At 39.1% G+C, this 246,037-nt stretch overlaps 2 protein-coding genes and 1 long non-coding RNA gene across 6 annotated transcripts; 2 read left to right on the top strand and 1 right to left on the bottom strand.

The window, feature by feature from the left end:
* The first annotated feature begins 2,625 nt into the window (after nt 1-2,625).
* Nucleotides 2,626-124,562, top strand: LOC307140756 (cellular tumor antigen p53-like). 4 transcript variants are annotated; one of them, XM_079840454.1, is made up of 11 exons: nt 2,626-2,703; nt 3,331-3,426; nt 3,662-3,722; nt 4,705-4,908; nt 8,878-9,064; nt 10,713-10,825; nt 87,019-87,128; nt 87,221-87,345; nt 123,782-123,888; nt 123,977-124,080; nt 124,191-124,562. In XM_079840454.1, the coding sequence occupies exons 2-11, from the start codon at nt 3,359-3,361 to the stop codon at nt 124,246-124,248; spliced, it is 1,137 nt and encodes a 378-aa protein (XP_079696580.1). In that variant the 5' UTR covers nt 2,626-2,703; nt 3,331-3,358; the 3' UTR covers nt 124,249-124,562. The 4 variants fall into 4 exon arrangements, with proteins under 4 accessions (XP_079696580.1, XP_079696579.1, XP_079696582.1 ...); XM_079840453.1 differs by having other exon boundaries at nt 3,357-3,426; nt 124,191-124,556; XM_079840456.1 differs by lacking the exons at nt 123,782-123,888; nt 123,977-124,080; nt 124,191-124,562 and adding an exon at nt 88,973-89,265.
* On the bottom strand, nt 18,715-22,002 carry LOC307140745 (E3 SUMO-protein ligase ZBED1-like). Its single transcript, XM_079840440.1, has 2 exons — nt 21,644-22,002; nt 18,715-21,513 (listed from the first exon to the last, which is right to left on the bottom strand). Exons 1-2 carry the CDS (start codon nt 21,980-21,982, stop codon nt 20,617-20,619), a joined length of 1,236 nt encoding a protein of 411 aa, XP_079696566.1. The 5' UTR covers nt 21,983-22,002; the 3' UTR covers nt 18,715-20,616.
* Nucleotides 124,563-179,267: 54,705 nt separating the features above from the next.
* Nucleotides 179,268-182,600, top strand: LOC307143244. Its single transcript, XR_013818578.1, has 3 exons — nt 179,268-179,419; nt 179,944-181,629; nt 182,333-182,600. It is a non-coding gene; the product is annotated as an uncharacterized lncRNA (long non-coding RNA).
* Nucleotides 182,601-246,037: the final 63,437 nt, after the last annotated feature.

Raw genomic sequence — 246,037 nt, 5'->3', positions numbered from 1 at the left:
AACAGTCCGCGACCTCCCCCGCTATAGCTATGGCACAGTCCACGTAAATTGGGGAAAAAATAGAAGGAAAATAAAATCGGTTAGATTTCAATTCATTCAAAAGATAATTTCTTAAGTCATAATTTAGCAAAAGGAAATTTGAAAAAAGGAGAGAAAATGGCAAAAATCCACTGATGAAGTAACCGAGAAAAAGGAAAAAATGGACGTTTGTTTCAATATTTTATTTTTTGCATTTGCACTATATGGTCTGAAAATTGAATTGTGAAGCGTTACACGGATTATAGTACCTACTCTTTTAGAGCTCGTTAAGTAAGTACTTATTGAAAATGAGTACCTACTCAATGAGTATGCGGTTTCGAACGCAGCCACTGCCTTTTTAACACAGACCTGCCCTGTGAGACCTTCTTTTTTTTTTTCCTGAATCAGGACTTTTATTTTGAAAGACGTGCGTGAAAGCTTTTTTTTTTATTGCAATTTTAATAAACAAAATAAATCAACACATAACAAATATAAACAATCTTTAAAGACAAAAGGAAAGTATGATTCAATAATTTTACAGAGAAATGTAGAAGACAAAAAAAAAAATTCACCTGAACAATAAACCTAAAAGAAAAAGGAAACAGAGAAAAGAGAAGAAAAGAAAAGAAAAAGGAAGAGGGCACCAAAATAAGAGTATTAGGGATGAATATTAAACATGGCAGAAATTCTGGATGTTTTCATAGCTTTTTTGTTAAAGGGTTAGTTCACCCAAAAATGAAAATTCTGTCATTAATTACTTACCCTCATGTCGTTCGACACCCGTAAGACCTCCGTTCGTCTTCGGAACACAAATGAAGATATTTTAGTTGAAATCTGATGGCTCTGAAAGGCCTCCATTGGCACAATGCACGGTTCACTCTCAAGACCCTTAAAAGGTACTAAAGACGTCGTTACAAAGTCCATCTCACTACAGTGGTTCTACAATAACTTTATGAATCGGCGAGAATAGTTTTTGTGCGCAAAAAAACCCTAAATAACGACTTATATAGTGATGACGATTTCAAAAACACGGCCTCATGAAGCTTCGAAGCGTTATGAATCAGTGAGTCGAATCATGATTCGGATCGCGTGTCAAACCGCCAAACTGCTGAAATTTGGCGATCCAAACTGCTCATTCGACTCACTGATTCATAACGCTTCGAAGCTTCATGAGAGAACTCTACTAAAGCAGTAAGCAGTAAGCAGAGTTCTGCCTTTCAAAGATAGATCTCTTAACAACCAAAGGTTAAATTTTTTCTGAGTTTACTCTATAACTGAACTAAAATTAATCTGACATCTTAGTTTATTATCTTTTAATTTTTTTTTATTTTATTATCCTAAATAGGTGACACTTTCTTTGATGGGAATATTTGAGATGGAGGTTGCAGCACATTTTTTTATCGGGAGTAATTCGCTTTTATTAATATTATGAAGAAGGCCAGACGCATTAGAAAAAGATTGTAGAGAGCTTAAAGCAATAGGGATCTGAGAGGCATCTCTTAGAAACAACGCTGTATCATCTGCCAGTTGGCTAATAAACAAATCCGTACCAGCAATAGAAATTCCCTTCACAGGACTCTCTTTAATATGTAAATTTAAAAATTGTGTAGCTATTAGAAAAAGATATGGGGAAATGGGGCAACCTTGTCTTACGCCACGGTTTAAAGAAAATCTAGGAGAAGTGCCATTATTTAGACGGATAGAGCTATTACCATACAGTAAAGCATTTTAATACATTTGCAAACAAAATTACCAAAACCCAATCTTTGTAGGGCTTGTAACATAAATTTGTATTCTAAACAATCAAATGCTTTATAATAGTCATGAAAGAGGATAAAACTATCTGTAGAAATAAGATCTGAGTAATCCAACAAATCAAAAATTAAGCGTATATTATTAGAAATATGTCTCTGATTAATAAAACCTGATTGGCACTCATCTATTATATTATTAAGAATAAGTTTTAGTGTTTTTGCTAAAACCAAGGCAATAATTTTATAATCAGTATTCAATAATGAAATCGGGCGCCAATTCTCTATTAGAAGGGGATCTTTATTGGGCTTGGGAATCAAAGTTATTAGCCCCTGACATAAAGAGGAAGGAAGCATTGTTTTCTCAATACTCTCTAAAAACATTTTATGTAAAAAAGGTGCTAATTTTTGACTAAATGCTTTATAAAGCTCTGCAGATAGCCCATCAGTACCTGGGGATGTGTTAACTTTTAAATTATTTATATCAATAATTTCTGAAAGACTAATGGGTGCATCACACAGACTACAATCTTCATTATTAATTTGTTTTATGTGAGATAAGGAATCCAAAAAATTTGTGGTGGATTGCTGGCAAAATTTAGAAGAATATAAATCATTATAAAATTTTGCACAAAAATCTGCAAATCTTAAGGGGGGCGTTTTCCCCCACTCTACCCCTATATATCACTTCTTCGTCTGACGTTAATTCTGACTTTATAACAAGCAATTGTGAGGTAATATCTGTCAATTCTGAGAAAATAAATTGTTTTCACACTTGATTGTGGATTCAAAAAATGCATGTTGATAATACGCGCCTCTGGTTGGTCACATGACCGCTCCCACGTGACTGCGCTGCTTTTTCACTGGATGAATAAAGAGACTGTGAACTGCATGATAGCTTTTATCTGAAGCAGCACGTGTGTTTTTAGAAGCGGTAAGTATGTAGATTTGGGAAATGTACTTTACTGTGGGGCGAGATCGATCAGCTGATTGATTAACACGCATGTTTGAAAGTCTTCTTGATGTGAGCTATCTAACAAACATTGTTATAAGAAATTCCGTTACCATCCCATCACTAGTGATGCTTTTACGGGTTATCTGAACCGAACACGTTATTGTTCGATTCTCCGTGTTTAGATTTGGCCCTAATGTGAAGGTATGGTATTCTACACTTTTATGTTTAAACACTGAGAGGTGAATCATTTATTTTCTCTTGTGTGGACGTCAACACACTGTAACTTTACGCCTCTTAGTTTATCAGTATTCTACATTAGATGTCTTTGATCCCACAGTGAAGTTTGGCAACTTTCTTTGTTTTGGTGTCGAGTTACTGTGAGTATTTGGGTTTGGTAATTATTTGGTATTTTCATCAGTCACAGTTTTTACATTTTTAAGTATAATTATTTTGTGATTCGTGATCACTTTCTGGTTCAGAGAGAATATATCCAGTAGATATTTGTGAGGGTTCTAGTTTCACAGTCCAATGTGTTGTTTACAATATTTATGCATATTGACTTTTTCCTAATATGTGATTGTGTGTCAAACATATTGTCTGTTACAGTGGCTTGCTCTTGTCTGTTTCTGCAGCCATGAGTGATGGAGAGATAATTGAGCTGCCCCTGAGCCAGGGCAAGTTTGAGCAGATTTGGGGGGACCTGTAAGTCCATTGACTATAAAAAATTAGTCTTTGTTGAGGTCTGAATTCAATGAGATCATTAAATTCAATTCAATGTACATTCACCATATTACATTAGTGACAAAATGGATCATTGCATGTGCATTCAGTCATCCATGTTAAGTTTTACATTTAATGTATGTATTTTAATTTTTTTTTATCATTAACACACAAATGCATCCCCATCTATAAAATAACTGTTTATTTACTTCCATAGAGGATTTGGTGAGCTGATCAAGGAGCTGCCTCGTACAAACAGTGATGCTTGGCTTACTGCTGTAAGCTGGTGCTTTTATCTTTTTTGAGTTGCACTTCAAAGCAATGTTCCTTCTAATTTCTTTTCTCGCTGAGCAAAACTTTTCTCTATTGGGTGGACATTTTGGTCATCTGAGCAAAAATGTTTTATACCAGACCTGTCCAGTGTATGTAAACACACACAAAAATGGCTTCATCATGCAGTTGTAACTTAACTTTAATGTGCCATTTAACAGTGAAGCACTGAGCTATGCAGATGAAATTAACTTTTATTAACAACAGTAATGGGCAACAAAACGAATTTTTATAGGAACATTTTAAACATTCTACTCTTATTAAATGTACTATTGTTCTTTTATAGTATAATTCTGAACTAAAAGGAGCACTCTTGTTTTCTGTGTAATTCAGTCACAATTTGAAGAATATTTATGAGACTTTTACTTCCTACTTTTTTCCTTATATTAAAGTCCTCATGAAATCAAAGTCTGTACTGTGCCCATCATCTGTTATTTCCAGCACTTAATCAAGCCACTCTTCTTTAAAACATGATGACGTTTTATTTCACCTCTTTGCGGTTCACTTTGCCTCTCATATTGAGCTATTTGGATTGTAAACCTGACTCGCTGCCGCTCAACACGCAACATCATTCTCTTTCTATGAAAGCTGTAACCGCATTCACTGGTTCTAACACTATAGTCATACTAACTCTATAGCGGCTGAACAGAGCACTGCAATTATTTCTCATTTAAACTACAATCAAATGGATTTTTTCCCCCCACATTTCACATCTGTCGTCTGCTTGGAGGGAACATTGCTTCAAATTGGATATGTAAAAATATATATTTTTTCTTAAATGACTACCAGATTTCTACCAAAAGGCACAACAGCTGTTTTGACAAACTTAACTGTTGAATTTATTTTATTGCTTCTAATTCTAAATTCAAGGACAGAATGCAGCATCAAAATGCTTCCATACCTAAATTTAAACTCTCTGCACTACCACAGGCATTGCCCGATGCCCCTTTCACGGAAGGCTTTGACCTGGATCTCCCAGAGAACACTGAGGTTCCTGCACCTGATGTGGCCCCAGTTGTGGACAACCTCCCCCCTCCTGCAACTGTAGTGCCCTCCATCTCTGACTATCCTGGGGAATATGATTTCCAGTTACGCTTTAATCAGTGCAGCACTACAAAGTCAGCTACGTCCACAGTGAGTGATGAACGAAAGATTTTGAATATAAACAATTTTAAATGTACTTTCTTTTTCCTCCCCAAATTTGCAAATTTACGTGTGTTTGTGTATCTATATCTCTATATCTCTATCCCTCTATCCATCCTGCATTTAGAAAAAAAATATATAAACAAGGCTCAAACATCCATTTAAGCATGCGTGTTTTAGTACTTCCATCAGTGAAACAACATACTACAGCCTGTAAAACATTTAAATAAATATCAGTAAATAATTGTAATATAAGAAAGTTAAGTATTAGTTAAAAAAAAAATTTGTTTTATATTTCCCCACAGAGGTGCGTCTCATGCCGCTTTGTGCTGAAAGGGATGTGGGACACAAGCAGGAAAGAGCATTGCTTTTCTAATATCTTCATGTTTTCTCCTGATGTACCAAAACTGACACTTGTAGTAAAAGGTGTGAAGAACGAAATTATCTTCTGCAGGGTCAAGAACTTTAGGCTTTGTTTGATTGTGTTGTGAGGAAAAAGTAACTAGTCTAATAACAAGCACAAACTGTGTTCAATAGAATTTGAAGTAAACTGTATCTGTCCTACACCGTTTTCTACTTTACCATGGTAAATTATTTGAAAATACTCCTAATTTAAAAGGAAGAAACGTTTAATCCCCTGTGAAAGACGTAAATGAAGATTTGGAAAAATAAGAGATTCCATGTCTAGTAGAATAAAATGGAGTAAGACTATTGTTAAATTTGTGGAAAATCGGGTTACCAGATCGCACAACGCAAAGCTTAAATTTGGCTCCCCTCGCAAAGCCTACCTCGATCGGCATGAATCCATATGTTGTTTCCATTGCTGCGATGTAACATTTAATCACAAACCTATTATTTATTTTGTAACTAAAGCTTTGTGCTTCACTCGTGTCATAATATTCACGTAAAACAGCATTCACATACAAAAAAAATGTTTTGGCCGACCACCCCCGGTGCTAAATGTTATCACGTTTACTGGCACAGCCCTAGGCATTTCGACCGATGTCAATTTTTATATTTTAAGCGTATATCGGCCAATTCTGATGTCGTACCGATTAATATCGTGCATCCCTGACTGACAGACTACTTAAAGTCCCTGTAAAGTCAAAACTAAACATGTGTTCTGAGTTCCTCACACCACAGATAAATGTGTTATTAACCACCCAGCCAAATTTGAATCGTAAAAAAATCCGGGAAGTACATAAAATAGCTTATCAAAAACCTGAAAAAATGAGCAGCATTCTCTGCTCTCAAACGCTGGGGGGTGTCTGCTGTCGGCGCCGAAACCACGCCCACTCGCGGGAAAGCGGCAGTAGCACACAAGACAACACTCACTGATCACGAGCGTCTATGATCACAACGCACTAGATGTCGGCGGGACGGGAGGATGAAGGCCTGGGCGGGGGATAGTCGGTTCTGCAGCGGATTATCAGTGAATCCCAGTTGTCTCTGGTGAAAGTTTGTAAATCGATCCGGTGTAAAGTCACTGCAGAGGTAGGTGTCGGTGATGATCCTCAGCTCTCCATCAAGGTTGCTGTTCACAAAATTAATTCACCTCTTCATCGTTTTTGTTTTGTAAGCTGTTATGTAAGTTGTTGACTATAGTAACTAACAGTACTAACAGTAACTCGCGATCGAACTGATGCGAATGTGCTCTAGTAATGATCGTGTTAGGGGAGGAGCCAGGCTCGGTGGCTCCAGTGCGTCATCGAGCCACCGTTTTAGCCCCGCCCAGAAAATCCTGAACACAGCAACGGTGAAAAACTGTTTAACGGTCTAACTTCTGAATTCAGTACTTCATAGTTCACAGTCTTTGTAATGTGTTTCAGCAATACATTTCTAACATTTATAATGTGTTTAGAAACAAATCTCAGAATTGCCTTTACAGGGACTTTAATACCAAATATGGCATATTTATATAACATTTGTATTGAACAATATTTAAATTAACAACAGTAGCCATTATAAAAGACAATAGGAAATACAACACAATAAACAATTCGGTCAAACGTACAAAGGCAGTGCTCTAGTGGGCCATACAGGAGTTGAAGGGTCAGTTCGCCCAAAAATGAAAATAATGTAATTTATTACTCACCCTCATGCCGTTCCACACCCGTAAGACCTCCTTTCATCTTCGGAACACAAATTAAGATATTTTTGTTGAACTCCGAAGGCTCAGTGAGGCCTCCATAGGGAGTAGAGATGTTCCGATACCCTGAGCCCAGGTATCGGAATCGGGAAGGGAAAAAGGGTATCTGCCGATATAGAGTACTGATCCGATACCTGGATGTGTATCTGTATACAGCTGTATATACTACTAGCCCTGTATGACTTGCTAGAATTATCTTATGGTAATCTAACACTGCAAACTGAAAAAGGTATTTTAGTTTTACAATATAACTGTATAAATAAAAAAAAAATTTAGGAATATAAAAAATTATATATTAATCAGAAAATAATCTCTTTACAACCGTCTAGGCATTATTATTATTATTATTAGTAGAGACGTATTATTATTACATAGAGACGTAGCTAAATCTACTGTAGGCTACAACAGTAGCCTAATATATTCTGAAAAATTTCTTCACGTTAAACCGAACTTTTATTTTGATGGGTTGCCGTGAACACGTCACGTCATTGAGTGTCTGTGTTCATTATATGACACCGTAAATTCTCATGAAGTGACGGTTTATGCGTTCGTGTCCTCCATATACATTTAGTGACCATAGACTGTAAAAACGCACATAGAGGTAGAGAAACTGGGGGAGGACAAAGACAGCGCGCGTATGTGCGCGGGCGCCCGCCATCCACACAGAGACGAGATGCTGCTAAACAGCGGACATACTGATAACGGTTTTTAATTTCTTCTTCGCTTTAAATCAGTCCATGTGAGTACAGTAGTTCAATATTAATATTATAAAGTGACGATATTTTTGGTGCGCCAAAAAACCCCGAAATAACTTGTATAGTGATAACCGATTTCAAAACACTGCTTCATGAAGCTTCGGAGCGTATCGAATCAGCAAATCGATTCAGTGGTTCGGAGCTCCAAAGTCACGTGATTTCAGCAGTTTGGCGGTTTGACACGCGATCCGAATTATGATTCGATACACTCCGAAGCTTCATGAAGCAAATATCTTAATTTGTGTTCCGAGGATGAACGGAGGTCTTGCAGGTGTGGAACGGCATGAGGGTGAGTAATAAATTACATTATTTTCATTTTTGGGTGAACTAACCCTTTAAGCTTAAGTTAGCTTAAATATAAGTTATAAAACCTAATTATCCCCCTTCACCAAAATCGATTTTCTCAGGAACATGTTATCGATTAATAAGACCAAAGATTGCCTGTTTGATATACCCCAAATTAATAATATCTCATGTTTAACCGTTACCTACATAAGAGCCAGGGGCAAATTCCTGAAGGACTGTCCGAAATTAAGCTATTCTCAGTGCTGAGCGCTGACGGCCTGGAGCTTGCATCTGCGAAAGTGTGCACTTTGCATCATCATCAAGAGATTGGTTAATGAGATTGGATTTGCGATCTCTCAATTTGCCAATCATTAGAAGTGATTTATTGTGCAAAAACAATCGGTAGCTGATCAATCAGATGCATAAGCACCATGCATATGGGCAAGAATAGAATTAAAGCATGGCCTGATAGAGAAGGATGCTTTGCTTTTCTCACCAAATCCTACCCTTACGAGTCTGAAAGACTAATTTGCACAAAGCTGAGCACCTTGCGTAGATCAGGTAAAACTTATGTCCAAGTTGCATGTCTGAATGTAAAATATATTTGGCTTTCTAAGATTTTTACTTTTTATTTTTAAATAAAACATTCAGTGGATGAAAAAGCACAAAAGGGATTCTCCCATCATCATTCTCATTCCCATCATATAATGCCTATATTGGCACAAATGTGAGCTTCGTCTTGCTGTAACCCTCCGTCTATCTCTCCCACAGTATTCTCAGCTACTGAATAAGCTGTACTGTCAGCTTGCAAAAACATGTCCTGTGGATGTGCTAGTGGGCAGAGAACCACCTCAGGGTGCCATTCTGAGAGCCACAGCAATTTATAAGAAATCGGAGCATGTATCTGAGGTGGTAATTCGTTGCCCACACCACCAGAGTGTCGCTGAGAATAATGAAGGTTTGTATTGTAAATGCAGCTAAATTTGTGAATTTTTGAAAATGCATATACACTTGCCAAGTTGCAATGGAAGTTTGGTTGGCAAGAGGGCAGCATCATTATATGACTACTATGTATCACACAGTTTACTAAGTATAACTGTAAAACTACAAACATGTAATGTTTAAAATATAGCAAGCTTCTCAAATGGCTAAAAGCTTGTATAAGCAAGAGCAGAAAGATTTTACAATTTTAAGAAAAAATTACAAAATTGTCAGCCCAGGACTCATCTTATAGAATGTTGCATGGGCATGTGTGTTATGCAAATGAGGTGCACTAAATTGTGATAAGAGCTGCTGTTTGCTTCATTGGATCGAGATTAAACCATATACTAAAGATTAGGGTGGATCAAATGTAAAAGTTTAATAATCTACTAGGGGGTGTAACGATACACGTGTCACGATTCGATATAAATTGCGATACTGAACGCACAAACTTTTTACGATATGTGTCCCGATATTTTAAGCCAGAGAATTTTAACTTTTTATTATTATTAAAATAATAATATTATTATTAGTGTATTATCAGGACCCACAAATATTTCCCCTATTGCATTATTATACATTATATTCAACATTATAAATAGTCATTTAATTTAGTAATGTCACAAACTCACGCATTACTCGCACTTTCAATACAGACAGGATTCTCTCCCCATGCTCGCAACTCTCTGTGCTTGCTATGTCCCGCCTCTCTCGTTATTAATGCACTACACATATAGAATAAACCATCTAAAATGCATTGAATAATCATGCTACTAAAACTAAATGTGATCTAGTGATTTAAATGATGTTTGCGCTCTCACTTTGAAGAGTGCCTTTCCGGCAGCGCATGCACTTCAGATGATCAAGGCAATCAATCACAGTTCTAATCGCAAGAAAGTGTGTCAAAATGACCATTCTCAAACTGTAAATGTTTAGCTCATCCAATAATTTTAATTCTGCATTTACTCTTATCGTTGTTTTCGTGCGTCGAGCAATCATTTGAACGTCAGTGTTTGCTACAGTATGCGCGTCGTGTTAAATAAATTCATCATATAAAGCCATTGTGTCTCTTCAGAAGACTTTGATTTGGATTAGACAACTCCTAGTTATTTTTACGATGCCTTTATCACATTTTTTTGGATCTTTTAAGTTTGAGAGGAATGGGCTTTAAATGGAGGAACAGAAATCCCTCAGGTTTCATAAAGAATATCTTCATTTGTGTTTGGTTGTTAAATGAAAAACAACATGATGGTGAGTATGATGACAGAATTTACATTTGTGGTACATTTGTAAATTTGTGTTTGGGTGAATTATACCTTATAACTAGGCCTACTACAGCAAGTTGAGCCTTGGATAAAACAACTCTATATTGCTAATCATATCGTTTCCATCAACGATACATATTGTCACATTTTTATATCGTTACACCCCTAGAATCTACCCTGCACACTTGTCACCCGAATAATGATTGTTGCTTTGCCTAAAAATGTATGCAATTTAGTCTTATGACTTTGTTAGAACAAATCCAAATTATTATACTGTATAATACAAGTTGATATTAGAAAAATCAGCAATGCCAATCAGTATTCAGTTTGTCTATATTGATTGCCCTTTGCTCTTCTCAGGTGTTTCTCACCGTAGTCATCTCATCCGTGTGGAGGGCAGTCAAAAAATACAATACCACGAGGATCTAAACACCAAGAGGCATAGTGTGACGCTTCCTTATGAGTTCCCACAGGTACACAAGAATTTTGCACAGCGCTTAAATGCTTCATTCATTCAGGAATTTATTTAGTACTGTACACTCAAAATGCTTAAATTGTAGACTAATGTTATCAGTTTATCTCCGAAGTCATCTACTTCGGGGAGAAAATGTGCTGTTTATTATGTATTTTGATGTGCTGAACTCTAATATCATGGAAACAGTAGATCAGTTGTTTTAATTGTCATATTTAAGTTTTTACATTTTACGTCTGTTTTAGGGATGCTCAAAACGGTTAATTTTCCCGACCGACAACCGCCGCTCATTATCCGATTATTAACCATTAACTGATAAGATTATAATATTGAATTGGCATTAAATAAATATACAATTGAAGAGTGTCTGTGACCCGTTAAAAATACACTTTTTTTTTTTTTCCACGGGTTTATTTTACTGTGCAAACCGCAGCATACAGAACAGCCCAACAACATCAGAACCTGGATTCACATAATCAAATGTTCACGCACCTGCAGCGTTTCTGACAACAGAGAAAAACTGGATTAAAATATTTTAAAAAAAGCATAAAATAAATAGGCATACACTAAATATTTTTCACTTAAATAATTAACAAATTAAGATGACAAAACGAAAACACTGAATTCGTTTGAATCTTTGAAGAACCGGAATAGTTTTTTTCCCCCGTCAAACTAAGTTTTTTTTCATCATATAAAAATAGCAGGCCTACCTCAATCCACACCTTGACTGGTTTTACATTTCTTTAAAGGGGTCATAGAATGACATTTTTGTACAAGTTAATATGATTCTTTAGTGTCTAAATGAAAAGTTTGTAATATACTTTAATTAAAAATTCTCATTAGTATTGTAAGAAAACACTCATTTTACCTGGTCAAAACCAACTCCGTTTTCAGCAAGTCATTTCAGTGTATGTGACTTTAAATGATAATGAGCTTTGCTCACCCCGCCCCCTCTGCTCTGTGGGGCGTTCGGTTCGACCCGACACAACACCACAACACACGTGGAGTGTTGCCTTGACAACATTTGAGGGTATATTTTCGAGAAATAATGGCAACGGGAGTCTCTGAGGACACATCTAAGCAACCTTATCATTTTGAACCGGAGTCGGACCAGGAACAGATGACGAACCCATCGAAGTTCGAACAGGACGTTTCTGAATGGTTGGTTAACGTCATGTCACTTTGATCTATCTTTGTACTGGCAGAGTAGCGTAGTTGCTATGTGTTTACTGATGTGTTAGTTCATTGACAGATTGATGTTATGTTATAAGATTTTTTTTTTACATTACTTCTTAATCAGTAACAGACACCGTTATAAACCATGTACAAAAGTAAGCTTAGTGTAGTGTTACCACGTTAACTTTATCACCCGAGTACACAGTTTGTAATAACAAACATAACGCGTTGTTCATTATAAACGTGGGATTATGAATTATATTGAGAACGTCATACACAGAAAGCATGCCGTAATGTAACTTACCCTGTAAACTTTAGCCTCATTTATCGTGAAGCGTGTAAGCGATTTGCAAAGATTAATATAAAGGTTAATAAAACACAACACCACAATTGCTTAGACGGCATTCTGCTCCAGAGTATCTTCAATGGCGGACTGATGACAGCTCGCTCAGGGTGGGTCTGTGTTGAAACGCTGCTGTCAATCAACAATCGTAGGGGGGGCGTACACCGTGTAACGCCACACGGTCAGACGGCTCGATTTGAGACAGGGGAAAATATATAAGGATATTAAAAAAAAACACTGGATGTATTTTTATCATTATAGGATGGTTGTGTACAGGCACTGCCAACACACATTTCCGTATAATCAACTTGTAAAAGTGCATGTACCATTCTATGACCCCTTTAAAAGTAGCATGTCTAAGTGGTGCAGGGGCGCGGGAAGTGGGGGTGCTGCAAAGGATTGCAAATGTAATGCAAATTTTTCTTCATTTTCTTCATTTTTAAAATGTAGTAATTAAATAATTATTTGTTGAATTATGTTTTTAAAACAATTCCGTTCATTTCTGAAGCTCATTCCGCTCAGCGCCGCGCGCTCAACTCAGAACTCAATTTGTGACATGCTGGATAAAATATAGGTCTATCAGAAATAAATAGTTAGGGCTGCCCCTGACTAAAGCTTTTTTTTTTCTTTTCTAGTTAATCATTTAAGCCGTTGTTCACGCTGCGCTGCCGCCTCCATGTCATTGTCTGTTATAGGCTATATAACAGAATATATATTTGCTTATTATTTATTAAGTCCGGGCAATTTGGTTGATTAAAATTAAAGGGTTAGTTCACCCAAAAATGAAAATTCTGTCATTAATTACTTACCCTCATGTCGTTCGACACCTGTAAGACCTCCGTTCATCTTCGGAACACAAATGAAGATATTTTGGTTGTAATCTGATGGCTCAGAAAGGCCTCCATTGGCACTTTACACTCTCAAGACCCATAAAAGGTACTAAAGACGTCGTTACAAAGTCCATCTCACTACAGTGGTTCTACAATAACTTTATGAATCAACGAGAATAGTTTTTGTGCGCAAAAAAAACCTAAATAACGACTTGCATAGTGATGACGATTTCAAAACAGTGCATCATGAAGCTTCGAAGCGTTATGAATCAGTGAGTCGGATCATGATTCGGATCGTGTGTCAAACCGCCAAACTGCTGAAATCATGTGACTTTGGCGATTCAAACCGCTGAATCGACTCATATTGTGATGACCGATTTCAAAACAATGCATCATGAAGCGTTATGAATCAGTGAGTCGATTCAGTGGTTTGAATCGCCAAAGTCACATGATTTCAGCAGTTTGGCGGTTTGACACACAATCCGAATCATGATCCAACTCGCTGATTCATAACGCTTCGAAGCTTCATGATGCACTGTTTCATCACAATATAAGTCCCGTCTTCTGATATGCATCTTATGTGTCCTGTTCACTTTTCAACGTAAATTAAATAAAAAAATAACATCATAATAATTAAACTGAAACTAATTACGTATTTTAATGGCTACAAGCATAGTAGGCTACAGTACAGAGAAATGTCATGTCGGAGCCGGATTTGAGCGCACGTCATTTTACCCGTGAGCAGTTCATGAGTGAAGCTCCGCTTTGCTTTGCTCGCATGCTCTGGTAAGGTAGGCAGGTTTTTTGCGTTCATTTTTATTTCCTGTCGCTGAGCAAGCTTGTTTATTGTATATGACTTTGTAAACCTTTTATTTAAAGATTTAATGTAGGCCACAGTCCATTGCATTACGATTGCAAAAAAAAAAAAAAAAAACTTTTAAACCGTTTAACTGATAGTATTAATCGGTCAAAATTCATACTATCGGTTAATTGTTAAACGGTCAAAATGAGCATCCCTAGTCTGTTTATTGTGTAGATGGTACCCTTCCTGTTTATGTAACACTTTAAAAATCAGCCAAAGTGGTATATCAATCAAATGTATTATGAAACAAAAGGTAAAAAACTATTATGTACTTGTAAATTATTTGTTCAAGAACCGAACATCACAAGTAACCAATCGAGCCGGTTCACTAATCGGACTGAATCGAACTTTAGTTCCGGTTTGATGACGCAAGACGCAAAAGCCGAAGTAGCACGTCCGACTAAAAAAGAACTGAATGAGCCGGTTTAAACATCTGTCAAAGTTTGCCGAGGATTACCGAGGACTCAAAAGGAACCGAACGAGCCGGTTCAACCAGCTGTCGAAGTTTGCAGAGGATTACAGAGGATGATTGAGTTGATATTTTCATATAAATATGAAAATAAAACCGCCAGTAGTTGGCGTCAAGTCTGTGTGAGTCATTGATTCAATTGTTCAAATGCAGATTCATTCGAATCGAACCGCTTGGAGATGCGCAACAATTCTGGTGTAGTTTTGATTTTCACGAAATAAACAGTATTGTGGCTAGAATGTTTTTACTTAACATAAGCTTGTCTATTGGACTTTTGTACAAGATAAGTATCACATTTGCAAGCATGCCAACTCGGAGCAATAGCAGTCCGTAACTTTTGGCGCTCTGGCGCTAATAAACAGAACTGCACGTGTCTTGCGGAAGAACACTGCAGCCGAATCTACTTCTCTCTGTTTATGTCTATGGCGAGTCACACATGGACTGTGCTCCTCCACAGCGCTTCTGGAATAAAATAGTCAGAATATAAACACTTATTATATGTGTACCGTAGTGATTCAGGGTAAAATAAAAAAACGGTTTGGAAAATGGATTCATGATGTACTCTCATATACATCTAGTAATTTTTAAACTCGAAGTTGTGGACTGCAGCTGATAAAGATTAAATCAAGAACTATACAGGGGCTTTTTTAAATGTATTATTTATTAATTCAATTTTGGTGGCATTTTTGCCCCAAGCCCCCGTTAATTTCCGTCCTTGTTTATGATAATCTAATCCAAATGTGGTATTTCTAGTTAAAGGGTTAGTTCACCCAAAAATTAAAATTCTGTCATTAATTACTTACCCTCATGTCGTTCGACACCCGTAAGACCTCCGTTCATCTTCAGAACACAAATGAAGATATTTTAGTTGAAATCTGATGGCTCTGAAAGACCTCCATTGGCACAATGCACTTTACACTCTCAAGACCCTTAAAAGGTACTAAAGACGTCCTTACAAAGTCCATCTCACTACAGTGGTTCTACAATAACTTTATGGAGTGACGAGAATAGTTTGTGCGCAAAAAAACCCTAAATAACGACTTCTATAGTGATGACTATTTCAAAACACTGATTCATAACGCTTCGAAGCTTCATGATGCCGTGAGTCGATTCAGCAGTTTGGATCGCCAAATTTCAGCAGTTTGGTGGTCTGACACGCGATCCGAATCATGATTCAACTCACTGATTCATAACGCTTCGAAGCTTCATGATGCCGTGTTTTGAAATCGTCATCACTATATAATTCGTTATTTAGGTTTTTTTTGCGCACAAAAACTATTCTCGTCACTCCATAAAGTTATTGTAGAACCACTGTAGTGAGATGGACTTTGTAACGACGTCTTTAGTACCTTCCTGGATCTAGGCCTGAATTCTTCTCTCTGCCTCTGGATTGAAGATTTCCTCACTGGCAGACCCCAGGCGGTGAGAGTAGGCCAGTTCACCTCCACCTCCATCACCCTGAGTGTTGGAGCTCCACAGGGCTGTGTGCTGAGTCCCCTGCTCTACTCTCTCTACAACCATGACTGTTTGTCCACACACAGCTCCACCTCTATCATCAAGTTTGCTGATGATACTGTTGTCCTGGGTCTCATCTCCAACAACAATGAGACGGCATACTTGGACGAAGTGGAGCAACTGACATCATGGTGCCAGGACAACTGTCTCTCTCTGAATGTTAACAAGACCAAAGAACTGATTGTGGACTTCAGGAAGAGACAGCATCGGTCATACTCCCCTCTCATGATCAGCGGGACACCGGTAGAGAGAGTGAGCAGCTTCAAATACCTGGGTGTGAACATCTCCGAGGATCTGACCTGGACTACACACATCCAGACACAGGTGAAAAAAGCCAGGCAAAGACTGTACCACCTGCGCCAGCTGAGGAAATTCAGGGTTTCACCAGCCATCCTGAAAACTTTCTATCGAGGGGCGATAGAAAGTGTCCTGACTCAGTGCATCACAGCGTGGTACGGGAACAGCACCAGTCACGATGGCAAAGCCCTGCAAAGAGTGGTGCGCTTATCCGAGCGCATCTCAGGCTCAGCTCTCCCGTCTCTGCAGGACATCTACACCAAACGCTGCAGAGGTAGAGCTACCAAAATCATCAGAGACATTAATCACCCTGCAAACTCTCACTTCACCCTGCTGCCATCTGGTAAGCGCTTCCGTAGCCTGATGGCAAAAACTGAAAGACTCAGGAGGAGTTTCTTCCCCCAGGCCATCAGACTCCTGAACTCAGTCACGTGACTTCACTTCACCCCGCACACGCATAAACATACGGTTTTTTAACATTAACATCCACATACTGCAATTGCACTGCACTTTACTTTCCTATTGTTACTGCGTAACAACCTGTAATAAACCTTGCACATTATACTTCTTTATATATACATATATATATATTTTATGTTAACCACTTATTTTTAAGTCTACAGTTTATCTCACTTATCATATCCACATATTTTTTATATTTTTATTTATCTTATTTCCTATTTTTATCTTTTACTTGATTTATTTATAATTCTACTTATGTTAATACTTTTTATTCTAATTTTATTCTATTTCTATTTTAATTTCCTGTAACTGTTATTTGCACTGTCCATGGAGCGGACCTGTTTACATTTCACTGCCAGTTGTATATTGTGTATATAACTGTGTATGTGACAAATAAAACTCTTGAATCTTGAATCTTGAATCTTGAATCTTTTAAGGGTCTTGAGTGTACCGTGCATTGTGCCAATGGAGGCCTTTCAGAGCCATCAGATTTCAACTAAAATATCTTCATTTGTTTTCCGAAGATGAACAGAGGTCTTACCCTCATGTCGTTCGACACCCGTAAGTAATTAATGACAATTTTAATTTTTGGGTGAACTAACCCTTTAATTTGGATTTAAATGCAAATAAACATCAGCGCGAGGCGTCTGGTAAGTGCGTATGGCTCCGTCACACCCGTTTCACCTGGTAAACAATAAAGTGTAGTCACACGTTTTTTGCACATCCTCTGCTGACAGAAGGCATGACAAGCAGTCGATCGCAGAGCGAAACGTAACTGTTGCTCAGTCAGTGTTGATGCACTTTGGCAGTTGTAGTTTTTATTCCGATTGTATTCTACATCGTCATGAGAATCGATTGGGTCACTCGCACCGGTGCGCCTAAATATTTTTTCAGTCACACGCAGTAATTTTCAGGCGCAAATGCGCCCAAAATGGTCGCTATGTAGAGCCCTGCATTAACTTAAGTGAACTGGTTTTATTAAATAGGTCTTTTTATCAAAACATGACTTTTTTTTACTATGGTTTTGTGCGTGCAGATATTTTAAATCAATGAGTTTATAAGGACAATAACCAAGGAGTTGATAAGACTGGTTTACTCGTGCTATAGTACTTTAGACATAAAGAACATATCCGCGTTTGTTGATCAGTGCCTGTAATGCGTGCTGTATTTGCTCAAAGGTTTGTTTTCAGTTAATTTATCAACTGAAATTTATCTTTAAGGTGCACTATGTAACATTTTTTCAGTAAAATATCCAAAAACCACTAGGCCAGCGTTATATATTTTGTTCAGATGAGTACTTACAATATCCCAAATGTTTCCAACTATTTGTAAATCGTGAGAAAATTGTTATTTTAACCAAGGAACCGGTATGTGTGAGGGAGTCGCCTGTCGATTGCGTCATATCTGCGTTACCCTCGGTTTCCGGTTTAATTTTGCAAAAACGCTTTACTCTCACTGCAGTGTGCCACAAGTGTCATAGCAACCACCGAGCGAACGTCATAACTTCCTTTTCAACACACTCCGATGTATCTAATATGATAAACAGAACTGCGTTACCTCATACTCATGACCGAAAAAAGCGGAAGTGGCGCCGGCGACTGTCATAATAAAAGTCCTGCTGCTCGCGAGGCATGTGTTCCGCTCTTCTTATTAACAATCGCTCCAGCGGCCTTGTTCAGCTCCCACAACACTCGGCCCTGCTCTGCTTCATACTACAGTAACGTTAATAATCGCATCCATGAACATGATTTTCTGCCCGAGTCCTATCCCGATTATTTTACACCGGCTGTGAGGTGAAGACCACATGTCCCAAGATTCTGCGTTCACACATGGCGTCATCAAACTATGCCTTTGTTTTGAACAGGTCACCTCTAGTGGATGGAAAAGTTACGTAGTGCAGCTTTAAGTGAATGAAAGGCAATAATAAGCAAAATGCACTCACGCAAATAACTTTATTCGATTGTTTCAATATGCATTGACACAGATTACTTTATTTGAATGTTTCCTTGATAAATATAACATGACACTGAAAAATGCATAAAAAAGCATAAAAGAAATGTATAGTGACATCATTACATGACGTCAGGAACCTATGAATAGTCTTATTGAGCCAAACTGTCTGAAAAGAATCGGTTCACAGAAATGAATCAGACTTTGCATCACTATTATGTATAAAGTTTAGTCCTATTCATTGTCTACTCTGCACTTCGTGGTGCAAATGAGTCTGCAAGCATTGGACTCCATTTTAAGATATTTTATCTCTACGAGGCATCTGTTCACGTTTGCCAAGGGACACATTTCTGTTTAGCCAAAGCAAGCAATGACAAATAAGAGAGCACGACACCTATGACCGGTTTGCAAAACATTTACCATCAACATTCAGCAAATACTGTAGAATTTATATAATTTAAACAAATCTTTGAATATCTAATAAATATCTAATATCACTTAATTTCAAATTCAGCAGACTTCGTCAAATCCAGCTATCAGATATTCTGAAGTGTGCATTTGTAGTCTACATGATCGCGTGTTACTCTGTGCGTGACGGTTTGTCAGTCCGTTTGAATTGAATGCGGATAGGGGATCCGTTTCACTGGAGATGCATGATTGACAAATTTAACCCTTGATTTCAAACTATGCTGCACTAGATTCAGTTGCCCACTATGTCATATTCATGTAATTTTAGTTGTAAGTAAATTAATGTTACCTTGACTTTATTTGGAAAAAAATTATTCCCAGTGCGCACACAATTACCAGATTAGCCTACTGTTGGTTACAGTGTTTACTTCATTTTTTCCAACAATTTCTTTATTTGTGAAAAATACAATACGATTACAGAATTAAGAATTTTGCCATCTAAAATCTGTTCAGAGATTTTATTTTAATTCATTTTCAAATGATTTATTTCTAATGAAATTAAGTAAAATAAATATATAGTGTATGTAACATTTAAAATGTATGTCTTTCTCAGCTATATATAATGGCCACCCTGCACTCTAAGATATCAGTTATCAATAAAAAAAACTATATTGGTAGATCACTAGTTATATAATACAAACATTAGCCTACATTCTAAACCTAAAAATAACTGATTGTTTATCTGTTTAGTCGTTTTCATTTCTGGTTTCAAGTAGGGTTGTGCCGATGGACGATATCATCGTCCATCGTGATGGCTGACAGACATCACGATGGAGAAACACCATCGTGATGCCATGCCCCCGCCCCCGCCCCGCTGCGAGTCTTGCGAGTCGACACACACTAATCCTAGTCTCTTCTATAGACTACAGTTAACCTAAAATATTTGCAGGGATTGCTCTGTAAATTAAATTGAGAATATAACTAATGCATATGCTATTTTAAATACTGTAGTGTGTTAGTCTGTGAAAATAGCCTACCGTGTCAGGCATTTCATCTTGACATTGTTAGAATCTTGTCTTTTTTACATGTCTAACACTGTACATTTAACTGAAAATATTTAATTTTGTACAAGAAAACAGCCCTTATTAATTAATTAATTATTAGTAGCCTATTGTAGTGTCTTGGGAGATCGTGCTCATTGTATAGCTCTGTGGCTATTCTGCACTGAAGCGACAGTTCAGCCTAAAATAAACCCAGAATTCTGCGAACGTTAAAGAACTTTTGTCTGGTTAATAAATAGGCCTATCTTTGTCAAATGTCAAATCAAATGAAAGAATGAAGGTGATTCTGATAACACAAATTTATTAAAACACAGAAGAACAACGAATTAAGAACAAGAAAACGGGAACAACACTCAGACCGCAGGATTTACAGACCTCAGAACCTCAGAACGCGGGATTTACATAGGCCTAGACGATGTTTAAATTTCTATGTTTCTGGCTAGAAATACCAACATGTTCACTTTGTCTGGTTTTAATAAGCTGCGGATTGGAGTAACGACATTCCCCGCTGTGCTGAAGACCCGCTCTGATGGAGTACTGGTAGCACATATGCACAAATATTTCCGTGCTAATCTTGCCATGAACGGAAACCTTTTTTCATTCGTTTTCCACCAAGTCAGTGGGTCCTCTTCCCCATCGATGGCCATTTCCTGCAGGTACATGGTCATTTCTGACTCGACCTTTTGCTCATCAGTGAGCGTGGCTGCAGCTGCTGTGGCTGCTCTCTTCGCAAGAAGGCTGCCCAAAGACCACTTTTTTTTCTTAGGCACGGTGGCAACGCCGGCGTCTGGTTCCTCTCCATCTTCTCCAGCATGCGAGGTACCTGGTGTTGGCCTTGGCAGCGACAGCGCAATCTCTCTTACAATCTCCTCCATCATTTCCGATTTTGTAGATTGAAGTTCGGGAGGTTTCATATGGTCCCCACGGTACCTTGGGTCAAGCAGTGTTGCTTTACGCATCATTCTCTGGATGGTGTCATCGCCATATCTGCCTTCCATCTGCTCCAGGATAACACGTTTCAGGTCGGCTGTAAGTTTGGAATCATCTTCTGACTGCTCCAGCACACCTTCAAAATGGGCCACCATGGGCAGCAGTGAGGACACGGTTACATACTTTTCTCCAGAGAGAATGTCTGTGAAGTCCGCTACTGGCTTCAGCGCGTTGTTCACAGATTCCAGAACGCTTATGTCTTGCCATGTCAGCTGGGGGAGTGGGCGGCGGCTTTTGTCTTGGGCAAACACACGTTTGATGGCTTGCTCCTGCTCCAGCATTCTCTCCACCATTTGCTGTTTTGAGCCCCATCGTGTTGCACAGTCCTGTCAGTAAAGACGCAGTAAATAATAAAATAGGCCTACATATTAAATAATTTAAACATATATATATATATATTACATTATTTTAAAATATTTTTTAAATAATTCGTTAGTTGTTAGTTTTAAAAATTACCGTGATCAGTGAGTGCTCAGGGAGTTTCATTTCCACTTGCGCTTTCTGCAGCTCACGTCGCCTTAGCCAGCTGTGTGAAAACGCAGCGTTGACTGCCCGGCAAACCCCGAAAGCTCGGTGTGTGCTTGCCCTCTGTTGCGCAAGCGAGTTGTTTATGGCCAGGTTCAAGTTGTGCCCAAAGCAACTTAACCAAGGCCATTTCAACTGCCGGATGGCTGCAACAATATTTGCCCCATTGTCGGTAGTTATACAGGCAATTTGTTTCTCCTGTAGTTTCCAGTCATTAATTGCCTCGCGCAGTGCTTCTTCCAAATTATCTGCTGTATGACTTTCGGGCATGAAGCAAGTCTGTAAGCATTTGGACTGCAGTGTCCACTCTTTATTTACGTAATGCACTGTCACAGACATGTAGGGCATCATATTGCAGCTGGACCACATGTCCGTTGTCAGGGCCAAATATTCTACATCACCCAGCTCTTTCGTGATGTTACTTCTAACCTCGTTGAAAAGGTTTGGAATAGCCGTCTTTGATAAACAGTACGAGCTGCCAGGTCGGAAATATTTCTCAAAGGTATGCAGCATGGCCTTGAATGACGGCTTCTCCACTGTATTGAACGAAACCATCTCTTTGGCCAGGAACCGAGTTACCGCATCTGTCAACTGCCTCCATCTGTCACTGTCGGTTTTATATTTAGTGCTTTGCAAGCCCCAGTTATCGTCTGCTGACCCTGGCTAGCTTTTTTGCTAGGCCCAGCACGTGCAGGCAAGGTGGCATATTCTGCTGGATGGCGAACACGCAGGTGGTCATGAAGATTGGTCGTCTGTCCATCTTTTGCGCGGATCACACATGAACAGATCTTGCACACAACTTCAGTCAGGTCCCTTGGCTGCCCACTCTCATCAGGTCTAAATCCAAAAAATTGCCATATAGGCGAAGTAGTACCCTTTTTAGCAACCAATACCAACGCCATTGTATCAAATCTTTAAGTGGAAGCACGCTACTTTTTTCTGCTCACGTGCAACCTATTGGTAAACCCGGATGACGAAATTATAGTTTTTAAGAAAAAAATATTTAAAGAGAAAATTAAAGTAAAGAGATGGGCTATTAAAATAAAAAGTGCTTAAAAGTGCACAGTTCTTCTTAAGTGGAAGGAAGCTATTTTTCCCCTTACGTGCAAACTTTTGGAAAGCGCGGATGAGTCATTATTTGAGTTAGTAAAATAACGAAATTATTGCTTTTAAATATATATAAAAAAATATTTATGTAAAGAGATATTAAAATGAAAAGTGCTTAAAATGCACAGCTCTTCTTAAGTGGAAGGAAGTTACTTTTCCCCTAACATGCAACCTATTGGAAAGCGCGGTTGAGTCATTATTTGAGTTAGTAAAATAATGAAATTATTGCTTTTAAATAGAAAAAAAAAATTATGTAAAGAGATATTAAAATAAAAATTGCTTAAAATGCACAGCTCTTCTTAAGTGGAAGGAAGCTACTTGTGCACCCTATTGGAAAGGCCGGATGAGTCATTAGTTGGGAAATAAAATAAATTAAGTATTAAAGTAAGATAACGAATAATAATTACATAATAACTAATAATAACGAAAATTTTATTATTACCAGCAATATAGCCCCCCCCCCCCGCCCCCCGGGCGATATCATCGTCCATCGCGATGTTTTGATGTACACATCGTCAGCTGCCGATTTAGGTGACATCGCCCAACCCTAGTTTCAAGTAGTAAGCAAAGACAAAAGCACAAAACACTCAATGTAATTATTACATTAAAGGGCTATACTAACTGTGCCTTTTAATGTTACTTCTCTCATAAATCTGATACAGGGTTCGTACTGTCATGAAAAGTCATTGAATTTTAAAGTAGCAATTTCCAGGCCTGGAAAAGTTTTGGAAAAATAAATAAACCAGAAAGTTTTGGAAAAGTCATGGAAATTTGTATTGTACTATGTAATAGAATATATGTTTAAGTGATAATATTGGTTTAACAAACTTTGAATCTCAGTAAACATACTTCATTCCTTCGATCCACCCGACTGCTAGCCTGGCTCCGCCCTCCTATGTACTTCCGCTCAATTTTCATTTTCCTTCAGTACTACGTCTGAGACTGCTGTATATGCTTAGGTTTTCGCCCGAACAATTTTTTACCGGTCCAATCAGCGAACCGAGGGAGTGGCTGAGAGCGATGACGTTGATGTCGTGCGCTAGTTTGAGTTGTAGTTCAGTAATGGCGGCGGTGAAAGATGCGAGTGTGTGGCAGTGCTGACGAATGTCCAGAAGTTAAAGTCGGAGTGTGGCGAGGTGGACGAGCGAGCGACACCGGTGTGCGTGATTGAGACACACCGGTCTCGAGTCCTCTCATGAGGGAGCACGGAGGCATATAAGGACGAGCGACACCGGTGAAGGACGAGAGAGGACCAGGCCTGGATTTTAAGTTGTGTTTTATGTTTGTGCGCCTGTCGCTTTTACTTTCCTTTTGTGTTTATTATTTGATTAAAAGTTGTTAAACGTTCGCCGGTTCCCGCCTCCTTCCCTGAACAAACGAACTCCCTTTACACGGAGCAAGAACAATCACTGCTGTACTGCTGATGTTGTGGTCCGGGAAAAGTCTTTTTCAGCTCGTTAGTGGTGAAGGAGTTTCTGAAGCTGTCCGTCTCCCACCACCCGCGAGAAACCCAGGCTGAATTATCGACTGCTTTTGACAAACCCCAAGGTCGTGTGGTAATGTAATTGCTGTCCGAATCCACATCTCTGAGTTTTCCAGAATATATCATTTCAAAACTCACTGTTTATATCCTTTATAGACCCCTTCAGAGCACTGTGCGGTTGTGTGAGCTGTAATTTGCATTTCTAGACTTGTATTTCTTTAAATACTGGCAAGTGTTTACAAGAGCAAAATATTTCATCACCGCTCAAAAAATAAAAGAAGAAAAGTACGTAAACATTTGAATTGGGCTGTTATTCACGGCAGCATTTATTCTTATACCAAGTAGACATGTGCCGGTAAACGGTAATACGATTTACCGCAATAATGAACATGCACAATGTTGTTATCGTGGGCACTTCAAAATACAGTGAATAATTATTTATTACGAATTATTCTGATTTTTAGAATGAATTTTAAGAATACTTTACCCATCAACCGTTTAAAATGAAAAACATGTCAAAGAGGAACACGCACTGATGTAAATAGACCGTGCATGAGCCGAGCACATGGCGGAAAGAGGAGACTCGCTGAAGTGCACATTCATTCTTCGACAGCAGAGGGCGCTGACGGAACAGCAGAAATGCAGCCGTTTCCCCAGTAATCACATAACCTAATACATAATACTTAAAGACTTAAGGCTATTCATTTTCAAACTTGCATTTTATATTTTAATCTGGACTAAATTACATGCCCTAGATATTGTTTGAATATGTTCTGACTGTTGTTCAATCACACACTTTACAAGGCTCCAGTATTTAACATTAGTTCCTTCATTAACAAACTGACAATGAAAAATACTTCTAAAGCATGTGTTAATCTTAGTTAAATGTACATTTCAGCATACTTATTGTTCTTTATAATTCTTTTGCACTTTAATCTGTTTTAAATATTTGTTTACTTTATACATTTTTGTGTATTGCTTTATTGTATTTAAATGTTTGGTTCTTTTGAAAGTGATTTAACCTGTTATAGTATGACAACACTTTTTTTGCAACTTATTTCAATATCGTGATAATACCGTGATAAAAGCTTCAGCAATTAATCTCAACATGAAAATTTGATACCGGCACATGCCTAATACCAAGCATATGACATTTTATTGACAGCATACAATCATGTTATGATTGCACGAGATATGCACCACGAGAGCAGCGCGTTCTGATCACAAAACTCTCCTCTCTACCGTGAATAAATCACAATCCGAATGCACAAGGTTTTATCACTGACAACACTGAGGTGGTGTGCACAGTTAATGTGAGAATCAAAGGCGAACGGCGCGTGACATACGTCACGACCAAACGTTAGCGATTGGTTAGGCAGATCCAGAGTGACTCTTGGCAGATCCAATAGTTTTAAACTTCAACAGAGGACCCGCCTTCAAGGAAGTTAACGCTTGTCAATGGAGAGTGGCCAGACTCTATGTACAAATTAAATGTACGAGAGTCTGGTAAAACGAGGCTACCCGACTGCTGCATTCTCTCAGATTTCCTTTTGCAGCATTGAGCATTATAACCAATCACACGCGTTTCTGTCGAGCGTGATGGCCAATCAGAGGCGTTCAGATTAGTCATCGCTGAAACAGAGTTTTGTTCCGTGCGCGCACTCTCTGACTGAATTCTTACTGAAACTCGTGAATTCTGTTGTCATCAACATGAATCTTAAACAACAAAGTGCAGATGTAAGAGATTTATTTTGCCGTGTCGTCAGCTTCTGTGATTTTAACGGGAGTGTTTGTGAGCGCTTAAACTTGCGCTAGCAGGGCCGGATTGGGACTCATTGTCAGCCCTGGAGTTTCATGCCTTAGACCGGCTCACTTTAGTTCCCGACTTACTATATTAAAATAATGTAATTAAAACCTAATTAAATATAAGTCTGCAATAGGCGCACTGTTCTCTACAGCCTTGTAATTAGGGGTTCAAGCACGAAGTGCTGAAACCCTATTGTAATTGTACTTTTTCCCATGATGCATCATTCTCCATCTAAAACTGATCGGGCAGACCAAACCGTAAGTCGTAGAGACATGAAACTTTCAGGGCTGGTAGTACTCACTACGACTACCAGCGTCACCGAGGCACGCCCCGACCGGCCTGACGGGGGCGCTACAGTGAGCAAAAGTACGAAATGGCTCATAACTCCTAAACCGTTAGGCGTGGGCTCAAGTGTCTTATATACTTGGAATCCTTGGCTCAAGGCGGACAACATGCATGCCTCGGATTGGCTCGCCCTTCATGCGGCAATTTCGATAAATTTTGGTTTTTTTGAAAAACCTACTTTTGTGAACTACTCCCACAATTTTCCCCTGATTGGAACCAAACCACTGTAGAAATGTTTTTTGGAGAGAGACTATTAATAATTATGAGAATTTCCATTTTTCGATTCATGGTCGCTAAGGGGAATGAAAAAGTTCAATGTGTCGTGGGCCACTTACACTAAAATGACTAACTTGTGAACGGAACAAGATATTTTCACAAAATTCGGGTCACATGTCTATGACCTCAAAGTTCGATCACTTGAAAAACATTTTGTGTCACTTGAGAAATATTTTGAATAAAAAAATATTTTATTATCTGAGTGTCTTTGTCCAGGGTGCCATGATAGTCTATGAGAACATTGGCATATCTCAAAAAACACAGTTTGCATATCGGCACAATGCCTTGAAGGAGTCTAAGAAGTTTCAAGCCAGTGTTTTTTCACGGGAGTCATCTCCTTTGACTCCTGAATCCTTGCCGAGTCCAACGATACCAAACATGGAAGGTTTTGCCTTATGGTTTTTGTAACAGTGTAATTTAGCACTTACAAAACTTTTGCGATTATCCTCGAAACTGCTAGTCCAATTGAAACAAAAACACCACAGGAAATATGATGACATCGGTCAATAGCTAAACAATAACATCCAAATGCCAAAACTATGATAGGAAGTGAAATCTAATCAATGTTGCCCATTAGTCATTTTTATACTCTCATAAATATACTGGAAGTGTCTATAACAGGGTGTCCAATCCTGCTCCTGGAGGGCCACTGTCCTGCAGAGTTTAGCTCCAACCCCACTTCAACACACCTGTACCAGCTGATCAAGGTCTTATTAGGCATGCTAGAAACTTTCAGACAATAAAAAAAATTAACAAATTCCTTAGTAAATTGGCTCTAAATGGTCTTTTTTCATCCATGATCTTAGTTTATTTATTTATTCATTTGGATCCCCATTAGCCAATACCTAGGCAGTGGCTACTCTTCCTGAGGTCCCAACAAGTAAAAAATACATCCACAACAATAAAGTCAATGAAACATACAAACCCAAAATATCAACAATTTACTATTGTGCCATTAGATGTTCCTTAAAAGATTTTGTACAACTTATTTTATTTTTATGACTAGTGTTGAAATTATGACTAGTACTACTATATAAAAGTTGACATTACAGGACATTAGGAACTCTCTACAAATTATTTCTTATAAAACAAAGCAGAGAGACAATCTGAAATTATCTTTAATAATCTGAAGTAGTTATTCTAATCTGGTTTTGGTGAGTGACATTTCAGATATTACTCTGATTTATGGATCACCAAAATGCTTTTAGTTTTTGTCAAGTTTACAACCAACTTATTATTCTGTACCTACTTTGATCAATTGTAATTCCTCATCCAAAGCAGTAGACAACTGCTTAATTGATGTTGCAGTTTAATATAATGTTGTTTCGTCTGCATACATGACTGTCCGTGCGCACTTTAAAACAAGAGGAAGTTTATTGGTAAAATAGAAAATAGTAATGGTCCTAAACAACTTCCTTGAGGAACACCACATTCAACTCTTTCACATCTGAAAAACGTCCAATATAAAATACACAATGTCCCCTATTAAACAGATAACTTTTAAACCAATGTACAGTATGAAAACTAATTGTAAAATAAAATCTAACAATACTGTACTTAATTTATTTTCATCAATCTGTGCTAAGCAATCGTCTGTCATCTGTGTTAATGCTGTTCCTGTTCAGTTTCCTTCTCAATGTGCATGCTGAAAATTATTAAACACTTACATTTGCTCACTGTCGTGGCAAAATTTTAAACTATCGCCGCATTACTGAATAAGAGACAAAACCTGCCCAATTGTCTTTATAAAGATTTAATTTCTTGCAAGAAATGAGTCCCAGTCATACAGCCATCTTCAATGTCTGCAGAGTGCACTAACTAGACATAACAGCACTCAGCTTTTTATCAGTTTCCCAAACAAAGTCACTCCTCCTGTAAATTTCCACACATGACAAGAAAAGCAGCACTTGCTCAAATCCAAAGTGTGCTGTTCATTTTAACTCTGATCCCCACGTTTAGGCCATCCTGACCCCTGAGTGTAGAACGTGTTCTCTATATTCTGTATATGACCTTTTAACCAGTAAGCTGGTTCTGTATGAATATATGCAAATCAATAAACATTTCATGCGCAATGTTTAATGTATAGCTATGATTAAATTTTTCCATAACAATCCCCTCTTTTTATCACATCATTGATAAACCATAATGAAAATTTTATCATTGTATATATATTATATATGACTGCAACCGAAAATAAGTAAACATAATAGTAAGGTTAAAAAGGGGTAAATATGACAATGAATAAATGTAATAGTAAAGTTTTAAATGATTAAAACGAAAATCTAAACTGAATGAATAATAATAATAATAATAATAATAATAATAATAATAATTAAATTCAATAATCCATTCTCATTACACTCTTGAATTTGTGAAGGAAGAAAGAAAATATGCATAGGCTATTTTTGTGGGTAAAGCCCCCCACTCACTGCAAACAAAAAACTTTACTTATAAAAAAAAAACTTATAATATTTAGATATCTGAGGCCTCTAAAGGCCGCCCAGATTTAAACCAATGAAAACATAATCCCCTATTTTTTTTTTTTTTTTTTCATTCTTCACTTTGCTAGTCACTATCTCCTATCACTAGATTTGTTCATCCACTCGTCGTACCCGTCATAAATGTCTAATTTGACCATCTGTTGTGATACACTGGGCTTCACTACTCGTTGAACTATCCTGGAAATGCGTTGAAAAATACATTGTGAACACATACAAATCAATACAAATTTTTTTTTTTTTTTTCCTTCTCTCTCAGGTTTTCTTACAGCCTGTCTCATGCAGGCTACTCAATTATATTGGTTACATTGTCACTATAATCTGGAATATGAAAGCAACATGATACCCCAAGCATTTTCCAAACTCCCCCTCTCTCAGCTGTTATCATGTCTAAAACTAGTCTGTTTTTGGATATCTTCATCTCGGATTTGCTTCATTTCCTCATCTACCATTGTTAAAGTGTGTTCCATGCTATTAGCTGGTTAGTACAATCCATGCTAACCCATTTATCTTGTTTATCGATTCTGCTGTACCCACCCCCAGGAAAATAGACCAACCCACATTTGCTCTATCTGGTAAAGTCCCTATCACAGAATTAACTTTATCCTCGGTCTATCCTTTTTCTTGTTTTCATTACCTGGTAAATACATGCATGTCCCCACATTCATCAAAGCTGGTTAACATCATCCTGCCAACACTCCCCTCTCCATAAAATTATAAGCTTAACCATAAACCCAAACTGTCGCAGTTGAAGTGTCATTCTGTCTTCTAACCTGGCAGGTAAAATTAGTTATAATGCCACCCACTACCGTGTCAATTCTGACTCAGACTCTGACTTCAGTCCTCTCACAGTCAGATGTTGGATGTTTTGTTGGGATTTTCCCGTGCTCAATGTTCTTCGCAGCTCTCACTATCTCAGTCATTTGCTGCGGGATCAAACAGTCAGTTTAATTTAGTGTTACAACAGTCAGTGGTACTGCTTTGCAGACATGGGACATTTGCAGACAAAGCCAGCAGCTCGTCTTTATCTCTAGCTGTTGTTTCTGCAGCCGTGCAAAAGTACAGGCTTTGTTCCCCTGGCACTTCGTCATGGCTTTCTTCACTTCCGGTTTCGCTCCTCCCCTTCCTGCTGGTGTAAAACTTTCTGCAGTGGCTTGCGTGTACCCACGTCTCCCTCTCAGCCACTCTTACGGCGGTAAGCGTTTGTTAGGAGGATTTGGTAAAGCCCCAGCCACCTTTTCGCCTTCCAGCTCCTCCTCCCGTTGCCCGCTATCAACACGAAATCACCTGGTTTGATGTCGTGTAAAGGAGTCCCAGCTGGTTTCCCCAAATTTTACCTGCACACAGACCTTAGACAACAGAAAAGACATCTCTATGCAATAATTCACAATTCTATTGATGTAAGCTATTGTTTACCCCCTTCCATTCCCATGAATGGTGGTCTTCCAAAAAAACGGTCTCAAACGGTCTCAGATTTAATCGAGGCCTTTTCTCGTTTTCGTGTATATCAATACGCATCAAGATGCGAAAAATTTTCAGCAAATATTGTAACCTCCTCATAAACTCGTGTATTTGAGTATCATTCCCCCTTTGGCTGCGTGATCACCCATGCAGCCATTAATCATAATCATCAAAAATAATTTTTTTTTTTTTGGGGGGGTAAACAAGGCTTGCCATCACTACTCGTCCAGACGCCATTTTGCACAGTGCAGTCACACTGTTCCCATCGCTGCTTTTTTTCTGGCCCTGAGTTGACTGCATAGTCTATAAGGAAGGCAAAACATTTGTGGTTATTTCAGATAATAAAAACATTCTGGCTGTGTCGTCTGTTGCAATTCCATGGCCTTCGCAGCTGTGTCTGCTCTCACAGTTTCCTGTTGAAATAAACTCTTTGTTGTTAGTTTCGCTGCGCATTCTACAGATAGCAACCTAGCCAGGCAAGAAAAATGTGTCTAGCAGATTAGACACAAAAGAAGCATTCATAATTGTGCGCCCATCAGACTTTAAAATTTTCTTGCGTTTCCACAGGGCCCCAAAATCGTGCTCAACTCCGAACGCATAACGCTTGTCTGTGTACATCGTTACGCTCTTACCCTCCATCAGCTTGCATGCTCCCGTCAAGCTACGAATGGCAGTCTTGACCAGAAGGTTTTCCCCAAAAACATACTGAAAGTATCCTATAAAATGAAAGACAAATCCATATTTCATCTCTGGAAGCCGGACTAAGTGAGTACTCACTGTTACTGCACTCCCGACATGTTAGGGGTGTGTGATACCTACAAAATCCAAACACACGACACCTTGTTGCTATCAAGCGTTTAGTAACACATCACACATCCCTAGGCCAGACCCACAGTCACTCCTCAGAGACCCAATACACACTTTAGAAAACACATGAAGAAACAAACAATCAGTGGTTCTCTTAATTAATCAAAATCATAACAGACCTTTTTGCGGTCCTAAACACAAGTGGTACAACTCAAACTAAACGATAAAAATAAGTAAGATAGATAATAATCCATCTTAGCACTTTAAGTCTCTACATAAACCATCCTTCAGTTTACATTTTGTGCTTTGCTCACAGTTCAGAGGACACCTCTGCCCATGCAGGGCATAGTTCCAAAGCACAAATGTCTGTCATGCACCGATTCTCTTTTTTGTGTCTGTCAATGGGGTCACTTTGCTAAATGCCCACAGTTTCTCACTCCGCTTCACAATCAACCTTCCTCTAGTCAGTTGTTTCAACACCATTCTTCACAAACCACCCTGTTTTTGTTAAACATACTATTTCCAGCAGACCCTTTCTAACTCACCATAGCCCACACCATATTTAACCACTAATGAACATAAATCTAAGTTTGCTAATTTTAAATACACTTCATCAAAATGCCATAGTTATCAATTCGTATTACATTCAATCAGCTTGTTCACTTATCTTTAGGGTTGGGTACCGAAATCCGGTTCCAATATGGCACCGGTACTTATATAACCGGTATGTACCGGACCGAATCAGAACGCAGATTTCGGTTCCTCATTTCGGTGCCAAAATTCAAACGTGCTTTCGCGCTTTGGCTGAGCCAGAGACAGACGCTCAGCGCTCGTCACATCACAACTCATGACAACTATTCAGTGTTTTCAACGACATCATGTTTATTTCAGGTTTCAGACATTTAAATGTTCATAAGTACTAGCAAAAAACACACACTGATGTCTATGAAAGCGGCAATGACAATCCTTTCAGACGGTTATAATTTGACTAACGTTACGTGTTTTATTCACATCAGATAAATGCACATTATAAAGTAACTCTATAGTTTACTCTATTCTTCTTCCAGTTCACTGGTCACTTACTTTCATGTATTTCGTGAGACGAGAATGAACTCAAGTGTTGTAAATCCGACAGATCCGCGCAATGAGGCGCAAACTAACATGGCGCCGCCCATTGCGCTTTATAGATCAACTAACACACATTCACTCACACATTTGAACATCAGATAGTTCGTGACACAGTTAAGAAGTTTGTGAATATTTTGAATAAAAAGAAAAAACGAAATAAACCCGATACAGCTGAGCTGTCAGCGCTATTGCGGCTGCTGTGTCATGTGAGAAACATGACGCGTCACCATGGAAACATTAAGGCGATGTGTTCTAAAATATTTAGCCAGAGAATATGATCATATTTCAAAATAAAGCTGAAGCTCGAAGCTGGTTTGTAGCAGAGCAAGAATACAGACGACTGCTGTTATTACTGTAACTGTTTTATATTAGGCTTGTTGTAGTTGGGTGGCTTAGGATTTACTGTGAATTTGTAAATATGTCAATTATAATTTGTAAATAAGTAAATTGTGTTTTGTATTTATTTATATTCATACATTTAAGTATACATTAAACTTTTAATAAATGGTTAAATTTAAATAATAAATAAATAAATGAATAAATAAAAAGCCATTTAATGTCATCCACCTCGTTTGGTGGCCTTTAAAAAAAAAAAAAAAAAGTATCAGTTCAGGCACCGTTTAGGCACCGGAACCGTTTTAAAAGTATCGGTTTGGCACCGGAATCGAAAAAAACCCAAACGATACCCAACCCTACTTATCTTTATCTTGTGACATCATACTTAATCATAATCAATATCCAATTTTTATTAAAGTCTTTTCAGTTCCTGTTATCAGTAAACCATCCAAAATCCATTCATCAGGGCTTTCTTTTAAAGTACCCTTTTCTCCATGCCCTGTCCATTAAAACTCTTTAGACATATGCTCCAATTGGCCCAAAATCTTAAACTTATCATCGAATCCTCACCTTGCCACTTAAACCCAAAATTGTTATAACTTTACCAAGAACTTGCAAATTTTCATAATCTCCCATATCACTGTAAAGTGATTCAAATTTGTACTACAAGTACCATCAATTTCTTTAAAGCCGTTTCAAAATGATTTTTCAACTCCATATATGTATATTAAATCTATTTAACTTTACAGGTGTTCATTAATTTTTCATAATTCTGTCCGAAAATCAATTTTCCACCAAAAAATCACTTTTTGGGCTATTTCTCTTCTGTTTTAACTTGTCACATTATTCCTCTATCAAAGAGCTCGTCTGCAGATGCACCATGTGATCATTATTGTTTCTTATCTCTACTGCTCTGCAGAAACCAAAATATTATATTCCTCTTATCTCAATTCTAGTCACACAGAAAGACTTCTCTGCCTGCTCCTTCAGCCCTTAATACACAAATAGAAGCTCTCTTAGACATCTAATGTCATGCCTCCGTTCAGAGGAAACATAAAATAAAACTCTTTCTTTTTATAAGTTCTCCCTTTGTTCGCCCTCTGGCCTTTCATAAATATTAGGGAGTCTCTGGATAATTTAGATAGTGTGACTTTAGTTAATTTGTCTACTTGTCTCTGGCAAATGTAAATTTTATAGACTGGACGGCATTCTTAATCAATTGACATTATTTAAACTCCGACCCTCTGTTGAATTTATACAAGGGTGTTAAACCCATGATGGGCGGCAATCTTTAAAGAGCACCTATCATGGCATTTAAAATGTTCCAAATATTGTTTTAGAAGTCCCCAACAACAGTTTTGCATGCATGCAATGACAAAAAAGACTTTAGTTTTCTTGTAATATGCATTTATTTTTACCTGTTTTGACAGCGATTCTCAAATGATTCCTTTAGTGATTCACTTTTCAAAACCCCGCCTTTACGTGACTCTAATCTGCGGTGATTGGTCCGATGACCCAGTCAGTTGTGATTGGTATAGTCTGTGCAGATATTCTCGGAAACGGAACGCCCATCAAAGTCTTATAATGACAGTAATTTGTTAATATGTGTCAGGAGTTATGAATATGAAAACCGCGTCGGTACTGTTTGATTGTAATATGAGCCTCAGCTGATCTCATTCATAAAAAAACTCCTCACGAAGACTCGCGACAAATCAACATCCCTCAGGGCTTTTAGTTCAAAAGTGTGCAGATGAGGAGACATATTGATAGATTCTCATATGTCTGTGTCAAATTTCTAAACAGAGGAGTATTTTTTTATTCAATACTTCCTCAAAATGGGCAGAAATAGCCTAATCATGAGCGTGTCTCTTATGTGTTGTTTTCAATTCATACTGGCAGCCGGAGGGCGCTCTGTGCACATGTAATCCATATATGGTACAGACAGACGAAGAAGATACCATGTGCCATAATAAAAGTCCATAATAAAAGCTTCCTGAGATCGCGAAACATACATTTGACGACTAATAATAAACACTCAATCGCGACGATGTATGGTTTGTCTTCAAGCCACTTAGTCTTCAAATGCTCATCCTTGGGCAGATGAAAAAAGTTTGCTTTTGAGTGGCACTTCAGAACACAGCGTCTCATCGCCATGATGTTTTCTAGTTTTCACTGACGTCTTGGAGCGCAATAAGTGGGCGTATCGTATTCAAATAACTTGACAAGTTGACGTCATCTAGTCAGAGAAAAAGCTTCGGTCTTCTAACGATTCTTAAAAATGACTCAGAGTCGACTCTTACTTTTGAAAGAAAATAACTATATATACGGTGCACTGTCATATTTCAAGCTATCACAGGATGTTTTTGTTCACTTAGATCTATGTTACACACTACATGAAAGGTAAATTTCAAAATTCCATGATAGGTGCTCTTTAACTATTCCGCTTTAACATATGCACTAATCCATAGATTAATTCAAAAAACAATATCATAAATGACAAAGTAGTCATAATTACCATTAACAGACTGAGCTGGATACCAATCCATTTAAAGCTCGTCCATGTTCTGGATCATCTTTCACCAGATTCGCTCAGAATAATCAGCTTCCTTAGCGTTTGTCGTCTCACTTAACTAACCCATCTGTAATGATAAAAACACTCATTCCAGAGGTTAATAGCACACTACACTCAATCAGGACACATAAATATGAACTGCTCATTCTCAAAATGTGCTTTTACATGGTTTCTTAACCCGTTTCAAATCTGTTCATTACTAATCTATTTTTAGAAAAGTCTGCTGGGTTGTTTTGTTCTGATATCATTGTTTTTGTTTTGTCTCAGATCGCAGACAGAGTACAATCCCTTGTTCCACTGAAGCAGTCTCTCCTTCTCTCACCGTCTTCTAAGATTTTTTCTATAATGTTAAATTCACTAACCCTTAATCATTAATCCTTCACAAAGTTTAGAAATTTAACTGTTTAACTTTCAAATTAGAACATCTCCAATAAGTTATACTGTGAAATTGTTTCAAGTTATCTTTAGTTTAGATACCTTTGTTATTCAGACCTTCTCTTTAAACTTCAAAAGCCGTCCTCTTAAAGCCATCACCATGTCTCCAAATTATCCTCTGCCATCCTAATGACCTGCAGGATTAAGACTATGATACAGACATATTATTTCAATATCATACAGTTTTACTGATACAAATAAATTTTGTTCTGTTCCACAAAGTTATCAATCACAATCACAGCTGGTCTCAGCTGGCTCTTAAATGCCAATCTTAGCTCTTTTCTTCAGGGTGTTTCCTGGCTCTCAATTTATGCGGTATTTGGTGAGCGGTATAGAGGGGCCTAATTAGGGCAGGGGCTACTGTGTCCAGTCTTGACCTTGGCCCCTACGAAACACAGCTCCCCCCCCAACACAGAGATGCTGCTGGCCTCACAGACATCTGCCTCACCTCTCATACACCCCTCACATAAAACCCCCTCCATTTTTTTTTTTTTTTCCGGGGGGGTCCGAGATGACTTATCGTGATTTCCCTGGCTTGGGTTGCCCCCCGTCAGGCCGTAGGAAGTCTTACCCGTCATCGGGAACAACCACATCGTGCTCAACCTCTCATCGCTTTGAGATCTTTGACCCTAAGCAGGATCCGATATTTTCTGGAGCCTTTTGGAAAGTGCATTCAAGAGCCATCTGGTCTGCTTTCAAATTAGTAAAAACATGGAGGCAGGTTAATTATAACACAACTTAATCACTAAAATCCATCATACTTCTTCAAAGCTGCCCCATAGCAGTGCTTAGATTATTCTCAGTGAATTTAGCCAAAACAACTGTCCATTCAATTTAATGTTCTGCTACATCTGTGACCAAGGCCATCAGTTCTGTACATGGTGAAGGCTAAGAGCAGACAGAAGTTACTGGTCATATCATACATTCGTCAAAAATTTCAGTTAATTAAAAGTCTGTATTTTGAAAACATCTCTTATTGCCCTCTTGATGGCACCTTTTTTTAAAAAAAATTTATCTTAACAACTAACTGTCTTTTATGTTCACATAATGCCCTGTGCTTTTACTCATCAATATCTTCTATCATCTGTGGCACAGGCTCAGATATCAGCTTTGAGCTGGTCTGGGATCAGAGAGAGACTGAGACCTTCAGGGCTGGTACACTGCGTTTTCATAAACGTTTCACTCTTCACACTAGCTCAGTGTAAAATCTGGCTAGAAATTAAAATTGTTTCCAAATAAACATCAGACATTTTCCTTTTAACTCTATCCTTTGCCAGAAATTACATTTTCAAATGATCATAATTTTATATTTGTCTTTTGCCCTCACAGTGAATTCAGAAACTATAATTTTCACTCAGATTGAGTCTCTGTTACTCAAGTTAGGCCACGTGGTGGCTAGATTCAGATAACAAATTGTTTATTAGCTCAGCACAAGCTTATCTTTTGAAACCAAAACATCAGCTTCTAGGGTTTTCAACATTTTAACTTGCCTATAGTTACTTCAACAACCCAATATTCTATCAAATCATCATTATCAGAGTTTTGCAAAAGTGAGAAGAGCAATAACATATTTATTATATAGTTTTTATTTGAAACTCGGTTAATCAGGATTTATATATCTTTGCAGCACGTTTTATCATCTTTATTTTTAATTTTAACCTCCTATTAAAATGATCTCAAATCCTTCCTTCAAAAATAATCACCAAAGACTTTATTAGCCTTATTGTTATCTCATTTTCTTAGAGTGTAAATCTCTGTTTCTTTCGTTTTACTGTGTTTCGTTTACAGAATTTAGTCTGGTGGCCTGATCTGCCACAATTTCTACGCCTTATGGGTGTTCGAACACAATTACGCCCAAAATAGCCCTGCTGACCACAATTAAAACACTCTCATCTTTAGCTTATGGAGCAACGTTCAGCAACCTGTGTGCTCCAAAAGTGGCAGTCTGTCTGAGAACAGAGCTCGCTCGGGGTCCAATAAAACAAACAATGGCTTGCAATTTATGGTGTTATCTGCTTTTTCACCAACATCACTTTTAGTTACTCAATTGTATATCTCAGTCACTTCTGGGATTTTCCCTTCGGGTGTACTGCACCTTACCCATTTTACAAATTAATGAATAAACAAAAAAGAATCTAGAAATTTGAATTTTCTTGTTCTCTCTTTTATTGTAATTGGAAAGTTGATCAGCAACTTGACTGGCTACAAACAAAACATTTCTGCCCTTTTCCTTCACTGGTCCACCAATTTCCTTTGAAGTCAGGCCTTCAGAGCGGAGCTGCTTACAGCGTTTGCTCTTGTTCATCTCAAAATCTTTATACCAACTAATCAAATTACCGATCATATCCCTAAAAATGTTAGCCAGAATTTAGTCAATGTTCATACTCACCAGCGATCTTTAAACAGCTGTGACTTCTGCGTGATAAGACAACATTTTCCTTTCTCTCTTATCTGCCTCTTTTAAGCAACATTTCACTGTTTGTTCGCATTTCTCACATACATTTCCCACAACAACCCTTCAGTTTATCTCCCCTTTTCAACTGACTCATTCACCACTTTCAGTCTGGTGCTCCCTTGTTTGGGAAATCATGATATTTAATTAACTTCTCTTTCTTGCATGCATTTTTCCCATATAATTCTCATTTGACAAAACACCGGTGTACCATATTCAGCTAGCTTGCTTTGGGACTTCCCCATACTGGCTGTCTGTCTCTGTGGTTTTCCCCCTCTAGCGTACGCTAATGAATCTGTCGGACGTCTCCGTTCAGATCTGATCTTCTTCACCCAAGACCAGACGGGCGGACACTCCCAGTAGTGTCCTCTCTTATTGGCTCCCAATAGCCCAAAACCGGCTCACAGCACGGTCTTCTCGCCCACGTGATATCTCAAAATTCTCTAAATTTTAATCACGTTGCAATTTGCCCACATGGTTTCAGTTTCTATCCCATAAACAAATCAACCACGTTGCATTCGCCACAGAGTCAGACCCCACTATGGTTTATCCAACCCAATTTCAATTTTCAATTTAACTCCTTTTCAATTTAAACAAATTCTATTCATCAAAATTCTTCCCCGAATTTTAAGTTTGTCTCTTACCAGAAGCATCCCGTTGCCACCTCGGGTTCGTTTGTTCCAGTGGTCGGACCCTCCGGACCCCCTGAGCGGTTGGCCTCTCTCCCTCAATATGTCGGGGTAGAGCTGTGACTCTAAAGTCCAGGATGATCAGTCACCATCCGCTCCCGGGGTCCAGAAGGCACATCCATGGAATCTCCGCTTCTGACACCAACTGTCATGGCAAAATTTCAAACTATCGCCGCATTACTGAATAAGAGACAAAACCTGCCCAATTGTCTTTATAAAGATTTAATTTCTTGCAAGAAATGAGTCCCAGTCATACAGCCATCTTCAATGTCTGCAGAGTGCACTAACTAGACATAACAGCACTCAGCTTTTTATCAGTTTCCCAAACAAAGTCACTCCTCCTGTAAATTTCCACACATGACAAGAAAAGCAGCACTTGCTCAAATCCAAAGTGTGCTGTTCATTTTAACTCTGATCCCCACGTTTAGGCCATCCTGACCCCTGAGTGTAGTGTTCTCTATATTCTGTATATGACCTTTTAACCAGTAAGCTGGTTCTGTATGAATATATGCAAATCAATAAACATTTCATGCGCAATGTTTAATGTATAAATTATTAATGTATCCTTGTCAATTAATGTATTAATCGACCCCGTAAACGCCTGTATACTCCTGGAAATCTCCCTAATTTTCGGCAGTTTTCGACAATTTAGAGGCAGCGAACGCCGCGTTCGTCTGTGCCACAAATTGTCGTAAACGAACCATGACGTAGGTGGAGAGCCCCCCCCCCCCCCCGCTGAGAGACCGCGCGGAGGTGCGACGCCTCTAATTTGCATATGAATAGCAGCGAAACCAGAGAGTCAACGGCCAGACTTGAATTTACTCACTCACTATTGGCTGAAGCCACTACATTTAAAAAAGAAAAATCCCTCGTGATTGGTTGGCAGATCACTGCAAACCAATCATTATTGGTCCCCCTGGCTCATTATAAATGTAAACCCCAATAATAATAAATATATAATTTATGTTGTAATAATGTGTTTCATATTAATGTTATTGTGCTATGAAGTATTCATACCATCAAGGAATATATGGGAAAATTATACGGACCGTGCCGTTTATTCAAACAAGGGGCTTCATTTATAAGCATACAGCTGTTCATTCAAAGAAAGGGCTTCATTTATAAAACACAGCGGTTTACTCAAAGAAAGAGCTTTATTGTTAAACACACAACTATGTACAGTGCAGCAGTAAAGTCTCGTAATGTAAAGTTCGGCGTGCTCCAGGCTGCGAGAGGGCGGTGGCCGCACAATCCATCCAGACACCCCGTCAACAAAGCCGTTTTCCTCGTCAGATATGAGTTCAATGGTCGCGGACTTCCAAATGTCCACCTCATCCAGCACACTCTCGCTTCCAGCAACTGTAATACAATCCATAAAGACAATAAGCAACCTGAAAAATACTCACATTGACAAAAAACGGATCTAATATAATAAATCTTACCCTTTTTCTTCTTGATCGACTCCGAGCTAAACTTCGCAGTTTCCGCCTGCTATGTAAGTTCAGGTTGTTTGTATCTGAAGCTCCGGCGTGTCGATTCATCATAATACGTCTTACAGGCAGCTGGAAAACAATTACATGAGACTGGTATTAATAAAAACAGTCACGGTAAAATTAAACAAGGAATGAGAAACACATTAGAAGTTACTTACACACAATTTCGTCATGATCAGCGGTTAAATCTGGACTCGCGGAAATCGCTCCAAGCAGATAAGAGCTCACAGCTTCGTCATGAGGCGAGGATAGTCTGTGTAAACAAAATGTGCAGTTTTAAGCTCGGATCTATTAACGCATCCATTTCCTTATACAGCTGAATAAAAGCATATTCTTTAAATCGTAACGTTACATTACCCATGCTGTGGTTCATAGCGCCTGCAGTTTGCCTCAGAGTTATGAAGACGAAGACAGCCTCCTGAAAATGAGTCCAAAAAGTTTGTCGCGTCCATGCAGAGATTGAGTTGAAGACGGTGTCCTGTCATTGTTGATCACGAAAAAGGAAAGCAGCAAAAAACATTAAAAAAAGTTTAAAGCTCGTCTTCTACGCGTCATGGCCATGACCTCGACCTCGCACCTCATTGGACTAGGGCTCTAATATGGAACGCGCCCGGGGCCAAATCTCTTTAAACGAAACGCGTGACTAATGATCGTTACAACACGCCCTGTTTTCCGCTTCAACGCAGCAATTTTTTACGTGTTTCTTTTGTTTGTGTAGACACGCACATTCTGGTCGTGTAACAGGCATACATACACAGTCGACGCACAGTTTTAACATGTTAAGAAGACACATTTGAACGTGTTTCTTAACGCGCACATTCTGTACATGTCGAAGTGTAATATTTTTTTTTTTAAAGCAGACTTACCTTTAGATGTAGCCTAGGCTACATGCATATTAATATAAGATATTAATTAATTGCTTAACTGACTACTGTGCTAGAGTAAAGTAGCCTAATGTTACAATGTATATTAAGTAAATGCTTAATATTATACAATTATTATAATTTATCTATATGGGTTATTGTTTGTTTTTTAAAGTTGGGCTATATATAATTTCTAAAAGTATAGGCTAATTTACACAGCACATATTTATAACTGAAAACACACACAACTTTATTCACTTTCACATAATGTTTTTGTAATTTGGTGTTTAGTTTGTTGTATAGTTTGTTTATACTGTTCTGTCTCTGTTTTGTTTCCAGGAACATCTGATGAGTGCTATAATAAAATGACTTCATTATATTTAAAATATTAATAATATAAATAAAATGAATATCAAAACATATTTTATTTACCCATAAACGTGTCTTTAGGAAGCCATAAGTTATAGAGACAAGAATAACTTTTGCCATTTAAATGCCACATTCATTTACTGAGGACCCATACAGCCAATGATCATGTGTGAAAACACATACATAAATTGATCACTTAGAAATCAAAACTAAGGTTTGAGAAAGAAAGAATATGCATACAACAAAATATATTGTTTCATAGCAGCTTCAGTAACAAGTTCAAAACAAATTCTGCTGTAAACCGGCTCTAACAAGCCAATATAGTGTCAATATTCAGCTCAAGTGACTTCAGTGTTGATTCAGTTCAGTTGATTTCAGTTCAACTGTAAATTCCTCAGTTGTGCATTGTGTGTAGTTAGATATATGCAAAAACAACATTTTTGGAAATAGTTAAAATAGTTTTGCACAAAGTGTTGCTTTTGCAAGAGATGTCTGATGTTTTGTGTGTAGAGTTACAAGAAATGGAGCCATATTTTCAGAAATTGTGTGTAAGCAATTAGATAAAACTGTAAATGAATCCAGTTTATTTTAGTTCAGGACTCATAGTCCAGGTGTTAGTAATCTGTGCTTAATCTTTGTTCCAGGCAACAATTTTTTAACTCACGATTAAATAGATTAAGGCCTACTCTTGGCATAATTTAAACCCTGTCCAGGAAACCACCTCTTGAAAATCTGCATTGATAATTCATTAAATGTGGTGTGAGCTCAATTTAAATGACAATTACAGAAAAACACAATCTGACTTAACTATAAACAAACAAACTTGTACTTTTCACATTTATGATTAATAGCCATTTAAAAAATCATTCACAGTGCAGGGTGGAAAAATTAATGTTGGTATGTAAACTCTATGCTTTACTTGATTTATTTGTGTGCTTTGGTTCATTGTCTTGTTGCATCACATAACCTCTCTAAAGGTTGAAGACATGAACTGCTGTCCTGTATTATTATTATTTTTTTTTACATAACATTGGTTATTGCTAATGACATACAGAGTAATTAATCTACACTGTGAGCCCGGACAAGTTGAATCTACTTAAAAAATTGGAGCAAACTGGTTGCCCTAAAAATTTAGTAATGTGAACTAAAACGAGTACATTTAACTTAAATTTAAGTTAACATTTTAACTTAAACTTTAAACTTGTTTTAGTCAAAAAAATTCAGAACCTAGATAAAACTCCCCCTGCTGCTACTCTGATTTGCATTTGTGTAGCTCACAGCATGTTCATTTACATGATAAAGCCTCCCCTAGAATTAAGGGGAGGAGGGGTCATGGGGGGACAACTGCCAAGCAAGGCCCACGTCAATTTCCGACAATTTACGGCAGTTTTCGGTGTTGCCTGCAAATTGCCGTGCACAGTCGTAAACCTGAAGTTTCACGGCAATCTACAGTGTCACATACTGACGAAAATCCCACTTTTCATGCAGTGCCTGCTACTACTCTCAGTTTAATAAACAAACAATATTTAACAAAAGATAAAATGTAACCAACTAGTCTTCAATGAGACTACAGATTTTTTTTCCAAAAATATCAACATGATCTGACCGCAGAACACTTCTCTGTGCGTTCATTATGTCGCCAGCAGTACTAAAAACTCGCTCTGCTGGCACACTGGTGTCAGGAATGCACAGGTAACATTTAGCAAGGGTTGAAAAGACAGGTAGCTCTTTCTCCTGGTGGCTTGATAATATCGCTCATTGGCTTCTCCTCTGCCATCCGCCATGCTATGTTTTGTTTTCTTAGCGCTGCTGCTGGTGCGTGCGTTGCGATGATGTCACAGATAGGCAGACTGAATCGAGTAACATTTGACGCCTTTATCATTAAAAGTGCTAAGAAAAAACATCCTTATAAAGTCTGACGTGCTTAAATCCAATGCGTTATTTCCTATTATCGATACAATCGATTGATTACCTTTTAAACGATGTTAGATCGATATATGTCGTCCGGAAGGCCAAGTTGCCGAGCACAGATCGATGTAGTTAGATCATAGGAATATAAATCGATACATCGATGTAGTAGATGAATCGTTACACCCCTACAAACCATACATCGCCGCGATTGGGTGTTTATTAGTCTTCAAATGTCTCTCTTTGCATGTTTCGCGATCTCAGGAAGCTTTTATTATGGACTTCTATTATGGCACATGGTTCTTCTTCGTCTGTCTGTACCATATATGGACTACATGTGCACAGAGCGCCCTCCGGCTGCCAGTATGAATTGAAAACCACACAAGAGACACAATCGCTCATGATTAGGGTATATCTGCGCATTTTGAGGAAGTATTGAATTAAAAATACTCCTCTGTTTAGAAATTTGACACAGACATTTGAGAATCTATCAATATGTCTCCTCATCTGCACACTTTTGAACTATAAGCCATGAGAGATGATTTTTCGTGAGTAGAATAGAGGAGTTTTTTTTATGAATGAGATCAGCTGAGGCTCATATTACAATCAAACGGTTCCGACGCGGTTTTCATATTCATAACTCCTGACACATATTAACAAATTACTGTCACTATAAGACTTTGATGGGCGTTCCGTTTCCGAAAATATCTGCACAGACTATACCAATCACAACTGACTGGGTCATCGGACCAATCACCGCAGATTAGCGTCACGTAAAGACGGGGTTTTGAAAAGTGAATCACTAAAGGAATCATTTGAGAATCGCTGTCAAAACAGGTAAAAATAAATGCATATTATTGTATCTTTTTATGAAGGCCACTGATACTAATACTCAAATTTAATTATGTAATGTAATTTAATTACAAAATAAATGTAACCGTAATCAGTTACTGAGAAAAGTATAATTTATATTAGTTACTTATAAAAATGTTAAAGGTGAACTATGTAGGATTTTTGCAGTAAAACATCCAGAAACCACTAGGCCAGTGTTATATATTTTGTTCAGTTGAGTACTTAGAATATCCCAAATGTTTTCAACTATTTGTAAATCGTGAGAAAATTGCTATTTTAACCAAGGAGCCGGGACGTGTGAGCTATGCGTGTGAGGGAGTCGCCTGTCGATTGCGTCATATCTGCGTCACCCTCGGTCTCCGGTTTTATTCAGTGAAACACTTTACTCTCACTGCATTGTGAACAAGTGTCATAGCAGCCGCCGAGCGAACGTCATAACTTCCTTTTCAACACACTCAGATATATCTAATACGATAAACAGAGCTGCGTTACCTCACACTCAGCACTGGAGAAGAGGAAGTGCCGCCGGCAACCGTGTCATAATAAAAGTCCCACCAGCGACTATGCCATAATAACAGTCCCGCTCTTCAATCGCTCCTGCGGCCTTGCTCAGCTCCACAACACTCGCTCCTGCTCTGCTTCAGACTACAGTAATGTTAATAATCGCATCCATGAACATGATTTCTGCCCGAGTCCTATCCTGACTGTTTCCCACCGGCTGTGAGGTGAAGACCACATGTCCCGAGATTCTGCGCTCAAACGTGGCGTCATCAAACTACGCCTTTGTTTTGAACAGGCGACCTCTAGTGGACGGAAAAGTTACATAGTGTAGCTTTAATGATTGCAAAGGGTTACAACTGAATATTTTCTGAAAAAAGCTAGGATATGTTGAATAATATTAATTTGTTGCTTTGCCTGTTTTTGATGTGCACGATGACTCCTGCCATTTAAAGCGAGTAGTAAAGCAATACCATTCTGATGCTTTTGATTGCCTTTCTTGTTTGAATTCGCAGCGCACCACGTCTGCCAATAATTTTTTTTTTTTTACGTCTGCCAATTAAATCAATCCATATTGCCGCTGAAAGCTTTAGGCTACAATTTGTCTAATAGTTGCCACCATGGCAAGTGATTAGTAAAATAATGTAACCGATCTCATGTGATTTACTTTTTGATTACCTTTCTAATATCCAGCACTGGAACACATTTTTTTTATTTTACATATCACATATTTATTTATTGTAGACATTCAACATTACAGTATAATTTGTATCTATAAATTTCAACATTTATTAGGCTTAAAAAAATCCTTTTTTTAAGTAGGGGTGTGCATGAATGGTTGAATATTAGATCTGTAATATTCGGAAGAAAAAACACTATTTGAATTTTAATATGTTGCTTTGCTGGCCATAAATGCAGTGAATCCATGCTAAATCCCTCTAAACTTGCAGTTGTTACTAAATCCACTGGGTGGCGCTGTGGAGCGTGTTATTACGTTGAGTGTCTTTGATCACATAATGTCGTCGTCTGTCTCGCGATGTTTGGAATTACTTAGATGAAAATTGTAAAATGATCTAATTAATTTTAGCAAAAGTAACTCCATTTTGTTATAGTTATCATAATATCACAACCCCAATGAGAAATCGCATGAAACGGCAGGCAAATGAAGAAAGACAGCTGTCCATCACTGCGTTCAGGTAAGCACAGATGTTCTTTGAGTGAGAGCGAGATGATAACCTGTATAATAGCAAAATGATCGAGACATGTTTACTTTGAGATTCGTTGAGGGTTTAAGAACAGAAAACTCAGTGCTTTTGAAACTTCACTTAACTATTATCTTTATGTCTCTGCTAGGGATGGGCATTCGATTCAATTTTCTTAGTCGATCTTTGGGAGAATTAACGATCGACTATCGATTAATCATTAATATCTTTATAATAAAATTATTTAACTTTTTATAATTCAAAAATGCAATGAATACAAAAATACAGCTTGTTTTTCCTCGATGAGACCTTTATTACAAGATCAACTTGTGGCAGACAGTTAAACTACGTTCAGTTAGGCAAACCGAACATGTATGCGCCTGCATATGCGGTGCTCCAAAGCAGTGGAACCTGCAGCTGTGAGCCGGCGTTCTTAAACAGAGACCTCATTTGTTCCATAATAATAATAATAAAAAAGAATCATGTTAAACAATAACTTAAACAAAAAACATAATACTTCTGACAGGTTTTGTCAATATGTATCTCAAAACAGGCAGGCTTTCTGTGAACAGTACCGCTGAGTTCATTTGCCAGTCATCACTAGCCGTGTTTCCATTCAATTTTGCAAAAACTCCCATATATCGCAAAAAAGTTTTTAATATTGACAGTTGAAAAATAAGAAAACCGCTTGTTTTTCATTTTAGTTTTTTTTTTCTTCAGAAAAACGAGATTTCGAATTTTTCGTTCAGAGGTAGAAAAATGAATAAACAGTTTGAAAATTCGATTTCGACACGTGGGCGGGAATTATACGCCCCTTTCTGCTGATTGGTCAGCCGAAGATCAAACTATTCCGTCATCGGTTCTTCCTCAGTTCCGCACAGCAGAATAAAAGTCATGCGCTTCTGCAGCTGTACGGATTCTTAATGCGTTTATTGCAACTACATTTCATATTTTTCTCATCAAACAACCAGACTAACGAATGGCTCGACACAACCCGTCCCGGGGCAGAGCCTAGACAGGGCTTTCTTCTGTGTAGACCAGTGGTTTTAGTCCATGAAAGTGCAAGGGGTCCGCAAAATAATTTGCTATATCCTACCATATTTTCCGTACTGTAAAGTCACGTTTTTTTATCATGAAACATGCCGTGATTTATTCCAAAGTGACTTGTATTATGCATTTAACGTCAAAATAATCGAAATGTTGACTTTTTAAAGTGCGGGTCCAGTATTCGTTGTGGCCAATTTTAGTTCATGTTGTGCGTCAGATGATGCGGAGACCGAGACGCGCTAAAGCAGTGCATCCTGTTTTCTTTATTTTACAAAGGCATGACATTTTGTAGTAATTTTAAATGTACACAAAATAAATATTTTACTGTTTCGAATGAGAAAAAAATTAAGTGATCGCGCCGGCGACTCGCGAGATCACAACATACAACAGACAAATTAAATTAAACCAAACTTTTTATAAAATATTAAGGCTGTGGAAGTCAGTACTTGCAGAGATATGAGTTTGGAATAACAGCATGTGAAGATGCCGATTTAGCCGTATGGGACTGGACTGGACTGAAATACGAAGCTTTACATAAATAGTATAATAGCATCCAAATGTTACATTGCAAATAGCCTATGGAAACTTTGGACCGAATGAAAGATGCACGAGCGACGAGCCCAACGTCGATATGTTTCAATTCAAATAAATTAATTTAGGCTTGGTGTTTAAACTAAATGTTGTTTGTAATAAATGGCATAATGTATAGACTATTTTATATAGGCCAGGCTTCTATGTAGGCTATATTTTTCATTCTTGTTGTTTTCTGAATACCATTCATTTAAGGATTTGTCATACAGTGATGGGAAGTAAAATAGCCTACTAGGGTTGGGAATCGTGAGAAATTTTCCGGTTCCGCCTAACAATTCCGGTTCCATTAAAATTATTAAACAAATAGTGGTAAAGGAAAAAGGCACAATACGCAACTCAAACAATCCTTTTTGTGTTTATTACTTGCTCTAAAATTAATTTACAGGTTGGCAATGTCAAAAAGTCCTGTACTGTACATATATTACAGTATTACAGTATTAAGCCATTCTTGCAACACATTTTTTTTTAAATGAACACCTCTGAAATTGTCTTCTTACATTTTCTGTCTCTGAATAAAACCCAAGTTATAAATTATATTTATTAGTTATATTTATGAATTAGTTGTATAGTAATTCAGTTATTCAGTGAACTTGTAAATAATAAATGGTAATTCAGCATTACAAAGGTAATTGTGCCTAAACGCTTGCCTAAACCATGGCGACTCAACGGTTGACAAAGGATATAGGCCTTTCACTATAAATCTGGTAACAGCCCTGTGGCACTCATCTATTCTGTCGTCATTTTCCCTTTACTCGCTAAAGTAAACGGATTTACCGTCTCCGAAGTTCCAAGAGGGGGTGTGGGAGTGGCGCATTGTTTAACATCAGAAAAAACATAAATAATATTTCTATAGATATATAGGCTATTGATAGTCTATAGTCAAATTGCTAGTGCAGCCTCCTTTGCATGTTAACTTTTCACGTGTTACATTTTGCTTCATTATCATTCATTCTTTGGAAATTAATCCATACTTGTGACTTTCTCTTCGCCATGCTGGTGGTCAATGAGAAAATATCTGACGCAAAACCGTAAATGTGTAGCGCGAGGGCTTTCAGTGCTGAACTGTGTTAATTAGTTGCTCTCCTGGAAGCGGCAGGCAACGTAATTAATATTCATGATGAGGTGCGCTGTTGCTCGCTATTAAAGGATACGCTCCCAGCGCTTCGCACACACATTGGACCAGAACCATTTTCGGAACCGAAACTTAGGAATTTCGCGCTAGTATTTTTCAAAAATCTGTTTCGGTTCTGCATAAGAACCGGTTCTCGGTTCCCAACCCTATAGCCTACACACAGCCTACATAGCGTACGTGTTAATAGTGTTTATAATGTTAATGTTGTATTTTATTTACCGGTATTTTTCTGAATGTATGCTAATAATAAAACAATGCTACGTTCGCGTGTTTCTCTCTCAACATGACCCGGCGTGTGAATTAGGCCTACACTCGGTGCAACTTTTCTGGCAAATATGGTCAATTATAAAATGTGCTTTATTATTACAAAATGCATGCGATGCGTTAAAGGCTATACATTGTGTTAATTATCCCCACTTACATTAACTTTGGGCTTAATCACTGTTCGCATTTGCTCTTTTTATTTAGGCCTATTTATTTTTTAAAGCGGATACAAATATAGCCTATCGTAACATAATCCATATATGCAACTCGTGCTATATATTCCAAGCGCTCTGAAGGTATACTGGTTTGAGAAACAAACCGAAATGGCAAGTTATTACAGGCTTTAATGAAAATCTTTTGAGATCAATTTTAATAAAACATAAATCATAAAAAAAGAAGAGTATGTATTTTAATATCTCTGTTCTCCGGTTTTTCTGGTTCCAACGCATTATTCTTTCCTTTTTGCGTTAGTGTTTAATATGTATATATTATATGTATTAATATATATAAATATAATATTTTTATATATATATATATTTACTTAACCGTAGGTAGGCTATGACAGCCGTCATATACTGCCAGCTGATGCAAAGAGGTAAATAATATCTGCACAGACGAAAGCCCTGTCTAGGCTCTGCCCCGGGACGGGTTGTGTCGAGCCATTCGTTAGTCTGGTTGTTTAATGAGAAAAATATGAAATGTAGTTGCAATAAACGCGTTATGAATCCGTACCACTGCAGAAGCGCATGACTTTTATTCTGCTGTGCGGAACTGAGGAAGAACCGATGAGAAAAAAAAAAATGCATTAGATTAATCGATAACAAATTAACGTGATTGATCGAAATTCTTAACGATCAATTATCGATCGTCGATAATAACATGCCCATCTCTAGTCTCTGCAACGTCTGTCAGCGGGGCGAGTTTCTCACCCGAGAATATCGCCCACATGATATTGTTTTTCTAAACATGAAAATGTGAAACAATATAAACATGATAACCATATTCTGACTCGAGTGTATATGTACGTTCTGCACGAAAACTGGCGCGTTCTGCTTTATTAGTGTTTTTTTCCGCTCACGCTGCTTGACCTTATGCTTTTGTTCTTTAGTCAAGTCAACTTTATTTATATAGCGCTTTTAACAATGCAGATTGTTTCAAAGCAGCTTTACAGTGTTAAACAGGAAAATAATGCAACATCATTTTATTCAGCCGTATAGCCATTCTGGAGAAAACGGTGATGTCATCAGTTCATTTCAATTATCATACAGTGACAGTGTGGGCTTTAGATCAGTAATTTAGTTGATATGGTTAATTTAGTTTAATAATTCGATTTATTTGAATATTTAGTTGAGAAATTTAGTGCACCCAACTGAGCACGCCAAGCCAGAGGCAACAATGGCAAGGAAACCAAAACCCCATCAGGTGACCTAATGGAGAAAAATAAACCTTGGGAGAAACCAGGCTCAGTCGGGGTGCCAGTTCTCCTCTGGCCAATTAACAAACAGCGTATGATTATTATTCTGGAAACTTTACAGGTCAGAGGTCATAATACATCGGAATATTCGAAGGATCGGAGGCAACACGCCGGAGACGGGTTTATTGAGGGTGATATGTTGATTAAATAATTATTAAAGTGCAATATTCGAAAGATGGGAGGCAACACGCTGGAGACGGGTTTATTGAGGATGACATATCGATTTAAGAATTATTCAATTTTAATATTCGAACAATCGGAGTCATCACGCCGGCGACGGGTTTATTGAGGATGCCGTGTCGACGATGCAGTTGACCTATCGGTAAGCCCCTCCCCTCGAACGCAGATGAGCCAATAGCAATTGAGTATCAGTTGCGCTGGGACCGGAACTCAGACATCTTTAGGTGTCAGCGCCATAGAGATGCATTGGAAAATCCGAAGCTCTCATCTGTTTGATGGTGTTTCTGCTACAAAAATGCTAAAACGTAGTGCCTGAGGTACTGTAACACTGATTCCAGGTATCCTGAGATGATTTTCTGTTTGTCATACTCTCGTTAAGTTACGATTAAAGTCCCTGCTAACATTCAAACCGAAATAACTAACTGTTCTCATGTCATGTAACGTAAACACTGTAGGTCAAAAACACGACGGTCTACATTTCAGTGCCTCTCCATATTAAACTGGTTATATGTAAATTAATTTCATTTTAGATGTTTACTAAGGAGGACTCCTATTTTGATGGGTATTATAGTCTCCGGGTAATGAAAGGAAGAGCTCGCACACAGTTTATCAGAGTTGTTTTGCAGATACAAAGTTCACCAGTTATTAACTGCACCCCCGAAAAGACAAAAGGTCTGTGTATATGTTTGTTTACTGTGAGTGTTTTTGTGTAATTTGCTGTGTATTTTAATGGTAATGCCACGGAGAGAGGGCTAGAGAGAGAGAATTTGTGAATGAGACGTTAAGGCGCACTTTAAGTACGGTAAGGCGCTTTGTTCAGCTCTTACGATGATCTTTTTGAGTGAAAACCGATGTAATAAACTTCATAAACCATCAGTAAAGTTTGGCCATCATTCGGACGGGGTATACGCTACATTCTGTGTTCAAAAACATCTTGGGATAAGGTTTTCACACTGACAGCTGTACATTGTAAGATATAGCAACTCCGTTTGTTTGTCCGAGTTAGCAACAGTAACCAAGGGAGGCGGGGCTTACCGATAGGTCAATTTCAGGGGAGTCTAATTGACACGGTCTCTGCAGAAACTACAGGGTCCTGCGTTGGTCATGTCTGGGCGCAGGTCCACCATCTGATCTGGATACGGCCCGGATCCGGTTGACTGCAGTAAATCTCGGGATAAAACAGAGAGACTATCATTAGCGTAGATGCCTTTCTTCTGATGATGTCACGAGTACATCGTGTTATGGGAAGTGTTCCCGGTTCCGGCTGACCTAGTTAATGCAGCCTAACAATCATTTCATTGAAAGTGTTTTATGTGTATGCCACAGTAAAGAGATGTGTTTTTAGTCTAGATTTAAACTGACAGAGTGTGTCTGCTTCCCGTGCAATGTTAGGAAGACTGTTCCAGAGTTTAGGTGCTAAATAGGAAAAGGATCGACCACCTGCAGTTGATTTGGATATTCTCGGTATTATCAACTGGCCAGAATTGAGACCGCAGTAGACATGATGGAGTATAATTGGTTAAGAGCTCGCTCAAGTATTGGGGAGCTAAACCATTTAGTGCTTTGTAAGTAATAAGCAAGATTTTAAAATGTATGCGATCGATGTTTGTTTAATAGGCAGCCAGTGCAGTGTTGACAGAACTGGGCTAATATGGTCATACTTTCTGGTTCTAGTAAGAACTCGAGCTGCTGCGTTTTGGACCAGCTGGAGTTTATTTATTAAGCGAGCAGGGCAACCACCCAGTAGAGCATTACAATAATCTAACCTTGAGGTCATGAACGCATGAACTAACTGTTCAGCATTTTGCATTGAGAGCATGTGCCGTAATTTAGATATATTTTTAAGATGGTAGAATGCAATTTTACAGATGCTAGAAACGTGGCTTTCAAACGAAAGATTGGTTTCAAAGAGCACACCCAGGTTCCTCACTGACGACGAGGACTTGACAGAGCAGCCATCAAGTGTTAGACAGTATTCTAGGTTACTACTTGTGGAGCTTTTTTGTCCAATAATTAAAAATGCAGTTTTTTCTGAATTGAGTTGCAGGAAATTACTGGTCATCCAATGTTTTATATCAGCTATGCATTCCGTTAATCTTGTGAATTGGTAAGTTTCGTCAGGGCGTGAAGAAATATAGAGCTGAGTATCGTCAGCATAACAATGAAAACTAACGCCATGCTTCCTAATGATATCTCCCAGTGGTAGCATGTACAGGGTGAAGAGCAGCGGTCCTAGCACTGAGCCCTGCGGTACTCCATACTGAACTTGTGATCGTGGGACATCTCTTCATTTACTGCTACAAACTGATTACAGTCACATAGGTATGATTTAAACCATGAATAAGCAATTCCACTAATGCCTACATAATTTTCGAGTCTATTCAAAAGAATGTTGTGGTCAATAGTATCAAATGCAGCACTAAGATCGAGTAACACTAATAGAGAGATACAGCCACGATCGGATGACAAGAGTAAATCATTTGTAACTCTGATGAGAGCAGTCTCAGTACTATGATACGGTCTAAATCATGATTGGAAATCCTCACAGATACCATTTCTTTCTAAAAAGGAACATAATTGTGAAGACACTGCCTTTTCAAGTATTTTTGACAGAAAGGGTAGATTTGAGATTGGCCTATAATTAACTAATTCTGTAGGATCAAGTTGCGTTTTTTTAATAAGTGGTTTAATAATAGCCAACTTAAATGTTTTCGGTACATATCCTAATGACAAAGATGAATTAATGATATTAAAGTTCCCATGGCATGGCATTTTTCTATTATTTTATAATGTTTCCTGAGGTGTACTTATATTGCTAGTATGATTTTTACATCATAAAATGTAGGGCTGTGCAATTAATCGAATTTCGATTTTGCCTCCCAACGATCACCAAAATAGTACAATCGAGAAAAAACGATTATTTTTCCTTGCGTTCTGAATGAAACGCGCACGCGCACATCCGCCCCTCCCGAACCCACAAATCTCTCTCAGGTCGTGAGTCTCGTGTGCATAATGCATATCATCCGCTGGAATTTAAAAACTCTGCGCGAGTAAAGATGGCAGAAGGAGGGCAGTTACAGCAGCGTTTGGTGAGCAAAAAAGGCAAAACCAACTCCGTTGTCTGGGAACAGTTTGGCTTCGAGGAATCAGACGACGAGCAGAAACATGCTAAGATTTGCTACATGGTAGTGGCTGCAACGCAAGGAAACACCACGAATTTGTTTAACCACTTGAAAATTAAACAGAGTGACCTACGACAATCTAATAAAGAAACAAAAACTGACGAGAGCAGGGGAGCCGTGTAAACGTCCTTTTTTTCCTTCATATTTTTCAAATAATTCTCTCTTTGTAAACTTTGTTCAATGCATGCGAGATTGCGAGTGCTGCCATATTTTCGAATATGACCAGTCGTTTTCACCGTCATCACCCGGGTTTAGTGCTTTAGGGTTAGAATGAGAAGCCGCGCGCGCTGTGAGAAAATGTGTCTCTGTGCGTTCATCCGAGAGCGCGCACATGTCTCTCAGCGCGCAAATATTGAGTTCTCTTTCAAGTCTTGCTCTTAAACGGACAAACTCACACAAAACGTATGTCAACATGTCCATCTTGATGAGTATCTTTGCAGACATAGTCTGTATATGCCTTAAGTGAACTTTATACAGTCGATAAAGAAGACGCGAGGTCTTAAAGGGGCAGTAGCCTTTAATGCTGTCTGTTTAATGTCAAACAACAAAAGACAAGGACATGACTCACCGCTCTTGATTGAATAGCTTTTGTAAGTTTAATAGGATTAATCTTTAATTTAAGCACTCAAATATGCAATGTTATTTTACATTTGATACATTTCTGTACCTGAAAACTAATGTTAGACGTACATGAAAAGCATAGCCGAACCATATTGTTGAACTTATTTATTTGTGGTTATCATTTTTACGTGAATACTTTTATACTTTGATTCGAATATATGTTATATTATTTATTTTAATAGTTCAAAAAGTACAACAAATGTTACAATTTCAATTGAATTGTTGAAAGGTGTATTTTTAATAAATACAACACATTCCCAAAGTCATGTGAAATAATCATGTTACATAATCGTGATTTCAATATTGACCAAAATAATCGTGATTATGATTTTTTCCATAATCGAGCAGCCCTAATAAAATGTCATAATTTAGAAATACAAGGCATTTTTTCTATACTGATGTTTGCCCTGTGGCTTATTGCCCTGTTTCAAGAGGCGTGTCTGCTGTGAGACTTCAGTAAAAACGCCCACTGTTGTGATTGGCTGACATCTTTGCATTTGAAATGAGCGGAGGGGGCGTGGTTTAACGAGGTCTACGACGCACGAGCTGCGTATGTCAGCGCGAGTTTGTGTTTGTATCTGAGAGTACTGAATAAACACGAGTCCCAGTCACGCCGAGTCCGTCTTCATCATTATTCTACCAACTTTGTAACACATGCAATGTACCATTACAGCGAGATGAACGAGTTAGTAAGTGTTGATTATAGCATTATTTTTAGATATGTTCCAATCATATGAAAAGCGTCAGTGATGCGCATTGAGTACACAGCGCAAGCGCACAGCGTGTTCTGAAGGCAGACTGTTACCTGTGAAACAGGGCTGCTCTGAAAACACCCCCATTAGCAATTAGTGCTTTCAACCTGATGAAATGAACGAGGCGCGGCAAAACTGATGAAATGAACGCAGCAAAACTAATGAAATGAACGTGGCTCGGCAAAACTGATGAAATGAACGTGGCAAAACTGACAGTACAGATCCACTTAGCGCGGCGTTGTGACGCTTCCCCTCATGTGTATGTTGATGGGCGTTCCTCAAATTTACCGCTATGGGTGTGCGTTTGAGCCAGCGGGAATGAAAAACAAAGGACCCGCGAGAGACTTCTCTTCGCCAGTGGGTTGGGCTAATCCAAAAGAAGTGAAAACGATGGGGGTGTTCTGAAGGCAGACTGTTACCTGTGAAACAGGGGTGCTCTCAAAACACCCCCATTAGCAAATAGTGCTTTCCACCTGATGAAATGAACGCGGCGCGGCAAAACTGATTAAATGAACGCAGCAAAACTAATGAAATGAACGCGGCAAAAAATCGACCAATCAGAATTTTGGTCGAGCCAGAACGTATTGACTAATAATCGACTAATCGACTGGGAGATTACAGCCCTACTAAAGAGATGTGAGTCTGCCGATGTTGAGCAGAAACTCATGACTGTATGCACATTGTAGAACAGATAGACGCAACGAGGACATACAAAAACACTGACTCACAAGATAGAAAACACAGTTCTGTCGGGAGAGAGAGAAGCCGCAGTGTGTGCACGAATAATAAATAGCTACACATAAGAAATCACTGATCACAGATCAGAAGGAACTGAAAAAAGACTTCTGTTTTCATTTGTACATCCAAACACTGAGAAACTACCAGCATTCACTCGTTCACAAGCCATGATCTCTCGAGCGTTTGCATGGGCGTGCCAGATTCTCTGGGCGGAGGAAAGGGAGGTAACCGTTCCTGTATGGACGTAAAAACAGGAGACTTCAGGATTGGCTAGTCTGGCCTGTCATTTTCTCAAAGGCAGAGAAAGACAGCCAGAACTCTGTTTTACACCGATCAACATTTCTATCCACTTGGGGACAATATTCAGGCTAGGGGAACTCCTATTAATGTTGAAATCCCTCATAAAATGAAAATTTCCTGCCATGGGACCTTTTAAGAAGAGGATCTATGACCTCTGGTAGCATCTCTTTTAATAGCCTAGTCGGTACTGGGTCAAGCATACATGTTGTTGATTTTGATGATTTAACGAGTTTGCCGTTTAGCCAATTCTTCTCCTATAGCAGTGAATGTAGTGTCACTGAGGAAAAATTACACTCAATGCTCTGTCTGATGTGATACTGTAGTAAACGGCTGCATGGTTAACATTTTCTTCCTAATATTATCAATCTTGCATGTAAAGAAGTTCATAAAGTCATTACTGCTGTGCTGTTTACAAACATCAGAAGTTGAAGCTTTATTTTTGGTTAATTTAGCTACTGTATCGAATAATTACCTACGGTTGTGTTTGTTTTCTTCCAAAAGAGTCGAGAAATAAGCAGATCTAGCAGTTTTTACGGCCTTTCTGTATGCGATCATTACGAAATTACGAAAGACCTCTAGTTTTGTTTTCTTCCAGCTGCGCTCCATTTTTCTGGCTGCTGTTTTAAGGGACCGAGTGTGCTCGTTGTACCACGGCGTTGGACTATTTTCTTTAATCTTCTTTAAGCGCAGGGGAGCAACTGTGTCTAAAGTACTGGAAAAGAGAGAGTCAATAGTTTCTGTTGCAACATCGAGTTCTTCTAAGCTATCTGGGATGCTGAGGAGATGATACTGATGAGGAAGAGTATTTAAAAAGCAATCTCTTTAATTGTAGCAGGGATTTATAACAATAAATCATGTTTATAACAATAATCTTGGGGGGTGGACTCATTTAAAGTAATGTAGTCGTCAGGTTTTAGCCAGGTTTCTGTCAAACACAGCATATCTAGATTATTATCTGTAATGATATCATTAACAATAAGCGCTTTTGGGGAAAGGGATCGAATATTCAGCAACTCAAGCTTTATCAATTGTTCATCTGTATTATATCTGTTGTTTATTTGTTGGACATCAATTAAATTTTTAATGTTGAATGGTTTTGATGTTTTTTTGTATTTACTAATTCGGGGAACCGACACAGTCTCTATATGATAATATCTAGGTGAAAGAGTCTCTATGTGCTGGGATTTATCTGACTCCGGTGACGTGAGACCGCTAGCAGACGGTGGGTTTAGCCAGTTTGTCTGCTTTAGGCCTATATATTGTTTACACATTGTTTAATGTTTTAAATTGAAAGAAAACCTTAAGATATAATGTAAGCTTATGTATATTGCCTAATCGTAAGCTTGTTCAGAAATGGTAACAACAACTTGATAAATTAAAAAAACATATTTCTCATTTTCTCAAAATAAAGTAATTTAAATTTGAGCCCAAATATTTGAATACATTATTTTGCAAAAATGCCCATCCCTACTTTTAAGTGAACTTAAAGAGCACCTATCATGGAATTTTGAAATTTACCTTTCATGTAGTGTGTAACATAGATCTAAGTGAACAAACATCCTGCAAAGTTTTGAAATATGATAGTACACCGTATATATAGTTATTTTCTTTCAAAAGTAAGAGTCGACTCTGAGTCATTTTTAAGAATCGTTAGAAGACCGAAGCTTTTTCTCTGACTAGATGACGTCAACTTGTCAAGTTATTTGAATACGATACGCCCACTTATTGCGCTCCAAGACGCCAGTGAAAACTAGAAAACATCATGGAGACGAGACGCTGTGTTCTGAAGTGCGACTCAAAAGCAAACTTTTTTTCATCTGCCTAAGGATGAGCATTTGAAGACTAAGTGGCTTGAAGACAAACCATACATTGTCGCGATTGTGTGTTTATTTAATCGTCAAATGTCTCTATTTGCATGTTTCGCGATCTCAGAAAGCTTTTATAATGGACTTCTATTATGGCACATGGTTCTTCTTCGTCTATCTGTATCATATATGGACTACATGTGCACAGAGCGCCCTCCGGCTGCCAGGATGAATTGAAAACAACACATAAGAGACTCAATCGCTCATGATTAGGCTATATCTGCGCATTTTGAGGAAGTATTGAATAAAAAATACTCCTCTGTTTAGAAATTTGACACAGACATATGAGAATTTATCAATATGTCTCCTCATCTGCACACTTTTGAACTAAAAGCCCTGAGGGATGTTGATTTGTCGCGAGTCTTCGTGTGGATAATAGAGGAGTTTTTTTTTATGAATGAGATCAGCTGAGGCTCATATTACAATCAAACGGTTCCGACGCGGTTTTCATATTCATAACTCCTGACACATATTAACAAATTACTGTCACTATAAGACTTTGATAGGCGTTCCGTTTCCGAAAATATCTGCATAGACTATACCAATCACAACTGACGGGTCATCGGACCAATCACCGCAGATTAGCGTCACGTAAAGGCGGGGTTTGGAAAAGTCAATCACTAAAGGAATAATTTGAGAATCGCTGTCAAAACAGGTAAAAATAAATGCATATTATAAGAAAACTAAAGTCTTTTTTGTCATTGCATGCATGCAAAACTGTTGTTGGGGACTTCTAAAACAATATTTGGAACATTTTAAATGCCATGATAGGTGCTCTTTAAAACAATCTTCACATAAACCCATTGTAATGTCTCATACCTGTGGCCTTCCTACCTACCTAACAGAAATACAGAAATTGAATAAAGTTAACACTTACAGTCTTAACTGCATAATTTATTAACTAAATATAGATTAAAGGAGTAGTACACTTTAAAATGAAAATTACCCCAGGATTTACTCCCCTCAAGCCATTCTAGGTGTATATGACTTTCTGATGAACCCAATCGGAGTTATATTAAAGGGGGGGGGGGAGACACTCAGTTTCAGTCAGTCTCATGTCAATCTTGAGTACCTATAGAGTAGCATTGCATCCTGCATATCTCCGAAAAGTCTTTATTTTTATTATAATTATAAAAGGAAGATGCGCTGTTCCGAGTCTTTCCGAAAAAAGCTGTGCGGCTGGGGGGCGTATCGTGTGGGCGGAGCTAAAGAATGTCGAGCGCGCGCCGCTGTTACTGTGTTGAGTGCGTCTGAAAGCTGTGTCATCCCTAAAAGCGGGAAAACTTTATTCAACATAAAAAATGGCTTTTAATCAGATACAGCCATACATCTATTATCCGGAATCAGACCCAGAGGCTGAAGTTGAACAGGAGCAGCAGCAAAAACGACTAGAGCAGGACATCTCTATGTGGTATAAGTTACACTAACTATATAATATGCTTAGCGGCTTGTGTTATTTACACATTTATACTTTAATTATATCGTGTGTGTGTGTGTTTACGCGTGGTTTGTGTAGACATGATTTGTAGTAAGCAGGGCCGTTTGAAGAAATTTGGGGGCCCCAAGCAAAATGGACATGGATGCCCCCCCAATACCAAAAAAATCATGTTCCTCTGCCTCTTTCTGGTTAAATAATGTTTATAATAATTGTTATTATATAATTGTTTATAGCATGCTATATTAACTATTCCAGGGGATCCCGATAACAGTGTCATTGCACTTTACTGCATTGACTATCAATGGGGCGCTCACACAGTTTGTCGTTTCATTTTATTCTTAACCTGTCGTTGTCTTGGGGCCCCAGGCCAGCTCGGGGCCCCAAGCAATTGCTTGGTTTGCCTGTCTTGTCGCGACGGGCCTGGTAGTAAGCGGACTGGTTTTGCGCGTCAGGCTAGTGTTTACATAGAAAGACATGGAATAGTAGCGCATTTGAATGAAGAAGCGCGCCTATTTAGTTCAACATATTTCCCCATTCTTTGTGTATTGTTGTTTGGAGTGCTTTTACAATACACAAACATACACATATATAGTGGCCAGCTAAACAAATGTACACACTATACATCGCATGCTCCATTGATCAATACGTGGTCATGTTTGGGCTACTTGATGGGCATAGGCAAAAACAGACATTTGAAGCAGTCTTACTCACTGCCTGCGGTTCCAACGTTGGGACCTTTATCGTTGGGACCGCTCCATCCTTCAGTATTAGGCGATTTGAAAATCCGGAAAAGCAAATTCCATCCACTTTTGCCTTAACGCGGGGTTATTTGGCTACGAGCCAGCGCTTTGATGGGCGTAGCCTATTGCTTTCACGCTCTCTCTCTCTCGCGCGCGCGCTCTTCCGGTAGAATTGTCCGTACGGCCCATACAAGGAAATTCCGCCCTGTTGACGTCAAGCGGACCCATGATCGAAAAAAACTTTCCGAAACTTATGACTAACAGGAAGTACTAATTTTGGCTAAGAAATACTCCCATCAAACGTCCACCTTAGCTTTTGAAACTGTGTCCATGTTTAGCATGGGAATCCAAGTCTTTAACAGTGCAAAAAGATCAGTATGCATGAAACAGCATTTCACCCCCCCTTTAATAAATATCCTGAAGCTTTATAATGGCAGTGATGGGGTCCATTGAGTTTGAAGCTCAAAGCACATCCATCCATAAACGTACTCCACACAGCTCGAGGGGGTTAATAAAGGCCTCCTGAAGCGAATTTCATTGGGGTTTTGTAATAAAATTATTTGTATTTTTAAAATGTTATACAGTATAATGGCAGAGTTTGAATACGGAAGGCTGTATTTTAAAGCTTGGAAGTGTCAGGATATTTACTAATAACTCTGATTGTGTTCATCATAAAGAATACACCTAGGATGGCTTGATTTACCCTGTGAGTAAATCATGGGGTAATTTTCATTTTAAAGTGAACTACTCCTTTAATCTTTATTAAAGCTACAATTTTCTGTTACCTGTGTTCTTTGATTAACTTTACCTTTAATGACAGACATCATTAGTGGCTGCTGTCACTTTAGGATCTGCCGCTGCCGAACATGACGCAGATCTGACCTGCATCTCATCAAGTTTAAGATATTTAACTAATTTAAGACTGCTCTTATTAGAATACTTGACAAAGTGGGCATTTTGGCATAATTCTTCTGTTATTGTTTGTTCAAAGACGAAAGAGAACTCCTATTCTGGTGTGCTGTCTGTGCGCATGATACTGGCACGGGTCTTTCTGTGCGTTGTGTGTGAGTCGGACACTCTCCAACTCTCCAGTTCTCTTCGGTCTTGTCGCACTTGAATGGTTTAAAAGCATTTGCATGAATAAGAGCATGATCATATAATGTAATGGTAGCCAAAGGTTGATGAATGCGTTAATTGCGTTAAATATTTTTAACTTGTTACACTGGAAAAATTAATCGCATGCATTAACGCACTAATTTTGGCAGTACTAATAAAAACATGTATACATATTGCTGCAAGCAGCAATCCGGGGGCCAAGCCCCTAAGGCACCACAAGTACAGCAAGCATTGTAAGCACAAAAAGCACAACACAGCGAGTACTGTAAGCACAGCAAACATTTAAGCACAAGTACATCAAGCAAAAAGTACAGCAAGTAGTGCAAGTACAGCAGCTAAGCAAGCACAACAGCACAGCAAGCATAATAGCACAGCAAGCATTTAAGCACATATGACAACAAACACCACGGCTGCCCAATACATCTCAATTATCGAAATATTTCAAAAAGACATGTGCCGGTATACGGTAATACGATATACCACAATAATGAACATGCACAATATTGTCCTCTGCTGTCAGAGAGTGAATGTGCGTCTCCTTCACTCGTTCTGCCATGTGCTCGGCTCATGCACGTTGGGTTTGTTTTAGGGCTGCCCCCAAATAGTCGACTAAACGTTAGTCAATATGAAGAGGGCTTGGTCGAATACATTTTCATTAGGTGGTTAGTCGCAAAAAAAATCACGTGAAAAAATTACGCAATCAGGGGCTGCGCAGTCAGTGTATGACATGACATCAAAGCAATGAGAGATCAACGAGACCTGATGTGGAGGAGCATGCAGAAGAGAAGGATGAACTAAAAATGTACTTGGCAGATAAAACAAAGGTTGATTCGGGACCACTGGCATGGTGGCAAAAAAATGAACATCAATATCCAAAGCTCGCTAAAGCAGCTAAACGCCTCCACTGTATCCCTTCCACATCCACTCCATCAGAGCACATCTTTTCAAAGGCCGGCTTCATAGTGAACAAGTCGAGAAGCTCCCTTCTTCCCAACAATGTGGACAAGCTGTTGTTCCTCTTACATAATATGAAAAAAATAAAATCGAATTGAAAGCTTATAGGTAAGAATGCTTAATTTCCTTTTTGTAGTATTTCTGTTTGCTATCTGTTAGGCTATATAAAAAAACCTGGGTATTTTTATAACGAGTAGGCTATACAAATAAATAAATATATATTATTTTTATTTATTCGTTTTTATAAAATGCAGAAGTTCTTTTTATTCTGTAAGAAAAATTTGTCTGTTTGCAATTTGTTGTTTCAGGTCAAGACTCATCCGTCGTCTTAATGGCAGTTTGCGGCTTTGCTCTGATATTTTTGATTTGTATTAGTGTTCTTTAAATTATTTGTTCCACATTGTCTTAAATATAGTTGTTCTAAACAATTTAATCAAATACTTAGGCTGTTGATTTATTTGCCGCCTTTTTTTATTCTAAGTTTTGGCGTTGTGCCATGTGCATTTATTAAATTGTTCGTTTTTGTAAATTTTTCTTTTGATCAATATAAAAATTATATAAATTTTCCACTGTATTTTTATACCAAACAGCGTTTTTGCTACAGTACTTGTTTTGTACTAGGCCTAAGTTACTAACACGTTTATTTAACTTATTTTAAAGAACGAATTTTAGTTTATTTTATTCAAAACGTTTTTGTTTTTTTGACATGTAACGGTTACAGTTTGTATTTTTGATAATAAATTATTAAAATGCACAGGCAGTCTGATTGCTGTTTTTGTTATAATTAGCCTATAACGTTCCGGCCACTGATTTGTGTCCGTAAGCGCTGTATACTTTAAACGCTTTACTATTCTGTTTTAAGCGCTTCATTTTCATTTTGAACGTGCTAATATCATGCTTTAGCATTTTCTGTCATATGGAAATGTTAAACTTCAACTTGGACTATACCTTTCCTTGTATATACGCAAGTTTTTATATTAATATCATAAATGAATGATTATTCGACTAATCGCTAAAATGCAGGAGTCTTAGTCGACTAGGAATATCTTTAGTCGGGGGTTAGCCCTAGTTTGTTTACATCCGTGCACGTTCTTCTTTGACGTATTGTTCATTTTAAACGGTTGATGGGTAAAGTATTCTTAAAATGCATTCTAAAAATCTGAATAATTCGTAAGAAATAATTATTCACGGTATTGAAGTGTCCACGATAACAATATTGTGCATGTTCATTATTGCGGGATATCGTATTACCGTTTACCGGCACATGTCTATTATCTAGTAAATGCATCTTGATTTAAGAATGTTTAAATAAGTAAAATTGTCAACTAAAAACAGCTTCTTTTTTTTTTGCTCTGTCAGAAGCACATTCATTATGCAGCTCATTATGCGTGCAATGTTATTTTGTCCTCTCAGGTGAGATTCCAGCATTATTCATTATTCATAGTGTAGTCAAATCTTTTGATCATTTAAAATATAATAGGCCTTTGTTGACTACATTCTAAATAAATGATTCTGGAGTTTTTTTGTAGAAAGTGAATTGCTTTCTTTAAAGTGAATTGTTTTCTACAAATTGTATCTTAATTTTAATTATTTATTATTTTTTTTAGCATGAGACTACTTCCAAAAACCAAAAAAGTTTATAAAAAATGCTGCTCTTAGTAATGTGTCTTGTTTCTAGTCTAAATATTTAAACATTCTTAAATCAAGATGCATTTACTAGATAAGTACAATTTTCAACTAAATAAAAAGAGCATTTTTTTTTTTGCTCTGTCAGAAGCGCATTCATTATGCAGCTCATTATGTGGGCTATATTCTTTTGTCCTCTTAGGTGAGATTCCAGCATTATTCATTAGCCATCACGCCTCCTCGCATATGGGCTTTGTAAAGAAAAACTGTCTTACAAATTGTAAATGAATATATTGTTTAATGTGAATGAGTAGGCTCAATGATTCTCACATCAGTTTGAAGCAAAAACTCTTGGCAATAACAGCCATTGGTCAAAAGTCTTGTTAACACGTGTCTATTGTGTGTTTTGAGGCCTTCATTTTAAAACAATTTTTGGGGGATTTTTAAAAAACCTTGCATAAACATTTTTCTCTCAAAAATACAAGCATGTACATACATGTTGCTCACATTACGATAGCCCAGTTTGTGCTGAATACAGTGTAATTACACTTTTGCCATTCATGTGTTTATAAGCAACTGAAAAAAGCACAAATGTAAGAGCATGTCAACTAGGGATGCACCGAAATGAAAATTCTTGGCCGAAACCGAAAAAGAGGAAACCAAGGCCGAAATCCGAAACACCGAAATAAATTATGCCAATTATTAGTACCATTGCATTTATGGCTATGACTGTTTACTAACTTTACTAAAATCAAGGCATTGTTTGCATAAATTAATATTAAAGTTTCAAAGAATAAATCAATAACAAATTATGCCAATATTTATTTAGCACATTGCAACAATGCACAGTATAAAATACAATTCAAACTAAAATGTTTAACTTGACCCCACTCATGTGTACATTAAATAATAATGTACAGGCCTACAGAAAGGTTTTAAAATTAAATGTTCTCTCATAAAAACAAAGTACATTTAGGTCTAGTGCATTTAAAATTGTTCTCTGTAGGACTACTACAAGAAAGTGCATTCAGAACAAGTGCAACTGCTTAAAGATAAAACTATTTTCTCTGTAGGCCTTCAACATAATAGTGTATCAAAGCAAAGACTGCCATAGCCCATATGTTAACTGTAGAATAGGGGTGTAACGGTACACAAAACTGATGGTTCGGTACAGCAGTTTTACAAAATGACTTTTTATTTATTTTTAATTGGTTTACTGAAAAAAAAAAAGTATCTGTCCTTAAATGAATTAAATTATAACTAAAAGTGTATTGAAGATATTGCTGTAAACTATATGGGGAGCCCTTACTTGCACATTAATATTAAAGGTTAACAACAGAGCCTAAACTATTAGACTAAATTCAGTTGCTATTTATTTTTAGGTCTAATAATCAACACTCAAATAACAGTACGCAAACATGTAAACTTCACATAGGCAGTTTTTGCAATAACTAATAATCTAATAATAAAATAGTTTTTTCTCCAATTCGTTGTTGAAATATAATCATTTATACACAGTGTCTGTCATTTTCATGAAAGGTTTATTTAAACATACAGGAGATAATCAAGATCTCATTAACAGGTTAAGTAGAATATAATGAATATAACGGCTAATATAGGTCATATATTTAGTGAAAGAGTTGATTTACTCTAGTGAATAAAATTCTGTGGACACTGAATGACTGCCTGAGGTAAATGTGATGCTAAAGTTACATGACATTGTTTAGGCTAGTTTACAAGCAGTTATATTGACGTCTTTTCGCTGCTGAAACACTGAGCGATTACACCACATATGATACGTGACAGTGAGTGTTAATGTATCCTCAACATACCTTTGATGTTCATTCATGTTTATTCTTAAGGAAGAGATGATCGATCGCGCTCACAGAGGATCGCGTTCACGTGCGCGCGCCGCCGCTTGAACTGTGATGTGATCAGTAATGCCACATTAAAGAGCGTCAAAACGCCATTTATCTTTTGAATTTCGTGATACATGTTGATCGATGTTTGTGTGGGAACTCACAGTGAAGTCTGTTCCTCTTCTCATTGAGAACATGAGCTTTGGCTGTCAGTGCTTGTGCATGGAGCTGACGTGGGTGTTTCTCAAATATACTGCTTCAGACAAGCACGTGCAGGTCGCGGTTTCTGTTTCCGTCATCACAACATTTCGGCCGTGTTGTTTCGGTGATAAAAGTCTTTCGGCCGAAAATTTTCGGTGGCCGAATATTCGGTGCATCCCTAATGTCAACTTCTAAAGGGCTCCAAAACAGCTCAGACTCCTAGGGGTTAATGTAAGATGTTGACTGTGATCAGCATGAAGAGAGAAATCAGGTGAACTAAATTTCATTTTTCTTGAACAAACTGTTCAAAAGTTCTATCCTTTATAAAAGTTTTTTTTTTTTAACTGGGCGCTGCTTACTGTTCATCAACTGTTCAAAAACTGATATTCAACTGTTCATCCATTTACTATTGATGAACATCTCTACATCTGTGCCAAATTTCATAATTTTCTCATGTTCTGTTTATAACGGCAGCAACAGCAGTGCAGAGCCAGAAGAAAAGAAACCAAATTTTATAAACACAATTTTATAAAGTTGTCCAACACTGGAATCAAACCCACAATCTCTGGGTCTGGTGCTGCAGTTTATCTTGTTGCGCCACTGGGCAGACATGCATTTAAACAGCTGCCAAAGTTCAATAGTTAAAGTGAGAATCAACTCAAAATGAAGAATTGTTATGTAAATGCACAGCATATTATATTTCAAAAGTTCAGTTTAGATCATTCTCAGAAAGACTTAATGTGTGGAACAGAAGCAAATTTTACAATTAGCATGCTAAGCTAACTAGGATAAAGACAAACACAGGCAAGGTCAAATTCAGAGACAAAGATCATCTCTGCCAAGTTTTGTGAGAATTGGACAAATTTCGAAGGAGGAGTAGCAAAAAATTGAAAACTGTACTTTTCAAAATGGCCATTAATGGCCATTGTAATGGGTGTCTTAAGATATTGTGATCAGCATGAAGAGAGGAATCAGGTGTTCTAAGTTTCATTTTTCTAGGTCAAATGGTTTAAAAGTTATAGCCATTTGAAAAGTGAATTTTTGAACTGGCGGTGTTGCTATGGAGTTGGTCCTAGAGACCCATAAATAGGTCAAATTATTTTTAATTACCATCAATACAAGTGTGCCAAATTTCATAATTTTCCTACTTATGGTTCAAAGTGCTGTCATTGTCTACCATTTGAGAAGAACACCATGCCGTGCATTTTTGTACAAATTCATTGTATTTAATAGTGTAAGATGAGATCATTCTTAGGAAAAATGTCTGGAATAGATGCAACTTCTGCATCACATCCTGCCACAGTAACTCTTGCAGTCTGGGCATGTCACACTGAGTTTCGAACCCACAACATGATGCATTCGGGATCTGTGGTGTAACACATGAAGCTGATTGCTCATGCACATTCAACAGCCTGCTGAGCAGAGGTTTCAAAAAAGTTAACCAGATTAGCATGCTAAGCTAACTAGCATAAGATACAGATCTCATGACCTGTAGGGGGTGCTGTTCCCAAATTTGGCATGGACCCTCAGATCATGGGTCCGATGAAGCGTACCAATTTTCGTTTGGCTGAGTTACAGCCTCTGAACCAATTTTGGGTTGACCTCGTTAAGTTTGTGACTGCGACATCACAACTTTTTTTTGACCAGTAGGTGAAAACTGTTTTTCATTTGCTTCAATATGGCAGACAGTAGGGATGCAACAATACAGTTAGTCCACGGTTCAATACATACCTCGGTTTTTAATCACGGTTTTCGGTTCGGTTCTGATGACTTGTCACATCAGTTTTTTTGCTATTGTATTCTTAAGCGACCGGAACAGCAAGAGGTTAAGGATAAAAAAGACTGTTATTTTTATTGCAATACTCCTTTCTTTATTTTACTTAAAGAATTGAATAACCTTAACTTAAAACTTTACTTTAAAAGAACCCTTGTACACATTCCTAGTGTATTGTATAATATAAAATAAATATATATAAAGATTTACACTGGCAGCTCAGAGCAGTACGATGTTCTCTCTCATTCTTCCTGAAGTTGACCACCAGCTCCGTATCGTCAGCAAACTTGATTATGGTATTGGAGCTGTGGGTTGCCACTTGCCACACAGTCATGTGTGTACAAGGAGTACAGGAGTGGGCTGAGAACACAGCCCTGAGGGGCTCCAGTGTTGAGAGTCAGTGAGGAGATGTTACTGCCCATTCTGACGTGTGTGTGTGTGTGTGCGCGCGCGTGTGTGTGTGTGTGTATTGTATTCAATGGGGAAAAATGGATCATAATTATTACATAAATATTAATTTGTATCATAAAATTTTCTCAAAGCACAAAAAAAAGAAAATATTATTGAACAAAAATACATTTAATTAATTTTACTGAAAAAATAATAATAATTGATTTCAGTAGGGCTGTAATCTCCCAGTCGATTATTAGTCGATAAATTCTGGCTTGACCAAAAAACCCTTGGCCGGGTTTTTCATTTAATGACAGTACAGATCCACTTTTGCAGCACGACTGAAGAGTGGTGTTGATGGGCGTTCCTCAAGTTTACCGCTATGGGCGTGCGCAAGTCTCTTGCTGGTCCTTTGTTCACTTACGAGAGTACTCTCGTATTGCGTTTTGCTAAAACGCTATGGGGGAATTCCTTTCCTCGAGATATTGAAGCAAATTTTTATCCAAAAATACCATGTACACGCAGTGCAGCTGCACAACTCTCAGCAGGAAGCAGCTGCGTGCTGATTGGCTGTGCCGCTGCAACTGCAGCAACCTATGGCGAGACTGTGGGGCGGGACGGACCAATCAGGCGGACCACAAGGGGGCAACAGAATTTGCATAGCCAAGGGTATATAAGACCCCGTCTCGCAAGGTTAGTCAGATTAATTCTTCTTCAGCGACTTGCAATCGTTGAGCTCCGGATCGAAGCCCGCCGTCGACACGCACCCAGCGGAATCCCCTGCAGCCCTGAGGATGACGGATTCCAACCTGGTCTCCGCCTTCAGCCGCCTGCTGTTCCAGCTGAGCCATCCGGCGTTAAAATATCCTTTATACTATGTTTATGTGTGTATATGTGTGCGTTGCTGCCAACGCCACTTCTAAGAGCTTCTAGCTCTCCACCTCTCTTCTCTCGTGTCCGCCGCGTGTTTACGCCGCGAACAGAGAACATTGGTCCTCCGCCGCTTCAAATAAAGCCGAGGACAGACGGAGCGCTCCTCTTCTCTCGTTCCGTCGCGCTGAAATGCGCCGTGGACAGAGAATGTGATACCCCCAGCCGCTCTATGGCGCCGCGGGCATACGGAGCTCTCCCTTTCTCTCGTTCCGTCGCGCTGAGAAGCGCCGCGGACGGAGAATGTTTTCCCCGCCGCACTGATGACGCCGCGGACATACATAGTTTCACTCCTTCCTCTCTCATCTCCACCGCTCTAAAATGGCCGTGGACAGAGAACGTTATATCCCCGCTGCGGACATACAGAGCTCTCCCTTTCTCTCATTCCGTCGCGCTGAAACGCGCCGCGGACCGAGAATGTTATATCCTCGCTGCACTGATGACGCCGCGGACATATGGAGCTCTCTCTCCTCCACCGCTCTAAAATGGCCGTGGACAGAGAATGTTATTCCCGCCGTGCTAATGGCGCCGGGGCTTTTCACTCGCTTCTTCTCTTACTTCCGCCGCCCTGAAATGGCCGCTGACAGAGAATGTGATACTGCCGCCACGCGGATAGCGCCGCGGACAGAAGATGTGCACTTCTGCACACGAGTGAACTCAACATAAGCTCTCCTCACTCTTCCTTCTCTCTCGCTCCGCCGCCCTGATATGCCGCGGGCAGAGAATCCTAGAGGAGCAAGCGAACTCAGGCTGCTGGATATACAGAGAACGCGCTTACGTCACAGCCGTTCTCGCTGCAGCGCGCGCTTGCTGCCAAAGGTAAACAGCCTTATATGGCACCGCGCGCTCTCTGCACAGCGCACGTTCGCTGACTAGAGCGCGTCATAACACGCGCTCTCCGTCTAGAGCATAACGATGTCATAAAATGGCTGCCTAGCTTGCGCCGTTTTTCCCTCAAATATCACTTCTCCCAGTCCCCCTATTCAAGCGGCTGGAGTGGTTCAACACTGTAGGTAATGTTCACTACATAGTGTGCACTCCTGCATAAGCACTGTTAATTCCGTGCCACAAAATCACTCAATAAACCTGATATTCTCCCAGTTCCCTTAGTTCAGGTGACTGGAGATGTAACCTTGCAATAACTAGCCTGTGGCCAAACATGCTCAGTTCCACAGACGCTGTTATGCGTTTACCTCTGTGAATTCGCTCGCTGGCGTGCGCCGCGAGTACTCTAATGTAGTGGCTCCCATTATACAGTGCGCGCCAACACACATTATTTACAATGAATCAGAGCTTTTCTAGTGGCTAGGTAGACCCGCGCCTGCTGAGCACGCGCTATCCATTATCCCTGCCGCTAACGTGCACGTGGACTAATCCGCAAGAATGCGTCCACTTTACAGTAACACTATCCAAACACAGTGTTACGAGTTCATCTGTAGGCAGGTGCCAACATCAAAGTTGTACCCCTACACTCAAGCACTTCCCTATGTTCCCCAGCTCCCTGCTCTCAGGCGGCTGGAAACATTATTCCTACAATCGACGAGCCCGCAAACAAACGCGCTCGCCTGTACACATGCACCATTTCCCCGGCGACACAAATAAAGCGTTCGCCGCTATTCTGCGTTCTCCGGCCCCCTGCACTCAGGTGGCTGGGAACACTATTTCCCTATTTACTATTTATGAGCCCGTGAGCAACGTGCTCTTCTGTACACAAACACAATCCCCTTGGTAAGCTCAACTTCCACGGCGACCCAAATAAGGCAAGCGTCACCATTCAGTGAACGCCGCCTCTCACCGTGCTACTAGCACAATGCATCCGGGCTAACAGGTCCCTGTTACTCAGTGATCCGCCCCACAAATTAATTCAACCCTTGACTTCGATAACAAGGTTACTCGCTACAGTTCACTCACAGACCACCGTGCTTTCGCACTGTGGTAGAGACAGCGGTGAGAAGCGACATGAGTCACGTGCTACGAACCGAAATTTCAAACTGTTAAATAAAGGGAGCGGTGGAAACCGTGCACCCCTCACAGAGCGAGTCAGGCTTTTACAGTCGCTACTTCTTTGTGCCAAAAGAAGGGTGGTGGTCTCAGGCCATTCTAGATTTCAGACATCTGAACAAAGCCTGTTCAGAATGTTAAGAATGAAACAAATCCTCGCGCACATTCGCCCGGGTGATTGGGTTTTCACTGTGGATCTAAAGGATGCCTTTTTCCACATACAAATAGCCCCTCATTACAGGCCATTCTTGAGATTCGCCTTCGAGGGGAAAGTTTACCAATACAAGGTGCTACCTTTTTGGTCTATCTCTGGCTCCCCGCACGAAGTGCATGGAAGCGGCGCTAGGCTTCGGGGAATGAGAATTCTCAATTATCTCGACGACTGGCTCCGAATAGCTCAGTCAGGGATACAGTTATTAAACCACAGATCTTGGCTTCTCAACCATTTAAAATGCTTGGGACTCAGAATCAACGTGGCAAAGAGTTTGTCTCCCACACAGAAAGTTTCGTTTCTGGGAACAGTACTGGACTCACTGCAGATGAGCGCGCGACTGACGTCACAGCGCGCGCTCTCTGTTCAGAACCGAGCGGTTTCCCTCAGGTCCGGTGCACGCATTCCTCTCAAACATTTTCAGAGGATGCTGGGTCTCATGGCCTCGGCGGCGCTAGTTCTCAGACTAGGTCTGTTGCACATGCGCCCCCTACAGCACTGGCTGAATCGCCGCGTTTCAGCTTACGCATGGCTCTCGGGCCGATTGCAAATCAAGGTAGACCACAGCTGTGTGTTGGCTCTGGCTCCTTGGAAAAATGAGTTTGGGCGTGAGTTTGGGCACTGTAACGAAGTGGAAAGTTATCTCGACAGATGCATCCAACCTAGGTTGGGGAGCCCTTCACGAGGGCAGGCCAGTCTCCGGTCTCTGGTCAGACTCGGAGAGGAGCCTTTACTTAAACTGTCTAGAGATTAAAGCGGTCACGCTATCGCTAAGAGCTTTCCTTCCGTACATAAAGCACCACCATGCCCTGGTCCGAACAGACAGCAGGTCGGTGGTAGCCTATATAAATCGCCAAGGCGGTCTGAAAATTATCGATCTGCACACAATGGCGGAAGAAGTCCTAATATGGGCAGAGCACAATCTGAGCTCGCTGAGAGCGACTCATGTGCCAGGCATTCTGAATTTGGGTCCGGACATGCTGTCCAGGTGCAATTCAGACAATTGGGGCAGTTCTTGGAGAGGCAAAAGTGGATCTTTTCGCCTCATAAGACTATGCTCAATGCCGAATATAATTCTCCAAGCACAAGGATGCGTTGGCCCACGAATGGCCCAACCTTCCTCTTTATGCTTTTCCCCCAATCTCAATATTACCTCAGGTCATAGAGAGGATCAGGGAGAGCAAATGCGCTGTGCTTTTAATAGCCCTGCTTTGGAGAAATAAACCTTGGTTCTCACTGGCCCATCAACGGGTACATGAGAACCTCTCCGAAAATGTATTGAATACTATTACTGAAGCTAGAGCTCCCGCGACCAGGCGGCTCTATTCAGGCAAATGGTCAGTCTTTTCGGACTGTGTAAAGCACGAAGTCTGACCCCACATGATTAATAATAATAATAATAAATTTTATTTGTACTGCACTTTGATTGTGAAGTGTCAGAAGTGCTTACATTTTTACAAGAGCTTCTGGACGCGGCTCGTTCCCCCTCCACGCTCGAATTTATGTGGCTGCTATAGCAGCGTATCACATTCAAGTGAACGGACTGTCACTAGGAAAGAACGATCTCATTGTTCGCTTCCTTAAAGGGGCTAGAAGGCTTCACCCACCTCGCCCCCCTTCAGTCCCTATATGGGACCTGTCCACGGTCCTGGATGCCATGAAGAGCTCTGCATTGAGCCTCTGCATTCGGTGAGCTTAAAGGGTTAGTTCACCCAAAAATGAAAATTCTGTCATTAATTACTCACCCTCATGTCGTTGGACACCCGTAAGACCTCCGTTCATATTCGGAACACAAATTTTAGTTGAAAGCTGATGGCTGAGAAAGGCTTCACACAGGCCTCCATTGGCATTCAGTACATTGACACTTCCAAGATCCATGAAAGGCACTTAAAACGTCGTTACAAAGTCTATCTCACCACAGTGGCTCTACAATAATCATACAATGCGACGACAATAGTTTTTGTGCGCAAAAAAAAATCAAAATAACACCTTTATCCAACTTGTTCTCGACTTCCGTGTATGCCTCCACGACGCATGCGCGAGAATATGACGCAGATCCGGCGTTCGGACATATGACCCAGAAGCGATTTGTTTACGAGCAGAGGAAGACGCGCGTGTCTAAGCTGTTGGATTCTACATTGATCGTGCTTTAGGTCTCGGCGTAGTGCTCAAAATGGGGCTTAAGTGTGTATTTCATCGATTCCCGAACACCGGCGCTACGTCAGATTCTCGCGCATGCGTCGTGGAGGCACACACGGAAGTCGAGAACAAGTTGGATAAAGGTGTTATTTTGATTTTTTTTTGCGCACAAAAACTGTTGTCATCACATTATATGATTATTGTAGAGCCACTGTGGTGAGATAGACTTTGTAACGACGTTTTAAGTGCCTTTCATGGATCTTGGAAGTGTCAATGTACTGAATGCCAATGGAGGCCTGTGTGAAGCCTTTCTCAGCCATCAGCTTTCAACTAAAATATCTTCATTTGTGTTCCGAATATGAACGGAGGTCTTACGGGTGTCCAACGACATGAGGGTGAGTAATTAATGACAGAATTTTCATTTTTGGGTGAACTAACCCTTTAAAGCTCATGTCACTAAAGACCGCTTTTCTGCTGACGATCGCGTCAGTTAAGCGAGTGGGTGATCTGCACGCGCTTTCTGTGAGCGCCTCGTGTCTGGAATTTGGGCCAAACGACTTCAAGTCGTCCTCAAACCAAGACATGCATAGGTACCTAAGTGCTTTCAACTCCGTTCAGAGCACAGGTCATTCTCTCTTCAGCACTTTCATCGTTGTAAGATGAAGAAGATGCTAATTTGCTCTGTCCTGTCAGAGCGCTGAGGATATACATAGAGCGTTCCGCTGCTTAGGCAACTGAACAGCTCTTTGTGTGCTTTAGCGGCCGCACCCGAGGGTGCGCGGTTACAAAGCAGACCTTGTCACGATGGATAGTGGATGCTGTCACGCTGGCTTATAAGTCTAAAGACCTCAGCTGCCCTTTAGGCATCAAAGCCCATTCTACTAGAGGCATGACCTCTTCGTTGGCTTGGTCTACTGGCATTTCTCTGAATGATATCTGTGCGGCGGCAGGCTGGGCCTCCCCGTCCACTTTTATCAGATTTATAATTTAGATGTCCTGGCCTTATAGGCTGGGCTTCTTGCTGTGTACAGATTTAACCCCTTAAGGCTCGAAAAGGCCGGTCTGGGTTAAATATTGTATAAGTCATAGCACATTCCTTATACGGCTCGAATTATCTGGCCATTTATTATTCCTGGCCCGACTATGTCTGGTCTATACATTATATTATTACACGTATATCGTGTTCATTCTCATTAAGGGCCAGACTCAGGTCTGGCTCATTTTGGGACTTCTTGATATCATATTTCGGGCCCACCTAGGTTGGCCTGGGTTTGGTGTCGTCGGCTTTAGAGCCGTTAAGCAAGCACGGCGTTTTGCATTGGTCCCCCATAGCGTAAGGGAACGTTTCGGTTACTAACGTAACCTCGGTTCCCTAAGATGAGGGAACGAGTATTGCGTTTTGCTTGCCGTACTTGCTCAGGAGTCGCTTCAGTCGATTAACCTGACTAACCTTGCGAGACGGGGTCTTATATACCCTTGGCTATGCAAATTCTGTTGCCCCTTGTGGCGGGAGTTTAGAAGGACCTGATTGGTCCGTCCCGCCCCACAGTCTCGCCATAGGTTGCTGCAGTTGCAGCGGCACAGCCAATCAGCACGCAGCTGCTTCCTGCTGAGAGTTGTGCAGCTGCACTGCGTGTACATGGTATTTTTGGATAAAAATTTGCTTCAATATCTCGAGGAAAGGAATTCCCCCATAGCGTTTTAGCAAAACGCAATACTCCTTCCCTCATCTTAGGGAACCGAGGTTACGTTAGTAACCGAAACGTTTTTCATTCCCCGCTGGCTCAAACGCACGCCCATAGCGGTAAACTTGAGGAACGCACCTCAACATACACATGAGGGGAAGCGTCACAACACCACGCTTCAGTCGTGCTGCAAAAGTGGATATGTACTGTCAGTTTTGCCGCGTTCATTTCATCAGGTGGAAAGCACTAATTGCTAATGGGGGTGTTTTCAGAGCACCCCTGTTTCACAGGTAACAGTCTGTCTTCAGAACACCCCCTTGTTTTCACTTATTTTGGATTAGCCCAACCCACTGGAGAAAAGAGACCGATTGAAGTACCATTAGGCTAGTTTGCTGTATATTATTTATTTAATTGATCTGGCTTGTTTAATAAATATTCCTTTTTTATTAAAGTGGACGTGCCTTTTGTGTTTAAGAGTAAAAGCTTTAAGTTAATAGTCTATTCGTGTCTCACTCTCAGCCGCGAAGCTGAGCTCATGTTCGAGCTGCACAGAGCGGCTGACATGATAGTGTCCGTGGGTTATTATAATACATATGACAAAAACAATTGTCTAAATTATGTTGCATATTCCTCAAAAGTTCTTGTGATGATATCACTAGTTGACAACCTAGTACTCTATTTTCGGAAATCATAGGCTATGATATTGCGCAGGTGCACGTGATACAACGCTGTCAGAGCCGACAGACTCGTGTGTCTGACTCATTTCAGTGCAAAATAGTCAGCTCAAAAACTATTTAATATTCTGCAAATAGCCTACTAGTTTAAGTTTATTTATAATTCATTTAGGCAGACAACAAGGCTACCAAGTACTGCGCACAGTGCGCAGCTAATTCATTTAACTTTTTTTTCCCTAACGTCATTTTTAGTCTTTTTTTTTTTTTTTTTCGAAAATTTCAGGACTTCAGTCGACCAAGATTTTCTTTGGTTGATTACAGCCCGCGGCACCCCGGTTGGGAAACACTGGACTAATGGGTGTTGTTGCCTATAGTTTTTGCTTCAAACTGATGTGAGAATCATTGTGCCTACTTACAAAATGTAAATCAATATATTTTTTTTATGTGAATAAGACACTTTTTATTTGCAAAGGCCGTATGGCGAAGAGGACTGTGTCAGATACATGTGCGGGTCGGGTCAGGCAAGGGAGAAGCATGGGTCTAAACACGGGTTTAAAACAGTCATGTGCAAACGTAAAACTATATACATGTATATTGTAGATGTGTTCCTAAAAAATATATGCATATTTTTAGGAACAGATCTACAAAAAATATGCCTTGCCTGTATTTCAAGTTGATAAAATTATTTCAAATCCATATCAGTTTATTTGTGCCTGCGTGGCACGTGCGTGCCCTCTCAGGAATTACAACCACGCCCGCGCGATCTGCCTGCACTGAAGTCGTCGAGATGGATCCTGAGGAGTTGAAGAAAATAATAGCTAGTGGAGAATGTAAAGTTGTCGACAATATGTCATCAAAAATCAAGTCCAGTGTGTGGGAGAAATTGAGTTATCTCGGATGAAGAAAATAATATTGTGAAAGGCTTTGCTGCATGCAAAACCTGCCTTAAAGTTTTCGTATAGGATAGCCGCAAATGTAGAACTTCATCGCTGAGGAAGCACGCTGATAACTGTGGTTACAAACCAAGCACAGTTCTATCGAACAATATTTTTCTAAAAGGGACAGAACTGAAGGTGCCTCGTAGAGATGAGGACATATATAACCATGTTCTTCATGATTTAGCCTTTTGACATCAAAATTATATTTGAGTATTGTGTGTATGATAATTTACAAAATCAAATCCATCCATCTTCTTCCGCTTCATCCAGGGCCGGGTCGCGGGGGATTCAGAAAATGTTTGCCATTGAAATGACTGGGAAAAGTGTCCCAATCAACCTGAATTCACCCAATACTGTTCAAAATCATAATTGCATTGCATGTTGTTTTAAATCCCAAATATTTTACTTAACATTCATTATTACCAATTATTCAGTTATTTGTATTTGTTGAATACTGAATTGGGTTCCATGTCACAATATTACTGTTTTTTTTAGCATGAGACTTCTTTCAAACACATTTCTGATTTAAATCTTGTTTCTTGTTTTGGCAGATAATTTAGCTTGCTTTTAATAAAAACTCGCTTCATTTTGACCCCCCCCCCCCCCCATTTTTTTTGTTGTTGTTTGTTTTACTGTTACTGTACTTCTCTAGTAAACCTAAAATCTACTACCTGAAGCTCGTTCATTATGCAGCTCATTATGCATTCTTTGTCTCTCAGCTGTGAATCACAGCATACTGGGTTAGTAAAGAAAGTGTTTTACAAATCGTAAATTAATGTATTTATGTGAATGAGTATGCTCAATGATTCTCACATCAGTTTAAAGCAAAAACTCTAGACAAAAACACCCATTAGTCTAAAGTCTTGTGGACACATATCTATTGTGTGTTTTGAAGCCTTAATTTTAAAACAAATGTTTTACTTTTTTCAAATATCATGCATAAACATTATCTCAAAAATACAAGCATGTACATACATGTTGCTCACATATTATGGTAGCCCAGTTTGTGCTGAATACAGTGTAATTACACTTTTGCCATCAATGTGTTTATAAGCAACTGAAAAAAGCACCAATGTAAGAGCATGTCAACTTTTAAAGGGCCCCAAAACAGCTCAGACTCCAGAGGTTTAATGGTCATGTAATAACTTCTGTATGCTGGCAATAGAACATTATAGACACACTTACAGAAATGCTAAAGTGATTTTATTTCGAGTGCGGGTTGGGTGTCGGTTCTATTTTAAGCAGTTTGGGTTGGGTGTGGATCTTAAATAGTGCTGCTGTCTGATGCGGTTTTAAGTACTGCGGGTACGGGTGGGTGCGGATTTACAAAATCGGACCCATGCAGCACTCTGGCGTGAATGACCATGAATAATGCTGTGAATGACCATGAATAATGCTGTGAATCACACCTGAGAGAACAAAAGAAAGCATAATTAGTCGCATAGTGAGCTGCATAATGAATGAGCCTCAGGTATGTGACCAGAGGGAGCTAAGCAACAGGACAAAATAAATATATTTTGTTGTAGTTTATTTAGAATGTAGTCAACAAGGGCACATTACAAAGGCCTATTATATTGTAAATTATCAAAAGATTTGACTAGTTTTAATGTTTTTGAAAAGTCTCATGCTAAAAAAAGTTTTTATATTGTGACACTGAACACAATTCAGTAAATACAAATAACTGAATAATTGGAAATGATGAATGTTATAAGTAAAATATTTAGGATTTAAAATAATATAAAATATGATTTCAAAGAGTATAAGGTGAATTCAGGTTGATTGGGACTTTTTTCCAGTCATTTCAATGGCAAATATTTTCTGAATTTTTTGATCCGCTAATCCGATACACAGAATACTCATCATTTTGAGTTTCGGTTCATTTGAGAGACGCATGCAATGCATGATCACGCCAGCACTAAGGCTATTGTCTGCTATATTTGCTTCCTATTAAATAACAAGCAAATGTATTAAAACATTGATTAAAATTAAGATACAATTTATACAAAACGAAATTCACTTTAAAGAAAGGCTTTTTATAAAACAACTTAATGAAGTGGTCAAAATCATTTCTGACAAACTCCATGTCTTCTGATGTATTGCGTATCTAATGATGTGTCCTTTATTACTCATGCTGTTCACTTTTCACAATCAACATATATTAAATTAAAAAAAATAACATTAGGCAATAATATTTAAACATCAATATGAAACAAAATGCGTTTTAATGGCAACTAAAAACCAAACGTTTTACTGGTACTATATTTATAGCATCTGAGCAGAAATTTGCTAATAAAAGCTTTATTGATGTGACACTAGGCTATTTTACAATAAACACTTCATAATCTGTCCAAAACAGGCCAAAGAAATCTTGTCTAAACAGACTTGCATCTGACATTTTATGTTGCAGCGGGATTCATATTTAACCTTTTGTGCATCAATTAAAAAAAGTTACACATGGGTCCATAGAGGACAAAAATGTCCATGTCAAACTGTCATAATAAAGTTAATATTGGGAGCACAGACTTAAGTTTGGTCTCATTTTAACCTCTTAACAAGCGCCCCATTTTTTAGGAATTCTTTGAAAACGATATACCCAAATGAAAATGTCTGCAGCTCTTAAACCCTATGGTCTATATTCATAAACCTGGTCTTATTTTAAACTAGACACTTGAAATATTGCTACCCAAGAGTCATAATAACTCAAAGTAATATGGGAACAGAGTAATATACATGTAAATATACATGTAAGTGACTCACGTTTTTTGTTTTTTGTTTTCACTTAGGGAAAAAAATATTATAATTTAATGTTAAGAGCCTGAAAATAACTTAAATATAAAACTGAATGTCTAATCATGTCATGATTCAAATATGAGGATGATTCTCTCAGTAATGTAGCTTCTGTGAGCTTTTATGTCAAGAAAAGTCTAGGCGTCATTTCAAAAAGGCCATTTATTTCAGAACATTTGCTATTGTAAAGAGTAGTTTTTCATTCAAATAAATCTGCAATAAACTGCAATATACTACTAATTATAATGGATAAACAGTTACTGAAAAACTAAAGCAACTATTTACAGAGATTACAAAGTGTAAAAAACTCATTTAGCTGATGGGAAGCGTCTGTGAGAGACAGCGCGCTCCACTGCAGTTGCGCCATGGAGAACGCGCAGCCAGCGCAAAAACAGTATTCACCAAAGCCTACTTACGCAAACTGCGCAAGATAATGCCTTTTGATTGGTTACTAAGTCCATCAATCAAACCTTTGTTGGAAAGGCATTGGCTGGGCACCGAGTGCCTTTATCCAACGAAAACCATGGGCGCAATGATTGACAGCTCACCAAGCCTGTAAGGCACTTCCTCTATATGATGCATCCCAGAAGAGTCTCTGATTGAAGGAGAGAGACGGGGGAGGGTTTAAAATACGTGGGAGAAGCCATTCTAGCAGGGGGAGTTTGCCAGACACGGAATAGAATCGATATTTCATTGAAAATGGACATGATTGATCACGCTAACTCAAAACTCTCTTGCAAACAACGGAGGATTTTTAGTTTTTTCCCTATTTTTTCGTTGTTTTGGATTAAAAAGTGGGATGCATTTTGAAGAATGGACTCTTACACAGAGATGTATGCGGGTGTTTATTGGATTCGTCCGATCTGATCTGAACGACAGGAGATGAAAGATGAGTAACGCTGATATTATGCTAATGTTTACATGGACGGTCCTTTAGCGTTTCATTTAACCCTTTCCTCTCTGGTGTATTTATTGCAAAAACAAGTTCAGAACATGAATCTTGAGTGTTTTAGCTTTCAAATGATGCATAGTTTGTGATAGTTGATTGAATATTTTGTATAAAACAAAAGTAAATAAAAGTACACACCCCCCCACTTCCGTCAACCCCCCCGTCCACGATCCGATGCGGGTTAAGAAGTTAAAGAAGATTATTCTTTAAAACCCTTGGCAGATTATTGTTGAAGTCAAAGTTTAAAAAGTTAATCCAAAAAAGTTATAGAGGCTTAAGTTTATGAAATTTATATATATTGTTTTATAAAATATTATTCATATATTTTATGAAACCTGTTGAACTCTAAAACTGCTAGAAAATCAAAGCCATAAATCTAAAAAAAAAAGCTGTGTTCCAAATTTGAGGTTGATATCTCAAAAAATGAGCTCTCGGTAATATTTTGTTTGGGCGAAGTGCCTAGCTTTCCCCATTTAGATGCCAGCAAAACTCCATAGATTCACACAGCGGTTTGATTTATTTGCAGTTGAGTTTCTCTCTCAAATATTACAAGCACACGCGCACCAACCCCCACACAATTTTTTTTAATTACATACATACACACCACACTCTGGAATCCATACCAACACACCCTCATAGTTATAGCTGCATAATTTATCCAATTGTCTTTATAATATGCATAAACAGAAAACAGGAATAAAGTGAGTATTTGCTTTATATGCCAAAACTGAAAAAAATGGCATCATCTGGTAAAAAATAAATCTGGTCAAATTAAATTTTTAAGCCTTGCCAACAGAAAAAATCCTATTAACAAAGATTGCATCATTTTATAGTTAAATGGCAATGGGATTAAAAATTGCAGTTGTAATGGGTTCCAATGGGGACATTTTTGTCCAAAAGGCGCTGAGAGGAAGTATTTTTGTGGGTGCTGTTCTGGATGAAATGGGGCAAAAGTTGTCTAAGCACGATGTTAGAGTGGAGCAAATAGTGTCAGTAGCACTGTTCGTGTCCAGTGCTGAAAACGGAGCTGGTGGAAGAAGTGAGGATGAAACCATAGTGGATAGGCAAGAGGGAGAACGGGAGCGTAGGTTACGCCGGAAGGTGACCTGCAGAGGAGTGTGTTGTGTCAGGAGTCAGTATGAGATATTGGTCTGAGGTGTGTAATGTAGTAATTAAAGTGTTGTCCGTGGATCAGTAGCATGTGTAATTGGTTACCTGATTTGTGAATGGCCGTAGTAGACACTCGCTTGAGGTTTTTCTAGGTGAATGTTGAAGTCACCGAGGAGTACCGTCCTCGGAGGAGTTGGATGTATTACTCTCTAACTTCCCTAAGAAGTCACCCAGTTGACCTGGGGGATGATAAATAACTAAAAACTGGCTTGAACAGGGTTGAGTAATAGTGTAATAAGAGTAATAGTGATTTTGTGTTGTACAAATTTTTTTGTTTGTTTTATTTTTTTTTTTTTTTTCAAATGAACTGTTGCCAGTTAGAAATGGTGGAGGATTAAATTTCCAATTATTTAAGATAAGCAGACCAGTACCTCCACCCCCTCGCCTGATTGGGAGGGTGTGGGTAAAAGTGAAATTGGCGGAGGGCTGCAGGAGTGGCAGTGTCCTTTGGTTCGATTGCTTCTCTCTACTGAATGCCAAAAACACAAGTGTAGATGTACCACGCTGGCTTAGGCCACGCCTCGCTACCGAAGCTATTTACAAACGTGAGAAACCAAGACTTCAACAACGCGACTAGAGCACGTGAACACAGTTGTCATTATTAAGAAACTTTGTTTGTTTACTGAGTTCAAATCAAATGAGAAAGATACAAAACACTTACTTACAGTTACTGTCTTCTCCTGTTGCTATATTGCTTCTCTCTGGAGTTTTCCCTCTTTCCAGACTTTACAGACTCTTAATAAAAAAAAATCCTGGGAGGACCGTATTCAGTAGGTTTGCTGCGATTTTAGTCTTTTACCAATGTTCAGCCGCAACACTGGTTAGATCACTTGCCCACCTTGGCACTTTTTTAAAAATGGTAATAATCCTTTAGTTCAGTTGGAGAACAGACACAATTAAAAACCGAACGTGTCTGCTCAATGCAGCACTGAATGAGTTGCAGCTGGTGCAAAAGAGGGTTAAATCAAGAAAAAGCAAAAACTGGAACCTCTCTCAGAAGAAAAATTAACCTAGCTGGATGAGAGGGAACGTTAAAATAAAGGGAGACATAGTTGATGAATTAGATAACTACTTACACCATAGAGAAAACAACTCCTCCTCTATATCTTCATTAGAGATGCTCCGATCAGCATTTTTGGGGCCGATTACCGATCACCTAGGGCTGTGCAATTAATCGAATTTCGATTTCGATTTCGATTTTGCCTCCCAACGATCACCAAAATAGTACAATCGAGAAAAAACGATTATTTTGCCTTGCGTTCTGAATGAAACGCGCACGCGCACATCCGCCCCTCCCGAACCCACAAATCTCTCTCAGGTCGTGAGTCTCGTGTGCATATCATCCGCTGGAATTTAAAAACTCGGCGCGAGTAAAGATGGCAGAAAGAGGGCAGTTACAGCAGCGTTTGGTGAGCAAAAAAGGCAAAACCAACTCCGTTGTCTGGGAACAGTTTGGCTTCGAGGAATCAGACGACGAGCAGAAACATGCTAAGATTTGCTACATGGCAGTGGCTGCAACGCAAGGGAACACCACGAATTTGTTTAACCACTTGAAAATTAAACAGAGTGACCTATGACAATCTAATAAAGAAACAAAAACGGACGTTTACACGGCTCCCCTGCTCTCGTCATTTTTTTCCTTCATATTTTTCAAATAATTCTCTCTTTGTAAACTTTGTTCAATGCATGCGAGATTGCGAGTGCTGCCATATTTTCGAATATGACCAGTCGTTTTCACCGTCATCACCCGGGTTTAGTGCTTTAGGGTTTAGGTTTAGAATGAGAAGCCGCGCGCGCTGTGAGAAAATGTGTCTCTGTGCGTTCATCCGAGAGCGCGCACACGTCTCTCAGCGCGCAAATATTGAGTTCTCTTTCAAGTCTTGCTCTTAAACGGACAAACTCACACAAAACGTATGTCAACATGTCCATCTTGATGAGTATCTTAGCATACATAGTCTGTATATGCCTTAAGTGAACTTTATACAGTCGATAAAGAAGACGCGAGGTCTTAAAGGGGCAGAAGCCTTTACTGCTGTCTGTTTAATGTCAAACAACAAAAGACAAGGACATCACTCACCGCTCTTGATTGAATAGCTTTTGTAAGTTTAATAGGATTAATCTTTAATTTATGCACTCAAATATGCAATGTTATTTTACATTTGATACATTTCTGTACCTGAAAACTAATGTTAGACGTACATGAAAAGCATAGCCGAACCATATTGTTGATCTTATTTATTTGTGGTTATCATTTTTACGTGAATACTTTTATACTTTGATTCGAATATATGTTATATTATTTATTTTAATAGTTCAAAAAGTACAACAAATGTTACAATTTCAATTGAATTGTTGAAAGGTGTATTTTTAATAAATACAACACATTCCCAAAGTCATGTGAAATAATCGTGTTACATAATCGTGATTTCAATATTGACCAAAATAATCGTGATTATGATTTTTTCCATAATCGAGCAGCCCTACGATCACCAAGATCATGATCTGCCGATTGCCGATCACAGAATGGCAATCTTTTATCTATAATCTTGCAGAGTTTGCACCATTTGTAGAAATGAAACTAACTCTAAATTAACTGTATTGAGAAAAAAAACTGTAGAAATAGGCTAGAGTCAAGATCTTGAAGAACCACCAAGTGTTTATTTTAGAAAATTAGATAACTTAAGGCTACTGTAGGCCATTGTTGGGGTAACCGTTTAGGACCCTGGACCAGTAGTGAAAAATGAAGACCAAGAGTCAGGAGTTAGATTAATTAAAGAAATATTTACTGAAGAATAGTTTGCAGTTTCATCAGCAGAAGCCAGCGTCAGAGTCTCTCGTGGAATCGCAGGCCAGACTGACTTACAGAGAATTTTGCCCACCAGTTATACTGTTTACAAGGACATTGATTACATCAACAATAACAGATGGCCTAAGCCTTAATTGGCTACAGAGACCTAAAAGCCTAAACATTTGTCACACATGTATAGATATGCCGGAATGGCATAGTTTAGTCAGGATGCTCGTCGCAACATCCCTCCCAGAAGGGTAAGATTGGCCTCGGACGCCGTAAAGGGCGCCTGCATGTCGGGAGGGGGGTCAGGCCCTGATCAGATAGCTCCAACAAACCTGCACAGAACTTGTGAAACGCACACACATACAAGCACTAGGGCATCACACTCTAGTTAATGTCAGGGGATTATGACCGTTTATCAAGAGAACACTCAATACCCAAACAGCGATACCGCCACAGCTATCCTTCACGAGAGTGAGCCATGCATCCTGGCTGGAGGTCAACCCAGAGCAGCTGGGGAGACTAGATTTAACTCCACAAAATCATCCTCAAACTAAATATATAAAAGTATAAAATCTCACAGAATTACAATTATCTCGATTACATATGAAAGCAGAGAAAGATATTTTTATTTTGATTATCCTGGATTATTCAGATTATGGATATAATAAAAAGAATCATTGAAAAGGATATGTGTATAGAAGAGACACAGGTATCTGACCTGCCGCTTCACCATCTTTCCCAAATAAATGTATATAATAAATGTATATAATTATCTCACCTAAATATTTGATCATGCAGTGCATTTGTTTTTAAAAACAAATTTTCAGGTAGGTCTAACATTAGTATTGAGGTAAGAAATACTAAAGACATTTAATAAGAAATCAAATGTAAATTAATATTGGTCTTCCCTGAATAAATTAAATTAGATTAATCCTTACACTTAAGGTTGCAAAAGTTGTCATAAAGGTTCATCAAACAAGACAGAGAAACTCAGAGACAGCAGCAGTTTATTCGACAGCTGTCACTTTAAAAGCTAACACGGATATGGTTACATGCAGCTGCACAAACGTTCACTCCGAGTCACGACGGGGTATACGTGCATACTCGTCAAGGCGGTAATTTAGTACATACGTGTGTGTGTGTGTGTGTGTGTGTGTGTGTGTGTGTGTGTGTGTGTGTGTGTGTGTGTGTGTGTGTGTGTGTGTGTGTGTGTGTGTGTGTGTGTGTGTGTGTGTGTGTGTGTGTGTGTGTGTGTGTGTGTGTGTGTGTGTGTGTGTGTGAGTGATATCAGGACACAAATGTGTATAATGACATGGGTATGACATAGGTATTACAAAAAGAGGGTGAAATATGAGGACGTTCCCCATGTCCTAACTTTTCAAAATGCTTATAAATCACACAGAACAAGGTTTTTTTTTTTCACAGAAAGTGAACTGCACAGTCTCCTGTGAGGGTTAGGTTTAGGGGCAGGGGCAGTGTAAGGGGATAGAAAATGCGGTTTGTACGGTATAAAAACCATTACGCCTATGGAATGTCCTCACATTTCACAAAAACAAACATGCGTGTGTGTGTCATACAGAATGAGGTTTTTTGTTTTTCACAAAAAGTAAACTGCAGTCTCCTGTGATGGGTAGGTTTTCACATTTCACAAAAACAAACGTGTGTGTGCGCTGAGTGGTTTGAACACTGGCAAGACTTACAAATAAATGCAAATGATAAACTTTAGTGACGATGTGACACTGCCTCGATTGTGCAAGTGGCAAATCCTGTGTCAACTGTGCAGCTCGATTTTAGTGCAGATGCAATGCGCTAATGTGAAGCCATTTGAGCATTTTGAAAGGGAGAGAGCGCGCGCACGCAGTGATTCACTCGCGCTGTTTGTGAACTTATGTCTCACAGAAAGTTTTCAAATGACTGCTCAAGGTATTTAATATAGAAATATGAATTGTACCTCACCTTCAGCATTATAATTATTTTACCCGCGCCGGAAAGACAATAAGACTGTGTCGCTGCATATCATGCCCTAGCTCTCACGGCAAGCACGGGTTTTGTGTCGTCAGCATGAGATCGGTTCATGAGATCGGCCTCTTTAGAGACCGCCGATCAATCATCCCAAAGCGATTATCTGCCGATAGAGATCGGTTGCCGATCAATCGGAGCACCCCTAATCTTCATTATTTGTATTTTGGATTTGTCCCTCTAGCTGGGTTCAGTGGTAACCACCATACTACTGAACTTCATGTGCAATAGCAGCTGTATGGGTGGAATGAATAGGAGGCCAATTCTCACCATACTGACCCTGGAGACATTCGAGTAAGTCCTTCTTTCCTGTTTTCTCTTCTTTTGTTTTTCCTGGCAGTACTGGAGATCAGGGTTGAATGTTCAGTGGTGTTCTACGTTCACAGCGAACAGGTTCTTGGTCGCCGATGTTTTGAAGTTCGTGTGTGTGCATGTCCAGGCCGTGACCGCAAAACAGAGGAAGAAAACCTGAAAAAGATTAATGGGGACATGGTTACCGGGACAAAGAGAAGTAAGAGTTTAAATGCTTAACCACTTCAAATGACAGTTTTTCACAATTGCTAAGACACCATTTTCTCACAATGTTTTACACAACCAAATCTTGTACATGTTATAATCATTTATGTGTTTAACCCTCTGAACCCTGAGCTGTTTTCTGGGCCCTGGAGGTGTTTTGACATGCCCTGACATTTGTGCTTATTTCTGTTACTTGTAACATTTTCATGGCTAAAGTCTGAATACACTGCATTCAGGGCAAACTCTGCTACAATATGTGAGCAGCATGATGTAAAAGTTTGTAGTTTTGAGAAAATGACGTTTATACCTGGTTTGTGAAAAAAAAAATTTTTAAACATTAAAGGGTTTGTTCACCCAAAAATGTAAATTTTGTCATTAATTACTCACCCTCATGTCGTTCGACACTCATAAGACCTCCGTTCATCTTCGGAACACAAATGAAGATATTTTAGTTGAAAGCTGATGGCTGAGAAAGGCTTCAGATAGGCTTCCATTGGCATTCAGTACATTTACACTCCCAAGACCCATAAAAGGCACTTGAACTTTGTAACAACGTTTTATCTCACCACAGTGACTCTACAATAATTTTACGATGCGACGACAATAGTTTTTGTGCGCAAAAAAAAAATCAAACCTTTATTCAACCTCTTCTTGTCTTCCGTGTGTACCTCCACGACGCATGCGCGAGAATATGACGTAGCGCCGGGGTTCGGGAATCCATGAAATGCACACTTTAACCCCATTTTGAGAACTACGCCGAGACCTAAAGCACGATCAATGTAGAATTCAACAGCTTAGATACGCACGTCTTCCTCTGCTTGTAAACAAATCGCTTCTGGGTCATGTGTCCGAACGCCGGATCTGCGTCATATTCTCGCGCATGCGTTGTGGAGGCACACACGGAAGACAAGAATAAGTTGGATAAAGGTGTTATTTTGGGGTTTTTTTTTGCGCACAAAAACTATTGTCGTCGCATCGTAAAATTATTGTAGAGTCACTGTGGTGAGATGGACTTTGTAACAACGTTTTAAGTGCCTTTTATGGGTCTTGGGAGTGTAAATGTACTGAATGCCAATGGAGGCCTATCTGAAGCCTTTCTCAGCCATCAGCTTTCAACAAAAATATCTTCATTTGTGTTCCAAATATGAACGGAGGTCTTACGGGTGTCGAACGACATGAGGGTGAGTAATTAATGACAGAATTTTCATTTTTTGGTGAACTAATAACCCTTTAAAGGTCCTGTTCTTCGTGATCCCATTTTTCAAACTTTAGTTAGTGTGTAATGTTGCTCTTAGAGCATAAATAATACCTGTAAAATTATAAAGCTCAAAGTTCAATGCCAAGCGAGATATTTTATTTAACAGAAGTTCCCTTTCAAAGCCTACAGCGAATGGCCAGTTTGGACTACATCCTGGTACATCCTGCTTTAATTACGTCAGTAGAACAGTTTGATGACTAACCTCCGCCCACAAGAATACGCGAAAAAGGGGGCGTGGTCTTGTTGCTCCCTCGTGGAGAAGAGGAAGTGTTGCGTTCGGTTCGGTTCGGTTGCGTTTGTCGCCATGTCGTTCAGACGCTGTTATTTTCATCCCTGAGTCAAATCACCTTTGTTTGGCCTTCAGGGGCTGTAGTTTGAGCGCATTCATCTCCCCATTATGGTAAGAGGCGTGACCTTCCCGGGCAACGTGCCCTAAGCTGCTGTCGAATCACAACACGGGAACCGCTGGCACAATCAGAACTCGTTACGTATTTCTGAAGGAGGGACTTCATAGAGCCAGGAAATTCTCAGGCCGTTTTGAGGACAGCGAAAACAGCAGTATACAGATAAGTAAATTGTGTGAAAAATACTGTGTTTTTTTACACATGAAACATGAACACATGTTATATTGCACACTGTAAACACAATCAAAGCTTCAAAAAAACACGAAAAACGGGACCTTTAAGTCACTGAAATAAAGCAATGAAACCCATACTGAATATTTGTTCACAAGACTTTTGATAATTGGATGACATAGGCTGAATTATTGCTTCAAGATGATGTAAAAATCACTCTGACCATTCATTCACATAAAACAATATACTGATTTAAAATTTGCAAGACGTTTTTGAAAGATGTTTTGTGTCAGGAAGGTGTGTATGTCATTTCAGTGTCTGCAGTTAAGTGTGTGTATAAAAGGCTCTCAGATATAAACTTATTTGTTTTGCTCAACCTATTCATTAATGCACAATTTAATCCTAAAAAGAATTTTAACGTCAGAATTGAATGTCAATTGTTACACTCAAACCAACTAAAGCGTTTGTAGCATTATACACTACCGTTCAAAAGTTTGGGGTCAGTAAGAATTTTTTTAATTAATAGTTTAAGAATTTTTAAGAAATAGTTTTATTCAGCAAGAATGCATTACATGCGTCAAAAGTTAAAAGTTTATTTCAGATAATGCAGTTTTCTTTTTACTTTCTATTCATCAAAGAATCCTGAAAAAAATTTACATAACAGTTTTCAACATGGATTTCTCATTACAGTATCACCGTGAATATCATAATGATCTGTTTGCAATGTAATCTACAAATGCATACACAAACAGATGTTCCTGCCAGCTTTTTGATCTTGTTGCGCATGTGATAGATGTGTCTGGGGGAAACAAGCGTGCCACACTGCATGAGCATGACGGTGGCGTTGCTCTCTGAGCACGCTTGTTGCGCGTCTACATTTAAAATAAACTTGAGCACGCAAAAGACGCAACATATTTGAACGGCTTAGTCAGTGGTTACATCAGCGTAGCAGTCAATAAACGGGGCAGTCATGTACGGGACATTTAGGCCCAATAAACGGGACATCCCGGCTAATACGGGACAGTTGGCAACCCTACTTTTATACCATGCTGTGTTTAATATTATAGAGCAGCGGTTCCCAAACTTTTTTTCCTGCGCACCCCCTTCTATGTCCCAACCGGGTTGGCGCAAAGAAAAAAACGCAACAATGCTTTGCTTTATCGCCATATAAAGACTCATGTTTAATCATGCGCAAATAACCAGAACACGCATGACAATAACAACATCAACAAACTTTCAATATAATGCAACAAAGCTACGCACAAGCTTCCACTTTTAAGAGGACCAGTGACAGACACAGGCTCAGTAACAGAAAGCACGGTTATTTTCAGCCGCGTAAAAGAAACATTGCAGCAATAAATGACCGTGGAGCTAGCATCATCATCATCATCATAACCAGAGATGTATAGTAACGAAGTAGAACTACTTCACTACTGTACTTAAGTACTAAAAGGCAGTATCTGTACTTTATTAGAGTATTATTTTTTTCTCCTACTTCCACTTTTACTTCAGTACATATTTTCGATTAGTTTAATACTTTTACTCCGATATTTTTTTTATGTGCTGCATCGTTACTCGTTACAATTATAAAAATGTTACGAATCATTCCATTCCAAACCCACATTACCGCTTATGAGAGAGAGCGCGCGAGAGAGTGCGAGAGAGAGAGAGAGAGACAGAGCGCGTGAGAGAGCCCCGCGAGCGCGCATTCACTGTCTTTAAAACAACACGAGCGTCTTGCGCTCTAATTGCTCTCTATTTGTTTACATAGTTAATGTGCACTGTGAAGTAACATATACAAACAATGAACAGCTGTATTTTTATTAACTAAGATTAACAAAGATGAATAAATACAGTAACAAATGTATGATCATGGTTAGTTCATGTTAGTTATTAGTCTAATACATTAACTAATGTAATGTTAACAAATCAAACCATATTGTAAAGTGTTACAAACAAATCATTTACTCAGAACACCTCTTGAAATGAGAATATAAGTGTGCTTACCCCATTTTATTTTAGTAAGAGTGGTTATAGTACGATTTAATCTTAATGAACTACAGTATTTTCAGGTTATTTATATGGCAATGTGTAGAAAAATTACCTACCAACATTGTGATTGTCCTTTAGCTTAATCATTTGAAATAATAAAAACAATATGATGTTCAAACTTTTGACTACTTTCTTTAATAACTACATAACACAATACTTGTACTTTTACTTTCAGTACTTGAGTAGTACATTTTAAAATAAACTACTTGCAATACTTAAGTACAAAAAATGTTGAATACTTTAGTACTTCTACTTAAGTGTGGTGCTTAAAGAGCACTTCAACTTCTACTCAAGTCACTTTTTTGATAAGGAACTTGTACTTTTACTCAAGTATGTGTCTCTAGTACTTTATACATCTCTGATCATAACACAACGGTTATGGAAATTAGAACGACAGTACATTGAATTAAATTGCAATGAAGTTACAAACGATCCACAACATTAAAGAGAATAAGCTCAGAAATAGATAAAATAAATAAAATCGAGGATCAATCTCAAACTTTTCAAGTGCGACAGTAAAATTAGCCTACACACGATCCACAACATAAAGTAGACAGCTGTTTGCTAGAACTTCACTGCACAACACGCACTGAGGCTAAGGGCAATCTGTATCGCCGATCCAAGTGAAGCCCAGATCCAGATAATTGTCATCATATTTCCTTCTTTTTTTCCTCTTTTTCCACCTCATGTGAGCGTAAACTTTTTTGCGATTATATGGGAGTTTTTGCGAAATTGACGCGTTTCCATTGGGCGTATTTTCAATTCGCAATTTCAATTTGCGCAATTTGAAGGGTAATGGAAACGCGGCTTCTGTTGCCTCCAAATCCTCACTCTCTCTTGGTCCCTCTCCACCTTCGTGACTAACAACTTTATCATAAGACGTCCCACTTGACAGTTTCCCTGATTTCAGCCAGTTAAGCATATTTATAATATATATATGGAATGAATGAAACGAGTTGGCACATATATAGCCTAGCCTGCAGTGCATAAAAGAAGAGCAGTGCGTAGAAGACAGCAGCTGTCTTCTACGTTTCTATCAAAAACTAATAAATTAGTTTTTTATTTAAAATAAAAGCGATTACAAAGGAAATGTTTACTGTTCATGTTTTTTTATTATATGGAAAATCCCATTAAAGGGTAACTAAACCCCTGCTCAGAGCTTAACTCCACCCACTGGCAAATTTTGAAAGATGCTGGAAAAGTGGGCAGAGCCCAGCGGAGACGGAGGGGACGAACCGAGGGCGGGGCTGAGCGGAGTGCGTGCACCTGAGACCCGCAGTGACGGATTGATTGACAGCTGTCTGACTCGCGAGTCGCAAAGATGGAGAATGACTGGAGTGACGCCAGCTTTGCAACAGAGCGGTCATTTCTCCTACCTTCACCTGAAGTGGAGGAGGGTGGATTGTCTGTAGACACAAACCCGGAGCCTTATCAATGCGAGCCGCTGCTCAAACTGCGTTAACTCCCGGTGCCGACGATACTAGTGAAGCAGCAGTGCAAGAGAACTGACCTAATCTATGAACAGTCAAATCCTTACGCTGAATGCCACTAAAAATAGATCAGATATCTGATATACATACAATGTATTTTCATTCAAATTAACTGAATCAGCGCAGCAGCGCAGGACCAATAAGTTCAGACCTTAAAGCCTATAATAAACAGATTTCCTCAAATAAGTTAGACTATAGAGTCTGGGAAACAACGTCATTGCGCATTGCATTATGGGTAGTTGCCGCCATGTTTTAGGACACGCTCAGGAGCGTACAATGATAACAAATGCGAATCACCAGAGGAAAAAACGACTGTATTTACTTTAATACTTTTTAAGAACTCTTGCTTGCACTCAATTATAATCAATGGACTAATATTTGAATCTCTTACGTACATGAGCGCTCAGTCGTGCGGCCAGGACATTGCTCATATTCATCACGTTTCATACAATGAGAAATCAGACGACCGCCTTCTATCGCACCACACATTGGTTTGTCTTTTGCAGTTTATTTTTTAATAGCCTAACTAAAAAGTCTGTATCTGATAAATAGAATAGTAAATATACTTATAGCTTGATCTCAGCCAGTGGATCATTTATTCAATCAACATAGCCTATATCATATCGTCCTAATTCCTTAACGTGCATTAAAGGATAACAGATTATGGCTCGTAATGCAGCTTTGAAATGATTTGTATTTGAAAGCGCTTTAGCCTACAGTTCTAAAAAGTTTTACTGGACTTAAATGGAACAAGTACAAGGTTTCCTTCTACTGAGAGAAGCTGAACAATGAAGCATTTCCAGACGCGTTTCATGCATTATTTATGGTGTGAGCACATTCAAGCGGTTCAGAAAATATTCATCTGTAATATATCTGTTATAAATAATAAATACAAATTATAAAGACACATTTTGGCTAAGTTGTTTATTTCCGAGTGTTATGCTGCCTTCAAGTGCTCTCGGAATTATCGTGAATAAGAGTTTCCTAGGTAAAAATTGCACATGAACGCCCTCCACTTTCGAAATATGAATGGGATGAGCTTGTAATCACGACTTCAGAAGTGGGAATTGTCAAATTTCCGATAGCACGTGAAGGTAGCATTACTTTCACTTACTCTTGTTATTTCCAAGCTGGTAAACTGAAATATTGCGCGTGATTTGAGATATGTTTTCCACGCAGGTTGTAAAAGAGCGGCTATGGCAGTTCATAACACAGCAAGCGGTGACCATTCAAATGTGTTTTTAACTGTATAATACAAGTTTTAAAGTCTACCTCCACTAATACTCATTCTCTAATGTAGTGCAGTGTCCTAAAGACCACGAATGCATTGCGTTGCTGACGTCACGTTCCCATTCTCTATATACGCCAGCACGTTACGGTATTGTTATTCATCACCGCGTCCGCGGCAACCACTTGCGTGTCAGGGTTTGAAAGCGCGTCTCATGTATGAAAATTATCTGTACACATGACGGGCGGCAATAATATCGCAAGAAAAGCCTGACGTGTACTGACAACTTCATTATTTAACCGTATTTTCTTCATTACAATGTTAAAGCAAGTGTCAAGTGAGTTTCATTTATAATGTTTCTACTTCATGTAACATGAGAGTTCATACTGGAGTGAAGCCGTTCTCATCATGTGATTGGGGGAAACATTTCTGAGGGCGTGGTGAGCTCATGCCAGGGGCGCGGATAGTGAGCCGTTGGAAGTGCCATCCTACGTCACGATGTACCACAACGTCAAATAGGAAAATTCAACTGCAGTAGCCACCGTTCAACCTTAAGAGGGCAGCACTTTGACGGTTTTACACCATATTTTATAGAATTAAAACACTTTATACTTAAATGTCAAAACATTTACTCGAATCAATGAACAGCATTAATAAAGCCACAGTATTACAGATCATTAAAGGAACTGTATGTAAGAAATGTATTTCAATTAATCATAAAATGGCCCTGATATGTCACTAGACATTAAGAAATCATGTTAATTTCAAATTCTTATATCACTGACAACGGTTGTCCGGCCAAGATATTGTCATTTTAAAAGTGAAGTTGCAGCCCTCAACTGATGTTGATGTTGACATGTAGTGTTTTGGCCTGAAGCGCCACCCTCCACCTGTCTACCAATCACGAAGTCAGTAGTGTTTCTGCATTCGGGTTGCCAGCTCTGCTCTAGTTACCACAGCTGCAGCTACAAACTTTTTGGATAAACAATGTCTAACTTTACGAAACCTAAACAACCTCGTTATGAATCAGAAAAACGTTGTGACAGTGTCCGAAATAAAACAAGGATTTGTATAAGAGATGCCTTTGAAAGATGGAGACGGCTGAAAACGGAGAATAATTTGAAGACTGATGCCAACGTTGCTAATTTTCTCCTGGACAGGTAAGGTTCATCTATGTTTGGCTAATTTGTACTTAATGTAAATGGACATTTTCAAATAAAATTACAATTACAATTACAAATTTCAAATTACAAAGTTATGCATGTTCGTGCAAAGTAACGTTAGGTTAGCGCAGATGGAGGAGGTGGGTCATTGAATTGAAAAGGTATAAAGGAATTGTTTGGTAAATAAAAACGGCGAGTCGTCATTGCTAACATTAGTAATGCATTATCAGAGTCCGTTTCTCTGTCATTATGCTGGGACGCTGAGGAAAACAACATTAGCACGCTTATTATTGCAATGTGAAAACGTATTTGAGACAGTAGCTCTCGCAGTAGCTCTCTCACATTCGTTCTTCGCATATATAGTGGACAAAACATGCTGCAAGTTGACCTGTATGACCATTGCTAATGTTATTTAGCTTTGCTGTAATTTTACTATAGTATTTTTTCATGTGGGAATGTACTGTCACATACGAGCGTTCATATTTACGATTAGTTTTGGCTAATCGCCATAAGTAAATTTTTGCGATTCATAATTACTTCACAAAACATCGCTCTTGAAGCATAAACATAATTAACAGAAAGAAAAAAAACCTTGTCACTTGCCATTGAAAGCTCCTAGCAGCCTACGTTCTTGCTGGATCCTGCAGCCTAGCTGGCAACCTCGAGTCAGGGGAGGGGGAGAGGGGAGACCCGCTCAACAGTAATTTGAAAGTGATTGCAGTACCAGTTTTGGCCACAGTCCTACATACAGCTCCTTTAACTAAAAAAAGTTGGTTTAGGCAGGGCCGGCGTTTGCTATAGGCGAGCTAGGCGGTTGCCTAGGGCGACAAATGTGTTGGGGGCGCCCTCTAGTGGCGCCCTTAAACTTACTTCCCATTAAGCATAGAATTAAAACAAGCAAAATAAAACATACTGTTTATTAAACATGATCATCCTTGGGCGCCCCCTCAGCCGCACGTTTAATTACTTAACCTGATTATTAGATTGAACTGAAAGTGAATATTGTCTAGCACAGGCGTTAGGTCAGGCAAGTGCTCATCACTGGCGCGTTCTTCAAATATGAAGCGTCTAAACCCTCGAGTGCACAGGGACGGAAAAAGAGAAAGGCAGACGATCAGAAGAAAGCCCAGTATAGAGGTAAGTCTTCTCATCTCAGCCATAAAGCTGTCAAACGAAATAAATTTACTTCGTATTATCGATATTATCAACTAATATTGGACGGCATTGGACGTTTTATTGCTGTCACTAAGCTATCACTAGCTAGCTAGTTATCTACATATTACTACGCATTTCACTGACAATAAGGAAATCCAGACGAGCCCAATTTTAATGCTGCGTCAATTTTGAAGGTGAATAGAAATGCCAGAAACAACTGTTCATCTTTTATTATTTAAGATAGGGATAGAGCTACAAGAACTTATATATTTTAATTTTGTAGTGGTAAGTACAGTGTATCCATAACAGCACTTTTGTTTGTAGAGGGTATAGTTAATCCATAATTTGCTTAAGTGTCTTTACAGGTGCTTAAGAGAGTTTTTGCACAGTTTATGGAGTTAATATTTGGTAAATATCCTTGAACATTCTTTCTAGCATTTGTGTATGACCAATTTATTGCAGTTGATCCTTCAAGTCTTAACTTTCTTGATTAAGTGTTGGAGTGACTATAAAAGCATTTTTGTTTGTTCATCCATAGTTTGAGTCATTATTTGTTAAATATCCTCCAACTTTCTTTGTAGCATTTTTGTATGTGCAATTTATTAGAGTGTATCATTTAAGTCATGATTAGCTTTTTAAGTCTTGGAGTAACAATAGGAGCATTTTTGTTTATATAGTTTTTATAAATACTTAACCCATTTGTGCCCAATGGCATGTTCTGCATTTATTTTCCCCAGGTTTTTGTATTTTTTCTTGAAAATCGTATTTGAATCTGTGGCAACTATAGTTGCCGGTGGGCAAATATGTTGTATGCACCCCTTCAATGTCAAATATGAATAAGAGGAGAACATTTAGCATCTAACTCAAAATAACTGCTTTCAACAGATCAATCTTTATTCATAATCAAATTTATTAAGTTTGACTAAGTATACTAAAAACTATAGATCTGTTGTAAGATGTGTTTTGTTTGGATGATTCTAGAGACCTTCATGATTATGTTGATATATATATGTCAACAAAAAATACTTATTAGTAACATGAAAATGACCTTTCTTTGGGATGGTTTGCCTTCGTTGTGCTCCCTGGAAGTAGGGGTAGGAAGTTGACAGTCTCATGTGACAGGAAGGAAGTTAATATTTTTTTTTTTCTTGCAATCCTTTATTTGGTTGTCTGCTTGTGTGTTATTAAGATATAAAACATGGATAATATCTAGAAAAATACTTACAGAAGGAAAATGACAACTATACACTGGCAACTATAGTTGCCGGTGGGCTTAACAATTAGAGGGGGGGGGGGGTGCGCAAAACTCAATCTCGCCTAGGGCAACCAAAGAGCTAGAGCCGGCCCTGGGTTTAGGGTTTAGTTACCCTTTAAGTTTGTGGGTAAGAATCGTGTAAAAAAAAAAATCCCTTATTTTGTGGATGGATTCTGGGAAATCTCCCTTATTTTCAATGTTGACAGCTAGGGGTGTGCCATATCATACCGTCCACGATAATACCGGTATCAATTTTTACCTGATAAAAAAAAGTGTCATATCGCGATATCAATGATATAGCGATGCGATGGCGTATGGCGCATTTACGTTCCCTAGCGCGCACAACAACAACACCTGTCAGAGTATACACGAAGAGCAGCATGTCAGCCTCCGATAACGACTTAGTGCCTAAAAAGGGAGCTACTTGGTTACAAGAGGTCAGCCCTCTTGACAACTGACTAAACATTGACAACTTAAAGCTGCTAGCGCAATATTTGACCGGAAGGGGGGGGGGGGGGAGAGAGAGAGAGAGAGAGAGAGAAGAACTGCGTCTGTTCAGCGTCTCTTAATGAAGATGTGGGTTTATTACTTATTACTGAAAAATTGCGATGTAACCCCATCGTTGCTGAGTATATATAATGTAGTGATCCAGTTACTTAGCTATTTTATTGCTAAAAGTCACGGGCGGCGTTAATAACAAGTTTCTGTGCTCATGAATGTGCAGCGCGATCTCTGCTCTCTGAATGCGAGTGACGTGTGTGCGTGTGAGCTTCAATAGCCCCGTTTACATGCATACTTTTATGTCATTCCGATTAAAATCATTCCGATTGAACGATTCAGTGGACAGTTTACGTGAGACTTTATCTAAACCGATCTGGTGTTGCTGTAAGAGACTCCTCAGAAAAATAAATTCTTCTGTCAGGCGCAGTTGAAGTAGAAAGTGCCTGCTAACGCTGTCAGATGAGATGGCGTAGCCAGGCTATGTCTGTGTCATTATTCCAACATTATCTTCATAACTTGTTACAAAATAAAAAGTTTAACACTTCAGAAAAAATTGTGTATCCTTATGAAAGCAGTGTTTATATGCAGCATTTTCATTCAGACTTTCTGACTTTTAAACCGATTACAGTGCTCTGTGTAAACACACCTGAAATGAAAATAATTAGCATTATTAATAAGCGCATTAATGTAGAACAAGGATTCATCTGACTTGGAACTACCAGTGCATTAAACGATTTTATTGCACACCTTCCAGCCAATCAGAATAAAAAATTCAGACAGACCATGGCATAAATTACATTAGTTATTGTTAAACTAAAATGTTATGGTTTTGTTTGCACTAATAAATGCTATTGCCTACTAGCTGCAATAACCAATAAAACTTATTAACCATATATTTCTTTTCTATATCGTCATAAATATCATTATCGCAAATATTCTTGAAGTATCGTGATATAATTTTGAGGCTATATCGCCCACCCCTATTGACAGCTATGCGCAAGCCCGAAGCTGTGACAGAGTGCTGAGGTGTGTCGTGTCTCTGACAGCGCGCACTCCCTGAAGCCAGATCACTTTCACTTGCGTCCTCACAAAACTTTGTCAATTGTATGTGTTTTAAGGCCTGCTCGTTTGAACATTGAAGCGATTTTAAACCATCAGAATGCGTGTCATTATATTGAGCTACTGCGCTGATATATTGTCACACGAATACTACAGACAGTAGCTCGCACATCACACGAAGATTGCGTGCAGAGAGGAGCACAGAAACTCATTGTCAACGCTGTCCTGTGATTTATCACTAAAGTAGCTTAACTCAACCGTTATAGCATAGATTTTTCTACCTTTTTGAAGTAACTACACACCACAGCTTCATAATTGAATAGAGACGCTAATTCACACACACAATCACTCTCATTAATGCATTCAAATAAATGTAATGTAGGCCTACCGTGCTAATTTCTCTGTATCTGATGTAACCGTTAACAAACAGAAAATCTGTAAGAAATGTTACAACCCATAGACAATAACTGCTGGAAGTGAGCTGTTTCCTTCAAGTATTTTAAAATCAACAAGAAATGCACTTTCATTAGAAAAAAATATCCCACCTTTTAATAGTTGAACATATTTACAGTACAAACCTTATCAGTGAACTATGAGGGCAAAAAAAAGTAGGGATGCACGCGTGTAACGTTACCGAACGGTTTCCGGGTGCAATCTTTAATAGTTCACAGTCGGCTTGTTTTAAGCGCGGAACATGCTTCCCACAACAGCGCGCTTCCCACAACAACTAAACCCAGATTATTCCCAACGTTTTATAACACAAATATTCTCATTAGTGTTATGTATAGGACAGTCCCAGTAGTTATTAATGCTGTGCATTTCTGTTTGAAATGCGCGCGCTTGAAGCTAAAGACCGGTACAATGAAGTGCTTTACTGCATCGTTAATTAACTCAACCAAACGCATCCTATATGAGATTATATACACAGAATAATAAATATAATATTACAACTTACAATGGCACAAAAGGCTGTGAATGCACAAGCGAACTTGACTGTGCTTGTCATGAAGGTGTAACTCCGTGGGCGTGCTCTACCCTCAACAAACACGCTGAAACACAGCCGTATTCTCATTATCATTTTATGTAGATTATATGTTAGACTTGTGGTGCACATGTTGCACATAACTGTATTTTCCTTTTCGAAGTGATTCCAATCATATTTAGAGCAATTCAAAACCCATCATGGTGGACAGCGCGTCTGTCTCAGCTGAAGGAAATAATACATTATCTATCGGCTTGACTATATCGGTCAAATTTTCTTATTGGACCGATAACGATAACATCAAAAATAATCATTTATCAGCCGATAACGATATGTTGCCGATATATCGTGCATCCCTTAAAAAAAAGGAACGCATAAAAAAGCAGCAAAATAATCGTTCATTAATCGTCAAGTCAACTTTATTTATATAGCGCTTTTAACAATGCAGATTGTTTCAAAGCAGCCTCACAGTGTTAAACAGGAAAATAATGCAACAGAATTTCATTCAGCCGTATAGCCGTTCTGGAGAAAGCGGTGATGTCATCAGCTCATTTCAATTATCATACAGTGACAATGTGGGCATTAGAACAGTAATTAGATCAGTAATTTATTTTATTTGGTTAATTTAGTTTAATAATTAGATTTATTTGGATACTTAGTTGAAAAATGTAGTGTCCCCAACTGAGCAAGCCAAGCCAGAGGCGACAGTGGCAAGGAAACCAAAACCCCATCAGGTGACCTAATGGAGAAAAATAAACCTTGGGAGAAACCAGGCTCAGTCGGGGTGCCAGTTCTCCTCTGGCCAATTAACAAACAGCGTATGATTTATTATTCTGGCAACTTTACAGATAATAAAAGCAACTTGTCATAATAGATCGGAATATTCGAAAGATCGGAGGCAACACGCCGGAGACGGGTTTATTGAGGATGATGTGTCGATTTAAATGATTATTAAATAGGAATAATCGAAATATCGGAGTCATCACGCCGGAGACGGGTTTATTGAGGATGATGTGTCGATTAAATGATTATTAAATAGGAATAATCTAAATATCGGAGTCATCACGCCGGAGACGGGTTTATTGAGGATGCCGTATTGATTAGACAATTATTAAATTGCAATATTCGAAGGATCGGAGGTAACACGCCAGAGAGGGGTTTATTGAGGATTCCGTATTGATGAAACAATTAGTAAAGTGTAATATTCGAAAGATCGGAGGCAACACGCCAGAGACGGGTTTATTGAGGATGTGTCGATTTTAAATGATTATTAAATAGGAATAATTGAAATATCGGAGTCATCACACCAGAGACGGGTTTATTGAGGATGCCGTATTGATTAGACAATTATTAAATTGCAATATCCGAAGGATCGGAGGCAACACGCCAGAGAGGGGTTTATTGAGGATTCCGTATTGATGAAACAATTAGTAAAGTGTAATATTCGAAAGATCGGAGGCAACACGCCGGAGACGGGTTTATTGAGGATGACATATCGATTTAACAATTATTAAATTGTAGTATTCAAACAATCGGAGTCATCACGCCGGAGACGGGTTTATTGAGGATGCCGTGTCGATGTGGCAATTTTAGGGGGAGTCTAATCGTAATCGAAGTAAAATGTTCAATTAATCGTTTTTAGGTCATATCGCTACAGCCCTACTGTGGAGGGTGGACCTCGTTTTTTCTAGGGGGTCCCCCTGTAAGGAATGTTTTTTTATTTATTTATTTATTTATTTATTTATTATTACTTGGCCCATCAGACCCGCAGATTATCGAACGGTTCAAGAATGGACACCGGCCGGGAACGCGCAACAGAACTGTCGCTGGAAAATGGGTATCTGAGCATGTGACCAGAGATCTAGTGGCTTTGACACGAAAATATGCACAAAATATGACTGAGGCGGCACAATTTGATGGAGGCCACCACCTCGTAATTCCCTATGCAGGAAAAACCTGTGTTTAAAAGCTTAATTTTACTTCAGGCACTAATTTGCCGACTCCTTAAGCTACACATTTGCAGGGTCCACTTGTTTAAGTAGCAATGGAGACTAAATGGATCTGAGAGAAATTTCAAAAAGGAAAGAAAAGTACTGTGTGGGAGCGTTTTACTGAAATAGTTAACCAGGAAGAAATCAAGTGCTGGGCAATGTTTCCTCTGATTTCTTTTCTCGCTAAGCATTTAATTTTAAGCATAAAATTTCTCTATTTGGCGGACATTTTGGTCACCTGAGCGAAAACATTCTTTATACCTGACCTGTACAGCGTACATAAACACTCACAAAAAAGTGATTTTATAATGCAGTTATAACTTAACCTTAATGTGCCTCTTCCATTTTATTTAACCCTTGATGTAACTTGGTTATATATTAAATCATTTTTAAAGCAGTTAATTCAGAAGTCACTAAATTAAGCACATTTTAGGTTGACAGAATTTTTTATTCTTTTACAGTGCTGTTAACTGAACAAGTCTTTACCAAGAAATACTATTAAAAATCTCCCCCAAGACAGTTAAATTCTTTATAATATAATAGGAGAAAAATAAGCAGTTACACTGAGATTGTTGTTGTAAAGTTTCACGTTGCCTGTCATTTATTGAGCTATTTGGATCGCAAACACTGCATGCATCACTGCCGCTCACATGCAACCTATAAACCGCCTTCACCGCTTCTAACACTATAGCGATACTAACTCTATATTAGGGATGAAACTATTATCTCTGTAAATATATTCTCAAGCAATATTCATATGAGTGTTCTATCAGCTGTGATGCATTTAAATCAAGCATATTTTGTGTAAGAGCCCAAACAGTATCCTAGTGAAAAAGTGCATATCCATATTTTCATATGATTTGACAGTTTATTTTAATAAATATCAAAAATCCAAAAGGTGTGCATCATACCTGACACCTAGATGAACACTTTACAGTCAGATTTATGACTGCAAGTCATTCTCTTCAAATGCTATTGAAGTTCGAAACGTGTATACAAATCTTGTATGTAACTCTAGAGACGGTCCCTAAATTCGCGAATCTCGGAGTCAAGCCGACTTTATGCCAGCGCATCTGATGTGTTTGTTTGAAACTATTTTCGCTTCTGAAATAGAACAAAAACAGTCAACCACTGTATGATGAATGAATCTCCTGCATACATCGCACGTTTTGAGTGCAGATTTCAGTGAGTGAGAGTGCTCTCTGAACAAAACTCTGGCTAATCTGAACGCCTCTGATTATTAGAAACACATGTGATTGGTTATAATGCGCAACGCGATTTATAACAAATGGCTTTTGAGAAGACTATAAGTTCAACCGCCAAAGTGGCTAGTGTGAGTGACCTCAATACCAAAACTACGTCTGGTATTACTACCAAAGTCCACTTGCCTTGCGTTTGCACACGTTTCCCCCCATTACAGCGACTTTCTTCTGGCATGTTCTGCAGACAGGATGACCACCTTTGATTAAGTTTCCCTCAGGACTATTGTAAAAGCCAAAATATGACCACACCTCAGATTTTGGACCTTCAATCCCCCGAGTGCTGTCACTGCTTTCTGCCATTTATTCTCATTCAAAAAACAGCTTTGCGCTGCGCCTGTACTTGACTGGACAGGATTTACCGCGAGTTTTCAAAATCATGATAATCACGTGCGGTTTTAATGATGATTAATTTTTAAACGATATTACTAACCGTCAGTACATTTTATCGTGAAACCGGTAATCGTTCCATCCCTACTCTATAGCGGTTGAACAGAGCACAGCAATTATTTCTCATTATACTACAATCAAATGGATTTCTCCTGACATTTCACATCTGTCGTCTGCGCTGCATTTTATTCTTTCTGTGCGGCTGCAGCATCACACTGAAAAGGCATCAGTAATGAAAGGGAGAGCACGCACTTTATTAGTTCGTCGTATAAAGTTCGGATATAAAGTTTACAACTTTATTAAACACAGCCTGAAAAGGTCTGTATAAATTGGATTACTGTGTTTTTGTGTATGTTAATAATACAAGGGAGAGAGTTTATGGATAAGATTTTAATCTGCACTACTTGTACTGTATTTTATTAACCTCTTACATTTGATTTTCTGGAGTAAAGTGGACACTTCATCTTGTGTGAAGTACTAGATAGTGGGAAGGGGGCGCTGGCCCAAAAAGGTTGCTCACTACACTAAAACCTCTGCACTACATTAAGAAATGAGGAACAACGCATAGAGAACATGTATTTGGAGAAAAAAAAAGATTATTGGATACAATAAACATTTTGCAGTTAAGTAAAAAAGTATTGTAATTGCAAGTTGGGTGAAATATATTAAAGTAAATTTGTTAAGTAAACTTGACCAAAACCACACTACGAAAAGCCTTAAACAAGGCTTCAGATGGCACTGGTGCCCTGAGAATACAGAGATAACGCCTCGCTAGAGTAGCCAGCCTCTTTCATTTGCTTTCCACCAGTCAGGAGCTTGTAGTACTGCTGTATTTTAATAGGCTATCGCATAGCATATTTTGTAAGTAACTTCGTCGCCCTTTCGACAGCTTCTTTCCCATTGCTTCATTTTGCGAGGTTAGACATGATACAGCACATTTTTCTTTAACCGTGCAGCAAACAAACAAACAAAAAAGCTTTTTTTATTAAAAAAGCTTTTTCTTAAAAAGCCTGCAGTCAGCCGGATCCGGGCCGTATCCAGTTCAGATGGTGGACCTGCGCCCAGAGAAGACTAACACAGGACCCCGAAGTGTCTGCAGAGACCGTGATTAGACTCCCCCTGCAACTGCCTCATCGACACGGCATCTCAATAAACCCGTCTCCGCCGTGTTGACTCCGATTGTTCGAATATTACAATTAAATAATACTTAAATCGATATGTCATCCTCAATAAACCCGTCTCCAGCGTGTTGCCTCCGGTCCCTCGAATATTCCGATCTATGACCTCTGACCTGTAAAGCTGCCAGAAGAATAATAATAATAATAATAATACGCTGTTTGTTAATTGGCCAGAGGAGAACTGGCACCCCAACTGAGCCTGGTTTCTCCCAAGGTTTATTTTTCTCCATTAGGTCACCTAATGGGGTTTTGGTTTCCTTGCCACTGTTGCCTCTGGCTTGGCGTGCTCAGTTGGGGACACAGAATTTTTCAACTAAACATCGAAATAAATCGAATTAATAAACTAAATTAACCATATAAACTAAATTACTGATCTAATTATTGATCTAAAGCCCACACTGTCACTGTATGATAATTGAAATGAACTGATGACATCAGCGTTTTCTCCAGAATGGCTATACAGCTGAATAAAATTATTTTCCTGTTTAACACTGTAAAGCTGCTTTGAAACAATCTACATTGTTAAAAGCGCTATATAAATAAAGTTGACTTGACTTTTTTTTTTTTTTTTTTTTTTTTTACCGTTTAACTGATAGTATTAATCGGTCAAAGTTCTTAAGGCCAATTTATACTTCTGCGTCGAGTGTACGCCGTAGCTACGCCGTAGGCTGTGATGCACGCGTACCCTACGCCGGACCCTGACGTGCACCTCTCCAAAAATGTAACAACGCGTCAATTCTACGCGGACTGCAAGCGCCGTGATTGGTCTGCTAGAACCTCTCCCTCAGGTCAATAAATAAATAAATCTGCGAGTGTGTGTGTGTGTGTGTGTCCAGAAATGGGATGATAGTTTCTTCCTTACGTCTGCTATAACACAATATTTTGTTGTCCAGAGATTCTTTTATGTTAGTAAATAAATACATAGATCCGCTGAGTATAGTTTATTTATTTTCTCATTAAAACCAGAGATGTTAATCAGTGATTGCATATCAAGAACAGGGACACATTAGGGTACATTTCGTGAATGAAGTCTCCGCAACAGCAATCGATTGCTCGAGCCACCGATACTGAAAACAGCGCCACGAGCTCTGCATGATTTCACAAACGCATTCCAGCGCCAGATCGCCTCTTATTTAACTCTACTTATCAACTAGAAATGCTTAATTTGTATTAGATACAACAACTCAAGCTGCAAGAAAAGCCGCTATCTCACTGCTGATACTCCGACAATGAATGTACACATTCTACACAACAAGCTGCGTCTTCTTCGGCTGTTGTCTTGATTACACCATCATGCCCGAGGACACTGCCTACTAGCGTCTGCATGTGAGTTGCACATTGACACAGACAACAACGCAGAAGTATAAATGAAAACCAACGTGTTACTTGCGCCGTAGGTCCGACGCAGAAGTTTAAATTGGCCTTTACTGTCGGTTAACGGTTAAACGGTCATTATGAGCATATCCCTACACTGCTGTGGACGTTGTTTACTTTATTAATGTGTTTACTGTGATCATGGACTGAGGATGGGAGTAGGATTCGGTTTTGGATTTGTCAGAATCTTAACTAGAGGTAAGACCGATAACTAGACCGATTAATCGGTTTTGCCGATAGTTGATTGGTGGAACAATCGGTTATCGGCAAAAATCAATACCGATAATTTTTCCGGGTTGCGTTGCTTGAGCGGCTGAGACGGGTGCGCTGTCATTACACAGTACAAGAGCTCTGAGAAGGTCTGCTGGCATTATGTAGCATGAGAGCGGCCTCTAGAGGCCAAATAACAACTATCACTGACCTTGTTTATATTCACACATGAGGCTGCGCGCTGAACGGAGAGCACACGCTGCACAGAGAGCGCTGACACAACAGATGTGCATTTAAAACACAGACAGCGAAACGGTATGAATACAGAACACTTCAGTACATGTTTCCAAATCATTATAAAGTAATTAATTTGTTGACTAGATGCTGCATTAGCAGGGAAAGAACAGCAGTGTGTATGCACTTTGTACTAGTTGAGGCTCTGAGAGGACATTAGCATTAGGATTACATTTGCAGTAGCCCAAGCAGTTAAAACGATGTAACAACTCGTGACGTGAGAAAGCAAACTGTATCGTCAAGCAGCCGACAGAAATTTAAACAAATCAGAAACGTATTGGAATTCATTACACATTTTGTTGTTTTGATTAGATAATTGCCAAATGTTCTAAAAAAGCTGACTGTTTGGATTTATATGTAAATGGTAACACTTTACAATAATATTCCATTTGTAAAATTAAGTATTGTTCATTGTTGGTTTTATCTATTAACCTTAGTTAATGCACTATGAACTAACGTGAATTAAAGGTACAATTGTATTGATCAAATATTAATACATGCTGTAAAATGTATATTGCACAATGCATATAGTTCATTTGAGCTAGCTAAAGCTAATACATCCTTGTTAACAAATGGGACTTATGCAGTCTGTTACCTATGACATTTACTTACATTTTTCTAGGTTATAGCTAAAGAAACTTATATATATATATATATATATATATATATATATATATATATATATATATATATATATATTATATAACATTTTGTTTAAATTATTTTCTGTAGAATTTGTTCTGTTAGAACTTTTTTAATGTATCTATTTCTACATATATAATTCAGCAATTTTCATGGGTCAGTACTGTTTTTTTTTTTTCTTCTTGTAATAAAGTTCAACACTTATGTTTTATTTATTTATTTATTTTTATCCAGTACCCATTTTAAAAACTATCGGTTGATTAATCGGTTATCGGCGAGTGTGGTCCAACCTAGTTATCGGTAATCTTAACAGTACTCCATACTGAACTTGTGATTGGTGTGACATCTCTTCATTTACTGCTTCAAACTGATAACATCAGATGGGTATGATTTAAACCATGCCAATGCAATTCCACTAATGCCTACATTCTTTTGAATAGACTCTAAAATTATGTTGTGGTCGATGGTATCGAATGCAGCTCTAAGATCAAGTAACACTAATAGAGAGATACAGCCACAATTGGATAAGAGTAAATCATTTGTAACTCTGATGAGAGCAGTCTCAGTACTATGATACGGTCTAAATCCTGACTGGAAATCCTCACATATACTTTCTTTCTAAAAAGGAACAGAATTGTGAGTAAACTGCCTTTTCAAGTATTTTTGACAGAAAGGGTAGATTTGAAATTGGCCTGTAATTGACTAATTCTGTAGGATCAAGTTGCGTTTTTTTAATAAGTGGTTTAATAATAGCCAACTTAAAAGATTTCTGTACATATCCTAATGACAAATATGAATTAATGATATGAAGAAGAGGATCTATGACCTCTGGTAGCATCTCTTTTAATAGCATAGGGTCGAGCATACATGTTGATTTTGATGATTTAACGAGTTTAGCCAATTCTTCTTCTCCTATAGCAGTGAATGAGTGTAATTTTTCCTCAGTGACACTACAATGCACTGAGTGATGCTGTAGTAGACGGCTGCATGGTTAATTTTCTTCCTAATATTATCAATCTTGCAGACCTGCCAACCTTGATGAAACTATGAGTACACCCCACCGACCCCCCCCCCCCAAAAGACAAATTAAACACAAATAGTAAGATTAATAACAAACTACCGTGTTCACTAGCAAAAGTGTTTGTTTTCAAGTAGATGGCAGCAATCTTCCACTAAACTATGGCACATTTCATATTTTCACTATGATCGAAACTGAGTAGTAGATATTTTATTTGAATTTGACATAAAATGTTGCTATTATATAAATAGACTATTACAAATTTACATGTACATTTAATTTAATATTTAATCAAATTAAATATGAATTTTAATTAATAAATAAAAATGTATATAATTTAACACAACTACACAAAACTACACAACTGTAGAGTAAAACATTCATACAAAACTGATATTCCATGCGTTTAAAAAAATCTGACAAGATTAAGGCAAAGTCACACTGTCTGGTGCCTCTCTAGACAACCTAGCACAATTGCTAGCATAAAGTTTAAGGTAAAAATAACTGCCATTCATTTACTAGTATCTTAATACTATGCAATTTGATAAACTGTTCATTCATTACATCACTTTACCTAATTCCCCATTTTTCATCTTCCCTGCATCAGAGGGCTTTGGTCTTTTTGATACTATAGGGTAGGCTATGGCAGACTATAATGCTAATTTATAATGGGTCATGTGAATTCGACCATCTGTCACAATCAGGTAACTTTTTGTCTACACCTGGTGCGAGTTAAGCACCCTCAAACGAAAGCAATGCTTTCTACATTGAATGTGGCAAGACGCGACGCGACACAACAGTTACGTTAATTAATTTATACCAGCAGGCCTAACAAAATCATACAAGAAACTAATTATGGAGCTTTGATATTACAGAAACGCCAACTCTATTCATTCACTAAAATTTGCTGAAAGTCAACAGCACAACTGTGCAACGTGCATGTTCACATTTTAATTTTCCATAACAACCCCAAAACTTGCCCGCTTGCCTTGCACATCTGCTAATAAACGATGGGCAACTTTTTTCGACTATTTTTCTTACCTTATTTTATTTTTTTATTTTTTTTGTTGCTGTGGATGTTATTGAGCTTAGAAGTTTAGCTCTTGCGTTCTTCTGAACATCTCGCGTCGCGCTGCCATTGCCTGATGCCATTTTTATATCACTCCATAATCTGTCTATGTTTTAAATGCCTATTCCCCGAGTGGTAGACTACAATGACTGGCTGTTTTAAAATATCTACGAGAAGTAGGCTAGGCCTCCATACTGACAGCTGGGCTCATAGCTTGCAGGTTTGCTTAGTGCACTGTAACAATATTTAAGAATGTATATATTTTTTTTCCATTTGATTGGTTCAACCGCCACTCGCCCAAATTTTTTTTAAATATAATTTTTCGTCAAGTCAACCGTGGCTGTAACCGCCAACAGCGTACCTCTGTGAGGCGGTTCAGCCATGGCATGCAAGCCTGCAGTTATCCGGCCTGCCCAGCTTGCTTGAGGCACTGAAATGAAACGAACGCGCGCAGCGCGGGCTTGAAGCATTGTCTAGGAGGGGCGGGCATGTAAGCGGAGGGTTAAAATGAAGCGCTCTGATTGGCCGAAAGCTTTTCACTCCGCTTTCACGCTGTGGCTCAGCAGCAGAATCAACGTCATAGACTGCACTGAAACCGCCGAAATGCGAGATGCAACAAAATGCGTACATAGAGAGCAGCGAATCGTACAAGCGTACCAAAGGGTCAAAATGCGTGCCGAGTACGAAAAATGCGTACATGTTGGCAGGTCTGAATCTTGCATGTAAAGAAGTCCATTAAGTCATTACTGCTGTGCTGTTAACAAACATCAGAAGTTGAAGCTTTATTTTCGGTTAATTTAGCCACTGTATCGAATAAATACCTAGGGTTGTGTTTGCTTGCTTCTAAGAGAGCCGAGAAATAAGCAGATCTAGCACTTTTTACGGCCTTTCTGTATGCGATCACGCTCTTTCCATGAATTACGAAAAACCTCTAGTTTTGTTTTCTTCCAGCTGCGCTCCATTTTTCTGGCTGCTGTTTTAAGGGCCCAAGTGTGCTCATTGTACCACAGCGTTGGACTATTTATTTTTTACCTTCTTTAAGCACGGGGGAGCAACTGTCTAAAGTGTTGGAAAAGAGAGAGTCAATAGTTTCTGTTGCAACATCGAGTTCTTCGAAGCTATCTGGGATGTTGACGAGATGAAACTGGTGAGGAAATTTATTTAGAAAGCAATCTTTAGTGGCAGCAATGATATTCCTGCCATATTTGAAGCGAGGGGGCGGCTTTGCAGCCTTAGCTAAATTAAGTATACATGATACTAGGTAATGATCTGAGATGTCATTGCTCTGCTGCAGAATTTCAACGGTATCAACATTTATTCCATGTGACAATATTAGGTCTAAAGTATGATTAAGGCGATGAGTGGGTCCTGACACATGTTGACACCAATAGAGTTTAGAATGTCTTTAAATGCTAATCCCAATGCGTCTTTTTCATTGTTTACGTGGATATTAAAATCACCAACAATCAGGACTTTATCTGCAGCCAGAACTAACTCTGATAGAAAATCAGCAAATTATTTGGTAAAGTCTGTATTGTGGCCTGTATTCAGTTGCCAACACAAATGTTAAACAGGATTTATCATTTACACTACATAACATTACATAAAGCACCAGGACTTCGAAGGAATTATATTTGAAACTAGAATTCTGAGTAATACTGATATTATAAATTACAGCAACCCCTCCCCCTTTACCTTTCAGACGCGGCTTGTGTTTATAATAGTGCTGTCAAACGATTAAAATATTTAATCGCGATTAATCGCATTAATGTCATAGTTAACTCACAATTAATCACAATTAATCGCACATTTTTATTTATTCTAAATGTCCCTTGATTTCTTTTTGTCCCATTATTTTTTCTTATTTTAATGCTCTTCTCAACATAGAAAAGTGGATCGGCTTGCTTTGTTCAAATGTTTGTTTTATTGAAAACAACATTGGCATACTTTAGTGTTCGATTTCACACCAACATTCTCACTTGGAGCAAATAATCGCTCACACAATGTAACACTGCCCATCAATAAAAGGGTGAAACAAATACTTTGTTGCACAAACAGCCCCTTCAACAGCCCTTTCTAAGGGATCAAAACAGGGTGATACAAAATAAAATTACAAAGTGCACATGCAAGGTAAACTAGGACTCCGCCTATAGTGCAGTTAAACCAGGGGTCGCCAACTAGCGGACTCCGGTCCGAATCCGGACCGCGAAGCCTTTTGACGTAATGAAACAGTTAACGTTGCAATGCTCACTGTTACTACGTTCAGACCCAGACGCGCGGTCAAGCATGCAGTGAAGAAGAGACTGATGGTGCGTTCACACCGGACGCGAATGACGCGACATGCACGCCGCTTAATCCGCGCAGCAGAATGTCTATTTGCGTCTTTGCATTGACTTAAATCACTCACGCAAAACGCTTCATTCGCGTCTGGTGTGAATGCACCATCAGAGCAGAAAGCAGCGCTCAAGACAAGCACTTTTAGTTGAAGACCCCTGAGTTAAACCATGGCTTAATACGTTTCTCATTTCGGCGTCTCACGCTTGCCATCCACGTCTACTCTTTTAATGGCCCAAACGAGTGCGGGCAGCCGCAGCGTGCCTGATGTTTTGTTTCCGGTCTAGCTACATCCGGAGTGGTGTTGTAGTTTTTCTAACGTTACTAGTTGTTGCAACAGCATGTGAAAAAACTACAAAGTTTGTTAGACCAAAAAGAACGTTAATCTCGCGATAAAAAAATTGACGCCGTTAAAATAGGTTTGCGTTAACGTCGTTAATAACGCGTTTAACTGACAGCACTAGTTTATAACAATAAACTTGGGGAGTGGACTCATTTAAAGTAATGTAGTTGTCAGGTTTTAGCCAGGTTTCTGTGAAACACAACACATCTAGATTATTATCTGTAATCATATCATTAACAATAAGCTCTTTTGGGCAAAGGGATTGAATATTCAGCAACCCAAGCTTTATCATTTGTTCATCTGTATTATATCTATTGTTTATTTGTTGGACATCAATTACATTTTTACTGTTGAATGGTTTTGATGGTTTTTTGTATTCGTTAATTCTGGGAACAGACACAGTCTCTGTGATTTAATATCTAGGTGAAAGAGTCTCTGTGCTGGGATTTATGTGACTCCAGTGATGCGAGACAGCTAGCAGACGGTCGGTTTCGCCAGTTCGTATGCTTCCTGACCTGGGCCCTAGTTAATCAAGGTTTAGCTCTAAGACTATGTGCCAAATTACTAGAGAGAAGAGCAGCACCACCCCAAGAAGGATGGATGCCATCCTTCAACAGGTCAGGTCTGCCCCAAAAGCTTTTCCAATTGTCTATGAACCCTATGTTATTTTGCGGACACCACTTAGACAACCAGCCCATTGAGTGATAATAGTCTACTAAGCATCTCATCACTCCGCCTAACAGGGAGCGGTCCGTAGCAAAAAACTGCATTTGACATCGTACTTGCGAGTATACACTAGCCTGGCTCCGCCCTCCTACGTACTTCCGCTCAATTTTCATTTTCCTTCAGTACTACGTCTGGGACTGCGGTGTATGCTTAGGTTTTCCCCCGAACAATTTTTTACCGGTCCAATCAGCGCACAGAGGGAGTGGCTGAGAGCGATGACGTTGATGTCGTGCGCTAGTTTGAGTTGTAGTTCAGTAATGGCGTCGGAGAAAGATGCGAGTGTGTGGCAGCGCTGACGAATGTCCAGAAGTTAAAAGTGTGGCGAGGTGGACGAGCGAGCGAGACCGGTGTGCGTGATTGAGACACACCGGTCTCGAGTCCTCTCATGAGGGAGAACGGAGGCATATAAGGGCGAGCGACACCGGTGAAGGACGAGAGAGGACCAGGCCTGGATTTTAAGTTGGGTTTTGTTATGTTTGTGCGCGGCAGTCGTCCGTGAGGGGCTGCCGCTTTTACTTTCATTTTGTGTTTATTATTTGATTAAAAGTTGTTAAACGTTCGCCGGTTCCCGCCTCCTTCTTCCCTGAACAAACGAACTCCCGTTACACGGAGCAAGAACAATCACTGCTGTACTGCTGATGTTGTGGTCCGGGAAAAGTCTTTTCCAGCTCACTCCGTTAGTGGTGAAGGAGTTGCTGAAGCCGTCCGTCTCCCACCACCCGCGAGAAAAACCCAGGCTGAATTATCGACTTTTGACAAACACCAAGGTCGTGTGGTAATGTAATTGCTGTCCGAATCCACATCTCTGAGTTTTCAAGAATATGTCACTTCAAAGCTCACTGTTTATATCCTTTATAGACCCTTTCAGAGCACTGCGCGGTTGCGTGAGCTGTAATTTGCATTTCTAGACTTGTATTTCTTTAAATACTGGCAAGTGTTTACAAGAGCAAAATATTTCACCACCGCTCAAAAAATAAAAGAAAAGCACGTAAACATTTGAATTGGGCTGTTATTCAAGGCAGCATTTATTCTTATCATACGAAGCATATGACATTTTATTGACAGCATACAATCATGTTATGATTGCACGATATATGCACCACGAGAGCAGCGCGTTCCGATCACAAAACTCTCCTCCACCGTGAATAAATAACAATCCGAATGCACGAGGTTTTATCACTGATACTGAGGTGGTGTGCTCAGTTAATGTGAGAATCAAAGGCGAACGGCGCGTGACATACGTCACGACCAAACGTTAGCGATTGGTTAGGCAGATTCAGAGTGACTCTTGGCAGATCCAATAGTTTTAAACTTCAACAGAGAACCCGCCTTCAAGGAAGTAAACGCTTGTCAATGGAGAGTGGCCAGACTCTATGTACAAATGAAATGTACGAGAGTCTGGTAAAACCAGGCTAAGTATACACACCTCTTTAATGTTAATTTTGGTGATCTCTGACTGGCGAAGTCGAACATCATTAGTGCCGACATGAATAATAATCTTAGAGAATTTACGATTAGCTTTAGCCAGCACTTTTAAATTTGCTTTGATGTCAGGCGCTCTGGCTCCAGGTAAACATGTGACTATGGTGGCTGGTGTCTCTATTTTCACATTCGTGTAATAGAATGGCCAATAACAAGGGCACTTTCAACAGGATACTCAGTCACTGAGTGGGGAGAACCTGTTTGATGGTCTAATCAGAACGAAAGAGCGGCTTTTAGATCCGCGACTATGCTGTCTCACAGTCACCCAGTTGCCCTGCTGCGCAGGCTCAGCCGGAACCAAACAATGTACAGAGTTCACTAAGCTATTCGCATCCCAATCAGTGTCTAAAGCCGTTACATTCTCACTACTCTCAAATAAAGTCTGGCTGTGTGTCTGTAATTCTGAAATCTTCTCCTTCAGCCTGATTATCTCCTTACATTTATCACAAGTGAAGCCCTGTTTGCCAACTTGGAAGGATATACTGAACATGTAGCATGCAGTTCAAGTGACAATGATGGGAGAAGATGACATGGCTTACCGTGTTTGTTGATTAATCCAACTCACCACAGTTGTTTGGTGGACACTATTTACTAATCCAGCTCATCAGTTGTTTAATGAACTCCGAAAACAGGAGACCTGGGTGCAGAGATTACAAGCTAACAGGCTAGTTATATTTAGCAGTAAAACAAAGAAAATATATCAAATATAGATTCAAAAGCAAAACTGTACAGAGCTACAAACACTAGCTGCAGCGTCACGTCTTAATGCTAGGTCAGGCCTTGACAACACTCTACACCTTGCAATTTCTTGTCTTTATCCTCTTCCTCCTCGTCCACCACCTCTTAGACATACTCTTCCTCCTCTTCCTAGATATTTCAATTTATTGTACTGAACTGGCTTATATTTTGTACAGTTGTTTTGATCACCTCATTAAAAACAAGTGTGAACAACTGGTTGTGTGTAAACGATGACAACTCTTGTAGTTTAACTTTTGATGCTTGTGTTTAACTTTTTTTAGCACAGTGCAAAATGTTTTAGTGAGTGAGAATGTGTTTAGAGTTTTGCAAAAAGACTGCATGAGAATTGCAAATGGTGTCTAACTGAAATTAAGGTTTTGCCAAAAGAGTGATTTGACAAATATGTTTAGGGCACTGAGCATTTGGTTCAGAGAATGGGGTTTAGTTAGCCTGGTATTACCAGACTCTCGTACATTTCATTTGTACATAGAGTCTGGCAGCTCTCCATTGACAAGCGTTTACTTCCTTGAAGGTGGGTACTCTGTTGAATATTGGATCTGCCATAACCAATTGCTAACGTTTGCTCGTGACGTATGTCATGCGCCGTTCGCCTTTGTTTCTCACATGGAAGTCCGTAAAAATAAACATACACGCCACCTAGGGCTGTATGATTAATCGAAAAATAATCGAAACCGTAATTCAGAACATCTAACCTACGTATTTTTCCCATGTCGGTTATTTTGGTTTTAGTCACGTGACTCCGCCTCGTCAGTCACATCAAGTGCATTTTGCAGGCACACAGAAAACTGCTCCTGCATCTCTCTTGTTTTATAGATGCCCAGAATCACTATAGTACACACCTGCAAACTTGTCGCTTTTCGGCGACAATCGCAGTTTTCTTGGTCAATTGGGTCATTTACGTGAATTGCGTAGAACCGGAGAGTTTTTGTTTTGTGGGGGGGGGGTAGTTTCAGTGCACGCGTATAACGTTACCGAACGGTTTCCGGGTGCAATCTTTAACAGTTCACAGTCGGCTTGTTTGAAGCGCGGAACACACTTCAGTCCAAGTTCCCACACGAACATATTAAGTATTCAGTCCATTTTATCACGAGATTCAAACGATAAATGCCGTTTTGACGCTCTATATGGCGTGATTGGTCCCTTCATGATCACAGTTCAAGCAGTAAGGAGATGATCGCGAGGCGCACGCGCGTGAACGCGATCATCTGTGAAGGCGATCGATCATCTCTTATTAAAGAATAAACATCAATGAAGGTATGCTGAGGATACATTACAACTTACTGTCATGTATATATGTGGTGTAATCGCTAAATCAGTGTTTCAACGACGTCAATATAACTGCTTGTAAACTAAACCATGTCATGTAACGTTAGCATCACATTTACCTCAGGCAGTCATTCAATGTCCACAGATTTTTATTCACTAGAGAAATCAACTCTTTCACTAAATATAAGCTCTATATTAGCCTATATATTTGTTATATTTTACTTAACCTGTTAGTGATGTCTTTAGTGATGCCCTCAAAATGGGGCTTAAGTGTGTATTTCATGGATTCCCGAACGCCGGCGCTACGTCATATTCTCGCGCATGCGTCGTGGAGGCACACACGGAAGTCGAGAACAAGTTGGATAAAGGTGTTATTTTGATTTTTTTTTTTGCGCACAAAAACTATTGTCGTCGCATCGTAAAATTATTGTAGAGCCACTGTGGTGAGAGACTTTGTAACAACGTTTTAAGTGCCTTTCATGGATCTTGGAAGTGTCAATGTACTGAATGCCAATGGAGGCCTGTCTGAAGCCTTTCTCAGCCATCAGCTTTCAACTAAAATATCTTCATTTGTGTTCCGAATACGTCTTACAGGTGTCCAACGACATGAGGGTGAGTAATTAATGACAGAATTTTCATTTTTGGGTGAACGAACCCTTTAACCTTTAATATTATATGTGCAAGTAAGGGCTCCCTATATAGTTTACAGCAAAATCTTCAATACACTTTTAGATATAATTTAATTAATTCAAGGACAGACACTTTTTTTTCTTCTTTAGTAAACCACTGTTAAATCTAAAAAGCAATTTTGTAAAACTGCTGTACCGAACAGTGATTTCAAAACTGAGGTACGTACCGAACCGTCAGTTTTGTGTAACACCTCTACTGTCAGTCTTTTATTTTGTCATGCGTCACAACACTTCCTTGAGTTCCAGGTGTTTCCGTGTTGTAAATAAAATCCTTTTTTAAATATTAAATGTGTCATTCTCTTTAAGTCACGCTCAGAAATGTGTCATTTGCATATTACCCCCCCCCCCCCCCCCCCCCCCCCCCCCGCGACACTGTCACCTTTTTTACTCTGAGGAGTTTGCAGGTCTGATAGTAACTGCATGTTTTACACAGTTTATACAGGTCAGTTAATTGCTGTTCTTATAGCCTACGCGCTGCCACACACAGACGGCGCATGCAAGCCCCGAAGCCAGATCGCTTTCGTCCTTATAAAGTTTGTCAAGTAAATGTGTTTAAAGGTTTGCCAGTTTGAACATTTAAGCGATTTTAGACCATCAGATGTGTATTATGTTGAACTAATGCCTGATATATTGTGTCAAACGAACACTCACAGACAGAAGCTTGCACATCATGTGAAGATCGCGCGCAGAGAGCAGCGCAGAAACTCATTGTCAACGCTGTCCTGTGACTACCGTAAAGTCAAGTCAAGTCAAGTCAACTTTATTTATATAGCGCTTTTAACAATGTAGATTGTTTCAAAGCAGCTTTACAGTGTTAAACAGGAAAACAATGCAGCATAATTTTATTCAGCTGTACAGGGAGTGCAGAATTATTAGGCACGTTGATTTTCTGATCATATTTTTTTTCCAGGCACATTTGACCAATTCCAAACCACAGTAATCCTAATAACTACTATTGATTTAGTATTTAATAATGTATAAGTGATATATAATTGTTCATGAAGGCTGGAAATGAAAAACGCCTTATATTCAGGTGTGCAGAATTATTAGGCATGTTTTCTTTTACAGATAAATTGAGCCAAAAAAGAGATTTAACTCAGACTGAAAAGTCAAAAAGTATTAAATGCCCATCAGAAGGATGCAATACTAATGCAATACTAGACATTGCAGTTAAGGCGTGACCTTTGGACAGTGAAATGCTCGTTGGGTCAGCAGGGTCAGACAAAAACATGTGGCGGAGAAAAGACACCTGTTAACCGCAAAAGAATTAAGAATTAAGGTGAAGAATTAAGGGTGAAACCATCAGGAACCCTTTAGTCTCCAGCGCCACCATTTTCCAAAGCTGCAACCTACCTGGAGTCTCCAGAAGTGCAAGGTGTCAGGATCTCAGAGACTTCAGTTAGGTAAAGAATCCTAAAAAATGACCCCCACTAAATAAGAATCATAAGCTGAAGTGTTGTAAAATACATGAAGCCTGCTTTTTTATAGGTTTTATGGGTTGAGAATGACTCTTGAAGGACCAGCACCACATCCTCTAGTACCACTGTTTGAAGAATTCATCTTCCAGAATCTGGCAGTACGTTTTGGGAGTTCATTTTAGTCCATCCTGAAGTCCGTTTTGCAGAGATGGACTAAAAATGAACTCCCAAAACGTACTGCCAGATTCTGGAAGATGAATTCTTCAAACAGTGGTACTAGAGGATGTGGTGCTGGTCCTTCAAGAGTCACTCTCAACCTATCTGTCCATAAAGCCTATAAAAAAACCTTCTTCATGTATTTTACAACACTTCAGCTTGTGATTCTTATCTAGTGGGGGTCATTTTTTAGGATTCTTTACCTAACTGAAGTCTCTGAGATCCTGACACCTTGCACTTCTGGAGACTCCAGGTAGGTTGCAGCTTTGGAAAATGGTGGCGCTGGAGACTAAAGGGTTCCTGATGGTTTCACCCTTAATTCTTCACCTTAATTCTTAATTATTTTGCGGTTAATAGGTGTCTTTTCTTCACCACCTGTTTTTGTCAGATCCTGCTGACCCAACGAGCATTTCACCGTCCAATCACCGGTCATGCCTTAACTGCAATGTCTAGTATTGCATTAGTATTGATCCTTCTCATGGGCATTTAATACTTTTTGACTTTTCAGTCTGAGTTAAATCTCTTTTTTGGCTCAATTTATCTGTAAAAGAAAACATGCCTAATAATTCTGCACACCTGAATATAAGGTGATTTTCATTTCCAGCCTTCATGAACAATTATATATCACTTATACATTATTAAATACTAAATCAATAGTAGTTATTAGGATTACTGTGGTTTGGAATTGGTCAAATGTGCCTGGAAAAAAAATATGATCAGAAAATCAACGTGCCTAATAATTCTGCACTCCCTGTATAGCCATTCTGGAAAAATTTCAAGTATCGTACAGTGACAGTGTGGGCTTTAGATCAATAATTTGATCAGTAATTTAGTTTAAATGGTTAATTTAGTTTATTATTTAGGTGTATTTTGATGTTTAGTTGAAAAATTTAGTGTCCCCAACTGAGCACGCCAAGCCAGAGGCAACAGTGGCAAGGAAACCAAAACCCCATTAGGTGACCTAATGGAGAAAAATAAACCTTGGGAGAAACCAGGCTCAGTCGGGGTGCCAATTCTCCTCTGGCCAATTAACAAACAGCGTATTATTATTATTATTCTGGCAGTTTTACAGCTCGGAGGTCATAATAGATCAGAATATTCGAGGGACCGGGGGCAACATGCTGGGGACGGGTTTATTGAGGATGATGTTGATTATATAATTATTAAAGTGCAATATTCGAATGATCGGAGGCAACACGCTGGAGACGGGTTTATTGAGGATGTCACTAAAGTAGTCACTAAAGTAGCTTAGAAACTCAACCGTTATAGATTTGAATTAGCCTGACGTCGTCATACTCAATTCTAGTCAGAATTTGAGTCTGATACTGCTCCGTTGGGCTGTGATTATGGGGCGTGTTTCAACCGAACAAGGAAAGACCTCAATTGGATAGACCTACAACCAATCAGAGCAACGCATAACGTTAGTTGTCAAAAGTCAACAGAACTCAACTGCACTGTGTTGCCAAGTCCACGGGTTGAAGCGACCACAATTATGTGATATACAGACCCAGGAATGCGAATTTTAGCAGGCAGCCCTGCCAAAATAACACATACTTTACTCACCAAATGCCTTTTTTTTCCCGGAGAACCCCCCTGGAAAGCTTTTGGGCTTGTTTTTGGCTAGTTTTGAGGAACGTTAGCAATTGGGCGGGTTTTGTTGTAAAAACTTGGCAACCCTGTCTGCACGCTGGAATAAGTAGCCTAACGTTAGAATAAAAAGATGAGTATAAATGATCTTTGCTGGTGTTGTAAAAAAAGAATTTAAGGATATACAGAGTACTTACCAACACGATCATCATTTCTGAGAGAAATAGTGAAGGTGAATGCATATACGAACAAGTTCTCTGTTTAGGATTAGAACAAATTCAACCCAAGCGCCTTTGATGATGTGGATGATTACGTTACTGTTTATCATCTGTCCATCATCGTCTAAAGCCCGCCCTGACAATTTCATTGGTCCGAACAGTTTCTGTTCGGGCATAATTATTTCTCTACCGATCAAGTCCAGACCGAACTGCCCGAGTAAAAATGTTGTGGGCGCGGCTGGCATCCAGGCTAGATTTGAATACCTTTTGAAGTACAAACCACAGCTTCATAATGAAAAAATTCACACACACAATCACTCAAATAAATGTAATGAAGGCCTATGTGCTAATTTATTTGTCTCAGATGTACAACAAGCAGAAATCTGCCCCATAGACAATAACTGCTGAAAGTGAAGTTTCCATCAAGTGTTTTAAAATCACAAAGAAATGCACTTTTTCATTAGAAAAAAAATTCCACCTTTTAATAGTAGAAAATATTTACAGTAAAAACCTTATCAGGAACTTACTCAACCTTTAATGAACGATTTTTTAGCTTTTTTTTTGCCCTCATAATCGCAATCGAGGTAAAATGTTCAATTAATCGCGGTTTTTATTTTTGGTCAAATTGTTACAGCCCTAACGCCACCTCAGTGATATAACCTAAAACTTGTGCATTCGGTTGGTGATTTATTCACGTGGAGGGGGGAGTTTTGTGATCGGGAACACACTGCTCACGTGGTCCGTAACATGATTGTATGCTGTAGATAAAATGTCATATGCTTAGTATGAGAATAGATGCTGCCGTAAATAACGGCCCAATTCAAATGTTTATGTGCTTTTATTTTTATTTTTTGAGCGGTGATGAAATGTATTGCTCTTGTAAATACTTGCCAGCATTTAACCCTTAGGAGTCTGAGCTGTTTTGGGGCCCTTTAGAAGTTTTGACATGCTCTGACATTTTCAGTTGCTTATAAAGACACTAAATGGCAAAAGTGTAATTACACTGTATTCAGCACAAACTGGGCTACCATAATATCTAAGCAACATGTAGGTATATGCTTGTATTTTTGAGAGAAAAATGCATGGTTTTTGAAAAACAAAAAAAATTGTTTTAAAATTAAGGCCTCAAAACACACAATATATATGTGTCCACAAGACTTTTGACTAATGGGTGTATTTGCCTAGATAGGTGTATTTTTGCTTTAAACTGATGTGAGAATCATTGAGCCTACTCATTCATATAAAACAATACACTGATTTAAAATTTGTGAGAGTTTATCTTCACAAAGCCAGCATGCAAGGAGGCGTGATGGCTAATGAATCATACCTGAGAGGACAAGAACATAATAGCCTCAGTCACATACCTGAATAAGATAGAGAGAGCAAAAAAATTATTCTTATTTAGTTGAAATTGTACTTATTCTAGTAAATGCATCCTGATTTAAGAATGTTTAAATATTTAGACTAGAAACAAGACGCATTACTAAGAAGAGAATTTCCTACCTTTTTTTGAAAGTAGTTTCATGCTAAAAACAAATTAATAATAAATAATTAAAATTAAGATACAATTTATACAAAACGAAATTCACTTTAAAGAAATCAATTAACTTTCTACAAAACAAAACTCCAGAATAATTTATTTAGAATGTAGTCAACAAAGGCCTATTATATTTTAAATGATCAAAAGATTTGACTATACACTGCAAAAAATGCTGTTCTTATTTAGTTGAAAATTGTACTTATCTAGTAAATGCATCTTGTTTAAATATTTAGAATAGAAACGGACAATTACTAAGAGTATTTTTTTTCTACATGTTTTTGTTTTTAAAAAGTAGTCTCATGTTAAAAAATTATAAATAATTAAAATGAAGATACAATTTATACAAAATGAATAAATTAAAGAAATTTTAAGAAATAATAATTAATAATTTAATAAAAAAAAAATTCTGACAAACTTGGATATTAAATTAAAAAAAAAAAACATTAGGCTATAATATTTAAAATGTTTAAGCACTGGTACTATATTTATCACATCTGAGCAGACATTTGCGAATAAAAGCTTTATTTATGTGAAAATAGGCTCTTTTACAATAAACACATCATAATCTTTCCAAAACAGGCCAAATAAATATGGTCTAAATGTGTATGACATTTTGTTGCTGCAGGATTCATATTTAAACGGTCCTTTTGCGTTTAATATTCACAGATGCTAACAGAATGAACTTAGCCTACCTTACAATCAGCCCTGAAGAGAGAGGCTGCAGATCGCGCATCATGTTTGTTTTCTTTATTTTGCAAAAAGCAAAACATTTAGTTTGTGACTGTACACAAAAAATAGAAACTTAACAGATTATAATGATGTATAACACTTGCCTGAATGATTAAAAAATGACAGCGTTATTTGAGTCTCTTTGGCACTGATAAGAAAAAAAGTATGCCAATCACGCCGGCGCGACGGCCGACTCGAGGGGGTTAAAGAAATGTAAGTCTAGAAATTCATCCAAATTACAGCGAAGCGCAACCGCACGGTGCTCTGCAGTGGTCAAAAAGGATATAAACGGAGTTTTCAAGAATATATCATATTAAATTACCACACAACCTTGGTGTTTGTCAATTATGGTGTTTGGGATTTTTACGCGGTTGGTGGGAGACAGACGGCAATAAAATCACTGACTAGCCCCTGTAAATAATGACAATACCTTCCGACCCCACGAGAAACAATTACCGCCCGAATAGGGCTTTAGCCAACTCCTTCACCACTAACGGAGAGAGCTGGAAAATCCAACTTTTCCCAAACCCCGTGGGGAGAGGGCCACAACATCATGGCCACCAACAAAACTCAAAGATTGTTCTTGCCCTGACTTTAACTTCTGGATATTCAGTAGCGGTGCCACAATGGAATGAATGGCTTCGCTCGCATCTTTCTCCGCCGCCATTACTGAACTACAACTCATACGTCATCAACGTCATCGTTCTCAGCCACTCCCTCTGTTCACTGATTGGACCAGTTCAAATTTGATCTGAGAAAACCAGAGAACATACTGCAATCCCAGACGGAGTACTGAAGGAAAATGAAAATTGAGTGGAAGTACGCAAGAGGGCGGAGGCAGGCTAGGGTTTAGTGTTTTAGCAATTGAGAAAAAGGGTAATATCTAACCTGTCTCAGTATTATGTGCATTAAAAAATGTGACATTTATTTCTAACTATTTTATATGTTGTATTTTTTTTCACCTTAACCCAATTACACCAGAGCGTCAGATTTCTGATCAGTTAAAAGAGCCACTCCCTGCAGCTGGTCTTGAGTGCAAGAAGATCAAGGCTGACTCCAGTTCTGATGATGATGTCTTCACTCTTCATGTGTGTAACATGGGAATATTTATGAATTAAGACATTTATGAATTGTCTTTTTATAAAAAGTTAAGTTTTTTTTTTCCTCGTTTTCTAGATACGTGGAAAAGAACGGTATGAAATGTTGAAGACTGTAAACGCTGGTTTGGAGCTTATGCACATGATTCCTGTTGCTGACCAAGAAAAGTATAGGCAAAAACGGTATGACTCCTGACAACCATTTTGTCCTGGTTTTAACTACTTTTTTGGCATGTTAAAAAGGAAGAAACATTAACTTTTTTTATCTTTTACCATTTTAATCTGTCCTCTAGACATGCCTCAAAACATGATCAATCCAGTCTCCAGCTGAAGAATGGCAAAAAATCATAAAAGATTTATGAAGGTGGATGTGTAAGGTTTTTTTTTTTGTTTGTTTGTTTTTTTTTTTTTTTTTTTTTTTTTTTTTTTTTCAAAGTTTCAAACATTCTGAATCTCATAATTTTTCTTTTACATACCCAATATTTTTCAGTAAAATCTTGTCTATTTTAACTCCTCTTCATACCTTGTCACACACCTTTACTACCTTTCATTGTCACCCATTGTTTATTCACACATGCAAAGCTTTCCTATATGTTTACTTCAGCAATCTTTTGTAAATGCTGCAAGGATCTGTTTGTACAAATAAAAGCTTAAAATTTTGTTTGTGATTTTGCGTATTAGATCTGAAGCGAACAACAAAAACGGGTTCTTAAAGGGATAGTTCACCCAAAAACGAAAATTTGATGTTTTTCTGCTTACCCCTAAGGCATCCAAGATGTAGGTGTCTTCGTTTCTTCAGTAGAACACAAATGAAGATTTTTAACTCCAACCGTTGTTGTGTGTCACTCATATAATGCTTGTCAATGGAGACTAATTCTATTAGAGTAAAAAAAACATGGACAGACAACTTCAAATTAAACGGTTCTCCCAGAAACCGATCGTTTCGTGTCTTAAGACATCAATGTGTCGTCACGAGCCGCGGGGTTTAATTTGAAGTTGTCTGTCCATGTTTTTTTTTACTCTAATAGAATTTGTCTCCATTGACAAGCATTATATGAGTGACACACAGCAACGGTTGGAGTTAAAATTCTAGATTGCTAGATTATTTTAATGCTCTACTGGGTGGTTGCCCTGCTTGCTTAATAAATAAACTCCAGCTGGTCCAAAATGCAGCAGCTCGAGTTCTTACTAGAACCAGGAAGTATGACCATGTTAGCCTGATTCTGTCAACACTGCACTGGCTCACTATTAAACATCGCATACAGTTTAAAATCTTGCTTATTACTTACAAAGCACTAAATGGTTTAGCTCCCCAGTACTTAAAGGTAGGGTAGGTAAGAATGATCTAAAACACTTTTGTCCAAATTTGTTTAAACTTTCTTTATATGTCAATACATAATTAAAATGTAAGTACTCTGAAAAAGAGAGTATAAAAATCGAGTGACTCTAGACTTTTTAATCTGCAATAAACACCGCTCATTATTTTCGTTCGGGCCGAAACAAGTGATTGGCTTGGGCGCCTGTCACTCTCTCTCGCTACCATGGCTACCACCGCTTTTGCTACAGGATCTGCCCACATGCGCGCGCCCCAGTGTTGCCAAGTCGGGCAACTTCAAACACTGTTGCCGCGGGCTGTTTTTCATGTTCGCGGGTTGAAGCGACCCCAATTATGTGATATTTTGCCCCGGGGTTTGCGAATTTTAGCATGCAGCCCTACCAAAAAGGCACATATTTTACCCCCCAAATGCGATTTTTACCGGAGAAACACGATTGGGCTTGTTTTGGGCTAGTTTTGAGTTGCAATTGGGCGGATTTTAGCGCACCTGTTTGATTTGAGGAGTTCACGAGGCTGTATTTCTGCTGGACAGGTAATCTTTCATTTTGATTATAAATTTTTTTGGTTTATGTTTTCATGAAGCATGCATTACTAGCACACGTAGCTACCTAATATAGCTAACATAACATTACTTAGCATAAAGTTACAATGTTATACACTAAGCGAGCCATTAGTAGAGATGATAAATAGTCAATATGCTTAGCTCAAGTTGATCGCTGTCGTGTTGAATTTCGCAAAATGTAACTTTAGATAACAAAATGCATGTGTAAAAGCTAGTACACCGCATCCAGGAACTTTTTTGACTCAAGTTAGCTTTAGCTACTACCCTCTGTCTAAACTCTTTTACCATGTTCACCGGGAACTTTACCTGCACGTTTATTTCCGCGGTTTGTTTTTATATTCTCTACCAATGTTTACTGATGCTTTTATCTTGTATCTGTGTGTGTCGTAGACGTGTTGTGTGTGTATTTTATACTTTACCAGTATCGTTATTCTAGCTTGATAGTGAGTACTAAAAGACATCTTATTAGACATCTGTTTATATTCATAATGATAAAGTTAGATTTTTTTATTACATGTGATTCTGACATGATGTCACTACATGCACTCCGCTCCTTCTTCTCCGCTCGTCTCAGGTAAATAATGCATCTTTCAGCTGACGGTCGGCGTGGTGCGTTCATGTGTTTTGGGGGCGTGGCTTTGGAAAGAGCCCAGAAGGGAGAAGGTGGAGTGAATGGAAATAATGAGCTGTCTTTAAAACAGTCGTGAGAGGTCTACAGACACTCAATTTTCATACTTTCTTTTTCAGAGTACTTACATTTTAATTATGTATTGATATATAAAGAAAGTTTAAACAAATTTGGAAAAAAAGTTTTTTAACCAAATCCTACCTACCCTACCTTTTAAGTGAGCTCTTAACACATTATACTCCATCACGTCTATTGCGGTCTCAAAATTCTGGCCAGTTGATAATACCGAGAATATCGAAATCAACTGCAGGCGGCCGATCCTTTTCCTATTTAGCACCTAAACTCTGGAACAGTCTTCCTAGCATTGTTCAGGAAGCAGACACACTGTCAGTTTAAATCTAGACTAAAAGCACATCTCTTTACTATGGCATATACACATAAAAAAAAAAATTCAATTAAATGGTTGTTAGGTTGCATTAACTAGGTCAGCCGGAACCGGGAACACTTCCCATAACACCTGATGTACTCGTTATATCATCAGAAGAATGGCATCTACGCTAATGTTGGTCTCTGTTTATCGCGAGGTTTACTGCTGTCAGCCGGATCCGGGCCGTATCCAGATCAGGTGGTGGACCTGTGCCCAGACATGACCAATGCATCCCTGAAGTGTCAGCAGAGACCGTGTCAAATAGACTCCCCCTGAAATTGCCTCATTGACACGGCAATCCTCAATAAACCCGTCTCCGGGTTTACTGTAATGTTAATGTAGCTATATCAAGTTAATCTTATTAACTGTGTGACAAAGCTGAAATGCCAAAATAAAAACAATTTACCAATCCAGTGGTGTGCTGGAGTGCATAAGAGGTGAGAACCGTAAAGAACCTCATTCCATGTGTGCTGAAAAACCAACAAATCAGCGTTGAATGGGAGAACTGATGCTGGCGGTGTTAACTGAAAGACATAGTAAAAGAAATGTATGGAAGGTGAACGGATTTCCACTTACCTGGGCGGCGGTGACGTTATTCATCAGCTGATTGAACACTTGACGATAGCTGGGGTTGTCTGAATTGTCTGTTGCTGTTTCCCGAACAAAAAGTCTCACCTTTGCTGAAAGTGTGGCATCACTGCTGGTCTTTCCCCGCACACAATTCACAATTCCCCTCAGCACTTTCCACTCACCATTATTATGGTTACTCTCTCAACCTAAGACGTGAGTAGTGTATCTACATTTGATTTGTTATTTTATGTGTTTTTTTCCCCCTCCATTTACTTCAGTTTGTTTCGCCATTTATTTTGCCCCAAATTTTTACTGCTTTCTTATTTATTTATTTATTTATTTATTTATTTATGGGAGAATGGGACCCGTGAATCTGTGACTCTTGAAATGAAAATGAATGCAAATTTAGTTTGTTTATTATTCTTTTGAGTGTTTATCAACCAGAATTGAGAGTTTGTGTTTAATTTTTTGTTAATTTGACATTCCTTCTGTGAAATACAAATTCCTTTCTAAATGGAATCCTATGTCCTTTGTGTGATTTATATTGAATTTTATCTTGAATTTGAGTTGATTTATGTAACGAGTGGCATTTATGCTATCTGGGTTATGTGCTTAAACTATTGACAGGGTTGCCTGTCTGGCGCCCGAATTAATTGACCTTAATCAAAGTTAAATAATTTGTTGATTTTGAATTTATTTTTCAGGCCGCCACTGTTACAACTGATTCAAATATTCATAATTAATGATAATTAATAATCATAATGAGTTATGAATAATTATTCATATTTCCCCTCTGAGCTAATTCGCTACATAGGTATTCACATTCTTTGCTCAATACTTTGTTGAAACACCTTTGGCACCAATTATAGACTCAAGTCTTTTTGAGTATGATGCTACAAGCTTGGCACACCTATTTTTGGGCAGTTTTTCCCCATTATTCTTTGCAGGACCTCTCAAGCTCCATCAGGTTGGATGGAGAACGTCGGTGCACAGCCATTTTCAGGTCTCGCCAGAGTGGTCCCGTAGCCACTCCTTTGTTATCTTGGCTGTGTGCTTAGGGTCGTTGTCTTGTTGGAAGATGAACCTTTGTCTCAGTCTGAAGTCCAGAGTGCTCTGGAGCCTCATCAAGGATGTCTCGGAGGTCTACAGACAATTCCTTGGACTTCATGGCTTGGTTTGTGCTCTGACATGCACTGTTAACTGTGGGACCTTATAGAGGTGTGTGCCTTTCCAAATCACACCACAGGTGGACTCCAAGTTGTAGAAACATCTCAAGGATGATCAGTGGAAACCGTATGCTCCTGAGCTCAATTTTGAGTGTCATGGCCTCAAGTCGGACAATTTCTAACCGGCATGCACTGCTTCAAGTCAGCCGCCGATCGGTCTGCGCATCGCTGGGTGAAGTCGAACAAGCCTAAAGGCTGTGAATACTTGCGTACATGTTATTTTTTTATATATATATATATATATATATATATATATATATATATATATATATATACATACATTTGCAAGATTTCAAACAAACTTCTTTCAAGTTGTCATTATGGGGTATTGTTTGTAGAATTGAGGGAAAAAATTATGACTTTATTCCATTTTGGAATAAGGCTGTAACAACAAAATGTGGAAAAGTGAAGCGCTGTGAATACTTTCCAGATGCACTGTATCTGTGTTATTCAGAGAAACCTTGTAGCTGAAGCTAGCTTGTCCTACTCTTTAACTGTATATGATCGAATGTATTGAAATTATTAAAAATTACAATTTAATTTAATCTTAATTATATAATTTTATATATGTGTCACAGGGTGAATCATAGACCGTAAAAAAATATGGACGACGCGACTTCATTGACTTCCGCTGACCATAGTTGAAGCTTTCGTAGGCCCGCTCACGGCGCTGACATCTTGGGACCGAGTCTGCACAGTAACGATCTCGGGACCGGAGTTGCGCAGTAGAGAACAGGAAGTAGAGGCGCGATTATCAAAAGCCCGCCCACACTCACAGATGCATAACAATTCATTATGTTGGTGTGACATAAACAGTTATAGAAATGTAGAAATTTAAGCTAAAGCTCCAATATCCTCCCTAAAATCCCGAAAAAGTCCGTTAGTGCCTCAGTGACAACTTCACTCAGAGAAGCCGTCAATCTCAGCTGTCAATCATGACGTCACACCCCCCGTTTTTATAGCATCACATAACTCACTAAAACTAAACTTATTTAAAAAACGAACACTTGAAATGAAATCATCGTAATAAAAACTGCCTAAAATTACAGAAACCATCTTTAGGAAACAATTATTTGAAGTGTAATTGAATTGTTTAGTGTGTCTCGCTGTCCATTCAAATACATGGAGGGGTGGGGTTTAGGAGCTATACTGGGACCGGCCACCGGGGGGCGATCGAGGCGCGGAAGCTTCAGTTTCTCACAGGAGCGCTGCAGGCTTGGGGTGAATACGTTCAATAGCTGTGTCCCAAAGTGAAGGGCGCGCACTTCGAAGGCCGCATTTGAAGTGCGATTGCGTCATAGCGGCACTACGAAGGCTGTCCCAATGTGAAGGCTGCACCCTCTGAAGGCCGCATTTGAAGTGCGATTGCGTCACAGCGGCACTACGAAGGGTGTCCCAATGTTAAATTGATCGATTGCCTGATCGATTGCTCCTGTCTGCCTGCTGTGTCTGTTGCTCTGTAGCTCAAGTCTGTAGCTCTGTAGAGCCTTGCTTACGTTTGAATCTTTATTTCGATATTTCCTCTTTCTTCTACTGCTAAATATAACTTACTCATCACCATACATTGTTTAAAAATTGCCTATCACGTTAAATTTGACATTGCTAGCTTTTAATCTAAATCACCATCACACGTTAGCATTTTGCTAGCCTGTTAGCTTGTTATCTCTGCACCCGGGTCTCCCTTTTTCTGAGTTCATAACTTGGATTAGTAAATTGTGTCCAGCAAACGATTGTGGTAAGTGGTAAATTGGATTAATCAACAAACACGGTAAGTCATGTCTTCTCCTGTCATTATCACCTGCACTGCATGTCGCATGTTTAGTGTAGGCTTCTCCGCTGGCGAACAGGGCTTCACATGTGATAAATGTAAGGAGATAGTTAGGCTGACGGAGAAGATTTCAGAATTAGAAACACGCATCCATACTTTATCTGAGAGTAGTGAGGATGTAACAGCTTTAGACCCTGATTTGGATGCGAATAGCTTAGTGAACTCTGTACATTCTTCGGTTCCGGCTGCGGGGCCCTCGCAGCAGGGAAACTGGGTAACAGTGAGGCAGCATAGTCGCAGACCAAAGAACCGCTTTTCCGTTCCGGTTAGAACATCAAACAGGTTCTCCCCTCTCAGTGAAGCACCCACTGAGTATCCTGTTGAAAGTGCCCTAGTCATTGCCGATTCTATTACACGGAACGTGAAGATAGAGACACCAGCCACCATAGTCACTTGTTTACCGGGAGCCAGAGCACCTGACATCAAAGTGCTGGCTAAAGATAATCGTAAATTCTCTAAGATTATTATTCACGTCGGCACTAATGATGTTCGGAGATCATCAAAATTAACATTAAAGAGGTGTTTGAACTCGCTAGTACGATGTCTGAGGCTGTTTTTTGTTCTGGACCGCTCCCGGCAAAAAGGAGTGATGAGATAGTTAGCAGACTATCATCACTCAATGGCTGGTTGTCTAAGTGGTGTCTGCAAAATAACATAGGGTTCATAGACAATTGGAAAAGTTTTTGGGGCAGACCTGACCTGTTGAAGAAGGATGGCATCCATCCCTCTTGGGGTGGTGCCGCTCTTCTCTCTAGTAATTTGGCACATAGTCTTAGAGCTAAACCTTGACTCACTAGGGCCCAGGTCAGGAAGCAGACAAACTGGCTAAACCGACCGTCTGCTAGCTGTCTCACGTTACCGGAGTCAGATAAATCCCAGCACATAGAGACTCTTTCACCTAGATATTATCATATAGAGACTGTGTCTGTTCCCCGAATTAGTAAATACAAAAAAACATCAAAACCATTCAACAGTAAAAATTTAATTGACGTCCAACAAATAAACAAAATATATAATACAGATGAACAATTGATAAAGCTTGGGTTGCTGAATATTAGATCCCTTTCCCCAAAAGCGCTTATTGTTAATGATATTATTACAGATAATAATCTAGATGTGCTCTGTTTGACAGAAACCTGGCTAAAACCTGACGACTACATTACCTTAAATGAGTCCACCCCCCAAGATTATTGTTATAAACATGAGCCGCGTCTGAAAGGTAAAGGGGGAGGGGTTGCTGTAATTTATAATAATATCTTCAGTATTACTCAGAAGTCTAGTTTCAAATATAATTCCTTCGAAGTTTTGGTGCTTTATGTAACGCTATGTAGTGTACATGATAAAACCCATTCAACATTTGTGTTAGCTACTGTATACAGGCCACCTGGGCATAATACAGACTTTATCAAAGAATTTGCTGATTTTCTATCAGAGTTAGTACTGGCCGTAGATAAAGTACTAATTGTTGGTGATTTTAATATCCATGTAGACAACGGAAAAGACGTATTGGGATTAGCATTTAAAGACACACTAAACTCTATTGGAGTTAGGCAACACGTGTCAGGAGCCACTCATCGCCATAATCATACTTTAGACCTAATATTGTCACATGGAATAAATGTTGATACCGTTGAAATTCTGCAGCAGAGCAATGACATCTCAGATCATTACTTAGTATCATGTATACTTAATTTAGCTAAGGTTGCAAAGCCGCCCCCTCGCTTTAAAAATGGCAGGACAATCACTGCCGCTACTAAAGATTGCTTTTTAAATAATCTCCCTCATCAGTATCATCTGCTCAGCATCCCAGATAGTATAGAAGAACTCGATGTTGCAACAGAAACTATTGACTCTCTCTTTTCCAGTACTTTAGACACAGTTGCTCCTCTGCGCTTAAAGAAGATTAAAGAAAATAGTCCAACGCCGTGGTACAACGAGCACACCCGGGCCCTTAAAACAGCAGCCAGAAAAATGGAGTGCAGCTGGAAGAAAACAAAATTAGAGGTATTTCGTAATTCGTGGAAAGAGCACATGATCACATACAGAAAGGCTGTAAAAACTGCTAGATCTGCTTATTTCTCAACTCTCTTGGAAGAAAACAAACACAACCCAAGGTATTTATTCGATACAGTGGCTAAATTAACCAAAAATAAAGCTTCAACTTCTGATGATTGTAAACAGCACAGCAGTAATGACTTTATGAACTTCTTCACATGTAAGACTGATAATATTAGGAAAAAAATTTTAACCATGCAGCCGTCTAATACAGCATCACATCAGACAGAGCATTGTAGTGTCACTGAGGAAAAATTACACTCATTCACTGCTATAGGAGAAGAAGAATTGGCTAAACTCGTTAAATCATCAAAATCGACAACATGTATGCTCGACCCTATACCAACTAGGCTATTAAAAGAGATGCTACCAGAGGTCATAGATCCTCTTCTTAATATCATTAATTCATCTTTGTCATTAGGATATGTACCGAAAACTTTTAAGTTGGCTATTATTAAACCACTTATTAAAAAAACGCAACTTGATCCTACAGATTTAGTCAATTATAGACCAATCTCAAATCTACCCTTTCTGTCAAAAATACTTGAAAGGCAGTGTCTTCACAATTATGTTCCTTTTTAGAAAGAAATGGTATCTGTGAGGATTTCCAGTCAGGATTTAGACCGTATCATAGCACTGAGACTGCTCTCGTCAGAGTTACAAATGATTTGCTCTTATCATCCGATCGTGGCTGTATCTCTCTATTAGTGTTACTCGATCTTAGCGCTGCATTTGATACTATCGACCACAACATTCTTTTGAATAGACTCGAAAATTATGTAGGTATTAGTGGAATTGCATTATCATGGTTTAAATCATACCTATGCGACCGTTATCAGTTTGTAGTAGTAAATGAAGATATGTCACACCGATCGCAAGTTCAGTATGGAGTACCACAAGGCTCAGTGCTAGGACCGCTACTCTTCACCCTGTACATGCTACCACTGGGAGATATCATTAGGAAGCATGGCGTTAGTTTTCATTGTTATGCTGACGATACTCAGCTCTATATTTCTTCACGCCCTGAAGAAACTTACCAATTCACAAGATTAACGGAATGCATAGCTGATATAAAACATTGGATGACTGGTAATTTCCTGCAACTCAATTCAGAAAAAACTGAATTTTTAATTATTGGACAAAAAAGCTCCACAAGTAGTAACCTAGAATACTGTCTAACACTTGATGGCTGTTCTGTCAAGTCCTCGTCGTCAGTGAGGAACCTGGGTGTGCTCTTTGATACCAATCTTTCGTTTGAAAGCCACGTTTCTAGCATCTGTAAAACTACTTTCTACCATCTTAAAAATATATCTAAATTACGGCACATGCTCTCAATGCAAAATGCTGAACAGTTAGTTCATGCGTTCATGACCTCAAGGTTAGATTATTGTAATGCTCTACTGGGTGGTTGCCCTGCTCGCTTAATAAATAAACTCCAGCTGGTCCAAAACGCAGCAGCTCGAGTTCTTACTAGAACCAGGAAGTATGACCATATTAGCCCAGTTCTGTCAACACTGCACTGGCTGCCTATTAAACATCGCATATATTTTAAAATCTTACCTATTACTTACAAAGCACTAAATGGTTTAGCTCCCCAATACTTGAGCGAGCTCTTAAAATATTATACTCCATCACGTCTACTGCGGTCTCAAAATTTTGGCCAGTTGATCATACCGAGAATATCCAAATCAACTGCAGGCGGTCGATCGTTTTCCTATTTAGCACCTAAACTATGGAACAGTCTTCCTAACATTGTTCGGGAAGCAGACACACTCTGTCAGTTTAAATCTAGACTAAAAGCACATCTCTTTACTGTGGCATACACATAAAACACTTTTTCAATGAAATGATTGTTAGGCTGCATTAACTAGGTCAGCCGGAACCGGGAACACTTCCCATAACACCTGATGTACTCGTTACATCATCAGAAGAATGGCATCTACGCTAATGATAGTCTCTCTGTTTTATCCCGAGGTTTACTGCAGTCAGCCAGATCCGGGCCGTATCCAGTTCAGATGGTGGACCTGCGCCCAGAGAAGACCAACACAGGACCCCGAAGTGTCTGGGAGACCGTGATTAGACTCCCCCTGCAACTGCCTCATCGACACGGCATCTCAATAAACCCGTCTCCGGCATGTTGACTCAGATTGTTCGAATATTACAATTAAATAATACTTAAATCGATATGTCATCCTCAATAAACCCATCTCCAGCGTGTTGCCTCCGATCATTCGAATATTGCACTTTAATAATTATTTAATCAACATCATCCTCAATAAACCCGTCTCCAGCATGTTGCCCCCGGTCCCTCGAATATTCTGATCTATTATGACCTCCGAGCTGTAAAACTGCCAGAATAATAATAATAATATGCTGTTTGTTAATTGGCCAGAGGAGAACTGGCACCCCGACTGAGCCTGGTTTCTCCCAAGGTTTATTTTTCTCCATTAGGTCACCTGATGGGGTTTTGGTTTCCTTGCCACTGTTGCCTCTGGCTTGGCGTGCTCAGTTGGGGACACTAAATTTTTCAACTAAACATCGAAATACATCTAAATAATAAACTAAATTAACCATTTAAACTAAATTACTGATCAAATTATTTATCTAAAGCCCACACTGTCACTGTATGATACTTGAAATTTTTCCAGAATGGCTATACAGCTGAATAAAATTATGCTGCATTATTTTCCTGTTTAACACTGTAAAGCTGCTTTGAAACAATCTACATTGTTAAAAGCGCTATATAAATAAAGTTGACTTGACTTGACTTAAAGCTGCACCTCTGAAGGCCACATTTGAAGTGCGATTGCGTCACAGCAGCGCGACGAAGGCTGCCGCAAGTCGAAAGCGACTCAAAATGCGCCCTCTAGTGATGGAAATTTCGATTCTTTCAAGAGATTCGTTCATTTCCAGTTCGTTCAGATTCATTCATTGATTCGTTCAGTGACCATTTTTTTTATATTCCATAAATATCTCAGCAGGTGGCAAAAAGAGTGTCTTATGCGTTATTTCTCAAGTCAACGAACGTATTTACTTAAAAAAAAATTATTTGGCTTTATTAAAATGTGTGCATCTATCATTAAATAAAATAAGTCTAAATAAGTGGTTCAGAAGACCAAAGCACAAAGGTTTTCTTGCATGATTAACATTTAATTGTTTGGTCAGACATTTACACATTCATATATCTGGGATTATGGTAAACGAACGTGGAGTTATAAACAATCGTAGCCTAAAACTGCGCTTTGCAGCCATCCGCTCTCTGCTTATTGCTGAACGAGACTGATTCACATGCTAAATGACCGACATCCATTTCCACGAACGAGATGTAGCAGCAGTTCGTTCAATTCGTTCACGAACGAGATGTAGCAGCAGTTCGTTCAATTCGTTCACGAACGAGATCTCTCTCTCTCTCGTTCAGTGATGGGCGTGTTCGTTCAGTATCGTTGGTGGTTCAATTCGTTCATGAACCAGATGTACCAGTTCGTTCGTTCGTTCGTTCACGAGCGAGATCTCTTGTTTAGACTCAAAAAAGCAACTCGGTCAGTGATGGACGTGTTCGTTAACTCCAATAATATCGCATTTTTTATTTGTTTTACAGTTTTTGGAGAATTGCATGACATGACTCAAACGTAATGAAGTAATTTGTATTAATTTTATAAAACAACAACAATGAAAATAAATAATACAAACACAATACATCAGTAATTATACAATCATTTAACCATCAGCCTGCATTATTACACTGTTTTCATTAAAATGGTAAAGTGTACATGTCTTTCTTTGCTGCATACCGTATATGCCTAACTACACAAGCCGAGCTCTACATGTTCGCTATCAGTATCGTTCAATAGCTGGTTCATTTCGTTCACGAACGAAATACAGTTAGTTCACAAACAAGTCGAGAAGGAGATCAGTCTTTGGTTCAGAGTCAGAGTCGGACTCAAAAGCATCTCGGTCAGTAAAAGGCGTATTCGTTCACTGAATTCAACAAATCACATGCTCCGTCACATCTTATACTCGAACGCTATTGGCTCGAAGTTTTGTCATTGACAGGATGAAACAGTCCACAGAGCTGCGCATGCGCTCGCTCCTCGCCGCTAATAGCGCCATGCTGCTGTGGAGGGAGGAATTTCAGTGAACGAGAAATATGAGTCAGTGGACTACTTGAACGAGAACGATTCGTTCACGAACGTAACATCACTAGCGCCCTCCGTTTCTCAGGCAAAGGAAGGGAACAGCAGATGGAAACTTCGCAGCCTACCCTATCCCAGAATTCATAGCACACTGGTGACTACAGGATTTGACTGGTCCGCATTCCCGCGGCACTCGATCAGATTTCTTGCGGCGCGGGTTTAAATTTCCCAGTGAAAGACGGTAGCGGTCGGTAACTCAAGTGCAGCCTGGCGCAACCGCTTGAACTTGAAGTAAACAAAACGTTTAGTGCATTCGTGGTAGAGCAACCTGGCAAGATAAACTGTAATTTCCCAATTTTAACTTAAGTGTTATTTATTTCTCAAACATCTCTCAAGAAGAGGAATCAGTCCATTCTCTCCTTTTTCGCTCTCTTTCTTTTATCTTTCTTATTTCTGCATTTTCAAATTAGATCTGCGCGGGGCTGTTTTTTCGTCCCACTCCCGCAATAGGATCTATTCCGCACCGCACCCTCCCGCTCGCACTTCAAATTCAGTCCGTGCTCACGCGCTATAAATTTTATTCCCGACCCGACCGATCCAGCTAAATTTAGATTTCGTTTCCAGAATCTGTCTTTTAAATGTCCCCTACAGAAAGAGAGAGAGAGACTGGGGATAACAGAAGTAAAAGGCTATGTTGGCCAAGCAATCATTTATTTATTTTTTCTTATCAGTGGCGATTTTTTTAAGACTGCAAGGGAAGCTCGGCTTCCCTTATAATGTCACAAAATTAATGGTCAAATATGTACTATTGTATTAAAATTGTATTGACTAAAAATGCGTTAGAAAACGTTCATCTCAAAGACGAGTTCGTTCAGAATCAGTTACATATAGCAGGTCGGCTGACTCGATTTCCTTCTCATACATTCCCGCAGCGTCACAGTGCATTTCCCTATTGAAGCCCAGCGTCCATTGACTTCAATGGGGCTGCTTTGAACGTTTTTTTTCAGCGCTTCGAAACTAGACGGTCATTGGATAAACGCTGCGATTATGTCCCGCCCACGGACGCTCAGCGTCTCTGGGGGTGAATGGGGAGTGGGCTGGCCCGGACTCCGAGCTTCTGCGTGATGATTGGAGGGTCTGTCGAAAGACTGCATCTCCCTTTGACTGACAGCGATTCTGTACTATAAGGATTCACTGAAGCTATTCGCGCTCAGTCCCATCGCGGATTTCTCAAGTTCAGTCGAAATAAAAACTGCTGCAACCTATTTCTTTGATATTTGCTTGGTGAAATTGCTTGATTTTCATCATACATTTCACACAATTATACACCACATTCCTTGTTTCAGTTTTACAGAGTTTAATATTTTTTTTTAGATCGTTCATTCATTCATTCCTTCATTCATTCATTCATTCATTCATTCATTCATTCATATAACGTTAGTAGGCTAGGCTAGCGTCGTGGGTGAAACTGCGCACAATGGCAGACGGTGCTAATATTGTCGACCTGATTTTGGCGAAGCCATTTGAAAGTGTTCCTTACGAGGAAAAACTTAGAATTAAACAGCAGGGCAGATCAACACCTAAGATTGATTTAGTGCAAAAGATAGGGAAAAATAACAGGTCTTTTCAGCTCTCCTGGTATGACAAAGTTAGCTGGCTGACTGGAAGTGATGTGACAAATAAAATGTACTGCTGGCCATGCCTCTTGATGAAACCATCTCACGGATGTGTTGTTTGGTCAAAGGTGGGGTTTGGAGATCTGTCTAACTTTGACAGGGCATATAAAAGACATGAAAAGAGCAATGAACATGTGAGTGCATGTGCAAGATTAAGTTGCATGGGCAGGATCAGGGTTGAGCATGCAATAAATGAAGGTGCTCGCATTCAAGTGGCTAAACATAATGAAATAGTCAAACAAAACAGGGCCTTCCTAAACCGCCTTATTGATGTGACATCCTTGCTTGGCCGGCAGGAGCTGTCATTTAGGGGACATGATGAAAGTAGTGAATCATCCAACAAGGGGAATTATAGGGATTTCACAGAAACATTAGCTAAATATGACTCTGTCCTGTCCACACAATTCGAGTCCTCAACTGTGTTTTCTGGTATGTCCCATACTATTCAAAATGATTTGATCTCTGCTCTTGCAGCCACCGTTTCTGATCAGATCAGAGATGAAATTCAGGATGCTCCCTTTTTTGGATGGCAGGTGGATGAAACAACTGATATATCCTGCCGTGCCCAACTCTCTGTCATTGTTCGCTATGTGGATAGTGCAGGTAAAATTCAGGAGCGCTTTATTGGATTTTTTGATGTTTCGGGGGGGCGAGATGCCCAGTCCGTTTTTGAAATATTAAATGAGAACATGCAGGGCTACAATTTTAAGGACAAGTTTGTGGCACAGACCTATGATGGGGCTGCTGTCATGGCTTCAGATCTCAATGGTCTGCAGGCCAAAGTGAAAGCAATAGCTCCCAGTGCAATGTTTGTGCATTGCTATGCACACCGACTGAATCTGGTGCTGTCACAGGGGGCTAAATGCTTGCCGGAGTGCAGTATTTTTTTTGCATCACTCTCTGGATTTGCCACATTTTTTTCAAAATCCACAAAGAGGACATCTTTTCTGGAGTCTGCAGGCTGTTCAAGGTTGCCCAGAAACGCTCCTACTCGATGGAATTTCACATCGCGGATAGTGAGCACTGTGGCAAACAATTATGATTTGAGAACATCATTGCAGATACAACAATGGATGATGATACACTGGATTGTGCCAAAGGCTTTGTGAGGAAACTGGAGGATTTTGAGTTTGTGTTCATGTTGTACACATATGAACAAATCTTCTCTGAGACTGATGTGGTCTTTGATATTGTCCAGCAGAGGGCGATGGATGTTCTTTACTGCAAGAACAGAATTGAATCTCTTCTTGCATTTGTCAAAGAGAAGAGGTCAGAGGGGGCTTTCCAAGCCATTTATGCCAAAACAGCAGATCTCACATCAGACCCACGAGATGAGCCCATGAGAGCGCCGTCTGACCCAATTGCAGGATCCCCAAGTGCGATACAGAAATCTGTACATGGCCATCCTTGATAACATCTTGGAGCAGATTCCTCGACGTTTTTCAAATTTGGAAAGCATGCTCTTCTTAGAATTAGTCAATCCAGGGAAATTTGATGACATGAGACGGGTATTTCCAGAGGAGGCCTTCCAAAGTGTCCTGAAAAGTTATGGCCATCACTTTGATTCAGGAAGACTGAGGTCAGAACTTCAAGTCCTGTATTCAGATCAGGACTTGCAGGGTAACAGGGGAAAGCTGTGTGATTACTTGGTGTTCCTTAAAGACATGGAGTTGGACAGTGCAATGCCTCAGCTTTACAAACTGTTCTCATTAGTGGCAACAATTGGAGCTACATCTGCAGGTGTAGAAAGGAGCTTCTCCTGTTTAAAGCAACTCAAGTCCTACACCCGAAACACAATGGGCCAAGGCCGTTTAAGCAGCCTAGCTCTGCTGGCCATTGAGAGGACACTGGTCAAGTCACTTGAAAAGACTCCTAGTTGGTACGACAGGGTCATAGACCATTTTCTTGAAAAGGAACGTAGGGCAGAATTTACTTTTAAATAAATAGACAATTTTATGATGTAGGCCGAAAATGAGCTTCCCCCTCTGACAGACCAGTAGCCGCCACTTTCTTATCATAGCCTACTGTCAACACCGTAGCTAAAATATGTCACAGACAAAAATAGGCTAAATCAAATACGACATCTGTCACTCAAAACTATAAGTGAAAATGCAAATAAACGAAAACTGCTGACTTTACTGCATAATAAAGGATTTTACATGAATGAATGAATAAATGAATGTCGCTCACTGACGACGGTCCATTATACCGAAAGTCTCCTCCAAAGGCTGAATGTAAAGTCGTGGCCGGGATGCACAGAACAATTTCTCTATATTATTATTGTTTTTTTTATGCAAGTTATTTGTAAATTAGGTAATTGCTGTCTATTGTTAATTTTCGTTAATTGAAATGTGTAGGCTAAATAAAAGAGAAGTGGTTGTTCTGTACATTCTGTTTATTTTTGTAATGCAAGTTATAATTTTTAGGGGAGAGCGGGGCACAACCTAACGCTTTTTGACTTTTTCAGTTTGTGTAAATCCACTTGGGGTTCAGAGTATTTCTTTTTTCCCACATTAATTGCACACATGTCTAGTACAATTATGTGGTTTTGTTTGATTAATACAGTGTATACTTTTTTCTTGATTTACCCCGAAAGAATGGAAGTGAAATGTGACAACATGCCCCGTAGGTGGGGTACATTATAACAATGTAACATGACCAAATGACAGCTTAAAATGTTACCTGATATAATCAAAGAAATATACAAGACAAACTAAAATATTTTGTAAATAAAATAAAGGCATTTTTTAATCATTGAAAATATAAGCATTTTTGAGTTTGACTACAAACACATCGCTAAATACAGCTATACAGCATAGTTCAAAACATAATAATAATTAATAATATCTGAACATTAACTGTCATTATTCACCCTTTTCTCATGGTTTCTCAAAAGAATTCATAAAAGTATAGAATATAATGGCATATTTCTAATAGGGGCTCATTGTAACGCAGTGTTACAACGCACCCCATCTGCGCAACTGGGATTTAAACCCTGCTCGTGTCTTCTGCTGGTTAGATCAGCATTAAAGAACCATCTCAACTGTTAAATAACAGATGTAAGATTACAATAATATCAGATTTGTCTTATTTTAAATAAACACAAAAAACAGAGAAGAAAACTAAACTTAAGTAAGAAATTTACTTTTGCTATAGTTAAATAAATGTTCAGTAATATCTTCCAGAGATTTTAGAATTTTGGCGCTATTTTCTCTCTAAATAATGTTGATATGGCAACTAGTAAATACAGAAAGTTTCGTCATTCTGGCATGTGTGGAAAGGGTTAAAACATGCGTGTTACAACTAACCCTGCGTTAGGTTGAGCCCTGCGCTCCCCTACATTAAACAAATTCATATGTTCATGTATGGAATAAAAAGACTGTCAATAATAACACGTGCATAAATAAAACTCGTATGTGCGTATTTCTAAAAACTGTACAAAATCTGTGAGTTTAATCGTGACTTTTATGCTACGATTCCAGAATCTATGGTCAAAACAGGTACAGATACGACATTTGCCACATTTGTTTGAGTGCGACTCCAAAAATTACGACTAGTGTAGTTTACACAAACACAAAACATAGTTTTACGATTGCTGGGTTACGAGTACAAAGTCTTGTTTACGAGTACGAATCATGAAGCGACAATCTACTGTCATAATTACGTCACCGCTGTCACAGGCATTAATATACGAGTGAGATACATCGATCACACAGTGATCCTGATCCTGTCACTCACCTGTCACTGTCACTGATCCTGTCACTGTCAAAGGGACCGGCTTTTTTTCGCGCCACTGAAAAAATGGCTGGTCAAGGGAGTTCCCACACGCCGCCTCAGGTAAGTTATCTTGTTCTTCCCTCATTGAAACATTGAATGTCATTAAAGATGTTAGTATATTGGTTGGACATAATGTCCGCTGTCGCTGTATTTTTCAGATATATTGGTCGAGACATATTTAACGATAGTGTGTCGTGAATTCCTTCACGGTCATAACAGGTCCGGTGTAACATTAGGCTAGTGTAACGGTACTGTTTATGCAAAGTCCTTTGTTAACTTCACTTGTATTATACTGTAGTGGCAGGAAAAATGGGTTCTAACTTGTCAAAGAAGTAAGTCAAAAATCCGTAAACAAGTGCGAGTTTAAAGCAGCACTAGGTAGTTTTTGCTCTCGGGGTCCCCCTACAGTTGGGAAACAGTATTATCCTCTACTACTGTCGTAAACTATCATTCTACATCAGGGGATGCATCGCACGTGCATTTGTTGACATGACAACTATGATAGCCCTGAACACTGCCGGAGTTCACCTGTCTATGGAGTTCACATGCAGGTGTTCTGCTTGCGTCGCGTGTGAAATGTCTTCATCCCAGGTACAGTGGCATATGTTTCAGCATGTCATATGAATATCATTTCATGGGTTTTATTTTTTTCAAACGCCAAATGATCACGATGCTCACGTTTACAGGCCAGCGTCATTATAGTAGCCCAGTCTATTGGTTCCCGTTTTACAGAATCTATGATACTTCAATTCAATGTTTGAGTGGTAGGTAATAATCATATATCGTCAATATTATAATATCAAGCTACCCTAGATGAATCTGCAAATTTGAAAAATCGATTTGCATTATAGCTTGAGGTAAGACAAATAAACCAATATCACAGACATGTTAGGTATCCTTAAATAGGATTTTGTACGTCTGTATTTGTACTGTATTTACTTGCAAGAATGTAGCCCCTCCTCCTCCAGCTCACGCCAGCGAGCAAACGCTGGCCCAATGTTGATCCTCGTCCTGCCTTTAATCCCATCACTTTCTCGTTTCCTCTTTTTGCTTTCCTCCGACAAAACCTTTGCTTTCTTATTTTTCTGTGCTGCTTCGGCCATTACTATAACATTCGGCAAACAAATGATAGTTTGGCTCGCACGTCCGAATTTAAGGAAGTGGGGGTGGTGGTGGAAGTGACGTATATACCGTAAAGCAGTCGAATTTTGTAGTTTATTTTTTTTTCTCTGGTTACTACCCGAAACCCGAAGTTTAAAAGTACGATTAAAAACGATACAGACCCCGTCAGGCTATGGCAGACGTGTCATTCAACCTATTGTAAGTCAATGTATCATCACAAGAGGTTTGAAAATATATTATAAAGGTTGAAAAGTTACCTAGTGCTGCTTTAATCAAACACAAAAATTTACAAAAATCCTGTTGATTCCTGTATCCTATATTATACTTGTCAAACCTTTATCTTGTGTTGCCTTAAACGTTTAATCACAAGTTGTATCCATAAATTGACAGACAAGACGGTAAGAAAACTGTTTCTCCCTTTCTTCCTATGGCCGAATCTGTTCAAGTTCAATTTTCCGCAACAAGTGGGCGTAACCATTAAAGAAACAGAATGGAAATTATACATCAGAAAACATAATAAATTATATACCTTGTGAACTTTGATTACTAGTCATGATGCAGCACAGCGTCTTGTGGTTTATTGCTTAATTGTATATCAATGTATATCAGGTCCCATTAGGTGACATCATTTCAACCGCACAAAGCCTGGTGTCAATGCTGACCAGCACAAGGCTAGTTAGTCAGAATGCAGCACCACAGGAACAGCAGAGAGAGAGGGCACAACAAGAGAGGAGGCCACAGTCCAACTGCCAATCAGTGCAACAAGAAATGGCTAGGTGTGAGAATCTGTGAAACTGTTGTTCAAAGGCCAATTCACTCCGCATAGACAGCTGCTTACCAATGCAGACAATCATCATATTAGATTGTGCCATTTTTTTTTATATATTCCAAAACCAGACATTGAACACATTCAGTTTACAAAAGACAAGGGCAGACCAATACAAACAAACACCTGAAGATATTACTCTTGGTTGCTGTCGGTCTATGCAGTGTGTAGTGGCATTAAGGCATTAGCTAATTTAGCTGCTTTCACAATAAACATGGTAAATTTCCCATACAATAACAAGAAAATGTTCTTAGGTCATTTCCTGGACTTTTCCGCAAGGAGCTTAGGGGGAAAAGGCGCTTTGCCCCATACAAGCGTCAAGAAAAATCTTTTTTGATGCATTTTTTCTTGCTTGAAAAGCATCGAGACGTAACCCCAAAAGGAGAGGCAGAACTGTGTCTAACACTGGCTGGACTTGGAAGACGTTTGTTAAGCATTCCTGAAAATGTCACCCATTCACAAGTATGATTAACCACCCCCCCCAAACACCCCAACACTCAAACACACCAGGGTTTTTCAAGGCTCAAAATGAGGCGGAGATGGTAAAATCCTGCTTGGCCCAGCCAATTAAGTTTGCCAATTAATTGTCAGTTTTAGGGCTTTGACATACATTTTCTGTGTGCTTTGATCATTAAATAATTATGATAAAATAAATGAAATGAATTTAATCCCTTTCAAGTTATCACTTTACAGTGTAAGATTACAGCTAACACCTTTAAATATTTATTCAATTCAGTAAATAACTGAAACAATCACAACAAACTGGCAAAATAAAAGGGTTATGTATCATTCATATATTTCTATCACTATAGAATATCAATACGTCTGTGTTTGTGGAACTAATGGTCACTCTTTTATTTGTTAAACACAATCCAGAATCCACTTAATACACACTCATTATAAAAAAAAAAAAATTAAAAAAAATATATATTAAATTAGGTGAGTGGATAGTTAAAAAAATTGCAATTAAAAAGTCATTCTTGAAAAAATCTTTGGCCTATAATTTTATAAAATCTAAAAATGTAATAAAAAGGTACAAATTACTTTGTTCTTATGAAATAAATTTTATGAAAAACAATTATATTAGATTTATATTTATATATTGAATGTAGATAATTATATGGGCCTACACAAATAATATAAAGTTACATGATGTTAATTGTAAACGTAATGTGCAGCTCTGTAATGGGGCAACAAATATATGCTTTTTAATAATCTTTCAGTGCACAAAACTATGAATAAATATGAAACGCTTCAAAACAGAGCGACATTTGTTTCTTCAGTTTTAAATTCCAGTTATTGTGCGGGTGTGATGCTAATTAATAGTCATTGTGTTGTCACCCGGTAGCGAGTAACATCGTTCAGAAACCGCTAATTTATTTTAGTGAACTTTAATTTAATGATGTAAATATTCCTCTGTCCCTCACATTCTGCTATGGAATGGCTTAAAATGCATGAAATGCATTTTAAAGCACAAAAATGCATGTATGCTTGTCTAAACAGTTTCTGCTTTACAATTGGTTCATGTTTCAAAAGACAATGTCAATATTAAATGCCCTTCTGCTTCATTTAATTTATATTTCAAATGAGAACACCACTTGTTTTCCAAAACATTGTAATTACACTAGAAATTTACAAAACATTTCTATTTTTTTTATTCTACACATCAGGGGCTATCATGCTGAGCCGGTCTGGACTACAGGACAAAGCTGTGGAGGGACTCATCACAAATGTTTTAAAACATGCACCAGCCCACAGTAAACGACAGGTACAAAAATACACTTCTTGTGAGCATTTCACTTAAAAGACTCTGGCAATCGATTATTACTTGTAGGGATGGGCCAATACCACTTTATGGAATGAGTAGCAGTAGTATTTCATTTTAGTATTTCATACAGTGTACCGATACAAGTTTTTTTTTTTTGTATTGATTTTTTGGCCAAATGAGAATGTCTGAAGTGAATTTCTTTGACGATGGATATATCCTATTATAATGACTTTATCATAAAATATTCAGTTAAGATCATGTTTTTGAACAAAATATACATAGGCTACATCGCATTTCATACCATGAAAGAGAAAGTCTGGTATCAGCCAATCCCTAGTTACTTAAAATGGTTAACACTTACTTACTTGTTTGACATTAAAACTTGAAGGTCTGTTCACTGAATTTATTTAAATTGTTTGTCTAGGTGCTGTCAATCCCAGAGGTGGCGGTCCCACAAGAGATCAACCAGGAATTCAGTGACACAGATTGAGATTCAGAAGATTAAGACCTTTTTTAAATTATATTTTTTTCATTTTTTGCTTTAATGTATATAGTTGTGTTAATGTTATCACCCATTTATTAAAGTGTCTGTTAAATTGTTAAATAAAATCTGCAAAAACACTTTTCAGTTCTTTCAATTATTCTACAATGTTACAAACATTAGTGAATGTTTAAACATGTTTTTACCAATTGTTTGAGTAAAATGTCAAGATTTGAACAGTACTAGTTGAAACAAACTTAAATTCTGATGTTCTGAACAAGAACCACAATTATAGATGTTGCTGTGACAGTGGCAGGTAAATAAACTGAATGAACAACTGTCAATAAATCCACTGCAGAATGAATATATGAAAAACTGTCAAAAGTCATCAAATGACCAATCAGCAACCAACGATACGTTGAAGCAACGTACTGGCCACGTCACAGCAACGTACTGGCCACGTTACAGCAACGTCATCCAAAAGACGAATCGACGACCAAAATTAAATAACGTTACCTCAACGTACTGGGGACGTTATCACGACGTCGGTTGGCGACGTCGTAGCGACCTCTTTTGGTGTTTCACTTTGACGGTTGTGGTGACGTCATATGCTAACGTAAGCGTGACTAAAAACGACCAGCACGTGACGTCGTCACAACGTCAAATTGTTTGCTGGGTTTAGATGACTTTGTACCAGCAAGTCATAATATAATAACGATAGTGATTGCTGAAGGATCATGTGACGATATATTTCTTATGATTATTTAATTATCACGACATTCCTAATCTGAGCAAGTGATTGCCTGTCATTTTCTCAATCTGAGTTTTGTCGTCAGAAGGAGGCACGAAATTTGACAAAGGCGGCCGCCTCGTAATTCTCTATGCAGGAAAAACCCTGCACACACACACACATTTTTTTTAAAAGCTGGATTGTCATTTATTTAATCATTTATTAACTTTTTTCTTTGTCCAAGCTATCAGAGATGTTTTGTAACACCTTCCCAAAACTTGCCAATATCTGTGGTGGGTGGCTGCTGCACAAGACTTCAGGTATGTTAACGTGGCTTGTTTTATGTGTTATTATACACTGTATTAAGATCATATCTACACTGGATATACAGTTGCAGAGGGGAAAATGTGTAAATCCTTCCCATAAGGTGTGAAAACTTCCATTAGAATTAGGACTCCATGAATTCCATTAAAATATGCTCATAAACTAAATGTATCATTTGAACAAATTAAAAAAAACAATTACGTCTGATTACGGCAAACAAAGTGTAAGGGTATGATAAAGTTGCAGATAAGAATGTTGTTTGTATCTAATTCTAGGTGGAGGCGGGCAGCACAAACTCTTAGTAATCCCTCCTGATTCAGATGGGCTAATGGTAACCAGCTGAAATCAGTGAGTGGTGTCGTGGCAAAATTTCTACTATCGCCGCATTACTGAATAAGAGACAAAACCGTGCCCAATTGTCTTTATAAAGATTTAATTTCTTGCAAGAAATGAGTCAGTCATACAGCCATCTTCAATGTCTGCAGAGTGCACTAACTAGACATAACAGCACTCAGCTTTTATCAGTTTCCCAAACAAAGTCACTCCTGTAAATTTCCACACATGACAAGAAAAGCAGCACTTGCTCAAATCTATATTCTGTATATGACCTTTTACCTAGTAAACTGGTTCTGTATGAATATATGCAAATCAATAAACATTTAATGTGCAATGTTTAATGTATAGCTATGATTAAATTTTCCCATAACAATCCCCTCTTTTTATCACATCATTGATAAACCATAATGAAAAATGTTATCATTGTGTGTATGTATATATTTATATATGACTGCAAACTCAAAAATAAGTAAACATAATAGTTAGGTTAAAAAGGTGTAAATATGAAAATGAATAGTAAAGTTTTAAATGATTAAAACAAAAATCTAAACTGAATGAAAAATTATAGTAATAATCCAATTCAATAATCTATTCTCATCACACTCTTGATCTTGTGAAGAAAGAAAATATTCATAGGCTATTTTGTGGGTAAAGCCCCCCTTTCACTTCAAACAAAAACATGGTTATGACATTTAGATATATGAGGCCTCTAAAGGCCGCCCAGATTTAAACCAATGAAAACATAATCCCCTAATTTGTTTCATTCTTCTCTTTGCTAGTCACTATCTCCTATCACTAAATAGTCATAAATGTCTAGTTTGACCATCTGTTGTGATACACTGGACTTCACTACTCGTTGAACTATCCTGGAAATGCGTTGAAAATATATTGTGAACACATACAAATCAGCACAATAATTTCAAAAACCTGCAATACAGTAAAACATAACCAGTATCCCTTCAGATTTGTCATCCAACCAAATCATCAGTCATCAGCTTTTTCCCTCTCAGGTTTTCTTACAGCCTGTCTCATGTAGGGTACTCAATTATATTGGTTACATTGTCACTATAATCTGGAATATGAAAGCAACACGATACCCCAAGCATTTTCCAAACTCCCCCTTTCTGAGCTGTTATCATGTCTAAAACTATCTAAAATTCATGTCTAAAACGTTTTGGATATCTGCATCTCGGATTTGCTTCATTTCCTCATCTACCATTGTTAAAGCGTGCTCCGTGCTATTAGCTATAGCTAGTACAGTCCATGCTAACCAATTTATCTTGTTTATCGATTCTGCTGTACCCATCCCCAGGAAAATAGACCAACCCACATTTGCTCTATCTGGTAAAGTCCCTATCACACAATTAACTTTATCCTCTGTCTATCCTTTTTCTTGTTTTCATTACCCGGTAAATACACCCCTCGTCATAAAATGATAAGCTTAACCATAAACCCAAACTGTCGCAGGTGAAGTGTAATTTGGTCTTCTAAACTGGCAGGTTAAATTAGTCACTACCACTGTACAATTCTCAGTTGTTTCATTGTTCGTGTCAATTCTGACTCAGACTCTGACTTCAGTCCTCTCGCAGTCAGATGTTGGATGTTTTGTTGGGATTTTCCCGTGCTCAATGTCCTTCGCAGCTCTCACTATCTCAGTCATTTGCTCCGGGATCAAACAGTCAGTTTCATTCAGTGTTGCAACAGTCAATGGTACTGCTTTGCAGGCATGGGACATTTGCAGACAAAGCCAGCATCTCGTCTTTATCTCTAGCTGTTGTTTCTGCAGCCGTGCCAAAGTACAGGCTTTGTTCCCCTGGCACCTCGTCATGGCTTTCTTCACTTCTGGTTTCGCTCCTACCCTTCCTGCTGGTGGAAAACTTTCTGCAGTGGCTTGCGTATACCCACGTCGCCCTCTCAGCCACTTTTACGGCAGTATGCGTTGTTAGGAGTATTTGGTAAGGCCCCAGCCACCTTTTCGCCTTCCAGCTCCTCCTCCCGCCCTCTATCAACACGAAATCACCTGCTTTGACGTCATGTAAAGGAGTCCCAGCTGATTTCCCCAAATTTTACCTGCACACAGACCTTAGACAACAACAGAAAAGACATCTCTATGCAATAATTCACAATTCTATTGATGTGAGCTATTGTTTACCCCCTTCCATTCCCATGAATGGTGGTCTCAAACGGGCTCCGATTTACTCGAGGCCTTTTCTCGTTTTCGTGTATATCAATATGCATCAAGATGCAAAAATTTTCATATTAAAACCTCCTCATAAACCTCCATCATTTGAGTATCATTCCCCCTTTGGCTGCGTGATCGCCCAAGCAGCCATTAATCATAATCATCGAAAATATTTTCAGGGTAAACAAGGCTTGCCATCACTACTCGTCCAGACGCCATTTTGCACAGTGCGGTCACACTGTTCCCATTGCTGCTTTTCTCTGGCCCTGAGTTGAAAGACTGCATAGTCTATAAGGAAGGCAAAACATTCATGGTTATTTCAGATAATAAAAACATTCTGGTTGTGTCGTCTGTTGCCCTTCCACGGCCTTCGCAGCTGCGTCTGCTCTCACAGTTTCCTGTTGAAATAAACTCTTTGTTGTTAGTTTCGCCGCGCATTCTACAGATAGCAACCTAGCCAGGCAATAAAATTGTGTCTAGCAGATTAGACACAAAAGCAGCATTCATAATTGTGCGCCCATCAGACTTTAACATTTTCTTGTGTTTCCACAGCGCCCCAAAATCGTGCTCAACTCCGTACGAATAACGCTAGTCTGTGTACATCGTTACACTCTTACCCTCCATCAGCTTGCATGCTTCCGTCAAGCTACGACCTGCAGTCTTGACCAGAAGGTTTTCCCCAAAACATACTGAAAGTATCCTATAAAATGAAAGACAAATCCATATTTCATCTCTGGAAGCCGGGCTAAGTGAGCAAGCACTGTTACTGCACTTCCGGCATGTTAGGGGTGTGTGATACCTACAAAATCCAAACACACGACACCTTGTTGCTATCAAGCGTTTAGTGACACATCACACATCCCTAGGCCAGACCCTCAGTCACTCCTCAGAGACCCAATACACACTTTAGAAAACACATATGAAGAAACAAACAATCAGTTGCTCTCTTAATTAATCAAAATCATAACAGACCTTTTTGCGGTCCAAAACATAATAGTGGTCCAACTCAAACTAAACGATAAAAATAAGTAAGATAGATAATAATCCATCTTAGCACTTTAAGTCTCTACATAAAACATCCTTCAGTCTACATTTTGTGCTTTGCTCACAGTTCAGATGACACCTCTGCCCATGCAGGGCATAGTTCCAAAGCACAAATGTCTATCATGCACTGATTCTCTTTTGTGTGTCTGCCAATGGGGTCACTTCGCTCTCTACCTCGATTTCATGCTACATTCTTATCTAAATGCCCACAGTTTCTCACTGTGCTTCACAATCAACCTTCCTCTAGTCAGTTGTTTCAACATCATTCTTCACAAACCACCCTGTTTTTGTTAAACATACTATTTCCAGCAGACCCATTCTCACTAATCATAGCCCACATCATATTTAACCATCCATGAACATTAATCTAAATTTGTTCATGTTAAATACACTTCATCAAAATGACAGTTATCAATTCGTATTACATTCAATCAGCTCGTTCACTCATCTTTATCTCGTGACATCATACTTAATCATACTCAATATCCAATTTTTATCAAAATCTTTTCAGTTCCTGTTATCAGTAAACCATTCAACATCAATTCATCAGGGCTGTCTTTCAAAGTACCCCTTTCTCCATCGCCGTCCATTAAAACTCTTTAGACGTACACTCCAACTGGCCCATAATCTTAAACCTCTCAATTCATGTCATTTGGCAGTGGCACTTATCATCAAATCCTCACCTTGCCACTTAAACCCAAAATTGTTATAACTTTACCAAGAACTTGCACATTTTCATAATCTCCCATTTCACTTTATAATGTATTCAAATTTGTACTATAAGTCATCATCAATTTCTTTAAAGCCGTTTCAAAACGATTTTTCAATTCATGTGTCTGTTAACTCCGTTTAACTTTACAGGTGTTCATAAATTGTTCATAAATCAATTTTCCACCAAAAAAATCTATCTTTTTGGGCTATTTCTCTCTTGTTTTAACTTGTCACATTATTCCTCTATCAAAAAGATGCACCATATGATCATTATTGTTTCTTATCTCTACTGCTCTGCAGAAACCAAAATATTATATTCCTCTTATCTCAATCACAGTCACACAGAAAGCCTTCTCTGCCTGCTCCTTCAGCCCTTAATACATAAATAGAAGCTCTCTTTGACATCTAATGTCATGCCTCCATTCAGAGGAAATATAAAATAAAACTCTGTTTCTAAGAAGTTCTCCCTTTGTTTGCCCTCTGACCTTTCATAAATACTAGGGAGTCTCTGGATAATTTAGATAGTGACTCTAGTTAATTTGTCTCCTTGTCTCTGCTGTCCAGTCTATAAAATTTACATTTGCCATTCTTAATCAACTGACATTATTTAAACTCCGACCCTCTGTTGAATTTATACAAGGGTGTTAAACCCATGATGGGCGGCAATTTCTAACTATTCCGCTTTAACATATGCACTAATCCATAGATTAATTCAAAACAACATCATAAATGACAAAGTAGTCATAATTACCATTAACAGACTGAGCTGGATACCAATCCATTTACAGCTCGTCCATGTTCTGGATAATCTTTTCACCAGATTCGCTCAGAATAATCAGCTTCTTTAGCGTTTGTCGTTTCACTTAACTAAGGCATCTTTGATGATAAAAACACTCATTCCAGAGGTTAATGGCACACTACACTAGAGCTGCAACTAACGATTCTTTTTTCTGTCGACTAATCTAACGATTATTTTTTTCGATTAGTCGACTAATCTAACGATTATTTTTCCAGATTAATCTTATTATTCTTTTTTACTGATTATTGTATTTCAAAGAGGGTAGTGAATTTGTATATTATTTTAACATGAAATCAATGAATGATGACAATATTAATTGTATTTCAGGAAGGGTAGTGTACATAGTATGCCATTTTATAATGAAATATATGAACACAAGAAGCTTTTTAAACATAATATATAATGATACTATTCATCATAAAATGTATACAGAGTAGGCCTAATTAGGAAAAGTTGTTTACTATAGTAGTTGAGTATGATTTACTTATTGATTTGTGTCAATAGTAAAGAAAATGCACTTGTATTTATCTACAAAAGGTTCACATACAGGAACTTTCAGCATAGTGTTAATGTATAACTAGTCGTCTATTTTGAAGATACATGTGCATAAACAACGACTAAAGCTGCCAGAAGTTTTTGCCCAAACTTCAAAGACAAATGTTTAAATGATTAAAGCTAGAGGCATATCTTAACTTTAATGTTACGTTAATCATGTAAACTACCTATATACAGCAAGTTATTATGCATATGTGTTTGGGACAGAGCGGAACCAGGTCGCATTAACAGGAGATATATGCAGCCCATAATAAATAAAAGCACGAGACGTACTGGGGGTCGGAGAAGAGCACCGGAAAATGTGACCGTCTGTTGCAATACACGCGCCACGGTTCAGCTGCGCGAGAGAACACTGGCAGCAGGGTTGCCAGGTTTACACAACAAAACCCACCCATTCGTTACTCAAAACTAGCCCGAAACAAGCCCAATCGCGTTTCGGGGAGGTTCTCTGGTAAACATCGCGTTCGGGGGGTTAAATATGTGTGTTTTTTTGCTTCAACCCCCGGACATGAGACACAGCCCGCGGCAACAGTGTAGAAGTAGCCCAATTCCGCGGAAAAAAGCGGACTTGGCAACACTGACTGGCAGTGTGAAAGCTCCCGCTCTCCACGCGCACAGCTCCTGCTCTGCCACCGCGCGCAGTGTGAAACCGACGTTACAGAGCGAACAAAGCACAGTTTTATTCGGCTTCTGTTTAAAGTACTCCCACACTTTTCAATGTCGCGGTCTGGCTTTATATGATAAATTATCATTTTCACTATGCCCGGGAGCAGAAGCTGCCATTATTCTAGATCTTCTGTTCCATTCTAGAACGTAAATAATGTGCCGCCGACGCGTCGACGCATTTCACGCACAACGCATTTCACGTCGACGCGTCGTTGCAGCCCTACACTACGGCTAGCACTTATTTCCAGGGATTTCAGAACAGCGTAACAGATATGACGTCATCGGGCAGGCGTGGCCTATTTTAGAATCTGCATAGGTCAACGATCATGCGCAGTTTGGGAGGGAAAGCCGTTTGCTTCAGATACCTGTCCGCGATCGCGGGTGTTTCGTGTCTGATTACGTTCATACTGTTATAAATACATTACAGTTAAACTTCAGATACCTGTCCGCGATCGCGGGTGTTTCGTGTCTGATTACGTTCATACTGTTATAAATACATTACAGTTAAACTTCAGATACCTGTCCGCGATCGCGGGTGTTTCGTGTCTGATTACGTTCATACTGTTATAAATACATTACAGTTAAACTTCAGATACCTGTCCGCGATCGCGGGTGTTTCGTGTCTGATTACGTTCATACTGTTATAAATACATTACAGTTAAACTTCAGATACCTGTCCGCGATCGCGGGTGTTTCGTGTGTCATATCACATTCATACTGTAGTAACGTCAGATACCTGTCCCGATCACTGGTGTCTCGTGTCATATCACATTCATACTGTAGTAACGTCAGATACCTGTCCCGATCACTGGTGTCTCGTGTCATATCACATTCATACTGTAGTAACGTCAGATACCTGTCCCGATCACTGGTGTCTCGTGTCATATCACATTCATACTGTAGTAACTTCGGATACCTGTCCCGATCACTGGTGTCTCGTGTCATATCACATTCATACTGTAGTAACTTCGGATACCTGTCCCGATCACAGGTGTCTCGTGTCATATCACATTCATACTGTAATGACTTCAGATACCTGTCCCGATCACAGGTGTCTCGTGTCATATCACATTCATACTGTAATAACGTCAGATACCTGTCCCGATCACTGGTGTCTCGTGTCATATCACATTCATACTGTAGTAACTTCGGATACCTGTCCCGATCACTGGTGTCTCGTGTCATATCACATTCATACTGTAGTAACGTCAGATACCTGTCCCGATCACTGGTGTCTCGTGTCATATCACATTCATACTGTAGTAACGTCAGATACCTGTCCCGATCACAGGTGTCTCGTGTCATATCACATTCATACTGTAATAACTTCAGATACCTGTCCCGATCACTGGTGTCTCGTGTCATATCACATTCATACTGTAGTAACTTCGGATACCTGTCCCGATCACTGGTGTCTCGTGTCATATCACATTCATACTGTAGTAACTTCGGATACCTGTCCCGATCACAGGTGTCTCGTGTCATATCACATTCATACTGTAATAACTTCAGATACCTGTCCCGATCACAGGTGTCTCGTGTCATATCACATTCATACTGTAATAACTTCAGATACCTGTCCCGATCACAGGTGTCTCGTGTCATATCACATTCATACTGTAGTAAATTCAGATACCCGTCCCGATCACTGGTGTCTCGTGTCATATCACATTCATACTGTAATAACGTCAGATACCCGTCCCGATCACTGGTGTCTCGTGTCATATCACATTCATACTGTAATAACTTCAGATACCCGTCCCGATCACTGGTGTCTCGTGTCATATCACATTCATACTGTAATAACTTCAGATACCCGTCCCGATCACTGGTGTCTCGTGTCATATCACATTCATACTGTAATAACTTCAGATACCCGTCCCGATCACTGGTGTCTCGTGTCATATCACATTCATACTGTAATAACGTCAGATACCTGTCCCGATCACGGGTGTCTCGTGTCATATCACATTCATACTGTAATAACGTCAGATACCTGTCCCGATCACAGGTGTCTCATGTCATATCACATTCATACTGTAATAACTTCAGATACCTGTCCCGATCACAGGTGTCTCGTGTCATATCACATTCATACTGTAATAACTTCAGATACCTGTCCCGATCACAGGTGTCTCGTGTCATATCACATTCATACTGTAATAACTTCAGACACCTGTCCCGATCACAGGTGTCTCGTGTCATATCACATTCATACTGTAATAACTTCAGATACCTGTCCCGATCACTGGTGTCTCGTGTCATATCACATTCATACTGTAGTAACGTCAGATACCTGTCCCGATCACTGGTGTCTCGTGTCATATCACATTCATACTGTAGTAACTTCAGATACCTGTCCTGATCACTGGTGTCTCGTGTCATATCACATTCATACTGTAGTAACTTCGGATACCTGTCCCGATCACAGGTGTCTCGTGTCATATCACATTCATACTGTAGTAACTTCGGATACCTGTCCCGATCACTGGTGTCTCGTGTCATATCACATTCATACTGTAATAACTTCAGATACCTGTCCCGATCACAGGTGTCTCGTGTCAGATCACATTCATACTGTAGTAACTTCGGATACCTGTCCCGATCACTGGTGTCTCGTGTCATATCACATTCATACTGTAGTAACTTCAGATACCTGTCCTGATCACTGGTGTCTCGTGTCATATCACTTTCAAACTGTAGTAACGTCAGATACCTGTCCCGATCACTGGTGTCTCGTGTCATATCACATTCATACTGTAGTAACTTCAGATACCTGTCCCGATCACAGGTGTCTCGTGTCATATCACATTCATACTGTAGTAACTTCAGATACCTGTCCCGATCACAGGTGTCTCGTGTCATATCACATTCATACTGTAGTAACTTCAGATACCTGTCCCGATCACTGGTGTCTCGTGTCATATCACATTCATACTGTAGTAACTTCGGATACCTGTCCCGATCACTGGTGTCTCGTGTCATATCACATTCATACTGTAGTAACTTCAGATACCTGTCCTGATCACTGGTGTCTCGTGTCATATCACTTTCAAACTGTAGTAACGTCAGATACCTGTCCCGATCACTGGTGTCTCGTGTCATATCACATTCATACTGTAGTAACGTCAGATACCTGTCCTGATTAAAATATACCATTCAGCTATGGAATAACTTCACTTAACCACAGACTTCACATTCAATCATGTCATATCACGCAAGACAAATCTGTCGTTAAACCTCAGTTTTTATTAATTTCACTTCTTGTCTGTAAAAAAACAAACTTTTCCATAATGCCATATTCAGTTACTTACACAGAAAAACATGACATGAATATGATGCTTGATGTTTGAAGAACTGGTTGATACAGGTCTTACAGGATCTTCTCATGTACAATCTCCCAAACCATCACTTTTCTGAAGAGTGGAATGTCACTCTACAAAGAAAACGAGACAGATGAATCAAGAGCATAATAAAAATATTTGAAAGTGAATGGTGTGAACAGGAATACTCTAGCTTGATCATGTACCTGTCTGAAAGTGAGTGGCTTTCCTTGAGAAAGGAAGTCTGCATATTTACAGGCAAAAACACCACAGTCACTGCCATTCACCTGTTTAGGAATTGCCTTGACAAAATTAAGCAGAACATTTAGTCTTACAATGATACTTTTTTTTTTTTCCCCAGAGAAAATCCATACAATTCTTTATAATGATTTCATACATTAGTTCTCATCCGGCCGATGGTCCACCTGGAAGCCTCCAAGATGCAGCTTTTCTTGACCTTGTACTCCTCTGTGAGGTACTTTCTGTTAAATAAAACAGAAGATGTGCATCCAGATATTCAAAGATGATGAACGATCAAACCACTAAATAATGGCAAAAATAAGGAGGCACTCACAACAACATGTGACAGATATCATCATGTCTCTGACCCATTGAGTCATAGCACTGTATCGTCTGGGATTTAAAATCAATTACCTGGTGGTAAGGAGCAATATAGACAACAATTTAAAGACGAACAGAAAATCATAGTGTTTTACGCTTTTCGAAAACACATGTAGATATTAAAACAGAAAATTTTAAAAGGCATCATAAATCATAAATTACTTACAGCCAAAGCCCAGTGCATGCATAGGTGCAAAGGAACAAAAACAAGATCATACAGGAAGAGATCCACAGTTTTTGTCCAATTCTTCACTGCTGCATGGCCTGCAAAATGTCCATCACCACTGTGAAGCTTTGAGTAGAAGAAAGTGCTGAAAGAGAAGACTTTAAGACTTCCCAGCTGATCACTGTTTCTCTTCATCAGCAAGGACAAATAGAAGTTCATAACCTTGAAAAGAGAAGAGGAAAAATTATGCAATGCATGTCATTGGCTCCCTCAATCAAACCAGCATTTTCTGTATCAACAACATACACCGATCAGGCATAACATTATGGGTGAAGTGGATAACACTGATGATCTCTTCATCACGGCTCCTGTTCGTGGGTGGGATATATTAGGCAGCAAGTGGACATTTTGTCCTCAGAGTTGATGTGTTAGAAGCAGGAAAAATGGGCAAGAGTGAGGATTTGAGCGAGTTTGACAAGGGCCAGATTGTGACGGCTAGACGACTGGGTCAGAGCATCTCCAAAACTTCAGCTCTTGTGGGGCGTTCCCGGTCTGCAGAGGAAAATGTAGGCGATATATATACACGTTGTCCGCATATTACAATAGTTTGTCACCCAGTGATCGAGAGTGCTGGGTATCACCTGGGGATCGGCCAACACACTTTTTTTTGTTTTTCACACACACATCGACATTTTGAAAATAAATATCTTAATCTTGTTCAAATTTTCATTCAGTGTCAGCAATTTTATCAAAAATTTTATCAAATTTAACTGCTTATTTGCTGAAATCATTCAACTGTTGTTCACATACAAAAAAAAAAAGTGTTTTGGCTGATCCCCAGGAGATACCCAGCACTCTCTATCGCTGGGTGAAAAACTATTGTAATATGTGGACAATATTTAAAAAATATTCGCGGTTTAAACAAATAAGGCTGGGCAACAAACGCAAGCTCCACTTCTCTTATATCCTTCTCTTTAAAAATTCTGGTTTTAGACTTTTAGTTTTGTTTTGCTCTATCCTCTGTGCTTCCAACTTCTCCGTTCTTCAATGCTTCATGTCCGGGGTTACTGATTCGCCATAAATTGATAATTTTTATGGTGGATGGATGTACTTTTTGGACTTCAAAATCATGTCCTCTATTAACTGCCATTATAAAGCTTGGTAGAGCCAGGACATTAAAGGGTTAATTCACCCAAAAATGAAAATTCTGTCATTAATTACTTACCCTCATGTCGTTCGACACCCGTCAGACCTCCGTTCATCCTCGGAACAGAAATGAAGATATTTTAGTTGAAATCTGATGGCTCTGAAAGGCCTCCATTGGCTCAATGGCACGTTACACTCTCAAGACCCTTAAAAGGTACTAAAGCCGTCGTTACAAAGTCCATCTCACTACAGTGGTTCTAAAATAACTTTATGAATCGGCGACAATAGTTTTTGTGCGCAAAAAAACCCTAAATAACGACTTATATAGTGATGACGATTTCAAAACAAAGCCTCATGAAGCTTCGAAGCGTTATGAATCAGCGAGTCGATTCCGCGGTTTGAATCGCCAAATTTCAGCAGTTTGACACGCGATCCGAATCATCATTCGGCTCACTGATTCATAACGCTTCATGATGCTTTGTTTTGAAATCGTCATCACCATGTAAGACGTTATTTAGGGGTTTTTTGCGCACAAAAACTATTGTCGCCGATTCATAAAGTTATTTTAGAACCACTGTAGTGAGATGGACTTTGTAACGACGTCTTTAGTGCCTTTTAAGGGTCTTGACAGTGTAGAGTACCACTGAGCCAATGGAGGCCTTTCAGAGCAATCAGATTTCAACTAAAATATCTTAATTTCTGTTCCGAAGATGAACGGAGGTCTGACGGGTGTCGAACGACATGAGGGTAAGTAATTAATGACAGAATTTTCATTTTTGGGTGAACTAACCCTTTAATATATCTTGTATATTGTTTTCGTCAGAAAGAAGAATGCCATATACACCAAGGATGGATTGAGGGTGAGTAAATCATGGGGTATTGTTTCTTTTTAGGTGAACTAACCCTTTAATAAAAGTAAATAGTAAAAAATAAAATTAAAAAACTCTTACCTTGTCATTAAGCCAGCAACCCTCCTTCAGTGTGGCCAAGTCACTCTGTGTAATACACAGTTTGAAGGCTGTGCTGATCACCAGGTTTGGGTTTTGTAGAGCCAGCCTATCCTTCACCTCTGATGCCATTTCCTACACATATACAGAACAAAAAAAAACTATTAATAAACAAGCTAAAATTATCTTGATCTGTGGACAGCCTTTATTTGTAAATTCAACATGTAAATTCACCTCTGTCAGCCTGGGCAAGTGCTCACTATGGAACAAATGAGATCCGTCACCGTGTGTTATTGAGGTTGCTTCTGTCATTTCTTTTCTGGAGACATCCACACCACATGTCTTTTTTATGTGAAGACAAATGCACAAAACAACATGGTAAATTTCAAGAGATTTTAAATACCGGTAATAACAGCACAGTAGGATAAAGTAGTATATATTACCTGAATGGAGTTTTTGTCCATCTCGGTGTCTTCGGCCCTCTGGGATTCTTGGATGTTTGTTTTTGACTTTTTATGGAGATTTGCATCCTCTGATAATGAAATTAAAAATATAACACAAATGCATTTTAAACAATAAACCATAAACGGTTGCCAGCACCAGGTACTGTATGAGGGAAGATTAACTGCTCACAAAATGTTTAACAGAAATATAAGGTCACTTTAAAAGGGATAGTTTACACAAACATGAAAATTCTGCCATCATTCTTAATCTTTGGAATACAAATTAAGACAATATTCAAAATATTCTCTCATAATTTTTGTCCATCCATTGAAAGTCTATGTAATGACAATTTTCAAGCTTCAAAAAGTAAATTCAAAATGACTGAAGAGACAATCAAACTTTAAAGGATGAACTGGATTTAATTTTATTCACATAACTACTGACCAACACACACAGAGTGCCTCAAATATGGTAGATTAATTGACTTGTGTGAACAAACCCCATTGATTTATATTAACCGTGTACCATATCTAAGTTTGGAACAACATGAGGGGGTGTAAAGGATGAAGCTTCCTTTTTAATATAGATAATTCCTTTTTAAAGAATAACACTTAAAGGGTTAGTTCACCCAAAAATGAAAATTCTGCCATTAATTACTTACCCTCATGTCGTTCGACACCCGTCAGACCTCAGTTCATCTTCGGAACAGAAATGAAGATATTTTAGTTGAAATCTGATGACTCTGAAAGGCCTCCATTGGCTCAATGGCACGTTACACTCAAGACCCTTAAAAGGTACTAAAGACGTCGTTACAAAGTCCATCTCACTACAGTGGTTCTAAAATAACTTTATGAATCGGCGACAATAGTTTTTGTGCGCAAAAAAACCCTAAATAACGACTTACATAGTGATGACGATTTCAAAACAAAGCATCAAGCACCACAAAAACTATTGTCGCCAATTCATAAAGTTATTGTAGAACCACTGTAGTGAGATGGACTTTGTAACGACGTCTTTAGTGCCTTTTAAGGGTCTTGAGAGTGAACCGTGCCATTGAGCCAATGGAGGACTTTCAGAGCCATCAGATTTCAACTAAAATATCTTCATTTGTGTTCTGAAGATGAACGGAGGTCTTACGGGTGTCGAACGACATGAGGGTAAGTAATTAATGACAGAATTTTAATTTTTGGGTGAACTAACCCTTTAAACATTGTATATGATTTTTAAAAAAGTCTAACATACCTTCATTTGCATCTGTTGCCACAATTTTCCGTTTCCTGGATGTTTTTTGTTTGACTTTCTTCAAGCGACTTGGTAAAGCTCGAAGGTTTTGCTTGGCAGGTTCTTGCTGCTGGAGAACCAGCCCATCTTCCTTGGGTAAACAGGATTTCAGGTTCTCACAAAGACCATGAACAACTCTGGAAGCATTCTTGATAGCCTCTTTATCAGTGCAAATATATGAAATGTCATGCAAAGTCTTGAGCTGTTCACGTAGATGCCGCTGATTGACTGCTACACCTGATGACTGTGACTCACTACTGTGTGTCTGCGTCCCCATGCATGGTACAGGACTATCAAAAACATCAGAGAAGAGGTCATCTTGAATGCCGTTTTCATTGTTCTGGGGATCTTGTGTCAAAGCAACATTGAAATCCAGAGTTATATATGGGCTTTGACGGTACGCTGGGCTAAGGTCAATCCATGTTTTGTCAGTGTGCCTAAAAATGGCAAAGAAATGCTTGCATGGTAAGAATGTTGTTTTGAAGAGGAAACATTCGCATGATGGGTATCTTTCAGAGTCACCAAGTTCTACTTTGTACCATGCAGACGTTGTCTCACTCTTGACCTTAAAAGATTCCTTTCCAAGCTCATTTACATGTTCTTTGGAATAGCTGGAAGATGCCTTGATACTGTTCAAGCAATGTCTGACAAAACTTCTGGGTCTGTCTTTCAGGAATGCTGGAACAGCTGGATTGTAAGTCTTGCATTCACTACTGTAGATGAAGTTGAGTCTACTGTATGATCGCAACTGCTCTGGAACAAACTTGCATACTAGAGTTTCAAGCAGAGATGAAAGACTTCCTGTTCCAGAAAATTTGAGGTAGAAGCTCTTCAATGATTTATTGAGTGCCTCAACTCCATTGTTGGTGGTAACTGCGACAGAGAATCCATGCGGTGCATAGGCTTTACACCATCTCTGGAAGAAAAAAAAAAAAAAGAAAAAAAACATAATCTTCATACTAGTAGGTTCTGCATAAAGAATGGAACACAACTAGGCTAGACATCAAGCGCAAAGTGAGTGGAAGTGCTCTAAATGCCTGCCTGTCTGTTTCACCTTCTACCTGTCTAAGTGTACAACAATTGAACATGAAATGTGGAACACAGAACATGTCCAGTGCAGTACCTCACCTCCCGAACACATAACCACCTTCTATCAACATAATTTCTGACTTCAAGGGATTTGTAAACTTTGCTCTCCTTCAGTCTTTCAACCTCCCTATCACAAGATGATTGACTTGGGGCGCTAGCTATGTCACGAAGGTGGTCAAGTAGTTCATTTTGCTCCGAGAGGGACAACTTGTTCTTGGCTGTTAGGGAGAGTACAGGGGAGATTAAAAAGTCATTTTGGAAAGAGATTCAACTTGGTTGTATTTTCTTATTTAGAACTAAAAACATGAATAAAATGAAATGCAAAAGTACTTGGACACCTTTTAATAAACAGGCTTGGCTATTCAAAAAAAAAAAAAAAAACTGCAACAGGTGTACTGTCATGTTGGAATACAAAAGTATCCTTCACAAACTGTTGCAACAAAGCCAAAAGCACACAATTATTCGTTAATGTACTGTGTAAAATTAAGATTTGTCCACACAGAAATGACTGGAATAGCCAAACCTGTTATTTAGTTGGGTGTATCCACATACTCTGGGCCAAATAGTGTGTGTTTCAACTGTATAAATCAACTGAATAGGATAAAATGGGTCCAAAAAGGGCAATGGCCTATGATAATTTTGGAATTTCTAAAACATAAATAAACTGCGATAGTTTACTGAAAGTACTTAAAGGGATAGTTCACCCAAAAATGAAAATTCTGTCATTTACTCACCCTCACGTTGTTCCAGTTTCTTTGTTCTGCTGAACACACACACAAAAAAAAAAAAAAAAAAAAAAGGTATTTTGAAGAATGTTTGTAACCGAGCAGATAGAGCAACCATTGACTACCATAGTATCCCCCTGCCCCACTATGGTAGTCAATGGTTGCTCTATCTTGGTTGGTTACAAACATATATTTTTTGTGTGTTCAGCAGAACAAAGAAACTGGAACAACGTGACAATTTTCATTTTTGGGTGAACTATCTGTTTAAGTCTCTACTGGTGTACTGCTAACTACAATGCGTAAAAAAAAAATAGCAACCAATGTAAAAATTATAATTTAATTTCCATCATGAATCAAACCTTTCTGGTCATATTTTCAGAGGACTATGTTTTAAATGCAGTGCAATATATTATACATTACAAATACAAGTTTATTTCATCCATACCTTGTCTTGTCCATCGTATCCAAGCTTGCTCACGGTGGAATGAGCAGAGATACTTCTGAGAATTTGGAAAGACATATTCCAAAGCTTGGTATTCTTGTTGTGAGTAATCAAGCATGAAGTATTTCGGCTCCCATTGCTGATTCCACTGTTTCAAGATGTTAAGGGCTTCGGTTATTGCAGCAGTCGTCTCATTTTCACAGATAAACTGAGCGATAGGTTTGTATCCAACATTTGTCCGAACAACAAGAAGAAACAAGGGCAAGGCATATTTGGTGGTTCTATAAGTAGCATCAAGAAGGACCATGTCTCCATAACGCTTAAGTAACTCCTGTTGTTGTACATTCTGATGAATAAACAAGAAAGTTTCTTGTGATGACGTCATCTCCTGTGTGTCGTTATCCTCTAAATCGGAGTCTGGAAATCCTTGTTCTTCTGTCTTCGCTTCAAACCTCACAACTGTCTGATCGATGTTGTTCTCTGTACATTTCCGGAAAAAAAAATTGGCACTTGGATCTGTTAATTTCCATTCATCAATCTTTTTTTCTACCTGCAGTTGATCAAAGCCAGAATAGTTTCCAGAAACTAAGGCGTGATGCACATGGTTTTGGATAACATGGCTTGAAGGGTAGTACGATGGGTCTTGTGGATGTGGTACAATGCTTCCCATCTCTGAAAGCTCTTTCTGGACAAAGGTTTTCAGAACCTTCTTTAAGAAAGGCACAGAGGTTATTCCAAGTGACACATATTCCTTTATTTTTTCACGCACCATGTGATGGATGTTATTTGAGAAATGACAGTTTTGTGAAGTGTTGTGGTTTTGGTGTGCTTCTGCCAAAGGTATTTTCACATGGATAATTTCTGAAGTGACGGTGGTGTTCTCTTTTAATGACACCAGAACACCCTTAATTGCCGCTTGTTTTTCAGTTCTAGAACTTGTTTTAGTCACAGCAAACTGGTCGTATCTGTGAAAAAACACATTGTTTAATGATACCCATTCAATCAATATTCAATATGTTGTACTAACCTTATGAGACAACACAAGAAATATGCATTTCATACGTTGACCGAGAATTGCAAAGCAAATCACATTTGTTTTGCACTTCTCTGCCACCATATTTTCATCACTAATTAAATTGATTTTACACAAAGAGAAACAAATCATATAAACTTTAAAGCAGTGATTCTCAATTGTGTGTCTGTTTTTATAGTCAAAAACATAGAAGAAACACTAGTAACAAACCTGTAGTAAGGTTGATTCATCAGCACGATGTCACAAGAAAAAACCGGGGCACTAAGCAAAAACAGTTGATAACCTCTTGGTCTCATTTACTAAGCATGTGTATGCACAGATTTGTGTATGAAATCTGTGTAAGAACATTTTCCTAAACAAATCATTCATCAATAACTTTCATTCTAAAATTTAGGACCCAAAAAATTAAAAACTCTTGGTGGCCATGTTAAGATGAAATAAGTAAGAAAAGATGCGTTACAGCTAAAGCTGTGAGGTAGCTCTGCATAATGACGCAGACAGACATATGTACAGCAGGCTAATCAGAGGTCTGTAATGTCTATATAAAAGGTGTTTATTGCGTTTGAACTTGTGAGGATGGCACTCTTGGCATTGCTCGAGGATCTCAGATGAGAAATGTAAATTACTAATCTCGGGCATGTGGTCGTTCATTTAAAATATTCCACATTAGAATGAGTTTAATAAACTCATGGGCATACACATGTGTTGTGAATTAGGTGAATAAAGTTTTCGTGAGAAGTTCAAATGTGCGTATAAATATGAATTGTATACACATATTAGTGAATGAGACCAACTGTTCCCAGTGTTTTAAAGCTTCATTAACTAGCAGATATTTGTATTCAAAATACTACTACATACCGGTATTAAGAAAACTATTTTAAAGAAGAGAAATTGCCTTTTAATTCACTTAATTTTAAAAGCCCTTTGTGTAATGCAATACTTGCCTTACTACATATCGGACATAAAGTTTTGCTGGGCAATCCACTTTCTTGCTGTTTTGAATATGGAACCTTTTTCTTCTTGTGTATTCATGTTCAGTATGCTGCAGAACGAAAGAAATAAAACATTTTAGGACCAGGCACTAGTATTTGTGAGTGAACAAACATTTTCATGTGGCATATATAATTTTGTAAAGTGAACATGCTTCTCATTCTGCAGAATGAATGCAGAAACCCTGTTTCCCGGCATAAAAAAAAAAAATAAAAAAATAAAAAAAAAAAACATTTGATTGACAGTTATGCTTAAATGGTAGATTAGTTATGTAGACACATATAAACCATGCAGATGTATGGATTTCTTAAATTTACAAAAAAAGGGTACATTATATAAGTTTTATTTACTACATTATTTACTCACCCTCATATCATTCCAAACCCATAAGACTCATCTTCAGAAACAAAAAATATATATTTTTAATGAAATCTGAGATATTCCTGTCCATTAATTTACAGTCCACACAACTACCATGTTTAAAGACATCATTAAAGTAAACCATGTGACTCCAGTAGTTTAACCTCAATTTTATGAAGCAACACGAGCACTTTATTTACAGAATATTAATCTCCAACATGCGTGTACAAGATCACAACGCATGCCTGTGAACACTTGTTAGAGATTAATATTTTGTGTAAAAAAAAAAAATTCAATCAAAATCAATGCCCAAAAGTCAAGTCAAGTCAACTTTATTTATATAGCGCTTTTAACAATGCAGATTGTTTCAAAGCAGCTTTACAGTGTTAAACAGGAAAATAATGCAGCATAATTTTATTCAGCTGTATAGCCATTCTGGAGAAAACGCTGATGTCATCAGTTCATTTCAATTATCATACAGTGACAGTGTGGGCTTTAGATCAATAATTAGATGAGTAATTTAGTTTATATGGTTAATTTAGTTTAATAATTAGATTTATTTGGATATTTATTGGAAAATTTTGCGAAAAAAGAAATTACAATTCAGGTCAAACCACTGGAGTCATATGGATTACCTTAATGAGGTCTTCTTTACTACCTTCCTGCAGCTTGAAAGTGGTAATTACGTAGCAGTCAATGAAGGGACAGAAATCGCTCTGATTACTCTGTTAGACTTTTGTTCACCTTAGGAACACAAAGTAATATTGTATTAATTAATCTATGACAATTGTCATTTTTGGGTTAACTAACCTTTTTATAATTCCACTAATAAAGGGCTTCAAAATCACTGAACTGTGACAAAGTGGCCCTGCAAGAACATAACCGGACAGTTCTGCACTGAACCCATTACAAGTGTGGTGAACAAAATGTGTACAGATACATACCAAATCATCTGTTGTGGGTGTCTTCTTGTAGTTCTTTCCATGCTGACAGGAATATATCACCCTTCTTTTCACAGAGAGTGGGACGTGTTCTGAATAGTCTTCCACTTGCCAGAGACATCGTGGTGTCACTTTCTGCTTTTTGTGACTGTCATCAGACCTTTTATGAGGAAAATTAAGACAATTGAAATTAAAAATGGATTATAAATTATGGGACAAGCACAGTGTAATAAATACTTTAACAAATGTATTGCTTGCTGTTCGTTCATGTTAGTTAATGCTTTAACTAATGTTATCAAATGAGACATTATTGTAAAGTGTTACCCTTTGCTACCTCCTATAATCTTACAATACATTTTATATACAGAGCTATACTGTATTTGTGTTAATGTGTTTTCTGTAGTGAATCTGTCTGAAACTAGACAAATTCCCTATATCATGGCAATTGTAATACAGAAACAGGCATAGAAATATTTCTCAGAAGGAGAAAAAACATGCAGTAAATATATGGACTGTTAAATTACCAAACAGTGTAACATGTGCCAGATGCACGCTTGTGGCTTTCCAGGAGATGTTTCAGCTCTTCTTCTGACGAAACAATTCCTGTGATGTACTGTTCTGTTGAGGTACATGTTTTAAAAGTTGATGGGAGCCAGTCTGATGGAAACAAAGTATATTAATGAGGTTCAGTAGGCTACTTTAGTCTATATGATCTTTTTAATTCTGTATATTCTCTCGATATAACTGGTAAGATGCAAATATAAAAACATTTTCAAAATAAACATCAGTTAATAAATTAAGATCAGGTCAGTAACGTTAATCAAACATGGTTTTACTATAGTAAATACTATAGTGTAACGTTAGTAACCATGATTTTTTTGGCTGATTAGACTGATTACGTTTACGTTAACGTTACCAGTTTTACTACAGATAGATACTATGGTAAAACTATGGTTAGTTTAGTAAGGCCATGATTATTTTGTGGTAACAATGGATTAACTACAAAAAAAACATGGTTTTTGGTATTATTTGTAGTAAAACCAAGGTTAATTTTCGTAAAGACACTCACTACAACATACAACAACATACAATAAAACGTAATTAGGCTAACGTTACTAACGTCACTGCACGTTTTACATTTTTGGTTGCTTATTTGTCTTAGAAAATCGTTTAACTCTAAGATAATAAACCAAAAATAGCTACCTGTATGACTGTTTTGTATTTCATTGTCCATCGCAGGTGTGACAGTTTTCTTCATTATCCATTGCAGATGATCTTGATTTTGAGATTGGAAATGCCCGCGCAAAAAAACAGTATTCTGCGCATGATCGGTGACCTCGTATTTTTTTTTTTTTTTTTGGAAAGGGGGCGTCTCCCCCACACATCGAGACACGCCCATTTTACGTCGCGGTAATGAAACCCCTGGAATTTAGTGCATGCCCCTACACTACACTCAATCAGGACACATAAATATGAACTGCTCATTCTCAAAATGTGCTTTTACATGGTTTCTTAACCAGTTTCAAATCTGTTCATTACTAATCTATTTTTAGAAAAGTCAGTTGGGTTGTTTTGTTCTGATATCATTGTTTTTGTTTTGTCTCAGTCGCAGGCAGAGTACAATCCCTGGTTCCACTGAAGCAGCCTCTCTCTCCCTCTCTCATCCACATTATCTTTTCAACAGTCTTCTAAGACTTTTACTATAATGTTAAATTCACTAACCCTTAATTCATTAATCCTTCACAAAGTTTAGAATTTTAACTGTTGAACTTCCGAATTAGAACATCTCCAGTAAGTTATACTGTGAAATTGTTTCAAGTTATCTTTAGTTTAGATACCTCTGTTATCCAGAACTTCTCTTTAAACTTCAAAAGCCGTCCTCTTAAAGCCATCACCATGTCTCCAAACTATCCTCTGCCATCTAATGACCTGCAGGATTAAGACTATGATAGAGACATATTAGTTCAATATCATACAGCTTTACTGATACTAATACATTATGCTCTGTTCCACAAAGTTATCAATCACAATCACAGCATGGTCTCAACTGGCTCTTAAATGCCAATCATTGCTCTTTTCTTCAGGGTGTTTCCTGGCTCTCAATTTATGCGGTATTTGGTGAGCGGTATAGAGGGGCCATTATTAGGGCAGGGGCTGCTGTGTCCAGTCTTGACCTTGGCCCCTACGAAACACAGCTTCCCCCCCCAACACAGAGATGCTGCTGGCCTCACAGACATCTGCCTCACCTCTCATACACACCTCACATAAAACCCCCTCCTCAATTTTTTTTTTTTTTTTTTTTTTTTTTCTCGGGGGGTCCGAGATGACTTATCGTGATTTCCCTGGCTTGGGTTGCCCCCCGTCAGGCCGTAGGAAGTCTTACCCGTCATCGGGAACAACCACATCGTGCTCAACCTCTCATCGCTTTGAGATCTTTGACCCTAAACAGGATCCGATATTTTCTGGAGCCTTTTGGAAAGTGCATTCAAGAGTCATCAGAGCCATCTGGTCTGCTTTCAAATGAGTAAAAACATGGAGGCAGGTTAATTATAACACAACTTAATCACTAAAATCCATCATACTTCTTCAAAGCTGCCCCATAGCAGTGCTTAGATTATTCTCAGTGAATTTAGCCAAAACACCTGTCCATTCAATTTAATGTTCTGCTACATCTGTGACTAAGGTCACAGCAATCGATTGCTGTGACCACAGCAGGTCACAGCAATCGATTGATTGCTGTGACCTGTGTGATCGATTGCTCGCTGATCGATTGCTCCTGTCTGCCTGCTGTGTCTGTTGCTCTGTAGCTCAAGTCTGTAGCTCTGTAGAACCTTGCTTACGTTTGAATCTTTATTTTGATATTTCCTCTTTCTTCTACTGCTAAATATAACTTACTCATCACCATACATTGTTTAAAAATTGCCTATCACGTTAAATTTGACATCGCTAGCTTTTAATCTAAATCACCATCACACGTTAGCATTTTGCTAGCCTGTTAGCTTGTTATCTCTGCACCCGGGCCTCCCTTTTTCTGAGTTCATAACTTGGATTAGTAAATTGTGTCCAGCAAACGATTGTGGTAAGTGGTAAATTGGATTAATCAACAAACACGGTAAGTCATGTCTTCTCCTGTCATTATCACCTGCAGTGCATGCCACATGTTCAGTATAGGCTTCTCCGCTGGCGAAAAGGGCTTCACATGTGATAAATGTAAGGAGATAGTTAGGCTGACGGAGAAGATTTCAGAATTAGAAACACGCATCCATACTTTATCTGAGAGTAGTGAGGATGTAACAGCTTTAGACACTGATTTGGATGCGAATAGCTTAGTGAACTCTGTACATTCTTCGGTTCCGGCTGCAGGGCCCTCGCAGCAGGGCAACTGGGTGACAGTGAGGCAGCATAGTTGCAGACCAAAGAACCACTTTTCCGTTCCGGTTAGAACATCAAACAGGTTCTTCCCTCTCAGTGAAGCACCCACTGAGTATCCTGTTGAAAGTGCCCTAGTCATTGGCGATTCTATTACACGGAACGTGAAGATAGAGACACCAGCTACCATAGTCACTTGTTTACCGGGAGCCAGAGCACCTGACATCAAAGCAAATTTAAAAGTGCTGGCTAAAGCTAATCGTAAATTCTCTAAGATTATTATTCACGTCGGCACTAATGATGTTCGACTTCGCCAGTCGGAGATCACCAAAATTAACATTAAAGAGGTGTGTGAACTCGCTAGTACGATGTCTGAGGCTGTTTTTTGTTCTGGACCGCTCCCGGTAAAAAGGAGTGATGAGATAGTTAGCAGACTATCATCACTCAATGGCTGGTTGTCTAAGTGGTGTCTGCAAAATAACATAGGGTTCATAGACAATTGGAAAAGTTTTTGGGGCAGACCTAACCTGTTGAAGAAGGATGGCATCCATCCCTCTTGGGGTGGTGCCGCTCTTCTCTCTAGTAATCTGGCACATAGTCTTAGAGCTAAACCTTGACTCACTAGGGCCCAGGTCAGGAAGCAGACAAACTGGCTAAACCGACCGTCTGCTAGCTGTCTCACGTTACCGGAGTCAGATAAATCCCAGCACATAGAGACTCTTTCACCTAGATATTATCATATAGAGACTGTGTCTGTTCCCCGAATTAGTAAATACAAAAAAACATCAAAACCATTCAACAGTAAAAATTTAATTGACGTCCAACAAATAAACAAAATATATAATACAGATGAACAATTGATAAAGCTTGGGTTGCTGAATATTAGATCCCTTTCCCCAAAAGCGCTTATTGTTAATGATATTATTACAGATAATAATCTAGATGTGCTCTGTTTGACAGAAACCTGGATAAAACCTGACGACTACATTACCTTAAATGAGTCCACCCCCCAAGATTATTGTTATAAACATGAGCCGCGTCTGAAAGGTAAAGGGGGAGGGGTCGCTGTAATTTATAATAATATCTTCAGTATTACTCAGAAGTTTAGTTTCAAATATAATTCCTTCGAAGTTTTGGTGCTTTATGTAACGCTATGTAGTGTACATGATAAAACCCGTTTACCAACATTTGTGTTAGCTACTGTATACAGGCCACCTGGGCATAATACAGACTTTATCAAAGAATTTGCTGATTTTCTATCAGAGTTAGTACTGGCCGTAGATAAAGTACTAATTGTTGGTGATTTTAATATCCATGTTGACAACGGAAAAGACGTATTGGGATTAGCATTTAAAGACACACTAAACTCTATTGGAGTTAGGCAACACGTGTCAGGAGCCACTCATCGCCATAATCATACTTTAGACCTAATATTGTCACATGGAATAAATGTTGATACCGTTGAAATTCTGCAGCAGAGCGATGACATCTCAGATCATTACTTAGTATCATGTATACTTAATTTAGCTAAGGTTGCAAAGCCGCCCCCTCGCTTTAAAAATGGCAGGACAATCACTGCCGCTACTAAAGATTGCTTTTTAAATAATCTCCCTCATCAGTATCATCTGCTCAGCATCCCAGATAGTATAGAAGAACTCGATGTTGCAACAGAAACTATTGACTCTCTCTTTTGCAGTACTTTAGACACAGTTGCTCCTCTGCGCTTAAAGAAGATTAAAGAAAATAGTCCAACGCCGTGGTACAACGAGCACACCCGGGCCCTTAAAACAGCAGCCAGAAAAATGGAGCGCAGCTGGAAGAAAACAAAATTAGAGGTATTTCGTAATTCGTGGAAAGAGCACATGATCACATACAGAAAGGCTGTAAAAACTGCTAGATCTGCTTATTTCTCAACTCTCTTGGAAGAAAACAAACACAACCCAAGGTATTTATTCGATACAGTGGCTAAATTAACCAAAAATAAAGCTTCAACTTCTGATGATTGTAAACAGCACAGCAGTAATGACTTTATGAACTTCTTCACATGTAAGATTGATAATATTAGGAAAAAAAATTTAACCATGCAGCCGTCTAATACAGCATCACATCAGACAGAGCATTGTAGTGTCACTGAGGAAAAATTACACTCATTCACTGCTATAGGAGAAGAAGAATTGGCTAAACTCGTTAAATCATCAAAATCGACAACATGTATGCTCGACCCTATACCAACTAGGCTATTAAAAGAGATGCTACCAGAGGTCATAGATCCTCTTCTTAATATCATTAATTCATCTTTGTCATTAGGATATGTACCGAAAACTTTTAAGTTGGCAATTATTAAACCACTTATTAAAAAACCGCAACTTGATCCTACAGATTTAGTCAATTATAGACCAATCTCAAATCTACCCTTTCTGTCAAAAATACTTGAAAAGGCAGTGTCTTCACAATTATGTTCCTTTTTAGAAAGAAATGGTATCTGTGAGGATTTCCAGTCAGGATTTAGACCGTATCATAGCACTGAGACTGCTCTCGTCAGAGTTACAAATGATTTGCTCTTATCATCCGATCGTGGCTGTATCTCTCTATTAGTGTTACTCGATCTTAGCGCTGCATTTGATACTATCGACCACAACATTCTTTTGAATAGACTCGAAAATTATGTAGGTATTAGTGGAATTGCATTATCATGGTTTAAATCATACCTATGCGACCGTTATCAGTTTGTAGTAGTAAATGAAGATTTGTCACACCGATCGCAAGTTCAGTATGGAGTACCGCAAGGCTCAGTGCTAGGACCGCTACTCTTCACCCTGTACATGCTACCACTGGGAGATATCATTAGGAAGCATGGCGTTAGTTTTCATTGTTATGCTGACGATACTCAGCTCTATATTTCTTCACGCCCTAAAGAAACTTACCAATTCACAAGATTAACGGAATGCATAGCTGATATAAAACATTGGATGACTGGTAATTTCCTGCAACTCAATTCAGAAAAAAATGAATTTTTAATTATTGGACAAAAAAGCTCCACAAGTAGTAACCTAGAATACTGTCTAACACTTGATGGCTGTTCTGTCAAGTCCTCGTCGTCAGTGAGGAACCTGGGTGTGCTCTTTGATACCAATCTTTCGTTTGAAAGCCACGTTTCTAGCATCTGTAAAACTGCTTTCTACCATCTTAAAAATATATCTAAATTACGGCACATGCTCTCAATGCAAAATGCTGAACAGTTAGTTCATGCGTTCATGACCTCAAGGTTAGATTATTGTAATGCTCTACTGGGTGGTTGCCCTGCTCGCTTAATAAATAAACTCCAGCTGGTCCAAAACGCAGCAGCTCGAGTTCTTACTAGAACCAGGAAGTATGACCATATTAGCCCAGTTCTGTCAACACTGCACTGGCTGCCTATTAAACATCGCATAAATTTTAAAATCTTACTTATTACTTACAAAGCACTAAATGGTTTAGCTCCCCAATACTTGAGCGAGCTCTTAACATATTATACTCCATCACGTCTACTGCGGTCTCAAAATTCTGGCCAGTTGATCATACCGAGAATATCCAAATCAACTGCAGGCGGTCGATCGTTTTCCTATTTAGCACCTAAACTCTGGAACAGTCTTCCTAACATTGTTCGGGAAGCAGACACACTCTGTCAGTTTAAATCTAGACTAAAAACACATCTCTTTACTGTGGCATACACATAAAACACTTTTTCAATGAAATGATTGTTAGGCTGCATTAACTAGGTCAGCCGGAACCGGGAACACTTCCCATAACACCTGATGTACTCGTTACATCATCAGAAGAATGGCATCTACGCTAATGATAGTCTCTCTGTTTTATCCCGAGGTTTACTGCAGTCAGCTGGATCCGGGCCGTATCCAGTTCAGATGGTGGACCTGCGCCCAGAGAAGACCAACACAGGACCCCGAAGTGTCTGGGAGACCGTGATTAGACTCCCCCTGAAACTGCCTCATCGACACGGCATCTCAATAAACCCGTCTCCTGCGTGTTGCCTCCGATCATTCGAATATTGCACTTTAATAATTATTTAATCAACATCATCCTCAATAAACCCGTCTCCAGCATGTTGCCTCCGATCATTCGAATATTGCACTTTAATAATTATTTAATCAACATCATCCTCAATAAACCCGTCTCCAGCATGTTGCCCCCGGTCCCTCGAATATTCTGATCTATTATGACCTCCGAGCTGTAAAACTGCCAGAATAATAATAATAATACGCTGTTTGTTAATTGGCCAGAGGAGAACTGCCCCCCCGACTGAGCCTGGTTTCTCCCAAGGTTTATTTTTCTCCATTAGGTCACCTAATGGGGTTTTGGTTTCCTTGCCACTGTTGCCTCTGGCTTGGCGTGCTCAGTTGGGGACACTAAATTTTTCAACTAAACATCGAAATACATCTAAATAATAAACTAAATTAACCATTTAAACTAAATTACTGATCAAATTATTAATCTAAAGCCCACACTGTCACTGTATGATACTTGAAATTTTTCCAGAATGGCTATACAGCTGAATAAAATTATGCTGCATTATTTTCCTGTTTAACACTGTAAAGCTGCTTTGAAACAATCTACATTGTTAAAAGCGCTATATAAATAAAGTTGACTTGACTTGACTTGACTAAGGCCATCAGTTCTGTACATGGTGAAGGCTAAGAGCAGACAGAAGTTACTGGTCATATCATACATTTGTCAAAAATTTCAGTTATTTAAAAGTCTGTATTTTGAAAACATCTCTTATTGCCCTCTTGATGGCACCTTTTTTTTTTTTTTATATCTTAACAACTAACTGTCTTTTATGTTCACATAATGCCCTGTGCTTTTACTCATCAATATCTTCTATCATCTGTGGCACAGGCTCAGAAATCAGCTTTGAGCTGGTCTTGGATGAGAGAGAGACTCTGAGGCCTTCAGGGCTGGTACACTGCATTTTCATAAACTTTTCACTCCTCACACTAGCTCAGTGTAAGATTGTTTTCAAATAAACATTAGACATTTTCCTTTTAACTCTATCCTTTGCCAGAATTGACATTTTCAAATGATCATCATTTTATATTTGTATTTTGCCCCCATAATGAATTCAGAAACTATAAATTTCCACTCAGATTGAGTCTCTGTTACTCAAGTTAGGCCACGTGGTGGCCGGATTCAGATAACGGATGGTTTATTTCAGCTCAGCACAAGCTTATCTTTTGAAACCAAAACATCAGCTTCTAGGGCTTTCAACATTTTAACACCTATAGTTATTTCAACAACCCAATATTCAGTCAAATCATCATTATCAGAGTTTTGCAAAAGTGAGAAGAGCAAGAACATATTTATTATATATTTTTCATTTAAAATCTCAGTTAATCAGGATTTATATATCTTTGCAGCATGTTTTATCATCTTTATTTTTAATTTTAACCTCATTAAAATTATCTCAAATCCTTCCTTCAAAAATAATCACAAAAGCCTATATTAATCTTATTGTTATCTCATTTTCATAGACAGAGTGTAAATCTCTGTTACTTTCTTTTCACTGGGTTTTGTTGGGATTTGCCACACTTTCTACACCTTATGGGTGTTTGGACACAGTTACGTGCAAAATGGCCCCGCTCCCACAATTAAACGCTCTCATCTTTAGCTTATGGAGCAACGTTCAGCAACCTGTGTGCTCCAAAAGTGGCTGTCTGTCTGAGAACAGAGCTTGCACGGGATCCAATAAAACAGACAATGGCTTGCAATTTATGGTGCTAACTGCTTTTTCACCAACATTACTTTTAGTTACTCAATTGTATATCTCAGTCACTTCTAGGATTTTCCCTTCGAGTATAACGGCACCTCACCCATTTTACAAATGAATGAATAAGCACAAACATCTAGAAATTGGATTTCCTTGTTCTCTTTGTTTGTATCAACTTTCCAATTACAATAAAAACATTTCTGCCCATTCCCTTCATCAGTCCAGCCAATTTCTTTGAAGTCAGGGCTTCAGAGCGGAGCTGCTTACAGCGTTTGCTCTTGTTCATCTCAAAATCTTTATACCGACTAATCAAGTAACTGATCACATCACTCAAAATGTTAGCCAGAATTTAGTCAACGTTCATACTCACCGGTGATCTTTAAACAGCTGTGACTTCTGCGTGATAAGACAACATTTTCCTTTCTCTCTTATCTGCCTCTTTCACCCAACATTTCACTGTATGTTCGCATTTCTCACACATTTCCCACAACAACTTTTCAGTTTATCTGCCCTCTTCAACTGACTCATTCACCACTTTCAGTCTGGTGTTCCCTTGTTTGGGAAATCATTAATCAACTTCTCTGCCTTGCATGCATTTTTCCCATACAATTTTCTCATTTGACAAAATACCGGTGTATCATATTCAGCCAGTTTGCTTTGGGACTTCCCCATACTGGCTGTCTGTCTCTGTGGCTTTTTCCCCTCTAGCGTACGCTAATGAATCTGTCGGACGTCTCCGTTCAGATCTGATCTCTTCACCCAAGACCAGACGGGCAGACACTCCCAATAGTGTCCTCTCTTATTGGCTCCCAATAGCCCAAAACCGGCTCACAGCACGGTCTCCTCGCCCACGTGATATCTCAAAATTCTCTAAATTTTAATCACGTTGCATTCGCCCACATGGTTTCAGTTTCTATCCCATAAACGAATCAACCACGTTGCATTTGCCACAGAGTCAGACCCCACTATGGTTTATCCACCCCAATTTCAATTTTCAATTTAACTCAATTTTCAATTTCAAAATACTTCCCCGAATTTTAAGTTTGTCTCTTACCAGAAGCGTCCCGTTGCCACCTCGGGTTCGTTTGTTCCAGTGGTCGGACCCTCCGGACCCCCTGAGCGGTTGGCCTCTCTCCCTCAATATGTCGGGGTAGAGCTGTGACTCTAAAGTCCAGGATGATCAGTCACCATCCGCTCCCGGGGTCCAGAAGGCACATCCATGGAATCTCCGCTTCTGACACCAACTGTCGTGGCAAAATTTCTACTATCGCCGCATTACTGAATAAGAGACAAAACCGTGCCCAATTGTCTTTATAAAGATTTAATTTCTTGCAAGAAATGAGTCACAGTCATACAGCCATCTTCAATGTCTGCAGAGTGCACTAACTAGACATAACAGCACTCAGCTTTTATCAGTTTCCCAAACAAAGTCACTCCTGTAAATTTCCACACATGACAAGAAAAGCAGCACTTGCTCAAATCTATATTCTGTATATGACCTTTTACCTAGTAAACTGGTTCTGTATGAATATATGCAAATCAATAAACATTTCATGTGCAATGTTTAATGTATAGCTATGATTAAATTTTCCCATAACAGTGGCAATGGAAAGTCCACAATGTATATAGTTCCACTTTAAAAAAAACTCGACACTACTCCTTTGCCATCTGATGCAAAGGAGTTGGAGAACATGCCCAAAGCACTATGTTCAGTGTGCAGTGAAATTTTTCCTCTGCAGTGTCTTCCGATGCATAGCTATAAAGGAATGCAAGGATGTCATTTCGTTTACATCAACTGATGAGTGGCAATTTTGGTCACTTAAAATTTTTATACATTCTGAAAACACCAGATACATTGTGGCTTGCAGGAATTGGAGAGGTCTCCAGAAGCCAACAACTCCAATAGCTTTTCGCCTGAAAAGGTAAGGAGTAGCCTACTCTATATATATCTAGCAGCGCGGAGCAAACATGAACGGATCTTCTTTTCTTATGTTTGTTGAAAGAATTTTGTTCAACTAAACTTGCACAAACTAAATTTGCGTGTAAATGAAATTAATATAGGGATGCATCAATTCTGATATCCAATTATGTAGAATGACATCTTTCGGGTTACCTTGTTCCAAATGAATGATTACACAACTGTAAATAACTTTTATTATCTCCATATCAACATGTTTTCCATGTTACAGAGTAACTTGTCCAAGTTATAAACAGAATTTTTTTTTTTTTTTGGGAGTTTTTTTTTTTTACTCACAATACCTGAATTCTGAATCTTAAATTACATTTGCTAACTTCTTAACTACTTGGATATTTTTAACTCTAATTAACATTGCCTGAATTCTGAAAAGCCTCATGTAAGTGTCATTTATATTATGGATCAAAACTCATTAATAGTAAGTAAAAGTACTTTTATAATAAGATTTGCTTTTGAACGTCCTTATGTTTGTTTACATCTTATAAACTGTTGGAAACCACTGAATACTAACTAAATATTTGCTCCTCAACATATGTCAGGATTCCTTTTAAATATGTCATCAAGGAATTTTTTTTTATTATACTGATGTGGACATTATTAGCCAATAGATTGTTGCATCCCTACATTAATGTTTTATGAGTTCTAAAAAACACTGGTTAGATGTTTATGCTACTTCTTTTGTAGGAATTTGAGAAGTTCCCTGAAATGGAAAATTTTGAATCGGGCACTTCTGAAATCTGGACAGAGAAGGTGATGATTTTTTTTTTTTGTAATGTACATGCAGAGTTGTACACCCAGACATCAAAATGTGACATTTAATGAATGTGACCGTAAATAATGGCAGAATTTTCATACAATTCCGATCTCACTTTATATTAAAGGAACCCTCCACTATTTTTGAAAATAGGCTCATTTTCCAACTCCCCTAGTGTATAAAAGGCTCTGACGTTTCTGGGTGCCTGCCGCTTTAAGACTCTTCTTCGGTGGTTACGATTGATGAAGTGTGTGGCTAGTGAGTTGGTTGTGGTTACAGTGAGTTCGGAAACGTATTCAAGTTCAGCAGGATACGTACCTGATTTGTGTAGTTCCTTAATCTGTTATGAATGATCCAGCTTCCAATATTCATGTGTTGAGTTCATGACGAAAAGTAAGTGACTGTCACTTCGTTGTGTTTGTGCTTCTATACTGTAGAATTACAATGCATTAACGTGCCCAGCGTGATGAGTGAGATTTATAGTGATAGAACAATGTTTAAGCTGTAAAACACTGTAGGTAATAATAATTGAACTAATGTGGGCTTTCTGATGTCTAAATTACGTAGTCATGTTGACAATATTTAATTAAGGGAAGTTAATATCGTGCTCAGGAGACCACGTGCGGACGCTGTTGTGCAGTAGCCTTTCCTTACCAGAGGATGTCGCCATTTCTCCTTATGTAATTCCCTTTAATATAGTTTATTGTAAACTGGTCAGTGATATAGGAGGTGAAGCTATTTTGTGAAGGAAGTAATATCCTCATTATGTAATTGTAGATTATGCTTAAAGGGACATAGCAATGTTTATTGATATATTTATGTTTGATGATCCTGATTTGTATTATTTGTGTGGATTTATTATATACGTTGCATAGTAATTTAAGTACCTAATGGTGATTTATTTGTTTCTTTAATAGACTATAATGACAATACTGGATATTGGAATGTTCTGATGAGTACTGCTGGATCTCAATACAGTTAATCGAAGAAATTACATCTCCTCGTCTTTATTCCTGTGTCCTGACCGATACACCATCCTGTTTACTGGCTAAAACCCCTGATGAACTAGCCTTGCTAGAATACCTCACTAACACCTAGAGATAAACAGTTGAGTTTAGGCCTATGTGAATTTCTATCAACACAGAAGAAAGCCCTGTCTAGGCTCTGCCCCGCCCCGGTACGGGTTGTGTCGAGCCATTCGTTAGTCTGGTTGTTTGATGAATTAAATGTAGCTGCAATAAACGTGTTAAGAATCCATACAGCTGTAGCAGCGCAGGACTTTTATTCTGCTGTGCGGAACTGAGGAAGAACTGATGACGGAACAGTTTGATCTTCAGCTGACCAATCAGCAGAAAGGGGCGTATAATTCCTGCCCATGTGTAGAAATCGAATATTCTAGCCGTTTATTATTAATTTTTCAACTTCTGAATGAAAAACGAAAAATCAAGCTGAATTTTGTTATTCATTTTGTTTAAAAAACGAAAAATTATCAGTTTTTTGTTTTTTAATACCGGTTTCTATAAGGAAAATCAAATGGCCAAAATATACACTGACCCTCTATCCTCTGCGCTTCTGCGTTCCTCATTACGTCATGCGTCAAGTCGCCCGTCTGTCGGAAACTAGTTTAGTTTTTAAAGTTTTAAATATGGATATTTTTCTTACACAAATGCATTAGTGCCCTTATTAAAACTATCTTTCTGATCTAACTCTAATCATTTTCCACATGCAGGTTCCAGGTTATACTATGCAAAAGTCTAAACATTAATCTCTCAATTTTGCAATAAGTAGTTATAACTACCCCCAAAAAAGGCTTAACCACCTTAAAAATGCACATTTAAGAGGCTCCTCTTTTGGTGAAAGTTTTCAAAATGGCCGTCAGACAGTGTGAACACATGAATACCCATATCTCAGTGTGCAATGGTCTGATTTTCTTGAAATGACAGGAGGTATGTAGTAACAAACACATCAACTGGTTAAGACATCAAGTAGGATAATACATTATTTTTTCTTTTTATAATCTGAGCTCAAAGATGTGTGCTTAATGGGTATTTGAGCTTAATAGGTACGTTTACCCTATATGTATGATTTTTCATCCATTTTGTCTACATCTTAATGTCTTAAATTGCTCATTGTGGCAGTTGGTCTGACACGTCCAGCCATGTTGGCATGTCTTCTTCCTTGTGCATGGCTCTGATAATTGCTGCTTGCAGCTATATTTACATAGATGTAGATTTATATTTACATAGATGTATTATAGATCTATAATTAATCTTGATGACCCTTCCCTGCCATACCACCAAACATGTCGCTAACCTTACACATATTCCACCTCAATAGCTACACAAGTGTTTTGCGATACAATATGAGCACATGTACAGTGTACTTATTTTTTTATGTAAGTACATAGTAGTTAAGGACACCTAACATAAACTGTGACCACAATTACTTTAAGCAAATCTCTGGAGGATGCTGCCTTGGTTTATGTTATGTTTACTTTAATTCACCTCCATTTTAATTTTGCACCAGACTGCTGAATGTCCAGTGTGCAAGAACACGTTTGATAGTGACATCATTGAGATTCATGCATCAGACTGTGGATTACGGTAATCACATCTACTAGGCCAGGGGTCAGCAAACTTTTTGTCAAAAAGTGCCATTTTTAAGGTGTCTAGTTATTCACTGTGCCTGGAGAGCTACTTGTCTGCGGCAGGCCATAGCCCATCTGTGGCAATGTGTGTTGCATTATAGTACTGTCATATCTGTATAACATTGCTCACACTCCTTTTATTTATTTGTAAATTTTTGGGAGAAGTAAAAGTTACATGTGGCTTCAACAACATTTTATACTTTAATTTTTATACTATAGTGTAATTTGGAATTTGTCTCAAAACACCTCTTGAAGTGCTTTGAGTGATCGGATTTAAATATAAGCTGTAAGATGTCATTCGTTTGTGTGTAAAAGGTGTGCAATAAAATCATTTAATGCACAGCTAGCTGTGGATTATACCTTACTTATAGTTCCTAACTTTAAACAAGCAGTGTTTAAATCCTATGAGGAATGATTATATCAAAATGTAGATCTGTATGCAGGTACAAGGTACTTTATCTGAATAAAATGCATACACCTCTATCACTTTTGCTCACGTGCCAGCAATTGACCCTGTGCATGCTAATGTTGACATACATGTCAACCTATAGGTTGCTGACCCCTGTACTAGGCTATTAGTATTCAATATTCTCAATTCATTTGTTTAAGAAATTAGCTAACAATAGTAATTAGTAATATTTCTATTTTTATGTTTGCAGATCTGCAGAACCTGAGGATGACAAGTTAAGTCTTCCTACAGAGACCTTTCAAAGGTGGAACTAGTATATTAAGGAAATTATAACTTTATTTTTGTTTAGCTGCAAAAATACAGTATGTGTATATAATTCTGTAATTCAAAACATCTGTAATTTTTTTAATTTGGCCATCACTACATAAGGCGTTTTTGTTTTTTTGCTGCATTCATGCATAGATTTTCTTGTCATGTAAATTAAAATGTGTAAATGAAAATAAATTGGTCTATACATTACTTAAAGTACTTTTTACAACTATTCATAGGCCTACAATAAACATCAGAAACAGAAATTTAAATTAACAGCTGAAACAGAAGAACACATTTCTACACTTTCATTGAGCTGAGCGGGAGACGCTGGTGGAGCTGGACCGGGATGGTAATGCACAATAGAAACCCTGGTAAGGCCTGTGCCAGCGGGACATCATCTTCATCTGGGATGAGTGTATATTTCCACTGTCCGCAGGTTTGCAGGGCTGAATCGGTCGACGGCTGGCATGTCATAAAAAGTAGCTACAATTGCATCTGAGATGATGTGAGTGGAATAAAAATAAGTACTTAAATAAAGACTTGGACGTAAATATATAAATGTTTAAAATATATTGGGTAACACTTTATTTTGATGGTCCCCCTATAGATAGTCTATAGACAGTCTGCTGACTATAAGTTACTTTACAAGTACATATCTACTTACTCTCATCAGAGTAGAATCTGTAGATTGTCTATTAAATGTTTTATAGCAATCATTACACTGTATGCAATATGTAAACAGCTATTAAACATTCTGTCAGTAAAGTGTTACCAATGTGTTATCCGTTTAGGTTGTAGATGTTCAACATCGTATTAGCAGACATGCAACAAATCCTCAATAAGGTCTCAGTACTTTAAAGCACAGCAAAATAACAGCTTTTAAGTAGTCAGTATGTAGCTATTAACCAGTGTATCAACAGACTTTCAGTAAACATTAAGTAGTCAGTATGTAGCTATTAACCAGTGTATCAACAGACTTTCAGTAAACATTCAGTTGTCTATTAGTAGCAACAGAACATAATTTCAAGTGAACTTTAAGAGCATGTCATGTTACTTACCCTTGATCTTTTGCTTTCGCAAGGATTTTCAGGAGTGCTCTACTGACTGTTTGTTGCGTATAAATTACCTTTCAGTAGACTGTCAGTTAACTTTGAGGTCAATTCATATAGTCCTCTGTTGACACATTAGGCCCATCAAAATGAAGTGAAAAACAAAGAAATGCTGTTGAATGACTCTTACAAGGATTTTCAGGAGTGCTCTACTGACTGTTTGTTGCGTATAAATTACCTTTCAGTGGACTGTCAGTTTACTTTGAGGTCAATTCATATATTCCTCTGTTGACACATTGGGCCCATCAAAATGAAGTGAAAAACAGAGAAATGCTGTTGAATGACTCTTACAGGCTACTACTAGTCAGCAGATTTTCAACAGACAGTCAATAGATACAATAGATATTACAGACACTGATAACTATTTGGTTTCATATTAAAGGTGCACTGTGTAAATGTTAGCGCCATCTAGTGGTGAGGTTGTGAATTGCAACCACCCACCGCTCAGCCCTCCCTTTCGAAGCAAATAGAGAAGCTATGGTGGCCTACACGGGACAAAGATGTCGTCATCAGAGAGAGCAGAGAGGGACTAGCGCATTGTAGATAAGTTTGTCCATTTAGGGCTACTGTAGAAACATGGCAGCACAAAATGGTGACTTCACTGTACGGAGCCCGCGGTGTATGTAGATAGAAATGGATCATTCTAAATAATAAAAACAAAACAGTACATTAAGTACATTCATTTATACACCACTGAAAACATGGTTAAGTATTTATATTGCATTTCTGTCAATAGATCCTCATACATACTACACACTGCACCTTTAAGAAAATAACAGTACCACAGTACAAGTGCATATCTGCCTACTGCAAAATAAATACCAGAGTCAATAGTTTGTCCAACTGCTTTTAATGAACTGCTGTATAAAAAATAAAAACTGCAGTGGACAACATGAAATTAAAAAGTATCTTTATTTACATAGATGTTTGTGTGTGCATCTGAGAGAAAGTCCACAGGTATGAAAAAATATAAAAAATATGGATGACCAAGTTGACAAAAAAAAAACAACAGTTTTAAGGTTTAAAACAAGATTAAAAAAAAAAAAAAAATCAAGTCAAGTCAGTTATAGAACTGACTGATATCATGCAGAAGCCTTCCGAGAATCCCCTGTCTGTGTCTCCTGCCTAGCCAATAAGTCCATTCTATATATATTAGATGTTTTTTGAGAGCCTTCTCTGACCGGTTTGCACGCAGCCTCCACACTTCCCTTTTGAAGTTTGCCCATGCCCTTTCAATGTGTTGTGTATGTACCCCTGTCAATGGATTAACAAAATGAATGCTATGGTTCACTGTGTGGTGTTGGTATCCTCTCGCTGAAAGCACTGAGTATGCACGCCACTCATCACTATGAATGATGCTGCCTCTTTTTACATGTTTCTCTATGATTGGTAAAAGGGTTCCCTTTCGTTCAGTCACTACGACGTACGTTAGTGACTAACGAATGGGGGTTTCGCTTAGAAGCCAATCATCTTCATCGTATTCAACAGCGCCCAATGGCAGTGCCAATGCCATGGGCATGCGGAATTTGCATGCGTAACTCCGCCCCACCTCGTGGGTATATAAGGAAGTACGCTGCGAACATCGCATTATGTTTCTGCTTTGGAGCCAAGAGGATCTCTTCACTCCTACAAGCCTGAATTCTGAAGTCTTCTCTTCAGTCTTCGAGAGACCAGCGGTTCTCCAGGGTGTTGGTGTTACGGCGCGTTCCAGCGATCTCATGCTGCCTGCCTGCTGATCTGTGCAGTGATCTGCAACAGCTGTGTGTGTGTTTCCCTGGGCGCTTCGGCACTCTGCAGAGCTTTCCTCTCACAAAAAGAGCTTGCGCGTGGCACGTCTTTTTCAAGACGGTTCGCCCGTGCACTTCCGGGTGCGATCGATCTCCGTTGCTGTCTATGGGCACATTCACTGCTCGATGTGTTTGGGCTTCAGCACGTTCGGGCAGTGTTTGTGGATGCGTCATGTTCCCACTGCGGGAACGTGACCATCGCGATGTTGCGGTCGAGACTCAGTGATCTCCGTGAGGAGAGAGAGTCCCCTCTGCCACACCCCAATCTACCGTCTCCGAGTGAGGCGGTACTTTGGCTGGTGGCCAGGGTGACCTGAGTGCGGTGCCGTGGTATTAAGAACCCCGACGATCATTCCTCGGGCCACGCCCCCTCTTGCACATTGCTTAAACCCGCGAGTGTTGAACTGAAACAGCGGCCCGTCTCTGACGCCTCGTTCGTTTCGTTCACGCTCCAGATAGCAGTGAGATGTCGATCGCCGCATCCCAAGGTGGGCTGGAGTCCTTTGGGGATGACGATTAGGAGTTGTGCTCCGCCTCCGGGTGTGTCAGCGCTGCCTGATCCGACCTAAGGTTGACAGCCATGTTATCTCGGGCAGCCGCGAGTCTCGCGCTGGTGTGGAACTCCGCCCAGTCGCGAGTGCTCGTGGTTGCGCGATTGGTTTTTGGGGACGGCACCCGACAGCTGTTGGGCCCCGCCCCCAATGCCTTTCGCTCCCGAGGTGCATGAGGAGATCACGCGGTCCTGGAAGTCCCCGTGCTTCCCGCGATCGTTTGGTGGCCTCCTCCACCTTCTCTGCCCTTGATGGGGCCGCGGCCTAGGGTACACTGGGGCCCCTTCGGTGGCGTGGTCCTGCAGAGCTACGGGCAGGCCGCCGCCCCGTTGCACATGCACAAGGGTGGAGCCGACCCAGGGCTCTTCATTGAGCTGCGTGCCGCGACTGATCCCGCCCCCGGGCGGTGAAGGTGGCCACACGCTCCCTGGGTCGGGAGATGTCCACAGCTGTGGTCCGGGAGAACACCTGGCCTTACCTGGTGATTTGGAGGACGTTGAGTGGGCCCGCCCCCTCAACTCACCCATATCCCAGGCTGGCCTCTTCGGCGGCGCGGCTGGGAACTGCGCCCAACAGTTCTCGGCCGCCCCAGAGCAGACTGAGGCTGTAACACGTACTGCCCCGGCGGCCAGCTGCTGCACCAGCCGCCGGCTCAGTCGCCTCAGTCCGCTCGCCGCCGAGGGCGCCCTCCCTCCTCCCGCCCGGCCCCAGCAGCAGCCTTCACCCGGGCCGCGCCGTGGAGGTGGTTGAGGATGACGCCCAGTCCGCTCCCCAGCCTGGTTAAACGCCACGCTGGAAGTGGACAACTCAGAGATGGGTTCCAGTTCTTCCCAGGGGATGGTAGCAGGGCCTCTCCTTCCCCCGGTGGAGGGCCGGGGGAAAATCCTTCCGCTGCTGGCCCCCGGGCTAGCAGCGCTTGGGAAGAACTCATGTTCCTGTCTCTGAGAACCCAGAGACCGGTGATGACAGTGCGCGCCACCCACGGGTCCCGCCACTCGCATCCCTCTCTGTCGCCAGCCTCCTGGCAGAGCAGACCCCAGTGGAACGCGCGTCCTTCCCTGGTCTCCTCTGTCAGGACGCAGCCGTTAACCGCACCCCCACACCGGGACGCCCAACAGCCTCCCTTGTCCGGGTCGGTAACGCTGCATCGCTGCCCCACTCCGGGTACACCTGTAGTCCGATTGACCCCGCTGGTGCAGTTCCTGGGAGCCTGGCTTCAGATTCCAGGGCTGTCCCGCTGGGTCGCGAAGACAGTCAGGTGCGGCTACGCGATTCAGTTTGCGCAGGTTCCTCCCCGCTTTCGGGGAGTCCGTTCCACTATGATCGGGGCTAATGCCCCCGTCATGCGAGCGGAGGTTGCCACCCTACTGGCGAAGGGTGCGATCGAACCTGTCCCTCCAGCCGAGGTGAATTCCGGGTGTTACAGCCCGTACTTCATTGTACCCATAAAGACCGGTGGGCTTGGCCGATCCTGGACCTGCGCGTCTTGAACCGTTACCTCCACCGGTTTCCGTTCAAGATGTTGACAGCGAAACGCCTTTTCGAAAGCGTTCGTCCAGTCGATTGGTTGCAGCGATCGACTTGAAGGACGCCTACTTCCATGTCTCCATTCTACCTCGACACAGACCGTTCCTACGGTTTGCTTTCGAGGGGCGGGCATATCAGTACGCAGTTCTACCATTCGGGCTATCTCTGTCCCCTCGCGTCTTTACGAAGATTGCCGAGGCAGCCCTTGCGCCCCTTCGGCAGCACGGGGTTCGCATCCTGAATTACCTCGACGACTGGCTTACTGGGTCACTCTCGAGAGCAGGTTTGCGGACACAGAGATTTGGTGCTCCATCACCTAGCCCGTCTGGGCCTTCGGGTCAACTGGGAGAAGAGCAAACTTTGCCCCGCGCAGAGGATCTCTTTTCTCGGTATGGATCGACTCGGTCGCCATGTGCGCGCTGCTTTCGAGCGAGCGCGCGCAGTCTCTGCTGACTTCCCTTCGACAAGTCGAGGGCAAGAGTGCGGTTCCACTGAAACTGTTTCAGAGGCTCCTGGGGCATATGGCATCTGCAGCCGCGGTAACGCCGCTCGGATTGCTTCATATGAGACCGCTTCAGCACGGGCTACGCGATCGAGTCCCGAGATGGGCATGGCGGTCTGGCACGCTCCGGGTACAAGTGACTCGGGCCTGCTTACAGACTCTCTCCCCGTGGTCGAACCTCAGCTTTCTACGGACCCGAGTGTCCTTAGAACGAGTTTCCAGGCATCTTGTTGTATCAACAGATGCATCATCCACGGGCTGGGGTGCCATGTGCAATGGACAAGCAGCCACGGGCTCCTGGATAGGACCCCAGTGCCTTCTGCATGTCAATTGCCTCGAGTTGCTGGCAGTACGGTTCGCCCTGCACCGCTTCCGAGCGTTGCTGAAGGGTCAACATGTACTAGTCAGGACAGACGACACGGCCGGGCGGTCTACGCTCCCGCCGTATGTCTCAACTCGCCCGCCATCTCGTTTTATGGAGTCAGAAGCATCTGAGGTCCCTTCATGCTGTCCACATCCTGGGAGTCCTGAACCGTGCAGCCTCGAGCTCTCACGGCTTCAGCCACTTCCTGGAGAATGGAGACTCCATCCCCAGACGGCCCAGCTGATATGGGAACGGTTCGGTGACGCACAGGTAGTCCTGTTGCCTCCCAGGACTCTTCCCATTGCTCCCTGTATTATTCCCTGACCTATGGTCGGCACGGATGCACTGGCGCACAGCTGGTCGTCGGGGCTACGCTATTATGCGTTTCCCCCAGTGAGCCTTCTCGCACAGGTACTGTGCAAGATCAGGGAGGACAAGGAGCAGGTCATGTTGGTCGCCCCGTTGGCACGGCCGGACCTGGTTCTCAGAACTGCTACTCCTTGCGACAGCCCCTCCCTGGCCTATTCCTCTGAGACTCCTCAGAGACGGGGCACCTTTTGGCACCCGCATCCAGCGTTCTGGAAGCTCCACGTGTGGCTTCTGGACGGGACGCGGCTTGTTTGAGTAGCCCTCCACCTGCGGTGGTCGCTACCATCACTTCCGCTAGGGCAGAGTCTACACGACACCTCTATGCGTTGAAGTGGGACCTCTTCGTCACATGGTGCTCTTCCCGCCAGGAAGACCCCTGGAAATGCCCGATCGGGTCTGTGCTTCGTTTCTCCAGGAGGGGGTGGGACGAAGGCTGTCTCCTTCCACCCTTAAGTGTACGTGGCCGCAATATCTGCCTACCACGATCTCCTGGGAGACAATAAGGTAAGTAGCAGCACGACCTGATCATCAGGTTCCTGAGGGGGGCGAGGAGACTGAATCTTCCTCGCTCTCCTCTCGTTCCCTCTTGGGACCTCTCAGTAGTCTTAAGTGCTCTGTAGAGGCCTCCCTTGAGCCTTTGCGGTCGGCCGAGATTAAGCTCTTGTCTATGAAGACGGCTCTGCTGACCGCATTGGCCTCGCTTAGAGGGTCGGGGACCTGCAAGCATTTTCGGTTGACGAAGCGTGCCTTGAGTTCGGGCCGGCTAACTCTCACGTGATCCTGAGACCCCGGCCCGGATATGTGCCCAAGGTTCCCACCACTCCGTTCCAGAGATCAGGTGGTGAACCTGCAAGCGCTGCCTTTGGAGGAGGCAGACCCAGCCTTGGCATTGCTCTGTCCAGTACGCGCTCTCCGCGCCTACGTAGACATGACGCAGTGTTTCAGGACCTCAGACCAGCTCTTTGTCTGTTATGGTGGAGAGCGGAAGGGAAGTGCTCTCTCAAAGCAGAGGTTGTCTCACTGGATAGTGGACACCATTGTTTTGGCATACCAGCAGCAAGGCCGACCGTGTCCCCTTGGTGTGAGGGCACACTCCACCCGGAGTGTGGCCTCCTCTTGGGCTCTAGCGCATGGCGCCTCGCTAACAGACATCTGCAGAGCTGCAGGCTGGGCGACACCCAACACATTCGCCAGATTCTACAATCTCCGAGTGGAGCCAGTGTCCGACTATGTACTCGCCCCTACGGGTGGCCGGTAATGGGCCAGGCTCAGGTGTCTTCGCTTGCTCGCCATTCCACTCCAAGGACTGGATACGTGCGATATTTTCCTCAGGTGAGCTCCCCGAGAGCCCTGAGCTCCTCCAGCACTGCTTACGCCGACATCAGTTCAGTCTGCCCTTTCGAGCCCAGACCCTCATGTCCGGCCAGGTGCTCCGTGTGCATGGTTCCCCTCCGGCGACCCCCACACGAGTATTCCCACCGTAAGCCTCCTCAGTGAGCAGGTGTCTTTCCCTTGGCAAGTCCCTGCCACCCCTAGGGTTAAAAATCCACCTTCGGCTGGTACCCTAGAGATCTTCCATATGCAACCCTCAGCGGGTCATATGTGTATTCTCTAAGTCCTCCCTACGGTAGGCACCTTGGCATTCCCTCACTGGGATATGCTTCCCAGTGTACCTTGGTAATCCTGTGATAAGTGGGAGTCCTAGGGCCTTAAGTGGCGGGATCTCACACTTACGCAGGGCACTGGATGACAGCTGAGTGGCGCTGTTTTACAGGTTCCCCCATTCGTTAGTCACTAACGTACGTCGTAGTGACTGAACGAAAGGGAACGTCCGGTTACGTATGTAACCCTCGTTCCCTGAGGAGGGAACGGAGACGTACGTTTCCTTAGCCACGTCAGCTGTGCTGCCTGGAACGCGGAGTTCAGTCTTGGCTCCTGCAGCAGTAACATAATGCGATGTTCGCAGCGTACTTCCTTATATACCCACGAGGTGGGGCGGAGTTACGCATGCAAATTCCGCATGCCCATGGCATTGGCACTGCCATTGGGCGCTGTTGAATACGATGAAGATGATTGGCTTCTAAGCGAAACCCCCATTCGTTAGTCACTAACGTACGTCTCCGTTCCCTCCTCAGGGAACGAGGGTTACATACGTAACCGGACGTTTTCTTGTCTCTTTTGTCCACCAACCGCAATACTGGTTTTCGGGAAGGCAAAATCTCAACCATCCCGAATACCCAGCTTTTCCTTCTCCATGCACCTCCAAAACGCCCTCTGGCATACTGAAAAAAGAATGAAAGAAATTGATGTCAGACACTTCTGTTTTCTAAAAGTCAAAAGCGCTCAAAAATAGCCTCAAAATAACTGATAGGCCTACTACTGATCCACATTTTATTAGTCTTACAAAAAAGATTTAGAAGATCTTAAGTTTCTTTTATTAGATCAATGTACTAATATTGTGTCTTGTCTACACTGTAACAAAATGCCAGGAATTTACAGGATTAAAGATTATTTTACAATAAATTACTGTAGTCAGAAATTTACAGTGAAATGAATGCATGCTGGGCCATTTTCTTACGAATTACTGTGAATCAACAGCAAAATGATGCTGACATCACAGTAATTTTCTGCTCTTGTTTTACTGTGAATTCACATGATAAATGTGTCTTTAATCATGCCACTGTAAGAAATTATATTGTTTAGTGCTGTAAGAGTTTTGAAGTCATCCGTAATGGTGATTATAGTGTTCCATTTGTTTGGGATCTTGGAAATTTCTGATCTAGCCGAGTCAGAAGTGTGACAAATGAAAACATTTGTTAAAATCAGCTAGAATAAAACAAGCAAATTGACATATTTTAAGTTTGTCAACCTATATTAGTATAAGTGCTATTTCGGCATGAAGATTTACCAACCAATATCTTATTTTAAAATAATTTTGGTTTGTAAATGAATATTTCACAATAGTAAAGCATCTTTAAAGCATGTTTTTTCTTCCATTACCTAATGATGCACAAACATCAATACTCCACATACAAAACACCAATGGTGGCACCAATTTTCAAGAGTGCAGGTAGATACAAGAGAACTCCTACTGTGGGGTATCTGCAGGTTTCACCAAGTCAAATTTAAGACTTTTTAAGACCTTTTTAAGACCATTATGAATTAAATTTAAGATCTATATCACGCAATAAAAAAATGCAGAAACACAAAAGCAAATTAATTTACTCAAATTGAATAAAGTATTAGTAAACTTGCACTCCCTCGTAGCTCAATCCCGTCAGGATTTCACTATAGTGGTGGTCATTTCCAGAAATTTGCAACAACAAAAAAAAATATATATATATTTTTCATAATTAGGATGCCACATATCCCATATTATTATGTTAGATGCACAATAGTCACACATGACAATAAAATAGACAAAATGCAGTAACTTGATCGCTTAGAGTGGAAAATATGACCAAAATCTTACAAGTAAACCACAGCAATAAGCAGTTGCTTAATATAAGTAAAAAGTTCTCAAGTAATTAATGAAGTAAATGCCAATGATCAGTAATAAAATAAGAATTTATAAACAAATGACAATAGGACAAATAACTACAACATAAAGATATAGATACAAACAGTGCTTTAAGTTTAGGTAGCTACTGTTAGTTTTTTCACTGTTGTTGTTTTTTGTTTAACATTAACACAGACAGGAGCGGGTATAGGTTATATTAGATCGCTTCCCCTTTAAGACCTACAGTAATGCGCAGATCCAATACTGACACAGGTCCCAAACTTTTTTTACACACAACATAATCTGCATTATGGACATAGGCATAATAATGTGTGTATTTGATCGTTCAAGGGCAATAAGCCTAGAAATAGAACACATGGATTTCGGTATACTCGCGTGAGCGCTGATGGGGCAAACACGTGCACAGAATCTGCGGTCCGTGTGTCAGTACCGAATTGAGTTTGTGGTTTGCTAATTTTATTAACTAATTTTAGTGCGAGATGACAGGTGAGAAAGATTCGCCTTTGCTTTCACGATCACGGAGCTGGGACAACTGGAGAACTGTTAGCTGAAGAATAAAGTCTGTTTGATGCATCTGTGATACAATCCGAAAGAGACTCGCGCCAATAACATGAAAGCTGATTGTCTGCAATATAAGATGCATGTTGGTCTCATTTATAGTTGTAATACTATAAATGGACTGACATAGACATAGACTGACATAGACTGAAACAGGTCGTACAGCTGTGACCGGACACAAAAATGAAAAATTATTCTGGCAGACCATGTGATGTCACTGTGCTTTATCGCTGCAATTGTTGTGTCCGGTCACAGCTGAACCACCTGTTTCAGTCTATGGGCCCAGCAGCCACAAATACCAGAGGAAGATCAACGAAACACTCCCAGAAGGTTCACAATAAGTTTACAATAGTAATGGGCGATATAAACGATATGCGATATAAACGATACAAAATTGGCCTACGATAGAGATTTTGCATGTTGATGACAGAATCTACCCGCGAAATTTAGAGCCACGAGCTGCAACTGGCAGCAATGCATCATCGTATTGGTTGTCTTGAGTAAACATAGCTGAAAGTGAAACGGACGAGCTGGTATAAAAGACCAGTGCAACATCCATTGTTTGGACTTGGTTCGGATTTAAGCCGTCCAAAGCACAGATGAGCGGGTGCGTGCGCACACACACACACACACACACACACACACACACACACACACACACACACACACACACACACACACATACACGTCTGTTTATTTTGATAAATGAAATAATGCATTATTGTTCAATGAATATAGGCTACTGTCATTAAAATATGTTAAAATAAAAAATACAGAAACAAAACTTCTAATTACATTCTGGTTGTTTAGATTTTTAAATCCTTTTTTCTTGGATTCTGTGTAGAATTTCATTGTAATGTAATGCAAAGTTTGAAACTAATCAGGGTATCTAGTAAAGAGATGTAATACTTGTTCCTTTAGTAAGCAGCCTGTTAAACAGCAGAGTCTCTCTGGGACAGCAGGCCATTCAAACAATAGAGGAGTGTGTGTGAACGACGTGTGTTTAAGAGCCCTTACAGTTCCTGCTCCAGCCTACAGGGGAGCTGCTGAGTATGACCTTAAACACACACACACACTTAGGTCCCCACTTGGTCATAAGTTTAAAAAAAATTACCAGAGTGTTTTTACTTAATTTTCACATGATTTAAACACACACACTTGTAGGTCCCCACTTGGTCAAAAGTAAAAAAAAATCACCAGAGCGTTTTTGTAGTGTTTTTACTTGATTTTAACATGATTTAAAGCATGACCAACAGGGGACCTGAAAAATGTCCCCTCTTGGCTCAGAGGTCCCCTGTTAGTGAGTGTGTTACGACACCAAGGTCCCCTGTTAGATAGGTAGACAAGTACACACACACACTCGCTCACTGTCTTTGTAGTCTCTGCAGTGTTTTCCAACCGGAACCATTTTTTTTCTTTCAAATTTTTCAAACAATTCTCTCTTTGTAAACTTTGTTCAATGCATGCGAGTGCTGCCATACATTCGAATATGACCAGTCATTTTCGCCGTCATCCCCCGGATGTAGTGCCAGAAGACGCGAATGAGAAGTCGCGCGCGCTGTAAATTTTTCAGAATATATTAGGCTACTGTTGTAGCCTACAGTAGATTTAACTCTGTCTCTGTGTAATAATAATTTGTCTCAACTAATAATAATAAAAATGATGCCTAGATGGTTGCTTATTTTTCACTTGATCTTTTTTATAAACAATGTTTACTTTTAAACAGCATACAGCCTTTAAATGTTAATGTATTATTTACTTATAATGATTATCATCATAAATAATAAACTTATTGAATTGCATACATTTTTTTAAAATACTTAAATAAAAAAAAAAATTAAAAAAAATTGTGGTACCGAAATTGGTACAGATCTGGCACGCATCTCCCTGTATCATTGCGTGATACTTTTGTATAATTTTTGTAAAGTTTTAGCCTGGTCGCTATTCACTGCCATTATATGGATAAGCGCGTACAGGACGTTTTTAAAATATTCTGCTTTTTTTGTGTTAAAGTCTCTGCAGCTAGTGTACTTGAATTTTTTTTATCTGCAACAATATGTTATAATTACAGTTTTGCACAATAAATGTTCTCAAAACTTGAAAATACATTTAGCAGTTTGGCTTTCCTTAGGGTCTACACGTTCTAAATGGTTCTATTATAATTTGTATATCGCAATATATATCGTTATCGCAAGAGGCTACAATGTACATCACAATATGGATTTTAGGCCATATCGCCCATCCCTAGTTTACAATATGCCTGGAATATGTTGTGCTCGTAGCTGTTCTGAGAAACACTGAACTACAATTTTATTCGATCCAAAGTAGCTAGCGTTAGATCGACCAAATAAATGGTTGGCTTCAATCAGAAGGGTTTGGTTGTTGTGGGAAGAGCGTGTCTACAGCTTACACATTGTGATTAGCACATAACTTAGTTCAAGCTTAACTTTTGCAGATATAAGTTATAATATTAAGTTATGTAGTATAAATCTGATTAATCTCATATAGATGCGTTTCGTTGAGGTAAATAACCCGCACTACTGTGGCCCAGATGTGCACAACACAACGGAATATAAAAAGCAAACATAAGTTCACAACACAACGAAATCAAGCCACAACACTACGGAATCAAGCCACAACACAATGAAATCAAGCCACAACACTACGGAATCAAGCCACAACACAAAGAAAAAGCCATAACACAAAGAAATCCAGCCACAACACAACGAAATCAAGCCACAACACAACGTAAATGCTTCCGACCACTAGGGGGCACTCGGAGTGCGGTAAAGTTGACACTGTTCTATAGAATCGTCAATCTTAAAAAGATATCAATACCACAATTCGTTTTAGCAGTATGTAGGCTAACCATTGTTTATCGACATTAAAAATTTATTTTAAAATCACCTACATGCATTATAGCTGCATATTTATCCTCGAGAATGCTTTGACCCGATACCACGCCGCATGACGCCTAAGGTAACGTCTGCCAATTCCACCAAGTGGTTGAAACGTATAATTTGTATTAATTAAAATTACTTTTAACATTTAATAACAGACATGCACAACACAACATTGGAATTTGAACATAAAAAAAAAAAAAAGTAAATTATATGTTTCAACTTGGTGGAATTGGCAGACATTCCCTTAGCGCTGTGGTATCGGGTCAAAGGGTTCTTGAGTATAAATATGCAGCTATAATGCACGTAGGTGATTTTGAATTGATATTTCATGTCGATATACAATTCCACACTTAAAACTGATCGTAGTGTTTAAATATTTGTAAGACTGGCGAATCTATAGAACAATGCAAGGAAAACTAACTTTACCGCACTCCGAGAGTCCCCTAGTGGTCAGGAGCATTTCCGTTATGTTGTGGCTTGATTTTGTTGTGTTGTGGCTTGATTTCGTTGTGTTGTGCCTTTTTTGTTGTGTTGTGTCTTGATTTCTTTGTGTTGTGGCTTTTTCGTTGTGTTGTGGCTTGATTTCTTTGTGTTGTGGCTTTATTTCGTTGTGTTGTGGCTTTTTCTTTGTGTTGTGGCTTTTTCATTGTGTTGTGGCTTTTTCTTTGTGTTGTGGCTTTTTCATTGTGTTGTGGCTTGATTTCGTTGTGTTGTGGCTTTATTTTGTTGTGTTGTGGCTTTATTTTGTTGTGTTGTGGCTTTTCGTTGTGTTGTGGCTTTTTTGTTGTGTTGTGGCTTTTTTGTTGTGTTGTGGCTTGATTTCGTTGTGTTGTGGCTTGATTTTATTTGTGTTGTGGCTTTTTTGTTGTGTTGTGGCTTGGTTTCTTTGTGTTGTGGCTTGTCCGTTGTGTTGTGGCTTGATTTTGTTGTGTTGTGAACTTATGTATGCTTTTTAAATTTCGCTGTGTTGTGCACTACTGGTCGCATTGCTTCATTGTACCTGATCAAATTAAGCTTCAGTGGAGCGCACGCTCGCAAACAGCAACGCAAAACATTAAAAACTGATTTGGGCTGTCATATTCATAACATTATAATTGTATACACTATTGAAATAAAATGTTGTGAATTATTCAAGCTTAGTTGCAGTGTTGTTACAGGAAGAACACATCCACAACAAGCTCTTCCCCAGCAGGCGCAGTACATCAATGTGAACTCAGAAAGACGTTGGACTCCAACTAATCCAACGTCAGTCAGACATCATATTTTGGTTGAAAATGAAAGTCGAGTTGATGTCTAAACTCAACGTTTGTTTGACATCAAGCTCCAACGTCAGACAGACGTTGAATTTTGTTAGGAATAAGCACCGCACTGTTAAAAAAAACAAAAACATAAAAAGGGTGAAATGTATGAGTAGAGAGGATTAAACAACTCCACAAACAGCATTACCAGCTTCACACATTACTAACCAGACTGACTTTATTTATGTCAGACAGAAGCTCTTATTGAGAATTAACAGAGGTTTAGATGTTGATGTTTTATTGAAAATACTCACCATTATGGTGATTGGTGTTTGCTTTAGTTGGGTAGTTTGACTTGACTTTATAACATTCGTTTTTCTCTGGCTTCTGTAAATGTGTTTGTTATGGCAAGACAAGCAAGACAAAATGTGATCAGATGATATTGTTTTACTTAATGATAAAGATATGATCATCGTATAGTGGTCTATTTTACTGATGTCATCCAGAATCGAATCTTTTGATACATGATAATTTTGTGTTATTTATTATAGCAAGCCTGTAATTCTACATTGTCCACTAAACATTTTGATCTCCAGCATCTATTAGACTCACTCAGACATCAATAATCAGCATATGAATCTCAACAATGATGACGTGTTTAATGCCACAATGCAATCTGGGAGCCATTGACTACTTTTATATGATGCACCCAGAATGCATTGTGGCGTGAAGCATGTCACCATTATTGAGATTCATATGCTGATTCTTTAATGTCTGTGTGTATCTTTAAAACTTTTTGGTGCACAATCCCTCAGATTAGAACACTGCTGAACAATCACATGACTATTACAATCAATAATGAGAAATTAAAAACATGATATCTAAACAAATAATAGACACTGAATATGATCAATGAATCAAACACTACATAATGATCATATCTTTATCATCATTAAATAGCTGACATCATCTGAATACAATTTCTCTTGCAGTTCTTGCCATACCAAGCACAGTTACAGCAGCCAGAGAAAAAATAATGATAAAAGGTCAAGAGTCAAACTGCCCAACTAAAGCAAACACTGATCACCATAATGTTAACAAATTTTCAACAAAACATTTTCAACAAAACATTAACATCTAAACCTCTGTTAATTCTCAATAAGAGCTTCTGTAGACGTCTGACAGAAATAAAGTCAGTCTGGTTAGTAATAACTAGTGAAGCTGGTAATAAGTTTTTTTTTTGTGGGCGGGGGTGTTTATTCCAACCAAAATTCAACGTCTGCCCAACCTTGGAGCTCGATGTCAAACAAACGTTGGATTTAGACGTCAAACCAATTTTAATTTTCAACCAAAAAAAAAGTCTAAATCCTGTACCTGCTGGGTCAGTTTACGAGTGTTAATTCTCTTCAGCGCTCTCAAAAAGCAATGATGGTATTTGAAACAGTCATATTAAAGATGTTTGCTATTACTGTAATATAAAACAAATTTTTTTATATTTTTTCAAAAACATTGATGCATTATTTTTAATAACTAGCACTTGCATTGCTCTCGTATTATTTTCATCAACAACATGATTTAATTAAAACCATTTCTTTGTTGTCTTTGCAGAGGCTATTTCCTTTTATTTATCCATACCACATGCTTTTTGTTTCTAATATGTAGCCTAAGTAATGTTGTCCAATGACTTGTTTGCATTTAGGTATTTTATTGTATTATGTACAAGATATATCCACCTTATTCTAGGGGGCACTACTATAGAAATGGCAAGAAAAGTATAAGTTGGCGTCGCAGATTTTAAAGGGTTAGTTCACCCAAAAATGAAAATTCTGTAATTAATTACTTACCCTCATGTCGTTCGACACCTGTAAGACCTCCGTTCATCTTCAGACACAAATGAAGATATTTTAGTGTAAATCTGATGGCTCTGAAAGGCCTCCATTGGCTCAACTTTACACTCTCAAGACCCTTAAAAGACACTAAAGACTAAAGTTACAAAGTCCATCTCACTACAGTGGCTCTACAATAACTTTATGAAGACGAGAATAGTTTTTGTGTGCAAAAAAAACCAAAATAACGACTTTTATAGTGATGACCGATTTCAAAACACGGCATCATGAAGCTTTGAATCGTTAAGAGTCGAATCATGATTCGGATCGTGTGTCAAACCGCCAAACTGCTGAAATCAAGTGACTTTGTCGATCCAAACCGCTAAATCGACTCTGATTCATAACGCTTCGAAGCTTCATGATGCCGTGTTTTGAAATCGGTCATCACTATATAAGTTGTTATTTAGGTTTTTTTTGCGCACAAAAACTATTATCGTCGCTTCATAAAGTTATTGTAGAACCACTGTAGTGAGATGGACTTTGTAACGAGAGTGAACCGTGCATTGTGCCAATGGAGGCCTTTCTGAGCCATCTGATTTACACTAAAATATCTTCATTTGTGTCTGAAGATGAACGGAGGTCTGACGGGTGTCCAACCACATGAGGCTCAGTCATTAATGACACAATTTACATTTTTGGGTGAACTAACCCTTTAAGGGACAAAACACAGTTGGAGGTATTGCCCTGTCGAACACAAAAATGGCGGCGAGCCTAGTGGAAGTGAGATCTTCGGTACACATGAATAGTTGGACTAGTGAAAGAAAGAACTACAACACCCCGTAATAAACACATACACATACACACTAAAGCCCTGTGGAAGCATTTCAATGAGCAATAGAGATAGCGTTACATGGACGTAAGAAAATTAAGACCTGGGGCCAGTTGCATAAACCGTTAAGACTAGTCTTACAAGTTAGACATACATTTTTTTCATTAAGACTGTTCATAACTTTTTTAAATCAGTTACATAAAAACATAGACTGGCCTAATTTGATACGATTGCCTAACTGCTAGTGGCTCATACTAGATCTTAAGACACTGTCTTAACATAATGGCTTAGTTTATGCAACTGGCCCCTGTTTAAAATGATTTAAGACCTAGAACTCAATACTTCAGCAAATTTAAGACTTTTTAAGACCCCGTGGGTACCCTATACTGTGGAATTACTGTGAAAGCCATGCAATTAACCTGGAATATAATGTAATTTCACACTAAAATGTTTAACAGTGTACACATCCACATTTGAAAAGAATAGATATGTTTTCTGAGGTTAAGGCTTACTTTTCGTCTGTGGCGAAACTTGCTTTCGTCAATGTGTACACATACATTGAGCCCGCCAACTTTTTGTCCTCTTTTTTTTCTGAGCCTCCGCATACTTCTCACACATACACTTCGCAATTTCATGGACATCTTGGACAGAGTCGCACTACTTCTTGAGATGTCATCTAGCATCATATCCACTTGTCGCATATGGAGACCCTGTGAAAATCTAAACATAATGCCATGAAATATTATTGGAAAGGAACAGAAGCAAAAATGTAATGTGCAGACTGTTATGGATAAAAGGCAGAGATCACAGACAATATAAACTTGCCTGTGTATATACTTCATCCAACTAAAAAGGCTTGCATGGGAATGGGAAAAAATGGACTTGGTCCTGATGCTTTTTCTGTTTCGTCCACATGACTTCTTGCACTGCCTGCAAATGAGAAGTATTCATCATATGAAATACATTACTGTTGACACAGCGTGAAAAATACAACAACAACCAGTGATCTAACTTAGTACTTAAAGTGGGGGGATATTTTAATCTTTTCCTTTAATAAAAACAACATTTTACTCTATTTTCAATAGAGTACCTACCTTATGTCTTCTATTTTCAACAAATTTATACATTTCTTAATTATTTTTGGGAGATTCTTTCATCACAATTCTTAACCCAAATGTGATTTCTGATAGTTACAGTGTTACTATAAGAGGGTGAAACTCAAAAAGTAGCAAAGCAAAAAGATTTGTTAAAGTCTAATTCAGTATATAATTTGTACAGTATCATATTGTTCATTAATGCTTATGTGAACGGGAACCTTTATTTTATTTCTCCCCTTTTATAATATTATATAAATGTTACTTATATTGATGCTATTTTCTCAACTTGTTTAACATGCCTGATATTTCCATAAATAAATAAATAATCAAACAAATCAGATACTTACCAGATGTAACCATCTTTACAAGAAGAGGTCACCATTTTCATGCGTTTCTTGCATCGCCTGCATTTTATTTTACCATGGAGTAATCTTTTTCTTTGCATCCACTTTATTAATTTCAGACGTGACTTGTTCGTTTCACTAACATAAACTTTTTCAATGAGTGCTCTTAATAAAGTGCTCATCTACACAGTTGATGAAACGTCTATCTATACCTTTTAGTTTATCCCTTTTACTTACTTATTTTACTTCCCTCCTATCCGACCTTCATTAAGTTCATTACATGAATATATATATATTCTGACTCTGAGCCAGATCTGATGGCGCGCAATTTCTGTTTCCAATAGCAGGCGCGAACAGACAAATCCGGAAATGGGCGGGACTTGACGGCCCTGTTGTTTTAGGAACAAATATTATTTTAAATAAAATAATATTTTATGCTATTTGTTTTTATAATATTTAATTACTATTAAATTGTAATAACATCTATTTGTGTTATTATTTACTAGTTTTTCTGTGCTGGCGCTTTGTTTTTTTTTTTTTTTTTTTTTGTTTTTTTTTTTTTTTATTGAAAATAATATTTACAAAACAAACATGGCTGCATAGAAATCGTTTCTTCAGAATAGAATACAGAAAATACATAGCCTGAGAGAGCAGCTCTTAATACAAACAGGAAATTATAAACAGTCTTCGTGATAAAAATAAGGGTGAATTATTAGGAAGAGAAAGAAAACCATAATAAAAACAAAAACAAAACAAAAACAAAGATTATAATATGACACAAGGAGATTTCAGTCATTGTTCAGTTACTAACCTCAGTTGGGAAGTGTTTTAGGGTATCAAATATTTTTTGTGCTTTAGGACCTTTTAAGATTTTCAAAGATTTCATATACATTTTAAATTCATTTAAAAAAACAACAAATTTGGGAGATGATTTCACAATTCTACATTTGTGAATGAAAAATTTAGCTAGACATACGATTGTATTAATACAAAGCTCATCACCCTTGTTTTGTAATATCAATCCAAATGTTATGTCGTCTCTAGAGAAAGAGGTTGGGAGTGAAGACATCTTTAGTTTAACCCAATTATACATTTCACACCAAAATGTCTGAATTGCTGGCGCTTTGTCACATGGTACTTGATTCAACCTGATACATTTCTCAGCACTGTCGTCACACAGTCATTTTCGATTACTCAAACAATTTATTGAATTATTTTTTAAAGATTACCAGGGCAGATTGTCATTTGTATGTCAGATAAATTGAAATAATATATTGTGCGTTTTATAAAAGATTATACGTTTTAGTGTGAGCAGCCAAGCGCCCTCTTGAGGAAGACAACAAAAGCTGCTTAGTGCTTAAACGTTTTGCCGCCCAATGGATCTTCCGTAACGGCAGAAAAGCCATTTTTGAACTCCTGTAACCTGTGATCGAACGCTCCAGGCGTCTTAACAACTGTGGGAAAAGGTATTGTATTTCGTTTTTGACTTACTATGTCATTTGACTCAATTCAAAGTCCTGTTTCATGTAGTGAAAAGTGATCGGCTTCATTTGTTTCTATAGTGTGATCCATTTCAACTTAAGTTACATTGTCACTTGTAGCAAACCATTTTTCTTTTCTTTTTTAATGTCTAAAAGCATAATTATTATAATACTTAAATACAAATATATAAGTATACCAGAAATATAACAATGACAAAGTGGAAAAATTTTACTTTGTCACTTAGTCATTAGTCAGGAAGACTGGGCCCTGTTGAATAATTGCTTAGAATAGTATTAAAAGTTAGTCATCTATTTTTTAAGACTTCTTGAAAATATTTTAAGTCACTTGCATTAAAAACTTTGGTCAACTATAAGACCAAAAAGACAAAATAAGACTGACTATTACGGTCTCTTGGCTAATGGCTAGTTGGTCAGACATGTTCTTAAGACAATCTTAGCATACAGACTGTTTATGCAACTGGCCCATGGTCTTACCTTGAACATTTTGCCAACCTCTGAAATGATTTGTTACATTGACTGGATGCATGCCACTGTATGTGACATGATTTAATTAATTATTTTTTTGATTATTAGATGTCCCATTACAACACCCGCAAAAAACGCAACAAAGACAGCGTAGAAGATGAATGTGAAGGTAAGCCATTGGACAAATAGTAATCATTTAGCAAATAGCAGTTTTCTTACACTTACTACACACTGGTTTCTTTCGTTTATTTGTGCCCTTTAATGTATATATATTAGTGCTGTTAACTCTGCATATAACTACATAAATGTGTTATCACTGTCACTGTGTTTTTGTTGTTGTTTTAGCTCCAGTGAATACAATGAAGCCAATAAAGCAAGAAATACTGATGTGGCAGAACAAGGCGGAAGTATTACAAAATAAAGTAAATGAGTTGGAAGCCCTGAACAGCGAGCTTCGGCAGCAAGTTGTGGAGCTTTCAGCACAGCAAAGTAAGAGCTCAATATATTAATTGTATAATCTATACATTGAAATTGTATATATTAGATTGTATAGATTTTTTGGTTTGCATTTTTTTATCTTAAAATTTATTTTGAACACTGTTTTATATAGTACACATACAATTGCATTGTATGCAATGACAATAAAAGAACATCTAAATTGTATTTGCATTTGTATTGATTTTGATGCAATATTTGCTATATTTCTTCATTCAGATGATCTGATTCCTAATACATCAGTGGCACATGACGAAACTGGCGCTGTTGACCTATCTAGTGATGGGAACACATCAACTGATGTAGAGTCATCAGTCACAGAAGAATCATGTGATGACTCCTCTTCAAGTTCAAGTTCAGAAGAGACTCATCAAAGAAGAACAAAGAAAAGCAAAAGCAAGAAAAAGAAGAACAAGAAACATAAGAAGAACAAGAAGAAGGACAAGAAAGAATATGACAAGATAAAACGAGGTAAACACAGTTCACACAATGGTTTTACAGTGATTTCACTTACAGAAACAGTCCACAGACAAAAATGTGTTAATGAAACATTGAAGATTCAAATAAATGTGGCTTCAAAGGACAAACCATCAGTCATTTAAAAAAGAAAAAAAAGAAATATATACTTTTTAACTACAAACGCTCGTCTTCGGTGTTCTGCTTCTTCACGACATATGACGTCATCATTAAGACATCGTTAAAATAGTCTGCAGTGGTTCAACCTTAATTTTATGAAGCGACGGGAATACTTTTTGTGCGCAAAAACAAACAAAAATAACAACTTTATTCAACAATTTCTTTCTTGCTTGTGTCAGTCTCCTTCGCTGTTTCCGTTGCTCTCTCGAGTTCTAAGGCAACCAGTGCTGTTCATGTGAGCATCACGTGATGCGTGTGATGCTGATGCAGGATCTGACCAACGTAAACTGTGTAGGAGACTTTCTTTTGCTCCATCAAAGTGTAAACATACATTTTTTTCTGCAACCATACACTAATTAGAGTAATGAAGAGCAAATTTTTCTTAATGTGTGCCTTTAGCCCCGTTGTACCCTAGGGTTATATTAGGCAAGTCACAGTATCAGTTTTTCATGTTGTGATAATTGCTAATGCTTTTATCATGGTGTACAGTATGATATTGAAATAAGTTGCGAAAAAAGGGTTGTCGTATTGTAACAGGTTGGATAATTTTTTTTTGCTTATAACAAAAATAACTCTGAACATTTAAATACTATAAAGCAATACATAAAAAACATAAAGTAAACAAATGTTTCAAACAGATTAAGCTAAATTTGTTACAGTTATTCTTTGTTAACGTTACCCACTGAGCAAAGTTATGTCCAAAAGACGTCTTTTCAATGTCTTTGCCCCTAGAGGCGTACGTTGAAAAGACGTCCACTGAGGAGCCAGAATGAAAGTTTTTATGACGTCTGTTTTTGACGTGTTCTGCACGATATAGACGTTCATGGAACCTCAAGGTTAAAAACTAGTTCAAATTGTGGACATATTTTCCATTTGTAATTGCAAAGCAACTCACAGACAGTGTGTGTTTGTCCAGAAATCATGGAAATAAAAGAAACTTAGCTCACACCTTTAGACAACTTATCATCTGTAATTCACACATCTTTGGATCGTGAGAGAATCGTGGGATTCAATCCAGGATCTTCTTGCTGTGAGGAGACAGTGTTTCCCACTGAGACACTGGAGCTGCCCTTAATCACAGACATAAGACACACTTTGACTACAGAAGCTCTTACTGAGAATTAACAGAGCTTTAGATGTTGATGTTTATGTTTCATTTGAAGTCACCATTGTGGTGAGAAGCGTTTGCTTTAGTTGGGCTCTTGGTCCCTGTTTTATGTTAGCTTTTCTTTGGCTGCTGTAACTGTGTGTGTGAAACACAATAGTTGTGGCTGAGAAAGCAAAGATAAAGTGACTTCAGGTGTTGTCAGCTCGTTGTTGATGACTAAAGTTTTGGAAAGTGAGCATCTGATGTCACACACAGACATCAAGATTTTGCCTATGATTCACAACAAAGGTGACAATCAAAACAAAAAAAGCTTCATGCTGCAATGCATGATGGGTAGCTTCATAGTACAAAACTCATGCTTGATTGTCACCGTTGTTGTGAATCATATGCAAAATCTTGATGTCTGTGTGTGACTATGTGTAATATTAGTTCAAAACATTTTATGCACATGCTGTTTTATAATCCTTCAGAATAAATGATCATTTGGATGCTATTGGTGCCAATACAGTGGGTTCACAAGCTTATAGTGGTTATAATAAATGACTATTTGCTAAACAAGCACACAAAAATAAAAAAAAACATCAGATGCTCACTTTCCAAAACTTTAGTCATCAACAACGAGCTGATAATACCTGAAGTCACTTTACCTTTGCTTTCTCAGCCACAACTATTGTGTTTCACACACACAGTTACAGCAGCCAAAGAAAAGCTAACATAAACACAGGGACCAAGAGCCCAACTAAAGCAAACGCTTCTCACCACAATGGTGACTTAAAATTAACCATAAACATCAACATCTAAAGCTCTGAGAATTCTCAGTAAGAGCTTCTGTAGACGTCTGACAGAAATAGTCAAAGTGTGTCTTATGTCTGTGATTAAGGGCAGCACCAGTGTCTCAGTGGGAAACACTGTCTCCTCACAGCAAGAAGATCCTGGATTGAATCCCACGATTCTCTCACGATCCAAAGATGTGTGAATTACAGATGATAAGTTGTCTAAAGTGTCTAAAGGTATGAGCTAAGTTTCTTTTATTTCCATGATTTCTGGACAAACACACACTGTCTGTGAGTGGCTTTGCATTGTAGCGACTATGAGTCAGTTAAAATAATAACTCAACAGGGAATTGAATTAAAATGAAAGAGACTCGAATGACACTATAATTTATAAATAATTCAGAATTAATGTTTACACCTTAACTTATTCGTCCGCCGATATGTAAGGACTTAAAGGGGACCCTGTTTAAGGGAAACATGTATATTTAGCTCAAATGAATGAATTAATTAATTCATAGGGAATTTTGAGAGTCTATTTTACAGCCGAGCAAATGACTCTTCCAGCGTTCATTTGAACAGGCCGTAAATATCAAATCTGCAGCGGATATTATTATCCGAACAATAGTGAAACACTATTTAACAGCCAGGTAACTTAGATCGGCAGTTCAAGACATTAAATTGATAAGCACATAACACAAGAACAGTTATCTTTGAATACAAACGGAACTTTATTGATTACTCTAACACATTAAACTAATATCTAACATAAGCACACGCACATTCACACGTTGCAGAAAGGAAGAAGGTGAGAAAAGAATAAGTTCTAAGAGAGAGAAATTATGAAATCCTAATCAATATATGCATTTATGACACATGACCTGAAGAAACCATTGATCAGTAATTTAACCTCCTATCGTTTCTTAGGCAGGGTTATTACATTTGATCTAATGCACCAGTTCAGCTCGGAATCAAGAGGCATTACTTGCGTTTGTGTCTCGTGTGTCGTCTTACAAGGGGATTCCCTTTTCCTGGCCGGACAGGGGTTTTCCCGGGTCTTTGATTCGCTGAAGGTCTGGTCGTGTCTTGGATCGAGGTCTTGGGAAGCCAATCACGTGGCGTGTTGGCGGCTGGATGGAAGTCTTGTGGGCGTTGTTTGAAGTTGGAGCGCGCTGTTAGAAACTCGTTGTTGAGAAACTTTTGCGGCGAAACTTAACAGAACCCCAGACTTAACGGAAAGAAAATAAACTTTTAGTAAAAGAAAGGAAAGTGAGAGAAGGGCAGATGGTCTGAATGAAATCGTTGTTTAACCAATTTTCTCTGATCTTGGTCTGCCACGATCGTCAGATCGTCTCCTGGGAGCTCCGTTCAGAACTCTCTCTGGTCATACTGCTAGGACTTAGCTCATCTCTGAACTGCGAACAGGCCGCGAACCAGCTCAAACTGAACTGGAACCGAACTTGAGCTGACTTGAACCGAACAAAAACAGAACTGAACTGAACACTTCGTTCGTGTTCTGAGATTAAACTCAAACATTTGCCCATCCCCTGGATGGGTTCTGGCCAATTAGGCTTCAGGGGTGACTGTGTCTCCACCCCTCCCATAAAATTGGGTCATCTATAGTAATTGAGTTTCCTGCTCTTAAGCAGGGAGTAAATTTAGACCTAATTTCTTACTATAAGGACATGATCAATTCTATAAAGATTTCATTCAGCTCATCTGTTGGATTTTATCCATACGAACACAACAATACCAAACACAGTGCCTTTTCATCCACTCATTCAATAGTTACATAATTGCATGAATTGGGAGTAAAATACATGCATAATAGTTACGTGTATCAGTTGTAAACACACTAACAAGCTATGTCGAAGGCTATTTGAATGAAAGTCCAATAATCAGTGATTTGATGCACTCCATATGTAACAGTTTCTGTGAGTTTGCTGGGAGTTTTAGCTGTGTCACGTGGAGTTCATTTACCGGTCATTGAAAAGACAGAGACTGGTTTGTTTCTTTGTCTTGTGATCACAACGAGTCCTCTGTCCTCTTTAACTACGTTTTGAACAGAAGTCCATAGGAAGTCAGTTATCAACAACTAGTAGCTCCGGGCAGAATCGAGCCTCCATCTCTCTCGTGATCGATGGTCAATTTCCTGGGGTCTGGAGCTGAATTGGGCTTTGTGAAGGGGATGTTCATTTGATTTAATAATTTGGAAGATTCATTCATCTATATGTCTGAGCCCATAATTGCTACAGCAATTACAAATGGAAAATATGTCCACAATTTGAACTAGTTTTTAACCTTGAGTTTCCATGAACGTCTATATCTCGTCAAAAACAGACGTCATAAAAACTTTCATTCTGGCTCCTCAGTGGACGTCTTTTCAACGTACGCCTCTAGGGGCAAAGACATTGAAAAGACGTCTTTTGGACATAACTTTGCTCAGTGGGTAGTTAAAAAAAATACAACAGATGTATTGTTAGTTCTTGTTAGCTTAGGTCCATTAAATAATACAGTTACAACTTTTGATTTTATTAATGTAATGTACTGAAGAATCACAACATTTTCAATCAATATCTAGGGCATGTTGTAGTAGGCATCCAGATTAAATTATAAAAATTAGAGATGTTCCGATACCCTTTTTCCTTTCCTGATACCGATTCTGATACCTGTGGTATCGGCCAATACCGAGTACTGATCCGATACCTGGGTGTGTATCTGTATACTACTAGCCCTGTATGAATTGCTAGTATTATTTTATGATGCACTTCTGATCCCTTAATAAAACATAAACAAATACATGGTGAACTACTGTATTTATTACAGTATTTGTATTATCTGACATGCATTTGACAGTAATATTATTTATTTTTCTTAAGCGAAAAAGAACTTCAAATGCAGTCACAAATCTAACACCGCAAACTGAAAAAGGTTTTTTAGTTTTACAATATAACTGTATAAAAAAACTGCAACAAATAAATCTAGGAATATAAAAATATATATATTAATCAGAAAAGAATCTCTTTACAACCATCTAGGCATAAATATTATTATTAGTAGAGACAAATTATTATTATATCTACTGTAGGCTACAACAGTAGCCTAATATATTCTGTCAATTTCTTAAGGATAAAACCAAACTTTTATTTTGACGGGTTGCCATGAAGATCTTTGAGTGTCTGTGTTCATGATATGACAGTTTTCTCAAATGAAACAGTAAATTCTCATGAAGTGACGGTTTATGCATTTGTGTCCTCATATAGTGAGGCCATCCACACAGAGACGCAGAATTTGCAGGAGTATTATTTAAATGGTATTTTGCAGTTTAATATTCACAGACACTAGTATATATTTAATTTCGTCTTCGCTGCTCTAAACAGTAGTTGCTTGTGGCACACTGTGTTGCCTTAAAGTTCACTTAAAGCATAACCGACTGTGTGTTATGAATACTCATCAAGACCATTTTGACATAACTGTGTGTGTATTTGACAGTTTGAGTGTGTAACAAGGCCCAAAACAGAAATCAAGCGTATAGCGTCGGTTCTGGCAGGTCACGTTAGTCAAGCATTCATCAGCTGTCTGTCAACTGATCACATCTACCTATAGGAACACGACGTCTATCACAGCATACACATATATAGCTCCTCAGTACTATCAGCAGCTATCGTTTCTCCAGAGCTCATTTACCCTCCTCCACCCCCAGCTCCTCCTCATGTCTAGTCAGGATTTGGTATGTGCACAACCGGCGCAACGTCATAGAATGTCTCTGAACAGATTCACGCCCACTTTTAGGGGAAAATAAACTAGATTCCCATAGACTTCAATACAAAATAGCGGCACAAAACAACTTCTGTACACAGCCGGCAGGCGTGAATAACTTAAGAAATCACCAATATTAAACATGTCAAGTCATTATATGTCCAGCCGGCCTGCCATAGAGTATGAATGATACATCCACACACTTAATTTGGTCAATTTAAAAAACATGTCCCTTCATTCTCCCACCGTCAAATTGGTGTAAAAACCCCACCCAGTGGCCAGAGGTGTCTTACCCGGACATTTACATGTACCTCATCGAGTCACCAGGTAAACCAGTGAATTCATTTTTGAATCCTGAAGTACGGATGATTCTATCGAAAGCTAAGTCAGGCTAGTTAACTATGGCTGGACAGAAAAATGCTCTCAGTACTCTAAATATAAAGACATAATATATACATTTAAAGATGTTTACTAGCAAAAACAAAGTAAAATCATTCACTTGTTTCACCAATTTGACAGTGGGTGAATGAAGGGACATGTTTTTAAATTTACCAAATTAAGTGTGTGGATGTATCTTTCACGCTCTTGGCAGGCAGGCTGGACATATAATTATTTGACATGTTTAATCTGAGTGATTTCTTAAGTTATTCACGCCTGCTGGCTGTGTACAGACGTTGTTTTGTGCTGCTATTTTGTATGGAAGTCTATGGGAAGTCTAGTTTATTTTCCCCTAAAAAGGGGCGTTGATTAAATTAACAGTGAAGTTCCTGGATGTGCCGGTAGTCCGTATTCTAATTCCCCTTGAATCAGATTAAATTCCTAAATAATTTTGTACATTTAATATCAACATTAATGATATCTGCAATACATTATGTTGGTTCTGTTCTGTTTACCCTAAGGGGGGTTTATTGCTGCTCTCCCTGCTCTTATCCATGCTAGGCTGCATGGATGCGCAGGGAGTTCTTGCCCAGAACAGAACCATACCGGCAAGCCAAACTATATGCTAATAATCATCTTTGATTTGACGATAGTGGTCCTGAAAGAACTGAAGGGATCACACGCTTTCAGAGAGGCGGCTTGTGCGCACGTTTTGGTGTGTGTGTCAGACAGCAGACAGCACAAGACTGCAAGGAGTTGTTTTTCGCAAGTTATTGTGTTTAATAACTCTCTTTAACGTCAACCAGGTCACATAAGTAACAGCTGTGTACCCAGTCTATTCTCTGCTATATGCGTTGACCTAAAACGTACACTTTTCACAATGTTGAAGAAGCCAATTAAAATCATTCAGATATTGTGTGCCATTGCAATATGCATAAAATAATTTAAATTTGATACAAACAATATCAACATGTTGTTGTTGTTGTTTTTAAATCAACAAAACTTGGCTTAAAAAAAAAAAAATCAGCTCCTTGACAGAGCAAATATCATTAAAACTTTAACCCCAAAATCTTTTTTTTTTTTTTATGTAATTCATTTGTTTGTTAAAGAAGAAATAACATTTCATTTTGTTAAATCATCAACCATGTTTTTAAAAATCACATTTTTAAAGTAGTATATGGCTGCTCGTTTTAAGGCATAACAGTACAGGTATCACATCAGTGGATATTATCTGTCACACCATAGGATGTTTCAGCCTTTTGAGTCAGTTAATTAACTTGCTATGTGTAGCTAACCTGTCATTAGCAGTTAGTAAGACACATTTGTATAATTTTCCATGATTATGTAGTTAGGGCCCGAGCACCAATGGTGTGAGGACCCTATTGTAATTGCTCAGCCGATTCTTCTTCTTCTCCCAAATTAATCGCATTTTTCAGGGCCTAAACATGCTTGAAAATTACATACCACACACAATTGATGCGCTACATGTTAACAATATTCTTTGTTGTATTTTCCTGTCAAAATAATGGAGTTCATTTGGAATTATTCAGCTTTTAAGAACAAGCCGAAGATATGCAGTTTTTTTCCTATAGTGGGCGGAACTAATGCGCAAACGGCAATCTCATTGGCTGGCGCTCATCTATTACTCTCCCTGTTTTGATTTAAGCAAATCAGTTTGAGCGAATGCTGTCAATGTGATTAATATTCATGAACCCAGCAGCTAATCAATCCTTAGTAAGTGCGTTGTGTATTGTTATTATTTAGTTGTTATTATACACAACATTTTTCAACTAAATATCCAAATAAATATATTTATTAAACTAAATTAACCATATAAACTAAATTATTGATCTAATTATTGATCCAAAGCCCACACTGTCACTGTATGATAATTGAAATGAACTGATGACATCAGCGTTTTCTCCAGAATGGCTATACACCTGAATAAAATTCTGTTGCATTATTTTCCTGTTTAACACTGTAAAGCTGCTTTGAAACAATCTGCATTGTTAAAAGCGCTATATAAATAAAGTTGACTTGACTTGACTTATTAGTAGTAGAATTAGTAGTATTAATTTTATCTTTTAATAATATAATATAATTACTATTATCTATTTTTTTACAGAAACACCAACAATATCTTGAGCACCACCACCAGTCCAAAGTTCAGTTAAATGACAAATATGCATTCATGATTACCAACAGTTTTAGTTCTAATTACTAAAGTTGTATCATTATATAGTGCTTGATTATCATATCATAACATAGTATAATGCTTGATTGACTGATGTTAAGCATGTACGTTCAGATATTTAAAAAGCTGTGCCATTTTACAAACATATTGATAAATTTGGATATATATATAGGGGTGTAACAGTACATGTATTCATATCGAACCGTTTCGGTACAGGGCTTTGGATTCGGTGCACGCGTGTACCGAACGGTTCCGAATGCAATCTTTAACAGTTCACAGTCTGCTTGTTTTAAGCGCGGAACACACTTCAATCCGAGTTCCCACATGAACATATTAAGTATTCTGTCCATTTTATCATGAAATTCAACGATAAATGCCGTGACTGTATAGGCGCTGTATAGATGCGTCAGTTCAACTTCAAGCGGCAGCGCGGCGCGCAATTGAACATGATCATCTCTTCGTAAAGTATACACATAAATTAATATCTCTTAAGGTATGTTGAGGATACATTAAAACTTACTGAAATGTATCATATGTCGTGTAATCGCTCAATCTGTGTTTCAACCGCGGAAAGTCAATAAAACAGCTTGTAAACAATGTCACGTAGCATCACATTTACCTCAGAAGTTATTCAGTGTCTACAGCTGTTAGTTCACTAGAGAAACTAACTGTCTAATATATAACTGGCTATATATTTGGCTAAATATATGACCTATATTAGCCTATATATTCATTATATACTTAGCCTGTTAGTGATGTCTTGTTTATTTAATGTATGTTTAAATAAATCTGCCATGAAAATGACAGCCACTGTGTATAAATGATTATATTTCAACAACGAATTGGATAAAAAATAATAATAATTAGATTTAGAAATTAATGTACGTTCTGTTTACTTATGCATTCTGCACCACCATACCGTAACTGGATTATGCTCATTTGCACTGCCGACTGTATTTACAGTAACAATGTTTACATTTGCATTTTGCACGGTACTTCTAACTGGAATATGCAACCACTTTCCACTGCACTTTTACACTTTCTTTCGGATAGCTCTGTCCATAATTTATTGTACTAACTTAATCCACTGCTATATTCCTCATATTAGCCTAACATATTATTGTATACCTCTAACTGTAAAATTCTGTTCAAGTAATAACCGTCTGTATATTTATTCATAGTACATAGTCACCTGTAAATTCTGTTTATAGTAATAGCCATCTGTATATTATATTCATAGTACATATTCACCTGTAAATTCTGTTTATAGTAATAACCATCTGTATATTTATTCACTGTATATATTAATCTGTAAATTCAGTTCTACTTATAGTAATAACCATCTCTCTACTTATACATATTTATATATATATTCAGAACATTTTTATGTCCTGCACTTACGCAACCATTGTATATCCTGCACTTGCTGCTATTGCACTTCTGGTTAGACCTAAACTGCATTTCGTTGCCTTGTACTTGTACTTGTGTAATGTAGGCATGTGCCGGTATCACATTTTCATGTTGCGATTAATTGCTGAAGCTTTTATCACGGTATACGGTATTATCACGATATTGAAATGTGTTGCAAAAAAGTGTTGTCATTCTATAACAGGTTTAATAACTTTCTTATAACAAAAGAACCAAACATTTAAATACAATAAAGCAATACACACAAATGTATAAAGTAAACAAATATTTAAAACAGATTAAAGTGCAAAAGAATTATAAAGAACAATAGGTAACACTTTACAATAATGTCTCACCAGTTAATGCATTAACATTAACAAAGAATTAATAACTACATTTTTACAGTTATTATTCTTTGATAATGTTAGTTAAAAAAGCAACTGTTAGTTAGTGTTAGCTCAGGTCCATTAAATAATACAGTTACAACTTTTGATATTAATAATGTGTTATTAAATGCTGAAATTTACATCTAACTAAGATGAATACATGCTTTAGAAGTATTTTTCATAGTCAGTTTGTTAATGAATGAACTAATGTTAAATAATGGAGCCTTATTGTAAAGTGTGTGACTGAATAACAATCAGAACATATTCAAACAATATCTAGGGCATATAATTTAGACCAGATTAAAATATAAAATGTTTAAGTTTGAAAATGAATAGTCTTAAGTCTTTAAGTATTAGGTTATGTGATGACTGATGAGCACTGTATCGATTACGAGGGTTACCGGGGAAACGGCTGCATTTCTGCTGTTCCGCCAGCGCCCTCTGCTGTCAGAGAGTGAATGTGCACTTCAGCGTGTCTCGTTCACGCGCTCAGCCATGTGCTCATGCACGTTGAGTTTGTTTACATCAGTGCACGTTCCTCTTTTACATATTGTTCATTTTAAACGGTTGATGGGTAAAGTATTCTTAAAATGCATTCTAAAAATCTGAATAATTCGTAATAAATAATTATTCACGGTATTTTGAAGTGCCCACGATAACAATATTGTGCATGTTCATTATTGCGGTATATCGTATTACCGTTTACCGGCACATGTCTAGTGTAATGACAATAAAGTTGAATCTAATCTAATCTAATCTAATGCAAAAACTGCCTTATATGAAGCTTATGAGTGTTGATTATTATATCTAAAAATAAATAGCAACTGAATTTAGGCTAATAGTTTGGGCTCTGTTGTTAACCTTTAATATTAGTAAGGGCTCCATATAGTTTATATCATTATCTTTAAAAAACTTTTAGTAATAATTGAATTAATTTAAGGACAGACACAATTTTTTCATTAAACCACTGTTGAATAAAAATAAATAAAAAGCAATTTTGAATTAAATTGTAAAAATCACTTTTTAAAACAACCAAATAAACATATGGCGATATATTAATTTTTGTTTGTTTTGAATATTTTTCAGCCAACAATGTTCGTGATGTCATATGTCGATACAAAAGGCTTCTGAAGCTAACACAACGTGGAGCAACCATGACAAAAGCTTTCAGAAAAGAGGGTGTCTCTCGGAATGCAGTGGCCATGCTCGCCCCTATCGCAGAGCTGTACTTTGCGGACAGGGTCCTCTTCAATAGCATCAGCTTCACCCCAGGGAAGCTAGCCGAGTTTGCAGAGAAGTGCAAAGAACACATTGTGGGGGAGGTTAAAAAAAAAGTGCTATCGATGAAAATGAAAGGTTCACTTTTGCCTTTTTGTCTGAATAAGTGAGTTAAGAAAAAACATTTTTTGTTTGCTGTGTTCCCTTATAGTTTGTTTTCTGTGTTTATATGTCCTTGTTAACTGTTATTTGTAACAGTTTTTCAACTGAAGGGAACACAAACTTTCTTCCTTTTTTTTCATTCTAGGCAATATGTTTTTAGTTCCATGGTTTATTCTTTATTTCCTGCTCTTTGGTGAGTTGAAATTGAATGCTGTGCAACTTTTTATACAGCAGTTCATTAAAAGCAGTTGGACAAACTATTGACTCTGGTATTTATTTTGCAGTAGGCAGATATGCACTTGTACTGTGGTACTGTTATTTTCTTAAAGGTGCAGTGTGTAGTATGTATGAGGATCTATTGACAGAAATGCAATATAAATACTTAACCATGTTTTCAGTGGTGTATAAATGAATGTACTTAATGTACTGTTTTGTTTTTATTATTTAGAATGATCCATTTCTATCTACATACACCGCGGGCTCCGTACAGTGAAGTCACCATTATGTGCTGCCATGTTTCTACAGTAGCCCTAAATGGACAAACTTTTCTACAATGCGCTAGTCCCTCTCTGCTCTCTCCGATGACGACATCTTTGTCCCGTGTAGGCCACCATAGCTTCTCTATTTGCTTCGAAAGGGAGGGCTGAGCGGTGGGTGGTTGCAATTCACAACCTCACCACTAGATGGCGCTAACATTTACACAGTGCACCTTTAATATGAAACCAAATAGTTATCAGTGTCTGTAATATCTATTGTATCTATTGACTGTCTGTTGAAAATCTGCTGACTAGTAGTAGCCTGTAAGAGTCATTCAACAGCATTTCTCTGTTTTTCACTTCATTTTGATGGGCCCAATGTGTCAACAGAGGAATATATGAATTGACCTCAAAGTAAACTGACAGTCCACTGAAAGGTAATTTATACGCAACAAACAGTCAGTAGAGCACTCCTGAAAATCCTTGTAAGAGTCATTCAACAGCATTTCTTTGTTTTTCACTTCATTTTGATGGGCCTAATGTGTCAACAGAGGACTATATGAATTGACCTCAAAGTTAACTGACAGTCTACTGAAAGGTAATTTATACGCAACAAACAGTCAGTAGAGCACTCCTGAAAATCCTTGCGAAAGCAAAAGATCAAGGGTAAGTAACATGACATGCTCTTAAAGTTCACTTGAAATTATGTTCTGTTGCTACTAATAGACAACTGAATGTTTACTGAAAGTCTGTTGATACACTGGTTAATAGCTACATACTGACTACTTAATGTTTACTGAAAGTCTGTTGATACACTGGTTAATAGCTACATACTGACTACTTAATGTTTACTGAAAGTCTGTTGATACACTGGTTAATAGCTACATACTGACTACTTAAAAGCTGTTATTTTGCTGTGCTTTAAAGTACTGAGACCTTATTGAGGATTTGTTGCATGTCTGCTAATACGATGTTGAACATCTACAACCTAAACGGATAACACATTGGTAACACTTTACTGACAGAATGTTTAATAGCTGTTTACATATTGCATACAGTGTAATGATTGCTATAAAACATTTAATAGACAATCTACAGATTCTACTCTGATGAGAGTAAGTAGATATGTACTTGTAAAGTAACTTATAGTCAGCAGACTGTCTATAGACTATAGGGGGACCATCAAAATAAAGTGTTACCATATATTGTAACAGTTACATTAAACATAATAAATAAACAATAGTTGCAACTTAACGATTAAATATTTAACCATATGTGATTTACGTGCTTATGGTCCGGTCTCCCATCATCGCAGGCTTTGAAGCATGTCAAAATCCAATAGAACTTATAAAAAGCAAAAAATAAATTCTGCTCCATTTCTCTTTTTAAAATCTCCTCACGAACGTCCGCTGTCAGTTGTCACACACCTGCTACAGCCCATTCAACGACGCGGTTCAGTGTTGCCAAGTCTGGAATTGGGAAGCATTTACTGTTGATGTGGGTTGTTTGTAGCCTATAGTCCACAGGTGTAAGTTGTCTTTACTTTAGTAATATTTGTACTGGGCGCCCCCCGCGTTTTGGCATATTCTGGCCCATTTTGGCCGTGATTCCGCTACTTTTGATTAGCAATTGGAGGGGTATTGTTGTGCAGACCTGGCGATGAAGGCCAGACCAGGCCACGCCTTCGAAGTGCCTGGTCTGCTACTCAAAACAAGCCCAATTGCGTTTCAGGGAGGCTTCCCCGGTAAAAATCACATTTGGGGGTAAAATATGTGTTTTTTGGCATGGTTGCCTAATAAAATTTGCATTCACGGGGCCAAATATCACATAATTGGGATCGCTTCAACGACTTCAACGACCGCGGACATGAAAAACAGCCCGCGGCAACAGTAATGAAGTAGCCCAATTCCACGGGAACACCGCGGACTTGGCAACACTGCGCTGCCTCGCTAGCGTTGCTGCGAAAGATGAGATGTGACGTAAGACCTGGCTCTGTTGTGGCTCTCAGCCAGTGGAAAAGCAAACGGTTCTTAGAAGGCTCCTCAGTCGAACCAACTATGAACTGGGACTAGCTCTGGCTCTGAATTAGCTCTAGCACTGCCTTGGTGGAAAAGGGGTATTTGGGACACAGCTAGTATGTTCCTGGGGGAGGAACACATGCCAGGGAATGGGTTTCCCTTTAGGGAATATTGTTTTTAATGTAACACCTAGCAAAATGGCTGCCCCCTGTGTCTAGATGTAAACAGTTGTCAATCTAGCGATCTATTAGACAAACCAGCTTCAGGTGTTCAGCGGGAAGAAACTAGGCTGGCGATTGGTACATATGTTGGGCGGGAATGCTTTATATGTTGGAGGTTGTCGGCAGTACCGACACAGCAGAGTTGGGGGATAAGGCGCCACCCACAGAAGGCACTGAGACGGCGATCTGGCGAGCGCAATTGTGTGAAGCCAAGGAGGATCCGAAACGAAACGGCATTCTGACGGATTTGGATTTCGCGATCACCACAGTTGCCGCCGTTGTGGAAACACGTCCCTGACGCCGTCAAGTGCTATATATATATACTTTGTAGTGCAATGTGGTGGGAAGATTGACTGCCTGTGACTCCCCTGATCTGTACATTATTGTGAGCTGCTCTCATATCTTGGGTTCTCCGTCTCGCTCCCTTCATCCGTAGAAACAAAAGCTTTCTGTGTTCCCTCGGCTCTGCTGCTCTCAAAACACCAGTTAACCAGCCCAACTTCGGGGAGATGTTTGCCTGGATAGATACTGCTCTGTTTCCTTGGTCACAGTGAGTTTACTGTTTGAGGTATCCTGTTTACATTTACAATTACATTTATGCATTTAGCAGACGCTTTTATCCAAAGCGACTTACAACTTGGGGGTACAATAAGCGATTGGTCGTGAAGAGTCAAGTGAGCGCAACAAGTGCCTGAAATACTTGGTCCGTGTACATTTCTCAGTGTAGCACAGGCTAGAGTAGGGCGGGAAAGAGGAGGAAAAGAGGAAAGGAAAGTTTTTTTTTTTTTTTTTTTTTTTTTTTTAGGAGGTTAAGTGCTCACGGAAGAGATGAGTTTTTAGTTGACTTTTGAATGTTGTCAATGAATCCGCATTTCGGATGGCGGTGGGCAGGTCATTCCACCAGCTGGGAACGTTGAATGAAAATGTTCTGGAGAGGGATTTTTTGCCTCTCTGTGATGGTACCACAAGCCTTCGCTCCTTAGCTGAACGAAGGCTTCTGGTGGGGGTGTGACGACGTAGAATCGAGTCAAAGTATGCAGGAGCTGAGTGCGTGGTGGCTCTGTAGGCAAGCGTCAGCGACTTAAACTTGATGCGAGCAGCGAGTGGTAGCCAGTGCAGAGAGATGAAGAGTGGTGTGACGTGGGTCCTTTTGGGCTCGTTGAAGACCAGACGTGCCGCTGCATTCTGGATCATTCGAAGTGTTTGGATCGCACAAGAGGGGATTCCAGCCAGAAGCGCATTGCAGTAGTCAAGTCTAGAAATAACCAGGGCCTGGACAAGAAGCTGTGTTGCCTGTTATGTTAGGAACGGTCTGATCTTCCTGATGTTGTAGAGCGCAAACCTGCAAGAGCGAGCTGTCTTAGCAATGTGATCTCTGAAGGACAACTGGTCATCAAAAGTAATTCCAAGATTTCTGACTGATTTTGAAGGGGAGATCAGGGATGCACCTAGCTGGATGGTGAAGTCATGTTGCATAGTGGGACTGGCGGGAAAGATGAGGAACTCAGTCTTTGCCAGGTTGAGCTGTAGGTGATTTTTACTCATCCATGCAGAGATGTCAGCCAGACAGCCGGAGATTCGTGCAGCTACTGTGGGGTCGTCTGGTTGGAATGAAAGGTAGAGCTGAGTGTCATCAGCATAGCAGTGATATGAGAAGCCATGTGCCTGTATGATGGGACCTAATGAAGTAGTGTAAATGGAGAAAAGGAGAGGTCCAAGCACTGAGCCCTGAGGAACCCCCGTGGTCAGTTGATGCGCTTGGGATTCCTCTCCTCTCCAGGCAACCTTGAAGGACCTACCTGTGAGATAAGATTCAAACCAATGGAGCGGAGTCCCTGTGATGCCCAGTGATGAGAGGGTGGACAGAAGAATTTGATGATTTACCGTGTCAAAGGCAGCAGATAGATCAAGGAGGACAAGGACTGATGATTTGGACTCAGCTTTAGCTATCCGCAGGGCTTCGGTGACCGACAGTAGTGCAGTCTCTGTGGAGTGGCCCCTTTTGAAACCGGATTGGTTCGAGTCCAGCTGGTTATTCTGTGAGAGGAAGGATGAAACCTGGTTGAAAACAACTCGTTCAAGAGTTTTTGCTATGAATGGCAGGAGAGAGACAGGTCTGTAGTTATCTATGAGTGATGCGTTTAAAGTGGGTTTCTTAAGCAGTGGAGTTACCCGAGCCTGCTTGAAAGTGGTAGGGAAAGTGCCAGTGCAGAGCGATGTGTTGATGATGTGTGTGAGTGCAGGAAGGAGAGTAGGAGAGATGGCTTGAAAGAGGTGTGAGGGAATGGGATCGAGAGGACAGGTGGTAGGATGGCTGGAGAGGAGAAGTTTAGATACTTCGGCCTCAGTGAGTGTGGAAAATGAGGAGAGAGTATGTTCGGTCGTGGAAGTGGCTGATCTAAAATCCACAGTGTGTGGGGGTGAGAACTGATTGCTGATAGTTGTTGTTTTGTTTGTGAAGAATTGTGCAAAGTCGTCTGGAGATAGGGAGGTGGTGGGGGGTGGAGGAGGAGGACAGAGCAGAGAGTTGAATGTTCTGAATAGTGTGCGTGAGTTTGAGGTGCTGCTGATTTTGTTTTGGAAATGAGAATATTTAGCTGCGTGTACTTCATTCGAGAAGGATGAGAGCAAAGACTGATACTTAGCTAGATCTGATGGGTGATTTGATTTATGCCATTTCCTCTCTGCTGCCCTGAGTGTTGTCCGATGTTCACGAATAACATCAGATAACCAAGGGTTAGAGGGAGTAGCTCGTGCTGGCCTAAAAGAAAGAGGGCAGATATTGTCTAGACATGAAGTTAAGGTGGAGCATAGAGTGTCAGTTGCAGTGTTAACATCCATAGAAGAGAATTGTGTGGATGAGGGAAGGGAGGAAGAGACAGCAGAGGAAAGATGAGAAGGAGAGAGTGAGCGCAGGTTTCGTCTGAAAGTAACTGGTGGAGGAACTGGTGGTGTGTGAGTAGTAAGTTGAAGATTAAATGTGATGAAAAAGTGATCTGAGATGTGTAGAGGTTTGACCAAGATATTGTTTGTAGAGCAGTTGCGTGTGTAAATGAGGTCCAGCTGGGGCCTATACCATGAAGCCGGTTTAGCTGGCTAGCCAGATATGTTTAAGCTTAGTTTGTGCCAATCCTGGGTTTAAGGTACCATTAAAGTGGTTTGGCTTTTAGCAGTGTTCATCTCCATAGTAACTTACGCTCCACAGCTAACCTGCTCCAGGGCAAGTTATGTTCTGGATAAGAGATCTCCAACTGAAATTGGACCAATCAGCTGTGAGCAAAGTGACACATATCTGATGCAATAAAGTCACTCCCCCTTTTTCTACTCCAAATTAAAGGTCACTACATAGCAAATGGCTATTAAAAACTTAAACCTCTGGCTTTTAACAATGCTTATTTATAATAATAATATTTTTGAATTATTTAAAAATAATTTATGTAATTATTATACCCTTAATCAATTACACATGTATAATTTTAGTAAATAAATCATTAATATGCATTTTGTTAATATTAAAATAAATAGCCTATATTAAGGTCATAAAAATAAGCTTTAAATTCAATAACTAAATCTATAAAAAAAATACATAAATGCATAAATGTTCAATTCTCTCTATATATCAACTAAACTAACTTCATAAATTTTACTTGCATTGACGTATAAGATTTTTCTTAAAGTTGTCCTCGACAGCTCTTTTCTTCTGTGTAAATTTGTTTAAATTCTTAATATTTTTCAATCATGTATATTCTGCAGAAGAGTGAAGTGAATCACACTGCTTCTCTCGTGAGAAGTGAATCTGAGTTTTACTGATCCACAGCATGTGATTGGCTGTTCACTGCTGATGTCACAGCTAAAATCCTAAACTCAGGATCAAAGCCTGAGTTGACAGAGAAAGTTGATGATCAGCATCATGGGACCAACAAAGCCTGAATAGATTGGTTTGGTTTTGTCAACTCGAAACTAATCCTGTAACCCTGAGTTTGTTAAACTACCATCATGGTACAGGCCCCTGGTTACCAGATTTGTGGGTATGTGACGTGATGAGGCGTTTGAGGTCGAATGAAGCTAGGAGGGAGTGAAAATCTGAAGCATAAGATTTGTCCAGGTGAATGTTGAAGTCGCCAAGTACTATGAGTGGGCAGCCATCCTCTGGAAATGAGGACAGCAGAACATCTAGCTCATCAACAAAGGTGGTCAGTGGACCTGGGGGGCGGTAAATGACTACAATATGTATTTTAGTGGGAGTTGAAAGCGTTATAGCATGATATTCAAATGTGTTGTTTTTGCAAAGAGCTGTGTGAGATGAGTATTTCCAATTGTTAGAAATGAGAAGACCCGTGCCCCCACCCCTCCCAGTCTTGCGAGGGGTGTGGGAGAAAGAGAAGTTATTAGAGAGAGCAGCAGGTGTTGCTGAGTCTTCTGGACGGATCCAGGTCTCAGTCAAGGCCAGGATTTTGAGGGTGGATTGAGTGGCAAAGGCAGGAATGAAGTCAGCTTTATTGACAGCTGACTGACAATTCCATAGCCCCACAGAAAAAGAAAGAGACGGAGAGGCATTAGAGGAGGAGGGAACAGGAAGTAGATTAGCAGTGTTACGGTGCCGTCTACGTCTACGTGTAATAGTGGGTCGTGGTTGCGAGATAACGGGGATGGAGTGGACACACATGGTTAGAGAGAGGAAGGAAAGAAAGATGAAGGGAGAAGGAGATAACTCGGTGCCTTATCGGAGTCCCTGCCTCGGAGGAGTCGTGCAGAGGAAGAGTCGAATACAGATGTCTTTACCCGCGTCGGTCTTCACACGCGGAGGCTGAAACGCGCGCTGAACGCTTCCGCTGACGCTTCCGCGCCAGCTATGGAACGTTCGTTAAATAGAACCTATTCGTTGCTGAGTGAGATCAGCTGCCTCTGATAATTGCAGTTCAACGCGCAGATGATAGGCCGTGAATGTCTTTAAATCAAAACCAATTTATGCCTGGATCTAGGCAACTTAAGTGCAAAGCTGTCTCGGTAATACCAACGTCAGATTATCTTATTCAAATGCAATTTTGCAATTGGCTATGGCAGTAATACAAGGCTAAAAATCACACTCAACGAAATAAAATATTAGTAGGAGAATCAAGCTACTAGAGTCGTGCAACAGGACTAAAGAATATGTTCAAAACTTACATGCGCGCTCCGCCGACCTGCTTCAAAAGCCGTTCGCTTTCCCGAATGTTTCTTTGAAGTGTTCACATTGGGAAGTCCCTTGCTGTTAGGAGTGTACACGTGTGCTTTGACTGTGTTGTCTTGTTTGGTCACAGCCTCTACAGTTCCAGATGATCAGTCACTTGTGATTTGGGCGGGTTATGTTGGTAACTTGAGTTAACCCTGAGTGTTATAATCAGTGGCTACCTGGATGCTAACTAGCTTTCAACTGCCCCAGAGCCCCTGCTGGAGAGAACCAGAACTGGCTGTGCTGATGCTAACTAGCTGCCCACTGCCCCAAGCCCCTACTGGAGAGAACAGGTACTTGCTGTGTTGATGCTAACTAGCTTTCCACTGCCCCAGAGTCCCTGCTGGAGAGAACGAGAACTTGCTGTGCTGATGCTAACTAGCCGCCCACTGCCCCAAGCCCCTGCTGGAGAGAACATGTACTTACTGTGTTGATGCTAACTAGCTTTCTACTGCCAGAGCCCCTGCTGGAGAGAACGAGAACTTGCTGATGCTAACTAGCCGCCCACTGCCAGAGCCCCTGCTGGAGAGAACGAGAACTTGCTGTGTAGATGCTAAATAGCTTTCCACTGCCCCAGAGCCCCTGCTGGAGAGAACGAGAACTTGCTGTGTTGATGCTAACTAGCTTTCCACTGGCCCAAGCCTCTGCTGGAGAGAACAGGTACTTGCTGCGCTGATGCTAACTAGCTTCCCACCACCAGAGCCTCTACTGGAGAGAACGGTAACTTGCGGTGTTGATGCTAACGAGCCTTTCAATGCCGAGCCTCCTACAGCCGAGTCCTCCTGGGAATCACTCCCACCTTTTAAGACTTTTAATAATAGTCTTAATTTCCCTACGTGCATGTAACGCTACCTCTATTGCTCATTGAAATGCTCCCGCAGCGTGTGTGGTAGTTCTTTCTTTCGCTAGTCCAACTATAGTTTGCTGTATTACAACTACAAATAAGATCAACATGCATCTTATATTGCAGCCAATAAGCTTTCGTGTTATAAGCATGAGGCTCTTTCGGATTGTATCACAGACGCATAAAACAGATTTTATTCTTCAGCTAACAGTTCCAGCTCCGCGAAGGTGAATCTTTCTCACCTGCCATCTCGCATAATGACCAAATAAAAGTATGATATGCCCGATAGCACTAAAAAAAAAAAGTTAATAAAAGCGATGTAAACCATGAACTCAATTCGGTAGACACAGACCGATTTCAGACTGGCTGTGGATTCTGTGCACGCATTTGCCGCCTGTCAGCGCTTGCACGAGTATACAGAATGTGTTCTTTTCGTAGGCTCATTATGCAGCGTTCACACCAAACGCGAATAGAGCGTCAAAATCACGGCTACCGCGTCTAGTTTGACGCGTGAACATTTTGAATCCATTCGCGCGTCCGCGGCGATTTGGACGCGCATAGAAATCGAGCGTTTGAAGCGAAAAAGACGTGCGTTCAAGGCACTCCTGGAGAAATGTCATAAAACACCACTCTGTCTCTTTTCATTTTCATTAAAAATATATATTAAGCATTAATACCCACACACATCTGGTCCAGGCAACTCCTACATTATCTTCACTGCATGTATATTTAAATATCCTTAAAAAATAAAGTTATGAAACTATAAACTATGAAACTCTTTGCCCTCAGTCAAAACGATTTGGCAGACAACAAATTATAGATTCATGACACCAAAGATCGCCCGTTAGATCTACACAAGATGCACCACTACAGGACATCAGAGCCAGCGGCAAACGTCAGAAGGACTAGCCGAGGAAAGGCTGCTCTCGCTGGGGTTTTGAGCGGTGATTGCCGGTGATATATATATATTTTTTTTTTAAATAGGCGCTCTCTTTATAAATAAACCACAGATTTGAGCTTTAAACAACTACATTCTCACCTGAAAAAGTCTTAAAACTACATTTTGTGACACAATAGTAGTATTTTTAAATAATGCAAGGTTTCTCATCACGTCACTTTACCACGTGACCGCAGCGAGCAGGCTCCTGATTGGTTAACGCGGCGCGAATTGACGCCAACGTTCCAATTTTTCAACTCGGGCGTCAGACGCGAATTCGCTTCAACCGCGTGAAGGCACAAAAGCAACACTCGCGTGTAACGCGCCTTTCCATTATCGAAAGCCAAATGGGTCAGAATTTGCGTGCTTTTCATCGCCGTATTAATATTAAAACACTGTTTTCATAACGCCGCCAAGCGTTAAATAAGTGGCGTCAGGCGTTAAGTTAACGTCTCACGCCGCCACGCGTTAAAATAATGCCACTCGGCGAGAGACGCTAAGTTGACGCCACACGCCACTCAAAATGCAGATTTATGGGCTCATCTACATGGGCACACCTCTACTGGGTTTCAGGACTCTACGGCAAGTCAGAGCATCCAGTTTGCAAAAGCACGAAGATGGCAATGGTTTGCAACATTAACACACTGTATATGATACTGTATGTGAAGTGTAAATGCTCATACATATCAACACCAAACTACACGTTTTCCTGTTTTCTCATACTGTATTATACTGGATAGTGTCTGAAATTATAATTAAAGTAACAAGTTGTGGGGTTACAAATGTATACATTGTTATATCTAGGTTAAAATGTAATAGAATATAACTGAAAACATTATCTATATTTGTGTTTTACATTTTGAAGTAAACTTGAGGAAATTCTAAGGAGATTACTTCAGGCTGTGTAAGTGGTTGAGACATTAAGTCTTTTGTCTCTATGCATTTCCTGACTATTTACCATGACAAGTTTAGAGCAATACTGCCTGAGTGATTGGATTAGCATCTATGCATTTGAATGGCACTGTTATGCTGATTGAATCTGGACGAGAGTTATGTAGGGTGTGTCCTTTTTACCTATACAACATTTGCATTGTATTGTTCAGAGTGTCCCCTCCTCTGCTGTATAACCCCTCCCCCTTTGGAATGTATATAACCTATCAGGTATACTGTTAAATCAGACTGTTTTCGGGCGACCTGCAGCACAGAGAGTTCTCATTAAAAGAATCACTTCTGTTTTGATCCCGAAGTCTCCTGGTCTTCATCTTCTGAGTTTCCTACACTTTAGAAGATAAAAGTTCACGACAGTACCTAAATCTACCCATCACAGAAAACATTGTGCATTTTTACCTTTTCAGAAAACATTATTCTGTATGATTTATACGATTGTTTCCTCATGGGGACCTAAAAAATGTCCCCACAAGGTCAAAATGTACTGGTATACTTGTGGGGTCAACTGGTCCCAATAACGTAGGGACTACCAGTACACACAGAAGCAAACACATAGTACCTCACACACATAATATAAACAAAATGTAAAGAAAAGTATCATTCCATGTACAACACTAAGATTCAGAACTTTGGGTAACGCTTTACAATAACGTTTAATTAGTTAACTACTTCATTTAACATGAACTTAGAATGAATAATACTTTAAACAATTATTAATCTTAGTTAATGTTAATTTCAACATTTACTAATTAGGGGTGTAACGGCAAACGTATTTGTACCGAACTGTTTCGGTACAGGACTTCCGGTACGGTGCACATGTGTACCGAACAGTACGATGGCAATCTTTAACAGTTAACAGTCGGCTTGTTTTACGCACAGAACACACTTCAATCCGAGTTCCTACACAAACATATTAAGTATTCTGTCCATTTTATCATGAAATTCGAGTGATAAATGACATTTTGATGCTCTTTAATGTGACGTGACAGATCACTGTACAGGCACGTCAGTTCAAGCGGCAGCGTGGAGCGAGTGAATGCAATCATCTCATCATAGTCAAAGAATAAACATGAATTAACATCAGAAGGTGTGTTGAGGATACATTACAACTTACTGAAACATATCACATGTCATGTAATCGCTCAATCAGTGTTTTAACGGCGGAAAGACGCGGGTCTGCCTAGCCACTAGAAAAGCTCTGATTCATTGTAAATAATGTGTGGTGGCGCGCACTGTATAATGGGCGCCACTACATTAGAGTACTCGCGGCGTACGCCAGCGAGCGAATTCACAGAGGTAAACGCATAACAGCGTTAATGTGCAACCGAGCATGTTTGACCACAGGCTATTTATTGCAATATTATATCTCCAGTCACCTGAACTAAGGGAACTGGGAGAATATCAGGTTTATTGAGTGATTTTGTGGCACTGAATTAACAGTGCTTATGCAGGAGTGCACACTATGTAGTGGACACATTACCTACAGTGTTGAACCACTCCAGCCGCCTGAATAGGGGGACTGGGAGAAGTGATATTTGAGGGAAAAAAGGTGCAGGCTTGGCAGCCATTTTACGACACCGTTATGCTCTAGACGGAGAGCGCGTGTTAAGACGTAGGACGCGCTCTAGTCAGCGAACGCGCGCTGTGCAGAGAGCGCGCGTTGCCATATAAGGCTGTTTACCTTTGGCAGCAAGCGCGCACTGCAGCGAGAACGGCTGTGACGTAAGTGCGTTCTCGATATATCCAGCAGCCTGAGTTCGCTTGTCTACTCTAGCATTCTCTGTCCGCGGCCATATCAGGGTGGCGGAGCGAGAGAGAAGGAAGAATGAGGAGAGCTTAGGTTGAGTTCACTCGTGTGCAGAAGTGCACATCTTCTGTCCGCGGCGCTATCCGCGCGGCGGCAGTATAACATTCTCTGTCCGCGGCCATTTTCAGGGCGGCGGAAGTGAGAGAGGAAGGCGAGTGAAGAGCCCCGTATGTCCGCGGTGCCATTAGCGCGGCGGGGATATAACATTCTCTGTCCGCGGCCATTTTAGAGCGGCGGAGGGGAGAGAAGAGCTCCATATGTCCGCGGCATCATTAGCGCGGCGGGGATATAACATTCTCTGTCCGCGGCGTTTCTCAGCGCGACGGAACGAGAGAAAAGGAGAGCTCCGTATGTCCGCGGCAGGGATATAACATTCTCCGTCCGCGGCGCTTCTCAGCGCGACGGAACAAGAGAAAGGGAGAGCTCCGTATGTCCGCGGCGGGGATAAAACATTCTCTGTCCGCGGCGCTTCTCAGCGCGACGGAACGAGAGAAAGGGAGAGCTCCGTATGTCCGGCGGGCTTCGATCCAGAGCTCAGCGATGGCAAGTCGCTGAAGAAGAATTAATCTGACTAACCTTGCGAACAGGGTCTTAAATACCCTTGGCTATGCAAATTCTGTTGCCCCTTGTGGCGGGAATTTAGAAGGACCTGATTGGTCCGTCCCACCCCGCGGTCTCGCCATAGGTTGCTGCAGTTGCAGCGGCACAGCCAATCAGCACGCAGCTGCTTCCTGCTGAGAGCTGTGCAGCTGCACTGCGTGTATAAGGTATTTTTGGATAAAAATTTGCTTCAATATCTCGAGGAAAGGAATTCCCCCATAGCGTTTAGCAAACGCAATACGAGAGTACTCTCGTAAGGGAAGCAATTTTATATTTAGTTTTCTCTCCCCTGCTGTACCGAACTGTCAGTTTTGTGTACCGTTACACCCCTATTACTAATGCAATCTTAAAATCAAAAGCTGTATATGTTAATTAGTTAATGCACTGTTAACGTACATGAACAGTGGCTATGAATTTCATTAACTAGCTTTGAACTATATTTTATTAACTAAGGTCAACAAATATGAATAAACACTGTAAAAAAATATTGCTCATCACTGTTAGATCATGTTGGCTAATACATGAAATAATGTTAACAAATTAGATCTTATTGTAAAGTGTTACCTAACTTATAAGCTCTTAAACCTTTACTAGCACCAAAATTTGGACCAAAAGGTTTATTCTAAAATCTTATTCCAGCATTGGCTTGCTCAGTTGGGGACACTACATTTCCAACTAAATATCCAAATAAATCAAATTATTAAACTAAATTAACCTTATAAACTAAATTACTGATCTAAAGCCCACACTGTCACTGTATGATAATTGAAATGAACTGATGACATCATTTTCTCCGGAATGGCTATACGGCTGAATAAAATTCTGTTGCATTATTAACACTATGAAGCTGCTTTGAAACAATCTGCATTGTTAAAGCTACACTGTGTAACTTTTTTAGTCTATTCTTAGCTAAAAACACTTAGTTCTTTCAAAAATATATGTGCTCATTAATGTATATTTACTTCTTTCAAGTAATAAAGTATTCTCGTAAGTTTATAATATGCCATTGAAAATACATAAGGTAATGGGATCTAACGGTGGTCGCCATGTTGCCCCTCCATCTTGAAAGTACATTAGCCAAAGAGGGACATACCCGTAAATTCAAGCTCCGCCTTTCGCGTTTTCATCTCAGCAGCGTCCAGTAACAGAGTTATACGGAGTTTTCCTGGCTTGTTTATTCCTCAAAAGTCTGTTTTTCCTTGTGTGGTATTTCTGTGCGTTAATAAATCCGTAAGTAATAATAGTTATTGTCATTGTAGATGTGTTTCAGAGTGTGTCATCACGTAATTCAGTTGATGTCACCTCAGAAGTATTTTTGTGTCAACATACAATAGCATAATGCTCACCTATTTGAATAATCATTCAGTTATTTTGTTATCAACAATGTTTATTTGTTTATAGAAAATGCTTGTAATGTATGTTGATGGAAATATGTATCAGGTCTGATCGGCATATTAACAATTGTTATACAGAGCGCACTGCAGTGCTAACGTTAAAGCGGCGCACACACTTTTGTAACCGGACACCGCTTGTTAGCAGCGGCAGCTCCGCTCCTTTTAATGCAGCTGCATTTAGCGCCTATATATGGTACAATAAGCTCTGGTTTACGGTTACATTATACAAATGTTACTTATAAGTAGGGTTGCCACCCGTCCCGTAAAATACGGAATCGTCCCGTATTTACAAGCAAAATGACGCGTTCCGTATCAAACCAATACGGGACGCGATTTGTTCCGTATTTTTCATAGGTCCACACATAGTTCAATAAACACACAAGGATTTTGCAGTGTGGAGAATACTGATAGCAAATATAAACAAATCAATTTCACAAGTAGTACAGGAGCTCATTTGTGCGTGATTGCGTTTTAGCGGCTTTGTTGTCATAGCGGCGGAGTCTCGAGAACATGCGCTGTGCCGTGTGTGCCTGTAAACTTGCGCGTTTTTTAAAAAACATGTCGAGCTCGCGTCGCGTGCGTCCACCGGTTAAACGCAAGAGGATCTCCAGATATAGAACTGAATATCAAAAAGGTATCAATGGGTCTGTCCAGTAACTCATGATGAACCTCAGGCGAACTGCACACTTTGTGAGAAGCATTTCAACTGACTGTCTTAAAGCAACAGCGCTGACAGACACATCTGTGCTTCTAAAGGTAGCCTATAGTTTTTTTTTAATGGATAATATATTAATATAATATTCCATACATTATCAGAGCTTGGCAGACAGAATTATTATTTTTTAGGCAGGTTAATTAATAGATTATAGCCTAATAAATGTAATTATTAATTTATAATTTAGCTACGCTATAATCATACATAACCAATAATCCTGTCATATAAAGTTTATGACATTTACATTTTTTTAGATAAAAATGGGACAAATAATTACATGATAATATAGTCATAATTTAAGTAAATTAATTAAAAAAAATTACATTTTTGAAATTCAAAAAAGTGATTACTGGTTCAGAATGACTGCTTAAAGGGACAGTTCAAAGTTGTTCCAAACATGTATACATTTCTTTGTTATGTTGAACACATAGGAAGATTACTATGAAAGTCAATGGTGCCCCCAAAGAAGCCTGGTTACAAACATTCTTCAAAATATCTTCTTTTGTGTTCAGCAGAACAAAGAAACTCATACAGGTCTGGAACATCATGAGGGCGAGTAAATTATGACAGAATTTTCATTTTGGGCTGAACTGTCCCTTTAAAGTGCACCAAATAGGCTACTAAAGAGTTCTTTAGAAAAATAAAAAAAAATAAAAAAAGTAAAATAATATAAAATGTGTTCTGTTGCAAGTTCACATACTTGATCTCATGTTTTCTTATGGTTTATTATTGAGCTGTCAAGTTGTCAATGTAGAAATAATAATTTCATGACGTGTTTTTTTTTTGGGGGGGGGGGGGGGGGGGGGGGGGGGGTCCGGGGGTTGTGAACGTGTGTCCCTTATTTTGCCACACCAAAGGTGGCAACCCTACTTATAAGTATAGTTATACAGTTCTTAACTGTGTATGTATATTTACCATCCTTATTTGTTCTCTCACAGAAACCACATTTATGTACGTATCCAATCAAACCTGTTTATGCATTGCAATTGGATGACTGAATAAACATTACTATCATCAAAGTTCACTCTGGATTAGCTGCAGTTCTTTCTAGCCGAATAATTAGGACAGTTGAGTTCCAACCATCCCACTGCGCACAGAATATCCCACAGGCACAGAGTCGAATGTGGACGAGGTAGAACTGGAAGCCATGTTAATCTTGGACTAAATCGGCCACCGTAGGAGTTGAAACGAAATCGGAATTGAGAGGAACAGAAACGAAAATTCACTGGATGGTCATATACCTTTTCACCACTAGATGGGGGAAAATATCACACAGTGTAGCTTTAAAAGCGCTATATAAATAAAGTTGACTTGACTTGACTTGACTTGACATTACGGTGAATGAAAGTTATAAAATAAAAAAAACCTGAAGAACTCCAAAGGCACAAAAAAAAAAAAAAACTGTTTGTCACCAATGTTCCAGAAACTCTCCATCGGCAGAAAACTTGCGCACCATCTCTCCACAGTAGCTGAGAATGGACATGTTCCAAAGAGGCAGGAAACCAAAAAATATATACCTTGAGAAAAGAAAACAGATAGAAAACAATTGTTTATAAAACAGATCTATCCATTATTATAATTGGCTCAATTAAATGAAAGCGATAGGTGTACAGTTGCACTCCAAAGTTTATATTCACACTGCTGTATCTGTTAAAGGTCCCATGGCATGGATATTTTATTTTTAATGTATACTGAGGTGTACTTATATTGTTAGTATGATTTTTACATCATAAAATGTCATAATTTAGAAATAAAAGGCATTTTTTCTATACTGATGTTTGCCCTCTGGCTGAATGCCCTGTTTCAAGGGGCGTGTCTGCTGTGAGACTTCAGTAAAAATGCCCACTGTTGTGATTGGCTGACATCTTTGCATTTGAAATGAGCTGAGGGGGCGTGGTTTAATGAGGTCTATGAGACACAAGCCTGCCAGAGAGACGGATGTCACTTCTCATCAGTTCTCTCAGCACGTCTCAGTTCAGTGAACTATTGTAGTCACTAGCATATGCTTCAAGTTATTAGTTTATTTCTAGTCGGAGGTACTGACACTCATGTCAGAAAGTTAGTAACTTTAGTAAATGATGGATCAGCGCTGACTCGAGACGCGAACCGTTTAGAACGATTCAGTCTGATTTGATGAACTGGTTCGTCCGGTTCACTAAAAAGAACCGGTTCAAAAGAACGATTTGTTCGCGAACCGGACATCAATGGACCAGAGACGGAGCGATTGCTGACAAAGTTATATTGCAACTACTGAGTTGTGAGAGCGCTGTCAGCGCGAGTTTATTTTGTTTGTATCTGAGAGTTCTGAATAAACACGAGTCCCAGTCACGCCGAGCCCATATTCCTCCTTATTCTACCAACTTTGTAACAAATGTAATGTACCAGCTGTCGAGATGAACGAGTTACGAGTTAAATGTTGATTATAGCAGGGGTTTTCAAACTTTTTGATGCTAAGGACCCCCAAATATGATGAACCTTTATGGGGGACCCCCTTCCTAAAATCCATATATTTTTATGTATGAGAACATTTTAAACTGTTAGATAAATAGTAAGTGTGACATTATAAATACAACATATTGTTTCCAAACTTAAATTGGCTATACTTAATGTTGGCTGTATAAACCTGAAGAACATTTTCAATTAAAAATGATTTGTATAAGCAACTTTCACAATAAATGTATGTAAGCAGCTTAAGTACTGCATTAAGAATACTGCTTAACAACCCCAGTGAGCATGATAAAGGGGACTATAGTGAGAAAAACTCACTAGAAATATATAAATCAAATATACAATTCTGGAAAGTATCCCATTTTTTTACCCATTTTTGCTTTCTTTTTATTCTCTGACATTTTCTGGGGACCCCTTAGAACCTTCTGGAGGACCCCTGGGGGTCCCCGGACCCCAGTTTGAAAACCCCTGGATTATAGCATTATTTTTTGATATTTTTCTATCATATGAAAAACATAAGTGACGTGCATTGAGTACACAGCGCAAACAAAGACAATAGCGCAATAAGCGAATGTAATATACATTATTATTGCTGTAGCTGGATAGCTGGCTAGCCTAGCCCGGAGACCCTCACGCTTACCCCCTTCTGCTTAATCTCGCCTCCACTGTGGGCCAGATGCAGTAGTGGGGGTCGGTGATGATGAAGGCCGACCGGTCAGTGCAGCCCGAGCTTCGGCGTGCATGAGCTTTATCTCTAAAGATGTGGCTCTGCCGATGTTGAGCAGAAACTCACGACTGTATGCACACTTTAGAACAGATAGATGAGATGAGGACGTACAAAAACACTGACTCACAAGATAGAAAACACGAAAACACCGTTCTGTGTCGGGAGAGAGAGAAGCCGCAGTGTGCACGAATAATAAAGTTCTGTGTGAACTTGAATAATTAGCTACACATCAGAAATCACTGATCACAGATCAGAAGGAACTGAAAAAAGACTTCTGTTTTCATTTGTACATCCAAACACTGAGAAACTGCCAGCATTCATTCGTTCACAAGCCATGATCTCTCGAGGACAAACAAATATGGCACTCGCATGGACGTGCCAAATTCTCTGGGCGGAGGAAAGGGAGGTAACCATTCCTGTTATGACGTCATAACGGGAACATTCTAGATCAGCTTGTCTGAGCTGTCATTTTCTCAAAGGCAGAGAAAGACACCCAGAACTCGGTTTACACTGATCAAAATTTCTAGCCACTTGGGGACAATATTCAGGCTAGGGGAACTCATATTAATGTTGAAAAACCTCATAAAATTAAAATTTCATGCCATGGGACCTTTAAAAATATAATAATAATAATTTTAGCAATAAGAGGGATCATAAAAATGTGCATGTTGTCTTTTTATTTAGTACTGCCCTGATGAAGCAGTTTATTCTGCAAGGTGTGTGTAAACTTTTGACCGCAACTGCATCACCTATGTGAGGAATTACCTCAGTTGTCAGGGCAACATCATAGTAGAATGCTGGGAGAGGTTCCTAAACGTTTCCTACAAACACCAGATCCCACGGACCACATCATCTTCACTGACACTGGGCTTTAAAAATAGAGAAAATTGTAATAATCGTTTTTATTCCTACTTTACAGGGAACTAATCATTACTTAAATATAGATAAATAACCCAAAACCCCTGCAAATTGAGAAAGGTATTCTTCCATTTTTCCTCATCTTGCCTTGCAAGTTTCATCTGACCATCTCCATGAAGGATGTTCCTGTATTTGCCACGGCTGGCACAGCAACGCTGCGGCCCCATTCCTTTGGTTTGTTACCTGTAAAATATATAATGATTAGGGGGATCTGTAAATGCACAGGTGGGAATTTATTACTTAAAAATGGACAAGATGCAAAGCATTTAAAAGCTATAGACTTGGTAGCAGTGTTTTAGCTTGTAGTGTGTGATCAGAATGTCATGGCTGGGCATAAATTCATAATTAACAATAACTTCACCTCATCAATACGGCTCTGTGATTCCACACAGCTTGCACTGGATCTCCAACACATCTATACTGATCCTACAAAATAAAAAAATAAAATAACTCCAGATATGTACAAAATATTACAAAAACACAAATAGTAACTTAACATCGTACTCTCCAAATGCAAAAAGAAAAGAAGAAAAAATACATTACAAGCATTATTTCTAGAGGTGGGTGATATATTGAATATTATTGGTCCTTGTATTGTCTCAGGGTTACATATTATTAAATTAAATTTAGCTCAATAGGGAATTATGGGTATTAATATTTAGGGATTTATGATTAATCATAACAGGTTATAATCTAATCATAAATCTCCAAAATCACCCAAAAAGAGGAATACCTAACCAAGGTATTTATGCAATATATAATATATATGGTTAACAACAATTTATTACAATTAACTACAGATATAAATAACCTCTAGGGAGTTGATTCAAAATTCCTCTCCGTTCTGTTTAACGAACGAGCAGTAATCCTTTATCCACTCACAAGGTCTATCCTTCCTACCCAATTTTCGGGAAGTTTATCCCTCTGGCCACAAAGGACAAACTTTCCGAGTTATGGTATTAATTAAAGCATTCAATGATGCTTATAAGAGCTCGTAGCTTAGATCTGACATTAAAGGGACTCGTGTTTTGTGAGCAACAACAATGACAATCAAAACGTGGATACCATGGTTTTAATAATGATTGATACTACGATTACATATGACTAAATAAAGGATACATGTATATACAGAATAATGGAAAGTAAAGAAGGAGGATGAGGAGAAGGGAAAGGAAGAAGGGTATGATCGTGTCCGATCCGACACCTTCCCGAACATAACCACTAGAGCCAGCAAGAACCATATCACCTTAAACAGGGGTACAATCTTAAAACGCATCTAAATTTCGATAGAATTGATACTTGCATGGTTTCTTTGTGTTGTGTAAAGCAAGATGCGTGCGTTGGCGTTTCTCAAGAGTGTTCGTGCGCTGAAGCGCTCTCTCCGTTTGGTTCTTCCGGAGCTTAGATGGTCCGCGAGAGATTTAAAGGTGTTTAGGATGGAGTGTCTTGGAAGGGAAAGTTCATACCGTCCGCCCTCAGAAGGTTCCTCGTGCACAGTGATGCACGGTCGCGGAGCGCGTCGATCTTCAAAGGAAACAACCAGCTTGGTTGGGCCGCGCCGATGTGATGGGAGGAAAAGGAAATTTGTCTCGTTGGAGTCCTTGCAAGTTGACTGAGCAAAGATATGCTTGTGTTACTGTCCTTTAAAGTCCATTAACCTACGCCCATCTTCCCTGAGACGACCAATCGTTGGTGTGAATTTCAGGCGGGAGAGTGTTTCTTTGTTTGGACTTTATTACTCAATGGAATGTTCTTGCTGGAAGCCAGAATTGGTAACGTTTCACTCCAAAAGGACTAAACATACTAACGGTACATCTCATAATCATATACTTTGCACCATTGACTAAGACAAAGAAAGAGGAACCTTTAGACATCAAACATGTCTTGGTTTAAGGACATAAAAGCAGTGCATCTTCTATACAGAGCCATTTTGAGCGTTTAAGGTCATCACGCAAACATCACGCAAACATAAGAAATATAGGGAGCATGCATATACTTAAGAAATCATCATATATGTAATTTCTGGGATAGTTTAATTAAAGGCTAAATAAAGAGGAATGCTTGTGTATGTATGTGTTAAGGTCATTCCCCGGCCATTCTAGACTGAAGGGTGAGGTAGGGGTCCTGGCTGATTAGAATCTGATTGAAGCTCTCACAGGGCCATCATAGTATTGTTGGATTACAAATGTATACATTGTTATATCTAGGTCCCAATGTAATAGAATATAACTGAAAACATTATCTATATTTGTGTTTTACATTTTGAAGTAAACTTGAGGAAATTCTAAGGAGATTACGTCAGGCTGTGTAAGTGGTTGAGACATTAAGTATTTTGTCTTTATGCACTTCCTGACTATTTACCATGACAAGTTTAGAGCAATACTGCCTGAGTGATTGGATTAGCATCTATGCATTTGAATGGCACTGTTATGCTGATTGAATTACGGCTGATGAGACAGGAATGTTTGGATTGTGTACCTATTTTCCTATGTCTCCTCCCCTGCTGTATAATCCCTCCCCTTGAAATGTATATAAAATACAATGTTCAACTGGCTTTAGTCAGACTTGGAACCTCAGCGGAAAGACAGCACGGTTTTTCTCAATAAAGAATCCTGCTGAAAAACCTATCCAAGTTCTCCTGGTCTCTACTTCAAGAAACAACAGAAGTTCACAACAGATGGTGCCGTGACCCGGCACCATCTCTTCTGCCTGAAAACAGAGGATAACTTTCATCTCTAAACAAACTTTTTAGAGGATAACTTAGTTAACCAAACCCTACAGCCGTCCGTTAACTCTTCCCTGGCAGCGCAGAGGATAAACAAATTTGTACTGGTCTTTAAGGTTCTTTTGGATAGAGCAGCACTCACCGCAACCCTTGGTTGAAAGATTCAGTCTGGAAAATCTTTCTTCAGCTGGAAGTTTCGCTCTGGATTCCAGTCTGGAACGTAGGCAGATCTTTATCTTTGAGCTTGAAGTTTCAATCTGGATTTCAGGTGAGGAAGCTGGACACACACATACACATAGAGTTTCCAGCTTCCTCACCTGAAATCCAGATTGAAACTTCAAGCTCAAAGATAAAGATCTGCCTACGTTCCAGACTGGAATCCAGAGCGAAACTTCCAGCTGAACAAAGATTTTCCAGACTGAATCTTTCAACCAAGGGTTGCGGTGAGTGCTGCTCTATCCAAAAGAACCTTAAAGACCAGTACAAATTTGTTTATCCTCTGCGCTGCCAGGGAAGAGTTAACGGACGGCTGTAGGGTTTGGTTAACTAAGTTATCCTCTAAAAAGTTTGTTTAGAGATGAAAGTTATCCTCTGTTTTCAGGCAGAAGAGATTAGCCTCACAAGCTAATAATTGTTCTGTTTGAAATAGGGAAGATTAGCATTTAGTTAGTATTTGTGTTACCCTCTAAAAAAGTTTGTTTTTAGAGATGAGTCATCCTCTGTTTCAAGCAGGGAAGTTGTTTGCCTCACAAGCTATTAATTGTTCTGTTTTAACTAGGGAAGATTAACATTTAGTTCATATTTGTGTTACCCTCTAAAAAAGTTTGTTTTTAGAGATGAGTCATCCTCTGTTTCAAGCAGGGAAGATTAACATTTAGTTAATATTTTGTGTTGTCCTCTGTTTTGCCAAAGAAAGTTAACAATAGTTGAGCTGTGTTAACAAGTTTGTTGATCAGAGAAGTCAGTGTTTGTGAGTGTGTAGTAACAAAGAAATGATCAGAGAAGTCAGTGTTTGTGAGTGTGTGGTAACAAAGAAATGATCAGAGAAGTCAGTGTTTGTGAGTGTGTGGTAACAAAGAAATTCAAAAATGTTTAGAAAGAATGCTAGACTGACCCCCACAACTGAAAAAGGTGGTCTCGCAGCTCCTTTGTGGACAGACAGTGATTTCAAATCACAGTTAGGAGTGCAGATGAATTTAATTGTCACAGAGAAAGTTAGACAAAAACTAACTCAGAAATATGAGATACATCCAGACAAGAATTGGTCGATTGATGAATGTAAAAAAGTTTTAGGAGCATGTATTCGCAAGAACAATGTGAAAGGCATTATTTGTTGTCACAGAGAATTTGGTTTAGCGCTAGCTAGACAACAGTCTCAGTGTATCTCAGAGCTAGAGAAACAGAACAAAGAGCTCTCTGCTAAAGTAGCATCTTTGACTAAGAAATAGAACCTCAACAAAGCTGTACAGAAAACTGATGTGAATGAAGTTAGTCAGACTGATAACGTTTATCCTGACTTGCAAGCTTTCTTTGAAACAGATGTAGCCATTCAATCAGTATCTGATGTGCCTGTTGATTCAGTGAAATTTAGCGTCACAGCCCCGAACATTGTTTTACAGCGTGCACCAGTCACGAACCCATCCTCATGTACCTCTGCAATGACTGAAGTTTTGTTAGAGGATGAAATGACTCATGATTTTGTTACGCTTACATACGCAACTATGAATGAAATAGCAGAAACTCCCATTGAGAATGCAGAATTGGAGTTGTTTGTTGATGGTTCAGCTCAAGTGATTGAAGGTAACATTACAGCAGCTGCAGTGTTGTGTCAGGGAAGGAAAACCTGGAGTCATGTGTCACACTGTAAAGTTGGTCCCCCACCAACAGGGATAGGGTAGGACACGGACCAGTGAGGAGCCCAGGAAAGAACTGAATGCAATAAGCATTCAGGGGGCCAACCCTGCGGCAAAGATTCCCTTGTAGGCATTCCCACACTAGTCCATCCTTACCTCACTGTTTCTTTAGGTGTCGCAGGAATTAAGAAATAGGGAAAGAAGAAACAACAATAGCAGACTCCGATTGAACAGATGAGACAACCCTGATGTTTGGTGTCTTTTAGAACAAATACTGCTCTGTTGTCGTTTGTTCTTCGTTCTTAACCCTTAATCGCCCCTCAAGTAGGGTTTACGTTTGAGTCCCTTGGGGTCAGATAGACCCCAAACTTTTACAGAGCGATTGCATAAGGAAATATAATTTTTTTACATGGAAAACTATATATCATTTTTTTTATTTACTTCTCAACTATACATTTATGCTGTGTTTTTGTGGGTATTTGGTAGTTTTTTACCTATTTACTGCACAAATACTTAACTATGTCATAAATTGGCTCATTAAAAAAAAATTTTATGAAAAAATCACTTGAATTATGATCTTAAATAAATATAAATAGTTTTTGGACATTGCTCTATTTGTTAGGGATAGAATACCGCCATCTGTAGGTTTGTGGAAAAACTTTAGGAATTATAGTTAAAGAGAAAGAGTGCAATGACCACATTATCCAATAGAGGTCCATAGGGAAGTTATGCAAAAGTTAAGCTGCCTTTCATCTTTCTTTTATTTGCCCTTTTCCCTCTCTTTCTTATGATTGTTCCATGTTGCATTTGTTCTCTAGTATTTGTCCTTCATTTATGTATGGATTTTTTTCAGATTTATGCCAGTTTTGTTGATTTTATTTGCCAGTTTCTATAAAAATGCTCTCCGTTGCAGTCACACACATGTGTGTGTTTGTGTGTGTGTACGTGTGTGTGTGTATGAGACAGAAAGTTCGTTCCACTTTGTGTTTATGCTCTAGGACCAGATCTTGATATAAATGTAGACATTTTCAGATTTATACTGGATTTAGTTGATTTCTTTTTTACAAACAAAGTGAAAAAAAGCTTTTTTTTACATTTTCCCATTCATTGCCAAAATCCAAAAAAATGCTCCAGACACCTGTTTGTGTTTGTGTGTGTGTGCGTGTGAGTGAACATGCTTGTTCCATATTGCATTTGTGCTCTAGTATTAGTACTTCATTTATGTATGAAAATCTTTCAGATTTATGCCAGTTTTGTTGATTTTATTTGCCAATTTCAATAAAAATACTCTCTGTTGCAGTCACACACATGTGTGTGTTTGTGTGTGTGTGTACGTGTGTGTGTGTGTATGAGATAGAAAGTTCGTTCTACTTTGTGTTTATGCTCTAGGACCAGACCTTGATATAAATGTGGAAATTTTCAGATTTATACTGGATTTAGTAAAAAAAAATTGACAAAAAAAGTGAAAAAAAATTATTTTTTACACTTTCCCATTCATTTTCAATGTGGGGTCAATCTGACCCAGAGGGACTTAAACGGTAAAAAATTTTTTACACACCTTTAGAACAACCAAATCAAGCCCAGATTTTTTGTGCATGTTTAGATAGATTATTTAGTAAAAGTCACTGAGTCTCATGGCCCTGAGATGAAGGGAACACTTTTAAAAAATGGAGGAAAAGTCCAGTGGGGTCAGCTGGACCCCAAGGGACGATTAAGGGTTAATCTGTGCAGATACCACTTGATGGCTGTCCCCAGACTCATACGCACACACTTTCTCACCTGTGTATGAAGCCACAACCTCTGATGGACAACTAGACCCATACGCACCGATCCTCACCTGCGTATGAAGCCACAACCTCTGAAGGACAACTAGACCCATACGCACCGATCCTCACCTGCGTATGAAGCCACAACCTCTGAAGGACAACTAGACCCACTACGGAGTCAACTGTCAAGAAGAAGAAGAAAAAACCGCAGAGAATAATCTACGGGAACTTCAGTCTTCCATCAACATGATCAAGATTGCCTTGCTACTACTCATCATGGACATCGCACAAAGTGTAGGCTCCAGAAACAACATATTCTTAGAGCTGATGAATATGTCAAGAAACACCTTGTTTGCTGGAAAGAACGTTTGCATGCCACACCTGCCTTCAGTAGGAGCAGGAATCCCATGGGTGGCACATGATGGGAGGAACGTCTGTATATAACATCCTGCTCAGCCAATTCAATGGCAGGTGCACCCTGGTTGCTCTCCTACCACCAACAAAGAAGATGGCTGCATTCAAGGACCCACTTATGCACAAACATGATGGTAGGAATGTCTGTATAAATCCAACAAGACATTCTTGATCTTTCAGCAAAATTACATCAGATGACTGAAGATAATTCTTCATGGTTCAGAAACCTGTAAGGTCAACAAAGGACTCACAAGGACTGTTCCAACCACAAAAGAATATTATCCGTAATGAACTACACGGACCCTAGTGGCATGTTTGTTTCTGTGGCAGCATGTCATTCGTCACTACAGACAATCAACACAGAGAAAGTGATATGTGCCTGTAACTTTTTCCAAGTTACATGACTAGACGAAGGGGCTTATGCTAAAAAACATAAGCTACAGAATGGACTGATGAAGGTTTAAATTTGTATTATGTGAGTTATTAGAACTCCCAAAGGGGGGATTGTTGGATTACAAATTTATACATTGTTATATCTAGGTCCCAATGTAATAGAATATAACTGAAAACATTATCTATATTTGTGTTTTACATTTTGAAGTAAACTTGCGGAAATTCTAAGGAGATTATGTCAGGCTGTGTAAGTGGTTGAGACATTAAGTCTTTTGTCTTTATGCACTTCCTGACTATTTACCATGACAAGTTTAGAGCAATACTGCCTGAGTGATTGGATTAGCATCTATGCATTTGAATGGCACTGTTATGCTGATTGAATTACGGCTGATGAGATAGGAATGTTTGGATTGTGTCCCTATTTTCCTATGTCTCCTCCCCTGCTGTATAATCCCTCCCCTTGAAATGTATATAAAATACAATGTTCAACTTGCTTTAGTCAGACTTGGAACGTCAGCAGAAAGACAGCACGGTTTTTCTCAATAAAGAATCCTGCTGAAAAACCTATCCAAGTTCTCCTGGTCTCTACTTCAAGAAACAACAGAAGTTCACAACAGTATATTCTGGTCACACTCTGGTTGGTCATTAACCAGTCAGTGGGGCATTCTAACACAGACTTTTTGGAGCCATTGGAGCAGGCATTTAATTTATATTGTAAGGTGGAAAATAATCAAAGATATTTGAAATGGAACAAAATCATCTGCTTTGCTGTTTGTAGCCATCGTCGTGATCAAGATATTGAAATTGACTCAACCCCTTCCCCCTTAACGCCATCAGAGGGGCCATTTGGAGATAGAACAAAAGAATGACTGGCTGGCTGGCCAAATGGTTAACACCTTTGATACAATGGGGGAAGTTTTGTCTGATTAGTTACTTTCAAATGTCTCACGGTTTGGTCTGATTGGTCAGTTTTACAAGACTTTATTTTTTTTTATTTATTTATATAGCGCTTTTAACAATGTAGATTGTTTCAAAGCAGCTTTACAGTGTTAAACAGGAAAATAATGCAGCATAATTTTAATCAGCTGTATAGCCATTCTGGAAACATTTCAAGTATCATACAGTGACAGTGTGGGCGTTAGATCAATAATTCGATCAGTAATTTAGTTTAAATGGTTAATTTAGTTTAAATTTTTCAACTAAACATCGAAATTAATCTAAATAATAATGTCCCCAACTGAGCACGCCAAGCCAGAGGCAACAGTGGCAAGGAAACCAAAACCCCATTAGGTGACCTAATGGAGAAAAATAAACCTTGGGAGAAACCAGGCTCAGTCGGGGTGCCAGTTCTCCTCTGGCCAATTAACAAAAAGGGTATTATTATTATTATTCTGGCAGCTTTACAGCTCGGAGGTCATAATAGATCAGAATATTCGAGGGACCGGGGGCAACATGCTGGAGACGGGTTTATTGAGGATGATGTTGAATAAATAATTATTAAAGTGCAATATTCGAATGATCGGAGGCAACACGCTGGAGACGGGTTTATTGAGGATGACATATCGATTTAAGTATTATTTAATTGTAATATTCGAACAATCTGAGTAAACACGCCGGAGACGGGTTTATTGAGGATGCCGTGTCGATGAGGCAGTTGCAGGGGGAGTCTAATCACGGTCTCTGCAGACACTTCGGGGTCCTGTGTTGGTCTTCTCTGGGTGCAGGTCCACCATCTGAACTGGATACGGCCTGGATCCGGCTGACTGCAGTAAACCTCGGGATAAAACAGAGAGACTATCATTAGCGTAGATGCCATTCTTCTGATGATGTCACGAGTACATCAGGTGTTATGGGAAGTGTTCCCGGTTCCGGCTGACCTAGTTAATGCAGCCTAACAATCATTTCATTGAAAAAGTGTTTTATGTGTATGCCACAGTAAAGAGATGTGTTTTTAGTCTAGATTTAAACTGACAGAGTGTGTCTGCTTCCCGAACAATGTTAGGAAGACTGTTCCAGAGTTTAGGTGCTAAATAGGAAAAGGATCGACCGCCTGCAGTTGATTTGGATATTCTCAGTATGATCAACTGGCCAGAGTTTTGAGACCGCAGTAAACGTGATGGAGTATAATATGTTAAGAGCTCGCTCAAGTATTGGGGAGCTAAACCATTTAGTGCTTTGTAAGTAATAAGTAAGATTTTAAAATGTATGCGATGTTTAATAGGCAGCCAGTGCAGTGTTGACAGAACTGGGCTAATATGGTCATACTTCCTGGTTCTAGTAAGAACTCGAGCTGCTGCGTTTTGGACCAGCTGGAGTTTATTTATTAAGCGAGCAGGGCAACCACCCATTAGAGCATTACAATAATCTAACCTTGAGGTCATGAACGCATGAACTAACTGTTCAGCATTTTGCATTGAGAGCATGTGCCGTAATTTAGATATATTTTTAAGATGGTAGAAAGCAGTTTTACAGATGCTAGAAACGTGGCTTTCAAACGAAAGATTGGTATCAAAGAGCACACCCAGTTTCCTCACTGACGACGAGGACTTGACAGAACAGCCATCAAGTGTTAGACAGTATTCTAGGTTACTACTTGTGGAGCTTTTTTGTCCAATAATTAAAAATTCAGTTTTTTCTGAATTGAGTTGCAAGAAATTACCGGTCATCCAATGTTTTATATCAGCTATGCATTCCGTTAATCTTGTGAATTGGTAAGTTTCTTCAGGGCGTGAAGAAATATAGAGCTGAGTATCGTCAGCATAACAATGAAAACTAATGCCATGCTTCCTAATGATATCTCCCAGTGGTAGCATGTACAGGGTGAAGAGTAGCGGTCCTAGCACTGAGCCTTGTGGTACTCCATACTGAACTTGCGATCGGTGTGACATATCTTCATTTACTACTACAAACTGATAACGGTCGCATAGGTATGATTTAAACCATGATAATGCAATTCCACTAATACCTACATAATTTTCGAGTCTATTCAAAAGAATGTTGTGGTCGATAGTATCAAATGCAGCGCTAAGATCGAGTAACACTAATAGAGAGATACAGCCACGATCGGATGATAAGAGTAAATCATTTGTAACTCTGATGAGAGCAGTCTCAGTACTATGATACGGTCTAAATCCTGACTGGAAATCCTCACAGATACCATTTCTTTCTAAAAAGGAACATAATTGTGAAGACACTGCCTTTTCAAGTATTTTTGACAGAAAGGGTAGATTTGAGATTGGTCTATAATTGACTAAATCTGTAGGATCAAGTTGCGGTTTTTTAATAAGTGGTTTAATAATAGCCAACTTAAAAGTTTTCGGTACATATCCTAATGACAAAGCATCTCTTTTAATAGCCTAGTTGGTATAGGGTCGAGCATACATGTTGTTGATTTAGATGATTTAACGAATTTAGCCAATTCTTCTTCTCCTATAGCAGTGAATGAGTGTAATTTTTCCTCAGTGACACTACAATGCTCTGTCTGATGTGATGCTGTAGTAGACGGCTGCATGGTTACATTTTTTTTCCTAATATTATCAATCTTACATGTGAAGAAGTTCATAAAGTCATTACTGCTGTGCTGTTTACAATCATCAGAAGTTGAAGCTTTATTTTTGGTTAATTTAGCCACTGTATCGAATAAATACCTTGGGTTGTGTTTGTTTTCTTCCAAGAGAGTTGAGAAATAAGCAGATCTAGCAGTTTTTACAGCCTTTCTGTATGTGATCATGTGCTCTTTCCACGAATTACGAAATACCTCTAATTTTGTTTTCTTCCAGCTGCGCTCCATTTTTCTGGCTGCTGTTTTAAGGGCCCGGGTGTGCTCGTTGTACCACGGCGTTGGACTATTTTCTTTAATCTTCTTTAAGCGCAGAGGAGCAACTGTGTCTAAAGTACTGGAAAAGAGAGAGTCAATAGTTTCTGTTGCAACATCGAGTTCCCCTATACTATCTGGGATGCTGAGCAGATGATACTGATGAGGAAGATTATTTAAAAAGCAATCTTTAGTAGCGGCAGTGATTGTCCTGCCATTTTTAAAGCGAGGGGGCGGCTTTGCAACCTTAGCTAAATTAAGTATACATGATACTAAGTAATGATCTGAGATGTCATCGCTCTGCTGCAGAATTTCAACGGTATCAACATTTATTCCATGTGACAATATTAGGTCTAAAGTATGATTATGGCGATGAGTGGCTCCTGACACGTGTTGCCTAACTCCAATA

Source organism: Gobio gobio (assembly GCF_949357685.1).
Source record: "Gobio gobio genome assembly, chromosome: 2".
Classification (NCBI taxonomy): Eukaryota; Metazoa; Chordata; class Actinopteri; order Cypriniformes; family Gobionidae; genus Gobio; species Gobio gobio.
The sequence above is the reverse complement of the archived record's forward strand: the minus strand, read 5'-3'. Positions and strand labels throughout refer to the sequence as shown.

Coding starts and splice junctions, on each gene's coding strand:
- LOC307140756 (XM_079840454.1), top strand. CDS start 3,359: ATGAGTGATGGAGAGATAATTGAGCTGCCCCTGAGCCAGGGCAAGTTT. Junction 10,826..87,018: donor TTCCTTATGAGTTCCCACAG/GTACACAAGAAT, acceptor TTGTCCCTCTAG/CTGGGTTCAGTGGTAACCAC. Junction 124,081..124,190: donor GAAAAGTATAGGCAAAAACG/GTATGACTCCTG, acceptor TCTGTCCTCTAG/ACATGCCTCAAAACATGATC.
- LOC307140745 (XM_079840440.1), bottom strand. CDS start 21,982: ATGCCCGAAAGTCATACAGCAGATAATTTGGAAGAAGCACTGCGCGAG. Junction 21,514..21,643: donor CTGAGCACTCACTGATCACG/GTAATTTTTAAA, acceptor CTTTACTGACAG/GACTGTGCAACACGATGGGG.